This window comes from Gigantopelta aegis, chromosome 10 (assembly GCF_016097555.1).
Source record: "Gigantopelta aegis isolate Gae_Host chromosome 10, Gae_host_genome, whole genome shotgun sequence".
Classification (NCBI taxonomy): domain Eukaryota; kingdom Metazoa; phylum Mollusca; class Gastropoda; order Neomphalida; family Peltospiridae; genus Gigantopelta; species Gigantopelta aegis.
In genome coordinates this window covers 22964311-23209633 of record NC_054708.1, presented here as the reverse complement: position 1 = coordinate 23209633, position 245323 = coordinate 22964311, and the positions used below count along the sequence as shown (strand labels likewise).

Sequence of the window (245323 nt, the reverse complement as noted above, 5' to 3'; positions counted from 1 at the left end):
TCAAATTTTAATTAAGAAGGAATATTTTGTATTCTTCAGATACTATACAGAAGCCAAGCGTATATAGCTACTTGCCTGAAAACAATGCATGTATTCCCTGTTTCCTATCTCCGTAATATTTATACATGAAATACACTATACATGATGAATGCATATATAAAAAAAAAATCTGAAAAGTATATCTTACAATAAAAGGGCAATTGAGACATATTTTATTCAACAGCGTTTTAGAATTGTTACTATTGTAAATTAAAGGGACATTCCTGAGTTTGCTGCAATTTTTAAGATGTTATCAACTAACAGAAACTTTTTAACGATTATAATTACATATCAAATATATTTTTCTGCATAAAGATGTTTCAGATCGTTGTAATATTTGTACTAAGTTAAATTTCATTTTATTGCCGAAACAATATTTGTTTCATTCGTACGAAATTATTTGAAGACAAAATCCAGTTTGGGCTTCTTACAAATATTAAGACGACCAGAAACATATTGAATATACAGACACTGATAGTCTAAACAAAAAAATATATTTAATATGTAAGTTTAATCGTAGAAATGTTTTATTAGTCGGAAACATCTTACACTGCAGCAAACTCAGGAATGTCCCTTTAAAGTCCAAAGGGATATAAATGAAATATGTTAATTAATAACGACATCAACAATAACAACAATAATATTATTATTAATACATTTTTAACATCTTATAAATATGGGTATAATCAACAACACATTTGTCGAGACGGTAATGCGAAATAACTATGCTATGTGGATCATATCTAGAAATATTCCACCAATGTATTCCTGGGCATGTTCACCCAAACAAAATAGTCCGCTTGGTTGAATTTAATTTAGGGTTTACATTAACGGCGAACTGCCAGTGCTAAGTAGTTTGTTCCCAGTCACCTGCGGACGGGACAAAACCGACACCCAAATAACAAGGCACTATTTTAGCTTGGTAGACAGCAGTATTATGTTGTAATACGAAATCTATTAACTGGACAACAAAGGATCAAAAGAAAGAAACACCTTTGTGCATTAGTGCAAACAGGATAAATTACTTAATGATTTAATTCCGTCTTGTTGTTTTCTTTCCCGAACATTCTTTAATGCATTTTCATTTTCAACTTATTTTCGTGCTTATATCCAATTAAGGTTCAAGCACACTGTCCTGGGCACACATCTCAGCTATCTGGGCTGTGTCTCCAGGACAGTGGGTTAGTTGTTAGTTGGTAGTGGTTAGTGAGAAAGGAGAGGGTGTAGTGGCCTACCAATTGAACTCGCTCTGGGTTGGATTTGAATGATTTTTTTTTTGATTTTTAATGTTGTTAATAATTCTCCATGTTTGTAGAAATTGTTTTAATATTATGACCAGATTTGATTATAAACAAATTGGTGTATGAAAATTGTGTGTGTGTGTGTGTGTGTGTGTAATTACCTCACATTTAATACCTGACCCCTCCAATTTACCCGCCCCCCTTTCCCCTCCAATTTACCCCCCCCCCCCCCTTTCCCCTCATCCCCCGGTTGACGGCATCTTTCGACGCCTATAGATGCGAAAACATTTATGGCAGACATTCATTTCAGCAGTATTTGTTTTCTTAGCTCAGCTGACGTGATTGGGTCGTAGGATGGAACCTCCGTGACGAACACATTCGAGTTTTTCCCCGTCCTAACTAGTGCCCCAAGACCGGTATCTCAAAGCCCATGGTAAGTGTGGGAAAGTATATACAAATGTAGAGACCAGTGTTTCCATCTGCCTGTCTCAATGCCCTCTTCCAATATTAATAAGGAGTCACTAGAAAATAAAGGTAGGTCGGTCTCCGTGACAAAGCTGTTAAGCCACCAGGTTACGTTTAGTAGGCCTATATAGGTTAAAGTTTGTTGTGTTTAACGACACCACTAGATCACATTGATTTATTAATCATCGACTATTGGATGTCAAACATTTGGTAATTTTGACACTTAGACTTAGAGAGGAAACTCGCTACATGTTTTCATTAGCAGCAAGGGATCTTTTTATATGCACCACCCCACAGACAGGATAGAACATACCACGGCCTTTGATATGTCAGACGTGGTGTACTGGCTGGAATGAGAAATATCCCCATGAGCCCACCGACGGGGATCGATTCCAAACTGGCTGTGCATCATACGGACGCTTCACCACCTAGATACGTCCCGTCCCCCGCCTACATAGATAGTTACGTAGAACTTTATGTAATTCTATTTACTCCTTTTTAGCAATTTAGCGATTTTAGTTTAAATGTTGCAGACAATTATTCGTAGATGTTGGATATGGAACTTAAAAAATAAAATAAAATTGTTATGGTTCCTGGGGAAATAACTCCGTTGAATAAACGCCGATTTTGTTTTTCAAATTTATTACTCCCCACCCCCAACCCCGATTTTTAAAATTAATATATAGGTGGGAAAAAGTACTAACTGACTAAAATAAAGCTAGATTAATGAAAGATGAGAAAGAGCGAGACGGAGAAAAAGACAAGTAGACAATCACCAGATATAGGAGAGAGAGAGAGAAAGACAGAGAGAGAGAGAGAGAGAGAGAGAGAGAGAGAGAGAGAGAGAGAGAGAGAGAGAGAGAGAGGGGGGAGGGAGAGAGAGAGACCAGGAGAGGGGGGAGAGACAGAGAGAGGGAGAGGGAGAAAGAGACTGTGTGAGTAGTGTGTGGAGAGGTAAACACTTGAGTTTGGTCCCACCCCTATCATCTACTTTCTAAAAACTCCTGGTCACAGCGGGCGTACTCTTGTGATTTTGAAAATGTTTTGATCTTTTTTTCTAAAAGAAACAGTTCACCATGTTAGCAGGAAATAAAAAAAGTGAAAATTTGGAACGTATTTAAAAAATATTTTACAATAAAACGACAACTGTATGCAGGCAACACCTTTTCATGCACACTCTTTGGAGCCATGACTTTGCTGTGTCCTTTATGTCACACGTGGTTCGTTGCGAAGAAATCATAAAAGACTGACATTTCATCGAACCCGTGCCTCTTATTTCACAGCAAGCGCCGGCGCTCTATAGGCGTGTGCCCAGCGGTGTGGCGCATTGGAAAATAGGACCGCCTTGTTCAATGAGCGCGGGCCGCCGTCTCAGTGTATTGCGGTAAATAAACCGACGTGCGCCTCCTTTATCCATCCGCGTCACTAACAAGAATAAAGTTCCTAGTCTAACTGCGATGCCCTATACGCACTGGCGTCTACGAAATCACACGACTGATACTACAATTCTTACATTTCACAGTCGTTGAAATGCAAATCCTATACACAACGACCGAGAGGACTCGTTTGTAACTACTCTGACGCCGATTTCAGCAGGTACCCGTTAGTGGCGGATTGATATACGATAACACCGGCGGCACATCAACTTGGCACGAGCAAACTTTGTTGAAGGAAGGAAATAAGGACTATACCGAAGTTGGAAGTACTTTGCGGGACCAACGCTCGGATATTACCTGGGATTTAATACACGCGGAGTAAATGTTTATGGAACATGAACATGTCCCTAACTTGATGATCGAGGATTATTATTTCTGTGCGAAATGCAGTGTGGTGTTCGGTGGCTCGTAGTTCCGATTTTTGTGCTTCTTCTGTGTAGTGTTAAAGGTGAGGACATTCCTATAGAAATAATACGGGCATCTCTTTCGGGAGGGTCGTTAACTTTTCGTATCACACGGCATGTGTTTTAAAGACATAATATATCTGCATTATGTTATCTGTTAAAAAAAACACCTGATTTTATACGCGTGTGGTTATCGCATTTGTATTATGAAATGTACAGATATGTTTTCGTTTAACGGGACTTTTAAAAAACTTAGCGTGTGTTGCTTTGCTCGCAAAACTTTCTTTGTTCGCTTTTTCCCCCGATAGCGGTAAATTAACAGGCGGGTTGTAGCTATAAATAAATCGGGAATGCCAGTGTTTTAGGGGTGATGTTTAGAAAGTTTCTTAGTAGTGGTTCTAGTATTTTATGTTTACAATTATTTATGTTCTACATAATATTACTACTATTTTTACACACACTGTATTCTGTTTATTGCAGGTGACATTTATTCTCATCAGACATATGTAAATATTAAAATAGGCCTACAGGATATAGTTTTTTTAAAAACAAAAACATATAATTGTTTGACTGGCAGGTCTGTTACTATATATGTAATTGGTTTATGTATGTCTATGTATGTGCAATTTAATTATTATAAAACATTTCTTTAGGCTAACTGTTCATTGGGTAAAATGTCTGTCTGCCACTCTCATCACTTTTTAAACTTTAGGATTAGACTTGCTAATCATTTATGGTCCCTCTTTATATCAGTGGGGTGGAGGGGTAGGCAATATCTTTTCAAAAACATTTAACCCCAAATTTTGACAAAATTAATTTTTCTGTATTATATGGGTAGTCTCAGATAATAAGTTATGACTCATCAACTGAGGCCAAATATACAAACACAAAAAACTACATTACATCATTGACTGTACTAAAATAAAATCAAGTGACAAACTAACCATATATTGTGTTACACCAGATAATTCTAGTTTTAAATGCATAATTTTTGGAGTATTTTAATGTAATATTTATTTACCACATTTATTTATACTAACACATCACTTTGAAAATACAGTTCACATGTATTATGTATACAGGTAGTCCGAAGGAATGTAGAAAGTGTTGTTCCTTTTACCTCCGAATATTGTTACATACTCCATATATATAGCTGGTATTCACAACTTGTGACACCATGTTTCAACCGTTTCTCAACTGAAATAGTGCAAAATACAAAATTTGCCCGCCATTTTAAATTTGCTAAATAGAGGGAAGCAGCTGGCTCTGCACATTAAGAAAAGTATTGCACTGGTATACAGGGAAAGGAAAGGAAGGTTTGTTGAACAGCACCAGGGCACATTCTTTTAGGCTAAGCCACGAAACCCAGGCCTGGTAGGTATTGGGTTCATGTCCCACCAGAGGCAATGTGAGTTTTTTCATTCCAGTACCATTTCCAACCCTGTGTTTGCTCAATGAGAAGGTGTACACTGAGTTTCACTAGATTATGGATGTGTCTCCCAAGTGTACGATCCTAACCAGAGGAGGGGGGGGGGGGATAACTACCCAGCATGCATTGTAGGTTTCGTGTACCATGGGCTCGGGTGATACCGAGATAGCTCAGCTGGCAACCAGTGTGAAGCACTGTCAAGTAGTCCGACACTGAAAGAGAATACTGCGACTTCACCATTAGTGTAATTATGTTATCATCATCTAATTATTTGTTTGTAATATCCAAACAAACAGTATTTTGGTCTGGTATTTTTCTTGCATTTCATCTTTTAAAAAATCATTCAAACGTGATTCTGTTCGATTGAACTATCAACACATTGATTAATTAAATAGGAAACATGATGTATACATACTTTCAATAGTGCAGTGTTCGAGATTAACAGTATCCCGATATCCCGGGGATACCAGAATTTAATTTTGGATACCAGACTTCAAGAACCCAGTATCCCACTGGGATACCATATAATACTAAACTCCAGGTGGGATAACAGATTTTGAAATGTTAGTATCCAACTGGGATACTGCCCCAAAATTTTAATCTCGAACACTGTAGTGGTAAGGAATCATTTTCATATATACTTTCTCCACAGACAGGGCAACATTGAGACTTTGATACACCAGTTTTGAAGGTACTGGGTGGAATGGGAAAAACTGGGGTTCACTGATGCTGTTAGATCCTGTGATCCAGCATACCTCAGTTTGTTACTCCACCAATAAGTTACATTTTACCCCAGACAAGACAACACAGGTTTCAAGAGTGTAGGCATCGAAATAAGCAATGTTTCTGTTAACCCAGTGCTACAAAATACACACCTGGTAACCAATATGTTACATTGTATTTATGTTTCCATAGTGATATCACTATAAAATTCATGGCTTCTACGTTATGGTAGCCCTACTCTCATAGCTAGTGATATTCAATGTTGGGCTAGTAAATAACTACTACTGCCATGCCTGATATTAAAAATAAAGTATATATCCCTCAAGATTGATCGTATATCAGGCAAGCGCTGTACCACTGAGGTATGTCCTGCCCGCTGTGTGATCTTGAATGACAATTTAGACCTTGTAAGTTGTGATATTCACTCTGAAAGGTAAACACATTCCATCATTCGCAGATCAATCCATCAAAGAGGTAATAGGTGGATTGGCAGCTAATGGATTGTGGATCTGATTAGGTAATAAATCATCAAATTAATTAAAAATAATCACAGTGAGACTTTGGCAACAACCTGTATATACATTAAAAAAAAAAACCCACTATGCATGCAGGGCTATTATAATTTTTTTTATAAAAGTCACTAGCCATGGGATCAGTGATTTAAACAATTTCCTAGCCATGATTAAAAATTCACTAGCCCTATACAATTTTACTCATAGTGATAATCAGATACGTCGCATATAGAGGAAGGTGGATCTTAAAACCCCTTGGATTTAGGGAGATGATATTCATATTTACTAAATAAACTTAAATACAGCATTTGACAACTTCTTTTCTTTTTACTAGACATTGGGCATGGCGATTTTAGTTCTTTACTAGCTCAACATAGAATATCGCTAGCCATGGGAGCGGGCGGGGCTACCATAATCTAGAAGCCCTGGCATGGATAACTTTAGTCTGAAAGCATTATTAATTTAAACTTTAAAACGGACCATACAAATGAATGAACATACATACATACTGATTTACATACATACATACAGATACAGACACACGCTACTACATACATACATACATACATACATTGAATGTCAAACATTTGGTAATTTTGACATATAGTCTTGGAGAATGAACCCACTACATGTTTTCATTTGTAGCAAGGGATCTTTTATATGCACAATCCCACAGACAGGGTAGTACATACCACAACCTTTGATATACCAGTCGTGGTGCACTGGCTGGAACGGGAAACAGCCAAATGGGCCCACTGGCATGCATTGATCCTGGACCGACTGTGCATTAAGAGAATGCTTTACCACTGGGCTGCGCCCCGTCCCCATTTTTCAAGACAAGTGATCACGTTTAATTTAAAATTTAACGATAGGAGAAAAAAAAGTCACTTGCCAAACAAGCTACACATGCCACCTCATAAATAAATATCTACAGTGAAACTGTAGCAAGTAGAGAATAAACAGAAATAAATAATTAAAGCACAACACAAAAGGTATGTGATTATATGTTAGGAAATTGGTTTTAGGGACAAAACACATTAAATTTAATAACAGCACACAGTAAATCAATACTTTCCTTTTAAGCATGTTTTGGAGTGAATTTAGGTTTTTTTCACACAGTCATTTTAACATATTCTCATACATCTAAATGAGAGGAAATAAATAGGCTGCCTATCAATGCTATTTTTGAAAGTTAGCCAATTCTTTTTTCATTTCTTTAAAACATTACTGATAATATTGATATAGCCATTAATTGGGCTTAACCCTACAGAAAAACTTATAAAATATAAATTACATACATGTTTGTATGTATGAAACCTAGAGGGGAAAATGCTTAAAACCAAATGTATTATGTCATTTAATTAATATAATTTTTTAATGGAGAAGCTGTTTTATTATTAGATACTACATTTATTATATAAAAAAGGGAAAATTCTCATTAAACAACCCTAACAACACAAAATTATTATTATGCTTTTCATGTTTAATGTAATTTCCCTTAAACTGATGTATATTATTGTTTAAAAAAGAAATGTTTTATTTAACAATGCACTCATCATATTTTAATTTCAGTTATATGACGTTAGATATATGGTTAAGGACCACAGAGATAATTAGAGAGGAAACCCGCTCTTGTTACCCCCATAGGCTACTGTTTTCGAAGATCCCTTGCTGCTAATTTTTTTCTAAATCTTTTCCCTATTTAGTATGAATTCAAAATGCCCATGCAAAAGGCACTGTATCTTACAAAAAACCAACAACAAACACAACCAATAACAAACTAAGCATCCCTTAAATTTAAAACATTATTTTGTTTCCTATTTAGTACAATATATATGTACACACAGCACACCCAGCCAACAAGCAACACAAGCTATTCCCTTTATATATATACCCTGTATGTGGTGGAATTTGGCTGCTTGCTCAAGTGTAACTGACAAGGGTGTCATTCTGTGCTGTGTTTTCAATGAAGCGTCCATCACGGCAGATGTTCCGGATTGAAAAGGGGGTCGCAGGTTTCGTCTCCGAGACAGCTGGTGGATGTTCCCACGCTAGGAAGCAGGACTTGTTGCCCTTCAACAGAGGACTCCTGCACACCAAATGTTATCTTTTGTGGCCAAGCCACGCTAATGGGATAGGGATATAAGCTTACATACTTTATTAGCTAGCGTCCTGTTGATTTGAAGGGCCAGCTTGAAAACCCATTAGAAAAAGTCTTTGTTTAAAAAGAGAGAAAAACGGAAAGGGAAGGCTATTTTGTTACATGTTCGTAATTGAAATTTGGTTTTTTCTTTAATGTGTTATTTATGAAATAGTTTCATGTTTGTAGGAAGATTTTCATTTATTTTTCTAATTTCTTTTTAAAAATCTCTGTTTCTACCTGTACTCTGTATGGCTAAATTAATTCAGTAATATATATTATGAATACGGAATTTGTTGCTGCATTTATCAATTGTGATGAATTTAATCAAAATTGATTGACATGAATAATATTTTTTATCATTAAATCATCAGTAATGGTTTGGCTAGTAGACATACATTTTATAATTAATAATATAATGTGATATTCAAATTAACGAGTACAAAAGATGAAAAGATAAGTTAATTATTTTGAAATTGTTTGCTAAGAAGGTGAAGTATAAAATGGCTAAGAAAAAAGAACAGTTTGTTTTGTTTAACGACACCACTGGAACACATTGATTAATTAATCATCGGCTATTGGATGTCAAACATGATAATTGTGACGCATGCAAAAAAAAGAAGAAAGATAAACATTGATTAAATGTATGTTTAGATGAACTAAGTACCAACTAGTTTGTAACAAGTTATATCAGTTTAAATCCAATAATATTTGTTTAATGGTACCCCAGCACATTTTGCACTACGGTTACATGGGTCGAAATTTAGTTTCCCCATCCCAACCAGTGCCTCACAACTGGTATATCAAAAGCTGTGGTATGAGCTGTCTTGTCTGTGGGAAAGTACATAAATAAAATATCTGTTACTGCTAATGGAAAAAATGTTTGACATCCAGAAGCAGAATATTAATAAATCAATGTGTTTTAGTGGTGTTGTTAAACAAAACAAAGTTTTAACTTTCATCTGGACGATACCACTTAAGCATATGTATTGATTAATTAATCATTAACTATTCAATGGCAAACGCATTTGGTAATTCTGATACGTCTGGCCTTCAGAGGCAACCAGCTAAACCTTTCCGTTTATAAGCAAAATTATCTTTTTAGACACTATATTATGCACTACACCCGCAGACAGAACAGTGCTCCTACCCCAGTGTTAGATATATACCAGTTGTGGGGCAGTAGTTGGGATGGTTAAAAAAAAACCCTCACAAGTAAGACTGAGGAGAGGGTTTGATCTCATACCCCAAGCACTTCAATTCAGTGTTCTATCATATGAGCTAAATCTCACCTTTGAAACACACTAAGCACTGGACTGTTAAAATATTAGTGTGGATGGGAGAGGGTTCTTGGATGTGAATCCAGAACATACCAACTAATACTCGAAACTAACAGAGGTCAAGGGGCAATTGCCTTTGTGATCTGGGACAGTCAAATTAAATACAACAACAACTTTAAGACAGGACAAGACTTGAAGAAAAAAAGAGCCAATTACCACTCAAAATACACAAAATGTTTTTTTGATAATCAATCTCATAAACAGCTTTGTTTTCCATCAAACAAGTATAATTCAAGTATTATTAATTTAAAAATTAGTGCCAACTGTATGTCAATATCATTAGGAAGACCAATATTATTAAATTAAGTTATATATATATATATATTAAAAAAAATGATTAGTTAAATTTTAAAAATAAAATCAAAATAAAGTTTATGATATCAGTACATGTGATCAGTAGAACTGCTTCTCAGTTTGTAGCATTGGCTTCCAGATTAATATGCCAGAAGCAGAAATTGCTTCCCATTCTACAAAAATATTCTTTAAAAAATAATTTCAGTTCATGGTTTGATGTGAAAAAAAAAGTAAAAGTGTTTTGAAATAACACATTTTAAAACTATCTGTGTGTGCAAGTTAGAAAACAGTCGGCTCAGGAATAAATAACTTGTAGTAAATTCCGTATGTAAACAGATTTCCTTATGCGAAGGACTATAAGTCTGGTCATGGAGGCCAGTTTGAGACTTAAGGTAGATACCATTTCAACTTATTTTCGTGCTTATATCCAATTAAGGTTTAAACACGCTGTCCTGGACACACACTTCAGCAATCTGGTCTGTCTGTTCAGGACAGTGTGTTAGTTGTTAGTGGTTTAATAGTGAGAAAGAAGGTGTAGTGGTCTTACACCTACACATTGAGTTGTTAAAAGTCGCTCTGGTTAGGAGCCGGTACCGGGCTGCGAACCCTGTACCTGCCAGCCTTATGTCCAATGGCTTAACCACGACACCCCTGAGGCTGGTCCCATTCTACAAACTGTTTCTTGGTTTGTACAATAATCGCTGAACTGGTTAAGTGTACTCATAACAACAACATAAAGAGCAGTTGATAGAGATACGGGTTATTACATGTATGCATTTCCAAACAATGCTCTTAATGCAAAAGTGACCAACAGCTGTTGACCAACTTTGACCTTTCAGAGCCAGTTACTTCCTCTGTAATTATTCAGATAATTACTTCACTGCATTAATTGCTCGTTCATGGTGTAGTCTGCTCCGATCAACGCTAGCAGAATTCTAGCTATCGTTTGTCAAACCACCAAATTTGAGGTCGAGTCGAATCTGCCAGATATATTGCACAGCAAATTCACCAAAAAATCTAAATTTGGCTTGATCATACTGAAGTAGATGAAGAATTTGTTAAACAGAAGTTGTCAAACTACTTTTAGTAGTAGTAATAATAGTAATTAATAATATTGATAAAAATATAAACTGTAGTTATTAACAAGCATTGACAAATTATTTATAGATGGTTTACACAAATTATATAAAACTATTCTCCTTGGGACCTTTGGAAATGTGAAGTTTATACATGAAAATTAAACCATAATGTTTGCTTGCTGTTTTTATGGGGTCCATTTATAAAAAAATTTATAAATTTATATATGTTTTTATGGATGCATGCAGGCAACTTCATCAAAGCAATTAATAAATGAGATATACATCTAGTATAGTTTGTGTGATTAATTTCGATTAATCATAAGTTTGTCATTAATGAGATTACCCAACAGCAGCAATAGAGGGGGGTCCATGGGGATGTTTTTAATAATTTTAAATTAATAATGAAGTATATCGGTATCAGAAATTATAGAAGAGGTGGTGAACTACATAAAATGTGCATTTATAAAGGTGAACTAAATTTATGTTGTTTTTGTCAATCTCGCCAACTATTCGTATTATATTAAAGGTTATAGTGTGTACTTTTCAGTTGTTTTGGGTTGCCTTTTGGAGCAGCATATGTGACAAGAGCAGGTTTCCTCTCTTGATCAAGGGTGGGTCGTAACCCAGAGGTTAAGAGCTCACCTGATGTGCGGGCGCTTTAGGATCGATCGCCGTTATTGGGTCCATTGGGCCATTTCTCATTCCAGCCAGTGCACCTTTGATTCCAGCCAGTGCACCATCAAAGACTGTGATACCTATGTGCTATCCTGTCAGTGGGATGGTGTATATAAAAGATCCCTTGCTACTAATGGGGAAAAAAATGCGTGCACTACAATAGCTTGTTCTGAATGTGCACTTAAAGCCCTATGACCTGACCTAATGAGAAAATGTGGCAGGTTTTCTTTCTATATATGTCAAAATTACCAAAAGTTTGTAATCAATAGCTGATGTACTCTAGTGGTGCCGTTAAACAAAACAAATTAACTTTTGACTAAGTGTTGAAAAAAATATGTTAGACACCATAAGCTGTAGGTTAAAATGTGCTGAGGTGTTGTTTAAAAACAAATATTCCATTACCGTCCATTTCTTGCCGAGAAGGGATGTGGGTTTTCACAGCTACTTGCACTAAATATTAATAAAGTCCACTTGTGTACGTAAAGACACATTGTGAATTCATCGCAGACCACAGATTACTGTTGGTGTTCGCTAATGTTTATATTGGAAAACGCTCTGCTAAATGAGATTGTAACCACCCATGAATGAGCAAATCGATGGCGGAGTGTTTAAAACCAGAGTGTTCAATTATCCAATCAATGTCAATCAATATTTGTTATTATTCGCTTGTCGCCTATAGACCTGTTGCAAGCGAACGGCATTATAGACATTCATGTGTATAGACTTCTATTGTAAACATACATTTGTATTTATGTTCAGTCAGACATAAATACTGCAGCTCAATGATTAGACGGGTAGGTAGAGATTTAGTTCAATGATTAGATGGGTAGGTAGAGATTTAGTTCAATGATTAGATGGGTAGGTAGAGATTTAGTTCAATAATTAGATGGGTAGGTAGAGATTTAGTTCAATAATTAGATGGGTAGGTAGAGATTTAGTTCAATGATTAGATGTGTAGGTAGAGATTTAGTAGGTAGAGATTTAGCTCAATAATTAGACGGGTAGATAGAGATTTAGTTCAAAGATTAGATGGGTAGGTAGAGATTTAGCTCAATGATTAGACGGGTAGATAGAGATTTAGTTCAATGATTAGATGTGTAGGTAGAGATTTAGTAGGTAGAGATTTAGCTCAATAATTAGACGGGTAGATAGAGTTTTAATTCAATGATTAGATGGGTTGGTAGAGATTTAGTTCAATGATTAGATGGGTTGGTAGAGATTTAGCTCAATGATTAGATGGGTTGGTAGAGATTTAGTTCAATGATTAGATGGGTAGGTAGAGATTTAGTTCAATGATTAGATGTGTAGGTAGAGATTTAGTAGGTAGAGATTTAGCTCAATAATTAGACGGGTAGATAGAGATTTAGTTCAAAGATTAGATGGGTAGGTAGACATTTAGCTCAATGATTAGACGGGTAGATAGAGATTTAGTTCAATGATTAGATGTGTAGGTAGAGATTTAGTAGGTAGAGATTTAGCTCAATAATTAGACGGGTAGATAGAGATTTAGTTCAATGATTAGATGGGTTGGTAGAGATTTAGTTCAATGATTAGATGGGTAGGTAGAGATTTAGCTCAATGATTAGATGGGTTGGTAGAGATTTAGTTCAATGATTAGATGGGTAGGTAGAGATTTAGCTCAATGATTAGATGGGTAGGTAGAGATTTAGATTTAGCTCAATGATTAGACGGGTAGGTAGAGATTTAGCTCAATGATTAGATGGGTAGGTAGAGATTTAGCTCAATGATTAGATGGGTTGGTAGAGATTTAGTTCAATGATTAGATGGGTAGGTAGAGATTTAGCACAATGATTAGATGGGTAGGTAGAGATTTAGCTCAATGATTAGACGAGTAGGTAGAGATTTAGCACAATGATTAGATGGGTAGGTAGAGATTTATCTCAATGATTAGACAGGTAGGTAGAGATTTATCTCAATGATTAGACAGGTAGGTAGAGATTTAACTCGATGATTAGACGGGTAGGTAGAGATTTATCTCAGTGATTAGACAGGTAGGTACAGATTTAGCTCAATCAATAGACAGGTAGGTACTGGACTGTGAACCCTGTACCTACCAGCCTGTTGTCATCTGAAGGAAATGAAAATCTCAGACCAAAGATGTGTTGTTGTCCTTGCCCAATGATGTGGAGAATTCCAAGCACCTGCTCTATTGACACTTCCAGACACTTGTTAGTTAACTGTACATTCCAGTCACTGGCTAATGGGTTATCCTTTGATGAGCCGTCCACTGGCCATCAACTGGGTGCTAATTGCCCTGGTCAGCTGATAACTGGTGTAATGGGATTTTCATTATCTCTGTCTCACACACTGGTCAGTGTTATCTTGACCAGTCTTTGTAACTGCTGAGATTGGTAACAGGTTTACAATACTGGGCCATAACATTATGTAACTAACTAACTGGCGGACCTGTTGGTTAATGTATAATTAGCTGGGTATGTATTGTTTATTTTGGCTCACAGAGTTTTCTGTAGCACATTACCGGCCTCAGTCATGCAGTGGTTAAGTCATCTGACTACAGGTTAATAGGTACAGGGTTCACAGCCCGGTACCGGCTCCAACCCAGACCCTCCTGCCACGGAACCCTCCACTGGCAAAGTCAGAGGTCGGATCCATGGTGGGCGTGCCTGAACCTTCGTGGATATGGGCACGTTAAACGAGTTTCCATTCCATTCCAACCCAGAGCGAGTTCTTAAGGGCTCAGTGGGTAGGTGTAAGACCACTACACCCTCTTCTCTCTTACTAACCACTAACAACTAACCCACTAGACAGACAGCCCAGATTGCTGAGGTGTGTGTCCAGGACAGTGTGCTTGAACCTTAATTGGATATAAGCATAAAAATAAGTTGAAATGAAATGTACATTGGAGTTTTTTGTTTCTAGATGTTTATGTAGAAATTAATTGTTAGAATAATTATATGCATTAATTAAATATGTTAGTAAAGAAGTAAACATTAAAAAAAAAATCAAATTAGAAAAAGTAAAATGAATAAAATAATTAAAACAATATTTATGAGATCATAATATAAATATTCTCTGTTGTATATATATATATATATATATTTATTGTATTATTACACCTGATGAAGTGAACTGATGAATAAAAGAGCAATTTGTTTGGTAACATTGGGTAATTTCGACATTTAGAGAGGAAACCCGCTACATTTTTCCCATTAGTAGCAAGGGATCTTTTATTTGCACCACCCCACAGACATAATAGCACATACCATGGCCTTTGATATACCAGTCGTGATGCATTGGCTGGAACGAAAAATAGCCCAATGGGCCAATCGATGTGGATCAATTTCAGACCGACCGCGCATCAAGCGAGCACTTTACCCCCCAAAAAAAGAAAAGAGAAAAAAAGAGCAATTAATTTAATGTGTTTTAAGAAACAACTTGTATTGCATACTTGCTCCATTTATTCTATCCCTTGCTGCCTGTCATAAAATAGTAGCCTATGTGGCGACAGTGGGTTTCCTCTAAAAAAACAGTGTCAGAATGACCATATGTTTGACGTCCAATAGCCAATGATAAGATAAAAAATCAATGTGCTCTAGTGGCATCGTTAAATGAAACAAACTTTACTTTTTTCTACCACTACTAAAACATATTTTTTGTCTTTTATGCAATAAAATACAAGTGAACTGAACTCTGTTTTCTCATCTGTGTAAAAAGCACCATCTGGAGCAATCAGTATGTTACTTTTTTTTTTTTTTGCACTTGGCCTTGTGTGACTTGGTGTTTTTAATCAGTTTGACTCAGTTGAGCAGCATCAAATGCCCGGACATCAAGACACGAGATTGCATGCCGCTTAACACACGGTTGACTGTATGTATCATGTTGTTAGCCAATGTTAAACAACATGGCTATTAATAATTTACATCCCAATTTTTACTGAGCACCTTGTTTGTCAGGAATAGATTTTTACTCGGAGAGCGACCTTAGTTTGAAATTAAAATATTTATGCATTGTGTATGTACAATCAAGCCTTTGTTATACAGGGACCCAAGACTGTCAAAAGTGTGCACTGTTAAAGAGAAGTGGTGTGATGTAGCCCAATGATAAAGCGCTTACTTGATGCACAATCGGTTTGAGATCGATCCCCGTTGGTGGGCCCATTGGGGTATTCTCATTCCAGCCAGTGCACCATGACTGGTACATCAAAGGCTGTGGTATGTGCTATCCTTTCAGGGATGGTGCATATAAAAGATCCCTTTCTGTTAATGGAAACATGTAGCATGTTAACTCTCTTAAAGGGACATACCCTAGTTTTTAAACACTAAGGCATATTTTTCATTATTAGAGCCTTTTATGATCACTGAAATCAAACATTACCTATATTTTATTGTTTTAGATTATCCATTTCCATACAACCGAAGTGTTTCTGTTCATCCTGGTGTTTCTTTTACCACATAATGCATTTTTCATATTTAAAAAAACAAGAAAAGATTATTGAATCGTGTTTTAGTCACAGACTATTGTATTCAGATTTGTTACAGGTTTGTAAATTAACCAAACTTAGAGTCCATTGTTATGGGTTGAAACTAGGGTTTCGGTGAAAAGTATGCCTTAGTGTTTAAAAACTAGGGTCTGTCCCTTTAAGACTCATGTCAAAATTACAAAATTTTGACATCCAAAATCCGATGATGAATAAATCGGTGTGCTCTAGTGGTGTCATTAAACAAAACAAACATTTACTTTAAACTCACAATGATTGCAAACTTGGGACAGTCCCTTTAAAAGACTGGTGGCTGTTTAATGCATGTCATAAATAAAATATTGGATGATTTTCGATAAAACTGAATTTTTAAGAAAGGAAGGTTTATTTAACGACGCACTCAACACATTTTATTTATGGTTATATGGCGTTGGACATATGGTTAAGGACCACACAGATGTTGAGGGAGAAAACCTGCTATTGCCACTTCATGGGCTACTCTTCGATTAGCAGCAAGGGATCTTTTATATGCACCATCCCATAGATAGGATAGCACATACCACAGCCTTTGATGTACCAGTCGTGGTGCACTGGCTGGAGAGTGAGAATTTAAGAAAGGTGATAGCTTAATAGATGTGGCTGTTTAAAGCAGGTTTGACTACTACACAAAATGTCTTGCTGACCGATTTTGTTTTAGATTTCCATTAAATGAATAGTCAGTACTTATTCAGACAGCACTTTGATTGCTTTTTATATGTCAACAGTCATTTAGTATCGGGGATATGTTTCTGATCTATCATCTTTCTCTGTCCAGCCTCCTCATTTAATATTTGCATAAATTATTGTTAGTACTGACTACCGGTAGGTAGATATTTATGTATACATAAAAAAAAAACTTCCAACATTTTAAAAACAAGTTCAAGAAGTCATCTAGTATTTGAAATTGATTTTATTTGATCTTTTGAACCCACTGGCAAATATTGTGCTGTATAAAATTGTACATATCTATATACAGTCAAACCTCTCAAAACCGGACCCTCTGTAAACCGGAATTCCCTCAAAACCAGACGTTTTTCATGGTCCCTTTTTAAATATCTAAAAAGTAAAGTTTGTTTTATTTAACGACGCCGCTAGAGCACATTGATTTTTTATCTTATCATCATTGGCTATTGGACGTCAAACATATGGTCATTCTGACACTGTTTTTTTTAGAGGAAACCCGCTGTCGCCACATAGGCTACTCTTTGTACGACAGGCAGCAAGGGATCTTTTATTTGCGCTTCCCACAGGCAGGATAGCACAAACCATGGCCTTTGTTGAACCAGTTATGGATCACTGGTCGGTGCAAGTGGTTTACACCTACCCATTGAGCCTTGCGGAGCACTCACTCAGGGTTTGGAGTCGGTATCTGGATTAAAAATCCCATGCTTCGACTGGGATCCGAACCCAGTACCTACCAGCCTGTATACCGATGGCCTGCCACGACGCCACCGAGGCCGGTCTTTTTAAATATCTGTGCGGAAGAGAATCTCTCTAAACTGGATACCTCTTAAAACGGGACTTTTTACTTGGGTCCTGAGGGTGTGTGGTTTAGGGGAGCTTCACTGTACTAGTATAGCTTGTATACTGTTCTCCAGAAAACTCAAATACAAAAAACAAGGAAAAATCGCTGACAAATCCGTGAAACAACCCTTCTCACATACCTTATGAAACAACAGTAATTTTATATGTATACATTTAACATTTAAAAAAATCACAGCATTTTTAGTATATTTTAAAACAGAATAAAAATAAATTGGTGTAGGCTATTGGCAAGGGATTTATTTATTTACGATTTGATTTGTTTGGTTTCAAATTTTTAAAAAGAGTTGGCAGAAGTTAATACAACTTTAATAATTAATTCTGACATTATCTTGTTTGATGACGGTTATTATATGTGTGATGATGTTCTTTCAGGTTTCCCATCATGCCACCCAAATCCCTGTCAGCACGGAGCGACATGCATTGTAGAAAGTTCCCAGAACAGCTACTGCAAGTAAGTAATAAAAAGAGTAACCATGACCATGTTTATTGCATACATTTATTTACACATAGTAGATGTACATTATAGTAACCATAACCATGTTTATTACATCTATGTATACATAGATGTACATTATAGTAACCATAACCATGTTTATTACATATATGTATACATAGATGTACATTATAGTAACCATAACCATGTTTATTACATATATGTATACATAGATGTACATTATAGTAACCATAACCATGTTTATTACATATGTATACATCAGGGCTTCTAGAATTTTTATAAAATCCACTAGCCATGGGATCATTGATTTTGAATATTTATTAGCCACAAATAAAAATTCACTAGCCCTACTTTACTTCCAAGTTAATATAATTTTACTAATAGTAACAATGTCACTTAAAGAGGGAGATAGAGCTTAAAAACACCAAGATTGGGGGTGGGATTGGGGGCAGGATGTTCATATTTACAAAATGTACTTAAATGCAGCATTTGACAACTTTTGTTTTTCATTAGCTGTCGGGCATGGTAATGGTAGTTATTTACTAGCCCAACATTGAATATCACTAGCCATGGGAGTGAGGCCACCATAATCTAGAAGCCCTTATACATAGTAGATGAACATTACAGTAACCATAATCATGTTTATTACATATGTACACATAATATACGGTTTAAATTGTATCATGGCAACAACAGTAAATGCTGTGGTTTCGCTTCTTATTTGCTGTTATGCCACAAACATTGGACATCGGTGGCAAAAACAATACTGTGGTTCCCTACCTAGTTTGCCGCCTTGCCATTTCCATACTTTTCATGTTGTATATGTAATGAATAGAAAATTATCATTGGTAAGGTAATATGATAAATGGCATCCATATCGAACTAATTGCATAGGATAGATCCCAGTGCACCAGAGTGAAATAATTTTAGTCTGAGAAAACTTGATAGAAAGTAAGCTGTCTTCTTGACCCTGTTTTGAAGAAAAGTTTTCCTTGGCACCCCTCCAACTTGACTGTTCTTAAACCGAAGGCAACAGTTATTGTGCCCCCCTCCCCCAAACAAAATTAATATTCGACCCTTGATAGTAGTAGATGTGGACAGAAAAGCTATTGCAAGTGAGTAATAATTATATAACTATGAAACATACATATATATACATTACACATGTACATTGTAGATATGCTGAATTTTTTAACAAGATGCTCGTTTGTGCAATAAATTTCTTGCTTTAAGCTCAATGTTATCTTAATGGATGTTGTGTTTCAATGTTTTTGGAAACCGGGCTGCCAAGCTTTGTTTCTATTTCAGGATCGGAGTGTGTTTTGTGGTGTCGTAAAAAATGATTAATTGTATGTGCATTTAGCCATTCTTGAAACTGGAAGTGTTTACGGTTCTATTCATGTGTTTATGTGTACGCCAGGTTTCAGTGAAATATGTTTTTATATTGATGTTCTGAACCCCTTTGAAGTAAATTATTATATAGGTTCTGCTAAAACCACCATAAAAACAGATGCCAAAATTTGTTTATTTGTTTAAAACACAAATGAAATTATTGATTCACATGGGAATTGTGAGGGTTTTTTTCATCCAAATTATTAATTATGAATGGGAGTCACGATTCCTAGTGCTTTATTTATGATGAGAATTTCTTGGTCAATTGTTCTTTTATATTTTATAGTGTTTAATAAAAAAAATTATTGAATTGGATTGGGATTAAATCCCTATAAAATTGAACATATAAAGGAAAACCTTGATCTGTTCTTGTTAAAAGGATTACTGTATGAAATGGATTAGAGAAGATGAAGTTAAAAATAGGATATAAAAAACTGGATCAATATATATTGTTAGCAATTTTGACAGCTTTTGTTTGGAAACAAGGAGTCAAATTCCCTTCTTTCTAAACAGAATTAAGGGAAAAAATACAAAAACTCTTTCTCTTAACTATAAAATTTCCTTGTTGGCCAATGGCAGTTTCAAAATGCTGACAATTTAAAGTCAGAGCTTGGTTTAGTTGAATAGAATGCTTCGTCAAATTATCTTCAAAATATTAATTATTACATAATATTTTTTCACTAAATTAAAATAAAATTTGCAAATTTTTCTTAAAATTCACAATAGACTAGCCCTGAAAGTGATAATTTATAAAGGAAGAAAGAGAAAAAAAAAGAGTCATTAAAAAAAACATATAGAAAAAAGTTTCCTCTATATAATATTTGTAGGAATTCACAACCGAATTTAAAAAAAAAAAAATTATCATCTACTCAGAAATAGGACCCTCGACTATTTAAAGAGCTCCGAGCTATAAACAGTGTCCACACTCACTGACTGACTGTGGGTACATTTTGATATTTAGAAACGCGGAGGGGGCTCTATATCCTCCCACTTGTTGGTCGTGGCTACCTCTGCATCAAGGCGAGAGGTCACCGCTTGGTCTGCGCTGCATGTACAAAAGGTGTGGGTCGTAACGTTTGATGAGGACAAAGGCACACACCAGATGGGATGGCGGTGATGGCCCACGTTTGCTCAGGGCAAAATTACTTGGAAATCTCTTGTATAGGGTAGTGTTGGCAAATAGATAAAGAGCGTTATCTAAAGGTCGAGACTTGATTTTGTTGATCTTCACTGTATGTCAGCAGTTGCCAATGAGATCAACATTTTATTTTCAGAAAACCGAGGTGTCTGCATTTGTGGACTCTTGGAGACATAATTAACATGCGTTTCCTGTCTGTACAGTTTATTTTGTTGACCAGTCAAGAGTTTTGAAATGCATATATATATATATATATATATGTGATAGGGATGAAGAGATGTGTAATATTTATTTAATATTTTAATCATTAAAAAAAAGATTGTTAGAATCATGCATCATTAAATTATGTTTAATTTGCAGTAAACCTTTGTAGTGTTATTTAATCAGTCAATCAGTGAGCATTTTATTTTTTGGCAAAAACTAAAATTATTTGAGAAAAAACTGGAGTTTTAAACAGGGAATGAGAGACATGGCAATTTTTAAGAGTTTTGAAATGCATATATACATGAATGTGATAGGGATGAAGTGGTATATAATATCTATTTAAACAAAATTGTTAGAATCATGCATCATTAAATTATGTTTAATTTGCAGTAAACCTTCTTTGTAGTGTTATTTAGCCCATCAATCAGTCAGTATTTAATTTTTTCACAAAAACATTTTTTATTGGGGAAAAGAAATAGAATTTGAAGCAGGGAATGAGTCAAGGCAATTTTTATGTCTGTATTCATTGTAAAAGAAAATAAAACGAATGTTTGGGTATTGGTATTTGAGCACAGTATGGCTATTTGATGTGTAACAGTAATTACTTTTATATTTACATTTGATCTATAGTAGTATAAGAAAAAAAACCCCTCACAATACTGCAAAATATATATTTTTTATATACACTACCCCCATCCCAAAGGTGTAACAGTTTGTTGTACAAACAATACAGACTCACACATATTTGACATCAATGTATGAAGGGTCACTCAGAGATTGAACTTGAGTACTTCATTAAACAGTTCATTGTACCTGTAGCCAGTGTTCAGGACATGTGTCAGGTGTTGTCTCATATATGTTTATAAAGAAAACAAAAATTATTAACCTATTTTTCATACAGAAACCTTTGTGTTCAACTACTGATTGGTTTCAGTTATCTGAAACTGGTTCTGTATTTCACTGTGTTTTGCATGACAGGACTTAAACACTGACCAATTGTCTGGCTTTATTTCACACTTCATAAACTTTGATTAATTTAAAAATAAATAAATTCTGCACTGTATATTGTAGCAATATTGACAGGCCGCTACCTTCAAAAGGCTAAACAACACTTGTGTTATTAATTTTTCACAAAAACACTTTTTTCCCATCATTCTCTGAAGCCGAGATAACTTGGAATTAATTATTCAGTTGTAATTTGTCCTAATAGGGATCAGCCTGGGACTGAAAGAACTCGAGCCCGCTCGTGATTTTGCACGAGACGTCGGCAGATCACACAACGCCCGCGTAACATCATTTGGTCTTGTGACCCTGCTCGTAAAACATTTTCTGCACCAAAGTCTTTAATTGTTTAACACTGAAAGAATGGAGAAACAATGACTCAAGAAAAATGATTAGTCAGACTCATTCTGAATAGGATTTTGTTTTAAAGCAAGGTTACAAAATGACAGCTGTATTTTCTTTAAAAAAATCCAAATCAACCCCCCCCCCCCCCCCCCCCCCCAAAATATAAAAAACAAACAACAAAGAATGTACATATAAAAATTATTATGAAAGTTATTGTAAAGTTATCAGAAATGTTTGGTTATTACAGCTGTATACAGTGGTTAATATAGTAAATTTCAAATGTTTATATTTGTTAAAAAATATTGTTTTCTTTTTATAAGTGAATTTCAAAGAACCCAGAAATTTTATGACTATAAAAACATTCGCCATTTTATAAAGTGTTTATGAAAATTTGTGTTGTATTAACTTTGAAATAGTTGTGTTATACGGTAAATTATGTTTCACATTTTAATTAATCTCTTGCTTCTCACGCCTCCGTATCCCACAAAACAATATATTTTAAAGTCTTAGGATGCTGGGTTATGTGATTTTGACTTGGGTAATAACATAGTTGATTGATCGATTGGTTACGTGTATTATATTTAGCAGTGACTAAACATATTCCCATCACATGTGCACTACTGTTCTGTGCTACACTGACATTCCAAATGTATTTTAAACAAATTGATTTTGGAAATGATATAGTATTTTTTAAGTGTCCAAAATTAGTCTAAAATTAAACCAAGAAAGAAAACATTTTCAACTGTGAAATTTAAGTAACTGATTGGTGGTTCAATAAAGTTTGTTTTGTTTAACGACACAACTAGAGCACATTGATATATTAATCATTGGCTATTAGATGTCAAACATTTGGTAATTTTTTTATACATAGTCTTGGAGAGTAATCACCTTAATTTAAATCTGAATAACTGACACACAAACAAAATGACGGTTTGTGCGAAATATTGTTCCCTATATGACACTTACATACATTGGCAGTATATTAACTGCGAAAAAACAACATAGAAATAGTGTTTTTCCTAGACATCTATCAAAGCATGGTAAACTAAATACTTTTAAGGCATTTTCACCATTTTCAGGGCACTTTTGTTTTCATTAATGATTAAAGACAAAAAATTAATTGAAATAAAAATAAATGTAATTAAGATGCATGCTTTAATAAATGAATGGCAAAATATATAACATGAATATTTTATTAATTAATAATAATTTTTTTTAGTGTTTTATAATGGCAATTTTAGAATTCATTATTGAAAAAGGCTTGTTTAAATCTCTGGACAGCATGGCGCTGATTAAGGCAAAATGGTACTAAACTATTGAGGCATGGTGCTGCACCATGCTAAAATAACCTAGGGATAACACTATAGAAGCCTACTATTCCACATCTGAAGCATGTACAGGAGGGTGAACAATCGCTGTTGCTCGGTAGACTTTTTTTTGTATGCCTAACATTACATTGTATAAGATGTGATAGTAGATGACGATGGTACCAGTCAAGCAGTTTGCAATCACTGAACATGCCAGTGATGTTTTAAAAAACTGTGATTATGAGATGGTCCTAACATTTCAGACTAAACATGTTTGCTGGCATTGATTTCTGACAATAGTGTGCAGCCTCGGGGAAAGTGCTGTCATTTAGAGAAGAATCTATTTCCACGAGTTAAATGAATCTTGTTTGAAGAGAAAATATGGAGTTAAGCGAAACACTGTCTGAACACATGCTGTGCTTAGTGCTCGTTGGAATGTGGGTTTCAAGTCATAAAGTGCATCGAGCTTTCCCCGATAATTTTTACTGTAGACACAAAATATTCTATTAACCCTTTCACAACCGGGGCGGGATTTAGCTCAGTCAGTTGAGCGTTCACCTGAGGTGCTTTATGTCGCAGGATCGAACCACCACAGTGGATCTGTTCATCTACTATGTGCAGGGCTAACTCTAGGTGAGAAAAACTATTCGCCATATTGTCTATTTAACTTCAAGAATTGCAGAAATTGTAAGTTATTTTCTAAAAAATGTCAATTATTACATGAAATTATTTCGCCAAACTAAAATAAAATGCGCCAACTGCTTTCAGAATTTGTAATTGGCGAATTTGGTGAGTGCCAGAGCTAGCCCGGATGTGCTTTCCTGTCTGTGGGAAAGTGCATATAAAAGATCCCTTGCTGCTTTGGGAAAATGTACTGGCTTTTCTCTGTTGACTATGAGTCAGAATTACCAAATGATTGACATCCAATAGCCGATGATTAATTAATCAATGTGCTCCAGTGATGTCGTTAAACAAAACAAACAAACTTTCACAACCAGAGTTTTTAATGTGAAATCAGACTTTTTAGTGTGTCTGAGTTTTTAATGTGTCTGTATAGAGTAGAGAGTATATATATATATAAACTGTTTCCAGGTCATGGTGACATTCACATGTATGTGAAGTCGTGCCCAACAGAAATGATTTTGAATGTAGGGGCATATACGTACAACGTTAACATTGATTGATATTGGTAACAGAAGGCAATGCACTCATGTTGGAGCCGGGAGGCATGCTCCATGGGAAGAATTTAAACTTCAAAGGCTCTTATTTGTGCATTTCTGGGACATTTGATACAAGCATTTTTTAAAACATGGGATAGATAACATTTAAAAGGTTGAAGCAGATATGTATTTTAATTTAGTTTTTTAATAAAAATAGGTTGTATAGAAATAAGATTACAAAATCATTAATTATTTTCATTTATTTATTTCCTTTTTTTTTTTTTACTGTGCATATATGTGGTTGCAAAAACAAAACAACAGTAGCAAAAAAGAACTTTATAAAATTTACACAATAATTAAAACAATAGTTGCCTTTGAATGCCTAATGTACCCCTATCAAATTTTAAATACAAGCAAAGTGTGTGTTATATATGTATAAATATACAAAATTAAGTATGTCATTTGTGATGCCGTGCTTAGATTTTAAGTACACATTGTAATCCTTGTTTGTTGTGATATTCAAGATAGGAAAATCTGAGATAAAAGTTGACCTTACTTTGAAAATCTGAGATGAAAGTTGACCTCACTGTACCCTGTAGCACCTAGCTAACATTGCTTACATATGAAATCTAGTCTGGAAAGATAGGCTGTATCTATACAGAAGTTTGTTTGTTTTGTTTAACAACTCCACTAGAGCACATTTATTTATTTATCATCGGCTATTGGATGTCAAACATTTGGTAATTTTGACATATAGTCTTAGAGAGAAAACCTGCTACATTTTCCCCATTAGTAGCAAGGGATCTTTTATATACATGTACAATCCCACAGACAGATCATGTCGATCAAAATTTGTTCCAATAAAGTTCACAAATCACCTGTTTACTGACATCTTTCTTTGAATTTCAAGAGTAAACACCACCTTGTACATCAATGAGAGCCCAAACAAGTAAATGCTAAATTATGTAGAGTATCATTAAATAGTTATTTACAAAATATTTACGTGTCAGTTTAATATGAAAGAAAATCATTTTTATTCTATTTCCAACACTACTTTTTAGTGTAAGTGTCGGGGGACTCGGATCCAATATTTTAAATACGGGGAGGCTCTCCATTGGTGGACCCATTCTTTCACGACTGCTATATCAAAGGCTGTGGTATGTAGTGTTTTGCCTGTAGGAATGAGCAGATAAAATATCCTTTTCTACTAATGGAAAAATGTAGCAGTTTTTTTCCGGAAGACTATGAGACAAGATGTTTGACAACCAGTAGCTGATGACTAATGAAATCAATGAGCTCTAGTGATACCATTAAACAAAACAAACTTTAACTTTCAACTTTTATCTTCAGAGGAAAACCATTAATTTTTTTTTTCATTAGCACAAGGGATCTTTTATACGTACTATCCCACAGACAGGATAGCACATACCAAGGCCTTTGATATACCAGTCATGGTGCACTGGCTGAAACAAAAAATAGGCTTTACCACTGGGCTATGACCCGTCCTCCTTCCCATGGATATACCAGTCGTGGGGCACTGATAGGGATGGGAAAAACCCATTCAAAAATGGGTCTGCTGAGGGGATTTGATCCTGCTACTAGAGCATCTCAGGTGAGCACTCTACCGACTGAGCTAGACCCTGCCCCAACAACAATAACAACAACAAAACTGTTTAGTTCTTATTGACCCAGCCCTCGTTACAACAGGTGCATTCAACCTGCACTGTCAACAGTAACAGATTGCGGGAGAAATCTCAATGGTGTGTAATCAACAACCTGATATAAATGTCATTGTGAAATATGCGACAGCTGTTGTCCTGGCGGACAGGTGTGCTCAGGTATTTTATTAAAGATAAATTTCAGCAGTGTCTAGATCTGTAGGCTTATTGAACTGACTGGGCAGTGTACAACACTGTACTACCCTGTACGATGTGTGAATGTCATTCTTGGCTGGGCATTTGGCTGATAAGACTTTTAATAGCTTGTTTGAGTATTTTTTCCACCTGCTGTGCATGTCAGTTGGCTCTGTTGATAAACATTGGTACCTGTACTTATAGTTGTTAATGCATGTATGTGTTATATAGAGGTTAGAAAGAAAGAGATATTTGTTTAACAACACCTCTGCAAGTTATTTGATTATTTTGAGAGGGAGGGAGAGAGGGAGGAAGAGAGAGACGGAGGGAGAGAGAGACAGAGGGAGAGAAAGAAACAGAGGGAGAGAAAGAGACAGAGAGAGGTGGGGTGGAGAGGGGTGACCTACTAATATTACGTGCTACACAGTTCATACAGTGTAGAGCAGTTCTATGTTTCATTCTTACATTAATGTAAAAAACTATCGCATTCAGTTTATAAGACTTAATTTCACGAAGCCTCAAGAATACCTCTAGAGATAGTGGAATTCATATTTATGAATGATATGTTAACATAAAGGGCTGCATTATTATAAACAAGACTATGTATATATATTGGCCATTGAATAGCAGAACTAAACTGCTGTTTTAATACATGTTATGTTGTATGGGTGCAGTACGTTGTGACCAGATTACAAATGCATATGTAGAGCTGTATAATTACAATTTACAGCTGTTTGTATTCACGAGGCTCACCATCTGTTGGCCAACTCACAGCCAATGTTGTCCCTGCACATCATTCCCATTAACTGTGTCTGTGTCTGGCCAGATTTCGAGGCAGTTCAGCGAAAACATTCATGAATTGCCTTGTTGTGATGACTATACCAGTACACTGTGCCTCGCAAATAACACTAATATAAACAGCATGGGGTTCAGCTAAAAAATATAGTTATCAAGCACAGTGTATGGGGTTGAGGTTATTCAAGAGTAGAGCTGAATGGATCCACCAAGGTGGTTCGATCCTGTGATGCAAGCAAGCACCTCAAGCGAGTACTCAACCAAATGAGCTAAATTCCACCCCACCAGTACACTGTGCCTCACAAATAACAGTCATATAAACTGCATGGGGTTCAGTTAAGAATAATATTTATCAAGCACAATGTAGGGTTTGAGGTTATTCAAAAGTAGAGCAAAACACACAACAAGAATAAAAACAATAGAACCCGCACAAATAAAAGCAGAGAAGTAACTGGCTCATCTCAACTATTTTTTGTTTTACTTTAAACCCTTCCTAAACATAAGCTGTAACCCAACCCAAGACAAGAAAAAAAAATGTCTAGCGCAGTTTAACCTATAACTACCTCCTGTAAAGTTTATTTTGTTTAATGACACCAATGGAGCACATTGATTTTTTTATTCATCAGCTATTGGATGTCAAAACATTTGTCCATCAGTAGCATGGAATCTTATATGCACTATCCCACAGACAGGATAAAACATACCATGCTACCTCTAGTAGGTATTAACATAATGTGTAGTTAAAATTTAATTAATTAATTAACTGAATTAAATCTTCAAAGGTGGCTTCACACAGATACATTAGGTTGTGGTTTCATACATATTGGCAGGACATAGCCCAGGTGGTAAAGCGTTCACTTGATGCACGTTCAGTCTTGGATCGATTCCCATCGGTAGACCCATTGGGCTATTTCTCGTTCCAGCCAGTGCTCCACAACTGGTGTAACAAAGGCCATAGTATGTACTATCCTGTCTGTAGGAGGGTGCATACAAAAGATCCTTTGCTGCTAATTGAAAAGAGAAGCCCATGATGTGGCAACAGCTGGTTTCCTCTCTCAATACCTGTGTAGTCCGTAACCATATATCTGACACCATATAACCTGTAAATAAAATGTGTTGAGTGTGTCGTTAAATAAAACATTTCCTTCATACATATTGTATTGGATGATTTGAAATAATGATAACTGTGTCCTTTTTAATAAAAATGTCTGCTTTATACAGGTGGTTACCTGAACAGGTTTTTACTGTATATATGCAATCAAAATGTATTTCATTATTTACTCGGCTGCAAAGTGATGTCTGCTGTACTTTTGCCATAATCCTGTTGTATTTTCATACAATAGATATTTTGTGGCTTATTCAAACAAGCTAAAAGCATTTAAGATCACCAGGTAGAGTTGTAAGTTCCGTCCGTGTATGGAGTTTTGTTTGTTCTCGGCACGCGAGTCCACTTCTCGATTTATGAAGAAAATAAGACAAAAGATGCTGTATTGATCAGCTAGAGTGTGCAATTGATGGGTTAAGAGTTTCGTTTCTATGTCGTCACAACAGTGACTGCAATCTGGTACGGTAAGATGTTGAGTGAAAGTATATTTGGTAATGTAAACATTGTCATGAGGGCAAAAAAAAGAGAAGAACAAAAAGAGAGTGGAAATCAAAGAGTTTAAGAGTTTATTTGTTATTTACATTTATTTCATACAGAAATAGTACTGTGTCAAAATATACCAGGAAGTCCATATGAAACAAATTACAAATAAGATAGAGACAGTAATATATTGCAGATAGGTTTGTTATGTTTAACGACACCACTAGAGCACATTGATTAATTAATCATTGGCTATTGGATGTCAAACATTTGGTAATTTTGACAGTCTACATTTTTCCATTAGTAGTGAGGGATCTTTTATATGCACCATCCCACAGACAGGATAGCACATACCACAGCCTTTGATATATCCGTTCTGGAGCACTGGCAGGAACGAGAAATAGTGCAATGGGTCCATTGACGGGGATTGATCCTAGACCAACCACACATCAAGCGAACACTTTGCCACTAGGCTACGTCCCGTTCAGATTGTGGATAGAGACAGTAACAGATTGTAAGTGCCACACATGTACCTTTGGTTTACCAGAAAGTTACACCGGCCTCGGTGGCGTCGGGGCAGGCCATCGGTCTACAGGCTGGTAGGTACTGGTTTCGGATCCCAGTCGAGGCATGTGATTTTTAATCCAGATACCGACTCAAAACCCTGAGTGAGTGCTCCGCAATGCTCAGTGGGTAGGTGTAAACCACTTGCACCGACCAGTGATCCATAACTGGTTCAACAAAGGCCATGGTTTGTGCTATCCTGCCTGTGGGAAGCGCAAATAAAAGATCCCTTGCTGCCTGTCGTAAAAAGAGTAGCCTATGTGGCGACAGCGTGTTTCCTCTAAAAACAGTGTCAGAATGACCATATGTTTGACGTCCAATAGCCGATGATAAGATAAAAAATCAATGTGCTCTAGCGGTGTCGTTAAATAAAACAAACTTTACTTTTACCAGAAAGTTGTGAAATCTGATTAAATTGTCTTGTTCATATAAACGAGGCAGGGTGTAACCCAGTGGTGAAGTGCGTGCATGATACGCAGTTGCTCTAGGATCGATCCCCATCGGTGGGCCTATTAGATTATTTCTCATTCCAGCTAGTATGCCACGACTAGTATATCAAAAGCCATGGTATGTGCTATCCTGTGTTGGATGGTACATGTGAAAGATCCTTTGTTAATAATAAAACAATTATTGCGAGTTTCTTCTCTGAAACTAAAATGTCAAAATTATCAAATGTTTAGCATCCAATAACTAATGATTAAAAAATCAGTGTGCTCTAGTGGTGTAGTTTTACAAAACAAACTTACTTTTATCCATTTAATTTTAATAATGTTATTGATTGGAGAGCACCAATACATTAAAAAATACCTCTTGTTGCCAACCAAAAAGAGTAGCCCATGTGGCTCTATATTATTTCTTTGAGACCATTTCCACATTTTTCTTCGCAACAGTGTTATTAATTATAAATACTTTTGAGGATTTAAATACTTTTGTCGTGTTGTTTTTCACTGATTTCGTGCATGTTATCCGAGCTTACAAAGCCATATTGTTATCACAGAGATAGGAAGCCCCATGTAATCTGGTGCAGTGCTGAACGGTAAACAACCCACTAATGATCGTCTCACTCCAGATACCTTTCATGTGGAATATCCCCAACGTGGCCATGCTAAGACAGAATGAATTACGTGCACACCCGTGATTATTTCAGAATTCCTTCGTCATCATGATCTTTACTTCCCAGCTTTTCACTCGGCATGCACTGCAGGATATATATTTCTGTCTCTCAAGTCAAACCCTTGATTATTTAAGACCGGTCAATTTTTTTTTTTTTTTTTTTTTTTTTTTTGGTCTCTGGGTCGAACCCTTGATTATTTAAGAAGTCTTTCTCCATCATGATCTTTACTTCCCAGTGCAGAATATATATTTCTGTCTCCCGAGTCAAACCTTTAATTATTTAAGACCGGCCAACATTTTTTGGGTGTTTTTTGTTTGTTTTTTGAGTCGAATCCTTGATTATTTAAGAATTCTTTCTTCATCATGATCTTTACTTCCCAGTGCAGAATATATGTTTTTGTCTCTTTGAGTCGAACCCTTGATTATTTAAGAATTCTTTCTTCATCATGATCTTTACTTCCCAGTGCAGAATATATGTTTTTGTGTCTCCAGTTGAACTCTTGATTATTTAAGAATTCTTTCTTCATCATGATCTTTACTTCCCAGTGCAGAATATATGCTTTTGTCTCTCCAGTTGATTAAGAATTCATTCTTCATCATGATCTTTACTTCCCAGCCTTTCACCCACTGTGCAGTGCTGAATGTATGGTGTATTTCTGTGTCTGAGTAGAAACTAATGTATTTGTGGTATTCTAACAGGCATTGTAACAAATACTGGAGATTAGATTGCATCAGATATATGAAAAATTATTTCACGAGGGACATAAATTTTATAATAACTGATACCACTGTTCTGAGTATTGTTATAACTTTGTATTTTAATCATGTTCGTAGATAATTTTCAGAAACAAAAGTTCACTTTATTCTGGTACAAAATCTATAATGAAGTGCATTAAAATTACATTTTTTTTTATAAATTTAACACCAAAAACAGACAGCCGTAAACAAACTCTTTAAACTACATGACATCATTGTGTGTGTTTGCCAAATGGTTATGATGTCATATTTCATACCGACAAGGTGATTGGTTTATTGGCGTCAAATCGTCCAATAGTAGTGTATGTTAAACTTATGCATGATAATTCCCCATTATGAGTGCCTTGTGGGGTAATAAATACTGTTACTGCGTGACAACTTGCTGTTATTTTAATAATTTTACCTGGTGCAAAAATGTATTTGGAATATTTATAATGTATTTTCTCATTAAAAAAACCTCATTTCAATGCTGAAGTAACGTTTTTAAAATAGAGATATGTACAGTTATATAATATAGCACTTTCACATTATCTTCTATGTTAATACGCTTTGGGATTACATACTGCTACCACACATATACATTTATTTTCATATAAGCTCACATATTATTTAATATATGGAATTATGTTAATATGGGGGCAGAATGTAGCTCAATCGGTTGAGTGTTTGGTTGAGGTGCTTGCATCGCAGGATCGAACCATCTCGGTGGATCAAGTCAGCTGATTAGGTTTTTTATCATTCCAACCAGTGCACCACAACTAGTTAAAGGCCGTGGTATGTGCTTTTCTGTCTGTGGGAAAGTGCATATAAAAGATCCCTTGCTGTTTATGGAAAAATGTAGTGTATTTTCTCTGATGACTACCAGTCAGAATTACCAAATTGTATGCCTAATAGCCGATGATTAATTAATCAATGTGCTCTAGTGGTGTCGTTAAACAAAACAAACTTATACTTTTATGTTAATATGCAACTAACTTGAAAGCAAAATTGCTGAAACATTAAATGCAAAGCCTTTTTTTAACATTTATATTTTATATATAAATTTTTAAATTGTTAAATGGAAAAAGGATGATTGAGAGGCACATAAACCAATCAATACAGTTGCAGCATTAAAATTTATTATTTTGTAGCCTTTGCACTGGGATTTCTTTTAAGTTAAATTTATAATTAATTTAAACACTTGCAGTTATCAAGCTTTCTTGTAAAGAATAGCTTTTTAGAATACATGTAAGTTCCCCATATGTTAAAAAATGTATAACAGTTTTGTCGATTCCAAACTTACTTAATTGCGTGGTGGAATCGATGGTGGCAGATTGTAACAGATTGTATTTTAACACACAGGTGTTGAACAGCTGATCTGCTCTGTGAAGCAAATACTATTTTCCAAATACTCATTCCAGGAAAAGTGCGTAATGTTACGAGACTTCTCGACTGACTTCACTGAAGCTTGAAATTGGCAAATTGGATTGTGGGAACTCCCTAGCATTGCCGTGTCGGCTTTGCTCAAAAAACTGGACTCGATTTCTTGAAAAGAATTTGGATTAGTAGGATTTGTTTTAATGCACATATGCAGATCTCCTTAACAGTGTTCATTTTGTTTATTGACACCACTAGAGCACATTGAGTTATTAATCATTGGCTATTGGATGTCAAACATATGGTCATTTTGACACAGTCATAGAGAGGAAACCTGCTACATTTTTTTCATTAGTAGCAAGGAATCTGTTATATGCATTATCCCACAAACAGAATAGCACATACCACAGCCTTTGATATACCAGTTGTGGTGCACTGGCTGTGATGAAAAATAGCCCAATGGGTCCACTGATGTGGATTGATCCCAGACCGACCGTGCATCAAACGAGTGCTTTACCACTGTGCTATGTACCGCCCCTAAACCAAACAAAAAAAGAAGAAAAAAGAGCACCCCAAATACAATAACAACCAAACAACAACCCCCCCCCCCCCCCCCCCCCCCCCCCCCCCCAACAACAATTGTCCCAAAACCCAACAAATCCACATTGTCTGTTCACGTCTTGATGAGTTAAACAAATTTGTTTTTAGTATGAGATGTTTATGATCACATAGAATTTTAAATAAGTTTAAAATGATTGATTGTTTGTTTAAATTTCTTCTTATTGTTGTTTTTAGTGTGAGATATTTATGATCGCATACATTTTTAAATAAGTAAAATTAATGTTTAAACTAGGACCTATACGGTGATTAACATGAGGTGGAAAAAAAAACCCCAGCATATAAAAACAACAGCATATAAAAGATCCCTTGCTGCTAATGGAAAAAAAACAGCATATAAAAGTTCTCTTACTGCTAATGGAAAAACTCAACTGGGTTTCCTCTCTTAGACTACAAGTCAAAAATTACCAAAAGTTTGATATCCAAAAGCCGATGATTAATAAATCAAAGTGCTCAAGTAGTTGTGTCATTAAACAAAACAAACTTTTATGTCCACAGGTATCAATTACACCGAGTGGTATCTGGTTTCATCATATTTAATATTTTTTCTCATAGCTTATTGCCAATAATCTCTGTAATCGGATTGTTAATCTGGCTTTAGGCATCACCCGAGGAGTGCATTTTATTGGCAAACACGAGGCGTGATGTTTGTGTTAGGGATTTGTTCCCCTCCATGCACTGAAGAGTCATGTATTATGTAACTGAACACTTACATGGCATATCAACAATTCGTTAGGTACACACGAGAGTTCAGATTGACTTATAGTGAGCTAGGTCTTTTCCTTTGAAGTTTGTTTGTGAAAAGAAATAAGAAATAATGTTTTTCACAGCATTTGGAAAAGATATTGTCATTAAAGATAGAGCTAACACTTACGTTTTGCATATGTGAATTTTTCATTTTTTCGTTTTTGTTTTGTTACAAATGCAGTAACCAGGCACGTGTGCAAGAATTTATAATGGGTATAGACTGTAAATGGGTTTAGACTGACAAACAGTCTATGGTGTGTGTGTGTGTGCGGGGGGGGGGGGGGGGGTTCGAGTTATGCACTCCTGAAAAAAATATATTGAAAAAAAAAGAGAATAAATATGCTGGGGGGTGGGGGGGGAGTGACCAACAAAATGTTTCTAGGAATTGCAACAGATTCAGTCTTATATTCTGTTTTTGTTCTCTTTTCCTTCTTGATTAGAGAGAGAATGTTTACATTAATAACTTGGATTGCATTAGTTTAATGACTTGCAGTACTACTTTGTAATTCACATGTTCGTATACTCCAACATGTCACCTGGCAAACACTGTCTGTAGCACATAAATATGCATGTAATTTTAACTGTGCCAAGCCACAGCTATTCCTAGGCACTTTGGACTGTTTCATCCAAACTAGACTTTGGCAAGTCTCATACACAAGACCAAAGTATTGGGGGTACCACTCTAGCAATCAGGCCAGTTGGGATGACCTCCGGTCTCTCTGAATGTAACATCTGCCAGTCTGTCACCGTGGAATTGCCCTGCACATCAGTCTTATAGTCACTACTGGTATAAAATACATTCATTTCCGGTAGACATGCATGTAGATTTACAACCTTGGTGAAACATTTTCTACCGTAGCTTATATAATTTATAAATTGCAACATAATATACATACTCTTTAACACAGCATGACAAAGCTTGGTCATGTAGTACATGTGTGTGTGTATGTATATATATATATATATATATATATATATATATATATATATATATATATATATATATATATATATATATATATACTCTTCAAAAAAGTAGGGGAACCTGAATTATTAATGTTAGACTGAACATACATTTTGACTAAAGACATCCTAGTAAAGAACATTCAGGTCTGTTTATCAACACACTGAAACACATTCCATAGTTTGCACATGCATCACACAGTTGCCCCGTACACATGCGTGGGGTGTCATTCTTGATTTTGACAATTTCCAGGAATTTCCATTAATCACTGTGCTGTGGAACATTATTTCTGTCGATCGTTTTCATTCTGTTGATCATACAGTTGTTATTGTTTTATTTTTAGTCTGATAAAAAAACCCCATCAACTTTCAAATTTCACTTCTGACCCCAATCGTCCATCAATATCTTTGGTGGTCATAAAAGCAACTGTAATACTGAACTACCAGTTGTAATGTTTGCCCAATTAATTTAATATTATCATATAACCATTCGAATTTCCACACAGCTAATATACATTACAATTTTGGCAGTTGTAAATTCTAATTAGAGTTTTTGAAGAGTATACATGCAATTGTATGCCTATTAGTCAAGGTATGAAGTTAACATTGCCAGGTTTGACCCCGCTGATTATTGATTTTACAGTCTCACTACAATTGGTAAAAACTACCACAAGGATGGGAATCTTAGCTACATAAAACTATGAACATTTTTATTTAGACTATTAAAAAAGTTAGAAAGTTAAAGTTTGTTTTGTTTGACAATAGCACTAGAGCACATGGATTTATTAATCACTTGATGTCAAACAATTGTTAAGTTTGACTCGTAGTCTTCAGAGGAAACCAGTTATATTGTTTCGTTAGCAGCAAGGGATCTTTTATGTACCTTCCTGCAGACAGAACAGCACATACCACTGCTTTTATGGAGGCTCAGAGCACTGGTTGGGATGGGGAAAATGTAATCAGAAAATGGATCAACGCACCCCAGGTGATTGTTCTACTGACTGAGTTATATTACAGCCCCACAAATTTTAATGTCTAGACTCAAGACTTGAAAAATGTCTCCAGATGCTATTCGTATTGTCAAAACTGTAGGTTGTAAAATATTATAAGCACTACTTGGTAAATTCACTGCCTTGTAAAACTATTTTGTATATTATAAACTATTTTGCATTTAAAAAAAAAAAAAATTATATATTGGAAAACTATTTTACATTTTAAAAACTTATTTGAAATATTGAAAACTGTTTTGTATTAAAAATATATTTTGCATAATTAAAAATATTTTGAATATTAAAAAAAAAATCACATCACCCCTTTGAAATAGATGTGCATTTCACACACAGTGAAGTTGTACTGTCCAGGTACGGGGTATGTTCACAGTAATACGGAGAAAGGACAGGAAGTTGTGTGTTATCGGGGTTTCTCAAGTACTGCGATATAGATAGGGTGATCTGCAAGTCGTGTGCTCCACTGAGGTGTGTAGTGGAGCGAGTGATAAAAACTAGCATCACGTAAAGACCTACATCCGCAGTATCGGCGTCAGCCCACTTCACTTGTGACATCTCGGTGCAAAATGCTGTTCTCTTCTCAACTTTGAGATAAGTGCTGAGCAGAAGCTTTAAGCTTTTACAAGAGTGAAATAGATGGGAGAAAAATTAAAAGAAGATGATGATAACTTGGCACGCTTTCTGAAGAGCCAATTCACAAATAATTTTACATGTGCTTGCTAAAAAAAAAAAAAAAAAAAAATTAAATTCCTCAACATGATGTGTGTGCAGTTACTGATCAAAAAAAAAAAAGTGTAACATCTCTGCTTGATCATATTTCATTTCAATTTTTTAAAGTGCTTATATCCAGTTAAGGTTCAAGCATGCTGTCCTGGGCACACACCTCAGCTATCTGGGCTGTCTGCCCAGGACATTGGGTTAGTTATTAATTGTTTGTGGTCACTGAGAGAGAAGACTCGCTCTAGGTGGGAGCCGGTACCGTGCTGCGATCCCTGTACCTACCGGCCTTATGTTTAATGGCTTAACCACGACACCACCGAGTCTGCTGCTTGATTACAAAAATTATTGTGTTAACAGTAGGGTTAATTAACTATGCGATTCGCCAAATTTGCGATTTGCAAATTTTAATCGTATTTGAGGAATTTTATTTCAATTTGGTGGAAACATTTTGTGTATTGATTGATATATTGTTGGAAAATAACTGTATGGTCTGCATTTTTTGGGTGAAGATTTGGCTAAAAGCTAGACCTGGTTTAACAAAAGGACAAAATAGCCGTTAAAATAAATATATTTTATGATTATATGGTTACGTGAGAACATTTTCGTGAAGACTACCATAAGCATGTACCACCAGTTTATTTTATTGTTAAAGGAAACATGTCACGTAAACCATATTTGGCACCAACCATGTACAATTAATTATAAATTGAATCACCTAAAAAAATTTTTTATAAAAAATTAATTACTTAAAATATCTCCATAAAAGAACCCCAGATACGAGCTCTTAGCGGAAATTGCCGATCTTTAATGAACAGGGCAATCACGAGGTCCGTGATGTCAGAGACGCGTCCCTTGATCTGAAGCCTTACACTTAAAAGCATTAGTCCGTACCACTCATAAAGAATCTAAGTCTTGCACAGCTTACCAAAACAATGAGTGTTCGTTCGCAAAACGTTTTGCCGTATCAATATGAGCTGTTAGTAAATGAAGAAAGACACACATTTACTTACAACAGTGATACTGAAGAAAAAACGGATAACGAGTCGGAGGGTGGAGAAACTGATGGTGCCAGACCAGACCGGTCGACCAATTTACAGCCCGGAGCCCGAAAGTAACCCGGAGACAAAACCAAAACTCGGATGCTAATGCCGAGGTGTATACTGTTCATATTTAGCATAAAGATACACCTCAATATGATGTATTTAAATATGTAAAAAATATAAATGTAGGACAAAAAAATTTTGAGTGTGTTTTTTTTAGAAAATATCGCATTTTTTATGTTCGGGCTGTACATAATGAAATCTGTATGCACAGTGTAAACAAACGCTCTAATTTACGACAAGGCGCTTCACTTTCATTAACCTGACTTGTAAAACAACATAAATGACTTGAGAGTATAATCAACTTTTAAACTAAATATATTTCTATTTGCATCAATAGAACGAAATGGGGTTATAGTATTTTTCTCTCATAAAAAAAGTAGCATATTATTAGGCCTATTGGTAGGGTGCGTTAGAGTAAAAACGACCACTCACGATACCCAAGTGATAATTTTCTTTTCTTTGGTACTACGTAATTGGTCAGTTTTGTAATTTTAGATGGGAAAGTCTACTTAATCAAGGATTTTACAGCATTATTTACAGTAATGAAGCAGGGCGGCTGATAATGTCCATTAACATTGTACTATAGTTGCGACAGGTTACGCCACAATACCCTGTGATCTTAAAAAAACTGGCACGTATTTTGTACGTATGTCTAGACCGTGGTAATCACTTACCTGGTCGATACCCTGCAATATACACCTGGCAATCAGGAATCACATGTGCAGGCCACGGAAAGAAAGGACCAATTAACTAAAACAACACTCCGATTCTCAAGTCGGCCCGTGGATGAAACATAATAGTTATTTCGACACCGACAGTAGTGGTTTATTTTGTATTGAACTTCGTGTTGCTTTGGGGCTTCGGGCGATGAGGAACGTTTTTGTGACGTATTCCGCCCGAAGATTAAAAACATTATTTAAAATTATTATTGTTTTCTACACGTTTTTTAAAAACATATTTAAATACATCGTACTGAGATGTATCCTCATGCCAAATCCCATGTTTGTATATGCCATATTTAATTACTTATTGACGTTTCCTTCTTCGGACGGTGAATACAGATTTTGTAATGTAGGCCTACAACCCTAACATGAAAAATCTTTTTTTTTCAAAAAAATAAATAAATAAAAAATTCTACATTTTTGTTTTAACATATATAAATACATCATGCTGAGGTGTATCTTTGTGCCAAATATGTACAATGTACACCTCGGCATTCGCAACTGAGTACTGTTTTTGTCTCCGGGTAACGTTCGAGCTCCGGGCTGTAAATAGGCTGACACCAAAGTACTATGCGGTGTTGGTGTCCAATCTTTTCTTTTGCGATAAAATACACACGTCTTTCTTCGGATACAATCCTTTGGTAAAACCATAAAAAGACAATCCCGATCGTTTAAACTGTTTATTTTTACACCCAAAGGCCTGAAAAGATCGTAAGCCCCTTACTCCATATATAAACAGTTAACAACAATGGAAGAGTACAGCGGCTCTGACGTCACTTCCCTTTTTTTCCGAACGCTCACGAAGAAATATGCATAAATCGTACTTTGATACTGATTAGCGTAATTTCTTCATTTTAAGTTAACTACACGTATTTTATTGTTATAAAGTTATTTGTATATTATTTTTATATCATTTTTCTTTTAAAATTAGCTATAATATGGTCTCGTGTCATGTTTCCTTTAAATGATATTCTGTGCAAGAAATGTCTTGGCTGGACTCCAGAATAATATGAAGAAGAAAAAAAAAAACATTAAAAAAATTCACGTAGTTAAATTGGACTTCCTAAGTGGGTGCCAACGAGGGTAAAGCTATAACATCATTCTCATCAATCAGCCATTTACTGCTGACAAAGAACAAAGTATGGAGTATTGTGCATATTTAAAAATAGGACATTATCCATTGATTGTGTTCCAATACATATACATGTGCTGTCTAACTGATTTAGTATACTTAATCCATCCATCCATCCATCCATCCATCCACTCTTAAACCCATCTATTCACCTATCCATCCAAACATCCATCCATCCATCCATCCATCCATCCATAAACCCTTCCACCCACCCATAAACCATTCCATCCACTCACAAACCCATCCATCCATCCATCCATCCATCCATCCATCCATTTTAAACCCATCTATTCACCCATAAACCCATCCAAACGTCCATCCATCCATCCATCCGTCCATCCATCCAACCCATCCATCTACCCAACCCATCCATCTACCCAAGCCATCCATTCATCCATCCGTCCATTCAAACAAAAGCCACCAAAAGCCACCCACCCACCCATGCAGCCATCATCCATCCATCCATCCATCCATCCATCCATCCATTCAAACAAAAGCCACCAAAACCCACCCACCCACTCATGCAGCCATCATCCACCCATCTTAAATGCATCCATTCGTTGACATATTCCAGTATACATTTGGTAATTTCTTTCTTTTATAACAGCTAACTTTCCCATTGTGCAATAATATATAACAGTAGGGTCTGTTTATCAGTTTGTCAGTATGTGTGTTTGTCTGCCAGTGCAATCTCTACACTATATAGCCACTGACTGACTGACAGACTGATTGACTGACTAGTCGTACCACACCGAGAGGCTGCAAATCCCGTAAAGCCAGAAGTACAATAGCTGGTTTTGTGTTGAACAAACAAAATGGCAAGTATTTGAGGAAGGTCACAGCGGGCCACTGAAACATGTACTGCCACTCTGCGGCTTCTTACAGTTGTGTTTGCAGTGATTTAGTGTGTCGACAACAAGAAAGTGAAAACTGGCTCCGAGCTAGACTAAAATAAACAAGAATTATGTAGCATTACATGGCACGAAAAAAACCCCTACCATTTAGTACTAGTCTGTGAATGGAAAAGGCGTTGAATATGTGAGCAGTCATGCATTCCTTTTTTCTTCTTTTTTTTGGTAGGTTTTTTTTATTCCTAAAATGACATTTGAAATAATATTGTTTATGTTCTAAATCCATAATAAGGTTGTTTTTCTTTTGTTTTGTTTAAAGAACACCACTAGAGCACATTGATTAATTAATGATCGGCCATTGGATGTCAAACACTTGGTAATGCTGACTCGTAGTCATCAGAGGAAACCTGCTACATTTTTCCTAATGCAGCAAGGGATCCTTACCACAGACAGGAAAGCACATACCATGGTTTTTGACCAGTTGTGCAACAACCAATGATTAATAAATCAGTGTGCTCTAGTGGTGTTGTTAAACAAAAAACAAGCTTCTTGACCATTCATGTTGCATTGGTTGAAAAAAAAAAAAAGCCCAATCAGTTGAATAAATCCACCAAGGTTGTTCGATCCTGTGACACAAGCACCTCAAGCAAGCAGACCGGCCTCGGTGGCGTCGTGGTTAGGCCATCGGTCTACAGGCTGGTAGGTACTGGGTTCGGATCCCAGTCAAGGCATGGGATGTTTAATCCAGATACCGACTCCAAACCCTGAGTGAGTGCTCCGCAAGGCTCAGTGGGTAGGTGTAAACCACTTGCACCGACCATTGATCCATAACTGGTTCAACAAAGGCCATAGTTTGTGCTATCCTGCCTGTGGGAAGCGCAAATAAAAGATCCCTTGCTGCTAATTGGAAGAGTAGTCCATGTAGTGGTGACAGCGGGTTTCCTCTCTGAATCTGTGTGGTCCTTAACCATATGTCTGATGCCATATAACCGTAAATAAAATGTGTTGAGTGCGTCATTAAATAAAACATTTCTTTCTTTCTTTCTCAAGCAAGCACTCAAGTGACTGAGCTAAATCCTGCCCTGAACATTTGAAATAAAATTGTTTATAATTATTCTCAGATCACAGAATAAAATAAATCCTAAATCAGCACCCACCCTGATGGATAAAAGTTCACCCCCATTTTGTTTGGTTGCTTAAATATATGTGATGCTGTATGTGTTTTATTTAACGATGCACTCAACACATTTTATTTATGGTTATATGGCATCAGACATATGGTTAGGGACCACACATATATTGAGAGAGGAAACCCACTGTCGCCACTTCATAGGCTACTCTTTTCGATTAGCAGCAAGGGATCTTTTATATGCACCATCCCACAGACAGGGTAGTACATATCACGGTCTTTTATATACCAGTCGTGGTGCACTGACTGGAACGAGAAATAGCCCAATGGGCCCACCGATGGGGATCGATCCCAGACCGAATGCACATCAAGCGGGCGCTTTACCACTTGGCTACGTCCCGCCCTTGGATTGGATAGAATGTATAGATTGGATTGAATGTATGGATGGATAGAATGTATAGATTGGATTGAATGTATGGATGGATAGAATGTATAGATTGGATTGATGGATTGGATAAATTGTGTGAATGGATTGAAAGATGGTTGATCATCTTACTTATTTTTAAATTGTGTTACCATCAAAATCACTCTTAGAACAATGGGACACTCTGTAGTTGACTTAATGATTTGAAAACAAATAAGAGGATTCAATTGTTTTTGAACATTACATTTTTTTTTTTTTTTAAGATGGCCGCCACAACCATGTGATCAGTAATACATGATTTCGTTTGTAAATCTCTGCCAGTGTGATCTGAGATATCCAATAGATTTCTTCATCTGACTTATCTCTCTCATCTTATCGGAGCTCTTAATAATATTTCCCCTGCCAGTCTTTACCGACTGCCATACATGTACACACTCTCCATTCACATGGTTCATTAGAACCTACGATGCAATATTTCCTAATACAATATTTCCTCAATACCCACTCTTTCTCTCTTTAGGTTTTTTTTTTTTTTTTTTAATGGCGAGTGGGTACGCCAGTATTGAAAGTTGTTTGCTCGAGACGGGATGGACCTAAAATCGCTGGGGTGTGTCACCTCATGCCTGTTGTAATGGACCTGAATAGTCGTATGTGCACCTGCCTCTCTAATTGGGAGAGCTCGAAGCCGATTGGTCAAGTCCATGAGAATTGTTATCCAGGTCCGTGGCCAGTTTTTCTTTTCCTTGCTTTTGGGGCGCGAGGCTTTGACATAATGGCACGTTTCACTCGTGCTGTGATTTATCATGGGTCACAGCTTTATTGCACGCTAATAGATAAAAAAAACGTGCTGCTTAGATCAAGCCAGACATATATATTTTACATTGATCGCCATGTTAGATAGCCTGTCTGCTGAACATGTTGATAAGAAAACACTTTCTTCATGATGTTTTTTGTGTGTGTGTGTGTGTGTTTGCAAACGTATCGGCAAGCCGTGTAAGGCGATAGTATCTGTTCTATAGTCAGTCATGAACCTGTTGCTGTCCTTCCGATGGTGTGAGGTTATTTTTTTTAATGTTAAAACTGCACTGGCATAGGAAGTTGTGGGGGGTAGGGAGGGTGGTATGTGCCCTCCACTTTATGGAAGCAGCAATGTTTTTTTATATATTTGTACATGTAGTTATATATATATATATATATATATATATATATATATATATTTGTGTGTGTGTGTACCCCCTCCCCCCCCCCCCCCTTTTGGCACCTTTCTACGCCTGTGAACTGTTTCAAATGTGGGTTGGGGTGAAGGTAGCGAGACTGATCCAAATTTTGTCTATGGAAAATGTTTTAAAGGAAAAGAAATATTTTGTTAAAGAACACATCAGAATGCATATTTTAAACAATAAAATGGCTCTTTGGTTTCTTAAAGTGTCAGAGCCTAGTTTTAACCTGTGAAAATGGACACCAAGTTTCATTAATCTACAAAACCTGTAACACAATTTGATAACGTTACAATAGAGTGAAATGGAGAAATAGTCTTAAAAATAGACTACAGCTTGTCTACATAACTGTTACTTCTCAGAGGTAGATGCATTTTTATAATATAAAAAATTCATTTCGAGGTATTAGCAACACCAGGATAGCCACAAACAATCAGATGTTCAGAAATAGATGGTCTAAACACTAAAATCTAAGTAATGGCTAGCTTCAGGTATCGAAAACAATAATTGAAATAGTGGCCTTGCACCTCTTTTACCGAGCCATTAAAACAGGACTCTGAGGTGGAAGTCAGTAGTGGGACGCGAACCTATTACCTACCTGTTTTGTCCCAACCAGTACTCCATAACTATTATATCAATGGCCATGGTATGTACTGTCCTGTTTGTAGGAAAGTGCTTATAAAAGATCACTTGCTACTACTAAAAAAAAAGTAGCAGGTTTCGTCTAAGACTTATTATGTCAGAATTAGCAAATTTATGACATCCAGTAGCCTATAAATGAATGTGCTCTAGTGGTGTCGTTAAACAAAACCAAGTTTATTTTTTCTGTTACATGTAAGTTTTAAGGCTGACAGCTCAACCACCACTGAAACCAAGTTCCAGTCCTCAAAGAAAGGAAGGAAATGGTTTATTTAACGACACACTCAACACATTTTTATTTACGGTTATATGGCATCGAACATGTGGTTAAGGACCACACAGATACTGGGAGAGGAAACCCGCTGTCGCCACTTTATGGGCTACTCTTTTTGATTAACAGCAAGGGATCTTTTATATGCACCATCCTACAGACAGAGTAGCACATACCACAGCCTTTGATATACCAATCGTGGTGCACTGGCAGGAACGAGAAATAGCCCAATGGATGTGCTCTAATGGTGTCGTTAAACAAAACAAAGGTTTTTTTTTTCTATTGGCTATAAGTTTTAAGGCTGACAGCTTAACCACCACCAAGGCCAACTTCCAGTCCTCTAAATGGAGTAAGAATCTTAAGATCTTTCATGTGAGTGTTTCTCCCTGCATGACTGACTCTTACCGTCTGCTAAAGCAATTTGTGGTCTGCAGAAATTATGTGGGAACTGAACTTTCAGTAAATGGTTACCCAAAGGTTGAAAAAAAGAGAAGAAGTTAAGTTAAAAGTTGTTTTGTTTAATGACATCACTATCACACTGATTTGACTGTTTGATGTCAAACATCTGATTATTGTGACATAGTTGGGGGGGGGGGGGGGGGGGTAGACTTGCTACATTTTTCAGATAGTAGCATGGGATCTTTTATATACAGGGTTAGTGCCAGAGGATAAATGTTTTGCAGATTTTGTTTTAAAGTTAACCTTTTGACAAAATTAATTACTCTTATTATTACTGTATGATTTCTTTAACCCTAGCCCTAAACTTAATCCATTTTCATTCTTGGGGAGGCCCCCCATACCCCCTGTTGACGCGGTTGCATTAAATTCCACAGTGCCATACTCAAAAGTTTCTTTCTGGCAGAAACACTGATATGCACTCTCTCACAGACAGGACAGTGCATATCATGGCCTTTGATAGACCAGTTGTGAAGCACTGGTTGGAATGGGGAAAAAAAAACAATTTCAGAATTGGTCCACCATGGAGCTAAAAGTAAGGGAAGAAAAGAAGAGCTTTTTTCTCAACAACCATAATTTCTCTTAAACAATTTAAGATTAAAATTTAATTTTAAAGCTACCATTGTTTTAGATAATATTTATGATGCTTTAGTTTATGTATTAAAGCATGTTATAAAACCATTGATCAAAATATTTCATGGACTGTATTTGTACTTAAGATATCATTTTGAATACACTAATGTGCTTTTATGTGGGTCATCTTGGTACGTTCTCAAAGGACACAGCTTCACCGGCACTTCATTTACACTTCATTTGCACTTCATACTTCATGTGTCATAATGACACATCTTTTTTTCAGCTGAATAATTCACCAGTTAATAAAATGGTTGCCCTTTCACTTTTTCTTTTTTTTTTAGTTCACACTCACATTTTATCAAACTCTTCAAGCATTGCCGCTATCAGCTTGATTGGTTCTTGATAAATTGGCCATTCTGTTAGCTAGTCGATGACGAGCACATGCCACATATGATACAACATCGCAGTGTTTCTTTTCAATTTTCTTCTCTGTTTTTTTTCTTTTTCTTCACCATTATGCATATTTAAATACTTACGCTCAGGTAATGTGAATTGATTGAACATTGATTGAACATCAATGGTTAATTACCCACCCACACTTGTACACGAGGACACTTTTCTCTGTTATCCTCCGCATGTCCTGACGGTAATCTATTGATCTCCACTGGAGACAAATGATGGGAAAATTTGCTGTGTGTGTTACTCTGGGGAATTCGGCCATATGTCATTATCTTGTGGGGCTGTAACAATACGACTCCTATCAGCCTCGTCAAGTGCCGGGGCAATTAAGGTGAACAATGCTGTAATTGTGCATGTGCTGCATACGGCAATAAGGAAGCCACATTAAAGAATCGTTTAACCAGACACTTGGTGCTTGGCCGTGGAGTTAGGGCCGTTGTGCATGCCATTGTTTGGCCGCTGGGTCTTTATTTCCTTGTACGGAAGATCCTGCAGCAGGTCCTGTGGTGGTGGTGGTGGGGCGGCAGTAGCGTTAGGGGCGGCAGTAGTGTTAGTGGCGGCAGCGGGGTTGATGGTGGCGGTTCTTGTTGAACTGATGGCTAATAATGCTCACCATTGTTTGCATTGTGTCATGCCATTGTTTGTAAAGGTTGTAAAATATGCCTCTCCCTTTTAACTGTTGCCGTGGATTCAGTTTTGAAGTAAAGTGATGGCGTATTTCAGTTGTAGCGTGTTGCCATTGCTATCAGAAGCTTTTGTTTATTCATGATTAAATAGCACAGGTGTGTGTGTGTATTTTGAGAGAGAGAGAGAGAGAGAGAGAGAGAGAGAGAGAGAGAAAGGAGAGAGATGGACAGATAGAGAGAAAGAGATGGAGACAGACAGAGAGAGAGAGAGAGACAGAGAGAGACAGACAGACAGAGAGAGACAGACAGACAGAGACAGAGAGACAAGAGAGAGACAAGAGAGAGAAAGGAGAGAGATGGACAGATAGAGAGAAAGAGATGGAGAGAGACAGACAGAGAGAGAGAGAGAGAGAGACAGACAGACAGACAGACAGACAAGAGAGAGAGGAGAGAGATGGACAGATAGAGAGAAAGAGATGGAGAGAGACAGACAGACACAGAGAGACAGAGAGACAGAGAGAGAGAGACAGAGAGACAGACAGACAGAGACAGACGAGAGAGAGGAGAGAGATGGACAGATAGAGAGAAAGAGATGGAGAGAGACAGACAGACACAGAGAGAGAGACAGAGAGAGACAGACAGACAGACAGACAGACAGAGACAGACAGACAGAGACTGACAAGAGAGAGAGGAGAGAGATGGACAGATAGAGAGAAAGAGATGGAGAGAGACAGACAGACACAGAGAGAGAGACAGAGAGACAGAGAGAAAGAAATATGCTTTGTTGTGAACCATGGTCATTGTTTTGCTTGATTCATTGAAACTCAACACATATTTGACATTTGTTTACCATGATCCCGTTTGATCATAAATAGTCACATTATTTGCATTTACACAAATTAATATATACATATACATGCACACGATGCACATATATGTCATAAATAATAATCCATACCAAAGACTGAAACACGTTAAGATCAGTTATTATTTATGACATATCTACAAGTGCATGTATATCTATATTCATGTATGTAAATGAGAAAACTTAATCAGTATTTGACAAAAAAATCTGAAATAATAATACAAACTGGAAAGAAGAAAATGAGTGATTTAATGTGACTGTCTGGAGTTGTCTGCTGTTGTAAAACAGTTTACCAACTTATACTAATAGATCCTTCTGAATGACTAACAATACACATTCAGGGCTAACAATACACATTCAGGGCTAACAATACACATTCAGGGCTAACAATACACATTCTGGGCACAGTATTTCATGCATTTACTACTGTTCACTTATTTGTTACTCAACTTTCAGTTTTGATTTACAAATTTATACAATTATCATATATATCACTTTTTGATAGAATAATAATCTGATTAAAAACCAACAACATGAAATACATTCACATTGCATAATACATGTAGCAAGACTTGTAAGAATTTGAATGTGGTCATTACTTCATTTCCTAGATTCTCTGATCTCTGACAGAAAGTGTTTCTGTTTAGTTTGCAGCCATTTTTAGGACATTTTATTAAAGCAAAGAACGTTTTGCAAATTATGCTGTAAATGTGTATGGAAAAGTTAAAGATTGTTTCTGTTTAACAACACCACTAGAACACATTCATTAATGAATCATCAGCTACTGGATGTCAAACATTTGGTAATTCTCGTAGTCATCGGAGAAAACCCATTAGCAGCAAGGGAACTTTTATATGCACCTTCCCACAGACAGGAAAGCATATACCACAGCTTTTGACCAGTTGTGGTGCACTGGTTGGAATGTGAAAAGGTGTGTAGAAAAGAGTTCATAAGAATTTAAATAATGGTCAATGTTTCATATTCCAGTGTTAAAACTTTGTGGATACTTTGAGGACAGTTTTATAAGCTACTTAATTGTTTTGCAAATTATTGTATTATGGGGAAAATGCCCTCCTTCCCTCCCCCACTCCTCCCCTCATCTACTCCTCTCTCCTCCCCAATCCCATCTGCTAATCAGTAATCTGTGGAGACAACCAGATTGTGAACCAGACTTCAGTTCAGGGCAGGAATTTTACAAATAAGCAAGACCTGGTCAAGTTTCATATTCCCCCTTTCTTCTACCAGACTTGAAAGTTCCGTCAGCTGTCTCCAGACTGCTGTAACCATGGAAACTGGTGCCAACGTCTCAGATTAATCATGTGACAGGCTAGCAGGAGGCAGTGGGTGTTCTTTAATCTCTTTTGAAAGGCAAAAAAAAAAAAAAAAAAAAAAAAAAAAAATTCTTGATGTTTGCACTAACTAGATTAGTCTGCACACTAGTGTTGGGAGCAGTGCGGGGTCCTTGAGCGAATAGCTAGTTCAGTCTCCAGATTGAACCAGCATATGTTTTAATGAGCTCTGCATGTCACGATCCCAGTTGCAATTGGGGGTTAAAAAAACACAGTATCATTGATCATTTCTTGACACTCGTACACTTGGAAGTTGACATGCTTAAACTGGCACAGTAGCCTACATGTAAATCAAGTTGTACAATCTTTATATAATAATGGTTTAATAATTTAATCATGTGTATTTATAAGTAACGAAAATTTATGAAGTATTTATTCTGCCTCTCACAGTCCATTGTGATGGTATGTCAATGTCCACCCATCTGTCCATCCAACTGTCCATCCATCCATCCATCCATCCATCCATCTGTGCTTCCTTATTTCCATTCATCCATCTATCCATGCATCCATGTATCTGTCCTTCCATCCATATTCATCCATTCATCCATCTCTGTTCATCTCTTCCACCTATTTAGTGATGGCCTCAATCAACAATTTGTAACTTTATTTAAATCTTGCTAACTAATTTGCTTGTCATTTTAAAATGTTTAAACAAAACAAAGCCCCCTTATCTAAAATTGCATTTATGAAGATTGGATTAAAAAAAAAAAACAGAGAGAGAAGGTGACTATTGAGGGAGTTTAGTAAATGACAGTTTTAGTCATCTCCCAGCTTATTAATGTAGAGGCTGATAATGGTTTAAACTGTGGTACATACATGTACACGTGTTACCGGAGGAAAAGTTAAAGTTTTTGTTCAACGACACCACTAGAGCCCATTGATTAATCAATCATCGGCTATTGGATGTCAAACATTTGGCAATTCTGACTCGTAGTCATCAGGGGAAACCCACTACATCTTTCCAAATGCAGAAGGGAATCTTTTATATGCACTTTTCCACAGACAGGATAGCACATACCATGGCCTTTGATATTCAAGTCATCGTGCACTGGTTGGAACGAGAAATAGCCCAGTGGGCCCACCAACGGGGATTGATTTCACACTGACTGCGCATCAAGCGAGCGCTATACCACTGAGCTACGTCCCATCCCAGGTTATCGGAGGAATGCAATGCACCATTTAATAAGGAATATGTTTGTGCCTAAATATACACTGTAGTATCTCCTCCGGCACCTATGACAACAGTCCCAAACATATAGATGGCATTATAAACAGGATCCACGGCAGAATGAACAAACTCTGCTGGTGTACGAAGATTGCTGTATTATTAGTGCTGTACTTGCCGTGTGTATACAGAGTAGAAAAGAAAACATGTTGCTATCACCTGTTCTGTGTCTTAAGAGATTCATCAACATTACTAACACATATTGCACAAACCGCAGGTTGTCTTTTGGGCTGTATTGCAATGTCTGGAATATGTTTCTTCCACCATTATTTTATTGGTTTCTGCAGTTTGTGGTTCTGTTGTGTACGGAAATTAATAAAAAGATGGGAAGGAATCCAAAAGACGGGAAGGATTCCAAAATGTTACGGCACATAAAACAGAGAATTGGGAGTGTATTCTTGAGCAATTGACTAACATTTGTTTTACAAATTTGCAAAATGTTTTAGAAAATTGACATACATTTTGAATAATCCATGTACAGTGAAACCTATATAAAGTGGATCACATTGGAGACCTAATATTTATCTCATTTAGACAGAATCCGGTGTTCAGAGAGTCGTATTTTAGAATTTACTAAATTCTTTACTGCATTATCGATTACTCTCTCGGCTTTTCCAACATTTTTTGTTGTCTCCCCTGTATTAAAAATAAGATTTAATGGATACAATTTGATGCTAATTTACAGAGAAATGTGTTGTAAAAAATATAATTTGAGTTGGTATTAGGTTTAAAAGTTAATATTATGTTTTTATATTAGTTTAACATTCATTATGAAGCTGCGTGCCAGTTCATTGGTTTCCTTTTCATGCAAACACATTGTAGTGGAAAAAAACCTTAACTATAATATTAAAATGTCTTTCATTTAATAAATTCATGTTAGCTATAATAATATTATTAGAATGATGATTTAGCTCAGAAGTTGGTGGTTTAAGTGGCACTGCTAAAACATCAATTGAACACAGCTGAAATGTCTTTCTTTTAATGTTCATTATATAGCAACATTTAAATGTTTTCGTCTTCTTTTTTTTAACATTTTAAATTTAATTTTTCAGTTGCACAGAAGACTTCATTGGCGAGTACTGCCAGGACCCGAACCCATGCAGAGCTGAGTTGTGTGAAAACAATGGAACATGTGTTATCGTACCCACCTTGAAACAATACCCACAAGCAAATTGTATATGTCCCATCGGTAGGTGGAGTTGTCTGTCTTTGATAGTTATAGTGTCAAAGTCATATGCTTCAAATGGAATTAATTTTGCTGATTGTTTTGTTCACGTATTGCTTGCACAAATCTAATTTTGCATAACCTATTTTTTGTTTGCATGAAATTTGGAGCACCATTTACTTGGATATAACGGGTTACGCAAAATGGAAATGGGTTACCTGGAATTATTTCTGCGTTTACAACCGATAAATGGGTCACACAGATTTTCAGTTCTCAGAGACCTGTTGCAGTCACTATATTTGCTTGTACTACTAGTATATGTGTGATCCCTTATTTCTTTCCGTCGGTAAATTTTAACTGACCCTAACATATTCATATTTACAAAATAGACTAACTGCAACATTTGACCCAAAAAAATTCACTAGCCGTCAGGCATGGCAATATTAGTTATTTACTAGCCCAACATTGAATATCACTAGCCATGGGAGTGGGGCTACCATAATCTAGAGGCCCTGGCTATGATGAATCAAGATGTTACAGAATGAATGTGTTTTGGGTTTTATTGCTTATGTATATACCTAGGTATTATGTATTATATGTATGTATTATGAGTGCCCTTTTTGTCTAGCTTGTAAAAACCCTCTGTGACTGCCCAGATTTGTTTGTTGTTTAAGTGTCTTGCCCCCTCCTCCCCCCTCCCAGTTATTTTAGACTAGGTGTGACTCTGTTCTGTATATGGAATGCTCCCATACTACAAGGTTGTCTCTTTATCTGTTCTGTGAATGTTTATGTTAACACATCGTTTTCTTTCTAGGATTCTATGGAACTTTGTGTGAATTCCGTGATGAGAAGAGTGCTTGCTACAAAAACCCATGTCTAAATGGAGGGACCTGTCAGAATGGAAAGAGTTTGGCCATGTACATCTGTAAATGTATGACAGGCTACAGAGGTATGTAGCATTGGATAGAGAAGTGCCTTATGTGTGGTTGGTCTGGGATCGATCCCCGTCAGTAGGCCCGTTGGACTATTTTTTGTTCCAGCCAGTGCACCACGACTGGTATATCAAAGGGTGTGGTATCTGCTATCCTGTCTATGGGATGGTGCCTTTAAAAGATCCCTTGCTACTAATGGAAAAATGTAGCAGGTTTTCTCTCTGAGACTATATGTCAAAATTATCAAACAGTTGACATCCAATAGCAGATGATTAATGAATCAATGTGCTCTAGTGGTGTCGTTGGGGTTATTTTAGTCCATTGATTAAACCAAATGGAAACTTAAAAGTCACTGTGCTCATTTTAGAATGTCTGTAGATAATAGTTTATGTATTGAGTAATAAAGGGAGAATATGTCACTGTTCCTACATAACAATAGTGCTTGTTAGAACAATTAGATGTAGTAAAAAAACTAAGACCAATATTATTTCAAAAGAAAAACAAACAAAAGATGGGAGCAAATAGTAATATGTACTCAGTCTTTGTAAGTAATTTCTTTTACTAAAGTCTCTCTATGCTAATGGAAAACACCTATATAATCTGAGTTCTCATAAACTGGATTTAATTTCAAAGCTTTTGCTTCTCAAATAGTGGCATTAGACTGTTTAATGCCCTTTAATGCCCTTTTACAAGGCTCGTAGATTAGATATTATTTTTACAGTAATTTTATTTACTTGTAATATGACATCGGAAGAAGCAGAATTTTAATCACATCAGAAGTCACTCAAATGTTATCAAAGTTAATGTTTCAAAATAATATTAGGGCAATACTAAATATTTTGGTGGGTTTTGTGTGTTATTTTAATAACTGTAATTGACGTAGTTACTAAAATGCAGTGTGACCTATTGTCTGTTCACGTGTACATAACATTACAAAAATTGTACGAAAATGTGATTGGAGTAATATATTGTAAAGATCTATAAATCAGGCTTTGACCAAACCATTGCGCCTCCTGGCTTGTAAATATTTGGACAGGGCTAGTTGAAATTATCAACTGTATTACTATAATATATAGGGAACTAGCCAAAGCTTCTGTGAGGGCTGGTGACTTTCTCAAACACTGATAAATTGTCACGTTATTATGTTACTGAAGTCCTAAAGCTTCTCTCCCTTTCTTGCAGGTCCACAATGTGAATATATAGACCACTGCGCCTCCATGCCGTGTCGAAACAATGGTGTGTGTACGTCATCAACCAATGGATTTCTGTGCGAATGCCCCACAGGATACATGGGGCGGACGTGTATGGACGACGTCAATGAATGTGTGGATAATCCTAACCTCTGCAAAAATGGCGGAAATTGCATCAATAAACATGGAAGTTATGAGTAAGTGATGTTTTGAAAATTATAAGTTTATTACGCATCATCCATTTTGTGGATTTTTTTGCTGCCATACATGGGAAGTAAAATACAAATATTCTTATGCTGAAAGTCGAATTAAAATATTTATTTAATATTATCTTATTGTGTATTTATTTAATTTTATCTTGCTGTATATTTATTTAATTTTATCTTATTGTGTATTTATTTAATATGATCTTATTGTGTATTTATTTAATATTATCTTATTTTTTATTTATTTAATATTATCTTATTGTGTATTTATTTAATATCTTATTCTGTATTTATTTAATATCTTATTGTGTATTTATTTAATATTATCTTATTGTGTATTTATTTAATATTATCTTATTGTGTATTTATTTAATATTATCTTATTGTGTATTTATTTAATATTATCTTATTGTGTAATTTATTTAATATTATCTTATTCTGTTGAATTCAGGTAAGTAAATGAATGAAATATTTTTATTTCATTAATAAAATCAGAGCGAGTGGGACCTAATCCCATTCTAAAGTGTTCACCTGATGTGTAGTATGTTAAAGTTACCCAATGTTTGACATCTAATAGCCAGTGATTAAATAATCAATGTGCTCTAGAGGTGTCATTAAACAAAAAATAAAATTAAAAATTAAAAATTAATAACCCAATAATGATATTATCTGTAAATTATAATTTTATTTTCAAGATGGAACACATCGACTGTTAAATATGAATGTACTGATTCCTTATTAAATATTGTTTGTGTGTTTAATTAACAGATGTAACTGCCCTCAGGAATACACGGGTAAACACTGTAAGGACCGGTATGTACCGTGTCACCCCTCGCCGTGTCAGAACGGAGGTACCTGTATCAGTGACGGGGTTCTTAGCTACAGCTGCACCTGTCTCTCAGGTAAGTCACACATTTCTTTGGATGGATGGATGGGTGAATGGGTGGGTGGATGGATGGATGGATGGATGGGTGGGTGGATGGAAGGATAGGTGGGTGGGTGGGTGGGTGGATGGATGGGTGGGTGGATGGATGGATGGATGGAAAAATTAATGAATGAATGGAAAGATGAATATGATGGATGGATGGAATGAATGGATTGATGGAATGAATGAATGAATGAATGAATGAATGGAATGAACGGAATGAACAAATGAATGGAATGAACAAATGAATGAAACAAACCTATCATTGCTGTAGATGTGTAGAAGAAATCTGACTTGGCAGTGTTGGACCACCTATTGAATGGAGCACCTGGATATATTTTCCTTTATGAATACTTGAAAGACCTTGTTCATTTGCATATACATAAATGAATAGGTCCAAACTAAGATTTTCTAGCACAAAGGTGCAGACTTCGTGGTCTGAGGAAATTGAGTTTGAACGTCTTATCTTTGTACAGCTGCCATCACTGGTCAGTGCAATGGGAATATATATACATAACATTTGGCTTTTGTGTGTTTTTATGTATATAGCTCTATATGCCTGTATGCTCTTAAATCCCTCCATCCATTCCATCCATCCATTCATCTCACATATCCACCCCTCCCTCCCTCCCTCCCTCCCTCCCTCCCTCCCTCTATCCATCCATCCACACATCCACCCATCCTTCCATCTGTCCATCCATCCATCCCTCCCTCCCTCCATCCATCCATCCAACCATCCCTCCATCCCTCCATCCATTCAAGTGCTTGCTTTATTCATTTATCCATATAGTCATTAAACCTTCCTTCCTTCCATTCCATTATCCATTGAGTTAAATACCTTCACCTTTCCACCTACTATACCAAATGCACATTTACATTAAAAATACAAATGCACATTTACACTAAAAATACAAATGCACATTTACACTAAAAATACAAATGCACATTTACACTAAAAATACAAATGCACATTTACACTAAAAATACAAATGCACATTTCCTGCACACTTGAAAATTTAAATAAATCCAAAAGCACATTTAGGAATTGAAATCGAATCCACATATCAAATTTGCTTAATTGCAAACATCTCCAGTTAATAGCTTTTAATGAAAAACTCTCTGGTTTGATCTTTTGTTCTCTTTAAAGAATTAATCATTAACACCAATACAAGATGTCTCGACATTTTTTTCTGTTTCATTCATTCATTTATTACTTTTCAAATCTCCACTTTATCTTTTGTTTTTCCTTTTCACAATGAACAAATGCTATAAAAATCAAAAGCTCATCTTTCAAAAACACAAAGTATTCCTGGAACAAAACGAGCTGTCACGTTGATTCATCCTGTGCAGGTTTATGCGTCCATCTCAAACAGAAACCTGACATGCCAAAAACCCCGCAAATGAATCTTTCCCCGTGTCTTGTAACCACTGCATCTGGTCAACTGGCGTGTTCCAATCAGATTGCACAGTATCTAGAATTGTTTGGGCGTAAAAAGGTTGTGTCAGAAACCTATGCAAATTGACACGCATGTCTATTTCAATTCTGTCTTCTCCTCTAGAGTCCGATTTGACAGAAAAATAGCAAATGTCACTCTGCTTTTGGGAAGTTATTTCGTAGATTTCATTTTGAAAATTACATGCTAATACAGACGTGTTAAAAGTGTTGATCACAAGTCGTTTCTCATGATGACAGTTTGTTTGTCGTGTTTCAGAAATGTAATGAAGTCACTTTAGAATGTAATGTGATTTGTTGTTTTTTTATGCTTTGTTCATCTCATTTATTGTGTCTTGGATTCATTGACTATAAATCATGAAACTGATGCTAATTTAAAAAGGATGTTTCAGACTCCGAAGCTATTAGGGTTTTCTACCAGAGGGTATGAAGGGTAAAATTACGTACCCTAACATCTTGGAAATTAGTCGAGAAATCTAGTAGCCCGATGGACTGCTGAGTTTAGATATCTGGTAGCCCGAGCAACAAATCGGTAGCCAAAACACCCCGGGTTACTGCTAAGTTTGAGCCCTCTGATCCGTTATTTCTTTTCATCAGTATGTTAGAAGATAAAATCCAGTTTAAGCTATGGTAACTATTACGATGACCAGAGAAATGCACACTAATAGACTGATGTTCTAACACCGGCCTCGGTGGCATCTTGGTTAGGCCATCGGTCTACAGGCTGGTAGGTACTGAGTTCAGATCCCAGTTGAGGCATGGGATTTTTAATCCAGATACCGACTCCAAACCCTGAGTGAGTGCTCCGCAAGGCTCAATGGGTAGGTGTAAACCACATGTACCGACCAGTGATCCATAACTGGTTCAACAAAGGCCATGGTTTGTGCTATCCTGCCTGTGGGAAGCGCAAATAAAAGATCCCTTGCTGCTAATCGGAAGAGTAGCCCATGTAGTGGCGACAGCAGATTTCCTCTCAAAATCTGTGTGGTCCTTAACCATATGTCTGACGCCATATAACCGTAAATAAAATGTGTTGAGTGCATCGTTAAATAAAACATTTCTTTCTTTCTGATGTTCTAACAACAAAGTGTAATTATGTTTTAATATTAATTGTTGAAAAAAGCTCTATTAGCATAGAACATGTTACACAGGCTACGGAATCTGGTGAACTTAAAAAAGCTACTGTTGTAAGTAATTATACTAGGTGGAATTAATTATAGTTTATCAAAATTATTGCAGTTCTTTTGGTCAGAAGGACATAATCTTGTTAGACAGGAGGAGGTAATTCAGTTGGGTCATGAGGAAGGTAATTAGCATGACTATGTGAATGTGATTATTTGCGGGGTATATCTAACAAGGCTGGTATTATGTACGTTATTTGATACAGGGTAGTGGCTTTGTACGATTCTTGTGCCCATTCTTGTGCCCGAGTTTGAGTTGAATACACGAGGACAAAGATTTTGGTTGGATAATACTCTCTTTTGTGACTGGTGTCTAGCTGTTCACGTAGACTGGTGGTATAAGTTCCACATTTGTGTGCAAATGAGCATGTCATTTATTGGTGAGGTTAGCCAATAAATTAATGGATTTAGCCTTCACAAAATTTAATCTTACCCTAATTATATCTTAATTCATATTCTCCACAGTGTACAAACAGCATGAATAACATAGACCTTGCACATCCTAGATGGTAATTTGTTTGCACTTTAATTATTTTTAAAATTAATTTTGAATTATCTGATGAAAAAAACTCCTATCCCTTGAAAATAGTGAGGCCATATAACCGTAAATAAAATGTGTTTAGTGCGTCGTTAAATAAAACATTTCCTTCCCTTGAAAATAATAATTTTTAAGACCATTACTCTAGAAAATGATGTAAATAAGCGACACAAAATTTAACCCCATTCCTCCCCCCCAAAAAAATATACAATAAAAAACCCCAACAAAAACAAAAATCTGTTTATTAACATAAATTAATTCTAAAGGTGTCTTTTTTTTAATGTTGAACACCAAAAATTTGGAAGAATTGTTTTCAGAACTGTTACACTTTATAAAAAAGAAAAAAGAAAACATTCTGCATAATATAATTTCTGTAAGAATAATATTAAACTAACTGGTATTATATAGGCTCTAGAAATTGTGAAAATTATCATTTCATTTGCTCGTTGCTTGTGCAAGTCAAATTTTGCTTTTCCCATTTTTCATCCGTGCATTATATTAAAATATCACCGGCCTCGGTGGCGTCGTGGCAGGCCATCGGTCGACAGGCTGGTAGGTACTGGGTTCGGATCCCAGTCGAGGCATGGGATTTTTAATCCAGATACAGACTCCAAACCCTGAGTGAGTGCTCCGCAAGGCTCAATGGGTAGGTGTAAACCACTTGCACCGACCAGTGATCCATAACTGGTTCAACAAAGGCCATGGTTTGTGCTATCCTGCCTGTGGGAAGCGCAAATAAAAGATCCCTTGCTGCCTGTCGTAAAAAGAGTAGCCTATGTGGCGACAGCGGGTTTCCTCTAAAAACAGTGTCAGAATGACCATATGTTTGACGTCCAATAGCCGATGATAAGATAAAAAATCAATGTGCTATAGCGGCGTCGTTAAATAAAACAAACTTTACTTTTTTTATATTAAAATATCATTTACACGGTCATGGCAGGTTATGCAAAACACAAAACAAAGAAGAAAAAAATAAAATAAATGAAAGAAAGAAAAAACATTAAATTTTTAATTCTCAAAGGCCTTTATTGCATGTGAGAAAAAAAATCCTAATTAAAAAATAAAAGGTATGAAAGGTATCAATATTTATGACTACGCAATACAGTTTAAAGTGATTATCCTGGGGCAATTCCATTGGCAAGTAGGTGTAAGCAGACTCCCCTGTATGAAGTCTGGTATTGAATTTCTAAACAGTGCTGAGAATAATTGGCCACAAGAGCTCTACACTGGTGACATTTCCCATGAAAAGTGGGTCAGCCAGAACCCATATCACTGTTGCCATGCTGCTCCATCTGGGCTGTGGCTGGCTGTCTGTGTGGTGGGACACCCCAACACATCCAACTCCAGGCTTTTTACACTTGCCGTTTTGTTTATCCTTGTATGCGATGCGGCCAGATGTAGCTGAAATACCTGGTCCACCCAATAGAGATTGCAGTTATTTTACTGTGCAGGGGCAGAACATAGCCCAATAGTGAAGCTCAGGGGCAGAACATAGCCCAATAGTGAAGCTCAGGGGCAGAACATTGCCCAATAGTGAAGCTCAGGGGCAGAACATAGCCCAATAGTGAAGCTCAGGGGTGGGACATAGCCCAATAGTGAAGCTCAGGGGCAGGACGTAGCCTAGTGGCAAAGTGCTCGCTCTGTGCGCGGTCGGTCTGGGATCGATCCCCATCGGTGAGCTCATTGGGCTATTTCTCGTTCCAGCCAGTGCACCATGACTGGTATATCAAAGGTCGTGGTATGTACTATCCTGTCTGTGGGATGGTGCATATAAAAGATCCCTTGCTGCTATTAGAAAAGAGTAGCCCATGAAGTTGCGACAGCGGGTTTCCTCTATCAATATCTGTGTGGTCCTTAACCATGTGTCTGACACCATATAACTGTAAATAAAATGTGTTGAGTGTGTTGTTAAATAAAACATTTCTTTCTTTCTTTGGTAAAGCTCTCGCTTGATGTGTGAATTGACCCACTGGGCTATTTCTCGTACCAGCTAGTGCCTCACAACTGGTATATGAAAGGCTGTGGTATGTGTTATCCTGTCTGTGGGAAGGTGTATATAAACGATCCTTTGCTACTAATGGAAAATGTAGCGGGTTTCCTCTCTGAGACTATTTATCGAAATTTACCAAATGTTTGACATCCAATAGCCAGTGATTAATAAATCAATGTGCTCTAGTGGTAATGTTAAACAAATCTCCCACAAACTTTAACTTTTGCTATGCATGATGAGTTAAATTTAATGAGGAAGATGTTTCTGTATATCCAGTGTCTTGTTACGTACAGTCAATAGGAATATGAATGATGCAAGATCTTTGTGAAAACATATTTATGTTGACACCCATCTATTCTTTGTATCTTTTTTTTTTTAATAAATAAAAGGTATTTAAATTATACCATTACAATACATTACATTATTGTGTATTTTATATGATTTTAGCTTTAAGTTGTAAAAGACAAGAAATCTGAAAAAAAACCTATCTGTCTGAAAGGATAACAGACTTACTGCTTTATAATGTTGCCTGTTGCAGTCTTCCTATGGCCAAAACACCGTGTGCTGATTCATGACTGTCAAAACATCCTTTGGGCTCTATTTTTTGTAGAGATTCAAAGTTGAATACACTAACAGTTTTGTTGTTCATACTGCATACAAGTGATCTCAATGTCAACTGCAACAATATAACAGAAACAATTTTGGTCTTTGGATACATCTATATTTTGTCATTGTGTGATTAAAAAAAAAAAGACACATGCGTATTACCAATCTGTATTGTAGTCTGTAGTCAGACATGGTAAAATCAAGTTAACATAGAAGATTGGGAAGGGGGGGGGGGGGGGAGTGGGTTCACTGACCAAGTTTCTAGAGAGCATGCTGCTATGGAAATTTGTTAAAACTAGATTACTTGAAATACAGTTTCTTGCTTGTTACAAGTAAAGTTCATCAAGACAAATGCTGGTAAACATAGTAAATGCCAATAATGTTTTTTTATTTTTGTTTTAATTTTATTTAGAATTATTGTGGGGTCTAAAGTCCTCTGACCTCTGACCTCACTTGCTCTGCCGTGATTGGTTGTCTGTGACTTTAATATAGACATCAGTTTGGAATTTTCCCTTCCAGAAAGCCCATGATTAGTTTGTGTACCGATACTTATCCTGTCCACTTGGCAGAGTTGTTCATAACATATCTAATCATGGCATAATTGGCCTGGGAAAGGAACATGACCTTTTCAAAACTTGTGTGTCAATTTTTATTTCTATGTGATTGCACTTGGTCGGCTTGGGTCACTTCTTTCCCTGCAATGGTCGAGTGAAGTTAGCAATACGTGAAATGAACGATACATTCACATGTATATGTACATATGTAGCACAGCATCTTAATTCAAATCTTGTGACTGTTATGCTCCAACAGTTGGCAAATGTTTCTTTTTTCTTTTTTTTCCCCCATTGTATTCACGTTTCAGTGATGTTCTAAGAAATAGAAAATGTCTATTTTAATAAATTGAAAAGAATAGACTTATACTTGTTGCAAAAGAAGTTTTTTCTTTTCTTTTAGTGTTAATGAGCTGTAGACTGGTATGTCTATGGACTGGTCTGAATTCACAGAAGTTAAAAGTTTATTTTGTTAAACGACACCACTAGAGCACATTGATTAATTAATCATCGGCTTGTATGTCAAACATTTGGTAATTCTGATATATAGTTTTTTGTGGAAACCCACTGCATTTTTTCCCAATGACACCACTAGAGCATATTGATTAATCAATCATTGGCTTTTGGATGTCAGATATTTGGTAATTCTGACATATAGTTTTAGAGAAAAACTGTTAAAAATATTTTCCAGTTAGCAGCAAGAGATATTTTATATGCATTTTTCCAGACAGGATGGCACATAACATGGCCTTTGATATACCAGTTGTGGGGCATTGGTGGGAAAACTTTAAAAAACCCAACTTGTTACAGACCTAAAGTTGCCAGTACCATATTATGTTTGTATATAGCAAAATTGGGTCATAGTATTAATAAGACACATACAATTTCTGCTTTTTAAAAATTCTTTACTGATGCTCAAGAAAGCATTTTTGATGTGACTATAACAGTCATTGGTACTTGCTTTTTGTAAATACTTTTTAGAAATACATCACATAATCATTCAGTTATCATGTTTGACTATCATATAGGGCTGTATTTGCATATTAATAAACTCATGTTGACTGAACAGTGACATCTGATTTAATTCTAAATCATGTAATTTAAAATGATGACACTGTAACATCAAGATTTTTATCTAAATCATGTAAAAAATATTAATTAATTATTATTAATTATAAACATGGTTTTAGAAATGATTCCATTCTGGGAAGGGTTTTTTTCTTCTCATAATTCACCATCCATAAAATAAATAATATGGCTGCCCAACGTTTTGACCCCTATGTGATTATTTTTGTGATCAATGTTATTGAAAGCAATTCCTATGGGAATATACAAGATTAAAATAACAGCAAGTTTCAACATTGTTTACCAATTAAGGTATGGCAATGGTGTATGCATTGAAGATAAGTATTTCTCAGCTTTTCACACAGTCCAGAAGACTTTTATGTGAAATCAAGAATTCCCTGAACTCATAAAGGAGCCATGAATCATTGTTCAAATAAATTTTATCTTCCCCGACATAAAACCAGTAATTGTATAAATCACAGTAAATAACCTGTTTTGCATGTAGTTAAATATTTAATTGTATAAATTGGAGTAAATAACCATTTATGCTTGTATTACTGTAACATACAACATTGGAGACAATAGAAATTAATTACATGTATACTAATATTTACATTTTTTCCCATGCATAAACTATGTACATTGTATTTAAACAGAATTTTTAAAATTTATATTAAATTTCATTTGTTTCTCTGGATATATGAATTTTAATACTGATGTGTTCTAGCATTCTAGCATCCAATTACACACATGGTAACTGTCAGTGGGCCCATTGGGCTATTTCTCCTTTCAGCCAATGCTGTAGCGGGTTTCCTTTCATGACTATATGTCAAAATTACCAGATATTTGACATCCAATAGCTGATGATAAATGAATCAATGTGCTCTAGTGGTGTTGTTAAACAAACCAAACCTTTAATGTTAAAGTTTCATGTTTAAATCAGTCTCTCACAAACTACAAGTCCTGAAAGTTGCTGAAACTTGGTTTATAGTTGCACCTATGGATGTTTATCACAGTGCACCAATTTTGTTTTATTATTGGCAAGACAGTAATTCTGCGAAAATCTTGTTTAAATAGTTAAAATAGATGTGAAGTTTGTCATCTTTAAAGTTCCATTGAAGCTTGTATGGAAATATACTCACCGCAAAAAATTAAGCATACCATTGCATTTGATATATTAGTCATGGGGCAATGGTTGGGATGGAATTAAAAACCAAGGATGATGCATTTTATAACTCTTTGCACCTCACATTAGTCCTCTACTGAGCTAATAAACATAATATTAACCAAGTGGTTGATACACACTGAGCTAATAAACATAATATTAACCAAGTGGTTGATACACACTGAGCTAATAAACATAATATTAACCAAGTGGTGGATACACACTGAGCTAATAAACATAATATTAACCAAGTGGTTGATACACACAACATATCTTGCCTTTGGTATAGATATAACCATGTTTTAGAGGTGTAATTTACATGTATAGCATATTGAACATATGTCCCTACTGGAATGATTTCCGTTTGTCTTGAGCTTTAATGGGGCAAATGGCATTTAGTCTAGACACATTCTACCTTGTTCAAAGAATTACATCATATCTGCCAACTGTTATTCATAATTATTATGGAGTGGGATTCACATCATTTTTGGCACACTAGTCTGACGGTTGGCAGTCTCTGGCATAGCGAACGTATTTCCTTTATTCAGTGTGTGAAAATGAGTTACATTGCCATGTATTTCACTTTGGTATAATTAAAAGTTTGTACTGTTTGATGACACAACTGGAGCACATTGATGTATTATAATCATTGGATGTCAAACATTTGGTAATTCTGATATGAAGTTTGTTTTGTTTGATTGCACAACTGGAGCACATTGATGTATTATAATCATTGGATGTCAGACATTTGGTAATTCTGATATGACGTTTGTTTTGTTTGATGGCACAACTGGAGCACATTGATGTATTATAATCATTGGATGTCAAACATTTGGTAATTCTGATATGACGTTTGTTTTGTTTGATGGCACAACTGGAGCACATTGATGCATTATAATCATTGGATGTCAGACATTTGGTAATTCTGATATGAAGTTTGTTTTGTTTGATTGCACAACTGGAGCACATTGATGTATTATAATCATTGGATGTCAGACATTTGGTAATTCTGATATGAAGTTTGTTTTGTTTAATGGCACAACTGGAGCACATTGATGTATTATAATCATTGGATGTCAGACATTTGGTAATTCTGATATGACGTTTGTTTTGTTTGATGGCACAACTGGAGCACATTGATGTATTATAATCATTGGATGTCAAACATTTGGTAATTCTGATATGACGTTTGTTTTGTTTGATGGCACAACTGGAGCACATTGATGCATTATAATCATTGGATGTCAGACATTTGGTAATTCTGATATGAAGTTTGTTTTGTTTGATTGCACAACTGGAGCACATTGATGTATTATAATCATTGGATGTCAGACATTTGGTAATTCTGATATGAAGTTTGTTTTGTTTGATGGCACAACTGGAGCACATTGATGTATTATAATCATTGGATGTCAGACATTTGGTAATTCTGATATGAAGTTTGTTTTGTTTGATTGCACAACTGGAGCACATTGATTTATTAACCATCGCCTATTGGATGTCAGACATTTGGTAATTTTGGTAATTGTCTTAGAGGAAATAATCTACATTTTTACGTTAGCAGCAAAGGATCTTTTATATTCACTTTATTCCAGTCATTTTTGTATAGAGGCCAACTATCTACATTTAACTGCCATATTTTGTAGATCCATTGCATGGCTGTAAATAAAACAAGTTTGACTTACTTACTTATTTATTTTAACATATTATTTATTTATTTATTTTAATTATTTTTGGTATTATTATTATTATTATTTGTTTATTTTTAAAAAATTATTTATTTATCTATTTATTTATATTTGGTTTAAAAAAAATCTATCAATGAAATCTCCTCGAAAGTATTTATCATTGATGTTTCCTGTCTGTGGTGTTAAAACGAACTCGAAAACGTTAGAGGGTATAGTGTTCAAAGCATGTAAGATTTGCATTGTTGGCTCTTCATGTTTTTCAAGGCCACTCCAGCTTTAAACCCGTATTTGCTCAAATGGGGGTATGGGAATGTCTAAACAGTCGAAACGTTGGTGTGCGAGTCTGCATGAATCACGATGCTGAAACCAGGAGAGCAAGTTATTCATTGCTAAAACACCAGAGGAAGACTGTGGACAAACACGGGATTTTTTTAGTTTTTCGAACGGCGCATAGTTTTTCAATAAAGCAAAGAGCTCAGCAATGCACTAGCTGAGACAGTTTGCCATTTTAGTGACAGGAAGTCGCAGGAAAATGGACAAAAAAGATGGTGGTTTGAGAGGAAACGAAATGAAATGATGAATGGTTGTTTTTTTGTGTGTGTTTTTTGCCACCTCAAATCGTGCGCTGGATTGACAGTGTTTTTTAAGAGATAAAGGCCAAATATCTACAGAGTGTTGGTTTGTGTGTTTTTATATTAGTGGAACATCATTCAAGGGTTGTCAGTTCTGAAGGAAAGTGTTGTTCTTGTTTTGAAGCCCAGGTCAATGAAAATGGCGGTGCGATAATCCTCGTCATATTGTTCAGTATGATTCAGCCTGAAAGAAAAGTCACTGCTGTTTTGGATGTGTCTAGTGTTCTGAACTTGTAGTAACACTCTGCTGTGGATGGCAAAGAAAGGGGGAAAATACAACAAACTTTAAGAAAAACACACATAGCAACAACAACAAAAAATCCCTAAAACACTACCAAATTCTTATTGTATGTATCAATTTTAAATGTAGTAAACTACTGTTTATTATAAAAAGTAAAACTTATTTTAAATCTTTTTCTTTAACTAGCAAGTGTAACTGAAAAAGACTTGGCAAAATCTGTGTCACACATCTACTGGTTTGTAAGAAAATATCAAGGTGGCTGCTAAACACAGTTGCCTGCTTTACACAGGTTTGTTTGTACTGGAATACATGATTTTGGAAACCATTAAGGAGCTTGATGCACAACCCAGATTTGGATTGATAGATGGCCTCTTAAATAAGGTATTTGCTTTATGCAGGTGACCACTAAAGCAAGTTTTATAGTAGTGTTGCTTGAAATTGCTCAGTACTTCTGCAACTGAGCGATACTTGCACAAACCTTGTGGAGTAAAAGTGACTATTAGATGGCCTCTTAAGATGGGTATTTGTTTTATGCAGGTGACCAATTAAGCAGGTTTTACGGCAGTGTTATTTAATATGGGCCAGTACTTGCGAAACTAAGCAGTACTTGCACAGACCTGTGGAGTAAAGGGACTATTTGATGGCCTCTCAAGACAGGTATTTGTTTTATGCAGATGACCACTGAAGCAGGGTTGACAGTACTTCTGCAAATGAGCAATACTTGCACAAACCTTTGTAGTAAAAGTGACTGTTTTAAATGACTGCATTGTGTCTTGCACCTGTCACCAGCCTCTGTTTGTATGTGGTGATTAACAAGGAAACTCTGAGTGGTAATTAATTAATGCAGCTTACATAAGGGCTTCTATAGGGGATGTTTAGAACTACCAGTACCTTGAGGGGTAGTCCTCATGTAAGCTACCTGACAGCGATACAGGGATTCAACAACTAGAAACTCCTAATCAGCCGTTCTGTCAAGTCGTGTCAGATGGAACAGTTGGATTGAAGACTTCCATTTGACATCCCATGTGGTGAACATATATTTTTGTAAATATAATTAGTAAGAAGAAGGTGCTAATTTAATTTTAATACATATTTTAAAAATAATTTTTGATAATTTAAAAAATTATGTTCAGTGAAATAGGTTTCAAATTATACAATTCCATTTTAAATTTTAAAATATTTAAATATAATACTTTACGATAAAACCTTAAATAATAAAAAACATTTTCACTGAAACAACAATACAATTAATTGTTCATTAAAAATATTTAAAAATATTAATACTTTTATATTAATAAAATAAGAATAAATGTTTAATTTTTCTTTTTTTAAATTTAAAGTTAGATTACAGCTGTATTAAGTCTGAATGTTTTGACTCGACTTTCCATTTGGCAAAACAAAAACAAAGATTCGCTGCAGGAATTGCTGCTGCGGACTACAGCACTGGCACTGGAAAACATGCATGAAACCTGAGCCGCTGGGAAAAGTGCTGAAAGAACTCTTTTGTGAATAAAATCAGTATGTTTTTGTGAAGAGGCCACACTTGTTTTTGAACTTGACAGAAGATAATTCTTGTGGTTTCCCTGAATTGTGTAAACAGCCATTTCAAAAGAAACTATGCTAAGACGTTCAGTATAATTATGTAGCTAGAGCAAATATAGTAAATACATTAAAAATTAGGTCTAAAATTTTATTTATAAGTATTTTAAATTTTGATAACATTGTAAATGTAAATTTTATACTTACAACTTGACATTGTAAATTAAAAAATTAATAATTACCACTTGTTATTTTTAGTAACGTAAAAAGATAAACAAATTTTGTTTTTTTAATATTATATATTTTTTTTGTTTAAAGTAAAAACAAATCCATGTAATTGTTATGCAAATACATGCAATAATTAACTTTTAAAACTGTTTCTGTATTATTAAACCATAAAATAGTACTTAATTTCTATTTAATTTACTGAAGTATACACAAAATTAATTAATGTTGACAAAAAACCCCAACCAAACCCAACAACAACAACCCCATCACAAGTTATCTTTGTGCTTCCAAGTTAATTATGAAGAACCTCGGGATCTGTTCAACAGGTAGCAGCTAGCTGGACATACGTTCCCCATCTCATCTAGCATGGAGCAACAGTTAAACTATACCCTGGATCACAGATGCTACTATGGTCATTCTGTTTTGTTTTGTTTTTTATAAGGTGAAAAGTCCAGTCAGCACATCACCACAACAGCAGCTGTAAGGGAGGTCACCATACTCACTCCCTCACCGCTCGCTCACTCGCTCACCGAGTCAGTCAGTCAGTGACTCCAGATCCTGTTTCCCCATTCTCCCCCTTACCCCACCCCCCTTACCCCACCCCCCTTACCCCACCCACCACCAGTCCACCACGACCACTACCACCACTAGAGACTGTTTGACATTTAGGCCAGTATTACAAAGGACCCTTATTACCATGTGAATGGCCAACTTCCCTTCACAGACCATGTGACTGTGTCTTATAACAGTGGGTGCTGGAGCGGAACTGGTGTAGCTGTTAACTGCCTAAAAACGTCTTCGCTATTATAGTGGGACTTTTCTCCAACAGCCTGTTGTTTGTGTTTGCTTGGCCCAGTCTGTGAACATTTATTTAGTGTGCTGGAATTTTTTGTGTGCAGCGATCTGTGGATTTTTTTTTCATCTTCTTCTTCTTCTTCTTCAAATTCAAAAGTGGTGCTGAATTTTTGGATATTATCTTATGCAAGAAGTATGTAGCAGTTTGACCATGAGGCCCAGGATTGGAGTACCGTTATGGATGTTATGGATTGTCGTACTGAGTACCTGTAAGTATTAATGTGAGGGTCGTGGGAACCACAAGTTGGTCTGTCATCAAATGTTTACCGTTATGGATGGACGTGTGTTGTGCTTGTGTGTGTGTGTATGTGCACTTTCTGAGTCACCATGTTGCACTTAAAAGTTAAATAGGAAAGTTTAGAAAGAGAGAGAGTTCACAGAACTTGACAGCATATGTTGTTTGTTTACTTTTAAAAAAGACCTTACAGGGATATAACATGTAAAGAATAAGGATACATTTTTATTGCTTGGAGATATTCCACAATTGGAATGACAGTACATGCACAAAATAACATTAAAAGATTGCTAACAATTAGTTCAAAAGTAAATTCATTAGAAGAGAATATCAATTCATACATTCAGAAAATTTAATTATTACATATATGGAAGGATTTTCCTTTGGCACTATCACTAACCCTAACCCTAGCTCTATTTATAATGTTCTTTATACGTGACAGTGCCAAAGGAAAGTCCTACCACTTATATATAGACATTTTACAGAGTCCGTTTTTAAAAATTGTTACAGAACCTAACCTCTCTAAATGAGATCCCTCTTAAACCGGACATTTGTCTTGATCCCAAGGGTGTCTGGTTTAGAGGGGTTTCACTGTATATATACATTCATCTAAAGAACAGACATGTAATAGTAATGGATTTTTCTCTATTCTGTAGACTCTAAAACCATTTGTTATGGCACCTAATTGTCATTAACACTCTATAAACCAATAATATGAAATTAGAATTAAAGACAGTGACAATATCATTTAAAAATAAGGAGTTGAGGTTTACATTTTTTTTTTTTAAATAATATATAAAATTTAACATGTATCACACATGTACTACCAATAGACATGTCTGTTTCTTTGTTGTTGTTTTTTGTGCTGGGTTTTCATTAAAAATTTGGTCAGTCAAGTCAGTCATTTGTTCATCTGTCCGTTCATTAGTTTCTTTCGTTCTTTTCATTACTTCATTTGTTCATTCTTATTAATTTAATTAATCAATGTGCTCCAGTGGTGTCGTTAAACAAAACAAACTTTACTTTTAACTTCATTTAATTCTTTAATGTATATAATTTTTAATGTCAGATTTTAAAATTGTAGGTCCTAATTTCTAGATAAATCAATTATGAATATCGGAGTTCAGTTCTACATGTAGAAGATTATTTTGTAAAGATTATTATATGACCCATAAAAATACAAATATGTGTTCCTGCATTATTTTGGTCCTTTGTTTTATAAATGTATTATTGTCATATTAAACATTGAATGTACAAGAATGTGCAAAAGACTTGCGAAGAATTCCAGCCAAAATCTTATCCCAATCTTTGATGCTAATTACAAAGTCCCCTAGATGTTTGTTCACAACTGAAATTATGAGTATAGCAACGTTTTCACTGTCTTAACCAGTCTGGGCATAAGTCCCCATTCATCAGCAGAGCAGACAGAACACCTTAACTTGGCCATTAAACAGTTTGGCTATCTGACAGGAATCGGTCTGCAGGGATTAGCAGGGCTTTTGCCGATCACGGCATTATGGGAACTCCTAGGTGGACCGCACTGAAGGATAAGGTCAGCTTATTGCAGATCAGTTGTTCAGATAGCATTTTTTCTTTTTCTTTATTTCTTTTTTCTTTTCTTTTTTTTCCTTTTTTTTTTTTTTTTTTTTTTTTTTGGTCTACCTGTAATTGGGTGTCTCACATTTGTCAAATAGCTCAGTTCCAGAGTTACAAAGGTGCATATTTTTGTAGGTGATTGGTAATTGGTGCTGTATGGAAATATGAATTGCGCCAGGTTGTTTGGATAATAATATTTCGGAATTGTGATTTTTATTTTTAGGTTTATGATTAGCTTTTTGGGGTCAAAAGAGTAAAGGTGTTTGAAAGTTATATTTAATTTTATTGAAAGGTTTTTAAAAATCTTTGCTGGTAATTAATATGCCATAATAGTTTTGTTGACAATAACTAATTCTTTGTGTTATTTATAATATATTTGTTTCTTTGATTTTTTCCTTTAAATCTATTTATATGAAATGGATACAAAATTATCTTTGGTGCTTTTAAACTTTTGTCCTTAAAAGCTCTAAAATATTTAGAAATTCCAAATAGCTGACATTCCGTGTGTTTTCCACCTTTGAGTAGAGATCCATCCATCCATCCATCCATCCATCCATCCATCCATCCATCCATCCATCCATCCATCCATCCATCCATCCATCCATCTATCTATCCTGTTCCGTTCCTGTGTTCACTATCATATCAGGATGTTTATGTTGTTGGGTGTAAAAATCTAGTCAGTATTAGTTCATCTGTGGTCATTTATTTGATTGTCGCCATGAATTGAAGCATTCATGTCCCGTGAACACATTGTTACATTTTTGTGTAGTTAGGGAATGGAAGGTGTGTTTCACTAAACAGACTTTGTCTTCAGTGATCAAAATGTCATGGTGCACATGTAGTAATTGTAATACGGATGACTCAGATCTCGCAGTAAGACAGTCTCACATGCATCAGCGTCATCATCATCACCTGGATGAGAAGCAAAACTTGCATCAAAGCATAGATCTCAGACTTCTGTTTTTGAAAAACCAAGGAGCATTGAGAACCAGGCTCCGTATTCATAAACGTACTTAAGTCAATGTATGATACTTATTTATGTACTTTAGGTATGTATTTAGGTATCATACATTGACTTAAGTACGTTTATGAATATGGAGCCAGGGGCCTAATTCACAAAGGTCTCTTAGGCTCTGCTAGACACCAAAGCATCCTCTTTGCAAGTCTTTTTGCATTGCACTGCGAGATAGCAAAGGTCTCTTAGGCTCTGCTAGACACCAAAGCATCCTCTTTGCATTGCACTGCGAAATCACAAAGTCGCGATAGTTTAGTGAATTAGGTCCCAGGGCCGAGTTTTACGAAGCCATCTTAGCATTAAGATCACCGTAAGTGCATTACTATCTAGCATTGCTTCATAAAGTGGCGATAGTGGGTTTTCCTCCCTCAATATCTGTGTGGTCCTTAACCATATGTCCGACGTCATGTAACCTAAATAAAATGTGTTGAGTGTGTCATTAGATAAACCATTTCCTTCACTTCGTAAAAGGAGGCATTGGACAGGTAAATGTCAAGAAAGGAGAATTTGCACCACTCTGACTGAATTTAGAGAGCTGCAGAAACACCCCAACAATGCAAGTCGGAGCTCTGTCAGAATTGGGAGTGGGACGTAGCCTAGTGGTACAGTGCTCACTCAATGCACGGTTGGTGTGAGATCGATCCCCGTCGGTGGCCCCATTGCACTATTTCCTGTGCACCACGACTGGTATATCAAAGGCCGTGGTATGTACTACCCTGTCTGTGGGATGGTGCATATAAAAGATCCCTTGCTGCTAATCGAAAAAAGTAGCCCATGAAATGGCGACAGTGGGTTTCCTCTCTCAATATCGGTATGGTCTGTAACCATATGTCTGACGCCAAATAACAGTAAATAAAATGTGTTGAGTGTGTCATTAAATAAAACATTTCTTTCTTTCTGTCAGAGTTGAAAATTGATTGGTTAGATTCTAGTAATATAATGTACGCTTTACCATTAAGAAGTCCATAACCTATTATCATGGAAAGTGTTAATAGCAATGCTCCTTACAGTTCAGATAGTGAAAGAGTATGAATTTTGCTAGGTTTTGGTTTTATTTCCATGCATGCATAAACAAAAAGGATACAGAATACATGTAGATGTTAAAGGTAAAATTTAGAACATATTTGTAGGACCTGTTTCAGTGAACACGACAAGAGTTGTGTATTATGTGAATAATTATAACAATTAACATGTTTCCGTATAAATTCATTACGTATTTCCACCAGGGGTATAATTAAAAGTTGATTGGTTATTATTATTAATTCTAATTATTGGTGATGAAATTCCAACCAAGTTCTCCAAACGTAACTGAAAGCTGTGGTATTTTTAACGGTACTTATAAATACTTTGCTTCGTACACTATACAGTAAATTCGGCTACTGATGGTATCTGTAGTTTGCTTATAATATTGGTGTCGATCTGGCTCAGACTGCGTTTCGGCAGGAAGGAAACGGTGAATAGCCCACATTATTATATCCGCGTACTAATGACAGCAAACACTGTAGTGCAGTCGTGACCTTTTGGAGCATCATCCCAGGCCCAGCTGACAACAATGTTCACATGTGAAACTGCAGTCTCACGTTTGGGCAGGACTTCCTATGACATGCTACCAACTTCTACTACATCATACTACATACATGTATGTATGTGGGCATGCATGGTACAGTCAGGAATATGCCGGTGTCAGTTAACATTGCCGGGTGTGGCTACCCACCTTTCCAAATTACCATCCAGCACTTATAAACAGTATTTATTAGGCTTTTTACGCAGCAATATTATTTTGCAGTAATTAAGTAAATATATATATATATATATATTTTTTATGGGGTAACATGTCCCCAGAATTTGGTGTAATAGTCTTACATTGTTTTAAATTAAAAAAAAAAAAAAAAAAGAAGAATGTTCAATCTTATGGCTGGCTTTGAAGAATATATAATTTTATATACATGTAAAGCATATCCATAAATCTTTTGTGCCGTAATATAAATACATAAGTCAGTGAGTGCATTCTTTGATAACCGTAAGCAGTTATTGTACCCGTACCTAATGATTGCCATAAATGTTAAATTGGCCTATATTCTGATGATGATTACAAGCTTGAAGGATTATAGTGGTCCCGAGTTACATGTAGCAGCAACATAATGCCCAGCCTAGTTATATGCACTTGATGTGTTGCATATATATACTAACCAGTGCTGCCGTCACAGGTCAAACATTAAACAATGGATACTTAATTAAATTGCATATGGCTTTCTGGTTCATGTACAGTATGTGTGCTGGGCTGTCTGTCCAGGACAGTCGGTTAGTTGTTAGTTGGTTAGTGGTTAGTGAGAGAGAAGAGGGTGTAGTGGCCTTACACCTACCCATTGAGCCCTCAAGAAATCGCTCTGGGTTGGAGCTGGTACCGGGCTGCGAACCCTGTACCTACCAGCCTGTAGTCCGATGACTTAACCACTGCGCCACTGAGGCCGGTTTCCTGCATTATGTTGTTGGAACATGTAGAATTTTATTCATGTGTCAATATGATATTTTTATAATAATAAATGTTATGAACATCTAGAGCTCATGTTTAACACACACACACACACACACACACACACACACACACACACACACACACACACACACACACACACACACATATGTACATATAAGCATACATTCATCATTCATGTATACACAGTATGCATGCATCAGCACACACAATACACACAATGTCACATATATACCAATGCAAGGACACACAGCACACACACACACACACACACACACACTGACACACACACATACACACACACACTCACACACACACACACACACACACACACACACACGGATACACACAGTTTTACACACACAAATATGTATGTAGTAATTATACTTGTAAAAATACACGTACGTATGATGTGTAAGTTGTTTAAATTTGTACCAGGAAATGTAATTTGATTTCATGATGATGTAAAATTGTTCAACAGTTAAGTAGAAGTCAAGTGTATTTTCCTGTTTTAGAGCAGTGGGTTTTTTGTTTTGCTGTTTATATATCTAGCATCTTTATTAATGAGCTTTCATGGGACATATGTTCTCTGAATTATTCTTTATCCATATGGTCAAGTATGTTTGCATATATGTCAACTTGCTTAAGTGGACACTTCTATTAAGCAGCTACCTGGGTTTCTTATTCCGTTTTCCAAATCATCCAATATAGTACAGTTAAATTTTAGGAAGCTGCTACCATAAATACATAATCAGTACAATGCATCTGAAAAATCATACAATATATAGAGGATATTTCATGTGTTAAGTGAAGTTTGCAATCATATCTCACGAGTCACACTTGTGCGATGGGTGTGATATGATTGCAAACTTCACTCTGTGAGATATAAATCATATTTGACCAAAAAACCCATGAAATTTTCTATTTATTATATAACTTTTGGCAATTTACCTTTATTTTTAAAATGCCAGTAGAAAAATATTTATGGCTTTCTTACAGTGAAGATAACACTTTCTACAGTGACGATAACACATTTTAGAGCGAAATGGTGAAATTTTCACTCTAAAATATGTTATCGTCACTGAGTGACTGATCACACTTTTATTTCACTGATATTTTAAGATATTTCACTAAATGTTATATAATAAATTAGAAGCCCATCATTGTGCAACAAAATTTCTCTAAGTAAAGTAAAAAGTCCATTTTAAGTGGTGTCCAGTTTAGTAAGGCTCTGTTCTGGACTCAGTGTACTGATATTTAAAAAGGGACTATTTTTTTTTTAGGTTTTCAGGAAATTGCGATTTACACAGGGGATTCTAGTTATGAAGGATTCCACTGTACACAGCAGTTGTTATTTTTTATTACACAAACATAACCCAGGGAGAAATGTTTCAAAATGTTAAGTAACCACATGATTTTTACCCAGGTAACCAATTGTTCACTTAACGGTATGTGAATTATATTTACATAACCTAGAATATTTACCTCGGACTTGATATCTAGTATTTTTGAAGTTGTCTTAGTGCTACTATGTTGTAAAACCAGCTGTGGCAAGTGTCGTCATAGTCTATGGCAATTTCACAATCTAGTAGTGCTAAGATAGCTTCTATAATTGGTAGCCAGGTTTGCAATATTAAAGTATTTACTGTATTTGGTATTCTCTGAGGTGAGTGACTAAAACATTGATGAGTTGTTATTATATACACACCTCTTGCCAGGCTTTCTGCCAGAGGGTAAAACGGGTATGGTGCCATACCCAAATTGTTTTGCAGATTTTATTTTTTTAAGTTAACCTTTTGACAAAATTAATTACTCTTATCATTACTGTATGATTTTCTTAACCCTAACCCTAAACTTAACCCATTTACTGTCTGGCGAATGGCCCCCATACCCCGTTGACTGTAGTTACATTCAATTCCATAGCGCCATACCCAAAAAATTTCTTTCTGGCAGAAACACTGCTTGCATCAAGTGTCTTCATATTTAAATCAGTATTGCAATTATTTTTCATAATCCAACATTTATAAAAAAAAAAAAAAAATCCTAAAACCAATACTTTAGCTCATCTATCCATTTTCAGGCATGTATGAACCGAAGACAAATAATTATGATCATGACCAAAAAACTTTCAATTTTCACTCAGAATCTGACTCCACTCACATAATTTTGTATTTATCTTTTTATTATAAGACTTATATGTGTACTACTGTATTCACATTGCACAATGAATGTAACTTGTTTAAAAAAAACCCCCCAAAACACACACGTTCAGACGTGTATCAATTTCATGCATTGAAGACAATGCATGCAGTCTTCATTTCTTTTCACAGTAACTTGTTGTTGATTGCTGGTAGTGGTAGCAGGTGTTGGTCATTTCTCTGATATCCCAGACAGTTTACTGTGCCAATGTGAATCGGTACATGAATAGCTCTGAATGTCTCATCATATCGCTCTGTAGTTAGACTATTGCATTTACAGTTAACTATTTCCAAGACATTTTGACAGTTCACTGTAAAAATAAATTGCATCAGCCATTTTTTGTCATGATACAATATTAACATTAAACATTTATTCCTAACTCTTGTGCCATATCAATAAATTGCATTGAATGTTCTAACTCTACACTAGCCTAGGATTTACTCTCATAATCAAGGCGACTGTTTTGCACAGCTGAAAAAAATGGAAAATTGCAGTCTCAGATTTGAGTTATGTAATGTATTAATGTTAGGCTAATATTACCATTAAATCAATGTATCAGGTTGTGGAAATAGGGAAAAGTTTGTTTTGTTTAATGACACCACTGGAGCATATTGACTGTTGGATATTAAACATTTGGTAATTCTGACACGTCATCAGAGGAAACCCATTACATTTTTCCCTAATGCAGCAAGGGATCTTTTATATGCACCATCCCACAGACAGAATTGCATATACCATGGTCTTTGATATACCAGTCGTGGTGCACTGGCTGGAACGAGAAATATACCAATGGGCTTACCAACAGGGATTGATCCCAAACCGACCATGCATCAAGCGAACACTTTAACCCTGGGCTACGTCCTGTCCCGTCCCGTCCCATCCCCCCCCCCCCCCCCCTGGTGGAAATAGGGAAATGCTAATAACAGGACATGACCTTGATTTCGATTGTGTCATTCTTGAAATCTTAATAAGTGAAACAAAATGAAACGAAAAACAAAAAGAAGAAAAACTTACAGAGAGAAAAATGTGTTTGACACTATTTTGGGAAGACAGGATAACAGACACTTAAAAACTGCTGAAGTTGCCACAAACAATTTAATGGAATAATACTACTTAAAAAACCCAGAAGGAAAACCCAAATCCATTGTTCTTTCTCATGTACTTGCATTTTGATGAAGAGCCATAGACCCAGTTGTTAAGTCTATCAGCATGATGTGTCGCTGAACTACCATCCGTCTTGAGGAAACATGGTCCCTCTCTGTCTCTGGGAAACCCAACACCCAGCAACACATGAAAACAATTGCCGTTAGTTGTGGGGCAGTTGGAGCAAAGTACAAGGTGAAAACAAGTACAGGTTCTGTGTCTTTTTTTTTTTGTCACTCTTGTTAAAGGAGCCATGTCTGCTGTCAGATTTGTCATAGTAATAGTCATTCGTTTTCTCTAATGACATTGTTCATTTCATGAAACTGACAATGTCTTATTTCTCATTAGATACTTGATGCTTTCTTCTATGGATTATTTTAGCCAAAAATTACTTTAAAATAACTTTATTAAATATGAGAACCCATATTGGAAGTTTTAAAAAAAGGAAAAGATATTGTTATATATATTTATACATGTAGCCATAAAATGAAAACAAATTCTTTTGTTTTAAATAATAAAATAACTAAATTTTCTTTTGTTTTAAATAATAAAATAACTAATTTTTCTTTTGTTTTATATAATAAAATAACTAAATTTTCTTGTTTTAAATAATAAAATAACTAAATTTTCTTTTGTTTTATATAATAAAATAACTAAATTTTCTTGTTTTAAATAATAAAATAACTAAATTTTCTTGTTTTAAATAATAAAATAACTAAATTTCTTTTGTTCTAAATAATAAAATAACTAAATTTTCTTTTGTTTTAAATAATAAAATAACTAAATTTTCTTTTGTTTTAAATAATAAAATAACTAGATTTTCTTGTGTTTTAAATAATAAAAAAAAAACCCCTCTTAAAACATAAAATAATTAATTATTTCATAAACTATACTAAACATGGTTGTTTTCAGGGTCTACAAAGGAACCATTTCATGGCACCAAGGTCTCAAAGCATTCTTTCTCAGAAAAATTAATTTAAACTTGGTGTATTAGCATTCGTTCTTTAAAAGTTTTGAATAGTATACAATAATGTATATATACATTATGCATATATTGCTAAGTAAATTGAAGACATCCTGGTTGATAAAAGCTAACTGCCTAACCTCCAGGCTGAGTAGACACAAGCTATCTATAATAGTTTACACATTGGCTGTAAGCTATTGGAAGTAGTAATCCTCCCTGCAGCAGTCCACCAAATTAATACTGATTTCTAAACAAATCCATTGCCTGACATTATGTTGAATAGTTATCTTCTTGCCGTAGGCTAATGCATTCTTTATCATGATTCACATTAAGGAAGACTGTTGGATGATAATAACTGAGAGTAATTAATATTTTGTACATTCTTATCTGTTATTATTTTTAACATTGAAAACTGTTACTTGTACAGTACATGTATCATGAATTCATTATTTTGGAGAGGCAATATTTTATAGCCTGTTGACAAATGTCATTTGTAAAATATCAAAGAAAAATTGTTGGAAATTAGTATTTGTTATCAATTAATATTCAAATTAATAGTAAAAATATTATTTTCAAGGTAATTAGAATTCAGTAAATATTACATGCATGTACATATTTGTAAGTGATTTAACAATTTAAAAAAAAGTTCATTAATGCTTTTCATTTACTAATATTATATTATTTGCTAATAACTGAAGTACCTGTATGTTTAAAAAAACCCTAAAAATTCATTATGCCAGTGTTTTTATGTGGACAGTATAAATGAAATGTCGTCCTGGTAAATATTAAAATGAATATACTTTTTAAAAATAAAGTAAACATTATGTATTTACAGTGGGATAGAACACCTTTTCCCTTACATGTGTAAGGTTATGCCAGTACAAAATATTAATTGAACTGTTTTGCATATACCTGTAGGTCTGCAGGAATGTAAATATCGTGTCTACAGCATTATTCCAAAACAAGCGAGCAGGGTTAATGAGTTTACTCACACCACCAGTGTGGTGACATGTATAGCAAACCGAAATGATCCCACACTCTGGTCGTTTGTTAGGAATAACTTGATCACACATGACTGCAGTGTGTTCAACATAGAAGTTGTTTCCACTCATGCTATATGAACATAAATAATGGTTACGATTCATCTTACTGATGTTTATCTCAGGTAATATAATCTGAGAAAATACTAAGTACATTGCTGTCATTTTGTTTAATATTAAGCAAGGCCGTACATGTTTGTGTACCTGTAACCAGTTTTTTGGGGAGTAGTTTTTGAAAGGATATGTTTTATATTTGTTGAAGGTGTTAATTATGACGTAGTTCTTCCAGCGTTAATTAGCAGCCCTTTAACCTTTTTAATATTCTATGAATACAATATTACCTGAGAAAACAAACATTTGGCATGTAGTATTTTTATGTATCTATAGATGCATGCGTTGGGTGTTGTCACGAATGCCTGTAAACCTTTGTGGCTATATAACTCTGATAATGTTATGGGGTTACTGTTCGTTCTCACCCTTATGGCGCACAGACAGCGACATTGTATTGACATGCACTTGTAACTAATAGCACACAGATGTGCAGAGAGTGCAGTATTGTTTGGTAGTTTGGCCTCTACCTGTGGTTCATTTATTCAAGTTATTTCAGGTGTAGCAAAGTTAATGTAATATGATTTTTTTCGAGTTCAAGTGACTAAGAATTCAAAGAACCTTACGCTGACACAGACCATGAGTAAACATTTGTACAGAATGATAAAATACAATTGAACCTTATAATGGCATTTAAATGTATTCTGAACTAGGCATTTAAATGCATTCTGAAGCAGACAAAAAATTTGTTTCCCAGGCTTTCTTTTTGTACAACGTGAGATAATAATTTCCAATAATTAACCTTGTGTATATCAATATACATGCTCTTGGTAACACATTTTCTGAATATGTAAATAGTAGAGAGGCAAGATCTAATCCAGTGATAAAGTGCTTGCCCAGACATTGGCATGAAAAAAAAGATGAGGGGAGTCATTAATTGTTCTTCTACCTATGATTATGGGGAGCCATTTAACATATTACCATATTGATACACATACTATATAAATTTAAATGAGCAGGTGAGCTAAAAATTGCTCTCCTTGAACAAGTCTCAGGAGGGTGATGGGGAGTGGGAGTGATATCTCTTGTTAAACATAGAGGTCTACTTTGCCTTAGGTGTGTTGAGTCTTGGGATTAATTGTTCTTGATGGACTTTGTTTGTACTCCCGCTACTTCAGGACTGGTACACTAAAGTTCATGAAATGTACTGTCCTGTCTTATGGGAAAGTGCATTTAAAAGATCTTGCTTGTATTTATTTTGACTAGGTAATATGGCCACAACAGGTTTCCTTTCTTGTTTTCGACCAAGTGTCAAAATAACCATTTTAATATACATGTACCAAATAGCCATACTTTAAAATTTGTTAAGTAATGTTGGACTAAATATATTCCTCTTCTTTCTGATAATGGATTAAATTTATTATCTTTTTTTCAAAGTTTGGGGGTTTGGGAGGGTGGATTGGAGTGTTAAGAACATTTTGTATCAGAAGATGAAAGAAAATATGAAGACAAGCATGTGGGGTTTTTTTTTGGTTTTTTTTTTCTAATTTCAGTTTTTTTGTGTAAAATTATTTTCACAAAATAGATTGAATTTGATCTGATATGCTGAAAAATTACCTTTATTTAGGTATGGTGTGGTTTCACCGTAACATTTTTATTTATTTATATTTTATTTAAAGAAAGATCATTTCAGTTTTTATTTTTAAATCACATCCCCGTGTAAAATAATGTTGCTTCCTAGCTTCAGCCATTTTACTTTTTCATCTTCCATTTGGGTCTCTTCGTGAGTTATGGTGAGCTCTGTACTACTGGACATTATGACAGAACTGTGGGACATTGCATTGCATCACAGTGTTCGGTTAGGCCATTAATACAAGATAAGAGTCAGTTTTATCTGTAGGTGATGTAAGTCTAAGATTTATTTCACCCATTGCGATGTTTGGCCTATAGCAGAACATGTCAGAGACTGAAGATAATGTTCGCCATTTTCATGATTGACAGGTCTTCAGATTTAATATATGAACACAAACCATTTAAAACCGTCAGGGTTTTGCAGTTGGAAAAGAATTCAGGGTAAATAGTAAAAATCAGCAGTGTTAATTGCATATTACATTTTATCAAGGTTTGCATGTTGCCATTAAAAATATGAACCTTTCAGTATTAAGCCACTGATCATTGAAGTAAAGAACTCAACTGAAATTGTTTCATACTCCCATACATTTCTACACCCATTGTACACTAGTATATACTAATGGCTGTTTTATATACTGGGGAGTTAATTTGATTTATCTTCCAAGCAGTGGTTTTATGTTCTTGATCATGGGAATGGTTTGACTCTACTTGTTTCTCTCACCTTTGTAGTTGGGTTTTAATGGCCGTATCATGCTTCCAGCGTGGGTGACCCTTTGTAACATGTATTGATATATATCTGTTATCTACCTTGTAATTTGCGTTTTATTGTTGATTTACACTGTATTGTTAGCAAGTGGTGGGGATTTCGTTTTGTACCATTACTGTGAATTGATTGGTTGGTTTATGAGCTGGATGTGTTTATTTTATGTTGTATTTGAAGTCTTATAGTGGAATGTCTAATAGTTTGTTTAATCGCATTGTTTCATCAAATTTATTGTATTAGTGTCTACAAGTAGTGTGGGAACCACACAGTATTTTAATACTATTGTTTTAATTGAATAATACGGATGTAATACAGTACATGTATCTTTAGATCTAGGATTGTGTTTTGTGTGTTTTGCAATTGATAGATCTTTAGAACATGTATACAATTGTCTGACTAAAGAACCAGTCCCATGACTGATAAATCAAAGGACGTGGTATTTGCTGTCCTGTCTGGGAAAGTGCATATGACAGATTCCTTGCATCTAATGAAAATGTAGCAGCTTTCCTTGAAAGACTACATGTCTAAACATAAAATGTTGACATCCAGTAGCCAATGATTAATTAGTCAATGTGCTCTAGTGGTGTGGTTAAACAAAACAAGCTTTTTCTCTTTTTTTTTCCTTCTGGGTAATGATATCTGCATGTGACAACAGAATATTAACCTTTTCCAGTTTCCTTAATGAACCTTTGATATATAAATGATCATGCTCTACATGTGTGTGACAATGGAATTTTATGTACATTTAATCCCGACTTTTGTTTAGATGTGACCTTTTTACTTGGCCCATCTGACCCTGCCTAATGCAGGCATGTGTTATGAATGGGTCTGTCTGATGCACACAGAGCCAAGCCGCCAAAGTGAATGTGGGAACATTGCACAACCGAGACCATCTGTCAAAACTTGTGTGTTTCCCTCGAGGTGACTTGGTCTGGCTTCTCAATCTGCAGATCTGTCATGACCTTACTCTTTAATTCATCTGAGCTGGGAATTTTTCTTTTTAAAATACTGCAAGGCCATACATGTATTTGCCCCCCCCCCCCCCCCCCCCCAAATAAAAAATAAAAAATAAATAAAAACCCACAAAAAACCCCAAAACAAACAACAACCCCAAAACAAAACAAACAAAAACAACCCCCCAAAAAAAAACCCCACCAACCAACAACAACAACAACAGAAAACCTAACCTCAAAGCATGCTTGGGTTGGTAGTAACATTAGCAAGGTCCTAGGTTTTTGAATGTTTTATTGTGTATGTTTTTGTTATTTAAAGAAGTATGTGAAGAAATTTTGGTATCTGGTTGATAATGTTTTGCTTGAGCTGTTTTTCTTATGCATCGAGATGGATGTTTTAGACTTGTGTATAAAAAAAGGCCAGCTACTCAAAAAGATTTTTTTTTTGTTGGTTCATAATATATCTATCCTTGAATAGGTCCACCCAACTATTCATGCCTTCACTCACCCATACATGTATTCATGCATCTATCTATGAATTCTGATCCATCCATGCATGCATCCATGATGCATCCATCCAACCATCCAATTAACCATCCGACCAACCGTCTAACCAACCATCCAACCATTCATCCATCCATCCATCCATCCATCCATCCATCCATCCTCCATCAATCCATCCAATCAACTATCCGACCAACCATCCACCCATCCATCCATCCATCCATCCTCCATCAAACTATCCGACCAACCATCCAACCATCCATCCATCCATCCATCCATCCATCCATCCATTCATTCAGCCAACCAACCTCAACCAACCAACCAACCATGCAGTCTTAAGTAGTCATGCTTTTAAGCACTTTTAATTGTTATATTATAGTAGATATATAGCAAGCAAAGTACTAGCATGCTATAAGGAAGATACAGTATTGTGACATATGATTATGATGAAGCTCCGAACCAAAAATGGTCAGTCACATAAATTTGTTTTGTAACAGTTTTCAAACTCATCCTGAAATGTCAGCTGTCAATATGTTTTGTATTACCGTATGAGATCTGTCACTTTCTGTTCACCTGCATTGAACATTGAACTCCTTGACTACTGGGACACTAACACCGTGAATCAAAGCATCTATATCATACAATTACGGCTGAGATTATGCAGGTAATGTGTGTAATAAGCCAGGTTAGTGCTAACTGATTACATCTCTGCCACATCGATGTTGTGTAATGTGCTGTAACAGCAGACAGCAACCTGCAACTTCCCTGCATGATCTTGCTTTGTGAAAGTGGGATTACCTCACATGATGTCACCCTCTGCAGCCTTGTTTGGTGATGGCTGGGCTCCAAAAGGAGGTCATTACTCAGTAATAAGGGAAGATTTTACAGATAATTAAGTAGTTAAAAATGATGGAGCTTGTCACCTGTGTGTCATTTTGATACGGAGATTTGGCCAATTCCGTACCTAAGATTACCACTGTCCCTGTGTAATGGGTGGAGATTTTGACAGTTTGGCAAGTCAGTTGGAAGATTTAAGCTGCAAAGTGGTCTTGTCTTGCAGATACATATGACTTATTTGCTTGTTTTTAACCTGCTCTGTTTTCCACTAAGTCCAGTCCTGAGGGAATTTTCTTCTTGTTCATGATACTGTTCTAAAAAGATCACATAGGGGAAAATACTCATCTTTCAAGCAATAATGAATGAATGTTAAAGAAAGTTAAAGTTTGTTTTGTTTCATGACACCACTAGAGCACAGTGATTTATTAATCATCGGCTATTGGATGTTAAACATTTGGTAATTTTGACATACAGTCTTAGAGAGGAAACCTGCTGCATGTTGCCATTAGTAGCAAGGACTCTTATATGCACCATCACACAGAAAGGATAGCACATACCATGGCCTTTGGTGCACTGGCTGGAATGAGAAATAGCCCAATGGACCACCGATGGGGATTGATCCCATATTGACCATGCATCAGGTGAACATTTTACAACTTGGCTATGTCCTGCCTGACTAAGCTTCAAAGTATAGTCTTGAGATGTTTGTCTTGTACAAGATACTAAAACGAGCACATGGGAAAAATAATCACATTTTAAAGGGACATACCCTAGTTTTTAAACACGAAGGCATATTTTTAAAATTATTATAGCCGTTTTTGATAACTGAAATCATACTTTACTTATATTTTATGGTTTAGATTATCAATTTCCGTACATTCGAAGTGTTTTGGGTCATCCTGATGGTTTTAATATCACAAAATGCATTTCTCACATTTTTTAAAAATGCACGTGCGTCTGAGAAGTAACTGTTATGGAGTCAAGTTTTAGTCTCTTAGAGGATATTTCAACATTTCAAAGTCACAGACTCATGTTTTACTTAATTGTAACTTTATTGAAATGTGATACATGTTTGTAGATTAACTAAACTTAGTGTTAATTTTCACGGGTTGAAACTAGGGTCTGTCTCTTTAAACAGTCATGAATGAATGTTCAATGACATACCAAGTTACAAAATATTAATAACTTCAAAAATAATTGATATGTTCTCTTTTTATTTAGTAAAATGTTTGAAGCTTTTTCTTGGTTATATTTTACTAATGAAGCAAACATAAACCCATATTTACTGTTTATCTACCAAAGGAGAGAGGTGCACTACAATAGTCAAGTAGCCACCACTTTTCGTAATTACGTTCCGCGCACCGCTTGTACTAGTTTACCCAGTTCGCTGGTGTTCGTAGTAGTGAGAAAATGTCTTTTTGTGTCTACGCGGTCGTATCTGAAATAAGGGCTATTGACACAAGTCAATGGAGCCATGTTGCATTCAGATGTAACAAGAGCATACTGAAATCCCTATGTGTTCTCTCGCCTTAAGTATCAGTGAAGAATTACTTTCTATGGAATTTTTTCTTTTCTTTTTCTGTTGTCACTAAAAATTGTCTTGGCTTTTGGATATGGTTTTTCCTCGAACAGGGCTAATACAATTTAATAATAGGGTGGATTGATGGAAGACGCACACCGTCGCCCTCTGGTGGTTGTAGGTTTTATTTACCGCTCGGTTCAGGAAGTTTTTATTATGTCTAGACACCTAGTGTTTTGATTTTTAGTACGTACACGTGTGTGTATGTGGTGTCGTAGAACTCATTTATTGAGGATTCTTTCCTGGTAATTTAGAGGATGCACCTGATGGCTGAGTTAATATGCTAATCTCCTACTTCACTCCTATTAAAGTTAACAGTTTAAAGTCAGTTTTGTTTAATGTCACCACTAAAGCACATTGATTTATTAATCACCAGCTACTGAATGTCAAACATTTGGTGATTGGGTTTTTTCATAGTGTTTGAGAAAACCTGCTACATTTTTCCATTAGCAGCGAGGAATCCTTTTTTTTTATGCACTTTCCCCATAGACAGGACAGCACATACCATGGCATTTGGTATACCAGTCATGGTGCACTAGTCTGTATGGGGAAAAAAATAATCAGAGAATGCCATGGATCCTCTGAGGTGGTTCGATCTTCAGGCAGACAGCCTGGATAGCTGAGTTATGTGCTTTTACATTCATTTGATGTAAGGAAGAAAATAAGTACAATTGAAATTATTGCGTTAGCATATCACTGTGTATTTAAACATGCTGTTTTAACCTGGCCAAAATGTGCTCAGGAACCTGGGTACACACAACCGTGCATACAACTACTGCACTGGTCAGTGAAACTTTAATTTGATATTGATAAGCAAAAAAGTAAGTATAATTGAAATGATTGCTATAGCATATCACTGTGTATTCAGACATACTGTTTTTACCTGGCCAAAGTGTGTTCAGAAACCTGGGTACACACAACCACATACAAATAAACCACTGGTCAGTGAAAACTTAATTTGATGAACAAGAAAATAAGTAAAATTGAAATTATTGCTGTAGCATATCATTGTGTATTCAAATGTACTGTTTTAACCTGGCCAAAGTGTGCTCAGAAACCTCGGTACACACAACCACATACAAATAAACCACTGGTCAGTGGGTTCCTTGAGAGAAATCACCTTCAAACTGAAACTGATTGTTCTGAGATTTAGCAATAATGCCTGTTATGTTTAGAATCGGACTATTTATATTGACAGATTCCGCCATTTTTATGTGGCTTATGCATAACTTTTGCCATCAACTTTATTTGTCACTTCTCCAAATCCAATACTAGCTTTTCGCATGACTCGAATATCGTCGTACAACTTGGGTATGTTCGGCATTTTTGGATGTCCTACAGGTATTTGCATGCCAGCCCATATTTATATATAAAAGAGTTTATTTATAAAAAAAGTTAAATTTTATTTATAAAATTTTATTTAAAAAGAATCCAACTCTTAATGGAATAACTTGGGGGGGGGGGGGGGGGGGGGGGGGGGGGGGGCAACAGGAAGTGTGTTTCCAGTGATGACAATGGTAACATTTGTCAAAAACAAAAACAGAAAACCAAACAAACAACAAAAAACCCCAACCAAAAGTGCATGTAAAAAGATCTGTTGCTGCTAATGGAAAAATGTAACAGATTTCCTTTGAAGACTGTATATTATAATTACCAAAGATTTGACATCCAGTATCCGATGATTAGTTTATCAATGTACTCTAGTGGTGTCGTTAAACAAAAAAAACTTTTAACTTCTACTCTGTGTGTGTCTGTGTGTCCTTGTGTGTGTGCGTGCGTGTGTGTGTCTGTGTGTATATTTCACAATGTGTTTTTCATTTGATGTTCATGATGATTGTCATTTCATACATTATTTTACCATTGTTTGACACCCAATAGCTGGTGTATTTTTGTGCTGGGGTGTTGTTAAAACATTCGTTTCGTTCGTTCATTCATCAGTGTGAGTCCAACTGCATAGCTTTTTACCGTGGAGAAACGTGGAGAAAGCGCCGTGCTTACACAGCCAGTGACATGGTGGAATACTCGAAGCATTGTGGAATACACACCGCTTACTTTTATTAGCCATTTGGTACATGTCCGAATGGTTATTTCTAGTAATGATGATCAGTGTTTATGAGGAATGTTGTCGATATGGTGTACAGGAAGTCATTGTTTGGTGTAAACAGTCATCCAGGCACGATCATTTTCCCCTGGGAATAAGGAATTTACGTTCTATGTGGCCGGTGTTTATCTTCTGAGCGGCTAATACTGCTTGTGGTTTCCCTGTTCAATGAGCGGTGTGTGAAGTCAGCTGAAATGCAAAGATGGAAATCTTTGTATCAAACATACATCTTCGTAGTGAAAGACAGAATTCAAATTTGAATTCACTACCAATGTCACTTGTCAGTGTGTTGCTTGGCCCGCTAGTTTGTTGTCTGTAAGTAATCTGCTGGACAAAGCTGGATTTCAAGGCCGATAAGGAGATGTGGGCAGATTAAAATGCTGTTACACATGTTTACTCCAATTTGATTTCCAGGTTGAAGTTTATTTCACATTTATACAGCTCCACATAGAGTATTTGAAAGTAGAAGTTGATAGTTCGCTGATAGGGTTGTGCAGTACATGGCAAACTTAGAAATGTTTATTTTCTTACATATCCATACGTCCGCCATCCATCCATCCATACTTCCATCCATCCATCCATATGTCCGTTCATCCATCCATACATCCATGCATCCATCCATATGTCCATCAGTCTGTCCATCCATCCATCCATATGTCTGTCCATCCATCCATACATCCATGCATCCATCCATATGTCCATCAGTCTGTCCATCCATCCATCCATACATCCATGCATCCATCCATATGTCCATCAGTCTGTCCATCAGTCCTATCCATCCATCCATCCATCCATCCATACATCCATCCATCCATCCATCCATCCATCCCCAACAGTCAATACATTTTTCATTCTGGTATTTCAATAAACCATTCATTCATTCATTCATTCATTCATTCATCTTAATCCAACTGCCTGTCAACCCACCCATCCGTCCATCCATCATCGGTCCATCCATCCATCCATCCATCCATCCATCCACCCATCCATCCGTCTATCCATCCATCATCAGTCCATCTATCCATCCATCATCAGTCCATCTATCCATCCATCATCAGTCCATCCATCCATCCATCCATCCATCCATCCATCCATCCATCCATCCATCCACCCACCCACCCATCCATCCATCCGTCTATCCATCCATCCGTCTATCCATCCATCATCAGTCCATCTATCCATCCATCATCAGTCCATCCATCCATCCAAACCATCCATATATCCATCCATCCAAACCATCCATTTATCCATCCAGTTGTCAATCCAATAAGCATGATGGTATGACTAGTAAAAAATGCCTTGTGATGAGAGTTACAATAGCAGGTCTGATCAAATATGTTTAGTGACTTTTGTATTTGACACAAATACATTAACATGTACAATATGCACATCAGTTAATTAGGCTTTTTAAAAATCAATGTTCAGATCAGTATTTCATTCAGTGAAATGTTAGTGAAATGTTAGTGAAATGGTGTTGCTGAAAGTGGTAAATACATGTTGTATATTTTGTTACTTATTTCAGGTTTCCGTGGCAAGAATTGTGAGAAGAACATAGATGACTGCAAACACAACCGCTGTGCAAATGGTTCGACCTGCATTGATGGGATTAATACTTACACATGCAAGTGTCCACCCACATACAAAGGTAAGCAAATATCCTCTGATACGGACATGTACATAGTCTTATTCAACTTTCCGTACTAGCACAACAACAATGCTACAACAAAAGTTTTACAAACTACCATGAACATGACCACAATGAAGGACCGCAGAATCAAAAACGAGGATATACGGTCTGCCTATGCGCAGGTGTACGTTATACATCCGGCACGGGGAGATAATTCAGCAGTGTAGGTTATGACTCGGGGTTGTATACCATTGTTGTTGTGCTAGTACTAGGTAACTATGAACAATAATGAAAATTAAAAACAAATTTTCTAAAATACATCAGTATAGAACAGTTTTCTTTTTTTCTTTGATTTTTACTTTGTGTTACATTTAAACTGATAATTGAAAAGTACAAAATCAGAACTTTAAAAAGAGTTCTCTTAGTTATTTGACTTATATCCGACGCCATATAACCGTAAATAAAATGTGTTGAGTGCATCATTAAATAATACATTTCTTTCTTTCTTTCTTTCTTTTCCCTATCCCATTACCAAGACATCTGCCAATTGCTCAATTTCACATCCATCAATATTTTGAGAGTTTTATAACAAATTCAATGGCAGACCAATTATCATGACATTCACAGAATTTCCATGGTTCGTTAATGATGGGAGAAAAAAACACAAAAAAAACACCCTAAAACCCCAGTCTACCTTAGATTACTTACTTGAACTTATAACCACGTAGGTTGCATTGTGTTGGATGACAACATTAAGGGATTAGGAGGAAACTTGTCATTGTAAGCTGGCGAAAATGCCTGTTTAATAGAGCTTGCCATGACTTGGGTGTTTTCTTATTGAAATACACCAGTCGCAGTTTTTATCTGAATGCATCTCAGTGGATTTGTTGGGCAGCATCATTCAGTTTGGTACGCAGCGATTGAAAGATAGGTTTGTTAAGGACAGTCTTGAAAGAAGTTTTGTGTGAGATCGTGGACTGGCGATTGCCATGGCTTGATGCACATGGTCACACAGTCTTTAATTACTGGCCGAGATTGTGCGGAGTATGCGAATGATTGAACGTTTTGGAAATGCTTTGGCTTTTTTTTAAAGGTCCCTCAAGTGTCGCTTAAGCCCTAAACTATGGCAACCCGAGGTGTTGGGTGTTGTAATGGTTGTAATGCATCTGTTGTTATAGCATGACTGGTCATGGTATGTGCTGTCATGTCTGGGAATGTGTACATGAAAGACCCTTTAGACATGGAAATAAGCTGAAAACGGGGTCATTCAGGTTACCATAGCTGAACAAAGTTGAGAATGTTATTTTTATTTAATTTGGGGGGGGGGGGGGGGGTAAGGATCTGATCAAACAAGGGGTGAGACGTAGCCCGGTGGTAAAGTGTTCACTTGATATGTGGTTGGTTTGGGATCGATCCCTGTCAGTGGGCTCATTGGGCTATCCCTCGCTCCAGCCAGTGCACCACGACTGGTACATCAAAGGCCGTGGTATGTGCTATCCTGTCTATGGGATAGTGCATATAAAAGATTCCTTGCTGCTAATTGAAAAGAGTAGTTCATGAAGTGGCGACAGCGGGTTTCCTCCCTCAATATATGTGTGGTCCTTAACCATATGTCCGACACCATATAACCGTAATGTTTGACATGAATAAATAATCAATGTGTTCTACCATGGTCATTAAACAAAACAAACTTTAACTTTTTTAAATTTAAAATTGTGTTGTTTTTCACCTCACGGGCAAGGGTCATAGCCATCAGACTGTTGTTGAAACCATAATAACTTGAGGTGACACCACACGGCCATGTTAATCTCACCCACTCCTTACCTGTAGAGCAAGGTGATTCATACCATGGCAACCAGTTATTAGTTACCGAACCACATGTGACATTTATTCTTTTCTGATGTACACCATTGCTTCATTATGTTGTAAGTATGTATATATCATACTTAACTAATTACATTGTTGTAACGTTAGCATTTTGTATGGTACAAGATAAAGATAAAAACAAAAAAAATCAAACTTTATTGCATATAACCATTAGATACAGGGAACCGGACACAAAACATGTTTCTACTTAAAACAAGCTGGATTTTGGTTTTGCATAATGAATATTAATTTTTCTTAAATGGTTATACATGAAGCACCATCAACAGGTATGTTTAAAGTTAAACATCAGGTGAAAGATCAAACCTAAATTATTTTTAAAATGCGAATATTGTGGCACAAAAGGTGACCATATGTTCCGTGTATATGAAGCAATGCATTTAAAGAGTCTTATGGTGTCATTTCCCCCCCCCCCCCCCCCCCCCCCCCCCGACATCTTCACCATATCCAAAACAAAAAAGTCCATCCATACATATGTTATCATCACACAGGTGTGTGCCAAATTCTTCCTGCAATCTTTTGAGCAGCTGGTATGTGTGCCAAGGAATGTTTCTGGACGGATTCGCGTGAGGGATTAGATGCCAAAAACCTTGATGCAGAGCCGTGTCTACAATTGGGCAATAGGGCGGATGAAACAATTGCTTATCACATTGTCAGACTGGCCGTGGTGGTGTTCGTTTGTGATGCCCCACTTGGCAGACATGTCACACAAGATGTATTGCCTGCATTGGCTTCCTGCACTGAGAATATCCCCAAGTGTCATAGGCTGTGGGATCAGTCTTTGGCTGTAAAAAAAAAAGAAAAAAAGTGCATTCCCCCCCCCCCCCCCCCCCCCATTCCAAACGGCACTATACTACCGGTAATCAAAATTGATAGGCTATGTATGGGCAGGATGTAGCCTAATGGTAGAGTGCTTGCTTGATGCATGTTCCATTTAACAACTGGTGTAACAAAGGCCATAGTATGTACTACCCTGTCTGTGGGATGGTGCATATAAAAGATTCCCTTGCTGCTAATTAAAAAGAGTAGCCCATGAAGTGGCGTCGGTGGGTTTACTCCCTCAATATCTGTGTGGTCCTTAATCATATGTCTGACGTCATATATCTGTAAATAAAATGTGTTGAGTGCGTCATTAAATAAAACATTTCCATCCTTCCTGCACTGAGAATATTCCCAAGTGTCAGAGGCTGTGAGACCAGTCTTTGGCTGTAAAAAAAACAACTTTGTGCATCATGACTGCCTAAAACATCTTTTCGAACGCTATGTGCAGAGATACGATTTTGATCACGGAATACGGTTTTGTCATTCAGATTTTACAGAGCTGATTAATATCTATATCTATGTAGTGTGTGTGTGTATATATACACACACATACATACACAGACACAGACACACAGACACACATACATACACATACATATACATATACATATACATATACATATACATATACATATACATATACATATACATATACATATATATATATTGTTTAAACCAATACATTCTTTGTTTCAGGCCAATTCTGTGATATTGACATTGATGAGTGTTTAGAACAGCCGACAATTTGCCACAATGGTGGGACGTGTATCAACCAACCCGGCGGGTACATGTGTATCTGTGTTAACGGGTGGACTGGCAGCGACTGCAGCGAAAACATCGACGACTGCGCTAGACAGCCATGCTATGATGGTGGCACCTGTCACGATCGCGTCGGCTACTTTTACTGCGAGTGTCGGAAAGGCAAAACGGGTAAGTTCTTGTTTCTCAAACTGATTTGACAGTTGTAATCTGTTTGTGCAGGTTGATAATGTTACTGGAATTAATGTTTCTGGAATTAATGTTTAAAAAAAACATTTTGGCTACATTTATTATGATTTTTGCCCATGTCAAATTAACAACCCCTTTTTCATTAAAGGTTCTAAGTCCATCTCGTATATGACCAATGCTTTTACAGAACAGCATGTGTTAGTAATGAGCTTTTAACCGAAGAAGAAAAATTAATTTGGATTGTTACGAAATTCTACATATAAGATAAGCAGCGTTAAACTACATAATATACAAGATGTCTTGGTGTCATTGTCATTGTAAAATGGTAGCAGATTTCTTCTCAAAATTGGTAGGACGAAAATTGTAAATTAATGTGCATTGAATATCAAAAAGCAGCAGATTAAAAGGATATATACCAGTAAGGGTGGGTGTCTTTAAGCCTGCATTGCTTTCATTGAACATCTGCAACACACAGCTATTGGTGCAAGTTCTGTAGGTAATGAGTCATTCACATCTTAGCAATAAAGCTAGGTATTGTGTTTCTGTAGGGCACTGGGACCTCTTCCTGTGTACTGTTAATACTGAAAATGACCTGACCTTTAATGTCTGATATTGTGCTTTGAATTTTGTCTCCAGATTATATTTTAAAAATATTTATTGGTTTTCTAGCAGTGTGTAAATCAAAAAGAGGATTTATTTATAGTACATGAAATGTTTTTAATATCAACCCCCCCCCCCCCCAAAAAAAAAAAAAAAAAAAAAAAAAACACACACAAAAACACCCAAATGCATTCTACATGTATAACTTTATTTAAGTAATCTTTTATGCTGCATATAAAAGATCCTTTGCTGCTAGTCCAAAAGAGTATCTTGGACGAAAGAACTGGGCCAATGCCAGAACTGTCAATAGCTTGCTCTGAACATGCAAGTTGAATTATTTCCAAGTTCCACAGCAGATCAAGTAGCCCATTACGTGGTGGCAGTGGATTTCCTCTCTCATTATCTGTGTGGTCCTTAAACATATGGCCAACACAATACAACCATAATTAAAATGTGTTAAATACAACATTATTCCTGCCTTCCTTCCTGCTTTAAAAATATTGTAAATAAAAATGGAAATTTTCTAAATTCTAAAACACGGATCCTGTGTAAATCAGATAAATATTAGGTCCTGGCATGATCCGGTTTAGACAGGGTCCGGTTTAGACAGGGTCCGCTGTATATGTAAAGTATCTGTGCTGTATCCTGTACATGAAGTGCCCCATGTTTGAAGTCTTACTTCACTTCATTTCTGTCATTCTTTGTACTAAACTGATGTGTTCTCCAACTCACACTGGTGTTACTATTAGATTGGAAATGCTGTTTTCTTATATATCTTGATTTTCAATTTCCAGAACTTTTTACACAGTCTTCACATATCTCTATTTAAAAATTATATGACACCCATTCCAAGGCATGGATTCTGTATTACCATATTTATTCTTCTTTCTACCTCTTGTCTCATTTTATTCACATGATATCCTTGTGAATGCTTTATATATGATTGCATCAGAATATCTACATACAAGTGCCAATCAGTTTTAAAGGGACATACCCTCGTTTTTAAACACTAAGGCATAGTTTTGACTATTAGAGCCATTTTTTTTTATAACTGAAATCATACTTTACTTAAATTTTATTGTTTAATAATCCATTTCTGTACATTTGAAGTGTTTTCGGTCATCCTGGTGTTTTTAATATCACAAAATGCATTTCTCATATTTTTAAAAACACACATGCGTCTGAGAAATAACAGTTATGGAGTCAAGTTTTAGTCTATTTTTAGAGGGTATTTCACCATTTCCTAGTAACAGACTAATGTTTCACTCAATTATAACTTTATCCAAATGTGTTACAGGTTTGTAGATTTACTAAACTTAATGTTAATTTTCATGGGCTGAAATTAGGGTATGTCCCTTTAAGTGAAGGTGTTTTAATTCATTAATTGAAATGATATACAGCAGTCTTGATACCCATGTATCATTACATCACAAGAACCTTTTCAGTGGTTACAGTATATCTAATTTTTTTGTGGTAACTCTTTAAATGTATTATGGTAAAGCTGCCATTCTTTTTAATGGACAATGGGAACGGGAACTCTATTTACGTACCCATATCCTGAAGGTTCAGGCACGCCCTTCCTGGACTTACCTATGACATCGCCAGTGACCAATTGTGGGGAAGGAGGCTTTTTAATGTCATATGTTCTCTTACCATTTTTGTTTTGTAAATGCACCTAATGCAAAAATTAAATTTTAAAAACAAAGTTATCCATAACATAGAATTTGGACATTATGTCATGTACTGTCCAAAAGGTCTGAGCATTACATGCACATAACGTGGAATTATTTTTGTGTAACAGTATTCCAAATATGAATTGTTTTATGTTTGTTTTTTCATGGGTATTTTAAATTTTATTTTCATATAGAACGTGCACTTTATTGTAGTTATATTCTATATATGTACTTTTTTAATATTCAAAGTCCGTAATTTGGACTTTGTATGTCTACATCTTCAGTCTAAATATGAATTGATTTAAAATATCTACATATATGGTATAGAATATGTACTTTATTATATTTACATTCCATATTTATATTCCATGTTCATACACTAACTTGTTATAATTTACATCATGTGCATGAAACCCTCTATATTATCTATCAGTCCAACGCATGGACTTTGAAAAAACCACAAAGGTACTGTGCCTTACATTGTATGAAAACATTACCAGGGAACATTTTGTTCAATATTGAATCGCGATTCACTACACAAGTTTAAGATATCGCTACGCAATTTTAAAACATTAAAAAACCCAGTATTTGCTAATAATCTTATTCAACTTACTGTACTAGCAAACAACTATGGTATCTCCAATGGCAGAGGTAGCTTCAACACGGGTTGTACACAAGGAGGCTGTGGTGGCTTCTGCCGCCGTGGTTCCCCCTTTTCCCCATCCTGTGGATTGAAGCCGGCTGGAGATACCATAGCTGTTGTGCTACTTATTCTAGTTAAGTATGAATAATAATAAAAATTAGAAACAAATTTTCTAATAAATTTTCAATTGACTAGATTTTGAGAACAAAATGTTCCCTGATCACTGTTACTGTCTGCTGGCTGCCGTACTATATACTAACCCTCTTTGTCGCTAGGTCTGCGCTGTCACCTCCAGGATGCATGCGACAGCAGCCCCTGTCACCGTGACGCCCTCTGTCAGACCTCACCCATCACGGGCGGACCCATCTGTAGTTGTGCCAAGGGATTCATGGGCGACGACTGCTCGCGGGATATTGATGAGTGTGTCGAGAGTAAGTTTCTGTGTTTGTAGAACAGATCAGTGTTTTTAAATACAGTAAAGTACACTTTATAATGAATATGCTTAGAACGAACTACTGCATAGAAAGAACTGATCGTAAAGTCCTGTTTTATTCCCCTATACATTAATAACCAACTGTGTACAACAAACTACTGCTATAACAAACTAACTATCATCGCCCCTTCAGGTTCGTTATAAAAGTACTTTACTGTGTTTGTAAGGGTGGGACGTAGCCCAGTGGTAAAGCGCTCGCCTGATGTGCGGTCGATCTAGGATCGATCCTTATCGGTGAGCCCCATTCGGCTATTTCTCGTTCTAGCCAGTGCACCACAACTAGCATATCAAAGGCCGTGGTATGTGTTATCCTGTCTATGGGATGGCACATCTTAACAGATTCCTTGCTACTAATGGAAAAAATGTAGCAGGTTTCCTCTCTAAAACTATATGTAAATATTACCAAATGTAAATAGTCCATGATTAAAAATCAATGTACCCTAGTGGTGTTGTTAAACAAAACAAACTTTATTTATATTTAATGCATTGTCTGTAAAAGAGGAGAAATATTTTCTGACATTTTTTTCCGGAAAAATGTCCCTCATTACCAGGCAGTCCCTTAGTACCCTGTTTTGCGGTAGTAAAGCCATTCTGAGAAAAACCAGTGTTGAGAGTAAAGTTTTACTGTTTTAACTCAGACCAGTGTTTTAAAGTATTTGACATTTGTAGGGGGAAAAATACATATATTAAAGTCATCCTGAGAAAACTTTATTTTGTTCCAGTATTGGCTTATTTGTTAGTGCACTACATTTCATAAGTATAGTGTCTGTTTAAATAAGGAATGCCCCCCCCCCCCCCCAATTTTGAAAACTGACCATAACCTTTAAGGGGAAACATGATTATATTAACTGTTCTAAATGCTGTAAGAGGCACACTATGTAAAAGGAAAGATCAGTCATCACATTTGGACCCCCCCCCCCCTTTTCAGAAATCCTGCATCTGTGCCTGGATGCACAAACCTTAAATATTACAGTTAGAAAACCTTCAAACCATTTAATGGAGACTCATTCTTCTTTGTTTATTTGTCTTACCATTTGTTTTTCATTGCTCCTTCAAAAAAAAAAATGTGAACAATAATTTATTTCTATACTTTGTTTTTATATCAATTTTGTTACATTTTTACTATTATCTATATTAGTTTTTATAAAGTGAATAATCAAGTAAATGTTTTGATTCTAGTATATGCTATAAATATTATTCATAAATATTTCTGGGAAGTATAGTTTATCATCCAAAAAAAAAAAGAAAAAAAAAAAAAAGATTATAATTTTTAAAAAAATTATGAAATTTAGTCCATAAGAAAATTATTATAGTCTAAAAGGTCTGAGTATAAAGTCAAATTTTTACTTTTTAGTGTAAAACTTGGAATGTCTGCTTTAATCGATCTCGGCCGAGTCTTGGGCAGAGATTAAAGTTAGTGGTTAGTTAAAGAGAGAAGTTGGTGCAGTCTTCTTGAATTTCTCCACTGAACCATTAAACCTCTCTCTGGGTGGGAGCTGATACCAGGATTTGAACCTAGCACCCACCGGACTTAAAGCCAATAGCTTAACAACAGCACCACTAAGAAACTAGTACTAGAGGACTTTGTTAGGTATATGACCTCCGTATTGCACTTTTGGGCTTGCCAGAAGTTGAACATCAGTGCAATGGTGTAAAAATATGGCTGGCTGGCTGGCTGCATTGCACTATTTTCTTTGTCTCGATATCTTTCTACAAAAAAGAAAACCCCCCAAAAAATCCTGAAACTGCGGGTTTAATTTGGTAGACTTGTGTAATGTGTCAAAACGGTAGTTTACTGTGACCCAGTTTAAATTTTCCTGACACTAATCACTGGCAGGTCAGATGCATATCTGTAAATGAAGTTTATAATCTCCCACTTCCAGAAAAATTCTCACGCTCATAACATATCATGTTACATTTCGGTGCTTTTTCCAGTATTTTGGCATATTTTAGTTGGTAGAAGGATGGAAAATATTTTTATTAATAATACAGATGATTACAACTAGGTATAAAACAGTTGATAAATTCGACTTGATTAAAATAGATACAAGATGTTTTAAAAGTATAATTAATATATGTGTATGTACATCATAAAAATATTAAAATAATCAAAGCAATATTCATTCTTTACAAAATATGTTTACATTTTTACAACTTTGTAATGAATATAAACAGTTTGTATATATCTTTTTCAGTTCCCTTTGTAATAAGCTTTCATGCAGTTAAACTTGAAACAATTGAATTTTAAAAGTAATGTTCAACATTGGTAGTATGAGTGGAGTGTGGTACATACATAACACATTTTGATGATTGATGTATTAATTACAAATACCCTGCTATAGTTAATTACCACTGGTAATAGTTTGTATTCAGTTAATAACATTGTTTTACATATGGACAGGTTTATAGAATGCATATTCTTTACAAATTTTTTAAATACAGTCATCTCCACTTATTTGCACATCGGTTTATAGCATAATTCGGTTAATCAACTATTTTCACCCAACACGGAACCATTTGCCCTTATAACACTACAAAACATCCGGTTAATTGCACAGACTACAGGCTATATATCGGTTATTTGCACATATAAATAACTTTTTTTTTCTTTTTTTTTTGTGTGTGCTAAATTAATGTCACAAATGACTGAGAATGTCTATCAAACTTTGGCCAAAAAACTCAAATAAATCGCCGATTAATCTGTTTTGTTTGAGCTCACTGTGTGGTAAGCCGACTGTAATCGCTTTTTACAGAGTCGACGTGTGACATGCAAATGAGATGGTGTGACCGTTACTACTGGTGAATCACAATACCCGACTACAAGATTTAAGAATGACATAATTAAGTTGAATAAACCTAAGACCTAATGTTTTGTTTGCAATATATTGCTGTTAATCAGAGGCCATCTCAATAACAAGTAACTCTCCGACTATTATTTTTAGAAGTACCGCCTGTGCGCTTGTACGCATGCGCACTCGACTATTGAGGCCCTATTCGATTGACGTGTTCAGGTCAATCATTGTTTTGTGTCAATTATTACGTTATGTTGAGAAGCCTTGTTAATAATTAAAAGATTACAGATCAATCGTCCTAGGTGGTTATGTTTTTAATAAATGTGACTGAGAAAGGGTTGTTGTTCACTTATTCATTAGATGAACACAAAAGAAACGATTTATCACTTGCTTCCAGGAAAATGTAGCGGGAAAAAAAAGACTGGTGGGGGAGGTCGTCAAAAAAACAAACATAACAAAGTCCGTTATTTATGGACCGTCCCTAAGTTTCTGCTATATTGTTAGACACCAATCAGTCGGACCGCACCATGAAGGTCAGTCAATTGTGTTAGACCGGTCATGCATGCAATGCAGACTGCTGGAACTGATAACGACTCACTAGCTGAGCTTAACTTTAATTGCTTAACAATAGCAAAGTCATTATTTGGGGACCACAAATAATACCAAAGCTTGCCATATTTTTTGGGATGGAAAGAACACCATACCAGCGAATTCATACAAGTTCACGTAATTCTATTCGGTCAATCGGTAATTCCGGAAACTGACGTCATTTTGTAAACACGTGCACCAATGAAACGTGAACGTGTTGATGGTTCTGTTGTTTCAAGTTTATTTCATTAACTACATGGCTAATACACTTTGGTTACACTAGTGGATGGTCAGTGTTTTTTATTTTTTAATGCACAAAGTTTGTGTTTTTAGAAAACGACGCCCAGTGACGGAAGTTTTTTTTTTTTTTTTTTTAAAAATGATTTCAGGTCTGACAGATTAAAACAAAAACGTCATGCTAATTATATATATATATATATCGATAGATATATTTTTTTACATTTATATATATCCAACTGCATGTGACATGTGTTAACTGTAATAGTTCCGGTATGAAGTACCGCATTATGCTAGACTGTCTCCCATGCCACTTTGTAGTTGGATGGCTGTTACAAAGTGAAAGTCGGTACTCTATCGGTTAATCGACGAACCCGGTTAATTGCACAAAATCGAGCAGCACCGAGGGTATGCAAATAAGTGGGTTTGACTGTACCCGTACATTATTTTTTTTAAATCATTAATATTCTATTTTTAAAACATTGTCTGTTGTACATGTATTATGAAAGAATGGAAAACTACTGTATTAAATAATCTAAATATCTGGGACTGTGCTTATAAAAGTTTAGACTCAAATATTTAACAATATCATAAATAAAAGTTTTGTAAGCATAGGTTTGGTTCTTTTTACGTGAAATAATTAAATATTTTGATCTGTTAATATTAAAATAAGTTTTTTATACAAAATAATCAAAATATTTTGTCCTATTATATGAAATAATGAAAATATTTCGTTTTGTTGTGTGAAATTATAAAATAAATTTTGTTCCTATAGGCACACTGTCACCATGTGAACACCAAGGCACGTGTGTAAATTCTCCCGGAAGCTACTACTGCGCATGTCCCGACGGTTTTACCGGCCACTTCTGCGAGAAGAACATCAACGAATGTGCGTCCGATCCATGCTTCAATGAGGGAACATGTCTGGATCTAAATGGTGCTTACAGGTGTATCTGTATGCCAGGTAAGCAACTGTGTATAACTCTTGTGTGATTGGGATGGGAAAACCCCCACAATGTGTCCAGGGAGGAGGAGGTTTGATCCTACATTCTAAGCAACTGATGCAAGCCCTGTTAAATATGTATTTCAATTGTCTTAAGAACAAAATCAATGTGCTCTAGTGGTGTCGTTAAACAAGACACTTTAACTTTTAATTAAGAACATTGCAGTTGTTTGTTTCATGTGTTGGTCTTATTCAATTTACTGTGCTAGCACAACCAGTATGCTACACATCATGATATAGGTTGTGCTAGCACTAGGTAAACATGAATAATAATGAAATTAGATTTAAAAATTCAAAATTTAGTGGGTTTAAGTTTCTTTCTGTATCTGTGGTGTATGTACATTTGTATGTTCATCTGTATGGTAATATATGAGGGTGCTTCTTTATAATGTGGAATATTTCAAGGGACGAACTATAGGTATATTTATTACACAAAACCATTGATTATGAAACTAACTTTACTGGGTTACTTTCTACTGTGACATAGCAAAACTGCAAAATTTCAACTGACAAAATATGACTGGTATGTTATTCTAAGGGGAGGACTGGAAAGAAAAAAGAAAAAAAAAACCCACACCTTTTTTACATATATCTATTAACCTGGATCATTTACTAAGAAAAGAAGTTAATAAAAAAGCAAATGTTAACAATATATCACTGCAGTGAAGTAAATAAAACCCCCAGCAACTAACTGTATTGTACCTATAAATTGCTTTAATGCACGAGGTAATAACTGAGGTATCTACTGCATGGTTGGTTATAAATGTCTCTTCATCATGCTCGGCTGATGGTTTTGTAAAGCCGCGATGAGCACAGATCTGTAGAGAGTTAACCATGCTACTGTAACTGTGGGAAAATGACTGTGATACTTTTTCTCACCAGGGGGGGCAGCATTCATCTCGGCTTTTTTTCTGTGTTTCACGTGCTTTATGATTCAGGAAAATGTGTGGGTAAATGTTTTTAAGTTGTGTGGGACTGTTTGGGATCTCAACGTCTTAAGCTAATAACAAAACACATTTTCAAACGTTAATATATGAACATGTGAAAAAAAAGAGAGAACGAAATATAGTTTTGTGCAGGATAACTTTTCTGTTGAAACATTAATTGTCTTTTTAAGTGTCGTTTGTTGGCAGAATTTGGTTGAGTGTGAAATTAAAATTGATGCTAATGTTTACAAATGTTTAATCTTTTTAGTTTATTTTTATTTAAATGACTCCATGTATGTTTGTTTAAGATCTTTCCAAATTGCCCTTTTCTAGCTCATAATTTATATACCCCCCCCCCCCCCCCCCCCCCCCAACCCTTACTCCATCTGTGCTAAAATTATTCAGTTGTAAAAAATTGCAACATATATGTGGCAGCATTTCAAAATATGTCTACTTAATATCTATAAATCCTGGTTAAAGATATTTTGTTAGCTATAAACAGGAACTCTTTTCGCAGAAACCTTAAGAAATGCATCTTTTTTATAGTTTGACAGATAAGAGACAGTTTGATACACTATCCTTTCAATTATTAGTAATAGTATGTGAATTAATCAAACAAAAATTCTGAAATGTTGTAACATTACTGCCAATAAAATAGCCATTAATTTGCATGTAGAATACAGTTTGTTGTCTATTATTTTTGAAATAACTGAATAACTGTATTTTAAATTGGTAGTTTTTAGCTGAATATTTATTCCAGTATCTCTGCTGCTTAGAGGATAACAACATCAGATCTTTTGTTAGCTATAAACAGGAACTCTTTTTGGCAGAAACCTTAAGAAATGCATCTTTTTTATTTTTGCATGTAGAATACAGTTTGTTTTCTATTATTTTTGAAATAACTAAATAACTGTATTTCAAATTGATAGTTTTAGCTGATTATTTATTCCATTTTCTCTGCAGCAGCAACAAAACAAAAACAAAAATAAATACACCCCAAAACCCACCAATAACAACTAATATTCTTATTTTTATTTCAGTTACATCCTTTTTATTTTCAGTGGTTGTTTCTTTAATAGCTAGACCACTGAGTTGCTATGGGAATACATGGGGTTTTTTGGGGGGGTTTTTGGGGTTTTTTATTTTTAATTAAGGGATCTTGGATATTAATGAGTTGCCATAATATAGCCAACTCTTTTTAGCTTTTATTTTCACAATATTTATTCTGTTAACTCTTTTGTCAGTTTATAGTCGTAACTGATTTTTTATGAAATAAGTTCTTTTTAAAAAAAATAGTATTTATATTAAAATAATTATTTTTGCAGGTTACAATGGAACGAACTGCGAGTATGACATTGATGAATGTCTCAGCAATCCTTGTTTGAATGGTGGAGTGTGTCGGGACAAAAACAACAGATACGAATGCTCCTGTCCAAATGGTAAGTAGTTTTGTCTTTTATACTTGTAGTCCAGGGCTTCTAGATTATGGTAGCCCCACTCCCATGGCTAGTGATATTCAATGTTGGACTAGTAAATAAATACTATTGCCATTCCCGACGGCTAGTGAATTTTTTTGGGTCAAATGTAGCAGTTATCTATTTTGTAAATATGAATATCCTTTCCCCACCCCAACCCCCAATGTTAGTGTTTTTAGCTCCATCTCCGTGTTTAGGTAACTTTCTGATTATTACTATTTATGTATTTAGTAAAAAGTTTATTAACTTAAAGTAACGTAGGGCTAGTGAATTTTTAATAGTGCCTAGTAAATTTTTAAAATCACAGATCCCATGGCTAGTGGATTTAAAAACATTTCTAGAAGCCCTGTGAATCATGTAGTATAGTGACATTATCCGTGATATGTCACACTCATGACATACCATGGATAATGTCACTACACCAGAGAATAAGAATTATCTAGTTGGTCTTTGATACAGACTCGTTAAATGTTGACAGACATTACTTTGAAAATGGACACTAAGTTAGGTTAATCCACAAACCTGTAACACATTTTGGTAAAGTTATATTAGAGTGAAACTAGATTCTGTGAACATCACAGAAATGGAGAAATATTCTTAAAAAATAGACTTCACTTCACCTCCATAGCCATTACTTCCCAGAGGTATGTGCATTTTGAAAAGGCTGACAAATGCATTTTATTGTATTATAAATACTTGGAAATGGATCATCTAAACAATAGAATCTAGTTACAAAAACAGCTCTAATAATGAACCTTTTGCCATAGTGTTTAAAAACTAGGGTCTGTCATTTTAACTGACTGGAATACTCCCACAAACACACTGGGTCGGTATTTGTATTCTAAGTGTACTTCTGCTGTAAACACAGATGCCTCCCATTTGTTTTTCTAAAGCAAATACACAGCTTCTATTTTTAAACAAAAATCTGATATTGATCCATCTTTTCATTTTCATTTTTTAATAACAATAATCAAGTGTCCATTGTGTTATTTTTCAGGTTAGATAGAATATATACATAACAAGCTTATTTCACAACAGCAGTGTAATTAACTTGAACTGGTTTGAATTATCTTATGATATGTAGAATATTTAAGATTTTGCTGTGTATTTATTTAAAAAAAAAAATATATTGGCCCAGAAATGTTGATAATGTATAGGGATGGGGCCCTGAATCACTATCTTACAGATAATGTTGAACATAAATAATATTAAATATATATATATAATATATATATAATACAATAAGAGTATTGTAATTAATTGGTAACATGTTGTTTTTTGCAGGTTTTGAGGGTCCGACGTGCGCCATAGATATTGATGAGTGTGCCAGTAACCCGTGTTTAAACCACGGAGTCTGTCGGGATAGGTTCAATGGATACGAGTGTTCATGTGTTAATGGTGAGTTAACGCCACTGCGAGGGCTCGAAGAGTTGAACCATTAATGTGGTTTTAATAATTCTTTGTCTCACAGTTATGAAGTTAAAAGGCAAGATATAGGTATTACTTTTCTGATGGCGGTGGGGGTGACGGCATCAACTTTTGTGTTATAGCTTAACATTAAAGTTTTATGTTTAGATCAGTTTCTCACAAACTATAAGTTCCATTTGTTTAGGCAAGACTATTAAAGCCCTGAATTTCGACTTAAATTGTTTTAATCAGCTCAGGACTAGTTTTTAAACATTAAATTGGCCACACAAATATTTTATATTTTATATGTTCTGCTAGCACTAGGTAAGTATGATTAATAATGAAAATTAGAAACAAATTTTCTAAATTTATATTTTATTCTTGCCTTTTGAAGTAGGTTTTAAAGTTTTGTAAGCGTGGGGCCAGTTCTCTTCTTTTTTTTAGAATATTTTATAACTTGTTTTTCTTCGCGTCTTTCAGGCTATGGGGCGGGACGTAGCCCAGTGTTAAAGTGCTCGCTTGATGTGTGGTCGGTCTGGCATCGATCTTCATCAGTGGGACCATTGGGCTATTTCTCGCTCCAGCCAGTGCACTGCGACTGGTGTACCAAAGGTCGTGGTATGTGCTATCCTGTCTATGGGATGGTGCATATAAAAGACCCCTTGCTGCTAATCAAAAAGAGTAGCCCATGAAGTGGCGACAGCTGGTTTCCTCCCTTAATATCTGTGTGGTCCTTAACCATATGTCCAACGCCATATAACCGGAAATAAAATGTGTTGAGTGGGTTATTAAATAAAATACTTTCCTTTCGTTTCTTTCAGGCTATGTTGGCCTGCACTGCGAGGAGAATGTGGATGACTGTCAAGGAGTGAACTGTCATCATGGAACCTGTATCGATGGTCTAGGCAAATACTACTGTCAATGTACGGCTGGCTACACCAGCACCTACTGCGAAATAAAAATCAACGAGTGTGCCAGTGACCCGTGTCAGTTCGGAGGGACCTGCTTTGATCTCGATAATGGCTACGAGTGTCGATGTCCAATTGGAACATCAGGTGGGTGTAATAATTAATATTATTCCATATCTGGCTTGGTGGTTATTGTTTTAAATTGTTTTAAGTCATACTGTGTGTGTGTGTGTGTGTGTGTGTGTGTGTGAGAGAGAGAGAGCGAGAGAGCGAGAGAGCGAGAGCGGGGGGGGGGAGGAGGGAGGGATACAGAATGAGAGTGAGTGAGTGTAAGAGGGAGAGAGGTGGAGGGAGGGATATACAGAATTAGAGAGAGAGTGAGTGTAAAACAGTAAGAGGGAGGGGGACAGAGAGAAAGAGAGAGAGAAAGACAGGCACACACAGAGAGATATAGATATATAGAGAGAGAGAGGGAGGGAGGGAGGGATATACGGAATGAAAGTGAGTGAGTGTAAGAGGGAGAGAGAGTGAGGGAGGGATACGGAATTAGAGACAGTGAGTGTAAGACAGTAAGAGGGAGGGAGGGAGAGAGAGAAGAGAGAGAGGTGAAGGGGGAATAGAGAGAGAGAGAGAGAGATGGGTGAGAGAGAGAGAGAGAGAGAGGGAGGCAGAGAGGGGAAGGGGAAGAGAGAGGTGATGGGGGAAATAGAGAGAGAGAGAGCGAGATATGGGGAGAGATGGGTGAGAGAGTAAGTGAGTAAAAGAGAGTGTGTATGAGTATGTATACTGAACTTTTTTTACCTTTTTTTTTCCTTTAAGTAAATATAGTTTGTTGTTGTTGTCATTATTATTAACTTATTGTGTTTTTTTTCCCCTACCACCTGTAGGTCGGAGTTGTGAGAACAATGATAACGAGTGTGCCAGCAACCCATGTAGAAATGGAGCCAAGTGCCTCGACCAGATCAACAAATATCTCTGTCACTGCAAGCCCGGCTTTACAGGTTTGAACTTTGCTTTATCCTGTTGCAGAAATAAAAAATTAAATATTTTAAAGCCAAAATTTATTAATCAGTTGGGGTTTTTCACCCCTAAACAATCTTTATTGAAATTAGAATTTAACCAGCTTGACTTTTGATCATCCGAGATTAATCTAAGAACAGGGCTTTTTTTTTATCAATTCTCTTTCATACTGTATGCTTATATATATTTTTTTGTTCTCTTTACAGGAGTGCACAGTGAAATGGACATTTTTTATAGATTTTCTTTCATACTGTATGCTGGTATATTTTTAAAATTTTCTCTTTACAGGAGTGCACTGTGAAATTGTCATTTCTTTATAGATTTTCTTTCATACTGTATGCTTGTATATTTTAAAATTTTCTCTTTGCAAGAGTGCACTGTGAAACTGACATTTTTTTTATAGATTTTCTTTCATACTGTATGCTTGTATATTTTAACATTTTCTCTTTGCAGGAGTGCACTGTGAAATTGACATTGATGAATGTGCGTCAAGTCCATGTGCGAATGGAGGGGAGTGTACGGACCTGGTGAATGGATTCCGCTGTCGATGTCTGTTAGGCTACTATGACAAGCAGTGTCTGTCCGACGTCAACGAGTGTGACAGCAGTCCGTGTGTTAACGGCGGATCGTGCATCGATGGAGTTAACAAGTACGTTTCCGTCATTTAGGTTATGCGACAAGTGGAATTTAATCTTTAGGAAACTTTCAGGGATGTAATGAAAAATTAGAGATTAAAGGGACATTCCTGAGTTTGCTGCAATTTTTAAGATGTTATCGACAAACAGAGACTTTTTGATGACTATAATTAGTGGCTGCATATTAAATGTGTTTCTGATCATTCCAATATTTGTACTAGGTTAAATTTCATTTTATTTCATGAAATTATTTGAAGACAAAAAAATCCAGTTTGGGCTTCTTTCACATATTAAGATGACCAGAAACACATTGAATATACAGACACTGATAATCTAAACAAATTTTTTTATTTAAAATGTAAGTTTAATCGTAGAAATATTTTATTAGTCTGAAACATTTTACAATGCAGCAAACTCAGGAATGTCCCTTTAAAATATGTTGGTTAAAATTAGATGAATTAAAACATTATTTGTTTTTATCTGAACATTGATGCAAAGGAGTATGTTGATTTCTTGAGCAAACAGATAATGTGTTTATTTTGGGATCTCCCTCATGCCAAAAGAGTATTAAAACTAATAAAAACAATGAAAAATATATTGTGTTGTATTTTAGTATACATTTACAAAGACTTCTCTCCCACATTTATTACAGTGCATGATTTTAAAAAATATATATTTACCTGGAACAAAATCTTTATAGATTGTAGCTTATTGTTTTAAACTAGGTGTTGCTCAAACATTGTTTTTTTTCTGTTTTAAAAAATGAAATATTTGCATATTTCAGGTTCACTTGTGAGTGCCCGGCGGGATATGACGGGTTCAAATGCGAGTACGACAAGAACGAATGTTTGTCGAACCCGTGTCAGCATGGCGGAACCTGCATCGATCGCCTCAACGACTTCGACTGTCGGTGCATGCCTGGCTACACAGGTGAGTCACTGTACTTAAGCTCATTTTTTAAAAAGCGGGTGGGACGTAGCCCAGTGGCAAATCGCTCGCTTGATGCACGGTCAGTCTAGGATCGATCTCCATCGATGGGCCCATTTCGGTATTTCTTGTTCTAGTCAGAGCACCACAACTGGTATATCAAAGGCCGTGGTATGTGCTATCCTGTCTGTGGAATGGTGCATATAAACAATCCCTTGCTACTAATGGGAAAATGTAGCAGGTTTCCTCTCTAAGGCTATATGTCAAAAGTACCAAATGTTTGACATCCAATAGCCGATGGTTAAAAAAATGAATGTGCACTAGGGGTGTGATTAAACAAAACGTTTATAAAAAAGCAACCAGGGGCCAGTTGTGGTTAACCGAAATGTTTAAAAACCCAAGGACCGAATCAATAAAAATGAGAATTGAAAATCATAAAGTTGAAACTTGATACAGAACAATCAAAGGTATCAATATATAATCGTATCTAAAAGTTTATTTTGTATATGTGTGAAAATAATTAAAAGGAAAATATTAAGACTAGCCCAGCGCTAATTTAACTATGCTTTGAACAACTGGGCCCTCCATCCATTCCTTCATATATCCATCCAATCATTTATGAATTTCTTTATTTTACCCAGGAGCCCACTGTGAGATAAACATCAACGAGTGTGCCAGCAACCCGTGTGTCCACGGGAAGTGCATTGACACGATCAACAACTACAAGTGTCACTGCGAGCTGCCGTTCACGGGCAAGAACTGCGACGTGGAGATGAACCCATGCCTGCCCAGTCCCTGCAAGAACAGCGCGCAGTGCGTCCCCAGCAAAAACTACCAGAACTTCGAGTGTCGGTGTCCACCCTGGGTACACAGGTTCGTTTTACACCCGAAGGGCAGTGCCGTAAGCTGGCTTGATATCAGTTGTAACATCACCATGTATTTAGTTCAGTTTTTGGATCTCATTCTGAAATGTTTGAACAGCTAAAAGAAAATATGAATATGTGTCTCAGGATTGACTATTCCTTTGGAGAATGTCATTTAGTAGATGACTTCTTTTGGAAAAAGTCATTTAGTAGATGACTTCTTTTGGAAAAAGTCATTTAGTAGATGATTATTCCTTTGGAAAATGTCATTTAGTAGATGACTACTCCTTTGGAAAATGTCATTTAGTAGATGACTATTCCTTTGGAAAATGTCATTTAGTAGATGACTCTTCCTTTGGAGAATGTCATTTAGTAAATGACAATTTTTTTGGAAAAAGTCATTTAGTAAATTAATTAACCTATCCAAGACACATATTTTAATTAACATGTCCAAAACACATATTTAGTATAATTTTTGAAAAGAAAATTGTTGATTCGAACAAATTTATTAAATTTTTGTGGTTACAGATATTTTTGTTAATAAGTCACACTTATTGTACATTGTGATGTTAATAAGTCACACTTATTGTACATTGTGATGTAATCAATGATTACTATAGTGCATTTTGCTGTTACAGCTAGAAATTAAAACAGTGGGTTTTTAAAATATTTTCTAATATTTTTTGTTTCTGTGTTTGTATGAAAATGCATTGCACGCTTCTGAAATGACAAAGGAATGCATGTTTTACTAATTTAAAGTTCTTAGTTAAAAAAACAAAAACAAACAACAACAACAAAACCTATGTGCATCGTGTATGTGATGACTGGTGCATTTGCATAATGTACACATAACATTGTATAGTATGCGTAGATTAATATATACTAACACATGAGCTAAATTTTCTAATTTGATGGCAAAGATCACTTTCATATATATATGTTTTTCTTTTTTTTATGTTGTTTGTTTGCAGTTTGGAGTGAAATTATATATATTTTAAAAACACTGTTCATGTTTGTTAGCATATACATGTATGATTATGAAATATGGCTGTTCATGTAATGTTTTAAAGCTTTCAGCATTTCTTTCAATTGTTTTTTTTTGTAATGTTTGAAGCTTTCAGCATCTGTTGTACTATTTTATCATCAGAATATTAAATCACTGGGTTGCTTGCCGATTTTGGTTTTGCTGCATTTCATTGTCTGAATTTGCCAGTTAAATTTTGTTTGTTGTTAATAGCAATTTTTGTTGGTTTATAATTTGTGGAAGTACATATTTGAGGTTATACTTTTATAATCATTATAATACTTCATTGTTTTGATGTGATGAACTATTTGCTGATTTTTAATATCTCCAATACTCTAATGCTACAAATATAATTTCATGATTTGCAGTACATTATTCTAAATATTTAACATGTATCCCTATTGTCATAGTTTTGATGGATAGTTTTGTCTCAAAGTTTTCAGTTTAAAAATCTTCAGTTTAAAACTTTTAAAATGACATTTAAATGAACTGATATGCATTTCTTATTGTTGATACTATTTAAATTGGTTCCTCCTGTATGTCTATGATGTTTTTGGCTTACTAATATATATTTTTCTTTTCCAGGACGTTTGTGTAATCACGACATTAACGAATGTGCGCTAATGTCGCCATGCCGTAATGGTGGAACCTGTCAGAATACCGATGGCAGCTACCACTGTCGCTGTGTGAAGGGTTACGAGGGCAAACAGTGTGAATCCAACCCCGATAACTGCGATCCCAGTAAGCTATGTTAATATAGAAAATATTATATTACAAAATCACTGGGGTTTTTTCAGATAAATTGTACAACCAAAATTAACTATTTTACTGTTGAACATTGCCATTTGGGCCTGTTCTATAATTACATAATCCCAAATCCTTTTTTTTTCTACCACTTCCACCCAACCCCATATAGCATGTGTAATTCTGTTACCACTTCCTCTTGTCAAAGACCCCCCCTTTCCACTGGTACAAGGGAGATAAATCTTACAAATGGTCTTCATTGTAAAATTTATTCACAATTGACAACTCATTTCATACACACATTAATTTACTAATCTTTATAATGATGTATATTTTTTTTCTTTCTCAGATCTGTTTAATAATGTATATATTAACTTTTTTCTCAGATCTGTATAATACTATGTTTTTGTTTTTTTCTCAGATCTGTATAATAATGTATATATCATCTTTTTTTCTCAGATCTGTTTAATAATGTATATATTAACTTTTTTCTCAGATCTGTATAATACTATGTTTTTGTTTTTTTCTCAGATCTGTATAATGTATATATCATTTTTTTTTTATCAAATCTGTATAATGATGTGTATATTTTTTGTGTATCAGATCCATGTTACAACGGCGGTACGTGTGTGGACGGTCTCGACACCTACACGTGTCTGTGTGTGAGCGGGTTTGGCGGAGACCGTTGTAAGAATGACATCGATGAGTGTGCGTCGTACCCATGTCAGAACAACGGCTACTGCACCGACTACGTCAACTCCTACACCTGTACCTGCCAGCCCGGCTTCAGCGGGGTGCACTGCCAGACCAACGACAACGACTGCACTGCCAGGTATGTTTGCTGCAATTAAAGATTAATATCATGTTATGATGTCAAGCCTGCCATCTATTGAAGTATCAGAATCTAATCCCTGAAGACAAATGATTGCTCAATACAGATTAGTTTATGTTGAATAAGAAAATAGTAATTTAATTTTTATTGTCACAGTCACAGCTGACTTAAATCATGTAAAGTTCAGATGAAGCACACAATATGTGCTACTCGTGTAACTAAACAAATTGAGCATAATTCTATTATTTTCTCCAGATCTCCTTTAGCACAAATAGCCTGGGCTGAATTTTACAAAACATCGTAAGCCTAGTTTTGCACGTAAACGTAAATATATGACTAAATCACAGTTCTTATTACTATTATAGTTCAACAAATATAGTTAGAAGAATAAATATTTCATTTTCTTTTGTCTTTAAAATACTCCATCTTCCGTAATGATGTAATTTTCTGTTTGAAATAGACGCCAAACATGTTTAAACGCACGACCAGTATAACTGCTAGTAGCAGACGTAAACTTATATAGGTCATTAACTTTAAAAAACCAAAACAAACCCACCAAAACAAGACATAAATTTCTAGCTTTGATTATGGTATTAAATATTGTATACTATATGAAATTAAAAAGTAACGAGGATTTGCTAAATCAGAAAAAAACCAGGACCAAAGGAAAAGAATGCTTATGACAAGCCCAAAATTCACTGGCTATTTATGGTGTTATTTGACAAGTGAGGTCATGCGCTCTAGTGAAATATTAATATAAGTATCATTATTTTTAAGTATATAGCATATCTTACTATGACTATTTATTTTGTGTGAAATGAAAAAACTTAAATTTCCTTTGTCTACTTTACAGTTCTTGTCTGTATGGCGGCACCTGCGTGGATGATATCAACCACTTCAAGTGTATCTGTGCCCCGGGATACACCGGTTCGAACTGTCAGTGGCACATCAACCCCTGCGACTCCAATCCGTGTATGACTGGAGCAACGTGTGTGAACAACGAGGGAGACTTCCACTGCATCTGTCCGTATGGATCGACTGGACCACGCTGTGAGGTAAGAGTTTTACTATAGGGTGTATACCACAAAATCAAATCCCATATTCGACAATAGTAAAACACATGCGACTCCAATCCGTGTATGACCGGAGCGATGTGTGTGAACAACAAGGGCGACTTCCACTGTATCTGTCCATACCGATCGACAATACTATGCTGTGAGGTAAGAGAATCTGTTTAGGCCCTGTGTCTATAAAATCAGGCATAAGAAGTTGCTGCATCTATGCTGTTTATTTGAGGAGATCTCAAAATTACATTATAGGAGGGTAAGGTTTGGGCTACTACCAACCGCCCTGGTTAGTTTTTACTCCATTTTCCTTGCACCAAGTGAACCAGTAGTCTCATGATTTATCGTGCCTTCGCCCCACTCGGTAAGCCCCCTCACAGTTACTATCTCTTTGTCTCTTTTGGCTCCAACCTTTCCCATGCATGATAAAATGTTTTCAGACAATTTTTTTGTCAAAAGTTTTGCTGTGAATCACAATGCATGGTTAATTTGAATTTCTTATTTCTAATGAAATGTTGATCTTCATATTTGATTTGTAGTAAATGACCAAAATTAGCTATGAGAATATAAGAGCAATGACATTTTTTATTATTCAATTATTTTCCTTGTTCTGTTTAAAATGTCAGGTGGGTTTTTTTTAATTGTTCACAGTGTCACTATAATCACAAATCCTATTCTGAGCTCAGGGCCCTGTTTTACAAAACAATCTTAGCACTACGATCACCTTAAGTGTATAAGGTATCTATGCACTTAAGGTGATCGTAGCGCTAAGATCGCTTTGTAAAATGGACCCCCGATCTGTAACCGTCGAAGAACTTCTTTATTTCATCAGAAATAATTCTTTTGGTTATTCATGGATTTACTGTTTTAATATCACATGTTGAAGTTACTGACTGATAAATTGAACTCTTCCAGGACTTTGTTGACTGGTGTGGTCTGAACCCCTGCCAGAACAATGGCGCCTGTGTACAGGTTGCCAACGCCTACAAGTGTTCGTGCGCTGTGGGATGGACCGGAATGCTCTGTGATGTCAAGATGGTTTCTTGTGAAGCTGCGGCGGCTCTTAAAGGTGCAGCATCAGTTTTTAATATGCAAAATATTCTGAAGAAATAATGTCGTAACTTGAAGATAGAAAATTTACCTGAAAGTCTTTATTAAATTATTTATAGAAGAGTCGAGATCCTAGGATTAGGGTTAGAACCTGTTGTTGCATATGGTAACCAACTTGTCATTCACGTGCTTTGAAAGATATGTAACTGGAATGCCTTCTGAATTATTAGTAGAGGTTAAGATGTTTGCTGATTTCTTAACAGAAATTTGACTATACTGGTTACTAATTTTAATGATTAAAAATATTTGTTGACATAGTACGCTTATAAATTGGTCACTTGTAGTATAAAGTTAAAGCAAGTACAATAAAAAATTTCCGATAGTGTATCAACAATGATTTTATCCATATTTTTATATACAGGGAAACCCCTTTAAAACGGACACCCTTGGGACCAAGAAAAATGTCTGGTTTAAAGAGGTTATATTCTGTACTGTAAAAAAACATCCGTTTTTGAGAGAATTTCTGTCTACAGAGGGTTTGGTTTTGAGAGGTTTCACTATACATGATTTTATCAGAATTTTTTAACAATAACTGAAAAAATTATTATATTTTTAAATATGTGTGGGTTTTTTTCCCCCAGGTGTACCGCGCTCTCAGCTGTGCCAGCATGGTGGTACGTGTCGCGACGTCGGCAACAGTCACATGTGTGACTGCCGAGTCGGCTACGAGGGCAGCTACTGTGAACATGACATCGACGAGTGCGCATCGCAGCCCTGCAAGAATGGTGCCACCTGTCACAACCTTGTCGGGCGATACCAGTGCACATGCATGACAGGATTTCAAGGTATACACTTTGCTTCCTATGCTTCTGTTAATGTCTGCTCAGTGTGCACATCACAGGATCTGTTGTGATATACAATTAAAAATGGATATATTTTATTGGCTGAAACCATTTTCGTTTTTGCTTCACATTGATGGTTGACGAGATAAATAAATGAAACAGTATATAAGGTGCTAGAAATATACTCTGGCATCCTTAGGGGCAAGTGTAGCCCAGTGGTCTGATGTGGTTACCACAATCACAACCACAACCACAACCACAACCGTAACCACTACCATTATCATTACCACATCCACTATCATAACCACTATCACAATAACTACCATTACCACAACCACTACCATAATCACTACCACTATCACTACCACAACCACTACCATTACCACAACAACTATCACAACCACTACCATTACCATAACCACAACCACTATCATAACCACTATCACTACCACAACCACTATCACTACCACAACCACTATCACTACCACAACCACCATCACTACCACAACCACTACCATTACCACAACAACTATCACAACCACTACCATTACCATTACCATTACCATAACCACAACCACTACTACAACCACTACCACAACCACTACCACAACCACTACCATTACCACTATCACAATAACTACCATTACCACAACCACTACCATAATCACTACCACAACCACTATCATTACCACAACCACTACCATTACCACAACCACTATCATAACCACTATCACAATAACTACCATTACCACAACCACTACCATAATCACTACCACTATCACTACCACAACCACTACCACTACCACTACCATTACCACAACAACTATCACAACCACTACCATTACCACAACCACAACCACTACTACAACTACTACCACAACCACTGCCATTACCACAACCAATACTACAACCACTATCACTACCTCTACTACAACCACATCCACTACCACAACCATTACCACAGCCACTACCACTACTACAAGTAATGATTATTATTTTTCTTGTTTTGTTTTTCTTAGGTCTGGACTGCCAGTACAACATTGATGACTGCCAAAACAAGCCGTGTGCCAATGGAGGCACCTGCCATGATTTGGTTGGTGATTTTCACTGCTCGTGCCCGCCGGGAACTCTGGGATTTCTCTGTGAGATGAACGAGAACGACTGCGCTGCAAATCCATGCCATAATGGAGGAACATGTCGGGACAAGATTGGAGGGTAAATAGTCAAACATTTTTAACAATAAACTCATTTTTGCATGATGTTATAATGTGCAGAGATGGATATCCACTGGATTTTGTTTAAGATTTCTGAATTATTGCAATATCCTAAAAGTGTTCTCTTGTGGGTTCTTAGAAGACAAGCTCACAGTATTCCCTACATTTAAAGATGCAAATAACAAACAAAACCCCAACAAAACAAAAACAAAAATACCCCTCTAAAAAAAGACCCCCCTCTCTGAAAGCTTATCACAGTACTGTATATTTTATTATTTTTTAATTATTATTATTTTATTTTTTTTCTTTCTTGTTCTTTTGCATCTTTAGTAACCATACAAACAGACAGACACACACATGTACACACACCCGTACACCTGTACACACGCATGCATACATACATACATACATACATACACACACACACACACACACACACGTACATCTTTTGTTTATGTTACTACATGTTTATTTTTGTGTGTATCTAATTCACAGATATGAATGTGTCTGTCATCCTGGTTTTGTTGGCCCGCGGTGTGAGGGAGACGTCAATGAGTGTCTATCTAGCCCGTGTAACAGCCTTGGTACCCAGGACTGCGTACAGCTGGTTAACAACTACCGGTGTGACTGTAAGCATGGCTGGAAAGGTAAGCAAATCACAGACATTATTTAGATCGGGGCGGGACATGGCCCAATGGTAAAGCAGTCGCTTGATGTGTGGTCAGTCTAGGATCGATCCTTGTCATTGGGCCCATTGGGCAATTTTTTGCTACAGCCAGTGCACGACAACTGGTACATCAAAGGATGTGGTATTTGCTAAGTTTATTTCAGATAAAAATAATGTTTTAAAAATCTTAAGACATTTGATGTACCATGTCACTTTCTTATTTCATTCTTGGAATGATAATATTTGCATTCTAGTTATTACCCTTTGTGTGGTGTACTGAAAACATGTTTTGCATTTCTGAAAAACACCTTTTTTAACAGATTTTATTTTTAAGGTTTTCTTCTATAATAATACAATATTTAAAGGTATATTAATAAACATGTATTAAAAAGTAAGAAATAAAGATGGTTAAAAGACATACTGGTATATTTCAAATGCATAGGTATTCCCCTATAAAGCTGGTACAATTGCTTTTGGCAGTTTTCATAAGATGTTATCTACGATGTATATATAATAACCAAAAAAAAAAGCATGTTCATTTATTAAGTGTATATAAATTTGTATATACAGATACACAGTATATTTCTTGATGAATAATAATAACCATTTTAATATTCAGGAAGCAATTGTGAAACATTGATTCGGTGTGAAGATGACCCTTGCCAAAATGGAGGAATATGTACAACAACCAGTGATGGCAGAGTCCAATGCAAATGCAAGATGGTAAGTACAATTTAGAAATTTGATGGCAACTTTGTATGAAATAAAAGGTAATAAATCTTCGACTAAATCAGTGTATACATACTAGTACAATACATAGTGATTTATTGATAGGTTAGTAAAAGAAAAAAACAGGTCAAAATATTTAATCTCATCCTGCATACATATATTCATCTGTTAAAGTAAATCAGTGGTTGTTGATTTTACGTGAAATACATTTTGATTTTTACAACTTTTTGTCATGGGAATCTATGAAAATTCTAATTTTTTCATGGATTTATTTTTACAATATGCCAAGTAAACTCCATATTTCCAAGCCACTTACTGTATTTTTTCCCACCACTAAAATTACTAGCTTTATTACAAAATGTTAAATGTTTCCAATAAGGATATCACCACCCCATTATGTTCTAACTCTCTGACTGACTGTTGGTTTGTGTGTTACACAGGACTACTATGGTGATTACTGTGAATACAAGTCATCTGACTGCGATCTTGAACCCTGCCTGAACGGTGGGACGTGTCAGCCCCAGCGTAACGGTTTCCGGTGTATCTGCCCCGCGGGCGCCACGGGGATCAAGTGTGAGACTGATTACGCCCAGGAGTGTGCTTCCTCACCCTGCAGGAATGACGGAACCTGTCTGGACAGAATCGGTTAGTCACGTTTTCACTTTTATTGTAACTTAATTTCCATGCTTATTGTAAATTGGAGTAATATTAAGACATGAGTTTGTTTTTTTCATGCTAATATGCACCTTAGCACATGTTTGCTTTGGTATCAGCAGCGTGTATCTGCAGTGAAAATAATGCAAGAATATAAATCTCATGATGTGAGGTTGGGCGTGAATGACACACTTTATACACATACATGTTTTTATTATGTACAATTAAAGTTCATGCAAGCTAGTCTCCCAACTCAGCAAGAGACTATTACATGGAGTTTGAAATATCACTGAATTGCATATCCAGTACATGCAGTCTTGAGGCCAATGGCTTAACCAAGGCTGCTATATTTGATTTTACGCTATCCATTAACTTCAGTTAATACTTGTTTACAAACTCTACATAAATATAATTATTTGTCCTGTTGAAGTTATGTCCCCTACTGATAGACTGGATTCTGTTTTACACTTTGTACTAACATTTAACATTATACTCCTACACAAAGACCGGCCTCGGTGGCGTCGTGGCAGGCCATCGGTCTACAGGCTGGTAGGTACTGGGTTCGGATCCCAGTCGAGGCATGGGATTTTTAATCGAGATACCGACTCCAAACCCTGAGTGAGTGCTCCGCAAGGCTCAATGGGTAGGTGTAAACCACTTGCACCGACCAGTGATCCATAACTGGTTCAACAAAGGCCATGGTTTGTGCTATCCTGCCTGTGGGAAGCGCAAATAAAAGATCCCTTGCTGCCTGTCGTAAAAAGAGTAGCCTATGTGGCGACAGCGGGTTTCCTCTAAAAACAGTGTCAGAATGACCATATGTTTGACGTCCAATAGCCGATGATAAGATAAAAAATCAATGTGCTCTAGCGGCGTTGTTAAATAAAAAAACTTTAGTTTATACTCCTACACATCCCTTGCTGCTAATCGGAAGAGTAGCCCATGTAGTGGCGACAGCGGGTTTCCTCTCAAAAATCTGTGTGGTCTTTAACCATATGTCTGACGCCATATAACCGTAAATAAAATGTGTTGAGTGCGTCGTTAAATAAAACATTTCTTTCTTTCTTTCTTTCCTACACATCCCTACATGAGTCCAATCCTGTTTATGTTCATTTGACATAACAGTGAGAAAATGAATGAATGTTTAACAACACCCCAGCACAAAAATACACTTCGGCTATTGGGTATAATGGTGAAAAAGCATACAGAATTAGCTTTGAATATAAATGTTTGTGTTCTTATGTACTTTTTTTAAGTGTGTATCATGTACAAAAAATATAAATGATCCCTTTCTATTAATAGAAAAATGTAGCAGATTTCCTCTCTATGACTCAAAATTATCATGTGTTTGATATCCAATAGCCAATGATTAATAAATCAATATGCTCTAGAAGTGTCGTTAAACAAAACAAACAAATATTTCTACTCTCCAGGTTACTACGAGTGTCAGTGTCCAAGATACTACACCGGTGTCCACTGCGAGGTGTATGACGAACACGCGGTGGGGGGTATCGGTCGACCCGTGTCGGTGGCACCACCTGACCAGTACGATGACCAGCAGATCCTCTGTAAACAGAATGACTGCGAGGCAAAGGCGAACAATGGACAGTGTGACGTATGTGGAAACTGGAACTTTTTATTTTGTTTAATTGAAATACAATTGTAGTTCGTAAAAATAATATTGTAACTCACAGATTTAAATGGTGGAATTAATTTCAGCATCTTGTTTGAACATGGTGTCAAGAAAGCTTTATTTTGAGTTTTGTTGTTAACATATGTCTTACAGATTATTAATGTCAGGTAATTATAATTAAATCATTAAGAAAAATATTGACATTGATGTTAACAAAAAAGTTGGGTCTTGCATTTTTCCAGGAGTAAAAGAATGGAGCAGTCTGGAACAATATTTTCAACAGTGTTTTATTTGTTTTAACATAAAATTACGGTTATTTCCTAATAAATTATAAATCTTTAATATTGTTTTAAGTGTATTGTCAATTTTGTGTGTACATTTGTAATAAAAAAATTTTTTTTTTTTTTTTTTTTTATGTTCATAAATAATTTTATAAAACAAACCTTTTCTCACGTTTTCAGGAAGAGTGCAACATGTTTTCCTGTAACTACGACAACAAGGAATGCTCGTATGGACTGAAGCCGTGGCAGAACTGCACGGGCCTGCAGGGCGGGGTGTACTGCTGGAAGGTCTTCAAGAATGGAATCTGCGACCCACAGTGCAACAACCAGAACTGTCTGTACGACGGCTTCGATTGCGATGGCGAGATGAAGCGGTGCAACACGTTCTACGAGAAGTACTGCCAGGAGCACTACGCCAACGGCTACTGCGACCAGGGCTGCAACTCGTCCGAGTGCGAGTGGGACGGCCTTGACTGCGACACTTCGCCACAGCAGCTGGCGCGCGGAACACTAATCGTCATCGTCCTCGTGGAGCCCGAGGAGTTCAAGGCCAAGGCCAACGAGTTTCTCCGACAGCTGGGACACCTGATGCGGGCCGTGTTGAAGATCAAGAAGGACGAAGATGGCAATGAGATGATTTACCCGTGGAAGCAGGAGGCGGACGACAAGAACTACCAGGGAATCATTCGCGTCAAGAGATACCTGAGAAGAATATTCCGAAACGACATCTTTGGTCGAGAAAAGAGAGCGACAGTGCTTACAGGGTAAATTGTGATCTGAAATTAAATTATTTTTGTGTTCTTTAACTTAATAATTAAATAAACATTAGATGTATTTTTGTAGGAAAATAAATTGCATAATTATCATCTTCATCATCATCATCATCATCATCTTCATCTTCATCATCTTCATCCACATCAACTTTATTCAGAACACCTGTCCTGGTGTTTTGGCAAGACTAAAATTTAAATGACAAATCGGCATAAGATTTCGTGTCTTGGATAGATATATTTTGTTGCCTGATGGACCAATCTGATAGGGTAATTAAAATGATTAACAGACTGTCCATTTGAAATTGAAGATAATTTACTGGTTTAAGAAGTGTCGTAAGAACATAAATGTAGATACAAATACATTTTTTTAAAAGCTGTTTTAATATACACACTTATAGCTAATGAAATAACTGATATTATTACCCATATGGTTACAAATCACTTGGTACTCACCAATGTGTTACTTTACACTAGAATGTCAAGTGGGACGTAACACTACAACGTCAAGTGATGACGTCATTGATTGGAACAATGGAAGCTCGTTTAATATCCTATAAATACTGTATTTAACATCTTTTAAAATGTTTCTTTCGCCACAGAACTAAAGTCTACTTGGAGATTGACAACCGAGCATGCTACAGGTACAAACAAGGGCTTTGTTTCGACAATACGGGATCTGCTGCCCAGTTTTTCGCTGCGGCACTTCAGAGTGGAGCCAAGGTGAATTTGCCAGTAAACTCCGTGAGCAGTACAATGGGCGACAGTGGGGGGACCCCGACGCCGATGACGCTGGTGTACATCGTGGTGGGCTGTGGAGCAGTTCTCCTGTTGACTCTGGCCGTGATCATCGTCATTTCGAGGCACACGGAGAGAGCAGTCACGTGGTTCCCCGAGGGTTTCTTCACCCGCAGCGACCAAACCAAACCCACCAGAAGTCGTAAGGGGCCAGATGGAGAGGAAATGAAGTAAGATACTATGATTTCGTAACTAGTTGGGGTGGGATGCAGATTAGTTATTAGAGCATAAAGTGTCATGGTCTGTGGGACTGTATCTCCTTAATGGACCCATTATGTTCCTTTACCATTTAAGCCATTGCTCCTTCAATTTATTAAGGCTGACATGAAACAAAAACAAATTTATTGAAGTTTTGTCACGCATATTGTGTACAATTAATCTAGCAAGTAAATTATTTGCAACTTAACATAATCCAAGATATATGACGTCTTTCTTTGCAAAATGATGTATATTACACTCTGCCTTCTTGTATTATTTAATTGTCTGGATAATCATAATGTATCTTCAACATGATCCTTTTTATTGATTCAGTTTGTTTGGGGAAAAAAAAGAAATCCACCTAGATTTTAATATGCAGCTTTTTACATTCATAACTAAATGTAATATTTCATGACATTGCTTATTGTTTTTTAAATGTTTTCAGTGACATACAGAAGAGTTCTCAGCAATGTCATTTAGACAAAATGGATGCCAATGATAACCACGCTTCAACACCACCAAGCAATGACCACTGGGAGGACGATGAACCGCAGAGGAAACGACTGAAGGTCAGTTGATTCATCCCGTTGGTTGTCATGGATGTTGTGTTTCAGCTTTTAACTAATTTCAGCTTTCCACAAAGTACACTGAATCAGGCCCATAGTAACGACTTCACCAGTGTGTGTGTGTGGGCGCAATCTTTAGTGATGGGGGGGGGGGGGGGGGGCAGAATCTCTGGTGAGGATAAGCCACATTCTTCTTTATTTATTATAGAGTTGGACAAGAAAAACCCCATCCATTATCGTCCTTCAACATTTCAGATGAAACTCACAGGAACATCACCCCTACCCCTGGCTCTGACAGGCCTGAGAATGTGATCTGAAATGCTGCACAATGACCATCTTTAACTATTGAATAGTGTTTCAGCATTTATTTAATGAGAATTGCCTCCCTTTTAGTACATAGCACTGAAATGATGTGTCTGAGTATTGGAAGAAGAAGAATTAAAATGATGAATTTATTTTCTCTGCCACGCCCCATTTCTCCCCCTGTTGGTTGATGTAGCTCAGAAGGTCTTAGGGTCAGTTGCTTAAGTCAGTTTGTTTTTTCTTAACTGCAATATAGTTAAACAAGACCTGTAACATATTCAAGAATGAAGTTTTTTTCAAATTCTGAATGTTTGCTCTACCCAGAGACTGTTAATGTCTCTTTTTTTCTTGTTACAGAGATCATGATAATATGCTACTTTTCAAAACTCTCCAATGTTTTTGTCTAATGCAGGGCTTCTAGATTATGGTAGCCCCACTCCCATGGCTATTGCTATTCAATGTTGGGCTAGTAAATATCTACTATTGCCATGCTCGACGGCTACTGAAATGTTTTGGTCAAATGTTGCAGTAAAGTCTATTTTGTAAATATGAATACCCTGCTACCACCCCAACCCCTCAATGTTAGTGTTTTTAAGCTCTATCTCCCTGTTTAGGTGACATATCTGATTATCACCATTATTTAGTAAAATATTATTAACTTATAGTGAAGTAGGGCTATTGAATTCTCAATTGTGGCTAGTATATTTTTAAAATCACTGATCCATTGGTTAGTGTATTTTATAAAAATTCTAGAAGCCCTGTCTAATGTTATTTTCACCCCTGTATATTGTGTATACTTGTAGACTGACCGTAAAGGCGACTGTGATGCGCTGGTTGTCGACTTTGAGAAGGGAGACACTCGCCAGTGGACCCAGCAGCACCTGGAGGCAGCTAACGTGCCCAACCCGTGCTGCGCCCTGACCCCGCCTCAGGGGGAGGACCAGATCGATGCAAAGGATGTGGACGTCAGAGGACCAGGTGAGTCTCACTTTATAAATCAAGCTAATACTCTGATTAGTGATTTTGTTTTTTATAACAGAAAATAAATTGGTTTTGCTGGGGTTTTAACTTAAATTAATTGCTGTATTTTTTATTTACCAAAATAAAGTTAAAAGATAATCTAACCATTCCAGACTTACAGACAAGGACATTTTTTTTTTAAATTCATCTTCATAGGTTTGGAATATGTGGATATATGCAGACCTTGACATTTAAGGAGAGCTATCACTCTCGCTCACCATCACTCCCCTGAGATCAGTTCAAGGAGAGTAATTTTTAGCTCGTCATAGCATGTAAATTTATATGGTATTAATATGGTAATAACTTAAAAGGCTCCCCATTTCTCCAGCCGTTATTAAAATGATTCACAGATTGCTTCACGTATTTAGCATGTAGTAGTATTTCTGCAACCCTGCTCTCTGAAAGAAAGGATTTTGAAAACAATTTTCCTCCCCACCTTACCCTTTTTTTTCACATCCTAGAAGAATTCCTGTACTCATTATTGTATTGTTGTTTTCACAGATGGCTTCACACCTCTGATGCTGGCGTCGTTCCGAGGAGGTGGTTTAGATACAGGCTGTGATGACGAGAGTGGATCGGGGTCTGGGGAAGACGACCGTACCGCCGACATCAACAGTCTTCTCATGCAAGGAGCGGCCATTAATGCTCAGACCGACAGGACAGGTACAATGAATTTTAGTTGATGATAATAGCGATGATGGTGGTGATGATGATGATGATTATGTAACTTAGTTATCTGCAATTCTGCTCCTACCCAGGCTCAAGGTGTGAAAGATTTCAAACATTTTCTTTAGGCGGTAATCTTTGCAAATTTTCTTTGAAAATAAATTCAGTTTTTTTTTACAAAAAATAAAAATAAAAAATAGTTTAAAAAAAAATCCTGAAACGAGACAATTATAAAATAACGTTTTAGAAAATTCAGTATGAATCATATTTGTCAGATTTAATATTTAGTCCAATTAGCACCAAGAGGTTTTTATGAGCATTCTTTCTCCCCCCCACCACCGAACAGATTTGTTTTCAATGTCAGTTGTCACTCGTTAAAATCCTGCTTGCTGTAAATTCATGTTAACCAGTTATTAAATGTACTTATCTTTGACATTTGTTTGTTTTTTCTAGGAGAGACATCACTCCATCTGGCTGCGAGGTATGCTCGGGCTGATGCTGCCAAGACGCTGCTCGACGCTGGTGCCGACTGCAATGCTCAGGACAGCACTGGTCGCACGCCACTCCACACCGCCGTTGCTGCCGATGCGCAGGGAGCTTTTCAGGTTTGAAATTGATTAAATTTATCAGTTGTGAATAGTAAATTAAAATTATTTCAAAAAAAATTAGATGGAAGTTTTAATATCGTGTCACACAGTGTCATTCAGTTAAATGAACAATTGGTTACTGAAGTAAGTAACCATTTATCCAAAATTCTGATTATTCTAGTTTTGAAGTTTGATACCTTGCATTAATTCAGTAATTTCTTTTCAATATCACCTCAACAAATTCATATTCCCTTAAGGATAGTAGTCTGGTTCGAACATCCCAACAGCCAATGGGATGGCCTAAAGTTCTTCTACTTTATTTTAATTGTTTAAAAAAGTAAAGAAACTTTTAATTTTGATCAAGATCTGCTTCAATAATATTACATTTCATACTAAAATTAAAAGATCTGCTTCAATAATATTACATTTCATACTATCAGCTTTTTCTGTAATTTAAATGTTTAATTTTATTTTGCATAACGATGATCAAATTCATTCATACTTTAAAAGCTTAAAACAGGGACCACTCTATAGTCTGAAGGTTCAATGGTCCGAAGGTTCAATAGTCCGGGGTTAGGTCTATAAACCTTCGGACTACTGAACCTAGGGTTAGGATTTGTGATGAATCTTCGGACCACTGAACCTTCGGACTACTGAACCTTCGGACTATAGAGCTGTAACCCTTAAAACAGCTCTTCTTACTTTTCTTAATGATGATCCAACCCATTCATTCATATGTGATGTTTAATTGTTCACAGATTCTGCTGAGGAATCGGTCAACGAATCTGAACGCTCGCATGCACGATGGAACGACTCCTTTGATTCTCGCAGCCAGGCTCGCCATGGAAGGAATGGTGGAGGATCTTATTAATGCTGATGCAGACATTAATGCCACAGATAATAATGGTAAGAAAAGTATTCATGTTGACAGAGATTTGAAGTTTACAGAAATATTTGTGTAACAACACCATAACATATTTTAAAATATAATTTGTGTTGCTGCAATGGAATGAAAATATTTAACTATACCTGAAGACGTCTAGTGTATATATATATATATATATATATATATATGTCTATTTTGATTTTTGGTCTGTATAGTGTGAGAAAACCTACTGCATCCACGTAGGCTACTCCTTTTGAACAGCAGCAATGAATCTTTTATGTGCACTTTCCTTTTTATATTTTATTTTAATTAACTTTATTTTGATTTTGATTTTTAAATTTAAAAAAAGTTTTTCCTGACTTTCTCTTCCATTTCTCAATATGGTGTTCTAACCGCATCTGTCTGTCATAATTTTTCTCAACCATCTGCAAATCCCAGTCCTTGTTTTTATGTCAAGTTCTGTTTATTTTGTGTCTGCCCACAGACCTGTTTATTAATTACCGTATTTGACCGGAAATAAGCCCATGTCTTTGAATAAGCCCCCCTCCGTTTTGATAGCATTTAAGAAATTAGGCCCTCATTCGTAAATAAGCTCACCCCCAACTTCGTCACCTTATAAATAACACGAAATTGCAAGTTTGCTCAAAGTTCATTTAAAAGGTCATACCTCCTGCAGATAATTAAACACAAATGTAACAACAAATGTAACACAATATTTTACCACCAGTGAGATTTAGCAGTCTAACAATAACAGTGTGTAACATTGTTTTCAATTTCATGCCTGCAGTATTTCTCTGAAGTATCCAAGCCCAAGTATGAACTAAAAACCAATGTCTATTTTTACCACCACACTGGGTCCGCAGTTAATGCTAATTAAGCAAATACCATATTCTGATTGGCTAAGAACAATGACCTTAGATTGACAATTTTTTGTAGTGTAAGCTGGCTGCCTGTGTCAGAAACGTGTGTATATGCTATTGAGTTTGTTGTTAATTGTTGTTGTTTTAAGTCTTCTCAGCATTAAATTTTGGATGTAAATAAACCTCACTGGTAAGTAACTGTAACATAGAAGGTGTGTTTCTGATAATTAGATACTAGTAAAAAACCCACAATTTAATTAATAAACAATTATTATTTATTAATAACAAATGGAACACTAATTAATAGATATGCTACTGAACGTTTTTTGTTTTCTTCCTAGTTCATTTAATTATTATTATTTATTTTAATTTTTTTTTTTTTTTTTTTCCAACAAAACTGGCCCCTTGTCTGGGAATAAGCCCACCCCATGCTAAGCACACAATGAGTTGTCTTGGACCCCTGGGCTTATTTCCGGTCAAATACGGTACCTGGCCCTGTGCTTATAAACCTTAAACCGGCCTCGGTGGCGTCGTGGTTAGGCCATCAGTCTACAGGCTGGTAGGTACTGGGTTCGGATTCCAGTCGAGGCATGGGATTTTTAATCCAGATACCGACTCCAAACCCCGAGTGAGTGCTCCGCAAGGCTCAATGGGTAGGTGTAATCCACTTGTACCGACCAGTGATCCATAACTGGTTCAACAAAGGCCATGGTTTGTGCTATCCTGCCTGTGGGAAACACAAATAAAAGATCCCTTGCTGCTAATCGGAAAGAGTAGCCAATGTAGTGGCGACAGCGGGTTTCCTCTCAAAATCTGTGTGGTCTTTAACCATATGTCTGACGCCATATAACCGTAAATAAAATGTGTTGAGTGCGTCGTTAAATAAAACATTTCTTTCTTTATAAACCTTAAAGTCTAGACTTTAATAAAGTCCAGACTTTAACGTCATGGCAACGCCATTCTAATAGCATTACGTTAAAGTCTGGACTTCATTAAAGTCTAGAGTTAAGTTTTATAAGCACGGGCCCAGAAATCTTGCCATAAGAATGAACTTGTACATAATTCAAAACTAAATGACAGATTTCTTAATACTTCACGTGTCTCATTGTTTCCAGGAAAAACTACCCTGCACTGGGCAGCAGCAGTGAATAATGCTGACGCGGCCTTGACCTTGCTACAACACAATGCTAACAGGGATGCCCAGGACAGCAAGGTTTGTTTTACCAGTCGTTCAAATCCTCGATCCACTTCACAAGTTGTTTTCACTCTCACTTTAATAAAGAACAGGCTCTTTGTTTTAGTCTTATCTGATTTATCTAAGTTGTCAGTCCATAAATATTTTCACGTGGTGTATTTCAAATTTGTACCTTTTGGTTTGCCATTTTCTTTTTCATGACAACTAAATGAACTGTAATTTTTGTTTTTCTTCTTAAATTGAAGTAATTAAATTAAAGTTCTTCAGAATAAAATAAATTTTTTTTAGAAATGATTATGTTACTGTTGAGTGGTACAAATACATTTGAGTGATTTTGTATATGTCTTTAGTTTTTAAAAATCTGAACCAATGTTTAATAACCTGCTACTTTAAAAGAGGCAGGATGTAGCCAAGTGGTAAAGCACTTGCCTGATGCATGGTCGATCTAGGATCGATCCTCATTGGTGAGCTTATTGAGCAATTTCTAGTACCAGCTAGTACACCACAACTGGTATATTAAAGGCCATTGTATGTGCTATCCTGTCGTGCACTAATGGAAAAATGTAATGGGGTTTCCTTTTTAAGAGTGTCAAATTTACCAAATATTTGACATCGAATAGCTGATGATTAATAAATCAATGTGCTCTAGTGGTGTCTTTAAACAAAACACTTTTTAAATTCTAAGACTGTCAGAATTACCAAATATTTGACATCCAATAACCAATTTTTATTTTTATCTTTATTTTTTTAATTTCCAGGATGAAACGCCTCTGTTTCTGGCAGCCAAGGAAGGAAGCTTCGAAACGGCCAAGATTCTTCTCGACCACTATGCAAATCGTGACATCACTGACCACATGGACCGTCTGCCGAGTCAGGTGGCCTACGAGAGACGCCACCATGACATCGTTCAGCTGCTGGATGAATACAAGATCAACAGCCCGGCCAGCATGCACCTGGCCAACGGGGGCATCCCTTCGCCCACGGCCATGTACAACATGCAGCCCATCAACGGCAAAATGAAGGGCAAGCCGCGCAAGAACGCCAAGAATAATCACGTCTTGAAGGACCACGACCTCAACTCTCCGCTGGCTCGACTCAACGGACTGCCGCCTGGCCAGAAGTCGAAAGCCAGGAAGAAGAAGAACGCGAACCCGAACCCACACCCGCTGCCAAACAGCGAGTCATCATCGGCGGGGACGGTTTCTCCGGGAAACTCTCTGGAGTCGCAGTCGCCTCCGGGTTACGATCTGACGCCACCCCACTATGAAAACGCAGCCATGGCTGTTCTGTCGCAGCCCGGTTACCCAGCAATAGATGATGTGCCTTTGATGCAGCAGCAGCAGCAATCCCAAAGAACTCTGACTGACCTGTCGGTCATGCACGCCCAGTATAATCCCAACCAGAGACTCGATCACGAGTCGCTGGGTCTTCAGGAGTGGATTGACTCTGCTCAGAATCATCATCAACAACAACAGCAGCAGCAGCAGCTAACTATGCAAAACTCGCCGCCCCACTCCCACAGTGGTGGTGGGAGCCCCATGGGTCACGGGATTCCGTCGCCCATCAAGCCGAAGAACCTGCCGACTTCTCCGCGACACATCCAGGCGATGCAGCAACACGCACAGCAGAACCGGGTGCAGTCGAGTCCGATGACGAGACACGAGTACTCACAGCATCCGAACGACGTCGCGCACATGGAGTCGATCCCTGTGTCGACGATACAGAGCATGTACCCCAAGTACGTGGGCTCGACGCAGATGCCGCCACACTACACAGCGGTGGTGAATCTGGTTGACCAGTACCCCACCCCTCCCTCGCAGCACAGCCACCTGAGCTCCGACTCCCCCCCTCAACACACAAGAAACTTTCTTCCCGACCACTTTCCGACACCGTCGCCCGACTCCCCCGGTCAGTGGTCAAGCTCCTCCCCTCACTCTGCACAGTCAGACTGGTCAGAGGGAATTTCGAGCCCTGTTCAGCCCATCGGACAGAATCGAAACAAACGGACTGCAGAGCCAGTGTATATATAAGCAATATGTTGTTTTTCCATTGTTCGAAACAAAGTGTCATTGTTAACTTCATTTCATTAAAGTGGTGGGTTTTTTCATGGAACGAAAACAAAAGTGGGAAACAATTCTGTGGGTAAGCATCATCTGTTTGGATTTCTCCCTGTGTGCTTCCCACTGTCCACTGTGGGGGAGAAATAATAAAAAAATACTTCAGAATAAGAAAAGAAAGGAAGAGGTTATATTCCACGGGTTTGTTGTGTGAAGACTTTAAAGTGTTACCATGTTGGATGATTTCAGTTGGAACATGAAAGGAAACGGACTAGTAGATTGATTGTTGGTGCTCAACAATTTGGTGGGGTAAAAAACAAAACAAAAGCAAGTTCCTAAACAGTTTGCAGTAGTGTTATAGTGGGCAATATTGTTCTGAATTATATGAGATTTCATGACTATACTGACGAGGCAGTTTTTATGACAAAAATTGCACATTTCTGTCTGAAGGTCAGTTTGTGCTGCTGAGAATATTAACAGATTATGTCAAAACTCATTTTCAGAAACCTTGTATAAAGATGTACCTGTAGTTTGATTTTTGAAAGAAAAATGGTATAATAATTTGCATTTGAAGTCATTTATATTTGAATTTTGATGCAGATTATACGTTTTTATTTTTTATTAAGGGTCCATTTTCATCGAGTGATATTATCATGTGAACTGTTCACTTAGTTGTTCACAATTTTTTTTTTTTTAATTATTGAACTTGAACAGGAGTGCCTCAGTGTTAATATGTATACACTATGGGCCAAAGGCTCACAGTGTTGACATGTGTTTTTTTTTGTGGGTTTTTTTTGTCAGTGCATTTTAGAAATATAAGCCTAGCTGGAATACTGCCATGAATTCAGTAACTATCCTGATTTATAAATATATATATTATGTTGTTAATTCAGTCTTTTGATCTCAGTCTCCAAGCATCATTTTTAAACAATTTTTAAAAAAATCTTAAGTACTTCACGGTGTTTAGGAACAAATGTAACTTTTTGTCTGGAGACAAATTTTATAGCACTATATTTCATTTGTCTGTTAACAGGGCTGGGACCACAGGACTGAAGAACATTTTTTTAATTATTTTTTTTGGTTCTTTTCTTGAAACAAATATTTTTATTGTGTACATATTTTATAAGAATTGAGAACACCATCGTGCGTCAGTGTGAATCAACACATTTGTATTTTTATACACATAGTTTTAATAATGTTACAAAGCCATATGCTATTTTGCCATTTTCATACCTTTTAGCATCGTGTACAAAGTCCCTGTTGAAGGGATATCCATGTGGCTTTTTCGTTTCCTCCTCATTGGCAAAGCTACTGTACTTTAAAAAGGATGATATTCATAATCATATTTCATTCGTTGGTTGACAAGTGGTTTTCTCCCCACTGATACACGGTTCATTATCAGCAAAAGCATTCATTCTTTCATTGACAAATGTGGTAATATATTTTAACAGAATATTTCAAAGGGCACATTTAAACAATTTGCAATATGTTGTTACCAGAAATGAAATTGCTTCATTGTCTACTTTTAATTCATTTGAAATGATATATTCATTATAAAATCATTTAATAGGAAGTTCATTCTTATTAAGATGATATCTTGACACAAATAAATGATTTAAAAGAAGAAGAAAAAAAGAGAGAAGAAAACGTAATGTTTTCAGATTCAAGGTCAGTTCTTTGGAATAATGAAAGTAATTAATTTAGCCACAATCCTGTTTGATATTAAGCCAGTGTGTACAAAATAAGTAAATTGACTGTCAATGGTCTGATATTTAAAAATAACACATTGCTGTCAAAAGCAAAAACAGTTTTTATTATAACAAAAAGGTCCTCTTGACATCCATAATATTCATAATGTATTCATTTCCCTAATGCTGAAAATACCATCATTAGATTGTGTTGAGATGAGACAGCAATGTTTCACGTACTTTCAAGATGATGAACATCTGAAAAGTCCAAACTAAGTGTGCAACTTGTCAACTGTTTATAACTGTGTGTCCTTTTAATGTTTTGGCTATACATTGGTGCATGACAGTATTTGATCATTCCTGGCGATGTATGATTTGATGGCATTGCAAACTCTTTGATCTCATCATACCTTAATTAACACTGGTGCATTAGTATTAAAGGGAGACAACCATTTGTCATTTCACAATTCCTAAGTGTCATTCCGGCAGCAAGATGATTTTGTTTAAATTCTTTTCATTCCATATTTGTTGTATTGAGATGGACATTGTTGGTTGAGAGCATGGTCAAATTACGATAATGGTTTCATACACACAGATTTGTACATAAATAGTGCTATACTGAACAAATTTTTTTATTATTATTATTATTAGATAAAAGAAATTTATTAAAATTATTATTTCTTTTTAAAGAATTTTTTTTTTTTTCAGATGAGGACTTTATCAAAGAAATCAAATATAAAATCTTGAATTAAACTTTTAATAATTTTTAAAGTTTTGAATTATTGGGTATGGTTAGGTAATAACTAATGTACAAGTGTGTGCTGCATAAATCATGCAGAATTACAATTGCAAGGTACACAAATTTGTAAATTACTATTTGTTCACTAGAATGCATTTCCCCTCACCTTGTTTCGTGTTAGACATTTTTATTTTGTTCATATGATTTGTCGTTTGCTGTAGAACCATTATGTTATTCAGTTAGGGTTTTAGTGGTATATACACACATTACTTAATTTATTTTTTACATAGGGCATTTTGTTCATCATATACATGTCTGTAGATATATTTTATGTTAGAAGATTAAAAAAAACCCTCCTCACACCTTATTTCATTTGACGTTTAGAACAGTATGCTTAGTTTGCAAGATATTGAAAGGTTTTCTCAACCAATGATTTCCAGTTAACTTTTTGGTGGTACCGGTATTCATGAGACAAATTATGAGTCGTGTAAACATTTGAAAAAGTTGAATATTTTGTATTCATCAGGACCCACATCTATAAAACTTTGAGATCAGCCTAAAACTGGATTGAAATCTGCATTGTAGATGCATGTAGATACTTGAAATAAGACCCTGTTCAATGGAAACATTAGTTTTAATTAGTATTTAATTGAATGTGACAAGTCTTGTGTGCAATCAGTTTCAGTGAATTTTTATAAAACCACATTAAAATATGAACTACAGGGTGTGTTTTCATTCGGATACGAAAACTGATATATTCATTTGTTAAACTAAACACAAGAACATAAAACCCCAGCAACAACAGACTTATAGTCCTTCCCAGTTGCCATGAACATTGGGGTTTTTTTTGTAAATAATTTCAGTTTGATTTGACATAAAAAGAAAAGTGTTTTGGAAATAACAAAAAACCCACACTATTTTTGGGTGCAATTTTGAAAACATTTGGCTCAGAAATAAATAACTTGTAGTAAATACTATAGTAGTAGAATGAAGTTCCCTGATGGGAAGGATTATGGATAAATATTTTGGCACACAAGTAAAAATTGTCATTACTGTGACCATATTAATTGTATTTAAAATGTAATATATTTAAGTGATATACTAAGATGATCATGTTTTCAACTTTTACAAATGTTTACTTTATGCTCTGTTCAGATTTAGATGTTGCTCTCTGTCATATTCGTATGACAGATGAATAAATGTTGTTATTATTTTTTTTTTGGGTCTAGTCTTATCTTAGTTTTCATTTTTGTGTGTTACATCAGATATAAAATGTACATGTTGTACTTGATAACACAAGTGCATGATTAACAGTTCATTAATGTAATATATCCAATAATAAGATGAATTATCCATATCGGCATTAATTCCTTTAAGACCAAAGAAAATGGATCATATTATTTTTTGTTAATGAACTTGACATTTTGGTTTATTAAATACATGTATAATTGAAAATATTTTTGTATCAGTAGTCAACATTTAAATTCTTTTTAAATCTTAATATATATATTTTAAATTTAATAGTAACTAAAATTCTATATGAAAGTTTTATTAAAACATAAAGTAGGGATTAATATAGCCGTGATAAAGATGTAATTGTTCAAGAAATTGTTGCACTCTGGTAGAAAATGTACATTTGATATTTGGTGTTATATATATATGTGTGTTTGTGCGAGTTTCTGTACATAAAGATAACACGTTTTGGCCACTCTTACATATTGCAGTTTTATTTTTCAACAAAATAATCTTTAGGCCTGTTGGGTTGTGCTTCAGTGCATGACCAGGTTAGCCATATATTATACTACTGTACAATGCCATATTATTGCTGTTGTGTTTGCATTTATCATCTTACTGCATTCAAATTCAGTTCACATACAGTTCTATTTTACACCACTGTTACTTTTTCCGTTCAATGAATTTTTAATATTGCTATTGTTTCACCCATGCCAAACTGTTGGGATCAAATGCCTGTGATCAAAATTCTACAATTAAAATGTTATTTGTTATAAAATGAATTGTACTTAAGAATATGTTATTTCAAATGAATAAATGAGCAAAAATCAACCCTATTAATGGGGAAAAAAGGGTATAAAGTTTTCCTTAAATTTGTAAAAAAATTAAATTTAAAAGACCACTTTTTGGTATATTTTTTATTTTAATGTAAATTTTTAAATTTTTATGTATTAAAAACAAAACGCACACCGTCTTTTATGTATTAAAAATTTACAGTGCATGTGGAAGACATAAAAAATCAAATGCCAACATATACTGGTAGAAGACAAAATTTAAGTTACATAGTATACATGTATCTTCATTAGCTACTTCTGAAAAAAAACCCCAACCCACTGCATTTAATATCAAACTTTTTATAAAACAAATATTTACTATTGATACTGATTATCAGGTATATTATTTTAAGACATTTATAGCCTCAAGAACACTTATGTGATATAGATGATGAAACATTGATTTTGCTTTTATTTCATTGATGCATATGAACAATTTTTACAAAGGTACCACCAAAACATGTTATTTTCTTTACCGTCACACATGTAATTTGAAATGTGTTGATGGTTCTTTGTAGGAGTGTGTGCTAAGGGACAATTCAACAAGAAGGTCTGAAGCATATTATAATTATGTATTGTTTTCACACACATTTGTTAGGTTAACGAAAAGGTCAACATTTACGCATTTGCATGTATATATAAAATATAAATGTCATTTGTGAGCATTGTTCATAGTACAACAATGTAGTGCATTTTGTTCATTGCTTCAAAGACAACTCGTTTCATATATTTATGAAAATAAAACTCATGTACAAAGTAATTAGTCGTTATTGTTATTAATGTAATGGTGTCTGATAAACAGAACTGGCCTCGGTGGTGTAGTGGTTAAGCCATCAAACTACAGGCTGGTAGGTACAGGGTTCGCAGCTCGGTACTGGCTCACACCTAGAGCGAGGTCTTAAGGGTCCAATGGGTATGTGTTAGGCCACTACACCCTCTTCTCTCTCGCTAACCCACGGTCTTTGGACAGCCAGCCCAGATAGCTGAGGTGTGTGCCCAGGACACTGTGCTTGAACCTTTATTGGATATAAGCACAAAAATAAGTTGAAATGAAATGATAAACATGTATGTCATCTCCTGAGTTTGGATTTAGCTCAGTTGGTTGAGTGCTCGTGTTTGGTGCATGAGTTGGAGGATTGAACCACCTCGATTGATCCATTCAGCTGATTGTTTTTTTTTGCTCTTTCCTACGAGTGCACCACAACTGGTCAAAGGTCGTGGTATGTCTTAATGTGTTTTACTGTCTGTGGGAAAGTGCACCACAACTGGTCAAAGGTCGTGGTATGTCTTAATGTGCTTTCCCATCTGTGGGAAAGTGCACCACAACTGGTCAAAGATCGTGGTATGTCTTAATATGTTTTCCTGTCTGTGGGAAAGTGCATATAAAACATCTTTTACTGCTAATGGACAAATTTAGCAGGTTTTCTCTGCTGACTACTTGTCAGAATGACCAAATATTTGACATCCAATAGCCAATGATTAATTAATCAATGTGCTCTAGTGGTGGTGTTAAACAAAACAAAAAAGTCATCTCCAATACAACTAAGACATCTAACTCCTAGTGGAATGACAAAAAGAAGTCATCTCCAATACAACTAAGACATCTAACTCCTAGTGGAATGACGAAAAGAAGTCATCTCCAATACAACTAAGACATGTAACTCCCAGTGGAATGACAAAAAGAAGTCATCTCCATACAACTAAGACATCTAACTCCTAGTGGAATGACAAAAAGAAAAGTAATCTCCATTTAGACATCTAACTCCTAGTGGAATGACAAAAAGAAGTCATCTCCAATACAACTAACTCCTAGTGGAATGTCAAAAAGAAGTCATCTCCACTACAACTAAGACATCTAACTCCTAGTGGAATGACAAAAAGAAAAGTAATCTTCATTTAGACATCTAACTCCTAGTGGAATGACAAAAAGAATTTTGTTTTGTTCCATGTGGAATGTTGCTCAGTATTCGAGTGCTTGTCTAATGTCTGGCAATAAAAGAAAAACATGGGCGGGGCATGGGGGGGTCATGGTCAGGTAATTAGTGGAGCCATTGGGATTTTTCTGATGCAACCAGTGCCATGTGATAGGTATTTCAATTGCTGTGGTATGTGCTGTCCTTTTATAGTAAAGCACATATAAAGTATTCCTTGCCACTATTCAAAAGGTTTGGCCTATTTGGTAGGTTAGCCGTGTGACACATTGTGGTGACAAAACAAATACATAAAAGACTGAGTAACTTTATTTTCACTCTTTTATTTTTTCAGGTCTGTACTTGGAAGCATTGATTTACAGTTGATAACATTATTTTACTTAGAATGCCATGAAACAAGCAGACACAACTGTGTCAAGATATCAAATAGCATATTCTTTGCAGATGGGAACTGACTTTAATACTGTTTATATTAAGTGGCCAGCAGTGGTGGACTTGTCATAACACTCCCTGAACATTTTAATCGGTTTCGTGGGTCCCCACGACTGTCTTAAAGAACACAATAAAGCAAAACAATGAAAACAAAAGAAGACTATTAATATGCAACAAACATTTTACTTGGTAAATTTTTCTTGTAACAATAACATTACTACATCAAGTAGTAAACACAGTAAATTCAGGCATCGAAAGAAGCATGGTGCCTGGTAACCAATGTACAGGAAACCACAAATTACAAAGGTTACAACACATTTATGAAATTTACAGAGACAGGACGTAGCCCAGTGGTAAAGCGTTTGCTTGATGCACGGTCGGTCTGAAATTGATCCCCGTCGGTGGGCCCATTGGGCTATTTCTCGTTCCAGCCAGTGCACCACGACTGGTGTATCAAAGGCTGTGGTATGTACTACCCTGTCTGTGGGATGGTGCATATAAAATATCCCTTGCTGCTAATCGGAAAAAGTAGTCCATGAAGTGGCGACAGCAGGTTTTCTCTCTCAATATCTGTGTGGTCCTTAAACATATGTCCGACGCCATATAACTGTAAATAAAAATGTGTTGAGTGCGTTATTAAATAAAACATTTCTTTCTCCCCCCCCCCCCCCCCCCCCCCCCCCCTCCACCAGACAATGGGCTATGGTACATTCCACAACTTTTGTTACACAAGTGCTGGCTTGAAAGAGATATAGCCCAATGGGTCCATCGTCTGGAATCAAATCTATGCCAACCACACACCAGGCAAGTGTTTACCACTGGACTATGTCCCACCCCTCATCAAATGAAAGTCCGTAGAAGATTGAGACTTCTGAATATATAATCAGCTAAAACCATTTAGCAAAAATCAATTCTGATGTCTCGACTTTTGAAATCTTTCATAAATAATGAATAGGTTGACCTTATACTGTACATGATGGTGACAATTTGTAAATTATTGATGTTTCAAATTTAATGGAGGTATCCACAAATGAATAATCAGTAATATTTATTTTCATCTGAACAGAAGTGTTGTAGTGCTTGATAAAATGTTGGGGTCAAATATATATATATACACTCAGACTGTCTACAATAAAGTAATTTTTATTTCATTTTAACTTATTTTCGTGTTTATATTCAATTAAGGTTCAAGCTCGCTGTTCTGGGTACACACCTCAGCTATCTAGGCTGTCTGTCCAGGACAGTAGGTTAGTTGTTAATTGTTTAAATGGGGAAATACTGTCTAAAAATAACAGAGATTGTATCAATAACCATTACTTTTCAGATGAACGTGCATTTTTAGAACTATGAGAAATGCATTTCGGGGTATTATAAAAACCTGGACGACCAGAACCAATTCAGGTGTACAAAAATGAATATTCTAAATAATAAAATGTAAGTACTTCTAATTTAAATTATCAAAATCGGTTCTAATAGTGAAAAATATGTCGTAGTGTTTAAAAACTAGGATCTGTCACTTAAATGTGTGTGTGCACGTGTGTGCATGCATGCGTGTGTCCATGCATGTGGGTATGCATGTTTTCTGGCATTAAATAAGAAACTGTGTTTTACATTTCTTTTTCCAAATGTGCACTGACATGTAGAAAACATATGCCTGAAAAAAATCCAGTGAATGTATATATATAAATATAAAAAGTCTGGCCATCAATTAATCACAATAGTCAATCATGTTCAAAGCCTTGATATACAAGTCCACAGCCTGTCAGTGTTTCTGCCAGAAAGAAATTTTGGAGTATGGTGCTATGGAATTGAATGCAACCACAGTCAACAAGGGCTATGGGGGGCCTCTCACAGAACAAAAATGGGTTAAGTTTAGGGTTAGGGTTAAGAAAATCATACAGTAACAATAAGATTAATTGATTTTGTCAATAAGTTAACTTTAAAAAATAAAATCTGCCCAAAAAATTGGGTATGGCGCCATGCCCGTTTTACCCTCTGGCAGAAACCCTGATGTCAGCCATGGGGCTTCATTTATGAAACTTAGGTAAAGGTTGTTCCACACAATTCTGTTGGTTTGTTTTCCTCAGACTTTTATGCGAGCTTTCCACATTTCGGGGATGTATGATTTTCTAAAACATGTATGTGATATTTGGGATTTCACACTTCAAAAGACTTTAGGATCTTGAAATTTGCATTTGGATTCTGTATTCTGTTCCTAAAACTTGCATGTGTATTGTCCACATTACATATGGAATTATATCCCTTAAAGCTATGTGCATCCTGATTGTTCACAAATTGTGCATTAGGTCGTAATATAATAAATGCTAGTTTTATTTTTAAAAAAAATTCAAATTGGGGCAGGGGTAAAATTTTATTATTTTATTTTATATTTTTGGAACACCAAAAAATATTGCATGTTGGGTACATTTGTTTTTGGTAAAAAAAAAAGATGGAATAGGCCTTTATCCTCAGAACAAGCAGGGTTAAAAATCGAGTATTTATTTTATTTGGGCCCTATTTTTCTAAAACTTGTATGTGAGGTATCCATAATTCTTTGGGTTGTGGGTTGTCTATGGTTTTGACTTCCCCATTACTTGCATGTTGCGTGTGGGTTATCCATAGATCTGTATGTTAAAGAGTTTCTAAAACTTGCTGTCCATAAATCTGTGGGTTTGACTTTCTAAAACTTGTGTGTGGACTGTCCGTAATTCTGTATGTTAAAGACTTTCTAAAACTTGCTGTCCATAAATCTGTGGGTTTGACTTCCTAAAACATGTGCGTGGGTAGTTCATAAATCTGTGTATTAGGCTTTCTCACCTTTTTGTGTGGGCTGTACATATATCTGTGGGTTTGACTTCCTAAACCTTTTGTGTGGGCTGTCTATAATTCTGTGGGTTTAACTTTCTAAAACTTTTTAAAACTTGCGGGTGGGCTGTCCATAGTTCTGTGCGTTCGACTTCCACATCTGAGGCAGTTGTTGCTGTTTTTTTCTGAGAGCTGTGTCTATCTCTCTCTTCGTCTTCAACAGCAGCTTACTGAAATACCGGAACAAGCAGTTAATTTTCTCAAAATCATTTTATTTGTTATTCATAATTCTGTCGGGGAAATCAAATGTTATCATTGCAACCATATATACTGATGGGATCATACCAACACTGACAGAAAAGTGACTGCAACCAAAATCCTTATTCATAGCATAAGAAAGTTAACCATGTCACTGCCATTTAATCTCACATTACAGACATTCAATCTCACATTACTGACATTCAGTCTCACATTACTGACATTCAATCTCACATTACTGACATTCAGTCTCACATTACTGACATTCAATCTCACATTAGTGACATTCAATTTCACATTACAGACATTCAGTCTCACATTACTGATATTCAGTCTCACATTACTGACATTCAGTCTCACAATAATGACATTCAGTCTCACATTACTGACATTCAGTCCCACATTACTGACATTCAGTCCCACATTACTGACATTCTGTCCAACATTACTGACATTCAATCCCACATTACTGACATTCTGTCCCACATTACTGACATTCAGTCCCACATTACTGACATTCAGTCCCACATTACTGACATTCAATCCCACATTACTGACATTCTGTCACTGACATTTAATCCCACATTACTAACATTCTGTCCCACATTACTGACATTCAGTCCCACATTACTGACATTCTGTCACACATTACTGACATTCAGTCCCACATTACTGACATTCAATCCCACATTACTGACATTCAGTCCCACATTACTGACATTCAGTCCACATTACTGACATTCTGTCACTGACATTCAATCCCACATTACTGACATTCTGTCACAGATTACTGACATGCTGTCACAGATTACTGACATTCTGTCACACATTACTGACATTCTGTCACACATTACTGACATTCAGTCCCACATTACTGACATTCTGTCAGATTACTGACATTCTGTCACAGATTACTGACATTCAATCTCACATTACTGACTGACATTCAATCTCACATTACTGACATTCAATCTCACATTACTGACTGACATTCAATCTCACATTACTGACATTCAATCTCACATTACTGACATTCAATCTCACATTACATCTTTGCACTTTATACAGACATTATGATGCTATTAGTAAGTGAAATATTTTCTACATTTTAACTTATTTTTGTGCTTATATATCCAATTAAGGTTCAAGCACACACTTCAGCTATCTGGGCTATCTGTCTGTCCAGAACAGACGGTTAGTTGTTAGTGGTTAGTAAGAGAGAAGAGGGTGTAGTGGTCTTACACCTACCCATCGAGTTGTTAAAACTCGCTCTGTGTGGGAGCCGGTACTGGGTTGTGAACCCTGTACCTACCAGCCTTATGTCCGATGGCTTAACCATGACACCACAGAGGCTGGTATTTTCTATAATACCAAGTGTGCCCTTATTTGTTTTCTCTGTCAGTAAATTTCTACTTACCATAAATATACAGAGCCTTTCCAACCTCAACATTCCAGGGTTTTTTTAAGAAATAAAAACAAAATGAACCTTCTGTTTCTCCAGAATATGCAAAGCTATCTTCTAACACTTCACCTTTTTCCTCTCTTCTATTTAATGAGTTATATTCCCCTCCCTAGCAAACCTCTAGCTAACTCAACACCCAAGTCCCTCTGTCGCAAAGGAGACAGATTGTGTATGCTATATGTATTCATTTATATTGTTTCATTCTAGTCTCAATGGACTCTTTCTTTTAGTTTATCATTTTTCGTTATAGCTATACCCACGTACATCTATATCATTATCCAATTCCCCATCTCTTGCAGCCATTCAAACAACGTGGAATTCGTAAACTCACTAACTATGACTGTAATCTTCACATTAATAGAACAGTGGCTGTTTTATTACATCATTTATTATTTCCTTTCTAATTATTTATTATTACTGAGCTGCTGATGTAGACTCCTTAAAATCAATAAAGATAAAACAAAACATGTCAGCATCCTGAATCATCCAGATGTCTCTTCATTTCTCTTTTGAAAAGTAAAGGAATGTTAAATTCTTGCCCAGTACATTTTAAAGGGACAGACCCTCGTTTCAGCCCATGAAAATGCACACTAAGTTTAGTTAATCTACAAACCTGTAACACATTTGGATAAAGTTACAACTGAGTAAAACATGAGTCTGTGACTTTGAAATGGTGAAATATCCTCTAAAAATAGACTAAAACTCGACTCCATAACTGTTACTTCTCAGACACATGTGCATTTTTAAAAATATGAAAAATGCATTTTGTGATATTAAAAACACCAGGATCACCAAAAACACTTTGAATGTATGAAAATGGATAATCTAAACAATAAAATCTAACTAAAGTATGATTTCAGTTATTAAAAACAGCTATAAAAGTCACAAATATGACTTAGTGTTTAAAAACTAGGGTATGTCTCTTTAAACTACAGCTGCTAGGTGTTAGTTTGCTTTGTTTGCATAATGACATTAGAATTTTTTTATTAATTAATCATCGGCTATAGAAAGTCACTCATTTGGTAATTCGGACACAGTCTTCAGAAAAACCCCACTAAATTTTTCCTTTAGCAGCAATAGATCTCTTACATGTACTTTCCTACAGCACATGCCATAGCCTTTGATATACCAGTCGTGGAACCTTGGTTGGGATGAGGAAAAACCTCAATGAGTCCACTGAGGTGGTTTTATCCTATGGCCCGATCACTTAAGGCAGAAATCTAACAACTGTCGGAGCTCAATCCCTCTGAAGGGTGAGATCTAGTTCAGTTGGTAGAGTGATCGCCCGAGGTGTCTAGGTTGTAGGAATGAACAATCAGTGCACCACGACTAGTATATCAGTGTCTATGGTATGTGCTGTTCTGTCTGTGGGAAAGTATATATCAGTGTCCATGGTATATGCTGTTCTGTCTGTGGGAAAGTGTATATCAGTGTCCATGGTATGTGCTGTTCTGTCTCTGGGAAAGTGTATATCAGTGTCCATGGTATATGCTGTTCTGTCTGTGGGAAAGTGTATATCAGTGTCCATGGTATATGCTGTCCTGTCTGTGGGAAAGTGTATATCAGTGTCCATGGTATATGTTGTCCTGTCTGTTGGAAAGTGTATATCAGTGTCCATGGTATATGCTGTCCTGTCTGTGGGAAAGTGTATATCAGTGTCCATGGTATATGCTGTCCTGTCTGTGGGAAAGTGTATATCAGTGTCCATGGTATATGCTGTCCTGTCTGTGGGAAAGTGTATATCAGTGTCCATGGTATATGCTGTCCTGTCTGGGAAAGTGTATATCAGTGTCCATGGTATGTGCTGTCCTGTCTGTGGGAAAGTGTATATCAGTGTCCATGGTATATGCTGTTCTGTCTGTGGGAAAGTGTATATCAGTGTCCATGGTATATGCTGTTCTGTCTGTGGGAAAGTGTATAGAAAAGATCCCCTGCTAACTAATGGAAAAATGTAGGAGTCAAAAATGACTAAATGTTTGACATCCAACAGCAGATAATTAATAAATCAATGTACTCTAAACAAATTTAAAACAAACTTTAATTCTCCCCCCCCACCCCCCATGCTAATTTGGTACATGTAAATGTCACAGGAATTAAAGCCACAGTAAAATGCTTTATTTATGTAAAGAGAAATATAAAGTATTTTTACAGACGATACTAAATAATGAATCATGTTGTGACTGTATACTAATATGGAAGATCTATGGGACATGACATTTTCTTTCTAGTATCAATTATTCAAACATAACATTCTAACTAATGTTTCTTTTTCCAGACAATATTTTTTTCATGAAGACCACCTAAAATAAATATTTCTGCAAAATAGGTACCGGTAGGCGTACAGTAAAACATCCTGTTTCCATAATTGTAAATTTCTAAATTTGTAATGTCAAACAAGAATCCAAATTCCCTATACGAAGTGCCATAAACATCAAACAGAACTTTGAAAAATTCCCAATTTGATGTGCTATAGGTATTAGGTAAAATTTTCCGAGACATTACCCTGGTATAAAGAGCTTCTCAGAAAAAACAAAAGAGAAAAATCATTGAAACAAGTGATAAAAAATAAAAGTTTGGATGTATTCTAGTATGAAACTAAACCTTAGAACTGAACTGAGTCCACTGTATGTTAATGGAAGGAAGGAAGGAAATGTTTTATTTAACGACGCACTCAAAACATTTTATTTACGGTTATATGGCATCAGACATATGGTTAAGGACCACACAGATATATAGAGAGAGGAAACCCACTGTCGCCACTTCATGAGCTACTTTTTTCGATTAGCAGCAAGGGATCTTTTATATGCACCATCCCACAGACAGGATAGTACATACCATGGCCTTTGTTACCCCAGTTGTGGAGCACTGGCTGAAACGAGAAATAGCCCAATGGGCCTATCGACGTGGATCGACCTTAGACCAACTGCACATCAAGCGAGCACTTTACCACTGGGTTACATCCCGCCCCTGCAACAGTATAGAAGAAGAAATGTTTTATTTAACGACGCACTCAACAATTCTATTTACGGCTATATGGCGTCAGACATATGGTTATGGACCACACAGATTTTGAGAGGAAACCCGCTGTCACCAGTACATGGGCTATTCTTTCCGATTAGCAGCAAGGGATCTTTTATTTGCGCTTCCCACAGGCAGGATCGCACCAACCATGGCCTTTGTTGAACCAGTTATGGATCACTGGTCGGTGCAAGTGGTTTACACCTACCCATTGAGCCTTGCGGAGCACTCACTCAGGGTTTGGAGTCGGTATCTGGATTAAAAATCCCATGGCTCGACTGGGATCCGAACCCAGTACCTACCAGCCTGTAGATCGATGGCCTAACCACGACGCCACCGAGGCCGGTCTGCAACAGTATAGATGCCATCTAGTTCCAAAGCCATGTACCTTGTCTGTTACACTTGAAGCACCTCGGTGAACCCATTCTCTGATTGGAATTTCCCCCTCACCCAACCAGTGCCAACTGGTACATCAAAAGCCTAGGTATGTGCTGTCCTGCCTTGGTAAGTGCATATAAAAGATCCCATACTACTAATGAAAAACTCTAGCACATAAGGTGTACGAGATGGGAGGGGGATGGGGGGGGGGGGGGGGAGCTGGGCAAATGCACTCCTTGTCCTGGAGCAAAACCTCAAATTTGGGCAAAAACAATGCAGATATTTAGGCAAAATGTTCTAACCCAAGACCTTTTTACCAAGTATTTCAAAATTAGCTGTAATCCCATGTAAAAATGCATAGTGATTCATTTGCAGACCTATATAATTGTTTGGTAGTCATGCTAAAATGAATAAATGTTGTTATCAGATTCTGGAATGAAAAACAGAGAGCCCAGAAACAAATTAGATCTGCCAAAATTAATAACCAGTCTTTCTGCCAGAAAGAAATGTTTGGATATAGCACTATGGAAATGAATGCAAGCACAGTCAAAAAGTGGTATGGGGGCATCCCCCCAGAAAGAAAATAGCATTAGGGTTAAGAAAAGCATACAGTAATGATAAGATTCATTAATTTTGTCAAAACGTTAACTTAAAAAAAAAAATCTGCAAACAAATTGGGGTATGGTACCATACCTGTTTTACCCTCTGGCAGAAAGCCTGATAACTGAAGCAGTAAGTTTAAGTATAATGTCTAACTTAACGGTACAAACACAGAGCTGTAAAAGTCAGACATATATCCTGCCTAGTGACTAGGGTGAGTGCCTTTAAAACTTACTTTAGATACTGCATATCATGAATGAGCCCCTGAACCACCTTCCGGCCTTCTTCCTCCTGTTTCCTTCGTATAGTAATGGATTTCAGGCAACTGCAAGTAAAACTTGGCTACGTTATCTTTAGAGAATATTCAATGAGCTACGAGGCAATACCATTTATCTTGCACAAGTGAATTGATGTCCTTCTGGAGCCTTTGGCATGAGTGCAAGATAAACGGTATTACCGAGTAGTGAGTTGGGTATTCTATTTATTGCCCATTATCAATCTTTATCATTTTATGGAAGATTTTGAAATGATACTGTCACTGAAAACAAGTTTGCAAGTTGAGAACAAAATACAGTGTTGTGTCATAGCTGTGACGTACGTATCACTGATGAGGTAAGTTAAGTTGTTGACATGACTGCCACCATGGAAACTATTCTTACATTTAATTGAATGGATAAAAAATAGTTATGGTTGTTTGTTGTTACCTAACAGTTGTGATGTCAAAGGCTATAGTCAAGCACTGATTATGACGTGAAAATGTATCTAGGTGAAGAAATGTTTGTTTTTCTTACACTAGGGAACGATAATTCCACACACACACACCCCTCCCCCAACCACTTCTCTCTGCCCATATGGGTAATAACACAGGTTAAAATGGACAAAATTGTCAACACTGGTGTATTAGAAGTATCTGAAGACATTTGTGGTCATTGAAACACCTGAGTATGAGTTTTTATGATCATTAATATTTTAAAATTATTACATTTTTTATTTCAACTTATTTTTGTGCTTATATCCAATTAAGGTTCAAGCACTTTTATTACAAATACAGACCTCGCCGTTTAAGGTGAGCCATCACTCTCACTCTCCTGAGTCTAGTTCAAGGAGAGTACTTTATAGCTCCCCTTAGCATGTTAATTTATATGGCATCAATGTGGTAGTATCTAAAATGGCTCCCCCATAAACCAATTAAATGGAGCAATTGATCACTCCCCTCAGTGTGTTTCAAGGTGAGGTCTGTAATTACCCAGTTATGCTATATAGAATTTATAAAAAGTGTTGAAGAATTGTCTAATATATAAATGTGATAAACACTGCCACATATTAATATGCTCCATAAATTGTCATATTTCAACACCAGACCAAAAATTTAAACTACATTTAAAGGGAAGTTGTTAGTGTTTTTAAATACCCACATCAGTGTGCTGTATGAAACAAGTGTACTTTTTAAAACTTTTCATTTAATGATGATTTTGTAATCAATCATTTTTCTCGGGAAAAGTTGGATGAATGTTGGTGTATTTTGGCGTCAGATGGAAACTGCTAATTAGTGCATATAACATACATTTGTAAATTAACAACTGAGCAGAAGGAAAATGTTTGGCTATCATATAAGGTAGTAACTAAATATACATTAAAGCATTATATAAATTTTGACAATCAAACCACTATTACTAAAGCATAATGAAACATAATTTATGTAAACAATGTCAGTTGTTGATTTTTTTATTGATTAAAGTTTGTTAACAATTCACCTGATTGAAATGAAAATAAAATAACCCTGTCAGCTTCCAATCATGGTGATGTACAACAGCATAGAAATATTGTTTTGTTTAACAACACCACTAGAGCACATTGATTTATTTATCATTGGCTATTGGATGTCAAACATTTAGTAATTTTAACATATATAGTCTTAGGGAAGAAACCTGCTACAATTTTCCATTAGTAGCAAGGGATCTTATATATGCACCATCCCATACATGATAGCACATACCAATCGTGGTACACTGGCTGGAGCGAGAAATAGCCCAATGGGCCCACTGACAGGGATCGATCCCAAACTGACTGTGCATCAAGCGAGCGCTCTACCACTGGGCTACGTCTCACCCCCTCAACAGTATAGATGCAATAAAATTGTCAGGAACCTTTTTTTCCCTGGTGGGGATATATTTAAAAGAAATATTTTCCATATTACCTACATGTATTCCCATCTGACACTAGAACAATAATTAGATAACTGAACAAAAATTATGAAACATTTCATTAATAAATGTCTATGCCAGAGCTGGGCGGAATACCGTATATACCGTTCAGTATCGGTAACACGTCAATACCGATTTACCGTACCGAACAAATTTCAAAATACCGAAATTTTGGTATTGAACAATGTTTGCCACCATGTAGGAAAGCACTAACAATATATCTAACGAACGAAGTGAGAGCCTTGTGTATGGAATTTAATTTTATTTAGATGAAATTAGTGGGTGAGCCTTAACTCAGGCATGCATTTAAAGCAGAGTATACTGAAAATACTGTTCAATATCGTTATCAGTATTGGTACTGTCTCAATACCAAATACCGTACCGTAAATACCGTAAATCACCCCCAAAAATACCGATATCGATACCGAACCTCAATTTTCAATACCAATGATATCAATGATATTACGATACTTCCTGTTTTCAAGCCAATAGCACATAAGTACGAATCATTACGGTACATAGAATTAGTGTTTAAATTTTTTTATCAGAAATAAGTTATTCATAATCACTTTTGATGCTGTAACAAAACCAAGAAAAAACACTACCACAGCATGTATATATAAAATATTCTTTGAAAGGTCACAATGAGGGTAAGTTCAAGATACGAACATAATAGCTTCACTGTTGTCTTACTATTGAATTACTGTCTTACTGTGCATGTTTATACCTGTAAGCTAAACCCAGCGTGAATCCATTAACTGGCAAATGAAGTTTGAAGGGACATTTCTGACTTACTAGCTACTGTGCAGGCGGGACGTAGCCCAGTGGTAAAGCACTCGCTTGATGTGCGGTCATTGTGAGATCAATCCCCGTCGGTGGGCCCATTGGGCTATTTCTCGTTCCAGCCAGTGCACCACAACTGGTATAACAAAGGCAGTGGTATGTACTATCCTGTCGGTTGGAAAATGCATATAAAAGATCCCTTCCTGCATTAGGAAAGATGTAGCGGGTTTCCTCTGATGACTACAAGTCAGAATTACCACATGTTTGACATCTAATAGCCGATGATTGATTAATCAATGTGCTCTAGTGGTGTCGTTAAACAAAACTTTCTTTCTTTTTTAGTAGCTGTTGTAATACAGTCACATTAACGAATAACATCACATATTAATAACACTTTTGTTTTTGCTTAGAATAATATTACCGTATTTGACCGGAAATAAGCCCAGGGGGCCAAGACAACTCATTGTGTGCTTAGCATGGGGTGGGCTTATTCCCAGACAAGGGGCCAGTTTTGTTGGAAAAAAAAAATAATAATAATTAAAATAAATAATAATAATTAAATGAACTAGGAAGAAAACAAAAAACGTTCAGTAGCATATCTATTAATTAGTGTTCCATTTGTTATTAATAAATAATAATTGTTTATTAATTAAATTGTGGGTTTTTTACTAGTATCTAATTATCAGAAACACACCTTCTATGTTACAGTTACTTACCAGTGAGGTTTATTTACATCCAAAATTTAATGCTGAGAAGACTTAAAACAACAACAATTAACAACAAACTCAATAGCATATACACACGTTTCTGACACAGGCAGCCAGCTTACACTACAAAAAATTGTCAATCTAAGGTCATTGTTCTTAGCCAATCAGAATATGGTATTTGCTTAATTAGCATTAACTGCGGACCCAGTGTGGTGGTAAAAATAGACATTGGTTTTTAGTTCATACTTGGGCTTGGATACTTCAGAGAAATACTGCAGGCATGAAATTGAAAACAATGTTACACACTGTTATTGTTAGACTGCTAAATCTCACTGGTGGTAAAATATTGTGTTACATTTGTTGTTACATTTGTGTTTAATTATCTGCAGGAGGTATGACCTTTTAAATGAACTTTGAGCAAACTTGCAATTTCGTGTTATTTATAAGGTGACGAAGTTGGGGGTGAGCTTATTTACGAATGAGGGCCTAATTTCTTAAATGCTATCAAAACGGAGGGGGGCTTATTCAAAGACATGGGCTTATTTCCGGTGAAATACGGTAATGTCTGAATATCCAGTGTTTCTGCAATATCCTGTTTGTATCAGCTCAAACTAGATTGTATCTCCAGTAATGTACTTTCGTAGGTATCAAACAATACCTTGTTTGAGCTACTGTAAACATTAAAGACTACTAGAACCATATAGTGGATGTACAACTTTGATATTCTAAGTGAACAGGCCTGGTACTTATAAAACCTTCAGAGTCTAGACTCGAGACTATAAGGCTATTTCTTGTTCCAGCCAGTGCTCCACAACTGGTGTAACAAAGGCCGTGGGATGTACTATCCTGTCTGTGGGATGGTGCATATAAAAGATCCCTTGCTGCTAATCGAAAAAAGTAGCTCATGAAGTGGTGACAGTGGGTTTCCTCTCTCTCTATATCTGTGTGGTCTGATGCTATATAACTGTAAATAAAATGTGTTGAGTGTGTTGTTAAATAAAACTCTTTTTTTCTTTCTTTTTCCAAAACAAAAGCACCCATAGACGACAAGGGGCTAATAAAAAAAAAACCCAGTTTGCTATCCTTGTTTGCATACACGTTCCTTGGTTATGAAGAAAACAGCTATTAACCCAAGTTTCCTCAAATATGTTTGATAGAATACAAGTACTGCATTGATTGCAGTTACTTGGCAACTCTGATTTCTTTTCGGTGTCTGCATGACACCAAAACTATTTAAATGCGGTTTAAATCAGAATGGGTTAATTAAGGAATTTGTTATTCATGGTATTAATGCAAGTCTACCGGCCTCGGTGGTGTTGTTGTTAAGCCATCGGACATAAGGCTGGTAGGTACAGGGTTCGCAGCCCGGTACCAGCTTCCACCCAGAGCGAGTTTTAACGACTCAATGGGTATGTGTAAGACCACTACACCCTCTTCTCTCTCACTAACCACTAACAACTAACCCACTGTCCTGGACACACGGCCCAGATAGCTGAGGTGTGTGCCCAGGACAGTGTGTTTGAACCTTAATTGGATATAAGCATGAAAATAAGTTGAAATGAAGATGAAATGCAGGTCTTGCTATATATTAGGTTACTTCCTGATGTGAATGACTTAAATCACAGGAGATCTAAGCTTCAAATTCTATCTGACACCAAAATTAGTATTTTGAAAATTTAATACGCCCAAATATTTGATGGTAAACCAACTACTTGTACAACTAAAATAGACAGACCTGGCTGTATAAGGGGAGCTATCACTCTCGCTCCCCATCACTCCCCTGAGACTAGTTCAAGGAGAGTAATTTTTAGCTCCCCTTAGCATTTAAATATATATGGTATTAATAGGGTTAACATCTAAAATGGCTGTCCGTAAGTCTAAATTAGTGGAGCAATTAATCACTCCCCTCAACGTTTAATGACACCACTAGAGCACATTAATTAATTATTCATTGGCTATTGAATGTCAAACATTTGTTAATTCTGAGATGTAGTCATCAGAGGAAACCTGCTACATTTTTCCTAATGCATCTTTTATATGCATTTTCCCACAGACAGGAAAGCACATACCATGGCCTTTGACCAGTTGTTGTGCACTGGTTGGAATGAGAAAAACCCCAGTCAGATGAATGGTTCCACCGAGGTGGTTCGATTCTGCAACGCGAGCACCTCAAACGGGCACTCACCCGACTGAGCTAAATTCCAAACGGAGACACTGGTGTGAAGTCAACAACCATATTGAAGATATTAGTATATATATATATATATCCGACACATGATACGAATCTGTTGAGAATTACAAGCAGATTGAGTCTGGTACATACTTGTGAATGGCACTAATGAGGTATATTTATAATTGGAACTTATCCTGCTCCTTATATTTCCGGATGTTGGTTAATTCCACGAGGTGGATTTGACATTAGTCGCATAATCTGGTCTAATCAATTCCAGACAGGTTAAGACTGCAGTTAGGCTCTAGTCAGACAGGAAACACAGACAATCTCAATGCAGTGAAATCCCTATTAATCCTGGTAATATTGTTTTCCACCACCACACACCAAAAAACCAAAGTGCATGTCTACATTATTGATCTAAAAAAACAAAAAAAACTTTTAAATTATAGACTGAAAACCCACAACCAAATATCTTTTTTATAGGAGTCATCACAATTATACAAGGATAATTAACATGTTTAAATGAAGGAAGGAATTGTAAAGTACATAGGCAAAAAATGTGTTATGACGTCAGCCCCAGGAGGACGTATGACGTCAACCTGGGGATGACATCACTAACGTTTGGGGTTGACGGTTTGGAAAGTAAATAGAAAACAGCTGTTCTTACTGTGAATCAATTCATGTAAATGTAATTATTCATTTTATTAAGAAAACTATACATTGTCCAAGCGAGACCTGGGGAAACTAATTATTATCATTTACAATTTAGGTCTACAGTGGTTTATTTTTTATTCCTCCGTAGTCTATGTTTTCAAATGAGTTACTTTATAATTCTGCTGTAGAGATATTAATAATTGTAACCAATAAATGTAAGTTAATTATTAACAGCGAGTGTTATTCTATCCACTCAGAATTATTGGTAAACTGTGCTGGTGGGTGGTTCGACAAGGAGAGAAACCCAAAATGCTACCTGTAGATATTTAGAACCTCCCTCATACCTCTTACTAATAGAAAAAATGTAGCAGGTTTCCTCTCTAAGATTATGTCAAAATTACAAAATGTTTGACATCCAATAGCCGATGATTAATAAATCAATGTGCTCCAGTGGTGTTGTTAAACAAAACAAACTTCTATGTGTTTTTTCCCAGTGAAACCAGTGGAAAAAAAAAGAAATTTGTTTTGTTTAACGACACCACTAGACACTAGACTTTGACAGTCATAGAGAGGAAACCTGCTACATTTTTTTCCACTAGAAGCAAGATATCTTTTATATTCACCATCCCACAGACAGGATAGCACATACCACGGCCTTTGATATACCAGTCGTGGTGCACTGGCTGGAAGGAAAAATGGGCCAATGGGCCCACCGACCATTGGCCCACCAACAGGGATCGATCACAAACCGACTGCGCATCAAGCGAGCGCTTTATCACTGGGCAACTACCCGCCCCTTTAAACAAGTGAGTGTCCATGAACTGGTACATCAAAGACCATGGTATTTAGTGGGGAAAATGCATATAAAAGATCTCTTGCTATTTCGTCAGTTATAGTAGCATATGTGGTAGCAGCAAGTTTCCTTTCTTGCTCTCTATCAACTATCAAACTAACTAGTTTTCCTTTAAACTGTGCTGAGGTATTATTGTTAACACAAATATTCCATTCCTTTCCATTATTGTATTCACAAGAATACGAAGGAAGGAAATATTTTATTTAATGATGCACTCAACACATTTTATTTACGGTTATATGGCATCAGACATATGGTTAAGGACCACACATATATTGAGAGAGGAAACCCACTGTCACCACTACATGGGCTACTCTTTTCGATTAGCAGCAAGGGATCTTTTATATGCACCATCCCACAGACAGGATAGCACATACCACGGCCTTTGATACACCAGTCGTGGTGTACTGGCTTGAGCGAGAAATAGCCCAATGGGCCCACCGACAGGGATCGATCCCAAGCCGACCGTGCATCAAGCGAGCGCTTCACCACTGGGCTACATCCTGCCCCTCACAAGACTACGAGTTCATTACTTCCTGCATTCCAAATAAAAAAAAGTAATGCTTTATTTATTGTATGATCATTATAGGCATGTCTGACTGTACATAATAAACACATTTAAGTCTTTCTTTTACAAAAGATTATGGTGTTAAAGTTCTATCACTGAACCTAAATCTCATGGCATATCATTTTCCACACAGTCCAGTTATTTTCCTGTGGAATAAAATACTGATAAAAAGCTTTCAGTAAATTAAACATTTTGTATATGCTTTTTACGCAAGCCTCTAAAACCTTTTTTTTTTTTTAGAAATCTGTTTCTATGGAAACAGCAGTTGCAGGCAGATTACCTAATGAATTATGACTTCAAGCGTGCAAGTTGTCCAAATATATTGCTAGATTTTATTATAGAAATCAATAAGCCTATAAACATTTAACTAATTGTGTTTTAAGTATACAGTTCCAAAACATTTAGGGAGCATAGCAATTTTTTTCAATTTTGTATTAAAATTAAAAAAAAAGATAAAAAAAAAGATAAAAAGAAAAAAAAAAGAAAAAAAAGAAAAAGAAAGGTTTTTTAGTTTATGCAGTAACATTTGACAGCACAGGAAGATATGAAGATAATTGTGATTCAAGACATATTTTTTTTCCCATCAAATGTTTTGCAGTGACAGGAAAATCTAAAGTAAAGTATGATTTCAGTTGTCAAAAATGGCTTTAATAATAATAAAAAAATACCTTAGTGTTTAAAAACTAGGGTATGTCCCTTTAAGTGATATGTAACAGTCTAGTAGGAATGTCTGAGAGAATGAAAGGAAATCTGCAGTCTCCACATGTTATTCTTACCAATCATTCATTTCTAGTAATGTTTTGTGCTTATAACCAATTCAGGTTCAAGCATGCTGCCCTGGGCATATGCCTCAACTACAACCCCTGCAATTGCCCATGGCAATCGGCCAATGCGATGGAATTTTTCATTCTCCAAGGCACCTTTGTTGCTGTGGACGTTTATTAGATCCCCCCCCCACGGCTTGTTTTTTGCCGTGGACGTTTTCTTAATTTCAGGGGTTGAACTATCTATCCAGGACAGAGGATTAGTGGTTAGTTGTTAGTGAGAAAGAAGGAAGGAAGGAAATGTTTTATTTAACAATGCACTCAACACATTTTATTTACGATTATATGGTGTCGGACATATGGTTAAGGACCACACAGATATTGAGAGAGGAAACCCACTGTCGCCACTTCATGGGCTACTCTTTTCGATTAGCAGCAAGGGATCTTTTATATGCACAATCCCACAGACAGGGTAGTACATACCACCCCCTTTGATATGTCAACTGTGGAGCACTGGCTGGAATGAGAAACAGCCCAACGGGAATCGATTGTGCATCAGGCGAGGTGACAGCGGGTTTCCTCTCTCAATATATGAGTGGTCCTTAACCATATGTCTGACGCCATATAATCGTAAATAAAATGTGTTGAGTGCATCATTAAATAAGACATTTATCTCTCTCTCCTTTAAGAGGAGCTCCTCTTCACTGCCCTGAGACAAGTTCAGGGAGAGTAACTTTTAGCTCCCCATAGCATGTGAATCAACAAAGAAAGTACTACAAAAGGGTTAAATATCAATGTTAATATCTTAAATGGCTCCCCATAATCTAACTTTGGGGAGCAATTAATCACTCCCCTCAATTTGTTTTACGGTGAGGTCTGAAGATGTCCACAAACCTTTGTGATTCTTCTAGGTCTATTTTACACAGCTGCGAGTCAGATAGATCTGTATCATCCAATGTATATTGCACTGAAACGAGACATTACATCAAAAATCTAATAAAATTGTATGTGGTGTACTTAAACATTGGAACAAAATATTATACCAAATGAGATAAATCTCTATCATCCTCTACACTTGACATTAACAAGCATTCATTTTACTTGGCACTACAAAAATATTAAACCATAGTTAATTCATGTTATCCACTCTCCAACTTCAACACAACTTACTTAAATAAAAAAAAACCCACTTTAAACCCCCAACCCATACAAAAACAACACCCAGGCATGTGTGCAAGCAATTGTACAGGGGGGAGGTCTAGACTGTGGTGAGTGAAGGTTTTTTTTTTTGTTGTTGTTTTTTTTTTTTTGGGGGGGGGGGGGGGGGGGGTCGGGACATGCTCGTCTGGAAAAATTTACTAGCCACAATTAAAAATTCACTAGCCCTACTTTACTTTAAGGTAATACAATTTTACTAAATAATATTAATAATTAGATATGTCACCTGCAGAGGGAAATAAAGCTTAAAAACACTAACATTTGGGGGTTGGGATGGGGGCAGGATATTCATATTTACAAAATAGACTTGACTGCAACATTTGACTTTTTTTCACCAGCTGTCAGGCTGTCAGTAGTTATTTACTAGCCCAACACTGAATATCACTAGTCATGGGAGTGGAGCTACCATAGTCTAGAAACCCTGCTGGAAAATACATTAAAAAAAGGATAAAATTTTCTTGCTGTGGGGGGTTTTGACCCAACCCCTCTGCACACACACCTTACCCCATAACACTCTTACCCCACCTTTAAAAATAAAAATATAAATTCTCCAGTATGAACCCCCTCCCCCTCCCCCAACACAAGAATAACAACTACCAGCCAATAATAGTTGGAATTTCAGCAAAATGACATGCTCTGCACAGATTTAGTCTATTCTTATCACATCACACTTGTAACCTGTCCTTCAATACAAGATAATTTGAACCACACCAAATCTTCTTGTCAAAACAAATTCCTTCGATCTTATAAAAAGCATATTAACATTCTTTTCAAGGAATGCATATCCTGTGCATTGGTATGGCTAACCAAATGCAACCCAACTGCACTGAAATATAAATTACTTCTGTATGCAAAAAGGGTATTACTGGTTAATGCAAAATAGTATGAGCTTGACAACACAGAAGTAAGAAGATACCATACATTAACAACCACAGGAAAATGCATAGTGTGTGGTTAATCCATATGCAGTTTGCCACAAAATATACACCTTAGACCTGTTCAGGAAGGTAAATGATCGCTGTGTTTCACTAGACTGGTTTCTGCTCCTAATGTGGGATGAATGTGATGTGAAAGATGATGATGGTACCAGTTGAAATGTTCCCGAGTGTTCAGCCTCTTGAACATGCCACTGGTAACCTAATATAGGTTACAGCACATTTATCACATTTACAATTACCTTTATTATTATGATAGAATTTCTTCACAAACACTCTGATACTTTATTATTCATGCATATCATTTTTAAAAAATAATTGTTGTAATAATACTGTTATGCGTAGAATAATACCCAACTGATCAAGATTTAGTGAGGATTTGTTTTTGTGAGAATAGCTTTAGGATATCTTAGAATGGCGTGCAATATGGTAAAATAATTAATATGGACGGTCTGTTCTGAATGATTAAATAATTTTAACAAGAGTACCAGTGAGGTACATGATACACCCATCAGAAGTTTGATGGAAAACCATATCTATATTAATGAATATGTTACGAGTATGATTCAATTGTAATTGAGTCAAATTTTTGCAATGGGATGTATGAACAGCTTGTTTTGGACCAACCACCATCCCAAGTTGTTCCTACATGTGGTTTGATGGTCCTGTATGCATCTGTATGCAAAATATGATGTGGACAAGGATTTACTATTATGTGCAGTAGACTGTGAAAAGTAGGTCACAGTGACCTAGTAATAGTACACAACACACTGCCATCCCAAAGTGTTCCTACAGGTGAGGTTTGATGGTCCTGTATGCATATGCAAGCAAGATATGGTTCGGACAATGATTTACTGGTATGTGCAGTAGACAGTGAAAAGTAGGTTGCAGTAGTATGCGACACACTGCCATCCCAAATTGTATGCAAGATATGGTCCGGACAAGAAAAAGTTAACAGATGGATGTACGGACAGACGGACAATGCCATACCATAACATGACCCAAATACTCAAGATTGCAACTTTAAACAACAACTATTATATATAGCGTGCTTCAAAACAGAGCAGAGCACAGGATCTTGAAGGCAAGGTGTTTGAATATGTGGGATGGTCTTCCTGTCACATATCAACTAGTACAGATATATGACAGAAAGAACAAAAGAATGAAAGAAAGATAGAAAGAAAGAAAAACAGACAGCTAGAAGAAAACGAATGCCATCAATTAGAAGGTTGGTAGTTATTGGGTTGATGTACCAAAACAGCCTTCAAACCAATGACTTTTTAACAGCTCATTGGGGATATGTAAGACCATTATAACTGATAAATCTTCTCTCTTATTAACCATGGACTATTAACCATTATCCCACAGTCCTGGACCTACAGCTCCAATAGCTGAGATGTGTGCCATGCAGTGCCAGATTTTTAAGGGGACAAAGAGGGCAACTGCCCCAGCCCCCCCCCAACCCCCCCCCCCCCCCCCCCCCCCCCCCCCCCCCCCCCACTAAGGACTTCCTGTATTAAAAAAATGTAATAATTATAAAATTAGTTCATTTTTTTTATTTGTCATTTAATTTAATTTCTATGTTGATGGCCCCCGAACCTTAAATGCCCCGGGCCCCTCAAGTTCTAAATCCTGCCCTGGTGCCATGGAAATCATACTTGAACCAAAAGTGGATGTAAACTTAAAACACATAAATAAATTTAAAATTAATTGAAAATGCAACGTTAAAAAAAACCCCCAGTAAATCAAGAGACATTTATTATTTTTCCAAACACTGGTTCACAGACCAACACAAAAAAAAGTTACGACATCACTAGAGCACATATGTTAATTTTGACAGTCATAGAGAGGAAACCCGCTCTACATTTTTCCATTAGTAACAAGGGATCTTTTACATGCACCATCCCACAGTCAGGATAGCACATACCACGGCCTTTGATATACCAGTCGTGGTGCACTGGCTGTGGCAAAAAATAGCCCAATGGGCCCACCGATGGGGATTGATCCCAGATCGACTGCGCATCAAGCGAGCGCTTTAGCACTGGGCTACGTCCCGCCCCAGACCAACAAAAACCCTGCCAATGAAATGTTTGTTCAGTCAGAGGCCCCAGTCTTCACCAGGAAAGGCGAGTGATCACTCACGCTTCCCTCTACACTCACCTGAAAAGTTTTAGGAGAGCTGCAAACTGATCGCCAAGCAATAAATTGTTTAATAAATTTCATTTGATTACTCGCCTGGCATCATTTTAAGGAGAGTGATCTTTAGCTCACCTTTATTTTTCATTCATGGCGAAGACTGTGGGCCTGTGCAAATAAGCAGGTTTAACTATATACTATGTTGCGGTTTCTTACCTGTCTCTACTTTAGCCAGGTCCAAGAAGCATGATGTGGATTTCTCAGATGATAAGACTTGATCGACAGGTAAACATATTTCTGTGATTAACTTACTACTTTGGTTGTTTTGTTGATCACCTATCACTACCTTGGAGTCCTTGAGCGTTATATCTAAATCTGATACAGCCTTGGTGTCTTCAAGCTTTAGATCTAAGTCAGATGCACCCTGACAGTCCTTGAGCTTTAGATCTAAGTCAGATGCACCCTTACAGTCCTCGAGCTTTAGATCTAAATCAGATGCATCCTTGGAGTCCTTGAGCTTTAGATCTAAATCAGATGCATCCTTGGGGTCCTTGAGCTTTAGATCTAAATCAGATGCATCCTTGGAATCTATGAGGTTTAGATCAAAATCTGGTAATTCCATGGAGTCCTTGAGCTTTAAATCTAAATAAGATACATTCTTCGATTCCTTGAGATTTAGATCAAAATCAGATACATTCTTCCATTCGTTGAGCTTTAGATCTAAATTGGAACCATTTTTGGATTCCTTGAGCTTTAGATCTAAATCAGTTTCTACCCGTAACTCCTTAAGCTCAGCTATATTGGTTTTCAAGTTGTGTTCAGACTGAATTATACAGCTGTCAAAATTAGTTTTAGATTTATCTTGTAAGGCTTCTACACCCTTTCTATCTTCATATGGAGGGCAAGGATCTTCCAACAGAATGCTGAAATTCCCACTGATGCTCAGATTTTCTTTGACTGTACTGACAGATGTCACAGATGATTCCATTTGGGGGACCTTCTCTGAGCATTTGGAAACCCCATCAAAAGAGGTATTTTTATCTGTTGAAGTATTTTTTTCTTTGTTACCGTTATCATTTTCAAAATCTTTGGTATATCTGGTAATTCCCTCAGACTCAGCAAGCTCCTGGTTAGGACCCTGGTCTTTTTGCAAAGAACTACCAGAATCCGACTGCTGTAGTGGTATAGGCTTTGACCTTGTTATTAGATCACAGGATGTTTCATTATTTGCTAAATCATCAGCTTCTAGATGAACATTCTGCTTTGGGTTGATCAATGAAACAATGTTTTGACACAAAGAACTTGACTCCTTCTCTTCAATCATGTCTTCAGCCATTGGTATGGTATTTGTGTTTAGATTTGGCTTACTCTCTTCATCTGTAGTGGACTGTTCTGTTCTTGAAGTATTTGCTTTTGTCTCACTCGTGTGGCTGTCTGAACACATAGAGGCTGTTTTCTTTTCTTCATCTCTTTGTGGAATATGAATGGATGTTGAGTCTGTTACTAAAAACTGGGAACATGTTTTTGGTGCTTCATCTATGTATGGGACAATGGCAGATGATGGATCTGCTTCCAAACACTGGGGAGCTTTTCTTTCTTGGTCATCTTCTCGTGAAATAAAAAGTGGTGTTGGTTTAGTTTCCATTTGCTGAGATGTGATTTTGTGTTCCATATCATGATCTGGGACAGGAGTAGACATTAGTTCTGTTTCCAAGCAATGAACTGCTGTGTTTTTATTTTCATCTTGGTCTGGGACAACAGTTGGCATCTGGTCCATTTCCAAACAATCAGCATCTATTTGCTTTTGTCCATTACTACGTGGTTCAACTTTAGAACTTGAATCTATGTCAGGACATACCAAAGACTGTATTGTTTTCTCCATGTCACATAATAACATATTATAATCAGACTCTGCATCAGTTTCCAACATGCTTATCTCCTTTTCTTCATCATCTGGATCAGGAATCAAATTTCTATTCAAGCTGTGACACAGACAACCTGTTTCGTGATCCTTATGTTTAGTCAGGATGGAATTCAAGCCAGTATTTGGAGAAACTGGTTTAGTCTGCTTTGACGTATCAACCTTGTTCTTTGACGCATCTTTAGTTTTAGTATCAACACCTGAATCAACATCAGCATCTGTAGATTCTTTTAAAATCACTGGAATCTCAGCAACATCTTCATCAGGTTGTTCACAGGATTCAACTGGAATGATGCTTTCTGTGATATTATCCAGTGGATTATATTCTGCAGTGTCTTCCATGTGTGACATCCTTAGCATATCCTCAACTTTGCAGATGGTAGAATCTTTGGAAGCAATTTCAGCTGTTAAATTCAGCTCTTCTGACTCGTTCTTGTCTCGTAGATATTTTTCAGACATGTCCACGGTAGTGTCCTCCTGCAGTATATTTGTTTCTAACTCCATCACAACCGATTCTTTCTCTTTGTCATTTACCTTATCTGACTGTGAGTTAGATCTGCAACACAATATTAAATAAATAGGATTAGTGATATGTTACCGTCAACAAACACAACTGTCAGCTACATCTGTAGATTAATAAAAAAACCCAACACTTAATGGTGCTGATACACTGTCCTCAGTAGTGCAGGGTTCCCACTCTTTATAAGGTTGGTTTTTTCATGACTTTTTAAGAAGTTTTCAGGACTTGATAGATATTTTTAAGGACCATCCGTATGAAATTTTGCATGCTGCAACCATGCGAGGATGCTGGAATCATCTACTGACCATCCAAAAGTTAATGAATCATGGAGAATTCAGCAACAAAGGATCACAAAAAACATACAGTTATTAAGCCTCACCATTGACGGTAGAACAAAACATAGAATGATGGGTACATGTTTATTGAAATTGAAACATTTAGTAAGAACAGATGTAGATTTTTTCCTAGGCCATTATAGCATGGTGTGGCACCATGCCTTGATATATCCGCACCACCCTTCCACCAAGGAAATGTATAACCATGCTGTCCCCAGGCTAAAACAAGCCTTGCCCCAATGGTTTTGTAAATTATCTTTGTAAAACTGCAGAAAATTATATTTTATTAAAATATTTCCCAACCCCACCATTAAACACCATAATTAGACTTAATTAAATCAATTTAAATAATAATTGTATAAATTTCCTTTACGAAAATAATGTTCCCTGAAAATGCTCGAAAGTCAACAGAATGCCTCAATATAGTTCAATTTACAAACACATACCTAAATCCTAGGGAACACACTAAGATGAACAGCATCAGTTGATTCCAAATTGATGCAACTGCACAATTAGTAAAATTTGTGAAATAAATGTAACACAACTGAATCAAATTATCACCATCAGGTAATGTGTTTTTCTGACAAATGGTCAGGAAGTGGTTGAAGAAAGAACAATCATGATGGGATTAACCAAGTTGTTTGGTCTTGTAGTCAATATCTGAAAGAAGTAATTTTAAGTCTGCCTTTTTTTCATCTGCAGAACGCCTCACGGCATTGGACTTTACAATAAGTGAGTGGCTAGTTGCACCCTGAGTTTTCTCTGCTTGATCTGCAAAACAGCAGATTTCTCCAGTGCACAGATGTCAGAGTCAAGAGTCTTGCTTTTTTTTCTGAGCAGGTCAATTTCATCTGTTGCAGCTTTTCGTTTCAGATTCATCACTTCTCGACACTTCTTACGTTTTTCTTCCTCTAAATATTGATGGTACCTGTGTCGTGCACCCGACACTGAACAGAGGAGCTGTTTGGTCATGTTAACATTAAAAATACCACCAACATATGACAAATAGTCAGAAATTGTTCGCAATGCAACATTCATGCCCCCAGACATGTTTTCCATTTCAATTTGGCTGTTAACGGAAAAGCCCCTCTCCACTGAGGCTTGCCCATGGGAAAGAAGCAACATTTTTCTGATCTCTTTCCACAATCTGCCATATCTTTTGTTTGTGCCCATGGTTTCATACAATACGGTATCCACCCTACCCTCTTCAACATCATAATCTCGGAACCTAGCCAAATCATCACCACTGACAACATCCCTCAAAAATTCACTGTACAGGCGGTTCAAATGATCAACATCGTCTTCATGAACACGATTCAACTTCACCAGTAACTCCAATAATCTTCTCATTTTCAATTTGGAACTTTCACCCGGTTTGACTATGAGTCTGGGGTCTAAGCATGACAAGTTGTGAGCAATGGAATATTTCAACGGGGACCTCTCATTGACTTTTTTGACCAACTTAACCAAAAGCTTCTTACACTGGTCTCTAAATTCAAATGCCTGAAGCTCACTGATGTCTTTAGATGATTTAAGTTTCTTTAGCTCACTTGCTGCTTTATACCCAATCTGAATGTTTTTGTTGTTCAGGGTGTTTTTCGACAAATCAATTTTAAGTAGTTGATTAACAGACTGAGCAGGTTCAAGCACTCCACCTTCGATAAACCTTTCCATCAAATTTCTCATCAGCTTCTCCAAATCGCTAACAAGAAAAGGGATCATGACTTTGTCCGTTTGATATTGCTTAAGAAAAGGCTCAACTTCTCTACTGACAGAGTCAAAAAATGAAAGTTTGGCAATTATCAATGGGTCCTTTGTGGCACCACTAACAACTGAATAAGAATTGTTAGCAGGACGTGAAACCTTCTTTTTATCAACGGCTGTGACATAGGTTTTCATACTCTCCCAGATACTAATGGCACGACTGGAAACAGGGCCATTTTCAAACCACCTGTGCTTGCAAAATTTCAGAGGGAAATCTGAGCTCTCTGTGACCTTTGCATCGTCCTCCCTTTGAGCAGGGCAGTCTTTGAACAGATGGTACATACTGGATAAAAGATCATCCACTTTCCAACCTGTTTCACGACATCCTGCCTGAAAGGCACCGTGCAAAACATGAAGTCCACAACTCCCAAGGTTTATCAATTCCGAGTCCTGGTATTCTTTTATCTGATTACTGAATTTGTCAAAAAATTACCAATTGACACTTGGCCCATCCATGGATACTTGGAGGATGCCAGTATGATTGAGATCCTCTATTGCCGAATTGAAATGATCAAGCATGTCCTGTGCAGAGGCATGGCCAATGAATTTTGATGTGAAGTATCTGGATCGCACCTGGTCATGATGCCATAGTCGGAGGAGGATATCCATCTGCTTATTTTTTGTTACTTTGTTGAGAGATTCATCAAACAAAAGGACATAATCACCATCAGCCCTAGCGGATTCTTTCAACAACCCATGAAAGTATGGAGCTATGCCAAACTGACAGATATAACGACATTTGGTCTCCCCACAGCTGAAGGTTTGTGCAACAGGGTCACCCGGGAACATCTGTTTAAAAATATCCGAAATGTGTTCACATGAATGGAATGAAAAATGAGAGTCCACACACTTCAGCGCCCACAGAATCTCAGCTTTCAATGTTTGGTTATCACAAGCAAGAGGTCTAGGGGCCATTAGAGACGCATCACCAATGGAGGTTGAAGGTTCAGAAGGCTTGGAACTAGGTAAGCTGTATTGTGCAATAGTGGTCACTGTCTCAGATGTTGAACGTGGAGAAAAGAACCCTGGGATGGTTTTACGCTTGTCTTCCATAGCTGAAAAGAAACAAAAAAAATGCTGCATTGCTTGGATAGCTGGGATAAAAGGCAATTTTATCTTGGTTGGTGGATGGGGAAAACGGGACTTAAGACAGAGCAACAAGAAAAAGAAAAAAAATCCCCAAAGGCGTTTTACTTTAGATGTAATTTAAAGGGACATTCCTGAGTTTTCTGCATTGTAAGATGTTTCCGACTAATAAAATATTTCTACGATTAAACTTACATATCAAATATATTTTCTTGTAAAATGTAAAAACAAAACTTAATGTATACTATGTTGGCACATCTTGTACTGTAGAAGTATATAAATAATTAAATATTGTTATCTTTTCGGTCCCGTCTTTTCATAGATCTATTTGCACATATTTAAATGAAGCATATATTTCTTCATATTAATATTAACTACAATATTCTTACAAAAACTAAATTATACTAGGGGCCTATATGACAAAAAAATTTGACTAAAGGTCAAATTAAAAAAACAAACAAATTCTGTTTGATATTTTTTTATACATACAATTTAAACATCATAATAATTGTTTATTTGATCGAGCATACCACACCCCAATTTGCAAGTAACACGGTGACTTTATTTATGATTTATGCATGTCTATACATGCAGAGGTTAGTTTGGATACCGGTAGTCAACACCTTTATTTAATATGCATAAATAAAATTATTTTCCAAAATAAAATGTTTTTCCTACCTAACTACCCTATATTTTTCCAGAATGTAATAGGAATCAAGTAATTTTTTTTTAGGCCTAGTACAAATAGTAGAATGATCAGAAACATGTTTAATACACGGCCATTAATATTTTATGTAGAAAAATATATTTGTTATGTAATTACAATCATTAAAAAGTCTTTGTTAGTGGATAACATCTTCAAAATTGCAGCAAACTCAGTAATGTCCCTTTAAAGGCATATGAAGACATGATAGTGAGAATCCTATTGCCGAACCGTACCAAGCAACATAAATTATAGAATGCATCACGACAGTCGGCACATCAAAACACCATTATTTTGAATTGAACAATTAAGAGTATAAAGCAGAATAAACTACCGTTTAACCTTCACCAGCCTCGATGGTCTAGTGGCTAAGCCATCAAACATAAGGCTGGTAGGTGTTGGGTTCATATCCCAGTACCGGCTCCCACCCAGAGTGAGTTTTTAAGAACTTGGTGGATAGGTGCAAGGTCGCTACACCCTCTTCTGTCTCTCACTAACCTTTAACAAGGTTACTACCAACTACTAACCAACTGTCCTGGATAGACAGCTCAGGCTCCTGAGGTGTGTGGCCAGGACAGGCATGTGCTAAAACAGCTTGCTCTGAATGTGCACATAAAACAGAAATTTAACCTTTATATACAGTATATAATTTACAAAACTATTTAAATTCATCACTTTTCTTGCAATATGGGGTTGGCATTCTACGAAAACAGAAATGGCAAATAAAAAGTGGCAAAAATGACTGACAAAAACAAAACAAATTTATTAATATTTTTGCCTCAAATTTGGTATAAAAAGTACCCTTCACTCAATATCCAAAACTGTTTACCTTTTTGTCCTAACTCCTTTAAAAGTAAAGTTATTGCTAAAATCGTATGTACTATGCCCAGTATGTGTGTGATTGCCATGACGCGAAGTATAGGCCTATGCAGCATGCTAAACCACGTGCGGGCCGAAACAGACTTAAAAAAGGACGTCATGGCGATTTAATCAACGACAAACTTATAAACATGAAATAATATAAACATGAAATACGTTGATGTAGGCTAAATACCTTTATTGTGTTTCTGGCCTTTCGCATGAATTTTCAATGCCGTAATTCCTTGATTTTTCAATGAAATCGTCTTCACACACACAATGCAACGAGCACTCGATGCATCCCTCACAACTTTCTGCAACCAATCCTTGAAGTCGGGGATATCGAGCCACGATGCCTGAAAATGACACTGTCCGGGCATTCTTCTTGGTGACATAGTCCTCTATTGGATGAAAGGCGATGTATTGTCACACAAATTTGACGAGACTGACATAGAAAAGATGGCAGCTGACGTAGTTCACTGAGCTCCTTCGAAGTACGCACAAAGCAACTTCGGTTACACTCGGCCCGGTGTTCACCGAGCTCGTTCGAAATAAGCACGAAGCAACCTCGGTTATACTCGGAACGGCGTTCGGAAGGATGGTATTATCGGATCGAAAATGCGACTTGAACTGTGCAAGTGTCTCTACGAAATAACTTTTATTTGCAAACCAAGATTATGAAATAAAACATTTGATTTCAAATTGTCAGGGAACTATATTTTCATGACTTTTCATGACATTTGGCCATTAACCACAAATTTTAAGGACTTTCAAGTACTTCATTTTTGAAATCATAAATTTAAGTACTTTGTAGGTTTTTAAGGACCAGTACGAACCCTGTAGTGTTGTGGTAAAACTGTCAGCTTTAAGACCCATAGGTGCCTGGTTCGACTCCCAGTACTGGCTCCAAACCAAGAGTGAATTTAACAATTCAGTAGTAATTTGTGGGTTTTTTTAAAAGTATTATCGCCGATCATGGACAGACAACCCAGATAGCTAACACATGTGCTCAGAACAGGGTGAGACTTTAACAATCCAGTACAGTGAAACGTGACTAAACCGGATCACACTGGGGACCTAATATTTATCCAATTTAGACAGTATCCAGTGTTTAGAGGGTCACGTTTTAGAATTGAGAAAATTTAGGTCCTTGAAAATAGTCCAGTTTTGACAGGAGTCCAGATTGTTCAGGGTCTGGTTTAGACAGGTTTTACGGTATAACCTTTTTTTTAACACTGCAAAATAGGTATTATGGTGATTAATACAGCAATATTTAATACATATTAAGAACATTGTAAAACATGTGCTGGTGCCAACACTATGAGTGCTATTCCATAACCTATGGCAAGCCATCGGAAAGTCTATGAGCTATGTCAAATCAAATTATAACACAACCTTTTTTCAATAACAGTAGTGGATGACTTTTTATGTTTCTTCTCAAACGATGGTTTCATTTTCTCTTGCCTATTATGTTCCTCACTGAAAACAAACACAAAAGTAGAATTCTATTACTAAGTAGGCCTACAATTCTATTACTAAGTAAGCCTACAATTCTATTACTAAGTAGGCCTACAATTCTATTACTAAGTAGGCCTACAATTCTATTACTAAGTAGGCCTACAATTCTATTACAATTAAGTAGCTCAAAGTCTGTTACAGGAAACTCATAACGACTGCATGATCAATACTATTGTTATATCACATTAATTAAATCCTTGTCATTAGGTCTATTGCACAGAGACTAATAGTTTGTGGCGTGAGTTCTTTCGTAGATGGTTTTTCTGACACGAGTCTCAAGTGTCAGAAAAAAACATCTACAAAAGGACGAGTGCCAGAAATATTTTCTAGTTCAATGATTCTTACAATTTTAGTAAAATTTTATTATAAAATTCACTGCATTTTATTTTTGTACCGTCACATCACTCCTTCTCTCAGCTGATATATGTTACGTCACTAAAAGGAATGCATGCAGTGTTATATATTACGTGACGTCAAGTGCCAGAAATATTTTCCAGTTCAATGATTCTTATAATTTTTTTTTTTTTTATTATAAAATCCACTTCATTTTATTTTTGTACCGTCACGTCACTCCTTCTTTCAGTTGATATGTTACGTCACTAAAAGGAATTCTCATGCAGCGTTACATATTACATGACGTCAAGTACTACCGTTGATTATGGAATGATGTATAATGCCAGGTAGCAACTGCCTAAACGACAAGACCAATTAACCAATGAAAATGGCACATATTACCGTCTAGGTTGACGTGTGTTAGACGGTTTTCTAGCACGGCTTTCGGGAACCTTTCTACTGGTTGATTGAAGTAGAATAACAAATTTTCATGACTTATTTTGGATGGTATGCAGCTTACTGGTAGAATGCTGAGACACAAAGGGTTGTAGGATCAATCCTTCATAATTGGTCCCAATGGGTTGTTTTTTACCATCCCAACCAGTGCCCCATGACTGATGTTAACTATTCTTTTCTTCAGACAAACTAAATGTCCCATTCTCATTTTATTTTTCCAGAATAAAGTGTATTTGATGCTTACTTCTTACAACTGACTTTCTTCTTCCTTTTAGCAGTCAAATAATTTTCACTTTTGTCATTTACATTCATCTTTGTTGCAGATTTGTTACCTAAGGACAGAATGAAACATTTTATTTTTGTTATTATTTCTGTAATAAAATATGTTTGTAAAAAGGACCTTTGAAATAAATAACAAAAGCCCTTGCAAGAACTACATAAATCACAATGCTGTTAACATTCTAAAACAAACGCTGTCTGTAGCTTATGTACAGAAATTCATATTCTAAACAAGAATCTGTAAGTATTTGCCAGAAATATTGCATAATTTACCTAGATGAAGACAAATCTTTAACTTTGCTTAATAATGTTAATTCAATTCAAATTTATTTTACTTGCCTACATGTATATCCTTCCAAGGTTCAGGCTGTCTCCCCCGGTGTAACAGCCCAAACTATATCCCCCCCCCGCCCCCCGCCAAACTATACCTGGGGTATAAACTGGACTAACCCAGAATATACCTTGGGGCATAAAACAGGCTAGCCCAGAATATACCTCTCTTTTATGAAAGCAATAGTTGCTTTTCTTTTAAAGCATTTATTATTATTATTTACTTATTTATTTTGTATACAGGTTAGTAATAACAAATTAGGGTTATTTATTTTGTATACAGGTTAGTAATAACAAATTAGGGTTATTTATTTTGTATACAGGTTAGTAATAACAAATTAGGGTTATTTATTTTGTATACAGGTTAGTAATAACAAATTAGGGTTAGGGATATAAAACAAGCTAGCTCACTTTAACCCTGGGTATAGTTTGACTGGGGCAGTGATCGAGATTAATGGTATCCCGATATCCCAGGGATACCAGAATTTAATTTGAGATACCTGACTTCAATAATCCACTATCCCACCGGGATATCATATAATATATATATATTTTTTTTAATCCTGCGTTTTTATTTTTCGCTGAAACAATGAAAGTCGTCATTTACTGGTGAAGTTAAGTAACAGTATTTTCGAGCTCGTACCCAGTCTAATGCTATGCCGTAGCAATAGACTGGGAACTGCTAAGTCGCTACTGTTTCCGTTAGATGTTTCCTCCCTTCAAATTTTATTTGAGATATTGATTCCACATCTACAGAATATTGATACAGCTAAGTTTATCATTAGTAATGTCAAAACACTTACTGATTAATATTAATTTATGTCAATATTATGCAAATATAGATGCAGAAAACTTTTTTACCAATTCTGTTTGATTGCGAATTCATTTAAGTGGGATACTAAATTATCAGGTGGGATACCAGATTTTGAAATGTTAGTATCCAACTGGGATACTGCCCAATTTTTTTAACCTCGAACACTGTGGGGGTATATTTTGGGCTGTTACATCAGCTCTTACTCCTGGCATGGCCAGCGGTTTGGTCCGGGGGGAGAATAATAATTTGGTGTTACTATACTGTACTTAAAAAGAGTACCAAACATCAGCAATGATAATCTGGGTTAATGTATGCCTACTCGGTCTCTAATCTCATTACAGTTTCCACTTAGAGATAGACTACATGACATCAATATAAAACAGCTGGACGTAATTCTTCTGTAAATAATGTACTTTAATTTGATAGCACCTGAAATGAAACGCAATTGATTTAAGGAAGTGGTATGCTCTTTCGTGTATTGCTGATCTTGTTAAGTATTCATTCATTCAATTCAGTTTCACAATTTCAGTAAGTAGGGCCTGTATAACAAATAATGGCATTTTATCACTTGAGACCATTGATACGGTAATGCACTGGAGTGGTTTATAAATAAAACAAATGTCAGCTTCACTCACTTTCTGCTTTCCTTTTTCTCCCTCTTCCCTGAGGGTGATCATTCATTTTCGTGGATTAAATCAGGTTAATTGTCTGATCTAGAAAACAAATAAAAATGGTTTATGTTTTAAATATGCAAGCTAAGAAGAGAGCCATAGACGAAACACATTTTATTTAATTCATTTCAACTTACTTTCGTGATTATATCCAATTAAGGTTCAAGCATGCTGTCCTGGGCACACACACATCAGTTATCTGGGCTGTTTGTCCAGGACAGTGGGTTAGTGGTTTGTGAGAGAGAAGAGGGTATAGTGTAATCCCAGTACCTATCAGCCTTATATCCGATGACTTAACCACGACACTGAGGCAGGAAACACACAATTTATTTTATCCAGCAATCACTGTATGCATTGGCAAGATATGATGACTAGAAAATCTCTATATTTTTGGTCACTGACCAAAAATATAGGTCATGTGACATAAGCCCGACTCGACTCGAGTATTTCAGAGTAAATTTTCAATAAACATACTTGTTAAATCATTTGTTGAAGTGCAGTAAATAAAAATAACTTTTAGTTTTGCAATAACAATACAAAACTTGTATATTTATTTATGAATTAGAGTTTAGAAACACTTTTTTAATGTGACAGAATGTAGCTAGCGTCTTACAAATAATGACGTCATGCATCTTGTATGATGTCATAGGGCAAAAGCCTTGCTAGGTTGACAATACTTGATTTGCATACACAAAACTGGAATAAATAATGATTTCCCGAATATTCCTGTAGGATTGCAGGATAAAAGAAATAACTGATTACTGTCTCAAGATACCGGCTTTATCCTGCTCAGGTCGAATGGCGAATGCAGCTCGGCAGAGCCTTGCTGCATTCGCCATTCTAACCTTCGCAGGATAAAGCCGATATCTTAAGACAGTAACCAGTTATCCCCTATTTATATATACAAATGTGTGTATATATATATATATATATATATATATATATATATATATATATATTTAAAAAAAACCCATTACATAAGACCAGGATTAATTTGCTTTTGGACTAGCAGAAAAAGGGCACTTGAACCAACTCATCAAAAGGGCACTTGAACCAACTCATCAAAAGGGCATCCCAATGGAAAAAAAAAATTGAAAGGTAAAAAATGGGCACTTCACCTGCCTCTGTAAGCCTATGCACATATGAATGTATGGATGTTTGTAGACCTAAGTGTGTGGCATATATAACTGTATGGATGTTTGTAGGCCCAAGTGTGTGGCATATATGACAGAATGGATGTTTGTAGGCCTAAGTGTGTGGCATATATGACAGAATGGATGTTTGTAGGCCTAAGTGTGTGGCATATATGAAGGTGTGGATGTCTGTAAGCCTAAAGCCGTATCCTAACCGGCTGTGAGCGACGCAAGTGATTATTTTAGAAATCATTGATTTCAGTTGCCACATCCTAACCGAACGCGAACGGCGCAACGGATAAATGTGTCCATCGCACGCGTCCAGTTAGGATACTGCAATTGAAATCAATGATTTCTAAAATAATCGCTTACATCGATCGGTTAGGATACAGCTTAAGTGTGTGTCAGGCAATGTGTATATGTGCAAGCCTCTGAGAATTTAAATATGTGTAAACCATTTATAGGTTAAACAAAAATAAATTCATATAACCCAATGTGTCTTTTTTTCTGGGTTTTTTTTTTTGTAACCCATCATAATCATGTAAAATGCATGGACGAAAAACAGGTTAGAAATTGTTTTATCTGTCCAGCAAAAAGGTTTGTGTTGTTTAATGACACCACTAGAGCACATTGATTAATTAATCATTGGCTATTGGATGGCAAACATAAGGTCATTCTTACACGTAGTCAAAAGAGGAGACACGTTAGTAGCTCAGGATCTTTTATATGCACTTTCCCACAGACAGGAAAGCACATACCACAGTTGTGGAACGAGAGAAAACACAATCAACTGAATGGATGCGCTGAGGTGGTTTGATCCTGTGATGCAAGCACCTAGCTCCAGAAAGGCAGAGTTCTCAGGCTCCTGCAGTGGAGCTACATTTTTAGCATAGAGCAAGCATTTTTACAAATGTTATATTTTATAATAATATTGCTGTAAACAGAAGGACATGGACATAAATAAAATATAATAATAAAAATGGGTCACATTTTACAACTAGAAATGTTGTCAGCACAGTGGTAAGTACAGTAGGTCATCAGTTATTGCAGATGTCAACTTTGGTCTTTTTTGCCAAATAATAATGATGTGTCCACTTCCTTAGTTGTCTTAGCTACCTGTTGTCAATTAGTCTATTTTTAATATATTAGAAACTGTTTGCTGGAAAGATAAAAATTTGCAAAACTGATTAAATGATGTTACATCATCATTATATGTACTTATTACTAAGGGCTATTCAACTTTTACATTATGCACTCGCTCCTGGGTAGTAAATCATGGGATCTGTTATCGAATATTATCAGTCAAATTAGGTCAAAGTAAATTACTGTTTTGTGGTACAATCTGATGAGAGTTATGTCCCTTTGTTTTATAAATAATTCTAAATTAACGTGTCAACTTAAAATTATGCTATTAATAAAAACATATTATTTGGCCTATGCTTATTCAAAATATAAACCAAAAAACTGCTATCTAGCCTGATTAATTGTAATAAACTGATTGCCAATATTTGTAAACATTATTTTCTAAATTTATCTACACTGTGTAATGATACTAAAGTTACAGGATCGCAAATGATGTTTATTCAATGTTATTAAAATTATTGATTCCCTAGTGGGGCACAAGCAGTAAAAGTACAAAACGCTGCATCAAAGGTACTAGAGTTGCAATGATTCACTCACGTAGTATTCGGTGCACCGAATACAGGCTATCCGCAATACGTATTCATTATTCGATACCCAAAGAACCAAATATATTTGTGTTGTTGTTTTTTGGGGTTTTTTTTAAATCTTTATTATTATTATTAATAATAAATAATGAAATATGTCCATTAATAAAACTTGACAAGGTTTCTGCCAGAGGGTAAAATGGGTATGGCGCCATACCCAAATTGTTTTGCAGATTTTATTTTTTTAAGTTGACCTTTTAACAAAATTATTGACTCTTATCATTACTGTATGATTTTCTTAACCCTAACCATAACACATTTTCCGTCTGGGGGAGGCAATAGTTCATCGAGGGGAGACACCCCATACCCTCTATCGACTGTGGTTGCATTCAGCACACACATTGTAAATATTTATTTTCATAGCGCCATACCCATACATTTCTTTCTGACAGAAACACTGCTTGATTAAAGTTCTGGCCCTTTGCTTGCTTGTCGCTAACATTTTCATAAATCAAGTTCAGTGGGCGACTCATCCAACATAGGGCCCAGTGCAGGGCGCACACTAGCCCGAGTACTCTGACTGTAAGAGAGCTAGACGGACATTTGGACATAAACACGCTCTCATTACAGTCAGAGACCAACCTATGTCTTTTTTTGGCAATTCCTGACTACCAAACGGTAGGCAACGAGTCCCGCTCTAATACCACAACAATCCTATGTTTGACGTCAAATACCTTTACATCAATCATTTTCGAGTTAAGTGATACAAAAAAATCCACATATTAATCACTAATACACTTACTACAGAAAGAAACCCGACAGCACCCACATTCAGCTACGCTTCGTGACACTCCGTCGCAACAATTGCAAAGCTCGGCGATCTATTTCGAGACTGGGCGATTCCGCCTTGTGCAGCAGTTACAGGGGTCATCTCATAAGAGGAGGCAGTACGTAGCATATACTTTTGCCGTATCCTGTCGATAACACCCCAAATGTATCCTTCAAATTCAAAATGGAATCAATAATGTGTAATTGTTTTGGTTTAATGACGTAATGAAATCCAAATTCATCCAAAACGGCATTAGCCAACTCTTCCATGTTGTAACTTCGCTTGATATGAGACGGCCCCTGTAACTGCTGCACAAGGCGGAATCGCCCAGTGCGCGATCATGTGGTCTACGTCTCGAAATAGATCGCCGAGCTTTGCAATTGTTGCGACGGAGTGTCACGAAGCGTAGCTGAATGTGGGTGCTGTCGGGTTTCTTTCTGTAGTAAGTGTATTAGTGATTAATATGTGGATTTTTTTGTATCACTTAACTCGAAAATGATTGATGTAAAGGTATTTGACGTCAAACATAGGATTGTTGTGGTATTAGAGCGGGACTCGTTGCCTACCGTTTGGTAGTCAGGAATTGCCAAAAAAAGACCTAGGTTGGTCTCTGACTGTAATGAGAGCGTGTTTATGTCCAAATGTCCGTCTAGCTCTCTTACAGTCAGAGTACTCGGGCTAGGCGCACACTAACTCAATACTTTTCAGTGTTCTCCGGTTTGTTGCATGTCTGGACAATTGCACTGAGAAGAAGCAAAACCACAATGTTTAAAACAAATAATTAACATGACATCATAAATAAGGATACACATATAAATTTAGTAATTGTGTTTAAACCTAAAATTACCGCGACGGAACTTCCGATTCTGTAATCACCATCCAAAACACAAAAGATTCCAAACTAAGGGAAATAACTACGATTCAATTAAGTGTTGGAGGCAGAATAAAGATAAAATATAGGCTACTACCCAAAACTATTTCAGGACAAATAGTCTCTTCACCGAGTTATACCAAGTTACAAAACTGTGTTGCTCTTATGAACATTTACTTATAATATTTTACTAAAACCTGAAGATTTTTTTTTTGATTTGGCTTTACGTTTAACAAATTTTGTTTGTGAAATGATAAATAATGGGGTAGGCCTATCCACATAGGCTACATTATGCAAAACCATAGGCCTACAGGTCTAGCGAATAATACGAACATGTTCCTTTTTTGGTTTATGACTGTCATTTTGTTAAAGTTAAAGTTTGTTTTGTTTAACGACACCACCAGTGCACACTGATTTATAAATTATCGGCTATTGGATGTCAAACATTTGATAATTTTAAAATAGGCCCTAGTCTTAGAGAGGAAACCCGCTAAATTTGTCCATTAGTAGCAAGGATCTTTTATATGCACCATTTTCACAGACAGGATAGCACATACCACGGCCGTTGATATACCAGTCGTGGTGCACTGGCTGAATCGAGAAATAATTGTTACCTATCAAATAGCTATAGTTTAAAGTAAGTCTCATTAAACAAAGAAATAAACACATTCCTTTCTTCTTAGGCTACTGGCGAATTAAATGGAAATACTATAATTTTCGCTTATATCTACAGTTTAGTGTCGTCAGGAACGGATCCAGGATTTTGTAAAACCATTTTTAAAAAAGTCAAATTTGATTTTGTCTAAATAAAATGAGCTGAGGTCCCAAAGAGAACGATATCTATAGGTTGGTTGGGCGCATTCTCCCCGAATTATTTTTAAATAAAAATGCTCAGAGTTGTGCTTTCAGGAAAATTTTGTGTTGAATTTTGTGGATGATGAATTGAAACAAAATAAAAAAATAAAAATAAAAAGTTAAAAGGGCACTTCAAACGGGAGGTGACGGGTGAGGGGGGCGGGGATGGGGGGAAAGCACGGGACCCCTGTGAATCCCCTCTGGGTCCGTCTTCTGATTCTAAAGCAAATAATCATTGTACCAGAGAATGGCTGAAGGTCAGACTGGTGCCTTCAGGACCATCACGACAATTATAACTCATATATCGAATTCGTGCCGTGAATACTTTTAAATTTGTGTCACTGCAGGCGTGTGTTGGTTGACAAACTATTCGGTGCAAGTAATTAAATCTTCTTTTTGATGCGGTGGGTGGTTCTTTGCTTTCACGTAATACACTGCCGAGCAGGGATGAGATATAAAATACGATGTGTTTTTTTGTCACTTGGCACGAATTGAATGTATTACGAAATGAAAGGACGTGCGTGATTAATGGATACACATAGAGGTTGGTACTCGTTCGGAAGCAATATAAAAACAAAAGACACGGTTGGATTTACTTCTAACCGTTACACCAAATCAACACAAATTAAAAATAATATATATATATATATATATTTAATTTATACAGTTAATTGTCACAAATAAATGTAAAAGCAGCAAAATATAGTACTGTAATTTTGAAATCATTAATCTTCTTTAATCTTCCAATTTGCAATTCACAAGGGAACACATTCTGACTTAAACGTCCTCTTTTATGTTAAAATAACAAAATTAATTAATTAACAACAGTTACCGCAGATTTCCAAAAAGCTAATATCCACGTACAATTTTTGTTGGAACTAATTGGAGTACCGTTATCTATTTCTTTGATTCCCAACAGATGTGACATACTATATACAACTACAAAATACCAAAAGCGTTATGTACTTATATATATAGCTCTATTCTCAACAGAGAGATAGACAGACACAGAGAGATACGGTCAAACAGAGAGAGAGAGAGAGAGCGAGAGAGAGATAGAGAGAGAGAGAGAGAGAGAGAGAGAGAGAGAGAGAGAGAGAGAGAGAGAGAGAGAGAGAGAGAGAGAGAGAGAGAGAGAGAGAGAGAGAGATGGGGGGTGGGGGGACACTAAACTTTATTACAATATAGAGAACATGATTTTATATATTTAGAAAAGACAGTAAACAACAAAAGCAAAAAAAAAAAAAAAAAAAAGCAAAGCAAGAAACCTCTTCATAACAACAACATAGGAGAAACAAATATTGAAAAAACTATTAATTACAAAAATAATGTAGTAATGACAATTCCTAAACTAGAGTAAACTGTAAGGACATTAATAAGAAATTAACCATTCGTAGTACAAAGACATTTTCGAGTTCGAAGACTGAGATTTTAATGCTTTTTGTTGGTCACGTTATTAGCCTACGGTCTCAGTGGAATACTACGATATCATTCTTGACATTTCCCCGAAGCTTTTGAAATTAATGAAGGTCGAATGGCACGCGGATATAATAGCATGGCCAACATATTATAGCCACCAGTTACCGGCCTCTGGGGTGTAACGGTTAAACCATCGGAGTTAAGGCTGGTAGGTACTGGGTTCGCAACCGACCTCGGCGGTGTAGTGAGTAGGAAGGAAGGAAGGAAATGTTTTATTTAACGACGCACTCAACACATTTTATTTACGGTTATATGGCGTCGGACATATGGTTAAGGACCACACAGATATTAAGAGAGGTAACCCGCTGTCGCCACTTCATAGGCTATTCTTTTCGATTAGCAGCAAGGGATCTTTTATATGCACCATCCCACAGACAGGATAGTACATACCACGGCCTTTTTTACACCAGTTGTGGAGCACTGGCTGGAACGAGAAATAGCCCAACGGGCCCACCGACGGGAATCGATCCTTGAGCGCTGTACCACTGAGCTACGCCCCGCCCCGGGTGTAGTGAGTAAACCATCGGAGTTAAGGCTGGTAGGTACCGGGTTTGAAGCCTGGTACCGGCTCCCATCAAGAGGCGTATTTAACGACTCAGTGGATAGGTATAGTGGCCTTACTAACCACTAACCCACTGTCCTGGACAGACTGCCCAGATAGCTTAGGTGTATGCCCAGGAAAGCGTACTTGAACTTTAAGTTGATTATAAGCACGGCAATAAGTATAATTTAAATGTAATATAACCATTCATTTGTTTTCTTTTTTGTGCTTAGCTTTTCTTTTGAATACTTTCTGCGATTTGTTTTGGCTTATATGGCTTTTTTTTGTGGTTGTTTATTTGCTAGTTTGCTTTTAAAAAACAAATAACAACTTTAATCTGACATGCACCTATAATTAATATAATTCGTATTTTAACTACTTGTCATAAAAGTAGTCCAGCATCTCCTAAGGGTGTCACCAGAAGTTTCAATCTCGTAAATTATATATTGCGTTTTTTCTCTTCATACGAAAACAAATACTGCCAGTTTTGCCATAAATGACCAATTTCTATATTAAAGATGATTATGCATGTTGCCATTTCGCTATTTAAAAAACAAATGTAAAAATTAATAAATAATCATTGATACTATTGATAATCATTGATGATATCAAAATTGCAAATGGCTGCTACTTGGTAAATGGTTATTTTCCCAAGAATCAACAATAAAACAGAAAGTACAATTGAAATCTACATCATATATCCTTGTAAATAACATTCAAGTCGGGTTCGGCACGTAGTAGCCCAGTGGTAAAGCGCTCACCTGATACGCGATCGGTCGAGGATCGATCGCCGTCGGTGGGCCTATTGGGTTATTTCTCGTTCCAACCAGTGCATCACGACTGGTGCAGCAAAGGCCGTGATATATGCTATCCTGTCTGTGGGATGGTGCATATAAAAGATCCTTTTCTACAGATGGAAAAATGTTGTGGGTTTCCTCACTAAGACTGTATGTCAGAATTACCAAATAGTTTACATCCAATAGCCGATTATTAATAAATCAGTGAGCTCTAGTGGTGTCGTTGTTTCCTCTAAGACTATATGCAAAATAACCAAATGTTTAACATCCATTAGCCGATGTTTAACAAATCAATGTGCTTTAGTGGTGTTGTTAACTTTGTTTTAACAATTTCACACCGGCGATGATGGCGTGATGATTAAAATTATGGTCGACCTTTAAGGCTGTTATGTACTGGGTTCGAATCTCGTTACTAGTTCAGGGGCGTAACGTGGTCTGGAACTGGCAGAAGGGTTGGGATATGAACCTAGCAGACCCTTTTGTTTACATTTTTAAAATAGCTTAATATTGCACTGTAAAAAATAAAAATGTTTTAGCCTCGAAGCATGGGGAGGTGTCTCCCAGGTTACGCCCCTGCGTTTCTACGGCTCAGCAGGGAGTTGTTAAGCATGTGTACAGTTTATGACGCAATGCTGGTGTTATTCAAGAACATTTGCATCGGCAATATTGATAACCACAACCATATTGTGCCATTAATACCATAAATCGATATTTTAAAAAAGCACAAAAAAAACACTCAACAAACCCCCCCCCCAAACAAATGCGTTTGTTTTTCACATTCTTCGCCCGCATCACGCCACAAAAATGCGCACCTGTAAAACAGCTCTAGGTCTACGTGCATTACATTGATCTGTCTCAGAATATCAATCACTAACCATTAATTTCGAGGTTTGTTATGTATACTTACTTGAATCTTAATTAAATACAATGATATAAATGAATTGAAATGACACAGCCACCTCCCCCTCCCCTCAAACCTCTTTCAATACCCACCACACTTATTGAACATATGTCATCTGAAAAACAACTTATCAAGTTTCTGCCAATTGTCGCTTCCACTTTCCGTTGTACCGGTGGTTTAGCATGTTGTACTAATGCATATTGATCTTCTCACACCAGGAAACGGTGGATTGGTTTCAGGTTGACAGTTGACAGAATGCCGGGTATCCCAGGTTTCCTCTCAAACAAACTGACAAAGACCAAGGCTGGGTCGCGCTAATGTGTTTTTTCGTTTGTTTGTGGAATATCGAATGCACACAATAACTGCGAACAAAACGAGACAATCAGTAATAGTTATTATACTGTCACAATTGATAATTTTTTTCTCAAAATACAAACATGCTAACCTTTAATTCTACGATCTCCAGCTGTTCCTACACGTATCTGCAATTATTGTCAAGAGCCGTTTCGTAAAATGGTCATGGAATCTAGGTGTAGGAGAACAAAGTATTAATTTTGTCTGTACCTTCACCAACAAACTATGTATTGTTTATATTTATTTGCATTAGACCGTGTCTCCCATCATTTGTATCAGACTTTCAAAAATGAAGGGTAGTGATTAATTTCATCCCTAACTAGATATTACCATATTGAGCATTGATGTTTATTCCTTTTGTAGTACTGTTTTTTTTTTGTGTTTTTTTTAATTCACCTGCTAAGGCGAGCTAAAGATTATTCTCCTTGAACTAGTCTCAGATGAGTGATAGCGAGCGAGAGTGATAGCTCCCGTTAAACAGCGAGGTCTAGGAGTTTGAGCGGAACCCTTCTCCTCGTCTTGTAGTACTTTGTTTTAAAATTCACATGCTAAAAAAAAGGAGAGCTAAAAATTACTTCCCTTGAACTAGTCTCAGAGGAGTAATGGCAAGCGAGAGTGATAGCTCTCGTTAAACAGCGAGATCTATAGTCTTGAGCGGAACCCTTCTCTGTGTCTTGTAGTACTTTGTTTTAAAATTCACATACTAAGGAGAGCTAAAAGTTACTCTCCTTGAACTAGTCTCAGAGGAGTGATGGCGAGTATGATTTCAGTTATGAAAAACGGCTCTAATAGTCCAAAATATGCCTCAGTGTTTAAAAACTGGGGTATGTCCCTTTAAAGTCAAGCATAACCATTAACCTCTACACCATCTAAACCTCGGGCCTCGTTTTAAGAAGCGATGTTAGCGCTAAAATCACCTTAAATGCGTAGCTACAGTATGCACTTAAGGTGATGTTAGCGCTAAAATCGCTTCGTAAATCGGGACCCCCCCCCCCCCCCCCCCCCCCAGTCACAGGTTAATTAATACCCCACAGGAGGTAATCCATTTACGGATACCGATTCTTAGAAGCTCATTAATAAGAAAATAACCTGCCTGACAAATTTGATATTTATGCTATTTAATAAAAACCGACCATTTGCAACAACAGATCTTGGGCGGTACTGCTAAGAAGCGGAGCTTATTTATAATTAATTATTTCTTCATTATCTTTATTAGTGAATTATCATGGAATCATGAACATCGAATTGCTAGAGTATTGACACCTACACAACCTTGAAACCGAATAACCACGGTCTCCGCTTATAAAACATTTACGGTCTGGTCTCAGTCTCAAGGCGTCAAGTGTCCATAACAACGACATGCAGTTTATTTGGCATTAATTTAAAGTCAACGACCTTTTTTCTGTTTCGCACAACACGCATTTAAAGTACCGTACTCAAAAACAACAACCTCACAATGACCAGAAAAAACCCTGAATTAACCATAATGGATATTTTGAGAAAGAAGTTGTAAATAAAGTGTAATTTAACGGTGAAACAAAAACCTGTTACAGCCAAATACATTTTACTCTGCTTAATAATTTAGCACCAGTAGCTTTAATAAGGAGTCTAGTTTTACCAGTAAAGGCCAAAAGGCCAAACAAACACCGACATTGTTGAACGTTTCTTGAACTTGCATATTACGGATAAGGATAGGAAAGTGAAATACCCTCACACCTCGCCATATTGATTTTATAAACAGCTATTAGGTATCGAATAAATGGACGCTAGATCTTTTAAATGCACATTCTGACTGTCGGAACAGAACAGGACATGCCACAGTTTTTGATGTACAGGCTGCAAGGAAAGAAACCGATATGGTTCACTCCTAATAGTCGCGGAATAAACAACGTGTCATTAACATCGTGCTGTTTGATACTCCTGTCACTGCATTTAAATATGTATATTTACAAAACTTGTGGACTTTTGGTATTTGTGGCGTGTTCAGGAGGCCGAGCGCTCGCGAACTGTTTGACTGGTGCCATCGTCTTCTATCACATCACATTTGTCTAATGATCGGCGCAAAAACCCAGTCTAACAAGCAACCGCGGACGCTACTCTACGGAACATGCATCTGACCTCAGTTTTGTTTGGTCAGATACCAAGGAAAATTCACGTTTGGTCAAAACATTATATATGACAAATAAAATAAAGTTTGTTTTGTTTAACGACACCACTAGAGCACATTGTTTTATTTATCATCGGCTACTGCATGTCAATATATGACAAATGCTTGTGTAATGTCCTATATATATATATATATATATATACTAAATTTTTAGTATTCACTAATAACTCATTACTCGGAGTTTCAGGCTCCTCGCCTTCATCAGATGAGTGTTTATAATTGTGACAGTTAAGGTGACGTCACGCTGTGTGTACGCGGCGGTGCGCTCCTGACGTCATGGCACGTCAGTCGTGAGACTCTCGGCTTGTTGCTGTGGCGGCATTTTGATATGAGTTCTGTCCTTTTGTTGAGTAGCTTGTCTCCTTTTTCAAATAGTATTGAGAGCTTCTCCTCGATGCACAGGTTGCATTGTCCCGAGCTGCGTTTCCGTGTGTCCGATTTCCTGACGATTTCCCAATTGATGTGATAGGCGGTTTTTTTTTTCGTTTGAGTTCCCAGATGTATTTTGACAGTTCTGTCTCTTTTTCATAGCGTTCATATTTGAAAGATTTAGTGTGGTTGTTAAACCTCTCCTTGAATGTACCTCCAGCAAGACCTATATTTACTATTCAATAAGGTCAGCAGAACAGAACAAAAAAGAAAGAAATGTTTTATTTAACGACGTACTCAACACATTTTATTTATGGTTATATGGCGTCAGACATGTGGTTAAAGACCACACAGATATTGAGAGGAAACCCGCTGTCGCCACTTCATAGGCTACTCTTTTCGATTAGAAGCAATGGGTCTTTTATATGCACCATCCCATAGAGAGGATAGCACATACCACAGCCTTTGATATACCAGTCGTGGTTCACTGGCTGAAGCGAGCACAACAGAACAGACAAGAACTGTATTTACTCAGTGGTGGCACCAGGGGCATATATTAAAAAAAAAACCACACCCCAAAAACCCCACGAAACGTCATGTCAGCTTCAAAAATGAACATACAAATACAAATAGACGAACAGAATTAAAATTAAATTATTTGACACCGAATTCCATGTTTCTTAAAGGAAAATTCCTACCCACTCATACACATAGACACATTTAATTTAAATTTATTGTCGTATTTATATCCAATTAAGGTTGAAGCAAGCTGTCCTAGAAACATAACGGTAAAAAAAAGAGTAAAGTTTGTTTTATTTAACGACGTCACTAGAGCACATTGATTTTTTTTTATCTTATCATCGGCTATTGGACGTCAAACATATGGTCATTCTGACACTGTTTTTAGAAGAAACCCGCTGTCGCCACATAGGCTACTCTTTTACGACAGGCAGCAAGGGATCTTGTATTTGCCCTTCCCACAGGCAGGATAGCACAAACCATGGCCTTTGTTGAATCAGTTATGGATCACTGGTCGGTGCAATTGGTTTACACCTACCCACTGAGCCTTGCGGAGCACTCACTCAAGGTTTGGAGTCGGTATCTGGATTAAAAATCCCATGTCTCGACTGGGATCCGAACCCAGTACCTACCAGCCTGTAGACCAATGGCCTAACCACGACACCACCGAGGCCGGTAGAAACACAACTGAGCTATTTGGACTGTCTGTCCAGGCCACTGGATTAGTGGTTAGTTCGTTGTGGTTAGTGAGAAAAAAGTTGGTGTAGTGGCCTTACACAGACCTGCTGAGTCCTTAAACTCGCTCAGGTTGGGAGCCTTTCTCATTTCATTTCAACTTAATTTCGTGCTTATATCCAATTAAGGTTCAAACACACTGTCCTGGGCACACACCTCAGCTACCTGGGGGCTATCTGTCCTGGACAGCGGGTTAGTTGTTAGGTATTAATGGGAGAGAAGATGGTGTAGTGGTCTTACACCTATTCACCGAGTCGTTAAAAATCGCCCTGGGTGGAATCCGGTACCAGGCTGCGAACCCAGTACCTACCTACTAGCCTTATGTCCGATGGCGTATCCACGACACCACTAAGCCGGTACCTACCAGTCTTAAATCCATATGCTCAAACAAAACTCAGAAAAAAGTGTTTTACAACACTAAATGCGATGCAATTCATACAACACTCGTTTCCTTATATATCATTCCAACAAATGGACAAAGGACACGAAACAGTTGTACAAGAAACCAGATTATTACCATCACAATTTGCTTCAATTTCTTAATTAATCACTCGCTAGCCCCAGGCAACTGAAGTATTTTATTTTGCCCCAAGATAATGCCAAGGAAATTCAATTCGTACTTGCTTCAAGGTGTATCGGGATTGGCAATTTCTTGCTCGCTTTTGTGCACAATCTCCGTCTCTGAGATATCCAACTGAGCGGTTGTTCGGAGGGAGAAAAGAATTGCAGCCGGTGCTGTATATAGTGTTGATGGGATTACTTATTAAATCCATCAAAGTCTATCAGGACGACTGAAGTGAGACGAAAAAACTACAGCGGTTTGTCGTCCCAAAGGTCCGTGTTTTTTCCCGGTTAGTGACACCTCGTTTAGTTGTAAAGGAAAACCGTTTTCAATGAGGTTACAGCACTAAGATGCACATTTTTTGTTAGGTTTTTTTTTACATCGTAAAGATCCGTTCGCACGCACGCACGCGCGCGCGCGCGCGCACACACACACACACACACACACACACACACACACACACACACACACACACACACACACACACACACAATATATATAATAATAATTTTTAAAATACATATACGGCGTTAAAAAACCCCACAACCAAAACCGCCTTCCAATCAAACAACGAGCAGTTTCAGAAAAAAACCGCGATGTCTCCAGCAGAAAGTCTTCAGGGTCCATATTTTAAAAACATATTTTAGCGCTACGATATCGTATTAATTGGTGAGTATCGTAGTGGTGTCATAGTCTATGACGTTTTTACGATATCGTAGTGCCAAGATAGCTTTAAAAATCTGCAGCCAGCGCGGTTTTCGAATAAATAGCCGAGTTTTATGATTTCGGTGTGAACTCATTTAAACGTCAATAGACGGCCACAGTGCAGAATGTGTTTCGTATTTTTACTTCCATTACACCTCTCACTAGACCCCTGCGCGTGCTGTAACCTCACCGTGGTGCAGGGGTGTAACATTCTCTTTGAGAACCCCTACGCGGGCTGTAACCTCACCGTGGTGCAGGGGTGTAACATTCTCTTTGAGAATGGCCAATACAGCATACACACCTTTGTTTTCTTCGGGATACAATTAAGATTTGGAGTAAAAGTCAGTATCTATCTGTGATATTTGTATTTTTGCACAGTTCTTTACACTGCGTTTTTATTTAAATCTTTTTATATTGATGTTGATCATCACTTTATTTGTTTGCATTACCTTAGTTTGACACCGAATAGCCAATGTATTTTTTGTGCTGGGGTGTCGTTAAACATTCATTCATTCCTCCTATTAGATAATTTTCCTTATTTCGATGACATGTTATCTTTTTGTTGCATTAATCACCGTTAAGTCACCACTAAATTATTTTTGTACCTAAGAATACAATATATAGTCGTATGGGGGGCTGTCACCCATCACCGGCCTCGGTGGTGTCGTGGTTAAGCCATCGAGCATAAGACTGGTAGGTACAGGGTTCGCAGCCTGGTGCCGACTCCCACCCAGAGTGAGTTTTAACGACTCAATGAGTTGGTGTAAGACCCTCTTCTCTCTCACTAACCACTAACGACTAACCGAATGTCCTGGACAGACAGCCCAGATAGCTGAGGTGTGTGCCCAGAACAGCGTGCTTGAACCATAATTGGATATAAGCACGAAAATAAGTTGAAATGAATGAATGTCGCCATCCCCCACCCCGACTACGCAGGCGCGTGTGCAGGAATTTTAGCAGGGGTCTAGGCTAAGGCGAGATTAGTTTAAAGGGTGGTCGAGCCATCCTGCCAAGACAAATATTTTTTTAATTTTTAAAATTAAAATTTACTTGATCAATCTGGCCTCGGTGGCGTCGTGGTTAGGCCATCGGTCTACAGGCTGGTAGGTACTGGGTTCGGATACCAGTCAAGGCATGGGATTTTTAATCCAGATACCGACTTCAAACCCTGAGTGAGTGCTCCGCAAGGCTCAATGGGTAGGTAGGTCCTTCACCATATGTCTGACGCCATATAACCGTAAATAAAATGTGTTGAGTGCGTCGTTAAATAAAACATTTCTTTCTTTTACTTGATCAACGTGTGTGTGTGTGTGTATGTGTGTGTGTATGTGTGTGTGTGCGCGTGTGCCTGACACCCTCCCCAGCACACGAGCTACGCCCGACTTAAATGCGTGTGCTGTTCAATTTTATATAGAAAGATTGCTGACATTTAACACTATTCAAGCTCTGAACAAAATATTATATATATCAGAAGGACATCAAAATCCACAAGACCAAAACCACAGAAATGTAAAGCAGAATAAGTCCAGGATTACGTGTATAATGGTACCGCATCCTGGCAGACACTGCCAAGAGTTGGCGACCATTCTGAGCGTATCCCTGACAGATCAATTATTCCCACCATTATTTTGGCATTTGTCGTTCGGGTCGCTCCCCTTAATTAGAGTTGGTTTGCCGAGTAGCAGTGTAAACACTGCCCTATCCATTAATAAAGTATGAAAAGATGACTGAGTGCAAAGTGGCGTCTTGGTTGTGAGGTGGTTTAGCGTATCAAGATAGTTTTCTCCAATTTCATTTTGTGGGATCTACTTCGTCTCTCTCTGTTGACACTTTTGCTCCAGCGATTCGTCTTGGCTATAGAGGCTAAATATACTTAGGTTGAAGACCTCTTCAGTAGCTTATGTAATAGTAGTCTTACCGTAATAACGTCGTTTCCAAGACGAAGTCCTCTGTTGATCAACTGATTAGACTAATTACCAATGAACCTTGGCATTTCTACAAAATGTTCAAGACTAAAAAAATATTAAAGGTACTTTGTCCTTAAGGTTACACTATACCAAATAAAATCCCATAGGCGACCATGTTAAAGTTTGTGTTTAAAAACACCATATGCAATATATCAACCAAACTGTGACCCAGTACTACAAACCATACCTCAAAGTATGATACCTTTTACGGCTCATTTTCGGTATAACCAGGTGTTTTTTCGCACAAAATTTTAGTACTTTTTTTTTACAGGTACCCCATACATGTTCCAAGCGAATCCAGGACATTTGCTCCCCAGGACATTTGCCCCCCAGTCCAAAAATGGATAGGTGGACATTTCCCCCCCCCCAGTCGAAATGATGGCTAGGACATTTGCCCCCCAGTAGAAATGTTGGCTAGGACATTTGCCCCCCAGTAGAAATGTTGGCTAGGACATTTGTGAGTGCACAGACAGAAATTAGTTGTGCTTTCCTGTCTGTGGAAAAGTGCATATAAAAGTGGGACTTGTAAAGCGTTCGCTGGACGCCAGAAGCTATAGAATAGTTGTTTGGCGTCTGTACTTGCGCTCAGTATTAAATGACAGTCTACCGAGAGACGGAGTTGGAACCATATTCATTCATTCATTCATTCATTCATTCATTCATTCATTCATTCATTCATGCATTCATGCATTCAATCAATCATTCATTCATTTATAGCTATTTTCGTGCTTATATGCAGATCGCAACCAGTGCACCAAGACTGGTATATCAAAGGCCGTGGTATATACTATCCTGTCTGGGATGGTGCATATAAAATATCCCTTGTTATTAGTAGAAAAATGTATCGAGTTACCAAACTGTTACCAAATGTTTGCCATCCAATAGCCGATAATTAATAAATCAATGTGCTCTAGTGGTGTCGAAATACAAAATGGTGATTGAGCTACTAAAAAAACAGTAGGATCAGAAACACAGTGAATATACAGACACTGATTATTTTTAAACAAGAAAATGTGTTTAATATATGTGACGGTACATGCTCTTAATTTCTTTTCGCCTGTGGCGATATTAATTGTTTTAGAAGGCCGTGTGCAGTTCCAAATGCACTTAGTCCCGATGGGCAACTTGTTACGTAATACCTTCGCGCGATCGTGCATTCCAATATGCACTTAGTCCAGCTGTGGAGGCCATGTGGCCAGTAGTTACGTAATACCTCTGCGAGTGCGGTTTTTACAACCGTGATTTGGCGAATGGCGACAGCCAGTCTGACGATCAGAGAAAAATATACCGACTCTGGGAGAGGTGGAAATATCAGATGATAGGTGAGGTACCGCCTTGTACCCCCAGGCGATATTCGCTGTCTCTGAGAGTTTTGAATAAATAGCTAGGATTTTAGATATATCGAGGAGAAACATTTGGAATTATCCAGGGGCACGGACGTCGTCCACTGAACGATCTATATTAGTTCAGACGGGACTTTGGTAAATATATATTTTCTGCTCTGTGTATAACCTTGATGTGATTGATGTGACCTTAAATATTTTAATACTGTATTATACCAATATTATTTAGACAGTGCTGCCGGTCATCTGACGCAGTAATCTGTAGGCTCACTGTCCTAAATAATTATAAAAAGCTTAACCAGTCATCCTAGAGGACCTAGGTAAACTGTAGGTTATTGTCTTTATTGTGATAGGTACCAGTATTAATTCTGTATTACAAGGTTATTGAATGAGTAGTTAGGGTTAATTAAAAATTAACCAGTTAGGAATAGTGTTGTAATTCCTTTATTAATTAAGTTCCCCTGGAAGCGTTTCTCCATTATCGCACGTGTGTGTGTTAGCCTTTCTCAATTATCACACGTGTGGGTGTTGTGTCACGGTGAAGTGATTAGCATATTGTGTAAACTAGACACCTAGAGATTAACTAATTAAGTGATCAGTTCTGGGTTGTTATTATTGTTGTTATTAATTAACTACTGCGGCAGTACATTTGTCAGCGTAGGTTAATACAGATTCCAAAGTGTATTGTGTTTTTGTTGTGTTTTCTAGTGAACTAAACGTGCTATAATAATATATACTTTATATAAGATCTTATCTCTGATCATACCTAGACGAGCCACTCGGGTAATACTGCTCGATACAGAGAGATCTAATAGATATACAGTTAGGAGAGATATTTGGACAATCGTGTTTCATTCAGTTACGGGTATTATAGGATCCCCGTGACAATATGTCATGTTTGTTGTTAAAAATATTGACCGGCCTCGGTGGCGTCGAGGTTAGGCCATCGGTCTACAGGCTGGTAGGTACTGGGTTCGGATCCCAGTCGAGGCATGGGATTTTTAATCCAGATACCGACTACAAACCGTGAGTGAGTGCTCCGCAAGGCTCAGTGGGTAGGTGTAAACCACTTGCACCGACCAGTGATCCATAACTGGTTCAACAAAGGCCATGGTTTGTGCTATCCTGCCTGTGGGTGAAGTGCAAATAAAAGATCCCTTGCTGCTAATCGGAAAGGGTAGCCCATGTAGTGGCGACAGCGGGTTTCCTCTCAAAATCTGTGTAGTCGTTAACCATATGCCTGACGCCATATAACCGTAAATAAAATGTGTTGAGTGCGTCGTGAAATAAAACATTTCTTTCTTTCTTATAAAAATATTGTTACTTTGAAAAATCTTAACAAAGCCGGAAAACTGAGGACAGTCCCTTTTAAAAAAAAAAATAATAAAGAAAAAGCGAAATAATGAACTACTGTCATTTTCATAACGAGTAGACATAACTAGTTGTGGTTGTTACACCACGAACTATTCGTTTTCTTTTCGTGTTTGAAACTCGTTTAGCTTTAAACCGAATGACTTTAACCACTGCGGCAGTTACTGTGAATAGGATGGCTATGGTTTCATTTACACGTGGGGGCGAGACGTAGCCCAGTGGTAAAGTGCTCGCTTGATTCGCGGTCGGTTTGGGATCGATCCCCGTCAGTGGGCCCATTGGGCTATTTCTCGCTCCAGCCAGTGCACACCACGACTGGTACATCAAAGTCCACGGTATGTGCTATCCTGTCTATGGGATGGTGCATATAAAAGATCCCTTGCTGCTAATCGAAAAGAGTAGCCCATGAAGTAGCGACAGCGGGTTTCCTCCCTCAATATCTGTGTGGTCCTTAACCATATGTCCGACGCCATATAACGTTAAATAAACTGTATTGTTAAATAAACCACTGCCTTCCTTCATTAGACGTAACACGTTTCTGTTGGAGGTCAACTGTCTTTGCCCGGCCACGATTACGTACACACAATTAACAAGAGTAATTTCATTGGTCTTGTTTCGTATGTTCAAGAGTGGGTGTTATTACAAATCACGTCCGGATTGTAAAATTAAGTCTATAGTTGCATAACTGTGGATTTATTGTGATGGTTTTGAACCAGTGTCCCCAGACCATCTATTTTCTTTTCTATATACCTACCTAATTACCTACCTATCTTCCAGACCTACCTACCTACCTACCTACCTACCTACCTACCTACCTACCCACCCACCCCACCCACCCATCCATCCATCCATCCATCCATCCATCCATCCATCCATCCATCTATGTATCTATCTACCTACCCACCTACCCATCTATTGATTTATCCATCCATCCATCCATCGAATAAAACACTAAAAGTCTAAAAAAAATCTATATACTCACTTTTGTTCAAGATGGCTACCATAATACAACATTTGACAATATCTTGACTTGACATTTTTATTTCATACTGATTTTAAATGTTATTATTGTTAATAATATTGTCAAAGACAATTAAACACAATGTGAGCTTATTTGAGTGTTTTTTCTTCCCATACTTAAGTTCAAAATGGCTACCAAACTAACAATAGAATTATGTTTCTATGTGAAGTCTTCAAATATATCAACATCTAAGACACTCTAATTAAACTGGCTAATATCCAGTTGACCTTTCATTCGACCAATCAAGACCTTACTTACAAAATCATGCCAGTGATTTGAAAAGAATTTGAAAACATTCGGGACTATGCCGAGGGTATACGAAATGATTCGGGTGAATTACGAAGTATGCCGGAAACTAATTCCAACAAAAAAAATTTTATATAAAAAAAAAACCGTGATGGTATAGCCATAAAATCTCTTTATACTAGTATACAATCCAGAGTTTATTACTGCACCCCCCCCCCACCCCTGCTTTTTCAATGTTTAAATAGACTAACAAGTTCGCCTATTGCATAAATAGTCTCGCCCAGTATTTTTAGAATTTGTATGCTCCCGAATAACGCTATAAAAGGCGAAGTGTAATTGGTCGATATTTAAATTGTTATTTATAGATGAAATGTCACCTGGACATGGGAGTCCACGCAATGCTGTTAGATCTACTGGCAGACCCAGTAGAGCTAATTTTAATCAGATTGCATCTAAGAGGATGTTCTGGCAGTCCTAGAAGCTGCATTGTATTGAGAGTGGCAGCAGTTATTCATTGATCGTTGTGACGGAACATGCTCTTATCTTTTCGCCTGTGGCGATGTTAATTGTTTTAGAGGGCCGTGTGCAGCTTCGTTACGTAATACCCCCGCGCGACGGTGGTAGTCCTGCGTCCCAATATGCACTTAGACCAGGTGGGCACAGTGGTTACGTAATACCTCCGGTAGTTCGGTTTACGACCGGGGTATTTCTAGCGACCTGGCGACGGTCTGTCTGTCCATCTAAGAAAATATACCGTCTCTGGGAGTTGTGGGAATATCACATGATAGATGAGGTACCGCGTTGTGCCCCCCAGGCGATATTCGCTGTCTTTGGACTAGTCTGGGATTTTTATAATAAATAGCTAGGATTTTAGATATATCGAGGAGAAACATTGGAAGTATCCGGGGGAACGGACGTGGTCCAACTGAACGAACTATATTAGTTCAGACCGGACTTCTAGTGATTAACTAATTAAGTGATTAGCTCTGGGTCGTTATTATATTGTTGTTGTTAATTAACTACTGCGGCAAGTACATTTGTCAGCGTTAGAGTTAATACAGATTCCAAAGAGTATTGTGTTTTGTTGTGTTTTCTAGTGAACTAAACGTGCTACATATATATATATATATTTATATCAGATCTTATCTCTGATTACTCCTAGAGCCGGGCCACTCGGGTGGTAGCCTGCCCGATACAGAGAGATCTAACAGATATACAGTTAGGAGAGATATTTGGATAATCGTGTTTTATTCAGTTACGGGTATTATAGGATCCCCGTGACAATCGTAATTGGACCGGCTCCCACCCAGAGCGATTTTAACGACTCAATGGGTAGGTGTAAGGCCACTACACCCTCTTCTCTCTCACTAACCACTAACAACTAACTCACTGTCCTGGACATACAGCCCAGATAACTCATGCGTGTGCCCAGGGCAGCATACTTGAACCTTAATTGGATATAAGCACAAGAATAAGTTGAAATGAAAAGAAATGATCGTAACTGACACCTTAATGGGGGAGTACATGGGAAGAAGGGAAGAGGTTGTCATCCGGGGGTACGTGGCATCAAATACAGTACTGTCAAAACTGTGTTATTAACGCAACTAAAATATTGACCACTACCATCACTATTTGTTTTGGTTAATCAATCGAGTCATCTTTTAGATAACATTAATTTCCCCGTCACATTTCAGACCGGTCGTGAGTAAGACCATTTTTATTAATCATGGTAAAATAAACCTGAGGGTGCTTAATTTCTATTTTGTTTAACGACACCACTAGAGCACAATGATTTCTTAGTCATCGGCTATTGGAAGCCAAACATTTGATCATTTTGGCATAAAGTCTTAGAGAGGAAATTCGCTACATTTTCCCATTAGTAGCAAGGGATCTTTTATAATATATATATATATATATATATATATATATATATATATATATATATATATATATATTATGCACCATCCCCAAAACAGGATAGCACATACCACGGCCTTTGATATACCAGTCGTGCTGCACTGGCTGGAACGATATTTCTAACAGTACAATTATTAAAGTTTGTTTTGTTTAACGACACCACTAGAGGACATTAATTTACAATTATACAAGGATCCAGTATTTAAGAAACGTGAACCGCTGTTATTTCGGGGCAAGACGTAGCCCAGTGGTAAAGTGCTCGCTTGATGCACGGTCGGTTTGGGATCGATCCCTGTCGGTGGGCCCATTGGGCTATTTCTCGCTCCAGCCAGTGCACCACGACTAGTACATCAAAGGCCGTGGCATGTGCTATCCTGTCTATGGGATGGTGCATATAAAAGATCCCTTACTGCTAATCAAAAAGAGTAGCCCATGAAGTGGCGACAGCGGGTTTCTTCTCTCAATATCTATGTAGTCCTTAACTATATGTCTGACGCCATATAACCGTAAATAAAATGTGTTGAGAGCGTCGTTAAATAAAACATTTCCTTCCTCCAGCTGTTATTTCACACACATCAGCTATTTGGGCTGTCTGTCCAAGTTGGCTAATAGTTAATGGCGCTTTTGAGCGAAAAATATTTAACTTTTGCTTTGAATTTTAAATATTATACCTTTTGCATTTTCGCCATTTAAATTTCAACCAAATAAATTAATTTACTAATCGAAATTTGTTTTTTGTTACTGGAAAATCTTAATATGATTGGAAGCGTTCAGTTGACGCGAACGTTATGCCAGGAGAATGTTGCCGACAGGTTTGATGTCTTTGTTCAACTCATCAGCCAATTAACTTGCCAGATTTGGTATATTCGGCCTATTTTCTTTTGTTGTTTTTTTTTGTTTTTTTGTTACTCAAGATTTATTAAACAACACTCAGACACATTACAATGTGTAACAAGAGGACATTTTCAAATACATAATTAACATACATGATAAGAACAGGCGTCAACATAGAAGTATCTATAATTAACGTAGAACACAAGATATGCAAACAAAATAGTTAAAATATGCGGAGAAACGTCAGTTCACAAGACAAGATAATCTTTTAATAAATATAGCTTGGTTTTTTAATAATGGTGCATTGCATAATGATAGCGTACCTTTCATTTTAAAAACGCTAAGATTAATTCTATAATATTGTTGTATATATTTTCTTCTAATGTTTTCAATATTATCATTTTACAATTGAATAAATAATGGTATTCATCTCCAATATCGGTATTACAAAGTTTGCATATTCTATTTTCTCTAGGGACTTTAAACCATCTGCCAGTTTCGATTGGTAATCTTAAATTTGACGCATGCAATTAAGTTATCCAACATCTATTTTGATACGATAATCTCGACAAATAGGTTTCGAAATAAAATTCTGTTTTAAATAATATATAAAATCGTCCCAGCCAGTACACCACGACTGGTATATCAAAGGCCGTGGTATGTGCTATCCTGCCTGTGGGACTAATTTCTAAGGTTATAAAATGTTTTTTCATATACAAGACTTGTGGGACATTTCACCCATTGCGGGGCGGGACATGGCCCAGTGGTAAAGCGGTCAGTTTGTGATCGATCCCCGTCCGTGGGACCATTGGGCTCTTTCTCGTTTCAACGACTGGTATATTGGTATGTGCTATCCTGTCTGTGTAATTGTGCTCATACAAGATCCCTTGCTACAAATGAAAAATGTAGCAGGTTTTCACTCTAAGACTATATGTCAAAATTACCAAATGTTTGACATCCAATAGCTGATGATTAATAAATCAATGTGCTCTTGTGGTGTCGTTAAAGAGAACAAATGAACTTTTTTTCATACAATGTGTTACGACGTGATAATACAGACATCTAATAGCGTAGGATCAATTAATATGTAGTTATGTATGATACTGAAAACGTACAAAGATTGAAATATGGCACTTGTAACTATGATTTTATACCTTTAAAGGGAAAAGAACCTAGTTTTTAAACACTACAGAATATTTTTTCACTATTAGAGCCGTTTATGGTCACTGAAATAAAATATTAATTATATTCTACTGTTTAGATTATCCATTTCTGTAGAACCGATGTGTTTCTGGTCATCCTGGTGTTTCTAATACACCTCCCCTAAAAAAAAAAAAAAGCAAAAAAAAAGAAGCAATTTTGCATATTTTAAAAATCGCACGTGCGTCTGAGAAGTAGCGATTACTGATTCGAGTTCTAGTCTATTTTTAAGGACATTTCTCGGTTTCAACGTCACAGACTCTTCTTTTACTCTATTGTAACTTTATTCAAGTTAGTTACAGGATTGTAAATGAACTAAACTTAGTGTCCATTTTCTACTGGTTAAAACTAGGATCTGCGCCTTTAACACTCACTTTAGATTAGTGGGCAGGATTTAGCTCACATCGTTTGAAAGCTCGCTTAAAATGCTGGCGTCGCAGGATCGAACCACCTCGGTGGATCCACTCAACTGATTGTTTTTTTCTCGTTCCAACCAGTGCACCACAACTGGTATGTGCTTTCCTGTCAGTATGACAAAAATGTAGCGGGTTTCCTCTGATGACTACGAGTCGAAATTACCAAATGTTTGTGTGACGGTACATGCTCTTAATTTTGTTTTCGCCTGTGGCGATATTAATTGTTTTAGAAGGCCGTGTGCAGTTCCAAATTGCACTTAGCCAGGTGGGCAACTTGTTACGTAATACTTTTGCGCGACGGTCATCGAGCTTTTCTAATACACACCCAGAGCAGGTGTGGAGGCCATGTGGCGAGTAGTTACGTAATACCTCTGCGAGTGCGGTTTCGACGACCGTGATTTTGGCGACCAAGGCGTCAGTATGTCTGGCGATCAAAGAGAAAAATGCGTTTCTGGGAGTTGGGGATATATCACTTTAGGGGGAGGACCGCCTTGTACCCCCAGGCGATATTCTGATTGATAATAAATAGCTAGTGTTTTAGATATATCGAGGAGAAGCTAAAAGGACGGCTCACAGGGAACGTTAGTCCGTTTGGTAAATATATTATTTCTGCTCTGTTGTATAACCTTGATGTGATTGATGTGACTTTAAATATTTTAATACTGTATTATACCAATATTCTTTAGACAGTGTCTTCGGTCATCTGACGAAGTAAATCGTAGTCTTACTGTTCTATATTTATACGAGTATTTGGTAATATAAAGCTTAGCCAGTCATCCTAGAAGACCTAGGTAAACTGTAGGTTATTGTCTTTATTGTGATAGGTACCAGTATTAATTCTGTGTTACAAGGTTACTGAATGAGTAGTTAAGGGTTAATTAAAAATTAACCAGTTAGGAATAGTGTTGTAATTCCTTTATTAATTAAGTTCCCCTAGAAGTGTTTCTCAATTATCACACGTGTGGGTGTTGTGTCACGGTGAAGTGATTAGCATATTGTGTAAACTAGACACCTAGAGATTAACTAATTAAGTGATCAGTTCTGGGTTGTTATTATTGTTGTTATTAATTAACTACTGCGGCAGTACATTTGTCAGCGTAGGTTAATACAGATTCCAAAGTGTATTGTGTTTTTGTTGTGTTTTCTAGTGAACTAAACGTGCTATAATAATATATACTTTATATAAGATCGTATATCTGATCATACCTAGAGACGAGCCAAAGCGGGTATATACTGCCTGTTACAGAGAGATCTAATAGATATACAGTTAGGAGAGATATTTGGACAATCGTGTTTTATTCAGTTACGGGTATTATAGAATCCCCGTGACAGTTTGACATCCAATAGCCGATGATTGATAAATCAATGTGCACTAATGGTGTCGTTAAACAAAACAAAGTGTAACACTGTGACGGTACATGCTCTTAAATTTGTTTCGCCTGTGGCGATTTTAATTGTGTTAGAGGGCCGTGTGCAGTTTAATTGCACTTAGCTAGCTGGGCCAACTTGTTACGTAATACTTCGCGCGATCGGGCATTCCAATATGCACTTAGTCCAGCTGTGGAGGCCATGTGGCGAGTAGTTACGTAATACCTCTGCGAGTGCGGTTTCGACGACCGTGATTTGGCGACGATGGCGTCAGTAAGTCTGACGATCAGAGAGAAATATACCGACACTAGTAGAGGTGAAATATCAGATGATAGGGGGAGGTACCGCCTTGTACCCCCAGGCGAATTCTGATTTATAATAAATAGCTAGTTTTAGAGATACCCAGCAGAAACGGAAAAGGAAGCTTCCCGGGAACGTTAGTCCGTTTGGACTTTGGTAAATATCATTTCTGCTCTGTGTATAACCTTGATGTGATTGATGTGACTTTAAATATTTTAATACTGTATTATACCAATATTCTTTAGACAGTGTCTTCGGTCATCTGACGAAGTAAATCGTAGACTTTTTGTTCTAACATTATATGAGTATTTGGTAATATAAAGCTTAGCCAGTCATCCTAGACGACCTAGGTAAACTGTAGGTTATTGTCTTTATTGTGATAGGTACCAGTATTAATTCTGTGTTGCAAGATTACTGAAAGAGTAGTTAAGGGTTAATTAAAAATTAACCCGTTAGGAATAGAGCTGTAATTCCTTTATTAATTAAGTTCCACTGGAAGCGTTCCTAAATTATCACACGTTACTGAACGAGTAGTAAGGGTTAATTAAAAATTAACCAGTTAGGAATGGTGTTGTAATTCCTTTATTAATTAACTTCTCCTGGAAACGTTTCTCAATTATCACACGTGTGGGTGTGGTGTAACGGTGAAGTGATTCGCATATTGTGTAACTAGACACCTAGAGATTAACTAATTAAGTGATCAGTTCTGGGTTGTTATTATTGTTGTTATTAATTAACTACTACGGATGTACATTTGTCAGCGTAGATTAATACAGATTCCAAAGTGTATTGTGTTTTTGTTGTGTTTCTGGAGAACTAACGTGCTATAATAATATATACTTATATAAGATCGTATCTCTGATCATACCTAGAGACGAGCCATACTAGGGTTTAACAGCCTGTTACAGAGAGATCTAATAGATATACAGTTAGGTGAGATATTTTGATAATCGTGTTTTATTCAGTTACGGGAATTATAGAATCCCCGTGACAGGAGTAGAAAATTGGGGCGCTCGTCCCGGATCTGAAACGGGACATTCATATTTAAAAAAGTATTGTTTGTAAATGGGGGCTTTATAAATTAATTTTTACAAATTTACCAGAAGTAGCACGTTGTTCACTAGAAAATTAATAATAAGTGCGTCATATCTAAACATGGATAAGAATTTGCTGGATAGGCCTACGCTCAGTGTAGTGGAGATTAAGCGAGCACGTAAGGCCGAGTTAGTTGAAATCGCGGGTGAGCGAGAAATTGATTTAACATCAGCTAAAACCTTAGGTGATATAAAGACAATTATTATCCAGGAAGTTTTTGGTGATAGGCCTGTTATGGAAGACAGTGAGATTGTTCCAGAGATAGAGATAAATGAGTTAAGTGTGGAACAACAATTAGCTTTTAAAAAGCTTGAGTACGAAAGAGAAGAGAAAGAGAGAGAAAGAGAAGAACGTGCATTAGATAGAGAGAGGGAGAGAGAAAGAGAAGATAGAGATAGAGAAAAAGAAGATAGGGATAGAGAAAAAGAAGATAGGGATAGAGAGAGAGAGAGAAAGAGAAGAGAGAGAGAGAGAGAGAGAGAGAGAGAAAGAGAAGAGAGAGAGAGAGAGAAAGAGAAGAGAGAGATAGAGAAGATAGACATAGAGATAGAGAATTCCAGTTAGAAAAATTAAAAGTGGAACATGAGTTAAAGTTGAATACTGAAGAAGTTAGACGAGAAGCCGGAAATGGGTTTAACATGTCGGAGGCTTATAGATCAGTGCCGGTATTTGATGACCAGGAGGTAGATATGTTTTTCCAACTTTTTGAAGGGGCCGCTAAGCAGCTAAATTGGCCGCAGTCTAAGTGGACATTGTTAGCCGTGTCTAAGTTTAAGGGGAAGGCTAGTGTAGCTTATAATTCAATGAGTGATGAGCGAGCAAGTCAGTACGACCTAGTTAAGACGGCAGTGTTGAGGGCGTATGAATTACGTCCTGAGGATTATCGTTTACGGTATAGCGAGTTGAGAAAAACGCAGGGTCAGTCTTATAGTGAGTTTGTGGCTAAGAAGGCAGGGATGTTTGATAAATGGGTTGTTTCTCATCAGGTAGAGTCATATACCGAGTTACGGGAGTTGTTGATCTTACAGGACATTAAAAATGGATTACCAGTTAGCTTACGTATTCATTTAGAGGATCGTGATGTCAAAAAGATAGAGGAGGCAGGCATAGTGGCAGATGATTACGTGTTAATACATAAAGCTCAGGCAGTACCGGGTAGCTCTTTACAACAGGGTGATAAGAAGAAATTTCAGACAGGTTTTTCCCGGGAAAGTAACTATCGGGGAGAGTCATCTAGTTGGTCAGCTAGTCAGGCCAGGAATGCACCTGGTGGGCAAAGTAAGGATAGACCTGCATTATCAGCCAATGCACGAACTTTTCGTCCACATTGCAGTTACTGTAAAAAGGATAACCATCTTATCGGGGACTGTTTTAAAAGGAAACGCGATAATGCGCAAGTGGTCGGTTTAGTGAGGTCAGCTCCGTTAGCGAGAGAGTTAACGGTTAGTCCCATGGCAGAGAAAGTAAATCCGTATGTGTCCACTGGTATGGTTTGTGATGTGAAACAAGAGTTGTGTCCTAAGGCAATATCAATCTATAGTCAGAGTCTGATAACGCAAAAGTGTTTAGCTGGTATTAAAAATTCCGATACAGGACGAAGTTTGGTTTTAACCTCGGTTACTGGAGAAAATATGGTTGTCAGGTTACATAAGGTTTTCTTGTGTTCGAAGTTTGTGACGGGACCAGTCATTATGGGTGTTGTGAAGGACTTGCCCGTTGAAAACATAGGAGTTTTGTTGGGAAATGATTTGACTAGTCAGTGTTGTCAGCCGAAATGTGACCAGTTGTTAATTAAAGACAGCCCTTTACGAATAGAAGAGTGTGAGGTTGATGAGATTAAAGACTAGGGCTATGGCCAGAAGGGTAACACGAGACCCATAGGATATTTGTGATTTGTCTGATACGGGTGTGAGCCATGAAATTGGAGTGGATGAGGTTATCAGTAAAATGGTAGATAAGTCAACTGACAAATTAAATGTGGTGGAACCTGTTGATCTCCCGCAGAGGGGAATTGAACCAGTTGTGTTTGATAGAGGGGATTCACCTTGTAATAGACAAGAGTTAGTTCTAGAGCAGGGGGCTGATCCAAATTTGTTGGCAGCTCGCACTACCTTGTTAACTGTGGACAAGGGAGTATTAATAAATAAGAGAGTTAGAGATCGGAGGTTGCCGGCGACCGAACTAGCTAGGACGCAACTGAGCCATGCTCAGAGCAAAATAAAATAAGAGTTTGATAGGAAGGCTAAGAGTCGGGAATTTAAACCAGGGGATAAGGTGCTGCTGTACCTTCCCATTAAACGGGGTTCATTACAGAACAGGTATTTCGGTCCCTATGTTGTGCACAAACGGGTTAATGAGACAGGGTATGTGATAAACACTCCTGATAGGGTTAGGAAAAGTAGGTATTGTCACATCAATTTGCTAAAAGGTTATTTTGACAGACTGCCGATAGTTCCAGAGAGACCGGTCCAAATTGAGAGACACTCAATTTCCTGTGATGACGTCAAGACTGCAGAGGTCAAGTTGGCCAACGGCCAGATTCTAGCAGACTTGAGCCCCCAGCGAGCAAAGTTGACTACGTTGAAACAAGACAATGTTTCCATTTGTCGGGACCTTCCAACGGTTAACAATACCTTAAGCCAAGATGTGCGCTTGGAACCCAACGCTACACCGCGTCGACAGCATGCCTATCGGAGAAAACCTGGAAAACGTGCGACGCTGAGAAAGAAGGAAACGAAGTTCCATTGGTCAGGTGAATGCGAGAAGTCATTCAAGCGTCTCAAGCAGAGGCGCTACTCGTCTCCCGTGATGGCAGCACCAGACTACCGAATGCCGTTCAAGCTAGCTGTGGGTGCCAGTGACGTGGGTGCTGGAGCTGTGCTGTTCCAAGAAGACGAAGACGGACTGAACCATCCTAATGAAAGCCTCCAACCAGAGAGTTTGAGATGGAGTCTTCTTCTGCGAGAATACCCAATTACCATTGGACATATCAAGGGCACATCCAATGTAATCGCTGATGCCCTGTCCCGAAGTTGAAGTTATGATAATGTGTTGACATTCTTTATTTCTGTTTTGTTTATATATATTTTATTTGTATATCAGGAACTCAGAGACTCAGTGTGATTACTGGTAGTCACCTTATTATTACATGTGTTATAAATGGCCGTATGCGTCGGTTAACGCACCTTTTTGTTTTAATGTAGTATATTTCCCTATTCCTAGAGTAGAGGAAATATCCTTTTTGAGGTGGGGGTGTGTGACGGTACATGCTCTTAAATTTGTTTCGCCTGTGGCGATTTTAATTGTGTTAGAGGGCCGTGTGCAGTTTAATTGCACTTAGCTAGCTGGGCAACTTGTTACGTAATACTTCGCGCGATCGGGCATTCCAATATGCACTTAGTCCAGCTGTGGAGGCCATGTGGCGAGTAGTTACGTAATACCTCTGCGAGTGCGGTTTCGACGACCGTGATTTGGCGACGATGGCGTCAGTAAGTCTGACGATCAGAGAGAAATATACCGACACTAGTAGAGGTGAAATATCAGATGATAGGGGGAGGTACCGCCTTGTACCCCCAGGCGAATTCTGATTTATAATAAATAGCTAGTTTTAGAGATACCCAGCAGAAACGGAAAAGGAAGCTTCCCGGGAACGTTAGTCCGTTTGGACTTTGGTAAATATCATTTCTGCTCTGTGTATAACCTTGATGTGATTGATGTGATTTTAAATATTTTAATACTGTATTATACCAATATTCTTTAGACACTGTCTTCGGTCATCTGACGAAGTAAATCGTAGACTTTTTGTTCTAACATTATATGAGTATTTGGTAATATAAAGCTTAGCCAGTCATCCTAGACGACCTAGGTAAACTGTAGGTTATTGTCTTTATTGTGATAGGTACCAGTATTAATTCTGTGTTGCAAGATTACTGAAAGAGTAGTTAAGGGTTAATTAAAAATTAACCCGTTAGGAATAGAGCTGTAATTCCTTTATTAATTAAGTTCCACTGGAAGCGTTCCTAAATTATCACACGTTACTGAACGAGTAGTAAGGGTTAATTAAAAATTAACCAGTTAGGAATGGTGTTGTAATTCCTTTATTAATTAACTTCTCCTGGAAACGTTTCTCAATTATCACACGTGTGGGTGTGGTGTAACGGTGAAGTGATTCGCATATTGTGTAACTAGACACCTAGAGATTAACTAATTAAGTGATCAGTTCTGGGTTGTTATTATTGTTGTTATTAATTAACTACTACGGATGTACATTTGTCAGCGTAGATTAATACAGATTCCAAAGTGTATTGTGTTTTTGTTGTGTTTCTAGAGAACTAACGTGCTATAATAATATATACTTATATAAGGTCGTATCTCTGATCATACCTAGAGACGAGCCATACTAGGGTTTAACAGCCTGTTACAGAGAGATCTAATAGACATACAGTTAGGAGAGATATTTTGATAATCGTGTTTTATTCAGTTACGGGAATTATAGAATCCCCGTGACAAACACTATAGATTACAACCAGTACCTGAGTGCGAATCCAATACATACCAGCTTCAAGACCGATGTCTTAACCATTACACACTTGAGGTCAATACCAGTCGTGGAGCACCGATTCACACGAGACTGAAAAGCTATCCATCCATCAGTTGCGTGGAATCGATCCGGCTAAGTGTCGCACATAACACGGATGCTCTAACACAGATATTGTAAGACATTACACAATTGGATAAAGCTGCGTATCATTAAGTACTGGCATGCAACTTAAAATTGCAAAACGGTGCAACTACTGCGTGGGTGTTCATCCCATTTTGCGCAAGATTACATTTTTTTTATGAGGACTATAGTTTCTTGAGGCATTATTAAGTTTCCAAAGCGGCCTAACGGGCAACGAACCTTATTATCACGCTGGTCATACGGATAAAGCCATTGCGGTTGGATAAAATACACTGCGGTTATGGCGCCAACTTGGGGAAACCCGACAGATAAGATAAAATTGTTAATTTCCTATAGATTTCTGAGCTTGTCCTTTCAGAGTTTATTGGTGATTTGAAACAAAACATAGTTAAATAAGTGTGTGCAATATGGAAGTGATTCCAGTGATATTAAGTCCGCAAACAAATAATATGTTTGCACAATGATATATTTTCAATAAAATTGATGTATTTTTTTTTCTGTTTTCGTACATTTGAAGCTACACGAAGTAATAATAATAATAATAATAATAATAATAATAATAATAGAGTTTTATTTCAGATCAGAGATCCATAGAACATGTAATACCTGTTATACGACTAAAATTATGAATTATTTAAGAATATATACTGAACATTACAAGCAGTTGTCTAATCTGGAAATATACACAATATTAATTCAAACCAAACCATTTGGGCTCTTTTTGGATAAACCTTTTGCGGGTAGGAGTAAAATATAGTGCGGTTGTGTATTTTCATCGAATAAAATAATTTGCGGTTAATTTAAAACTCTATGTTTTTTTTCTCAAAATAGCTGTTATTACTGATTTGTTCTTTGACTTATTTTAAAGACGACTAAAAATATTAGCCTTTTAGCGAAAAGTGTTGTTTGATATTCCAGAGTAAATTGTGATCATACTATAGGCAATATTTCTTTGAAGGGCAATGATCAACTAAAGTCTTTTTTCTTTTTTTTGTGTCCTTTTTTCGCTTAATGTTACAGCAGTCCTGTAATATATTTGTAAGTGTTTCTACAACAACAGGTATAATGAATATGTTTGTGTTCAGCATTTTTGAGGTTGACTAGTGAACCACTATATGTAAAATGTCCATCACATATTTTGCACGCATGATAAGAAACATGTTTTCCAGCGCATGACTGAGTATGTTGTCGTTTACATGCTTTGGAAATAAAAGACTTCAAACATTTTCCGCAAGAATACGGTTTAGCACAAGTGTGAGTATTGACATGATCTGAATAAATATCTTTCTTGTGAAGTGCCTTTTTGGCAATTCTCAAAAGGACACCTCAGCAATGCCTCACTGTCAGGCAAATGGCTCCGTAAATGAACGGTCAACGACCATTTTCGACCAAATGATTTCCCACATTCGTTACATAAATGCCTGCTACTATGGGCAGATGTATTATGGGTAGCCAAGCCTTCATCCGAAGAAAAATGCAAATGGCAGGCTGAACATTTTATTAGTCCCCTATCGGTCCAACCGGAGGGGACTATAGGTTTCATTTCCGTCCTTCTGTCTGTCCGTCTGTCCCACATATGTTTCCCGGATAGTTTTCTTTGCAGAAGGCGTTAAAATAATGAGCTGACATTTTGTGTATACTTTTATCATGTACCATGTACTGTTACAGATTAAGTTTGACTTTCATGGCGATTTACCTATTTTGTACGGAGTTATGATCCTTGAACTTCGCCAATGTGAATATTAGTTTTCCGGAAGTTTTGTTTAGTCCTAAAGATATTGAACTGACATTTTTTATATAGCTTTATCGTGTACTGTTGCAGATGAAGTTTAACTTTCATGGCAATTTACCCATTTTTGAGTTATGTTTCCGCACTTTTGATTTGTAATACCTGAAAATACTGAGGTGAAATTTTGTATATAGCTTTATCACGTACTGTTACTGATCAAGTTCAACTTTCATGCTGATTTACCCACTTTTCACAGATGTTTGGCCTTGCATTTAGGAGATACGAAAGTTTTGGGTCAGGTAAGGGACGTGTAATGCTTTATAAGTACTCTTAAAATGCTTGTTTTATTAGGTTCGTGAGTTTGCATGCGCCTTTGAAGCGAATGCAAGTGTTTATAATGTTTTGCACATATTTTACATGTTTTACTTCCATCATTAGTTATTGGAGAAGGTTGTGTGTCCGTGTTTTTCACTGGTGAGGATGTCATCACAGCACTGGTTTTCACAATATCTTCAGTTGATGTTAACTCAACTTCAATACTTATATCCAACATTGATCCATCTATAGCTTCGGTCTCCATTGTATCCTAAAAATGTAGTATATAAATACTGTGCAGTCGCGTTTTATGGCAACAGATATGAAAATATTACATTATACAGTATTATTTAAATACTAAAGTGTTATTTATTTATTTTTTATTATTTTATTATATTATATTTTATTTTAATTTTTTTTGCTGGAGAGTAAACATTTGTAATATTTTCAAATATATCAGAAAATGTCTTATTGTTTTATAACTCACCTATATTTTAAAATACCTGTTAATGTCTTTGCATTTTACAAGTTTTAAACGGTGTGTGTGACAAATAAAAACACGAATTATTGAGTAACAGGTTTGGTCTAATTACAACTTATCATAATATATAATTATTATATTACATTATATTAAAAATGACAAATAAAAATGTATATGTAATTACCACACATTATTTTACCCTTAACCACAAAATGATTTACTCTATACAAATTTTAACCGCAAAACATTTTATTCAAAATGCTTTCACCTTCGCATGGGAAAACGAGTTTTGTCTTTTAATGTAATCTACAGCACTGTAATTAATGTTTATCTTTGAAAATATGTTTGCATTAACTGTACCCGTAGTTATTTATCAGTGCCAATTGTAGGTCACTAATTAGGAATAAAAATACAGCCAATAGTAGGTATACATATGCTATTATATGGATGTAATAGCTTCTCACGTTTCAAATACCAAATACTTTATCTAGATATTATAGATGCACAAGAGGAAATATACTGTGATTAGATCTGCAAACTTATTTTAACATAAATATGAGAGATTTTCTTGAAATCAACACTTTACTCTTGCCTACGTCAGTAGCGTGTAAGCTCTGAAAGACAGCGGCGTATTTAATCCAACCGCAATGACTTTATCCGTATGACCAGCGTGATTGTATGTAATTATTTTTATTGGTTTTGTTTCTAAACATCATAATCACATATACAACACAAGACTTCTCTGTGTACCGGCTCCCACCTAAAGTGGCTTTTAACGGTTCATTTGTAAAGTAACGTTGGTGGGCCCATTGAGCTATTTCTCGTTCCAGCCAGTGCACCACGACTGGTATATCAAAGGCCGTGGTATGTACTACCCTGTCTGTGCGATGGTGCATATAAAAGATCCCTTGCTACTAATCGAAAAAGAGTAGCCCATGAAGTGGCGACAGCGGGTTTCCTCTCTCATTATCTGTGTGGTCCTTCACCATGTGTTTTACGCCATATAAACGTAAATATGTGTTGAGTGCGTCGTTAAATAAAACATTTTCTTTCTTTCTTTGTAAAGTAAAAGGCCACTACACCCCCTCTCCCAACCCCCCCCCCCCCCATATCTCTCTCTGGCGACCAGTGGGGCCTCTCTCTCTCTCTCTCTCTCTCTCTCTCTCTCTCTCTCTCTCTCTCTCTCTCTCTCTCTCTCTCTCTCTCTCTCTCTCTCTCTCTCTCTCTCTCTCTCTCTCGCAAAATGTGTGCCCACGTGACACGTAGGTACTGGTTGACATAATGTAAGTTTAATGTCATGACTGGGCTCGAGAATAATCCAACTAAAGCTCTGTGGCATCAGATTTAGGAAACAAATTTGTATTTTAGACACAGTAGCTAGCTACCATTTGGCCGTCGAGGATTGCCGAAGTATTACACACAGTCTTCTCTAGCCCCCCCCCCCCCCATAATATATCAATAAGGGGAGGGCTATAGGCAACTCGAGCTATCTTTCACTCTGTATCTCTCTCAGCAACCACTAACAAATAATATATACTCAACCTACTGTCGTAGATCTGTCAGCACAGATAGTGAATACCAGGTCCCCAGGACAACGTGTCTGAAAGTTAATTTGGATATATAAACACGAACTTAAGTTAAAATGAAACAAATTAACCCATTACGCCGTTTCGCATGACATTTGATAGTCTGCAGTCTTAACCGCACAACCTCTGGTGGGTCATCCGTTCTAATGAATGCCCAATTAGACGCAGTAAGGAACTATACTGTCAAACAGTACTGACAAAAAGCCATGTAATGCTATTGTAGATGAGAGAGAACATGTAAGCTATACTATAGTATAATAAAGTTAAAGCTTGTTCTGTTTATTAACAATACCACCAGAACACATTGGTTAATTGATTTTCGGCTATTGGATGAGAGAGAGAGAGACAGATGAAGAGTTTGATGAAGATATATATAGGGCTATAGGCTATATATAGTGGACTCTGTCTAAACCGGATTCTGTGTAATCCGGATCTCTGCGTAAACCGGTCCATTTCTAAAGTCTCGTCCAGCTACCGTTTATCTCTTAGGTATAAATCTCTGCCTAATCCGTACTCTGTCTACTCCGGACTCCGGATCAAAAATCAAGAACGAAAGAACCGTTCATGCATTAATTACCTCTGTCTACACTGGACTGAGATTTGACTGAACGACGGGCTGCTTAATTAGGACGCCGTCGCAAGTTCAAATACAAAATGTAATGACACTCGGTGGCGTAGTGGTTAAGCCATCGGACTACAGGCTGGTAGGTACAGGGTTCGTAGTCCGGTACCGGCTCTAACCCAGAGCGAGTACTTAAGGGCTCAATGGGTAGGTGTAAGGCCACTACACCCTCTTCTCCCTCACTAACTACTAACCAACTAACAACAAACCCACTGTCCTGGACAGACAGCCCAGATAGCTGAGGTGTGTGCCCAGGACAGCGTGCTTCAACCTTAATTGGATATAAGCACAAAAATATACTCTTCAAAAGAAGAAACGCAAAACCACATTGTCGTAACATTTGGAGAATTGATTTAATTATTGAATGGTGAGTCCGATAATTACCAAATGTTGCAGGATTGTTCACAATTCACTCTAGTCCATTGTGAGTAAGTGATAGGAAACACCACCAAGGTCAAGGTCATCTGGAGTCAATACCGGGTGTGGCCTCCGCGTGTGTTGACAACTGCCTGGCACCGCCTGCCCATTGAAGCAACCAGAGTACGGATGACGTCCCGGGGGATGGTGGCCCACTCGGCCTGCAAGGCTGCTGCCAGCTCGGGCAGGGTCTGGGGCTGCGGTTGTCGCTGTCGGAGGCGTCGGTCCAACTCGTCCCATAGATGCTCAATTGGGTTCAAATCCGGTGATATCGATGGCCAAGGAAGGACATTAATGTTGTTGTTCTGTAGGAAAGCCGTTGTGAGACGTGCTGTGTGAGGCCTGGCGTTGTCATGTTGGAACACTGCGTTGGCGTTGGCCATAACTGGAACGATGTGTGGCCGGAGGATCTGGTCAACGTGTAGCCCTGTGCATGCCAGCTCAGGGTTGCCCTGTCGGAGGCGTCGGTCCAACTCGTCCCATGGACCATTGGGTTCAGATATCGATGGCCTGCATTAAGTGTGTGTAGATGGCTGCTGTGTGAGGCCTGGCACCATGTTGACACGTTGGCCCCCGATGTGTGGCCGAGGATCTGTCCACAGGTTGCCCTCCTGCACGCAGTTTGACACTACCCCCCGCCGAATCTGGTCCCGCAGTTTGCCGCAAAACGTTCACCACGACGCCTATACACGCGACATCTTCCATCATGACGTCGGAGCAGAAATCGGGACTCGTCACTGAACCACCACCTGTCTCCATCGCAGTTGAGGCCATTGTCGATGAATCTGGAACCACTGCAGTCGGAGTCGACGGTGTTGTGGTGTTAAGATGACACCTCGAACTGGACGTCTGGCACGAATTCCTACCTCACGTAGGCGGTTCCGTACGGTCTGGTCGGATATCCTGCGCAAACCTGGTATTGCTGCGGCTGTGGAGGTGGCAGTAGTCAATCGTTCCCGAAGGTGGCGTACCCGGATGTAGCGGTCCTGCCCGGGGGTAGTGACCCGTGGTCGACCGGATCTAGGGAGGTCACATGTTGATCCATGTTGCTGGTAACGGTCCCACAGTCTGGAGATGGTGCTTGGGGACACATGGAATGCCCTGGCAACGGCCGTTCTGGATTCGCCTGCGTCTAGTCGGCCGATGGCATTGTTTCTCTGCGGTTCACTGAGACGTGGCATGTCCTGGATTGTCAACTGTCGGCCAGATACAGAGGCCAGGCAAGCGAACACCCTGCACTTTTATACTGTCGGTGTTCATGTTGCACGTGCAGACAACGCACGTGCAGTGGTGACATGGTTTGCACGTGGCTGCGTTTTTGCGAATATTCACATTTTTGAACTTTATTGTACAGTAGCTGCGTTTTATCGAATGTAACCGTGGGAATGTGTTTGGGACATGCAATGACCTTATATTCACAAAGCATGAACCGGTAGGAAACATAAAATCGGAGTTATAACCCATTTGTACCCTTTTGCGTTTCTTTTTTTGAAGAGTATATATATAGATAGATAGATAGATAAATAGGTAGATAGATAGATAGATAGATAGGTAGATAGATAGGTAGGTAGGTAGGTAGATAGATAAATAGACAGACAGATAGATAGCGAGAGACAGAAATGAAGAGTGAGAGAGAGAGAATGAGAGAGCTATATGGAGAGATAGGTGAAGAGAGAGAGAGAGAGAGAGAGAGAGAGAGAGAGAGAGAGAGAGAGAGAGAGAGAGAGAGAGAGATGTTTTATTTAACGACGCACTCAACACATTTTATTTACGGTTATATGGTGGCGTCAGACATATGGTTAAGGACCACACAGATACTGAAAGAGGAAACCCGCTGTCGCCACTTCATGGGCTACTCTTTCCGATTAGCAGCAAGGGATCTTTTATATGCACCATCCCACAAGCAGGGTAGTACATACCACGGTCTTTGATACACCAGTCGTGGTGCACTGGCTGGAACGAGAAATAGCCCAATGGACCCACCGACGGGGATCGATCTCAGACCGACCGCACATCGAGCGAGCGCTTTACCATTGGACTAGAGAGAGAGAGAGAGAGAGAGAGAGAGAGAGAGAGAGAGAGAGAGAGAGAGAGAGAGAGAGAGAGAGAGAGACAGACAGACAGACAGACAGAGACAGACAGATGAAGAGATAGATGGACAAAATATTCTGAAAATCAAATACTTGTTCATATTTATCTATAAACATTCCAGAACGACAAGAAAATTGTATGATGCCAATTTTCCTTCCGAAAACATATTTCATGTGTTATAATTGCAAATCTGTCATGCCATCCTATTAGTTCTGTTTGTATCTAATTGTACCCATGATGTTTACAACACAGCACTGGGCGGCACTAAGTCTAATACAAGTCTGTTCTTTTCCGCCACATACAGTAATGACAATTTCCCTGAAAATCGATTCGGTCCATTGTTTGCCACACTGGGACAGTTACAAGGGCATTTAAGCCAACTTAAGCGACCAATTGTAAATCCATTAAGTGACGCGTTCATCCTGTTTTTTTCTTCTCCTTTTCACATGCGCGAATCCGTGAAAATGTTTCTGCTTGTGGGAAAGTATCGAAGAGTACCGTAAAATGTAGCCTTTTGGCACGCCAACAGCGCTTCTCTTCTCAAGGTTACACACCACCATTAATTACGGCATACAGTTGAAGACACTTTCTATGTCAGAATATATTCTGTGAAAAATACACCACTATCGATAGGGTCGTGTGACTACTAATTTTAGGAAATGATCTTAACTGACAAGTACTGTGTAAAACAAATCAACATAGGTCGACCACGAACATTTTCAGTTAACAGCCCCCATGCCTGATTACCGCCTAGTGTTGCTGTTATAAAAGTGGCACGATACCACTTGCGCAGCTGTGATCGGTTAGTACTGCAACTTGAAACCAATGGGTTATTTAAATACTACAGAGGTCAACCTACGTGTAATCATCAAAGAACATTTTCAAAAAACATGAGAAAATTTTGTAGTATTTTTTTTATGAGGAACTGGGGGCGAGATTTAGCTCAGTTGTTTGAGCGCTCACCTGAGGTGCTTGCGTCGCAGGATCGAACCACTTCAGTGGATCCGTTCAACTCGTTCCAACCAGTGCGCCACAACTGGTCAAAGGCCGTGGTGTGTGCTTTCCTGTATGTGGGTTTCTGTTGACTACGAGTCAATTAATCAATGTGCTCTAGTGGTGTCGTTAAACAAAACAAACAAACTGCTACAACAAATGAGGAACTATTTCCTAAAGCGGACTATATTATAGGCAGTACTAAACCAAATAACTTCCGGCTGGGTCAAAGTTCGAGGTGCACCCAACTTTTGATATTTAAGTGAACACCATAAGTCCTGTGATTGGTTATAAATGTGAGTGTGTTGGTTGTAAAAAATAATAGTTTCATCTGGGTAAAAAAAAAGTGCAATTTTATTTCATCTAGTACCAATGTGTCAAGTAGCCTTGTGCTTGAAACATGCATGGGGTACCTGTAAAAAAAAGTACTCAAATTTTGTGCGGAACTAGGGTAGTCATAGACGCTACCCGTTATCTCAGAAACGAGCAGCTTGACCCCCATTTTTTTCTGATTCACTTTAAGTGTAAGGGGTGGTAGTATTTATATCCGTGGCGTTTATGTCGGTTGATACGTTGCGGGTAGGAGTTTTAGCCACATATGTTACTATTGTCGTCTATGGGATTTGATTTGGTAGTATACACCCTATAGCACATATTCAGTGCATAATAAAAAATATTATGATTTTGTCATTTTATTTAATTAAACTATACTGGTTGATTAATTAGTCATCACTCGATCATGCAAGTTCACAATGACCTTGACCTTGACAATAATCTCTGTACATGGCTCTGAATGGAGTTTGAATCAAAGTTAGCACTGAAGAAAAGTTGGTTTTGGCCTATAATTCATACTGTAAAGATTTCAATAATTTCTTTTTACATGGTATTTGACTTGCCATATACAACTGCTCTTAAATAAGGTATTATATATAGGCAACCTGAACTAAGATTTTAATAGCAATTTATTTTTATATTAAAAATAGCATGTGCCAATAGTGGATTAATATCTTTAGTTTCCATTAACACTGTTAATTTTTTATGCATGAAATTCTGAAAACTCAAATTTGTAAAGAAGTTGATTTTTATTGTCATTTTGACATATTTATATGGTGCTAAGTTATATTTTAGACAAATTTGTAGTTTTATGCAAAATTTAAAGTAAATTTGAAGAAAAACTTTACCAAAAACATAATTAAATTTGTTGTCACTATTGTGCCTTCTGTTCTTATTTGTACATAACAATAAGGTTGTTAAACATATACTTAGATCTCCAGATCATTTTTTTTTTCTTAATAATCACTTAGTTAGCCCTCATGAAAAGCATTTTGAGTTTATACTAGATTCAGAACCAATTGTTTCAGATTTGATTATCTGCCTTGGATTAAGTTGATAATATATTTTATTGTTAAAGCTGTATTACCTAATGTTACTAGCTAAATAAAATGCTGGATTACAGATTGTAGGAATACATCTAATGTACATATTGTATTCATCCGGATTATAAAATAATGCAAGAAAATAGATGTTTGGGTAGTTTTTTTCAGTAATTAATAAAAAATAAATGTGTTAAAGCTGCATGATTATTCCAGATATCACAACTATTAAAACCTCCAACTACAGTAGGCTATAAATAAAATATAGTCAGGAATATTGGTGGCTGCCAATAGTTTTGATGGTTCATTATGAAAATCAGCATGACCGATGGATTTGAAATTCCCACACCTGGTAACTTGAAGACACCCACACCCAGCATACAGGATTTCCTCCCAACACTAATGTTCAGGACATTAAGTCATTGCTTCATACAGGTACAGTCATGTTTGTGTTTCCTTCCTCAGACAGTGTAGTTTTTTAATACTGATATTTCTTTGATGTGCCTGTTAAGGTCTTCATAATCTAGGGGTCAATCAAGTGCATGTGTTTTAATGGAATTCTTTAAAGGGGTAGAGGTACTCTGACTATCTTTGTTGTCTCTACATATATACCTGAGTACACACACCCAACTGAAAATAAATATCTTCAGGAGTTTTATTTTAAAACATTTTGTTGTTTAATATGACATATTGCATTTGTACAAAACTATATGCAATATATATGCTTTTTGAGGTGTACATTATATTAGGTTGCACTGTAGAAACAACAGTTTCAGTGAGGTTGTCAGTTTGTGTCAGAATACACCAGATCCTGGTTGTCATAAAGACACATAGCTGGACACTTTTTGAAACATGTATGTTATCAGTATAGGTAGTACTAAACCAAATAACTTCCGGCTGGGACAAAGTTCGAGGTGTACCCAACTTTTGATAGAGAAGTGAACACCACAAGTCCTGTGATTGGTTATAAATGTGAGTGTGTTGGTTGTAAAAAAGAATAGTTTCATCTTGGTAAAAAAATGTGCAATTTTATTTCATCTAGTACCAATGTGTCAAGTAGCCTTGTGATTGAAACATGCATGGGGTACCTGTAAAAAAAAGTACTCGAATTTTGTGCGAAACTAGGGTAGTCATAGACGCTACCCGTTATCTCAGAAACGAGCAGCTTGACCCCCATTTTTTTCTGATTCACTTTAAGTGTAAGGGGTGGTAGTATTTATATCCGTGGCGTTTATGTCGGTTGATACGTTGCGGGTAGGAGTTTTAGCCACATATGTTACTATTGTCGTCTATGGGATTTGATTTGGTAGTATACACCCTATAGGGATATTCCCGAGTTTGCTGCATTGTAAGATGTTTCCGACTAATAAAATATTTCTACGATTAAACTTACATATTAAATATATTTTCTTGTTTAGAATATCAGTGTCTGTATATTCAATATGTTTCTGGTCATCTTAATATTTTTAAGAAAACGAAACTGGATTCTGTCTTCAAATAATTTCGTACGTACGAAAAAACTTATATTTTAGGAAATACAATGAAATTTAACCTAGTAAAAATATTAGAACGATCAGAAACACGTTTAATATACAGCCACTAATATTTTATGCAGAAAAATATATCTGTAATTTCAATCGTTAAAAAGGCTCTATTAAAAGTTGCAGCAAACTCAGGAATGTCCCTTTAAGCTGCTACAAAAAGGGGCGGGACGTATCCCAGTGGTAAAGCGCTCACTTGATACGCGGTTGGTTTTGGATCGATCTCCGTCGGTGGGCCCATTGGGCTATTTCTCGTTCCAGCCAGTGCACCACGACTGGTATATCAAAGGTCGTGGTATGTGCTATCCTGTCGGCGCATATAAAAGACGCCGTGCTACTAATGGAAAAATGTAACGGGTTTCCTTTCTTAGACTATATGTCAAAATAACAAATGTTTGACATCCAATAGCTGATTATTAATAATCAATGTGCTCTAGTGGTGTCGTTAACAAAACAAGCAAACTTCTACAACAAATGGTGGTGTGTTGCCTTAAACAGCGTGTTTCTCTAGAGGACAAGGTTCCATCCTCAGTGGTGTAGTGGTTGAGCCTCCTGCTTTAATGGTGAAGACGTAGCCCAGTGGTATAGTTCTCGCTTGATGCGCAGTCGGTCTGGGATCGATACCCGTAGGTGGGCCTATTGGGCTATTTCTCGTTCCATCCAGTGCGCCGCGACTGGTATATCAAAGACCGTCGTATGTGCTATCCTGACTGTGGGACGCGCGTCCCTAGGCAACCCCTGGATCCGCGCCTGGCCGTGAATAGTAAATCGATTCAACATCGTTCTGAGGGCCAAGTTATAATAAAACAAATTTGCTTAAATGAATGACCTTGTCTCTTGTATTGCAGTAAACCTGTAACGAATAGATCCTTTTATACGAATCTTCTTCACAAAAACCTTCATAACAAAAGGCAGAAAGAAAAACTACCATTGCGAAATATTTAAATTAATCTGCATCCGATTTTAAAACGTCACGAACAAAAGACCTTTAGCGATGGTATTCAAAAAGCGAGTCGAAAATATCGATGCTTTCGCTGAAGCCAATTATTTCATATTTCTTAAGGCCATGACTGTGTGAAAAATATAATTCCATGGGAAGGTTGTGTTGACTATCAAGTGAAGTCTGTTGAAGTATTTCACCGAAATGTTAAGTAAGGTGCAGTCACTGCTGTTATGGGGGGGGGGGGGGGGGGGGGGGGGAGCGGGACGTAGCCTTGTGATAAGGCGCTTGCTTGATGCGCGGTCAGTCTAAGATCGATCCCTATTGGTGGGCCCATTGGGCTATTCCTCGTTCCAGCTAGTGCACCACGACTGGTAAGGAGAGAGAGAGAGAGAGAGAGAGAGAGAGAGAGAGAGAGGAGAGAGAGAGAGAGAGAGAGACGAGAGAGAGGAGAGAGAGAGGGAGAGAGAGAGGAGAGAGAGAGAGAGAGAGAGAGAGAGAGAGAGAGATAGAGAGAGAGAGAGAGAGAGAGAGAGAGAGGGGAGGGAGAGAGAGAGAGAGAGAGAGAGAGAGAGAGAGAGAGAGAGAGGGAGAGAGAGAGAGAGAGAGAGAGAGAGGGGGAGGAATGGAAGGAGGGAGAGAGAGAATGAAGAGAGGGAGAGAGGGAGGGGAAAAGAAGAACCCCTTGCAGCTACCCATCTTAAAAGCATCAAGTGATATTGTTCATAGACAGAACAGTACATACCACATCTGTTGATGTACTAGTCGTGGGGCACTGGTTGGGACGGGGGGGGGGGGGGGGGGGGGGAATCAGAGATTGATCCTGCGATGATGAGTCGCATTTTAAACGACCGTCGCCATGGTGTTAAAGTCTCAGACTCTTTTAGTCTTGAGTCTAGATTCTAAAACGTTCTTTTCGACTTGGCCAATTGGGCTATTTCTTGATCCAGCCATGCACCACGACTGGTATATCAAAGGCCGTGGTATGTACTATCCTGTCTGTGGGATGGTGCATATAAAAGATGCCTTGCTACTAATGGAAAAATGTTGACATCTAATAGCTGATGATCTCGAAAATATGGTGACATAAAAAGTTAAACGTTTGTTTTGTTTAACGACAGCACTAGAGAACATTGATTATTAATAATCTGGTATTGGATGTCAAACGTTTGGCAATTTTCACATAACATTAATGTCTTAGATAAGAAACTCGCTGTAATTTTCAATCAAGAGCAAGGGATCTTTTATATCCCACGGACATGATAGCACATACCACGACCTTTGATATACCAGTGGTGGGTGGAACAGTTAAGTTTGAAATTGGTTAGGCAACTAAACTCTTAATGAATCACGTCTAAGCCATCAAAAGAGATATTATTAATCTAGGCCTAAGTCACACTTTAATACTGTACGCACGAGGGACGCAGCATGGGTGCGAATTGAATTATAATATATTGTGTTTACGGCACCGTTAATCGATGTTAAGGAAGCCATGTAACAAAATAAGGAAAATTACTGATACACACTGAACTTTATTAATTTAAAACATGAAATATATGGATCGCTTAGGTCAACTCAGTCTTATTTAATAATGTCAGGTCTTTTCTTTATCACATCTTTGAACATTGTTAAAAGAAACCCAGTCGAATCAAAGAGATCGGGGTTTCCGACTAACAAAACACAATGGCCGTGCTTTGTGCTTTGTTTAACGACACCACTAGAGCACATTGATTTATTAATCATCGGCTATTGGATGTCAAACTTTTGGTAATTTTGACATAGTTTTAAAGATGAAACTCACTACATGTTTCTATTAGTAGCAAGGGATCTTCTATATGCTCCAACCCACAGACAGGATAGTACATACCACGGCTTTTGATATACTAATCATGGCGCACTGGTTGGAACAAGAAATAGCCTAATGGGCCCACCGACGGGGATCGAACCAAGACAGACAGCGCATCAAGCTGGTGCTTTACCACTGGGCTACGACCCTCCCCGTCCAGGTAAGGTCTATCGTAATACGTATTATTTACCATTTAAATCATAAAAAAATATTGGTATATCGATATTATCGTGCATCCACAATGGAAATCAGCCTGTAGTAAAAGAAATAATAAAATACTGGTTTGCATTTCAGTTATGAAACAAATTTAATGCTAAATTTCAAAACGAGATGATTAAGTAGACAAGTAGGGTGACCATTCATATACTCATATACTGTACCAATGGGACATATTTGGTAGTGTGTGTGTGTGTGAGAAAGAGAGAGAGAGAGAGAGAGAGAGAGAGAGAGAGAGAGAGAGAGAGAGAGAGAGAGAGAGATAGAGAGAGAAATAGAGAGAGAGAAGAAAGGAACCCCTTGCAGCTACTCTTCTTAAAAGCATCAAGTTATATTTTTCATAGACAGAACAGTACATACAAATACTTTGATGTACCAGTCGTGGGATACTGGTTGGGACGAGAAAAAACAGAGATCGCATTTTAGTCGACCCTTGCAATAGCGTTAAAGTCTCAAGACTCTGTTAGTATCGAGTCAGTGAGTACGGGGCTTGGAAATACATGCACACCAACCTCGGTGGTGTAGTGGTTAAGCCACCGGAATTAAGGCTAGTAGGTACTGGGTTCGCACCCCGGTTATAGCTCAAACCCAGAGCGAGTTTAATGACTCAATGGGTAGGTGTAAGGTTACTACACCGACTTCTCTCGCAATAACCACTAACAAACTAACCACTGGACAGACAGCCCAGATAGCTGAGGTGTGCGTGCCCAGGACAGCGTGCTTGAACCGTAATTGGATAGAAGTACAATAATAAGTATAAATGAAAAAAAACCCTTCACATTATAACAATTGTTATTAGTTAGAAAGAAAGAAGTCGGTGTAGTGGCCATAAATTACTCGAACCCATTGAGTCGTTAAACTCGCTCTGGGTGGGAACCGATTACCGGGAGGAGAACTCAGTACCTACAGGTCTTATGTCCGATAGCTTAACCATTACACCGCCGAAGCCGGTTTTGATGCACAAAGAAAAGCGCTTTAAAATAGAACTCTGAAATAATACAGAATGATATAGGTACTCCATCATCCTTGATGATTTAGATTTAGTACGATGGCAGTCCTCCTGGTAGTACTAAACCAAATAACTTCCGGCTGGGTCAAAGTTCGAGGTGCACCCAACTTTTGATAGAGAAGTGAACACCACAAGTCTTGTGATTGGTGATACATGTGTGTGTGTTGTTTGTAAAAAAAAGAAGTTTCATCTGGTTAAAAAAAATATGCAATTTTATTTCATCTAGTACCACTGAGTCAAGTAGCATTGTGCTTGAAACATGTATGGGGTATCTGTAAAAAAAAGTACTCGAATTTTGTGCGGAACTAGGGTAGTCATAGACGATACCCGTTATCTCAGAAATGAACAGCTTGACCCCAATTTTTTTCTGATTCACTTTAAGGGTGAGGAGTGGTAGTATTTATATCCGTGGCGTTTATGTTGATTGATACGCTGCAGGTAGGAGTTTTAGCCACATATGTTACTATTGTCGTCTATGGAATTTGATTTGGTAGTATACACCCTCCTATAGACAGTGCAGGAAGGATGAAATAGTCTTGTGTTGTACTCGCATCGGGCATACGTACTTGACCCATTCAGTTATCTATTTACCCTCCACCTCAGTGTGACCACTGTCAGTACACTCTAACGGTAGCCTACGCCACATGTTGGTGGTGTGTAAGCATCTGAAAGAAACTAGAAACGATATATTTGGTCAAAGAAATGTGATGGACTCCTTTCGATTCCACCCAAAACTTGTATTACAATTTCTACGTGATACTGACTTTTATTGTAAATTGCAATATTACCTATGTCTAATATCTGTATCTTTACACAGTTCTTTACACTGTGTTTTTATGTTAGTTTTGAATTTTTATATTGATGTTTATCATCACATTATTTGTTTGCATTTACTATAGTTTGACACCCAAAAACCGATGCATTTTTGTGCTTGGGTGTCGTTAACGTAAACATTCATTCATTCATTCACAAGTATGATGTTACCTCTCGAGGTTTACACTTATAACAGGCATTCTTTGCAACAGCAGTTCAATATGTTACATGAATAGTATAAAAACGTCAATAGAGCATTATGACGTCATAAACACTTACACGTGACATTACATAGCAACGTAACTTTCACAAGCTGTTATCATTACTTGAAATAGTGAAGTTGTGTGGCATATTTGATTCTTTTTGGATCAACAATTGTTATGTTTTGTTTTACAAGGTAAGCGTTATCGTTTTATACAACGTGTGTCGAACAACAGAACTCGATTCACATTGTGATATAACAAAATTGAAATAAAACTGAAACTGAACTAAAACGTTCTCAGTTGGCTATGGATTTGAAAAGACACATTATGTCCTTGCAGATCGATGACAACATAGTTAACATATAACGAGAAAGCAATAGCAAACAGTGAATATGTCCTATCTGTGGGAAAGTGCATATGAAAGATCCCTTGCTGCTAATGAAAAAAAATAAAAATAACGAACTACTCTCGGCATACTAAGATCCAAAACATATATAGCTCCCCCTTTACAATTCGGCGAACAGATAAAAAAAAAAAAAAGCCAAATTTCCTTCATTCATATTGCGCACTTTTTTTCCCTTTGGCATTAATCCTACAGGACATTCCAAATTCCATGCCCCCCCACCCCCTACCCCCATCCCCCCTCTTCGCCTGTTACAGACTTCGGTCGGGCTGCTGGTGCTCTTTTGCACCTGTTAGTGCAGGCTGTTCCTTCTCCCACCCACCCAATCTTTTTCTGTCCTGGACGGAGGAGAAGGCGGATGCCGGCACTTGTGCCCGGGACAGGCGTGCGCTACAACAGCTTCTTCTGACCTGACCTAATGAAAAAATGTAGCGATTTTCCCCCAAGACTTCGTATCAAAAATTACCAAATGTTTGAAATCCAACAACAGATGATTAATAAATCAATGTACTCTAGTGGTGACGTTAAACAAAACTTCATAAAACAGAACTTATTAAACGAGTGGCCGTTAGATACCATTTATCTTCCAACGAGTTGTTTAAAAACATATCTTACGAGCGAAAACCGGTGAGATTCGTTTCAAAACACGACCGCAGTATTCTTTTTCTCACATATCCTAAAAAAAAAAACCCTATTTTAAATAGATTTAAACATCTTTTATGCTGCGTGTTAAAATATAATACATATATCATTAAAAGGGGAAAACAATTTACATTGCAAACATATATAGCTGTCTGGCAGTAATGCTAATATAAATAAACGTTGTAATCCAGATTCGGGCACTTTCGCTGTGGGTCGTCAATTTTTAGACTAGTCATCGACGAAAAGCTTAATTCCCTCATCGACGAAAAGCTTGATTCCCTCATCGACGAAAAGCTTGATTCCCTCATCGACGAAAAGCTTGATTCCCTCATCGACGAAAAAGCTTGATTTACACATCGACGAAAAGCTTGATTCCCCCATCGACGAAAAAGCTTAATTCCCTCATCGACGAAAAGCTTGATTCATACATCGACGAAAAGCTTAATTCACTCATCGATGAAAAGCTTGATTCCCTCATCGACGAAAAAACTTGATTCACACATCGACGAAAAAGCTTGATTCACTGATCGACGAAAAGCTTGATTCACACATCGACGAAAAGCTTGATTCCCTCATCGACGAAAAAGCTTAATTCCCTCATCGACGAAAAGCTTGATTCATACATCGACGAAAAGCTTAATTCACTCATCGATGAAAAGCTTGAATCCCTCATCGACGAAAAAGCTTGATTCACACATCGACGAAAAAGCTTGATTCACTGATCGACGAAAAGCTTGATTCACACATCGACGAAAAGCTTGATTCCCTCATCGACGAAAAACTTGATTCACTGATCGACGAAAAGCTTGATTCACTGATCGACGAAAAGCTTGTGGTATGTGCTATTCTGTCTGTGGGATGGTGGATATAAACGATCCATTGCTAAAAAAAAATGTAGCGGGTTTCCAAGGCGCGTGTGCAGGGATTTCAGCGGGGTTGGAGGTTATAGACTGTGTTGAGCGAAGTTTATATGGGGTCATGCTTCCCCACAAACTATATTTCAGTATGTTTTAGCTTGGGCAGGTAAGGGTTTTGACCCCAAATACCCTTCCCCTGCACATGCACCCGTTTCTTCTTAAATCGATATGCTCTAACATTGATGTCGTTAAACAAAATAACCTAACTTTGCCCTTTCCAAAGACTGGTATATCAAAAGTCGTGGTATGTGCTATCCTATGTGTGGGATGGTGGATATACAATATCCCTTGCTACTAATGGAAAAATGTAGCGGCTTTCCTCTCTAAGACTATATGTCAAAATAACCTAATGTTTGACATCCAATAGCCGATGATTAATAAACCATTATTTTAAAATAATAATAAAAATAAAAAAGTGAAAAGAAAGGGGAAAAAGAAGAAGAAAAAAGAAGAAAAACAACCAACAACATTCTAGTAATTTTCGTAATAGGCCACTATATATGGCAAAACTGGTGTCTTTGAGTTACATCTTATACCAGATTTCTTTGAGGTCTATATTTTACATGCTAAACTCGTTAAATAAATAACACACACACAATTTCTAAGACGACGTAACTACATAGAGGATAATAAACGAGTTACCAGTTATTATCCAATTTATGTCCCGAGTGAAATAATTATTTCACGAGGGACATAAATTGGATAATAACTGGTACCAAGTTTGTTATTCTATTTATTACCTCAGCTATTTTTCTCTAAAAGCCTTTAATTTCGACGCACATGCACGAAGGCCAACCTGTATAGGAACGATGTAAACCACTTTACGCACTGTTCAGAGAATTACTATAACGTTGTAATTTAATCACGTTCATAGATAATTTTTAAAAACACAAGAACTCTTTATTCTGCTTCCAAATTTATAATGAATTGCATTAAAATGATATTTTGTTATTAATTTAACACCAAAAACAGAGACCCGTAAAGGCAAACTCTTTAAGCTACATGACGTCATTTTGTGTGTTTGTCAAATCGTGATGACGTCATATTTAGTACCGACAAAGTCATTGGTTTGTAAGCGTCAAATTGTCCAATAGTATTGTTCGTTAGACCAATGCATCATAATTTCTCAGTGAGACATTATGATTTTTATTTTCCCTGTTATGAGTGACCGCTGGGGTAATAAAATCCATTAAGTAATACAGAAATCTAAAAGATACTAAGCGGTTCTTTCATCTTAAGAATTATTGGTAAAATGCACGAAATATCGAAATAATGTTAATTAGAACACAAATCTAAAACTGGCATTTCCACCTACACTATCCTCCCACTTCAAATCTCCCCTTCTTTCGTCCACTCTAGCACAAAAATAAACATCGGCTATTTAGTGTCACAAAAGATAAGTATATAGAGGCTATTTCATGGTGGGGTTTTTTCGAATACGATTTTTATGTCAACGAGTGATGTGTAAAAACCATATTTTCACGAATTGCGAATCAGTGAGTGAAAATATAATTTTCACACATCACGAATTTTGGTAATTTTGAGATATAACCTTAGAGGAAACCCGCTATATTTTTCCATTAGTAGCAAGGGATCTTTTATAAGCTCTTTTGCATGTGCTGCCCTGTCTATGGGATAGTGCATATAAAAGATACCTTGCTGCTAATAACCGTATAACCGTATAACCGTAAATACAATGTGTTGAATTAAATAAACCATTTCCTTCCTTCTTCGTTACGATATTTTTCATTCTAACAGGTCTATCGGAGATGTCGAAAGACGGCAATGCTATGTTTGCCTATTCAGACTCACACTACCCTCTAGAATTCTATTCGGCTAGAAACAAGTCACCGCGATACTGTTCTGCTGAAATTGCAGTCACTGCTATTCACATAGACCACTGATTTTGTTTATGATTATATCCACTCTAGGTTCAATCACACGATCCTGGGTACACACCAGGGGCATTGCCTGGGGGGGGGGGGGGGGGGGGGGGGGGTGGGGGGGGGGGGGGGGGGGGGGGGAGTTGGAATATGAACCTAGCGGACCCTTTTGTCTGCACTTTTCCCAGACACGTATACGAATAACTTAAATTGCTCTGTAAAAAAATGCATCAGCAGGGGGCGGGTTCGTCCGAACGCCTCCTGCCATCGCCCCTGCACAATACATATAACTTAGCTGTCTATCTAGGTCAGGCATTAATTGGTTTGTTGTGTTATAGGTGTACGGGCTCCCATTTTTGTAGGGGGCGGACTGATTTTATCCGGAATTAAACGAAACTGCCCGAATCTGGATAACAACATTTATTTATATTAGCAGGGGCGGGACGTAGCCCAGTGGTAAAGTATTCGCTCGATGCGCAGTCGGTCTGGGATCGATCCCCATCGGTGGGCCCATTGGGCTATTTCTCGTTCCAGCTAGTACACCACTACTGGTATATCAAACACCGTGGTATGTACTACCCTGTCTGTGGGGATGGTGCATATAAAGGATCCCTTGCTGCTAATCGATAAGAGTAGCCCATGAAGTGGCGACTGGGTTTCCTCTCAATATCTGTGTGGTCCTTAACCATATGTCTGACGCCATGTAACCGTAAACAAAATATGTTGAGTGCGTCGTTAAATAAAACATTTCTTTCTTTTTATATTAGCATTACTGCCAAACTGCTACGTAAGGTTGCATTAGGAATCACTGCGCATTTTTACATGGATTACAGCTATACTAATATTGTTAGTAGACTGATGGGAATACATGGTAAAAAGGTTTTAGGCTAGGTCATTGCTCCAGCCCTGAAGGGGGGGGGGGGGGGGGGAGGCAGTTATCCACAATCCCCCGCCCCTCGTCTCATACGCTTATGCTGGTTGTTAAATGTTCGTGAGAGAGAAGTCGGTGTAGAGGTTTTACACCTTCCTAACTGATCAGTTAAAACACACTAAGATGCGAAAGCGGAGGAATAAAAAACAGAGAAAAAAAAAGAAGAGAAGGAAAGTCATGTTTTATTTAACGATGCATTAACAGTGTAATTACAGTTACATGGCGTCGAAGATGTAGTTAAGGACAAAACAGATAGAACCTGAGCAGAGGTGAGAACCTAGCACCCATCAGACTTAAGTTAAAGTCGGTGACTTAACCCCCCCCCCCCCCGAACATGTTTTGTTTAAACACATCACTAAAGCACATTGATTTATTAATTATCGGCTATTGGATGTCAAATATGTGGTAATTTTGACATATACTCTTAAAGAGGAAACCAGCTAAATTCTTTTTAGTAGTAGCAAGTGTTATTTTATATGCACTATCCTAGACAGGATAGCACATACAACGGCCTGTGATATGCCAGTCGTGGTGTACTGGCTGAAACGAGAAATAACCCAATGGACCCGACGACAGGAATCGATCCCAGACCAACCGCCCCTAGATAGAACCTAAGCAGAGATGAGAAGATGAGAACCTTTTATTATTATTATTATTATTATTATTATTTTATTATTATTATTATTTTACCACCCATCAGCTTTAAGCTAAGGCCAGTGGCTTAACCGTAACCTCACCCAGATCAGTTTGAAACATACCGGCTTCTGAATAAACTATACAATATACCAGGGCGTCCATAAGTTTCAGAAGAATGGAGGGACGTAGGTGGGGCGGGGGCGTTTTGCAATAGCACTTCCAACAATGAAACTAAGGTGGGGGGAATAAACATTGACCCCCCCCCCCCCCCCGTTGAAAGGCCATCAAAATTTGGGTTTGAAGGAATATTTTTCCTTACTCCAACCAGTTATCCGGAAAATTAACAAAATTGGAGGTCATAATTCTTCATGTTATTAGAACAGACAGACAGACAGACAGACAAGCACACACACACAGAGGAAGACATTACACACACACACACACGCACACACACACGCACGCACGCACGCACACACACATGGAGGGGAGGAGAGAGAGAGAGAGAGAGAGAGAGAGAGAGAGAGAGAGAGAGAGAGAGAGAGAGAGAGAGAGAGAGAGAGAGAGAGAGAGTTTGTATTGTTTAATGACACCACTAGAACACATTGATTAATTAATCATCGGCTATTTGATGTCAAACATTTACTAATTCTGACACGTAGTCATCAGAGGAAACCCGCTACATTTTTCCTAACGCAGAAAAGTATGTTTTATATGCACTTTTCCACAGACAGGAAAGCACATATCACGGCCTTTGACCAATTGTTGTGCACTGGTTGGAACGAGAAAAAACCCAATCAGTTGAAAGAGATTTATTTAATGACTTTGCTTACCGGCCGATCGATTTCTCGGGCTCTAATCGGTCATAACCAACCAGTGCCATAATAAATACAAACACTCAAAAGCTGCGTTTTCAGTCTCAAATTATTGACCCCCCTCCTCTCTCTCTCTCTCTCTCTCTCTCTCTCTCTCTCTCTCTCTCTCTCTCTCTCTCTCTCTCTCTCTCTCTCTCTCTCTCTCTATCTCTCTCTCTCTCGTCCCACTGACGTTATTTACAAAGAACATCTGAAAGAGACACATTAACACGAACACGCTCGGGACGTCAGCATTGCCAGTTATCTGGAAAGTTCACAAGTATGTAGGTAATAATTCTTCATGTTATTAGAACAAGTTCAAGTTCTTTATTACGTTAAGTTTTGCAACTTATCAGCATTATAACAATGAAATACAATATTATGTACAATAGTGCGGAACAATGGTGGAGAATGACTAACATAAATACATACACATATACCGACAAAAACAATCTATATCTATACATAAACAATCGGCAATATGGGCCACACAAATATAGATATATTAAGTTGTTTGTAGTAATAGCATATCCCTCATTTTGTTCGCCTGTAGTAAGTATTTGCCAAGGTTATTTATCTCCTTATTGTTTGTAGTTGACAAGAGCTGTATTAGTTTAAAAGCACTGGGGTTCTTCGAGTAGTATTTCTTAATAAATCTATTTCTTAAAGTTTCGTATCGTGGACACTGAAGAATAAAATGAAACTCATCCTCAATCTCATTAATATTACATAATGTACACACTCTTTGTGTTCTCTCGATGGTTTTGTACCTACCAGCTTCAATATTTAGCCTGTGTGCACACATTCTCATTTTCGTTATTTCTTTTATATTTGTGAATCAATTGGCTTGGTAAGACATTTTTGTAATTTATATTCCTTTATTAAGTGTTTATATAGTGATCCTTTTGGCGACGCTGGTATTATACTGTAGGACTTTTGTTTAAATACATCAAATATTCTTTCTTTAATTATGTAATAAAAACAGATATGGGTATGGGTCGATTTCCACATATAACATTGCCCAAGTGTATCTAATTCCTGCTTAATATTCGTTAGCCAAAAATCTCCATACTCATACTCGTACATAGCTTTTAAAATGCAATTACTGGTACTACCAAGGTTTATCCAATGTTTAAAAATTCTCAGCTTTCTTATAATAGCTAGCGGAAATCGTCCCAGTTCTCTATAAACAAAGTAATTGCAAAGAATAGACAGAGATACACATCCACAGGGAGGGACGGGATGGAGAGAGAGAGAGGGAAGGGATGGAGGGAGCGAAAGAGAGGGAGGTTGAGAGAGAAAGAGAGGGGAGGGATGGAGGGAGCGAAAGAGAGGGAGGTTGAGAGAGAGAGAGAGAGAGAGAGAGAGAGAGAGAGAGAGAGAGAGAGAGAGAGAGAGAGAGAGAGAGAGAGAGAGAGAGAGAGAGAGAGAGAGAGAGAGAGAGAGATTATCTGTGCCACCCCCTCCACCGCTGCCAGTTGCCAGAATCTTCCGACACATATCCTTTGGTGTTGTTAAATAAACACGCACTCCCATTAAAAACTATATTTATTGACTTTGCTTACCGGCCGATCGATTTCTCAGGCTCTGATCGGCCATAACCAACCAGTGCCATAAGAAATAAAAACACTCAAAACATGCGTTTTTCAGTCACACATTATTGACTTTCTTTTTTCTCACTCTCTCTCTCTCTCTCTCTCTCTCTCTCTCTTTTTGTCCCACTGATGTTATTTACAAAGAACTTCTGAAAGCGACACATTAACACGATCACGCTAGGGACGTCAGCATTGCCCAGTGCTTCTGGAAAGTGTCAAGAGAGACAACTCCTTGAAACCTTTTTTTTAGTACAAAATCGGCGATGATGAAAATAGCTGAACAAAAGAATTAATTAAAGAGGATAAAATATAGAAAATATCTTTTTTGTTTAACGACATCCTGTCATGTGTATTTTAATCATGCGCTCAAAGGGTGTCAAAAGCGATAGGATGAAAGAAAGAAAGAAGTGTTTTATTTAACGACGCACTCAACACATTTTATTTACGGTTATATGGCGTCAGAGATATGGTTAAGGACCACACAGATTTTTTTAGAGGAAACCCGCTGTCGCCACATAGGCTACTCTTTTACGACAGGCAGCAAGGGATCTTTTATTTGCGCTTCCCACAGGCAGGATAGCACAAACCATGGCCTTTGTTGAACCAGTTATGGATCACTGGTCGGTGCAAGTGGTTTACACCTACCCATTGAGCCTTGCGGAGCACTCACTCAGGGTTTGGAGTCGGTATCTGGATTAAAAATGCCATGCCTCGACTGGGATCCGAACCCAGTACCTACCAGCCTGTAGACCGATGGCCTGCCACGACGCCACCGAGGCCGGTCGCGATAGGATGAAAGAAAGAAAGAAGTGTTTTATTTAACGACGCACTCAACACATTTTATTTACGGTTATATGGCGTCAGACATATGGTTAAGGACCACACAGATGTTTTTTTAGAGGAAACTCGCTGTCGCCACATAGGCTACTCTTTTACGACAGGCAGCAAGGGATCTTTTATTTGCGCTTTCCACAGGCAGGATAGCACAAACCATGGCCTTTGTTGAACCAGTTATGGATCTCTGGTCGGTGCAAGTGGTTTACACCTACCCATTGAGCCTTGCGGAGCACTCACTCAGGGTTTTGAGTCGGAATCTGGATTAAAAATTCCATGCCTCGACTGGGATCCGAACCCAGTACCTACCAGCCTGTAGACCGATGGCCTGCCACGACGCCACCGAGGCCGGCGATAGGATGAAGGCACATGCCCGTAGGAACAATATGTAAAGTGAGAGGCGCACAATCTATTGTGGAGAAGAAAGGAATACATGAATATTTTATTTAAATAGTTTGTTTTGTTTAATGACACCACTAGAACACATTAATATATTAATCATTGGCTATTGGACGTCAAACATACGCTTATGTTAGTTGTTAAATGTTCGTGAGAGAGAACAACTGATCAGTTAAAACACACTATTAGTGTGAGAAAAAACAGAAGGAAAGTCATGTTTTATTTAACGATGCATTTAAGGACCACACAGATAGAACTTGAGCAGAAATGAGAATCTAGCACCCATCAGATTTAAGTTAAAGTCGGTGGCTTAACCCGCCCCCAACCTGTTTTATTTAAAGACACCACAAAAGCACATTGATTTATTAGTTATCGGCTATTGGATGTCAAACATTTGGTAATTCTGACATATAGTCTTAGAGAGGAAACCCGCTACATTTTTCCATTAACAGCAAGGGATTTTTTTTTTTATATGCACCACCCCATAGACAGGATAGCACATACCACGGCCTTTGGTGTACCAGTCGTGGTGCACTGGCTGGAACGAGAATCAGCCCAATGGGCCCACCGACGGGGATCGATCCCAGACCGACCTCGCACCAAGCGAGCGCTTTACCACTGGGCTAGTTCAGAAATAAGAGGAATCGCCTTTGCCTACTCTAGTTCCACCGTCATCCTATACATTTTGATAGAACCCTGCACATATTTCAAGCACAATATAAGCTGGTACTCTGATACTTACTTACTTAATCCCCTTTGTGCTGAGAAGCCCATCAGGCTGTAACCAGAGATCGCCACTGTTGCCTGTCTTTTGCCGGCTCAGACTGCCCTCTCGGATTTCCTTCTCTAGTGTCCTCCTCCATGATTCTTTTGGTCTTTCCCGTTTCCTTTTTCCAGGAAGGGTCCATCGGAGTGCCACTCTTGGTAGGGCTGTTTGAGGCATTCTAATAATATCAGGCCTCAGACCACAATTAATTTCGCTATATGTTTCTATATAGCCTTAGTGGCTATAACATTTTTATTAATATCAGCAGGCCCGTGCAGTTTTGTATGTACCTTTGCCTGCATGGGGGACACATACCCTGAAAAGGACAACCCCTGTTGTCCAGCTCTTTCTCCCAGCATATTGGTTTAAACACACACCCTCTAAATCAGGCCGGAGTACACCCATTTTACACAAAAAGCACTACTTTTGCATGGGCCGGAATTACCACAAACAAGTCTCCAATGTCAACAAGTTACACATGTTTACAAACTACATGCTATCCCCTGTCACTTCAGTCAAACAGTTGCCACTTCATAGCTGTCTGCCATGAAATAATCACAGTCAAACAGCAGACTACTTGCGCGGTGAAACTTCCGGATTTTGGACAACCAAATGGGAAGATAACTGTAATCTGAGGCCTATCAGTCCATTTTTTTCCCCTAAAAAACTGGCCCACACACTAATGCATTCCAATGATATACATATTAAAGCAATGCTCAGTAAGTATCGGTATGTCACCTTTAAACTGAGAGTATACAGAGGCTGTGTTAAAACACCTACCACAGTGCCTTGCCATGGCCAATTTTAGCAATGGAAACTTGAGGGACACCAACTTCAAAATGTAATAACTTTATCAAATTTTGGAATTTCTTCATACAATGAGCAGCTATTTTTTTCTTCTACATATGTTCTATCTGCACAGTGTTGTCTTGGAAAGATTTTGAAATATTAAAAAGGAAAAAAAATCAATCATTAGATTTTACTTCATTTTTAATGAAATATTAAACTTAAATTTAAATTTTTGAAAAACAAAAAAATCTAAAACTGTAAAATTTTGCATTTTAGATATGATAAGTGGAGGCTTAGTAAAGATATGGTGACTGAATTCATGATACATTATTAGAAATGTGTCAGAGGGATGGTGAAAGTCACAAAATAGGGGCCATTTGCAACAAATGTTTACACACTAATTTCAGGGAAAATTAGACATGATAGGCCTCACATTCAATTTTGACCTGCTGTATTTACTTAATCTACTTCATTTACTGTATTAGACATGTAGCCACTTTGTAAAAGGCAAAACAGTCCATATAAATGCATATTAATATGAATATGCCCTACAGATATTACTTAGGTATACACCATAATATGTTTTTTGTTGACGACAACTTTGAAAATGAAGATTTTGTCACAAAATGCTGATATAAATCCTACCAAGAGGTACTTGCACCATATTTTTCAGTTTCCAGTGATAACTGTTAACAAGTGTAGTCATGTGCCAGTGTCTGGGATACCTCAGTGTAGTATTTCTTGATTGGAAGGATGTTTTGTAGTAATGACCACTGAATATGCATTATGGATTATTCTGCCATATGTATTACAAGCCAAATGTTAACCTTTTTGGCACATTTTCTGCAATAAACTTGACAAGTATACCAGCATCTGATTACTGAACACAATAAATACATTCAGACAGCATAGAATATTAGCCTATTAGATTTTCTAAGGATAAAAGACCATTTTTGAAAAATGACTGAAGTGTGTAATTTACATAAATGTAGGTGAAATGTATTATTAGAGTACTTAATCTTGTTAAAAACTGTATACTATTTATTTAAAGTGTTTAATTACATTTAGTAGTGATATATTCATTATATTTGGATCTTCTGTCCAATTGCAATAATTGAGAAACTCATTAAAATTCAAAATGTAAAAAAAATTAAAATCTCAATATTGACTAACAAAATCCAACTTTTGCTCTTTTTTTACCAAATTATTAGCTCAAAACTGTTAAAAAATATTGCAACAACCTGTAGTAACATCAGAGGTCATTTTATGCTATTTTGGAGGATATTGAAATTTAAAAGTTGAAAATTTTAATTTTAATTTTTAATAAATTCAAAAAAAATGTTTTTTAATTTAATAAAATATTTAGAAAATAAATAAATTAGTTTTCATATTCCTTGTGGTATGCACAATCAGTCAGTGTAATTTCACCTCTCTGGTTATAATACTTTCATCAGAATCAAGCATTTAACCGGTGTAATGTGTGAACTATATCAGGCCTCAGACCACAATTAATTTCGCTATATGTTTCTATATAGCCTTAGTGGCTATAACATTTTTATTAATATCAGCAGGCCCGTGCAGTTTTGTATGTACCTTTGCCTGCATGGGGGACACATACCCTGAAAAGGACAACCCCTGTTGTCCAGCTCTTTCTCCCAGCATATTGGTTTAAACAGACACACCCTCTAAACCAGGCCGGAGTACACCCATTTTACACAAAAAGCACAACTTTTGCATGGGCCGGAATTACCACAAACAAGTCTCCAATGTCAACAAGTTACACATGTTTACAAACTACATGCTATCCCCTGTCACTTCAGTCAAACAGTTGCCACTTCATAGCTGTCTGCCATGAAATAATCACAGTCAAACAGCAGACTACTTGCGCGGTGAAACTTCCGGATTTTGGACAACCAAATGGGAAGATAACTGTAATCTGAGGCCACATGGCCAATCCACCGCCATCTTTGGCGCTTGATGTCCTGTACCAATGACTGTATGGAGGTTTATTTATGGAAGGAAGGAAATGTTTTATTTAACGACGCACTCAACTTTTATTTACGGTTATATGGCGTCAGACATATGATTAAGAACCACACAGATATTGAGAGAGGGAACCCGTTTGTTTATGGAGTTCTTCGTTGGTTATGATGTTGGGCCAGAAGATATTCAGAATCCTGCGAAGGCACCGATTTTCCAGGATTCTGCTCCATACACTGATTCTAATTCATATTAAAATACAGGAATTTACTGATCGGAAGAAAAAACATTTTACGACAAGTCCTGTCGCACAATCTCACCAATGACCGGCATGATCTAATCCAATGAAACATTGAACGCTGGGCGCACTTCGAACTTTGATCCGGTGAGAAAGAAAGAAAGACATGTTTTATTTAACGACGCACTCAACACATTTTATTTACGGTTATATGGTGTCAGACATATGGTTAAGGACCACACAGATATTGAGAGAGAAAACCCGCTGTCGACACTTCATGGGCTACTCTTTTCGATTAGCAGCAAGGGATCTTTTATATGCACCATCCCATAGACAGGATAGCACATACCACGGCCTTTGATGTACCAGTCATGGTGCACTGGCTGGAGCGAGAAATAGCGCAATGGGCCCAGCGACGGGGATCGATCCCACACCGACCGCACATCGAGCGAGCACTGTACCACTTGATCCGGTGAGATGGTGTTTGGTACACTGTTGTGTCTCAACCTTTAAGACAACCCACTACCATTAGTCGTGTCGTTACTTGCTGTAGCAGCTCAATATAGTCCGGCTTAGGAAATAGTTCCCCATAAAAAAAAGAAATACTACAAAATTCTGATATGCTTTTTGAAATCTTTCTTTAATGATTACACGTAGGTTGACCTCTGTAGTATTTAACTAATCTATTTTTTTTAAGTAACTTATATGTAGTACTAATTGATAACAACTGCGCAAGTGGTATGGTGCCACTTATATAACAGGAACATGAGGCGGTGCTCGGATATAGGGGCCATTAATTGAAATATTTTGTGGTCGATCCATGTTGATTTTTTACACGGTACATGTTAGTTGAGAGCACTCCCTAAAATTAGTAGTCACATGACCCTCTCGACAGTGTTCGTAAAGTGGTTTCGAAATTGGTTATATTTGATTAGCAACAATATTTATCAAAATATTCAAATTTCATGTGTGTAAAGTTTCTTATGGACGTCGGTATATTTTTTTACATTTCATTTCAACTTATTTCCGTGCTTATATCCCATTAAGGTTCAAACACGCTGTCCTGGGCACACACTTCAGCTATCTGGTCTGTCTTTCCAGGACAGCGTGTTAATTGTTAGTGGTTAGCGAAAAAAAAGAAAAAGAGTGTGTAGTGGTATTACACTTACCCATTGAGTCGTTAAAACTCGCTCTGGGTGGTAGTGGTACAGGGCTACAAACCCTTTATCTACCAGTCTTATATCCGATGGCTTATAAACACGATGCCACTGAGAATATATTCTGACAGAAATTGTATTGAACTGCATGGAGTAATTAATGGTGGTGTGTAACCGTGAGTGGATATAGGCACGTTAAAGGAACCATCGTGAGTTGTCCTGGGGGCAGGTGCCGAACTCGCTACAACAGACCAGCCTTGGTGGCGTCGTGGCAGGCCATCGGTCTACAGGCTGGTAGGTACTGGGTTCGGATCCCAGTCGAGGCATGGGATTTTTAATCCAGATACCAACTCCAAACCCTGAGTGAGTGCTCCGCAAGGCTCAATAGGTAGGTGTAAACCACTTGCACCGACCAGTGATCCATAACTGGTTCAACAAAGGCCATGGTTTGTGCTATCCTGTCTGTGGGAAGCGTAAATAAAAGATCCCTTGCTGCTATTCGAAAGTGGCGACAGCGTGTTTCCTCTCAAAAATCTATGTGGTCCTTAACCATATGTCTGACGCCATATAACCGTAAATAAAATGTGTTGAGTGCGTCGTTAAATAAAACATTTCTTTCGCTACAACAGCTTGTTCTGAGTGTGCATGTAAAACCCTATGACCTGACCTGACCTGACTATCCTGAGTTTGCAACCATACTAGTAACATATTTGCAAACAATAAATCCTTTTTAAATAAAGTTCCATCTTGAATACAGTTTATTGATTAGTGTATCAGTATCTGTATCTAGAACGTGGTTCTGGTCGTCCTGTTTGTAATAGCTCAAATTTCATTTTACTTCCTGATATAATCTTTGTTTTGTACGCACGAAATGATTTGGAGATAAAAATATGGATAATATGTAATTTCTGTTGTTAAAAATTCCCTGTTAGTAAAAAAATATGTTACAGTGACCGCAAACTCGGAAAGCCCCTTTAATATTGTTTTAGGATCCTTGTTCACAAAACATCGTAAGTTTACTTTTGCGACTAGATGTTAAACCCGTCGTACGCTTACATCTACTTGGCATCTATTTCACGCAGAAAATTACATCATTTGGGAAGTTGGAACATTGTAAGTAAACACAAAAATGAAACATTTATTTAAACCTATATTACTTGTACTGTAGGTAGGAATATGAATTGTGGTTTAGTAACAGAGTTACGTTTACGTGCAAAACTAGGTTGTGAAATTGGTCTTAACTTAATTAAAAAAACCAAAACCTCTCGCAAATTTGAGATTTCGCAGTGCAAACGCAAAAAGACTTGCAAAGAGAGAGGGTGTGTGAGAGAGAGAGAGAGAGAGAGAGAGAGAGAGAGAGAGAGAGAGAGAGAGAGAGAGAGAGAGAGAGAGAGAGAGAGAGAGAGAGAGAGAGAGAGAGAGAGAGAGAGAGAGAGAGAGAGAGAGATACCCGATGAGATGTTTCTTAAGAGAGCTTTGTGAATTAGATACTAGAGAGAGAGAGAGAGAGAGAGAGAGAGAGAGAGAGAGAGAGAGAGAGAGAGAGAGAGAGAGAGAGAGAGACCCGATGAGATGTGTTTTTACGAGAGCTTTGTGAATTAGATACCAGAGACCGAGAGAAGAAGAAAACCTTTGCTACTACATATTATATTATGCTGCTAGATATAATAGGAGTGGCGGGACGTAGCCCAGTGGTAAAGTGCTCGCTTGATGCACGGTCGGTTTGGGATCGATCCTCGTCGGTGGGTCAGTTGAGCTATTTCTCGTTCTAGCCAATGCACCACGACTGGTATATTAAAGGCCGTGGTATGTGCTATCCTGTCTGTGGGATGGTACATATAAAATATCCCTTGCTACTAATGGAAAAATGTAGCGGGTTTCCTCTCTAAGACTATATGTCAAAATTACCAAATGTTTGATATCTAATAGCCGATGATTAATAAATCAATGTGCTCTATTTGTGTCATTACCCCCCCCCCCCCCCCAAAAAAAAAAAAAACACCTTAGGATGTAACAGGGAAGTTGAGATGGGGTATGATGACCTTACAGTGGGCTTCGCCGATAAATTGCCAGCCCTTATTAGCCAAGGCTATACACACGGTTGCCGTTTATATAGCCACCTCCGTGTTAAATAACAAATATGGCGACCTACATTATGGTTGTATTAATGGAAATACTCTTTGTACGCAATATATATTGTACGATGTGTGTGCTGAAATCAATTGGATCTGACCCCATAAAGATTCTTACGAAATGCGACAAAGAAGGCTATCGGCAGTACAAATGAAGAGAGGAGAAGCGGTCAGAACGATGAGAAACTGTTAAAACTGCCTTACGTATTATGTTGTATACTGACATCGGCCTCGGTGGCGTCGTGGTTAAGCCATCGAACATAAAACTGGTATGTACTGGGTTCGCAGCCCGGTACCGGCTCCCACCCAGAGCGAGTTTTAACGATTCAGTGGGTAGGTGTAAGGCCACTACACACTCTTCACTCACACTAACAACTAACAATTAACAACTAACCCACTGTCCTGGAGAGACAGCCCATATAGCTGAGGTGTGTACTTAGGACAACGTGCTTGAACCTTAATTGGATATAAGAACGAAAATAAGCTGAAATGAAAAATGAAATATATACCGACGTCCAAAAGGAAATTTACACACATGAAATTTGAATAATTTGATAAATATTGTTCAAAAATAACCAATTTCACAAACACTTTGCATGTATCAGGAAGCGCATGGTGACGTTTAGATATTAAACTTTATGATACTTTGATATCCCACCATACTATTATTTGGTTTTCTATAATACAGACCGTCCTCGATGGCGTCGTGATTAGGCCATCGGTCTACAGGCTGGGAGGTACTGGGTTCAGATCCCAGTCGAGGCATTGGATTTTTAATCCAGATACGAACTCCAAACCCTGAGTGAGTGCTCCGCAAGACTCAATGGGGAGGTGTAAACCACTTGCACCGACCAGTAATCCATAACTGGTTCAACAAAGGCCATGGTTTGTACTATCCTACCTGTAGGAAGCGCAAATAAAAGATCCCTTGCTGCTGATGGGAAAAAGTAGCCCATGTAGTGGCGACAACGGGTTTCCTCTCAAAATGTGTGAGGTCCTTAACCATATGTCTGACGCCATAAAACCGTAAATAAAATGTGTTGAGTGCGTCGTTAACTAAAACATTTCTTTCTTTCTTTCTATAATACAATTTCAAGCCTTGTAACGTTTCCTTTGGACGTCAGTATAGATTCGTACCGAAGCGCTAGAAGGCCTGTTATATAGAAGTATAATAGTTGAACACTGGATACGGCGAGGAAAATCTCAAATGGGTCTATCAACTAAGGGCGATCGATGATCCTACAAAACATCACACCTCAAGCTCTAGCTGTAGCACAGTACTACACTATGTTCTGTCTACTGGTAGGAAGCAATATTTGTTTAACGATACCAGACCTTAACACATTTAAATCTGGTCTATTTCGGGGGGGGGGGGGGGAGAGAGAGAGAGAGAGAGAGAGAGAGAGAGAGAGAGAGAGAGAGAGAGAGAGAGAGAGAGAGAGAGAGAGAGAGAGGACCCAATAGTCGTCAGAGAGAGAGAGAGAGAGAGAGAGAGAGAGAGAGAGAGAGAGAGAGAGAGAGAGAGAGAGGGAGAGGGAGAGAAAGAGAGAGGGGAGGGGGGGAGAGAGGGAGAGATGGTGAGGGAGAGAGGGAGAGGGAAAGAGGGAGGAAGAAACCCGCTGCCGCAGAAAAGCTATTCTTGTTGATAAAACAGTACCCTTAAGGGTTCTTTTGAATGGGACTTCCCCCATAGACAGGACAGTACATATAACGGTCTTTGATATTTCAGTCAAGGGACACTGGTTAGAACGGGAAATGAAAGCACTAAGGGGGTCGATCCTGCAATCTATCGCACATCAGTCGGGATATCTACTACTGAGCTACATCTCTCCCACACTCCACCTCCAACCCTACCTCAAAGATATCATATTTAGCTCCTCTTTACTATAGGAAATATAATAAACCTTTGGCAGGACCATAACTGGGGGGGGGGGGGGGGGGGGGTGGGGGGGGGGTGGGGGGGGGGGGGGGGGGGGGCGGGAGTGGGTGCAATTGACCTCAAAGAAAAATAAGATGCGTGCTTTACTTTAGAAGTTCCTTTTTCCTAAATGGAGAAGATCACATACATAAGCCTACGACTCCTATTTTTGAAATGAGTTGGGGTAGGAGGAGGCTGTCTTTTGCCCGAATTAAACGAGAATGCCCGAATCTGTGAATAGCAACTTTTAGTCATATTAGCATTACTGTCAGGCAGCTACATAGAGTTGCAAACGAATCACTACATTTTACATGGATTACAACTAATTTTGAGGGTAGAATGATGGACATACATGGTAAAAAGGTCTCAGGTTAGCACATTTTCCCCGAATATCTGTATCATTTTGGCCCGAATTTGAGGTTTTGCTCCATCACTAGGGGGAAAATTGCCCCCCCCCCCACTGCCCACCGTCTTGTATGCTTATGATTAAATATACTTTAATTTTAATTTTAAGATAGATTTGGACATTTTATATTTTCTCAGGCGAACATTCTACTAATTGGTCACATCCTGAGGACGCAATAGGCCTCGGGAGTGAAGGTGGGGTGGGGGTGGGTGGAGCATATTGTCAATTGGTTGGAGAATATTCGTTATATTTAAAGTTGGGAGCTAGAGACTCCCTGTTCCACCTACCCCCACCCAGTTTCCGAAGCCTGACGTCTGTGACACGATCCATTCTGCATCAACGCGCATTTGAACTAGTCTACTGTTAAGACTGGTTTCCATAAACTCGCCAAGAGACGCAGATCAACGCACTACCAACGCAGATTATCTCATGCGCTCTACGACAGATCTCCAAAGTTGAATCGAATTATTACACAGGGAAGCAATCAAATTGTCGGCGAACGTTAGCTTCGCTCGCTGTCACTGAACGCAAGTTTCATTTTCACCGATCGGTCGTGGATCCGACGCATACCGTCTGGAATTGTTCCCATAAAAATATATTTGGTCTGCGTCGATCTGCATCGTCTTCCAGACTATATGGTAATTCACATAGGTATTTAGAATCCACGTGGGTTTGGTAGGAATGTTTGGGACGGGGGTGGGGGTGGGGGGTGGGGGGGGGGGGGGGGAGCGAGGATCGATTCTAATCAACATATGTAGCTATCACAATCACATAAAGTCATAACGACTACATAATGGCGTCATCAGGGATTCCCCTACACGCCGATCTGCGTCTAATTACACGTTTAAACATCTACATAGAACCACTTGCTTGCCATTCTGAAAATCAATTATGACCAAAAGCCACACTGCAATTTTCGTATTCAACAGAAACTGCCATGCAAGTTTAAAAGTCACAAACGGATACTAACAGCTTTCTTGATGGCGCGTGACAATCTCCGTATATTCTCTTCCACTCGTCCCGAAATACATTAAAGTCCGAAACCACCATCATTTCCACTAAAAGAATGTCATAGTTACTGTCACGAAGATGTCCCCACGGAGACAAACCTCCATCGCTATATACTGCCTGGCGCTATTGTATGAAAAACTAACCACGCATGCGCCGGTTCCACCACGAATTCTGTTGATGAATGGAAGCAAAGATTCGATAAAGTCCGGATAACAACATACACAGCCATGCAACTAGCAGTCATTCAATAATTCGACTGTTTCTCGTTCACAGCTTGTGTGTTCACATCCAAGTAGATTTAATTTTCATTAGTAATATAAGTTTGAAAAAAATTTATATAACCAAAACTCATAATAGTTTTATTTTACTTTCAACTGATCGATTCGTTAGCATGTGATAGATAGACAGAGAGAGAGAAAAAGTAGCTTTCAGAAATTGGAAAGTTCTGTCGTCTGCTTTTCCACGCCTGCGTGGACCGGATGGTGTAATTTGTTTTGTTTTTTCCCCCACCACGTGCTGTACAGAGAAAAGGAAAACCTATACTTATTCGGTTTCACTACCTGTGTTGGTGTGTGAGTTGTGTCTCTTTACCTAATTAATATGCAACGGCTGAAGGATAAGCTACACATCCCAAAGGCACAGTCTTTCCACGAGGTGGGAAGTTTGGAAACTATAGTGCGAGATTCAATATATTTGGCATGGCCGGGGGCCAGTTTCGACAGCAGCAGCGGCGGCAGCGACAAGAAAGAGTCCCGGAGATATCTGCAACGTCAGCCCGACGCCATCGAGGAGGAGGACGACGATAATGAGTAAGTAGATGCATCTAGCACACACTAAACAGGTCCCAGGGGCGGATCTAAGGGGGAGTCATGGGACCGCTCATCAATGTGCTGACATGTAGTGGATTATTTGTCACATTCAAAGGTTTACGAGGTCCCTTTTTAGAACTCTTGTCACCCACCTTTTGAAATCCTAGATTCGCCCTTGCGGTTCATCGTAATGGATTATTTGCCATAGCTATGATTATACGGGGTTCATTCATTATTTAATCATAAATTTGTTGTCCTGATGTACTTACCTCTATTTGACAATCATCTGGTATGTTACTCGTGATTGTGTAATAAGACGTACGTTTGTTCGCTTATTCATTCATTCATCCATCGCAACCCACGCACCCACCCATGCATGCATCCACCCATGCATGAATCTATCCATCCATCCATCACTCATCCATCTTCTACTCATCTATCCATGCATCCATCCATCCATGCATCCATTCATTAATTCATGCATCCATCCATCCATGCATCCATCCGTCCATCCATCCATCCGTCCGTCCGTCCGTCCGTTCATCCATCCATTCATTAAGTCTGTCAGTCAATCAAGTCTTAGAGAACGTATCTGTGTAGAGGTGTACAAATTAGCATATATAGTGATTAATAACGCTGAATAATATATGTACCAGAAAAACCCAGACTTCCAAAAGGTTGCCGACTGCTTCACCCCACCAGTTTTGACAGTTCTTATTGTTTTTACCAGTATTCCAATAAACATAATATAAGCCCCCCCCCCCCCCCCCCCCCCCCCCCCCCCCCCAGCATCCACCTTTCGTAAAATGCCGAGTTCGCGTCTGTAAATACAAGCATTCACAAACTGAAATGCGGCGTGCGTTGTGATTGTCATGTAAAACGAATTCTATAACGGCCCGTTTATCTATACACAGTTTATGTGTGTGAAAGCGGCTCATTCAAGATCAACCTTTTTTCAAGTGAACGGTTTACGGCAATGGCCAAGTTCAAAGTACTGTTGGGTCGAATTGTTTTACCCCAAGCCGACCTCCAAAACTAAATAGTCACTCACCAGACTATAATTTGTCATTCTGAAGCATAGGCGTACGGGCTCCCACATTTTGTAGTGGTTTGCTGGTTTTTGCCCGAACTAATCTAAATATAAAAGTATTAGGAAGGACTTTCCTGTGGCACTGTCACTAACACTAACCCTAACCCTAACTCAAACTCTATTTATGATTAGTATCAGTGACAGTGCCAAAGGAAAGCCCTACTAAGTAGGAGTACCAACGGCTATATAGGGTTACACACGAATCGCTACGCATTTTCCAATGAATTACAACTAATTTTGCGAATACAATGACGAAAATACATGGTAAAAAGGTTTCATGTTAGCACATTTTGCCCGAATATCTCTTCCGTTGTTGCCCGAATTTGAGTATTTGCTCCAGCAATATGGGGTGGGATGGGGTGGGGTGGGGTGGGGTGGGATTGGTAGTTGCCCCCCTGCACCCTCCTGTCTCGTACGTTATGTTCTGATGTGCTTTCAGTTTCAAATACGGCATTAAATACTACCATGGTGAGGTATGGGACAGCCTAAGTTAGTTTTCATCTCATCAGTATAAATTGCTGCATGGTGGATTTCTTCTAGTGGGCCAGGTAGGCCTACTATCGTGCGTGAAGCATGCCGAGTCACAGTGTAACTAAAAATAGCGTGACACGTTTTATGCGGAACTAGAATAGACGGAAACACTTCCGGCTATGTCCAATATAGGCAATTTAATGTCCAATTTGGTTTGATTGATTTTAAGATCGAGGTGTTGTAGCGTATATACAGGTCCAGGGGCGGGTCACAAAATTCTTCTAAGATGAAAGGGCTTGTTGAAGGCAAAGGAAGTCGAGCTCCCAAAGGAAACGAGTTCTATAGGGAGTCGTGGGTATGCTTCCCAGAACATTTTGAAACAGAAAATGCTCAGAGACGCGTTTTCAGTGCAATTTAATGTTGTATATTATAAATGATAGGTCGAAAAACCAAAAGTAATTAAAATGGGCACTTAAAACGAGCTGGAGGGGTGTGTGTGTGATATGGGACACCTTTGACCCCCTCGCCCTAGAACCGCCAGAGGTCTATGGTCCCTTTATTAAATGATGAAGATATATTTCCATTAACTATAACACAAGATTTTATATTTCGCCCCCCCCCCCCCCCCCCCCGAAAAAAATAATTAAAAAAAATTAACGATTAATATCTGATCCAAATCCAAACAATCCAGGGTCTTCATGACCATGCAATGGAGTCGGAATGTTTTTGACACATGATACTATTGTCCATGGGATTCCATTTGACTGCATGCACCCTGACATTTTAATGCATTGACGTCCTCATAAATTAACCACTACGGTTGGCGAGTTCCCTTCAGCTCCGCTATTGCATTACAGTAACTGCTAACCAAGAACCAACTGGTTATATACAGAAAAGAATGCGCTATGCAAGAAAGAGAAAGTTTCAACAAGATCAACATGCACATTTGTTTTTTTTAGAAGACTAACACTCTCTATCTTTAAAGGGCTAGACGTAGCCCAGTGGTAAAGCGCTTGCCTGATGCGCGATCGGTCTAAGATCGATCACCGTCAGCAGGACCATTGGGTTATTTCTCGCTCCAGTCAGTGCACCACGACTGGTATATCAAAGACCGTGGTATGTGCTGTCCTGTCTGTGGGATGTTGCATAGAACAGATTTCTTGCTACTGATGAAAAAACCCAATGTTGCTGGTTTCCTCTCTAAGACTATGTCAAAATTACCAAATGTTTGACATCCAATAGCCAATGATTAATAAATCAATGTGCTCTAGTGGTGTCGTAAAACAAAACAAACTTTAACTCTAACTACCGACCTCGGTGGTGTCGTGGTTAAGCCACCGGACATAAGGCTGGTAGGTACACGGTTCGCAACCTGGTACCGGCTCCCACCCAGAGCGAATTTTAACGACTCAATGGGTAGGTGTAAGACCACTACACTCTCTTCTCTCTCGCTAACCACTAACAACTAACTCACTGTCCTGGGCAGACAGTCCAGATAGCTGAGGTGTGTGCCCAGGACAGCGTGTTTGAACCATAAGCACGAAAAAAAGTTGAAATGAAATGAGATGAACTCTAAAACTTTGTGACTACAACAGTGATTCTAGTTACCGTTATCTTTATTAGTGCGATTGGTCATACGATCTATTAGCTATGCCTGCAAACATTGTTCTCAATTCCCCGTCTGCCGTGTAGTCGTTTATTATTCATGGTGAATTAGTAGCCATGCAACATGTTTGCTTTATATTTATGCAAGCGTATAAGCCGCAATACTATACCGAACACCAAAAGAAAAGCGACATATTAAAAAAAAAAAAAAAAAAAAAAAAAGGATTAAAGGAACATACCCTAGTTGTTAAACACTAATGCATATTTTTGTAACGTTAAACCGTTTTTAATAACTTAAATCATACTTTACTTAGATTTTATTGTTTAGATTATCAACCTGGTGCTTTTAATATCACAAAATGCATTTCTCATATTTTTAAAAACGCACGTGCGTCTGAGAAGTAACAGTTTTAGTCTATTTTTAGAGGGTATTTCATCATTTCAAAGTCACACACTCATGTTTCACTCAATTGTAACTTTATCCAAATGTGTTACAGGTTTGTAGATTAACTAAACTTAGTGTTACTTTTTCACGGTTTGAAACTAGGGTCTGTCCCTTTAACAAATATTGAGATTGGGGAGAACTACAGACTGATATACCGTTTATCACTTCGCAGAACTGGGAGCTTGTAATCGAGTACTCGTATGCAAATTACACACTACTTAGTAACCATAACCATTATGTGCGTTACTTTTGGGTTTTAGTATACGGTACTATACTGTTAAAGTATATACTGTGTCATAATTCCACAAAGAATAGCTATATGTACTTTTATTTTTGTTTTATTTTGCGTATATTTCATATACATAGTTAATAATGTGAGACAGGAATAAACTGTCCGTCTGCCTACCTGTCTGACTGCCTGTCTCTCTGCCTGTTTGACATCCAATAGCCGATGATTAATAAATCAATGTGCTCTAGTGGTGTCGTTAAACAAAACAAACTTTAACTTTAAACCTGTCTGTGACATGCAATAGCCAATGATTAATAAATCAATGTGCTCTAGTGGTGTTGTTAAACAAAACAAACTTTAACTTTAAACCCGTCTGTCTTTGACATGCAATAGCCGATGATTAATAAATCAATGTGCTCTAGTGGTGTCGTTAAACAAAACAAACTTTAATTTTAAACCCGTCTGTCTTTGACATGCAATAGCCGATGATTAATAAATCAATGTGCTCTAGTGGTGTCGTTAAACAAAACAAACTTTAACTTTAAACCTGTCTGTGACATGCAATAGCCAATGATTAATAAATCAATGTGCTCTAGTGGTGTCGTTAAACAAAACAAACTTTAACTTTAAACCCGTCTGTCTTTGACATGCAATAGCCGATGATTAATAAATCAATGTGCTCTAGTGGTGTCGTTAAACAAAACAAACTTTAATTTTAAACCCGTCTGTCTTTGACATGCAATAGCCGATGATTAATAAATCAATGTGCTCTAGTGGTGTCGTTAAACAAAACAAACTTTAATTTTAAACCCGTCTGTCTTTGACATGCAATAGCCGATGATTAATAAATCAGTGTGCTCTAGTGGTGTCGTTAAACAAAACAAACTTTAACTTTAAACCCGTCTGTCTTTGACATGCAATAGCCGATGATTAATAAATCAGTGTGCTCAAGTGGTGTCGTTAAAGGCAAACTTTGACTCGGATTTTAAGCCTGTCCGTCTGACTAATAGGACGAGTACTTTTTTTGTTTTTTGTTTTACAGATTACATTGTAGAAAACGGAAGAATGTTTATTTAATGAAGTTCCAACACAATGGTTTTTCCCATGATATACCGTGGATCGATGGTGTTTACATGTGAAAAAAGGAAGATTAATAATTTAAACTGCATTCTGTTGAAATATCTCATGTTCGCTATGTAATGACAACTAAGCATTTATTTTAATCAAACTCTCTGTTATGGAAAAGCAAAACCTGTTGCGGAGAGTAGGTTACCAAAATGTCAATAGAAATCTAAGGAAGTATTCTCTTTTGACGTACATGATTACGTAAATACAATGGGTAACACTGGTCACCTCGATGTAAATACTTGATAAATATCTACTTTTTTTCATTAATTAGATACTGGCACTGGCGATTGGATGTCAAACATTTGATAATTCAGTCGTCAGAGGATACCTATCATATTGTTCTTATATATACACCGTATGATCGTAAATCTCTATGGCAATAAAGTTCTAATTATAATACCAAAAAGCCGTAGTTTAAAATGTGTCCAAGTGTCCTTAGGCAAACATTCTTTTCCTCTTTTCCTCCCTCCATCTCTCTCTCTCTCTCTCTCTCTCTCTCTCTCTCTCTCTCTCTCTCTCTCTCTCTCTCTCTCTCTCTCTCTCTCTCTCTCTCTCTCTCTCTCTCTCTCTCTCTTCTACCCTTCTGATGTTTATAGAATCCTGGCGCATTTCACGAAACAGTTGCTTCACAGATTTAAAGCTAATAATACGGTGCCACGGATTTAGCAGTGGTGTTATCGAACGGCGAACGCTGCTATCGAGCGAAAACCTTCATTAGGACGAATGTTTTTATTCCTGAGTTAGGTCATTTGCTACTTGGTAAATTTAAACGGCTTATGATTAACAACGCCATGTGCCATTTTGAAATGACATATTTACCCTAGCATGTCCAGTCAGAGGCTATGAAAGATGACCATTAATTTGGGCGCAGATTCTGCCTCATATATAGGACACAGCTGTGAGCACGTGTTGTTGGTGTTGGTGCTTTTCAATTAAGTTTTGTGCTTTTATCCGGCCATCACTGTTTGTAACAACTGATTATAGTGACCGCTTAAAGCGAAGTCATAAACTGCTATTAATGCTAGTCTCAGACTATCAACTGCCAACAGAACGTTGGCCAACTTTCACCTGTCACGACTTCTACAACTGTCCAGTTGCTAGTCTGTGCGCTGTTACGACGTCTACGACGGCCGTCGTATCCGATTCAAACAATGAATCGGGCCCGACATTTGTTGCTAGTCTGAGCGCGATTACAACACAACGCGATGCCCAGTTGTTAGTTTGACCTCACCCGTCTAAGTCGGGAGTTGGGGAAGTTATAACGCAACCGTCGAAATAGCCAACTTCCTGCTGTTATTTGGTAGTCTGATCCTAGAATTACAGGGTATTGCTTGTCACGCGATCTGTCTGACTTGACTCATTTGCTTTAACTAGATATTCAACTGCATCTTCATCGTTAATTTCAAGCGAAATAACTAGATATTCAACTGCGTTTTCGTCGTTAATTTCAAGCGAAATAGAGTTTTGTGATGTGGTATTATAACAACAATACACATTTATTTAAGAATTATTAGTTTAAAACACTTTAAAAGAGCATAATTCCAAACGCCATAATAGCCGTAATTTCAAGTTGTTGATTGCGCGTTAAAATAAAATCTCTCCTCGCTCAGTCTCTCTCAAACTTCTCTCCCTCTCTCTCTCTTCTTCTCCTCGCCCCTCTTTCTCTCCCCCCTCTCTCTCTCTCTCTCTTGTCTCTTCTGTCGCGCTGTCTCTGGTCTCTGTCTGTCTCGCTCTCCTTCTCTCATCGCTCTTCTCGTCTCTCTCTCTCTCCCCTCTCTCTCTCCTCCTCTCTCCTCCCTCTCTCTCTTTCTCGCGTCCCCACGTGGCATCCTACCTTAGTTAGCAGGTCGTGTCTTTTGTCATCATTTGTCGTCACAACAGTTCATTGACGGTGGGTGCTCGCTCTCATCCTCCTCCCTCTCCCCTCTTCCCCTCCCTCCTCGCTCACTCTCGTCTCCATCTTCCCTCTCCACAAACGACCCTCCCGCCTCTCGCATCATCTCTCCTCCCCCTCTCCTCCTCATCGCTCTCTCTCTCTCCTCCCCCCCCCCAAGCCCCCAAACCGCCCCGCTCTGGATTAATATGAGTGTAAGTTTAAAGGAAGTCAGTGTAGTTGACCGTCACATCTCCCCACTGAGTCGCACTGTAGATCGGTGCCTCATACCTGTCAGCATTGTTTTGAAGTGTGGACAATGCATCTCCCACCAAAACCTCGATATCCACCCTACCGCCACTAATCTCCCACGGTTCTTGGCTAACATTTATTACATCGAAAAAGTATTAAAAAGTGAACCTGTGTGTGACTGGTGAGTATGAGGTTGGGGGGGGGGGTCGGTTTGTAGTCAATACCGATGATCACACGTCAAGGCCACG

At 37.3% G+C, this 245323-nt stretch overlaps 3 protein-coding genes across 4 annotated transcripts; 2 read left to right on the top strand and 1 right to left on the bottom strand.

Annotated features, from left to right (window-relative positions):
* Positions 1–3376: 3376 nt before the first annotated feature.
* On the top strand, positions 3377–134560 carry LOC121384085 (neurogenic locus Notch protein-like). Its single transcript, XM_041514312.1, is given in 37 exon segments — positions 3377–3629; positions 18193–18271; positions 50996–51132; positions 51923–52057; positions 53223–53427; positions 54205–54338; positions 88719–88841; positions 92226–92459; positions 95669–95824; positions 100279–100467; positions 102758–102871; positions 104192–104305; positions 105136–105369; positions 106110–106223; positions 106696–106891; positions 107662–107807; positions 108446–108663; positions 108665–108677; positions 110277–110432; positions 111039–111267; positions 112121–112322; positions 113247–113400; positions 114023–114226; positions 115243–115438; positions 115933–116084; positions 116724–116827; positions 117274–117478; positions 118921–119102; positions 119582–120165; positions 120774–121139; positions 121613–121736; positions 122840–123014; positions 123558–123719; positions 124176–124327; positions 125068–125215; positions 127171–127268; positions 128009–134560. Coding segments are annotated over 37 exon segments (7470 nt in total). The 5' UTR covers positions 3377–3565; the 3' UTR covers positions 129281–134560.
* Positions 134561–136714: 2154 nt separating this feature from the next.
* LOC121384682 lies at positions 136715–169310 on the bottom strand. 2 transcript variants are annotated; one of them, XR_005959422.1, is made up of 8 exons: positions 169232–169310; positions 167418–167505; positions 166262–166345; positions 157896–160156; positions 154285–154357; positions 144920–145009; positions 138981–139198; positions 136715–136770 (listed from the first exon to the last, which is right to left on the bottom strand). XR_005959422.1 is itself a non-coding variant. In XM_041515172.1 (7 exons), exons 1-7 carry the CDS (start codon positions 169275–169277, stop codon positions 139078–139080), a joined length of 2763 nt encoding a protein of 920 aa, XP_041371106.1. In that variant the 5' UTR covers positions 169278–169310; the 3' UTR covers positions 136832–139077. The 2 variants fall into 2 exon arrangements, 1 of the variants encoding a protein (XP_041371106.1); XM_041515172.1 differs by lacking the exon at positions 136715–136770 and having other exon boundaries at positions 136832–139198.
* Positions 169311–237503: 68193 nt separating this feature from the next.
* Positions 237504–242961, top strand: LOC121383538. The gene is made up of 2 exons (XM_041513625.1): positions 237504–237982; positions 242865–242961. The coding sequence occupies exons 1-2, from the start codon at positions 237774–237776 to the stop codon at positions 242959–242961; spliced, it is 306 nt and encodes a 101-aa protein (XP_041369559.1). The 5' UTR covers positions 237504–237773.
* The last annotated feature ends 2362 nt before the right edge of the window (positions 242962–245323 follow it).

Coding starts and splice junctions, on each gene's coding strand:
- LOC121384682 (XM_041515172.1), bottom strand. CDS start 169,277: ATGAATGATCACCCTCAGGGAAGAGGGAGAAAAAGGAAAGCAGAAA. Junction 145,010..154,284: donor GACCTAGAAGAATCACAAAG/GTTTGTGGACAT, acceptor TTTTACTTGCAG/TTGCCTGAAATCCATTACTA. Junction 139,199..144,919: donor CATGATATGCAGTATCTAAA/GTAAGTTTTAAA, acceptor CCGGTATTTCAG/TAAGCTGCTGTTGAAGACGA.
- LOC121383538 (XM_041513625.1), top strand. CDS start 237,774: ATGCAACGGCTGAAGGATAAGCTACACATCCCAAAGGCACAGTCTTTC. Junction 237,983..242,864: donor GAGGAGGACGACGATAATGA/GTAAGTAGATGC, acceptor TTTGTTTTACAG/ATTACATTGTAGAAAACGGA.